This window comes from Lacerta agilis, chromosome 5 (genome assembly GCF_009819535.1).
Source record: "Lacerta agilis isolate rLacAgi1 chromosome 5, rLacAgi1.pri, whole genome shotgun sequence".
Lineage (NCBI taxonomy): Eukaryota > Metazoa > Chordata > Lepidosauria > Squamata > Lacertidae > Lacerta > Lacerta agilis.
Window position 1 is genome coordinate 75,528,159 of NC_046316.1, and position 288,358 is coordinate 75,816,516.

Sequence of the window (288,358 nt, forward strand, 5' to 3'; positions counted from 1 at the left end):
TTTTTTGGGCGAAGGCACACTTGTTTCATGAAAAAAATCACGAGGCACACCACCATTAGAAAATGTTAAAAAAATTAACTCTGTGCCTATATTGAATATATATAAAGTAATTTTCCCACGGCACACCAGGCAACATCTCGCGGCACATTAGTGTGCCGCGGAACAGTGGTTGAAAAACACTGTCTTATACATTGGGGCATCTTATAGATGGAAAAATACAGTAAATTACTTGGACTGTAAATTACTTGGAAGTAAAATTACTGTTCACTTGGAAATTTGCAACCTGTGAGTTAAAAGGGGGGAGGGGTGTTGATTCCTCTGTCCTTATCCTGTTGCTAAAGTCACGCAGGTGGCTAACTCACCTGTCTGTTTAACTTTGACCCTTCGTCACTGGGACTAAGATGCTTTGCCAGCTGTGGCTAGTCACACTCCTGGCTGGCTTCCCCTAGTTGTTGTAGCAGCCATTTAAACTAGCAGGGGATTACTTAAAAACAAGTGTGTGAATCAAGTGCTCTAGACTCGAGTAAGTGGAAATTTAAAGGGGGAAGATGTTGTTAAATCAATTCACAGTCCCCCCCCCCCCACTTTCCTGGAAATGGTGATTTATTTATTTATTTAAAAAATGCCTTTATATCCCAATTTTTCCTCTGAGGAACTCAAGATGGCATACGTGGTTCTCCCCCTCCTCAATCCCCACAACAACCCTGTCAGGTAGGTTAGGCCGAGAGGCAGTGACTGGTCCAAGGTCACCCAGTGAGCTTCGCGGCTGAGTAGGGATTTGAACCCTGGTCTCCCAGGTCCTAGTCAGACACTCTAATGGACAACCGAGTGAGGATTAAGGAGAGGGTGTGAGCGTTCCTCTGGGAATTCAAATGTTCAGCTCATTATACTCCCTGCCTCGGTGTGCACTTTTCCAAACTTACACAGTCAAGTTTTAAAGCTGGGCTACAATCTGAGCTTGGGGCCTACAAGCTGTACTTGGGGCCTAAACAGAGCTTGAATAGAAAACTAAGCTTGCATTTTGCTTTTAGGTAGAGTCTGCCGTGTCAGTAGAATTTCGTTTTAGTTGTGCTCCCTTTCCAACGCCAATAATCTTGTGCCATCTGGTGGAATTATTTGGTTTCACATAACCGTCCTTACCAATGCAGTTGACAAATGAATCCTACGCAGAGGTATTCAGTTTGCAGGGGCAATTTCTTGCGGAGATGAAGAGTGTCTGAAAAAGCAACTATTTTGTAATGTGTGCGTGGTGATGTAAAGTGCTGTGTGTATCGCTCAGTCAGACGGATTGGCCTTCATTCCAGGCATAGCACAGGGCAATGTCGCTCCATCTGACAAGTCCGAAAATTCATTTTAAGCGAGATTCTTTTAGTGCAATGGCTGCCTTTTGCCATTCACACTTGGAATTTGCACTTAGGAATGCTATTGTTAAGGGCTGGGCTAAATGAACCCCTGGGGTCCCTTTCTACCCTGTGATTCTGCGTTTGTGAGAAGGCAGCTGCTCATATGGGTCAAAATTATTGATCCCTTTTTCTTAGGTAGTTGGGCTTTATTGATGGTTCTCAATAGCTGGTTTTAACAACAGCTTATGGAAAGGGGGATGCCTCTCAGCTGGCTAATAAGTGTTAGAAAGGAAAGGACAGACTCTGTTTCTTTGAGACAGACACAGGAGAGAGTTAGAGGGCTGAGTTTAGACTCTGAAAAGGCTAACAGTATCTAGGGCTGCCAGTTGCCTCCCTTAAAGACCGGATGTTAATGCTGCGAACTTGGCGTGCCTACTTGTTTAATGATGCCCCTCCATCTATGTTCAACCTGTATATATGTAAATAAACACAAATACTGTATGTTTAAAGTCTTCTGGTGACCTCATTCCAAAGGAGGTCAGGTCGGTCCTGCATGCCCCAAACCTCTCACTGTTTGGAGAATTGAAGTGAGCACAGCAGTTATGTATGAGATTTTTAAACTCTCTTGGTTCAGTGGTAAACTAAAAGTTTAGGAAACGGTAGCTGAGAAACAATAGTGATCAGGCTTATTAACCCTGCTGTGTTTCAGCTCCCCCGGCTGGGGGTCTGAGAGGGATACACACCCAATGCCTAAGCCAAGGTTTCCTACATTTGAAATTGATAATAAAAGTTGTGGCCATTTTAAATCCCAGTACACGTTGTCATGTGTGAGTCATCGGTCTTGTTCAGTCACCTAGAGGGGAGGGGGTCTCCACCTGGGCTGGCAAACAATAGTGATCAGACGTAAGTGCAACATTCCTCTGTGTGGACTTTTCCACTCTTGATGACCCTGGAATTTTCCTATCTGCTTTGTGGAGTAGTGGGACTCAGTCTGATTGTGCAGTGCAGTTTGGTAAATTCAGGATGTGCTGAGAATCAGAGCATCTTCGCTTTGATTTAAAAGCAACACACACATGCTTTGAGTCAGTTCTTTTGATGACTGTTTCTTTCTCCCACACTAAGATGGAATCTACGCACATATAAAAAACATTCTGAAAATGCTCACCATCGCCATCTAGTGTCACATTGTATATTGCACTTAAAACACCCTTAAAATGTTTTATTTGCAACTGTATAGCTGAGAAGAGAAGACTCCCTGGAAAAGACCCTGATGTTGGGAAAGATTGAGAGCACAAGGAGAAGGGGACGACAGAGGATGAGATGGTTGGACAGTGTTCTCGAAGCTACTAACATGAGTTTGGCCAAACTGCGAGAGGCAGTGAAGGATAGGCGTGCCTGGCGTGCTCTGGTCCATGGGGTCACGAAGAGTCGGACACGACTGAACGACTGAACAACAACAACAACAACAGCTGAGTCCTAGGTACACTTTGTGGGACTTAAAGTCAAGCACACACAGGATTGGGCTGTGTGAGATGCTTTGTATCTTGTCGAACAGGAAATGTGTGATGGCAGATTGCCCAGTTTCCCCAACCTTTCTCATCTTGCATTGTGCCTGCCTTCCAGCATTTCACCAAAACAGTTTTTAGACACAGTTAAGAAATTCTTCATATATTCCCTGTTCTAGTTTTTCCTCTGGTAATACTGCCAGTTTGATAGCAGGCGGACACCTTCATCTACCTCAGATACAACAAGACATTTTTCTCTTCCATATCGGTCTCTACAGCCTCAACAGATGCTGCAACCTTCCAACTGTTTGACTTCACCCCCAAAGGCACCCTCCTCCATTGTCTCGCCAGATGCCAGGTGGGTGCCAACAATCAACAAATAAAACCTTCAACAACTTGGGACCAGATTGTCTTAACTCATATGTGCCCACTTGACTGCTTCAATCTGTGGAATTTATTCAAGTGCTACATAATGTTTGTTCTGCAATTGCCAGAAATTGACCCTTCAGTGTGGCAGCTCCTATTTCCCTGAATTTCCCACAGGAACCTTTGCTGTAAAGTTTTCAACACCTCCCGAAAACTTTTTTAATTAGACAAATTGATCCAGATATATAATTTTATTATGTAGATTTGTTTTCGAACTGATGGCTTTATCTAAATTTTAATAAATTTTATGTGTACTTGCTTTTAAAAAGTTGGGTTTTATCCATGTATGTATGTGACCCAGAAGCTGTACACCAGCTCCTTCGGCCAATAAAGCGAGATGAGCGCCACAACCCCACAGTCATCCGTGACTGGTCAGGGGTCCCTTTACCTTTGCCTTTATGTATGTATGAACTCCTTAGAGGTTTTTGTTAAGTAGTGTGTGTGTATATCTGGATACATAAATAGAAAGCATCAATATAAGTGAGTCACTTCTGATGTCTTCAGAAAATCTACCCTTTAGTTGCTAATGGTTAAATACAGCCATCATGCTGGTGAAAATTAAGCACATCTCTAAAATGAAGCACATTCCCTTTGCCATGTTCCGTTCGATCCAGCAGGAGGCAGCATTCCACTATAAGAATGATCCAAAAAGTGCTGAACAGGTAACAAGAAAGATGAACTAAAAACTCACTCATTTAGAACACTTCTGGATAATGGTACGCCACAATTTATAGTTCAGCTGTTCACATAGCAATTGAACCACCTGGCCCTACAAGCACATTAATGTGCAGCGTGTGGGGACTTTAAAAGAAAACCATACTGGGTTCAATTGCAGGTGGGACTGCCAAAGCCTCCCCCCCCCCCGATGCCTGCCCGCTTTCTGCCCCTTTTAATTTTTTTTTTTTTGTCAAGCGCTTAAAGCTGAACGTGCACAAGTTAAATGTGTAGACGTATGTGGGCTTACTCTATTTAAAGAAGAACTTTCTTTTATCCATCCTGAATCGGAAGGAATCTGTCCTGAAGGAAGTGCACCCCTCTCGGAAAGCCCCCCCTGACAATTGACAGGGCAGATTGAAGCAGCTGATTAATTCTTACGCAAAAAAAAAAAACCCAGACATCATATATAAAATCTTTTGTTTATTAGCAAACCCAATTTGATATACAGTTACTGAGGGAGGATGGAATAAAGAATTAGAGATCTCAATTTCGACCACACAGTGGGAAACTGTTTCAAAGGTATAAGAAGGGTGTCTATGGATCTAAATGCGGCCGGGCTACATACAAAATAATATTTAGAATAATACTGGACCCCATTAGTTTGGTTTAAAAAGGGTTTTATCTAAGGTATTAACTGTTGGAGATGCAATAGGGATAATGTTTTTCTAAAAGTATGTTTTTTAATGGTTCTATATCGGGGTCAGAACTTTTAAGCCATGGGCCGTGTCCACCATCCCTCAGACCATGGTCGTGGGCTGGACTATATTGGGGGGGGGGGATAAACGAATTCCTATGCCCCACAAATAACCCAGAGATGCATTTTAAATAAAAGGACACATTCTACTCATGTAAAAACACGTTGATTTCCAGACCATCCGCGGGCCGGATTGAGGAGGCGATTGGGTCGCATCTGGCCCCCAGGCCTTAGGTTGCCTACATGTTCTATATTGAAAGATTTTTGGTGTTCAACTCGAGGGCCACATCCTTTTCTGGGCAGCCATCTCAGGGTTGTGGTGGTATGCATAATAGCAGAGGGCAGCGCCAGAAGTAAAAAGTTCATTTCAACTTCGTACAGTAAGCCAGTTTGCTCATATTCACACACCCCTCTCCATCTAGGCCAGCAAGAAGCATTAGAAGAGTGCAAGGGGGCCTTTCACACAGGCAAAGAAACTTGAGGGGGCAGAGCAGGTCTGGGGAGGGTATGTGTCTTGAAGTGAGTGGTGCATGAACTAGTTATCTCCTGCTTGGACTACGGCAGTGCGCTCTACATGGGGCTTCCTTTGAAGGTGACCCGGAAACCACAACTAATCCAGAATGCGGCAGCTAGACTGATGACTGGGAGTGGCCGCCGAGACCACTAAACACCGGTCCTGAAAGACCTACGTTGACTCCCAGTACGTTTCCGAGCATAGTTCAAAGTGTTGGTGCTGACCTTCAAAGTCCTAAATGGCCTTGACCCAGTATACCTGAAGGAGCATCTCTACTGTCATTCAGCCTAGACACTGAGGTCCACCTCTAAGGGCCTTCTGGAGGTTCCCTCACTGCGAGGAGTGAGGTTACATGGAACCAGGCAGAGGGCCTTCTTGGTAGTGGCTCCCACCCTGTGGAATGCCCTCCCATCAGATGTCAAGGAAATAAGCAACCACCTTTCTTTTAGAAGACATCTGGAGGCAGCCCTGTTTAGGGAAGTTTTTGAATGTTTGATGTTTTATTGCTTTATTATTATTATTATTCTGTTGGGATCCACCCAGAGTGGCTGGGGAAACCCAGGCAGATGGGTGGGGTATAAATAATAAATTATTATTATTATTATGAGTCCTGAGGGCCACATAGAGAGACTCAGAGGGCCACATTTGGCCCCCAGACATGAGGCTCCCCCTCCTTGCCTTAACCCCTCGAGTTGGCTCAAGAAATTTTCAAGAAGAAATACCTTCTTCTCGAATCAAATTGATTCATTTCTGAGGGAGTTGGCCATCTCTGGTGGATGGTGTTTCGACACAAGCAACAGTTGAATCTGAAGGATGGTTTGGCGTTGGTGTTAATTGCTCTTTTCTGTGACGTGAATATTTAGAGCAGAGATCAGCAGCACGCAATTCCTGTCCCAGTGCACAGCCAGCTAATGTGTGAGATCCAATGCACGGAGCGGGCTGGTTGTCAGTTGTTTCAAGATTCATACCCCACTGAGATGTAGAATCCAGTCAGCAGATTGCAGAGCACGCTGGTGTGCTCACTTTGTCAGGGTTTGCTCTTAGGGCTCAGTGTGAGGGGCTGGTGCCAGATCACTCCATGCTATGATGGCTGTGATTTAAGGTTAGCAAAGTACTTTACGAACTCTCCCTTTGCTTCTCACTGGAGCAACGGGAGAGGGAGGTTAGCACACAGCTTTAGTCTTAACAGAAAGCAGACATCCTGGCTCAGATGCACGGGAACAAGGTACCAGGTGGGAGTTTTCAGTACATGCCTCACCACGGCCAAACATTTATTCTGCAGGCTGCATAGTGTATATGCAACTGAATTAGGGTGAACATGGAATGAATGCATAGCACAGGAACAAGTGTGTGAGTCCATTTAATGTCAATGTAACAAGCCATTCAGGCATTTAAAAGAATGTATGAGGGCACAGACCTCATAAGGCAGAAGTTGGGAACTTCCGGCCAGAGGGCTGAATGCAGCCCTCTTGATTTGGCCCTCTTCCCTGCTGCCAGGGACAACTCTAGGAAAGTAGGTGCTTGGTAGCAAACTGCTACAACATTTGATGTGTTCGGGATCACATCCACTGACGACTAATCTCTTTGCACCGTCATGACAGTGTAGATAAAATAAGGGATGAGTGAATCCTTCAATTTTGGTTTCTCTCTGATTCTTATTTTTTTTTCAGTCTTGGGTTCAATGTGCTACATTTCCACAACAGTTTCCAAACTTTTTTTTTCCTTAAAAAAAGAAAGTGTTTGATAAAAGAATGCATTTCTCTCAATTTCCGTGTGCCATTTTGCCTAAAATGCACATTTTTGCAAGTATTTTCCCCTAATAGAATGCCTTTTGTACATTATTTTCACTTGCATATGCACCTTGTGATTACTTTAAGATACACATTTGGTCCATGTTATTGGGCTGAAGAACTGCGCCTCAAAATGTGGAGAAATTAGATGTATAACCATCAACGATAAGCAATGATAATGTAAATAAAAGGAAGCACCCTGTGGTAAATAGTTGGTACACCTTACCTTGTTTTAAACATTTGATTCTGCAAATATTGCAGCTCCTTCATCCCTAAAAAAGGGGTGTATGTGTGTGTGTTTGTGGAGTTGTATGTAGAGCACTCCCTCTAAAACTGCTCAGTAGGGAGCCATCTGAACATGTTAGCATGGCAATCTAAACATTATCTCAGCCCATTACTATGCCACAAGTGACAGGACATGAAAACACTGCAACGAGAATTATGAGACTTGCCCCAGTGCAACCTGAAAGACTCTCCAGCTATTTCCAGCTCCGAACAGACAAACATAACAGACTGCGTTACAAGAGAATTTATTGGTGACCTGTGGAAACTTCGCTTGTCTTGCCCAACACTTTGCTCTCCGAACAGAAAGAATATTGTTCGGAATGGGCGTCGTGGGCTCTTGTTTTGGTTGCATAACATAGTTACCATTCACTGGGCCAAATGAATCTCAACAAAGCCAGTCAGGACAAGAGCACTTAAACGGATAAGATCTAGTGTGCCTTCATTGTAGTTGGTTCATTCGGTAAAGGCGGTGGGTGGAAATTAACAGTAATTATCTAAAATTAGCTAGCTGTGAGGGTTGTCAAACCTTCTCTTTGATAGTCTTGCAGCCTGGAAGTGACTTCAGTCTTTCTAGGTTTTTTTTTAAAAAATAAAATAATAATAATGTGGAACTAGTATTTTAACCAGGGCTTGTTTTTTCCAGCCGGAACTCGCCGGAGCTCAGTTCCGGCACCTCTCAGGTAGGCACCATTGCCATTATAAGGGAACAAGGGAGGCATTCATCATGGTGAGTTCCGGCACCTCTTTTTCTAGAAAAATAGCACTGGCTTTAGCATTCTCCTCTGTTTAGACTTTTCAGCGTCTTTGTGTGCTTGTGTTTTTAATAATTGCAGTAATACCCAAACATGTCATACTCAGAGTAGACTGATCAAAGCCAATGGATTTAAGTTACCAAGTCTGTGATGGATGGATTGCCTGGGTTTTGCAAGGCCCTGAGAAGCTCCCTACAGTGGCTTAGCAGGTCAGAGCCAGCCCCCAGGTTCACAACCCCTGCTTTAGGGGCAAAAGCGCTAACTATCCTTTGCCAATTTGGGCAGGGGCGTTTTAGCCATAGAGGCTAGTGGCGCGGGGAATCATGGTGCCATGTTCTGGAGGGTGCCAGGGAAGAGGTCTGGGGGCCACGTTGGCGGCTTGGTAGGGGCCGCAGCCTCCCCGCCGCCAGGGGGAAGGCAGGAGGAGGCGATCGGCAGCGGTGAGCCGGGCGCGCAGCAATCAGCCCTCCATCCCTCCCTCCCTCCGTCTGTCCCTCTCTGGATGGTGTGCGCGCCCTGCCCAGGAGGCGGGCGCAATCCCTGGCAGCCACCCCTCCTCTCGGTGCCACAATTGGTCGCTGGAGCGCTTCTCCAGCCTGCCACTGCGCAGAAGGGCGTGGGACGGCCGGGAAGGAGCCCAAGGGGTCCCCGTGGAAGGGATCCACGCGGAACACGAGCCGAGATCAATCCCGGCACCTATTCTCCATGCCCGGCACGCGCCCAGCCTTACACCTGGAACGGGATCCTGTGTGGAGAGAGGGTGGTGGAGACCTCCTTGTTGGAGGAGTCGCCCTGCAGCTGCTGCCCACCCGGAGGGAAAGGTGGGCGTGGGGGGCCGCCGGAGGGATCCTTGCACCACGGCGCCAGATAGGCTTAAGACAGCCCTGAATTTGGGCATCATGGCCAACTATGTTGAGAGATATGAAGCAAGGAGTGTGTGTAAATAGAGCTCAAGAGCCTTTAGTGTCTTCCAGAACCTCTGACTGTAGCTCTTAAGACATCTGAACCAGGGCAGTATGTTGAACTGGCATTCTTTTATAAGACGATAATGTGGTCAGACACTTATTTTAGCTGCAGCACTGTTTGATTTATAGTTTCCCATTTGGCATTTTAGCTGAACTTGGAGCGGTGAGGGCTCACCGATAAACTCATTGCTTTTGCTGAAGGGACCAGTCCATGACATGTTTGGTGCAATCCATCAGGCCAAGGCAGATGCAGGGGCCCTGAGCCCTGCTATGCTTCCTAAGGTCCCTTTCTGCTGCCTTCCTAAATTTCAGTATATAGTGTAGAAGGTGAGTGCAAGGGTTGGAAAGCACCCCGAAATAAACGTCTTCATTTAATAACCATAGCCTCAGGCCAGCTTCTTATTTCCAAGAGTCTAGGGCCTCTGAATTCAACACCAACCAGGCTCAAAACCATGGTTTGGAACCATGGTTCAATGTAGGTTTGCAAGACGTGATCTAGAGGCAGTGCTAAACATAGTTTGGCAATTTGGGCATTCTGGCAAACTACGATTAGATCATGCCAAGTGACCAAAGAGGAGGAACATAGGAAACTGTCAGACCAACCGTTTATCTATCTCAGTGTTGTCTACATTGACCGGCAGCAGCTCTCCAGGGTTTCTGGCAGGGAATGTTATCTCGGAGATGCAGGGGACTGATCCACTGACTTACAGGCCAGGGAACGTGAGGGAGCGAGGCTGGGGCTGGAGGATTGGGTTCATGTCATGTGAACTGGGAGAGTTTCCTTCCTGCAGCTATGCATGCTATGCATGCTCTAAACCAGCAAGAATCCCTATGTCTCCAGAATGTTTGTTTGTCTCCCCCAGTATTAGGCGTTTCGTTGCCTCGTGTGCATGGTCAGGTTTTCTGCGGATCGACAATTTAGCATCCTTTGATGATTTACAACATCCACATGAGAGGCTCCGCATATCTAGCCACATGGGCTCCAGCAAGGCTTTGCCTAAATCCATTTTCCAGAAGAGAACTATGGACAGAGAGGGGTGGGTGGACTCACATGAACTCAGTATGATTCCTCTCCCTCAAGTCATCTCACATCAGGAATCCCATGAAACTAGCTTGTTGTTGGCAACCTATGACGACGGGCTGTTATTGATGTCCAGAAAGCAGTAGACTGTGTTTGCCTAGGCTTCACCATTGTTGCCAGTTCACTTAAACATTACTTTGCTTTCAAAACTTAAAAGGCTTTGGCGGAGCACATTTAGCACAGTAAAACAACAAAAGCTACTCGCTTGCAATTCTATATACCAATACACTGGGATCGTGTTTATGTAGCCAAAACCACACCACCAAAAGAGAAGGGAGATGTACTGGCAGACCCCAACATACACACATATTCAAAAACATTGAAAATATTTTTTTTGGGGGGGGGGACTAAGGGGGTAGGCAGGACGTGGGTGGTGCTGTGGGTTAAACCACAGAACCTAGGGCTTGCTGATCAGAAGGTCAGCGGTTCGAATCCCCGTGATGGGGTGAGCTCCCGTTGCTCAGTCCCAGCTCCTGCCCACCTAGCAGTTCAAAAGCACGTCAAAGTGCAAGTAGATAAATAGGTACTTCTCCGGCGGGAAGGTAAACAGCGTTTCCATGCACTGCTCTGGTTCACCAGAAGCGGCTTAGTCATGCTGGCCACATGACCCTGAAGCTGTACGCCGGCTTCCTCGGCCAGTAACGCGAGATGAGCACCGCAACTCCAGAGTCAGACACGACTGAACCTAATGGTCAGGGGTCCCTTTACCTTTACCTTTACATTTAAGGGGGTAGGCAAGACCCCAAAACAGCCTCATAACAACTTGTTGGCATGGAATGTTAAGAAACTGATGTGGTGGGGGTGGGGGGGACTCTGACAATTGGGTGGTGTTAGCTGCACATAAGGTGTCCATGAAGATCAGATTGCGCACATTATTCAGTCACTAGAATACTCCCCAATAGGTCTTGGGGATGTGCATAATGCATGGACATTGTGTGTACATTCTCCAGGCATTATATATAATCTCCAACAGAGATTGTTTTGAAATAATACACATTGACTGGGCCAATATGCAGATTGACTGGGGAATGTGCACAATTCCCGCTTCATGGAGAGATTGTGCGTTGAACGTACTCATAAAGAGTAGGAAGAACCATCTCACTGTCTGGAGGGATCATGTCCTGGTTCATAAGGAGAACTGAGATGTCCACAGGGGCAGATCTGCCCATAAACATCAAGAGAGGAAGCAAATAATCGAAGTTGCTGAGATTCAGAGCAAGAGTGTGCAGCCCAGCCACACGGGATTGAGCATCAGTGTGTCCATCCAAATGAAACAAAAATGGAGGGGACCTCCAACACAATAACACCCCAATGAGGACAGAACTACTGGGCACAGAATATTGACTTGGGGGGGCAGGGAAGACAGAATGGAGTGACAGGAACCCTGATGAGAAGCACTGCACACTGCAACAATTTTGATGCAGTGCCCCATTTGTGTTTTCCGATCAACAAGTCTTCCTAGCAGGCTTGAGGGCATAATGTGGAAGCCTTGGAAGCTGCTGGGGTCTTAGCTCCCTAGCAGAGCCCACTGGTAGTGTAGCGTGCCCTGCTAAATTCCCCACAATGCCCCAGTGCTTCCCCAGGGCACCGTGGGAAATGTAAACGGCAGATTTACAGTCACATGTTGCTGTAGTCAGGTAAGCCCACAATTGGGGCACCCCACCAACGTACGAGGGGGCCACCACTTTGTCAAGGTTGTCCTCTCAACTGTGGAGCTGACCCTTCTCCCTAGCTATACGTATTGACAGCTTCATGGCAACCCACTAGTTCAGAATCCACACATATTTCTGTTTAGTGGCAGCGGCCGCAAATAAGACCACTGGGTATACGTTACGTATTTATTTTGCCCACTAAGCAAATAAACTGATTCCAGTTATGCTATATGTTTATGCAGTGTACTTGGCACTTTGCAGAGGATCATAAGCCTACCCTGAGGAGTTTACAATATACATTTCAACAGCGGAGGAGGCATCAGGGGAGGAAAGGGGGAAGGCAAAGGGAACCGAGGCTGCATATCTGCAGGGCAGCCAGAGGTTGTGTAAGCGCCATGCATTCAGTTAAAGCATATGGCTTCCTCCAAAGAATTCTGGGAACTGCAGTTTATCCCTCAAGATCTCCCAGCACTCTTAAACTACAGTTCCTATCAGGGCTGGATTTAGGTTTGATAAGGCCCTAAGATACTGAAGGTAATGGGGCCCTTTATATGTCCAGCTGTCCTTTGTCAACAACAAATTGTCGGTGTTTTTTGTGTTGAATATATGCTATATGGTAATTTATGGACCTAATAGGTATGAAATATACTCGGAGTCAAGTGTGGATTTCATGCTCTTTATTCAGCTCATAGTAGCGAGGAATGCAGTTCCCCCCAAACGTCTGCTTTATATACACTATTTACACAATGGGCCCCACGTGATTGGCTAATTCCGGGATACGCCTGTATGCCAATCAGGTTGCGGATTCACTTCCACCTGGAGCTGGATTGGGTGGCTCCTGTGGACCAATCAGACTGCTGCATTCTGATCCTATTGTTCTAGGACCAATCAGACTGCTGCATTCTGAATCCTATTGTTCTAGGACCAATCAGACTGCTGCATTTTGGATCCTATTCAACTCAGTACATAACAAGGTATCTAAAGCCATTTACACATAACAAGATATGTATTTTATCAAAGTAATTGTTGAACTGATATACAATTAAGAAGAAGTATATTAATAGTGAATTTTTTTGGGGGGGCCTCCTGAGAGAGTGGGGTCCTAAGCTATAGTTTGTTTAGCTTATAGGTAAATCCAGCACTGGTTCCTATGTTTCTTTGGGGTGGCTATGTGTTTTAAATGTCCTGTATGGTGTGTACACACCCACAGATACGTTGGTCAGGTCCACCCTAAACATTTAGAGCATACTCAATGTACATTTAAAGCACACGACTCCACCCATCCCCCAGAGAATCCTGGGAGATGCAGTTTCTCCCTCACAGAGCAAACTACAGCCCCCAGGATTCTTGGGGGGGGGGAGTCGTGTGTTTAATATGTGGGCAGAGACATCCAGAGGACCACATTTGATCAGGCAGTTGTAGATCACAGCACTGCCAGGCACACACTACATTTGCAGCAATCTATCATTCTATGGCTATTTGGGTTGCAGGAACAAAACGTCATGCAACAACCCTGATCTCTTCTCCTCCTTGTCTCCCTTTGCTTCTGATTCCTACCTTGCTGGTGCTTCTCTAGACCCAAGAGCTGCCTTGTGGTTGTGTCTATACTCTGCTTAACCCACCCAAAGTCAGCATTTCTTTGCTCCGTGCCTTATCTACAACCAGAATCCGGCATGGCTGTTCCTGAGTTCCCATTGTAGCCTCCAACCCAACACCTAGTATCCTCAATGACTGACACCTGGGTCTTGACTTTTTGTATGACGATTACGCTTCTAGTTTCATCCCTCCATTTTGCTGCTTTCCCTGGCTTCATTTCCTAACCCGACCATTTGTCTGAACCTCAGCAGTATCTAGGAGAATCTCGTTTGGGTTTTGTTTGTTTGTTTGTTTGCTGAATAGTATGCCAGCCCTCGTCCTGAGCCAAATCACTCTTACTTAGCGTTAATTTTGCAAGCACACCCCCTGCAACTTGGAAGCTTGCAGCAAACCCTATTTGCAGCAGCAAGGCAACCTAACAATTAAATTTATATAGACCCAAATCCTTTCTCATTTGGATCCCAAGCACAGAACCCTGGGTTTCCGTGGCACAATAGTGTCATCCGTCTCCTGCATGCCATTCAATTTGTGGCCTCCTACTCTTGTACAGTGCAATGGAAAACACAGCCCTTAGGTTTATTTAAAACAGATGCTTAGACATGTGTTTCCAAGTTGGTCACCACTGACATTTTTATTTTTTAATTTTTTAAAAAAAACACCCTTAAAAATTCTAAATTATGCTGGAAGAGAGGAAATTAATGTGTGTCATCTTCATGTTCTTTTTGGCTTAATAGCATTGCTGCTGTTTGGAGTTACAGATTTAAGGAGAGAGGGGAGGAAGAATCCTGCTTCTTTGGATAATTGTACATGTATATTTTTTAACCACCTACTGATAAAGCATAATGAACTCCATCATCTAGTGCAGGCATAGTCATTTCCGTGCCCTCCAGATATTGGAGCCCAACTCCCATCAGCTATAGCCAGCATAGCCCAAGGCGAGGGATGGTGGCAATAGTGGCCAACTCTGGAGTGAAGCATGTTGTCTGCTCCAGACCTAGGCAATAGCATTTTAAAGAACCAACGAGGAGAAATGAGAAACAGAGCACAAGGAAAGTTATGCAAAGAAAAATACACCAGGAAAGAACATCTGCAATGTTTTCCGGTGATTTTGTGGAGAGCATGCACCCTGCAGCCTGGACTGACGAAATATGCAACTGAGGCAAGGATGGCATTAAAAGGAATGATGCACATCTTACAATCGATGTGCCTTCAGAGGCTTGTGGAAGTATGTGTCAGGCTTGCAGAAAAAGCATGTGTTATGTGTCAGGCTTCAGGGTATCCTATCCCTCCCACGGCAGCAGCCAAGAAGCAGATAAACAAGAAGGAGTTCTTACCAAGTAGTTTATTCAATATTCACAGAGAGAGACGAAAGAATGCGGTCTCTCTTAGATAATGGCATTGCTCCAAGTAAAGTCCCACCCCCTCCGTCCACCTATTATGCGCCATTTCTGTGTGGGCTGATCTGTGCTTTCTGCCTCTGAACTTTCTGTTCTTCCTACTTTTCAATGCCCGCCAGGTCAAAGTTTTATTCCCGATGCAATTTCCCTCTGCAAGGGAAATGTAGGAAGGAGCATTTATAGAGGGGAATAGGAGACTAGGAGAGGGATTCTCAACCCTTTCCCGGCTTGCTATTTCTTCCTGCAAATGACCTCCCGACATGTTTTGCTTTCTCTCCCCTACCCCCCAGGTAGGAATCCGAAACCAGAAGTAAGCCCAGCTGCGGGAGGAAACACCCTGGCGAGGCATTTCCAGGGTAAACTCTGCAGGTGCAGGTACGTATCTGTGGGTGTTTGCCATTTCCCTCCTCCCCATTGCATTAGCTCAGCAAATGCAGGGTTGGGGGTATTTGCCAAGGTACCCCGCTCTGTCATGTGGTGATCTGGTCAAAGGTGGCATCAGCTCTGAAAACACACAGTCCTCCCAATGAAATTTGTTGAACGCTGCAGAAGGCCAAATCTTCCTGTTTTTATGTCTATATTATTGGACAGCTCATTATGCTGTGTGGAGCTGTGGGGTGGGCATTTTGTGTGTCTTCCAAGATCTGGGAAGCGATATTACTGTTTCGCTCAGCTCTTGTAAGAAGACCTCTTTTGGAGTATTGCATTAAGGTCTGGGACACAGCAGCTGGAGTCAGATGTTGACACCTTGGAAAAGATTCAAAAGAGAGCTAAGAGCATCATGAGATGTGTAGAAGGCAAATCCTGTGAGGAAACGTTGAGGTAACTAAATAGGCTTTGCTGCGGGGGGAGCAGGGGAGGCTGAAGGTCTGTATGTCGACCCTTTCCAAATATTTTAAAAAGATGTCAGAAATAAGAGAGGTTTGAATGTTCAGGGGTAGGGATGGGTGAAACTAACAGTTTCGGCTTTTTCGCTTCTTATTTTCCCCAATCCTAAATTCAGTTTCCACATTTCCACAACAGTTTGTGATAAATAAAAATTCTATTGAAAATTCACCAGCAGCTTAAAAAAGGTAAAGGTAAAGGACCCGTGACAGTTAAGTCCAGTTGCAGACGACTCTGGGGTTTGCGGCGCTCATCTCGCTTTACAGGCCGAGGGAACTGCCGTTTGTCCGCAGACAGTTTTCCCGGTCATGAGACCAGCATGACTAAGCCGCTTCTGGCGCAACGGAACACCAAAACCAGAGCAGCGCACAGAAATGCTGTTTACCTTCCTGCCGGAGCGGTACCTATTTATCTACTTGCACCTTTTTGGCAAGCTTTCAAACTGCTAGGTTGGCAGGAGCTGGGACAGAGCAACGGGAGCTCACCCCGTCGCGGGGATTCGCAACCACCGACCTTCTGATCGGCAAGCCCAAGAGGCTCTGTGGTTTAGACTACAGCGCCCACCCGCGTCCCTTTATGTGTTTGTAGCAGTCCAGAAAGATTTGAGGATTTATAGTAGAGAGTGGGGGGAGCTCTCCATACCTTTTTTGGATTAGAATTCCCCTGCTCCAAATCCAGGGAATTTAGGATGGAGGGCCTGCAGTTTTCAAGAAGAAAGTTATCAGCACCCATAAAGGACAACTCTCAGGATTCTTTCGGTGAAGCCTTTCAAAGCCGCAACAATTAGAGTCACATATGTGAACTGAACGCTTTAGTCTCCCATCCTGTATGTTTTAAGCAGCACATGTGGGATCAGACTCAATGCCAGAATTTAATTCTGTACATCAAAATAACTACATGTATTCAGAGTAGAGTGATGAAATAGTCTTCAGAACATCAGACCTTTTTGTTGTGACAGAGCTGGAGAAGCCTGACGTTAATATCAGCAAATTCCGAATGTTCCAAATCGTTTCAACGGCCTTGTGGTTTGAGCCGAGACTCATTTAGCTTCTTTCTTCAGCTAATTAGGCAACTGGGAGATTTATGATGTAATTCAGTCTATTAAATGTTTTCTTCAATTTGACATCTAATTCATCAATGTCCACGGCCTCTGCAGGTGTAATTTAAATTCTCCTGAACTAATGCACAGCATTTTCTTATTATCAGAGGAAGCGCATTGAATTCTCCATGACCACCATATATTTTTTTGACCGTATAATACAGTGTTTTTCAACCTTTTTTGGGCAAAGGCACACTTGTTTCATGAAAAAAATCACGAGGCACACCACCATTAGAAAATGTTAAAAAATGTTAAAAAAATTAACTCTGTGCCTATATTGACTATATATAAGTATTTTTCAATTTTTCCCACGGCACACAGGCAACATCTCGCGGCACACTAGTGTGCCGCGGAACAGTGGTTGAAAAACACTGGTATAATATACTGGAGACAAAGTCTAGTAGCTCCCTTTCATATGTTTCTTTTAAAAAAACCAACAATGCTGGGATGTATGGAAGGGAAGAATGAGATTTAGATGTCTGTGTGTTTTCCTAACCTAGCAGTACCCTCCATATACATGGGCAAATGCTTCTGAATATTGAGGAACACCTCACCATCAGTGAACCCACAGGGGAATCACATGACTGAATGCTTTCTCATGTCAGAAATTCCCTCCCAGTGGAAAGATAGCATGTCTGAGAGAAGAGAGCCTAGCTTAGCTTTTCACCTGATGTGCTAGTTTTCTAAGCCTAGGGATTCAACTCCAGCAGAAAGCCTCGAACATGTATATGAAGCTTAATTGTCCTATATTTGTATGCAATGAATTGCCTTTTGTAAACTGCCTAGGGAGGGTTTTCCCTGACAGGCAGCATACAGTGGCGGAGCTTCATGATCCGGCACCGGGGGCGGAGAGCAGGCGGGGGGGGGGGTGGCTGGCGTGCATCCTGGGGGCGTGGCATGAGTCCTGGGGGGCATGACGAACTGCCTGCGGGGGCGTGGCACCCAGCACGGGGGGGGCAGCCATGATGGCACCCCACTGGGATTTGTGGTGCAGGGGCATGCACTCCCCCCACCCCCCTCTTCCTCCACCAGTGGCAGCATATAAATATTAAGAATGGATGGATGGATGGATGGATGGATGGATGGATGGATGAGGGTCCCTCCAGACTGGTGGGTGGGTTTGTTTTGCAGGTGTATTTTACAACATGTCATAGATGCCATGACAGCGCATTTGTGGTGGATTTATTCTGAACTGTCCACACATTGTTCGGCTTTATGAGTTGCTCTGTGATGCTGCCCAAACGATACTGCATTGTCGTGCAGAGGGAACTTGTTCTAGCCAGGGTAAAGACATGCATCTTTAGCATACATCAAAAACTGTATAATGAAGGTGCCAAACATACACCTCTGCAGAGAGGGAATTCCACAACTCTTGCACTATAGAGCAACAAAAACAGGACACCCTCCCCCCACCCGGATATTTGTGGTATGAAAAGTTGTAGGATTTCAGCAGGAAGCTACAGGGCACGCATGGAGAATGAAACAGTATTGAATGCAGGATTACTACCATGATACCATCATGAGTACAAATCATCACAAAATACAGAGGGCCCCCCCTAAAATAAAATGGCAGTGGATTGCTCCCATACTAATAGGAGGATCTGTAATTTTTTTTCACCGCACTTTGGTGACTCCGATGCCATGCCGACATGTCCGCCCCTTCTGAGATCCATCACTTTGTGTGGATGAGGTCAGCCATACCCTCCAACATTCTCTGATGAAAATTGGGGATGTCCCATTCCATAGTGATAACTTTTCTATTTACACTACACACATCTTACTGGGTTGTCCCAGCCACTCTGGGCAGCTTCCAACACATATAAAAACATAATTAAACATTAAAAAAACCCTTCCCTATACAGGATTGCCTTCAGATGGCTCAGGGGTTGGATAACTCCATACCCTCCAACACTTCTTGGATGAAAATAGGGGCATCCTAAGGAAAAGCGGGACTTTTCGGGATCAAATCAGAAACCGGGACGGCTTCTCTAAATCAGGGATATCTCTGGAAAATAGGGACACTTGGAGGGTCTGGAGATCAGAAGCACGCAGGTGGAGGTAAGGATCTGCACATGGAATCAGGCATGGAACCAGCTGCCAGAGGGAGGCATCCAGGGGGCCTCAGAATGGTGAGCTGAAACAGATTCCATTCTCTTTAAAGGGGCTTCCATTAGCAGCTATGTGCACATTTTGCTTGAATTAATTAACCTAGTAATGCTATTCCCAGAAGTGGAAACGTGTCTGAGCCAATGGTTTGGATCATTCGAAACCCTTGGGAAGACTTGAGTGCAGAGAGGGACAAAATAGTAGTAGAGAGCCAGTGTGGTGTAGTGATTAAGAGCGGTAGACTCGTAATCTGGTGAACCAGGTTTGATTCCCTTCCTCCTCCACATGCAGCTGCTGGGTGACCTTGGGCTAGTCACACTTCTTTGAAGTCTCTCAGCCCCACTCACCTCACAGAGTGTTTGTTGTGGGGGAGGAAGGGAAAGGAGAATGTTAGCTGCTTTGAGACTCCTTTGGGTAGTGAATAAAGCAGGATATCAAATCCAAACTCCTCCTCCTCCTCCTCCTCCTCCTCCTCTCCTCCTCTTCTTCTTCTTCTTCTCTTCTTCTTCTTCTTCTTCTTCTTCTTCTTCTTCTTCTTCTCCATTTGTTCACACATTTCATATGGCTGGAGGATGTCCTCTTTTGTCATTAAATCTGGCTTGTAAAAATAATCGTAGCCCCTGCGAGGCACTTGGTGACAGAAACACTTCGGCACAACGGTTACCATCTTTACAATTCCATGTTTACTGGAAAGGCATTCCTGGTGGTATGTCCGTTGCAACATTCCACTTCTGCTGTGCCAGCTTTTCTCCCTTTTCTGGCCTCAGCCGGTTCCACCCACCCACAGCCGTGGGGGACCTGCTGCCTAGTAGCAATTTTGGAGACATGACATTTGCGTCCCCACCCCTGTTGCATCCGATTTGCCAGTTAGCTGGGACTCTGAAGAGGCGTGAGCCAAGGCAGTTTTTGCCAAGGTCCTCATATGTTTCCATTTTGTTCTCCTTTCAACAGCCGGTGAGGCCAGGAGGGGACTGTCACTGCCATTTATCATTGCGGGAGTCGGAAGGGTCAAGGCAAACATGCTTTGCATAACATGGCACAAGGAATAAAAGTGCTGATGGCACCTAGTGGGGAGGATACATTTGCACATTGTCTACAGTCATGGAACTGAGCGCCGTGACAAGTTTGGATTTGGGTCAAAAGAAAGCTCAGGAATGTCCAGATCTCTTCGGTTTTGGAGAGGGGAGAAGGGGCGGGAAAGGGTTGGCTGGCAATGGTTGGATGGGCTTGTTTGTGTCAACCCTCTGTGCAGCTCATTTTTGAACACAATGTTAAAAAATCAAGTCTTCTGGGAATTAACTTCTCTTCCTTCTCAGTTTTATGTAAGCAGCATTTTGGAAGGCTGGCCATATAGGCCAAGAGGATAGAGATGTGGGTTTTTTTTTTTTTTTTTTTTTTAAAAATATATTAATGGGACTTATAATGTGAGTTAAGTGGATTACCTACTTCTGTGCTAAGTTTTCACATTTTTCGCTTACACTAATCCGAACATGAGGAATAGTAACCCAAACCTCACTATAAACTCTGCAGATTCAGATATCTGAAACCAGTGAGCATTTTTTAACTTCCTTGTTTGCTTTTTGCTGGTTGGCTGAGGAATTAAGGGAGGGGGAAGGGCGTGATCGGATAAATCAGAGAGTGTTTGGGAGATGGTTCCCAGTGTCCCCCCTTTTTTTCTTTTTCTTTTGGGGGTCAAATTCCACGGTTGGGAAATTTCCCCTTAAGAATAAATGGAAATTGTTAACATTGTAATCCGAATGCTTGTGTAATGAACAATTTGCAGGAGTGCATTGCGTTTGGTAAGCAGGTCCTGCATGTATCTGTGGCAAAGCAGGAGTGGCAAAGCCATTTACCTCAGAGCAATAACGCTGTAATAGTTGCTGGGGGATGAACTATGCTACCAGCCAAGTCCTCCTCAAACATCAGAGCAAGCCAGAGGGCCGCAGACGCAGCCTTCCACATGCCGGCTTTGCACTGGCCATTTTGTGAAAACATTAAGGGCCCATCTCCCACTAGCACAGGATTTGGAACCTGCGGTCCTCCAAATCTTGGTGGACTATAACTCCCATCATCCCTGACCATTGGCCATGCTGCTGGGCCTGATGGCAGCTGGAGTTCCCCATTCCTGGCACTTACAGAAGTTTGTAGAGGGGCTGTGATGGTGCAGTCAACCCTCAGGCCTCTCCATGGAAGGTCCTCATGTCAGTTGGTAGCAAATGAATGCAAAGCAGAAGAAAGCCTACACAGATAGAAGAGGGTTGATGAGACGGGGAAATTTGGGGCTGTGCTGGCAGGACCAATCAGAGGAACCTGTCCTGAAATTCATTGTTGAGATGGAAGGGCCATTTCTCTCTCATAGGAAATATCGTGAGAAGCAGGATTCTGTTCAGTATGTGGGAACAGAGTGGATTAACTATGTTGACTTTTGTGTATTCATTTAAAGGGAAAATGTACTTTTTAAAAAAAAAGCCCTGACAGCGAAATGTTTCTTGGCTTTAGAGGGTCTCCGTTCTGGGAAACCTGTTGGCATTTTATTGTCTTGCACATTTGTTTGTGTGTTGTTGTCGTCTTTTGCTCTGAATACCACAAGATGATTGCTATAAATATATATATATATATAGAGAGAGAGATTTTTAAACAACCCACCTCCCACAGTTTGGTATTTTCAACAAAGGAAAACAAAACCCTCATTCTTTCCCAGTGAAATGATTATATGTTGCTTTGGTGAAAGTTAAATTGCATTATTCCGTTTCAAGGGCAAGTTGTGCAAGCTAGATGAAGAATTGTTTCCTGGGAAAGAAGAGTATTGCCCTTCTGTAGCCAACCGAAGGTTGGTTTTAGACCAGAAAACTGGGAGGGCTGGAGGGAGGGGTCCCCATTCTGTTCTCAGAGTGGCTGCTAACATCTGTGGGGGGTACGGACAGGACGAATAATGGAAAAAGAACCAAATAAAAGTCAACATATAAAGCTGCATAATTCTTCATAAAAGGTGCTCTGGTCCAGTGCGTTCACGGGTTGTAATTTTAGACAAAGATTTCTTAAAGCCCTTGCTAGGACCGATGCTCTGCTCAGGAGGGAAATTGAATAACTTTTAAAATGTGGAACATGTAATCCTTATTTCCTGCTTGCGTTTCTTTTCTTTTCTTTAGCCATTTGCCAGTGTGGCATTTGTTTTGATGGTTCTGTTTTCCCTGAATAACTAAGAATACAGTGGAACCTTGGTTCTCGACTCCCGAAATGTTTGAAAACCAAGGCATGGCTTCCGATTGGCTGCAGGAAGAAGAAGAAGAAGAAGAGTTTGGATCTGATATCCCGCTTTATCACTACCAGAAGGAGTCTCAAAGCGGCTAACATTCTCTTTTCCCTTCCTTCCCCCACAACAAACACTCTGTGAGGTGAGTGGGGCTGAGAGACTTCAGAGAAGTGTGACTAGCCCAAGGTCACCCAGCAGCTGCATGTGGAGGAGCGGAGATGCGAACCTGGTTCACCACATTACGAATCTACCGCTCCTAACCACTACACCACACTGGCTCTCACTCTCTGCTTCCTGCACTCAAGTGGAAGCCGTATTGGATCTCCGGCTTCCAAAAAACGTTCAAAAACTGGAACACTTACTTCCGGGTTTTTGGCATTAGGGAGCCGATTTGTCGACTAAGCTGTTCGAGAACCAAGGTTCCATTGTATAGGAAGCTGCTATGCTGAGTCAGGCCACTGGCCCATCAAGCTGAGTATTGTCTATACTGACTTGCAGTAGCCGCCCAGGGGTCTCTCCCAGACCTCCCTCCCTCTCCCCCAGGGTACCCTCCCTCCTTTCCTACCGTCCTGCAGCCTTGGCCTGGACCTGACACCCCACAAGTCCTCACCATGGAGGGGAGTTGGCTGATGCCACCTGCTAGCATCCTGGCAGGGTGAGGAGGGGGCGGTGTGCCGGCAGGGCCTGCTGTAATCCCCTGGCGAGCACCTAGCTCAGTCTCTCAGTGTCAGCCCCATGCCAGGTAGCACCTCCTCTTGCACCCAGAGCCTGGCTGCCCAGGTCTTGGAAGCAGTGCAGCCTCTGTCAGGTTGGAGGAGGGGGGGGGGGTCTCAGCCTGGGCTTGACTCCAGCCTCCCTCCCTTCATCTTTTGGGCGACCTTCAGGCAGGGGATGGAGCAGCAGGCCGCCCCAATGTTTTATTCAAGTTGGTACCACTCTCCTGGGAAATGTAGTTTACCTCTTAGAGAGCTTCAATTCTCAGCACACTAAGCAAGCTATAGTTCCCCAGCATTTTGAGGGGGGGGGGGAGTCATGTGCTTTAAATTTCTGGTGTGTATGCAAACAAATGAGGATGAATGCTCAATAAAAGGGTTGTTTGGAAGCAAGTGAACGCATACTGGTCTCTTGGGAGGATGAACCGAGTCTGGATTGGGCCTTCGAATATCCCCTCCTTCCCCATCAAACCACTGAACAGCAGGGTACAAGCTGTTTTTATAGTGCTGCTGTGCGGTGCACATAAAATTGATCACAACTGAACTCATAAAACTAGAATGCAACGGGTTGGCAACAATGACATCCGGATCTTCTGTTAAAAAAAAAAAACCAAAAAACCCCAAACCAAAACTGGACTGAGGGATGAATTCTGTTCCAGACCAAATGGCTAGCATGGGTGCACAACATTATTAATCCAATATAAACTGCGTAACAATGGCATTATGAGCTCTGCAGCTTTCAGGCTGAGTGTGGACATTACTTTGAATGTCACACTGAAAAAAAAACCCCTATAAAAGTTTATTTGGCAGTTGAAGTATAAAATATGCAGCAGTGGGATATATACACATATACTTTGACAGCTTCCTCTGTATTCTGATTGATGCCTTTTTGCTTATGCCTTTCCAGAAGGGCAACGCGAAAGCGCGGCAATGACTTTCCCCTTTTATTGTATTCCAAGGTATAATCGACTACAGGGGGACCGAGCTTATGCTTCTTATTTCATGCAATTATGTTTGGCTCTGAAGCTGGGGGTCTCTTCAGTTTCACAGTTTTATGTTCCATATTGTTCCAATAACACTTAGGCTGAAGGGAAGGATTTAAGATGGCTGATGATAGCTTTAGTGAAATAATGGGCTGCAAAATTGGGACAATTTCACACAAAATTCTGCTGGAGTCAGGGAACCGTAATTTTGTTCCAAAGGTTTCCGCATCCACGTGGATTTCAAATTACTCAAAGTACCAATGCTTACGAAATAAATAAAATGGTTCTCCCCCCCCCCATACAGGTATTGGCCTGCCCCCTGCCCCACCACAATGCTCCAGTTAATACATTACCACACAGTAAGACGATTGAAAAGCGCCTCAGAGATGAAGCTGCCTAATGCCAGGTCCAACCAAGTCAGAGTATATTGGTCCATTAGGGATGTGGGTGGTGCTGTGGTCTAAACCAGTGAGCCTCTTGGACTTGCTGATCGGAAGGTCGGCGGTTCGAATCCCCGCGACGGGGTGAGCTCCCATTGCTTTGTCCCAGCTCCTGCCAACCTAGCAGTTCAAAAGCATGCCAGTGCAAGTAGATAAATAGGTACTGCTGTGGCGGGAAGGTAAATGGCATTTCCGTGTGCTCTGGTTTCCGTTACAGTGTTCCGTTGCGCCAGAAGCGGTTTAGTTATGCTGGCCACATGACCCGGAAATCTGTCTGTGGACAAACGCCGGCTCCCTCGGCCTGAAAGCGAAATGAGTGCCGCAACCCCATAGTCACCTTTGACTGGACTTAACTGTCCAGGAAAATTGGGAAAGGAAATTGGGAAAGGAGTACGACAAGGCTGTATATTGTCTCCCTGCTTATTTAACTTATATGCAGAATTCATCATGCGAAAGGCTGGGCTGGATGAATCCCAAACCGGAATTAAGATTGCCGGAAAAAATATCAACAACCTCAGATATGCTGATGATACTACCTTGATGGCAGAAAGTGAGGAAGAATTAAAGAACCTTTTAATGAGGGTGAAAGAAGAGAGCGCAAAATATGGTCTGAAGCTCAACATCAAAAAAACTAAGATCATGGCCACTGGTCCATCACCTCCTGGCAAATAGAAGGGGAAGAAATGGAGGCAGTGAGAGATTTCACTTTCTTGGGTTCCATGATCACTGCAGATGGTGACAGCAGTCACGAAATTAGAAGACGCCTGCTTCTTGGGAGAAAAGCAATGACAAACCTAGACAGCATCTTAAAAAGCAAAGACATCACCTTGCCAACAAAGGTCCGTATAGTTAAAGCTATGGTTTTCCCAGTAGTAATGTACGGAAGTGAGAGCTGGACCATCAAGAAGGCTGATCGCCGAAGAATTGATGCTTTTGAATTATGGTGCTGGAGGAGACTCTTGAGAGTCCCATGGACTGCAAGAAGATCAAACCTATCCATTCTCAAGGAAATCGGCCCCGAGTGCTCACTAGAAGGACAGATCCTGAAGTTGAGGCTCCAGTACTTTGGCCACCTCATGAGAAGAGAAGACTCCCTAGAAAAGACCCTGATGTTGGGAAAGATGGAGGGCACAAGGAGAAGGGGACGACAGAGGATGAGATGGTTGGACAGTGTTCTCGAAGCTACTAACATGAGTTTGGCCAAACTGCGGGAGGCGGTGAAGGATAGGCGTGCCTGGCGTGCTCTGGTCCATGGGGTCACGAAGAGTCGGACACGACTGAACGACTGAACAACAACAACAACAACAACTGTCCAGGGGTCCATTACCTTTTACCTGTACCTTTTTAGCTATATTGGTCCATCTAGCCTAGTGCTGTTTACACTCACTGGCAGCAGTTGTCAGGGGTTTCAGACAAGGATTCCCCCTGCCCCACCTGAAAATGCTGGGAACTGAACCTGAATTGTTCTGTGTTACACATGAGGTAACTACCCCCAAGTCACCCAGTGAGCTTCATGGCTGAGTGGGGATTTGAACCCTGGTCTCTCCCAGGTCCTAGTCCAGTGCTCTAACCGCTACACCATCCGGGCTTCTTGCAGAACAGATGCTGTCTACATTGCTTTCCCTGTACCCCCTAAACTAGCCTGCTGTCCTCGGGTGCAGTGGAAGACACCGTCCCATCACAAGGGTTGAAGTAAGGTTCATCAACCAGTCCAGCTGGCTTCTTTATGTGAAACGGGAGGGCATCTTGCTCTTTGCCCAAGATAGCAAAATGTCTTCAGCTGGTCATGAACCTCATTGTATAGAGTCAACAGTTTACGTGCTCTCTTTTTAAGGGACCAGAACTGACTGAATTGGAAATCCACAGAACAATATGGATGATAAAAAGTAGGGGTGGCACCTGGTGTATTCAGAGTCTTAGGACACTTAGAAATAAGCATCTGGATACTTATCAAGTGGGTGTAGTTTAGTTTTATGATTCCTTCCTTGCCTACAGCCATAATCTGACTCCCATTCTCCCTTCCAGAATCCCCTTTGTCCTATTAGGGCACTCATACAAGGGAAAAAGAAGTTACCAACACAATTAATCAAATGAACTGATGTCCCCAAGTTCTCAAGGACCGCCTCTTCCCATATGAACCAACCAGGACACTGCGACCATCATCTGAGACCCTTCTTTGTGAGCCACCTCCACTAGAGGTCTGGAGGGTGGCAACACGAAAACGGGCCTTTTCTGTGCTGGCTCTCCCTGGGGAATCTCACCTGGCACCTCCATTGCATATCTTTAGGCACCAGGGAAAAATGTTCCTCTACTCCCAGGCCTTTTGCTAATTAAGCAAACTATGGCCTTTTAAACTATAGGTGTGTTCGTGCATGTGCATACATGTGTATTGTCTCTGTTACTATGTTATGTATTTTTTTGTTTTTATATTGTAAACTGCCCAGTGATCCTTGGATGAAGGGTGGTATAGAAATCTAATAATTTCACCTCCCTCCTTATGTAGGCACCTGCTGCTGCCTTCGCTGTGTCTGTTTTGAGCATCTATCACATCAGCCTGCAACACACTCACATTACTAATGATGTAGGATCATGACTTAGGAAGCTGCCTTAGTCAGACCATTGGTCCGACTAGCTCACCACTGTCTTCCACGCTGTCTGGCAGTGTTTCAGACAAATGTCCCCTCCCTACACCAGTCCTACCTGTAGATGCTGCAGATTGAACCTGGGACCTTTTGCAAACCTTGCACCACTGAGATACCTGCCTCCCACAAAGTGACTTCTACTTCCTCCATTGTGCGACGTACACTCATTTATCTGTGAGTCACAGAAATCAGAGGACTGCCAGTTTGGAATGTGGCCAGCCCCTACGCAGGCTGGATCTCCTACATGTCCTGGAGTTGATTTTGTGTGGGGTGAATTGGATCTTTGTCTTGGCTGTGCCCACTGTCTTCCCCCATGGCAAGGGATAAGTTCAGTTTTCCAGATTCTTAATGGTGGCCTTTCAGGCAACTGAAGTCAGCTATCATTACAGGAAAGATGACGTAATATGTTTTCCTCCCTTGTGCTTCAGAGATGTAAGGTGCCCTACAAAGGGTAGTGTTTCTATTCCCCAAACTGGCAGATAATCTGCTTCCATTATCAGGAATTAACAGTAATTCCTAGGCAAGGATTCTGTTCTTGTCGGATAAGACAAATCTAAGGTTGATTTATGCCTTCTGACGTCAACTGCAGCAAAGGAACAGGAGGAGGCTGTGTATGCATCATCCATTTAAAGAACATTGCTTTCAAGACATTCAGCTAATTTTTACTCAAAGCCAACCTGTTGAAACTAATGAGCATGGCTAAGTTAGGTCTATTAATTTAAATAGGGCTACTCTCAGTAAAGTTTAGTTCAGTATTGCCCATTGTGTGTACGCACATTTCAAAACTTGTGGAGCTAAATGTTCTTTACTCCAGTTATTCCAAGAACCTTAAAATTTCAGAATTGTCTTTAGGCATTCAAAGTAGCTGAGAGAGTCTGGACTTGGTTAAAAAGCTGTAGTGGTTACTTGTCAGATTTCCTTCTTCCCTAACCCACATTAGTGCCATTGTTAACTTTTATCTCTCTTTATCTGTAAATATCCTGTTGGTCTCAAAGTTCTCCCAAATCTCACATTCTGCGAGAGCGTTTTTGTTCTCAGTCACACACCGTGTGACATGATTTAGCATGACTTCCTGTTCCAATTACAGTGTGAAGACCAGGAATAAGATATATTGTCTATCTGAGGCAGGGTCTCCTGCCAACCTTTTTGAAGGTGCAAGCCAAGTCTATAATTTGAAACGCTTTAAGGCATGTGTTTATGCTCTATGCTTGTGTCGCAGGTCAGGGAAACTTTGCCCAGAGAAATCCACATAAGTACTGCATTGATAGAGGTTCTGGCCTGTGAAATTCCTAGTGGAACCATGTTAAAACACACACACACACACACACACATGTCAGCATTCAGCAAAATGAACAACAACACCCAGGCACAGAAGAAATAACAAACACAAAGGAAGAACCACTCATAGATTTGTTTTTTCTGCTTTCTGTTTGAGTTGGACTGGGAGAAGGTTGTTTCCCCCACTAGAAGAAGAAGAAGAGAAGAAGAAGAGTTTGGATTTGATATCCCGCTTTTCACTACCCGAAGGAGTCTCAAAGCGGCTAACATTCTCCTTTCCCTCCTTCCCCCACAACAAACACTCTGTGAGGTGAGTGGGGCTGAGAGACTTCAGAGAAGTGTGACTAGCCCAGCTTGCAGCAGTGACAGAACACACACTTGGCTAATAAAATAGCCATGGCGGAACGTCCTGCATGAATGTGTGCTTTCAAAGCCTATTAAGCTAGCAACCACTGTAACTTCTTGTGGCAATGGATCTGATTATGTGTTGCGTGCACGCACTCACACACACTCTCACACACAAAATGACATTTGGTTTGTATACCTTGCAAGAACTGGATGTCCTAAAGAGACCTACCTAAACATCTCAATGACGTGTCCTTGGATTGTGAGCGCTCAAGGGGGCGCAGCTCGTTTCCTTATGTACAATTACTTCTGACATTTTTCGACTGCGCTGTGACCGAGTTCTCTAATCAGGTTTTGCCAGGACCTGGCCCCCAGTGCAAGGACGTATTTCTTTCTCGATGTTCCTTACACAGTAATACAACTGTGGACAAGCACAGTTCTTAACCGGCAGCAGACATTTCCAAATGGTAAAGAAAGGACACTTTTCCACCCAGGGACTGAACGAATGGAGTAGAGGCATGCCTGGCAGAAAAATATAACATACATCAAATTTAAATATAAACAGATAAGAAAGCTTTAAGATAGAGGAAATTCCTAGATTTTAATTTAACATTATTTTCTGAACGACATCCCCTCAGAAGAACAGTACACTTAAGGATACTGCAGTGTTAGAGATAACAAAATTACCGGTAGATCAGCAGTGACTTCCACATTCTATATTAATATTTTCATTTGCACATCCATGGAAGAGACTTGCATAACCATGTGGATACCAAGCCTGTGGCTGGCAGGTATACCACACACACAAATGAACACTTACTTGATTTTTAAAAAGGAATATTTTTAAAGTAATGAAGAAACGCATAAACTTTTATCTGTTCATTAGAAGTACAATGGTTAATCCAAAACTCCAAGCTATCCATAGCTCCTGACTGCTCTCTCACCCTGCCATACATTAATATGGCAGCAGCATGTAAGCTTCTTGTGGGCAGAGAACTTATTGCTTATGAGATGAAAACTCGAGGGCCTTGTACTGTCCTATAAATGACAACATTGTTATTACTATTGTTATTTCTTCCTTCTATAATACTATCGGTGTATATGGTGCTTTGCAGAGTATACACAGGCATAAAGATGAATGTGTACAACTGCAGTTAACGTCACCCAATCTTGTTTTAGTGGAGGATAAAGACCCAGGAGTTAAAAGGTAAATATAGTGGATCTGAAAACACCAGGAGTTAAAACAACAATAATGAAGTAACTATTAACATATAGGAAACAGGCACAAAAATGATCTAACGCGAAGCCAACATCATAAAAGTCTTCATGATGCTAAAATTCCAGCTCAATTTTGATATGCTTTGCAGATAAAGAGCCTGCCCCATTAACCCCAAGCCACATTACAGCAGTGCCGAAAGGATGAGAGGCCTCTCTGGGCTCTGATGAGATCTCTCCAGTGGAAAGATAAAGCCATCTGTGTATGGGACTGGGCTTGTATTCCCCACCGCCCCCCACTTACAATCTTATCAATGGACTTTCCAGTCAAAGTGCCAGAGGCATTAAATCCAGGCATAATATTTCAGAGTTCACACATACTAGCAAAGGCTGGAATTCATGAAAAAAGTGACCACCTGCAATTCTAGCCACAGCTGATAGGGTTGGGATACCTGTGAGTGTGTTTTGCAAATCAGCTTATACCAGGCATAGGCAAACTCGGCCCTCCAGATGTTTTGGGACTACAACTCCCACCATCCCTAACAGGACCAGTGGTCAGGGATGATGGGAGTTGTAGTCCCAAAACATCTGGAGGGCCGAGTTTGCCTATGCCTGGCTTATACGTTCACCACAGACACCAGAAACATTGTGCTTTAGTGGGAGGTGAAGCCAGAACGGGTTTGCAGCTGAGGTTTATAAGGAAGCTGCATTGAATGCAGAGAGTTCAGCAAAGGTTTTAATTCCTGCGTTGTACTGGCTTGAATGAATTTACTCTACATACCCCAGTGGGTAAGACAGATGGAAAGAAGATCCTGTCGACCTCAAGTGCTTTCATAATCTACAATCTCTGTTGCTCACACACCTGTGACTATCCTCAAAACATTCCAGGCCCAATTTCAACCAATGGGTGGAATTCAACAGAGCCCTAATGAGACTGTTCCATCAGTACAAGCATTTCTGCTTGCCTGATGGAATCACTTCCCTTCTGCTTCTCCTACACGCTGTTCTGGGGGTTCTCTCGACCCTCTTGAATAAATTTTGGGGAGGCGCAGGGGGCGCATGGTGGGGAGAAAGCCTAGTTGCACTGCCGGGAGTCCTTGCACTGGCTTTTGCTGCTGGAACGGCTTAGCTGAATCCGGCCCATTGTGTACAGACGAGTGTGGCCTGGGAAGATCTCCCCACCCTGTTACCATCTTGTTAGTATCAAGTGAGCAGTCCTGAGCTTGTGTTGGGTGTTATCGTGGTGACAGGCAGGCGGGATACATGCAGTGATGTCAGGGCAAGACATACAGCAGGGTTCATGTACAAAGCCCACATTGAGTGGGTCCTACATCCACCCAAAGTCCAGTCAAAGTCAGTCGAAAAGGGCTGTGTGGATACATAAACAGCTGTTGAGATGATGATGATGATGATGATGATGATGATGATGATAATAATAATGAGCCATTAATATCATCAGGGTTTACTTCAAGAAAGACGTGGTTGGTAGAGCTGGTAAAAAGTTAAAGGTCTCATACTGCCCCTGGAAAGCAGGGTCCAGGCACTGTGTCACTCTGCACACATGAACAAATTTCTGTTGCATGCTGCTTAAACAATACTCAGGACAAAGGCAATCTTATGTATGTCTGTAGGTATTATCCAAGGAGCAAGATGTTGCTTCTGTGGTGTTCATGTACGTTCTATGCACAGAAATGCATTGGTCCCCCGAACAAGCACTGGGTGCACTCAGATGTGGGGATTATTGTGGCAGTTTTCTGGTTGTAATGCTAGCGCGTCTGTCACTGTTTCCAACATTCCTTTTATGCTGCATTACAGAACTGTAGCCTTTTGACAGATATATCACCATGCCGTGCTAAATTCCATTCGCACCAATGGCTGTGTCGTAACACAAAAGCAAACACCACTGGGTGCATTGCATCCTTTTTGAGCGTGAGTGCTTCTGTTCATCCATGAAAATGGTGGGAGATGAAAGTATGCCAGAACAGCACCACCATTTCACGTGAGCGCCAGTGGTGGGATCCGTGAAATTACAGCACAAGACTCCCACAGTTTTTCCAAGGGGTTAACAAGGTTGCAAATGGTTTTTTTATTTCTTCTTCCTGGAAGCAATTAACGTGGAAACGAGTGTTGAACTTCCACTAGATTCTGCTAGATTTCCCGAAGTGTTGTGTGAATGATCGCATAAAACGCAAAAATGTTCCGGTGAGGAAACGTCGAGAAAATAGAATAAAGTGCTGCCCGAATGCAGCCACTGTACAACAGGAGAGATTGGAAGCACATTTGTCAGCCTGAAGCAACTATAATGGACATGGCATTAGTTACCACACGCCACTCCTCGTAAACAAGGGGTGTTGCAATGGTGCCCAGCTTGAGCAGTATTATCAATGAGGTCTGATACTGCCTTTTTTCCCTTCCATGACTCAGATGATGAGATATTTTACATATTTGTGTGAACCATATAAACAGGTCCAGAGTTCTTACAAATATGTGGTTGCTTCTCTGCTTTCCCTTTCTTTCGCTTGGGCAACTGCCACGTTAATGCACTGGAGCCATTCCTCGGCGTTCTTCTCATCTTTGGCCTTGAAAACGTAGGTCTTACTGTCCGTGAATATTTCAAAGGCCCGAGGGAGGCTGCGGTCCCTGCGTTTCTTGGCCACCACTTTGACACTCTGGACCTTGCTGAGCTCAATGGGGCAGTCGTCTGGGTCATCTTTCTAAAACAGAAAAGAAGTGAAGATGGAGGGGAGGGAGGGGGTACAGAGTTCAAGGTTTGTTCTGAATATACATGGTTAGTTAATCTGCCCAAAGGGGCCTGCACGTGATGCGGTTCTTACGTATTGTTCATCACCACACTATTCCACAGTATTGAACTAAGTTTAACACCATTTTCTTTCCCCAGCAAACCTGGGGAACTGTAGCTCTATAAGAAGGGAGAGAAGATAATTCTCGGCACCCCTAAAAAACCACAATTCTCAGGGCCCTTTGAGGAAAACTGTGGCAGTTTAAATGGCATAACATCACCAGACATTTCTAGGGCAGATATACACTCAAAAGTCTCTAGGGAGGAAAAAATAACTCTTAAAACATAATTTGTTCCACTGGAGCCAATCTTTAGGAGTGAGGCTTAATGAGACATCAATAAATTTTTGCATAGTTTAATGTACGAGTTTCTCCTCTTTCAACATTAGCACAGTTCTCTAACTGAATCCAGAGATGTAGGATTTGGGCAATTTTCCCACCAGGGTTTTAAGCAGTCTTAATGCATGTGAAAGATGCCCGACTGATAACCCTGGGCTATGAAGTGCTCTGTTTATTCTCAGAGTCAACCTGGCACATGCAGAGGCGTATGCAGCAGACTTCCACAGCCATGCCACCTGCAACGGTTCCTCTGCTGCAAAAGTACTGGCTAAAAACAAATTATGACAGGAGGTGGGCCTTTATGATACGAAGGCTTGAAATGAAGCCCATGGTTCATTTATCTCCATCCCATTAGCTGTACGTAAGCCAACAGAAATTACAAGGAGAGCTAAATGGAGGTACTGTACTTGTTCTCCTTTTCCATGAATTGGCCTTGGTAGCATCTAGTGACGATCCATTGGAAAGCTTTGTGTGTTGCTGACAACCCTTTGGTGACCTAAACAGTGATGCTTCCCTCTCCATTTTGCTCCCTGGCGTCAGCTTTGCACAATGCAGGGCAAGAAGAGCTGGCATGAGGGCACTGACATTCTGGAGTATTGCAGCAGCTGCAATGCTGGCAAATTGGCACTGGGCACGATCTGCCATAGCTACAAGGCTATCATAACTCAGCACGTGAGTTATGATACAACAAGAAAGAGTTATGAAACTACAAGAAAGAAGATTCAAACTACAAGAAAGAAGATTCCACCTAAACATTAGGAAGAACTTCCTGACAGTAAGAGCTGTTTGACAGTGGAATTTGCTGCCAAGGAGTGTGGTGGAGTCTCCTTCTTTGGAGGTCTTTAAGCGGAGGCTTGACAGCCATCTGTCAGGAATGCTTTGATGGTGTTTCCTGCTTGGCAGGGGGTTGAACTGGATGGCCCTTGTGGTCTCTTCCAACTCTATGATTCTATGATTCTATGAGTTCGCCATGATTATATTTGGTACACTGATAACCATTTGTTGAGAGTGCATGGATCCTTCACCATCTATATATGGAAGGAACTTCAAGGCCTAATTAGGCTGGAGAAATCTTAGTAAAAAGGTAAAGGTAAAGGACCCCGACAGTTAAGTCCAGTCGCAAATGACTCTGGGGTTGCGGCGCTCATCTCGCTTTACTGGCCGAGGGAGCCGGCGTTTGTCTGCAGGCAGTTTTTTTCGGGTCATGTGGCCAGCATGACTAAGCTGCTTCTGGCGAAACCAGAGCAGCGCATGGAAACACTGTTTACCTTCCCGCCGCAGTGGTACCTATCTATCTACTTGCGCTTTGATGTGCTTTCGAACTGCTAGGTTGGCAGGAGCTGGGACCGAGCAACGGGAGCTCACCCCGTCGCGGGGATTCGAACTGCCGACGTTCCGATTGGCAAGCCCAAGGCTCAGTGGTTTATACCACAGCACCACCCATGTCCCACAGGAATCTTAGTAGCTGTTACCTATTATATGCAAAAATTAAAAAGCAGACTGACCCACAGGGGATGATGCTGTCATTTTATTAGGTGGAACAGCTGGGTAATGGTGTGGGGCAAGTAACCAGAGTTTTAATGAATTTGCACCTGCCTCACTTGCACCTTAACCTAGAAATCCACATTAAAACTGTAATAATTCTGGATGAAATCCTGTTTATTGTTTTAGGCAGAAGAAGAGTGCTTAGAATGTTACTTGGGGAAAAAAAACCTGAACAAGAATTAATCTCTCTCTTTTAAAATCCCCGAGCCCACTAGAAATGGTTGTTCAGCAATTCAAATCTGCCAAATCCATTTGCTTTCCAGAAAGATACCCACTCCTTTGATTTACAAATGAGATCACCCATAAAGAAACTCCTTGCCATTTTTAACGATGTGATATTCTTTTACCATTGAGAATAGAGGTACTTTTATGTGCCTCCTGCTCTGTTATGAAAGCAGGTCTAATTATCTTCCATTACGGCAAAAGTCCTTTTCCTAAGTCAATCAGATATGATACGATTGGTAGCAGAATTCATCCAATTAGACTGGGAGAAAATCAACTTGAAGTCTGATGTATTCTTAAAACTAACCATCAGCCAATGGGCTCAAGATGAGCAGGTGACAGCAAAGGTTGCAAGGTTTTTAGCTGGGGCAGTTAGAATAAGACCCACTATTTGACTATTGATTCAAAGACCCAAAATCTATTTTATATAATTGACTTTTTAATTTTTATTCTTTGTATATCGTATTGTCGTTTTATTGCTATGGCCGATGGCTGACACAAATAAAGATTCATTCCTTCATTCAGCCAATGGGTTAATCTATTTGTTGTGGCTTATGTTGGTTAAGGTTTTACAAGACACACCTTAAGTGTTCCTGAAATATAACCCAGGGGATAAATCTACTAGTTGTCTTATTTCTAGTTCTCTCTCAAGCCCACACCTCTCTCTTCACATTTCTGTTATATCTGTGTGCAAAGACTCACAGAGGCACAACACGATCACAACCGCCTCCTCAAAGCAACCAATTCAGTTTCTGTGTCAAAACAAGGCACAGATTAATTAATTCGTCTCATCCAAGAGTGCCTGGAACAAAGTCCTTAATCATCAGCTGGTGCTACCCTGATTGAGTGATGAGCATAGATGTTAACTCACTTTTGGTATATTATACATAATAAGCTTTTTCAGACATGTGAGTCCAGTGCCGAAGGCCTTCTGGCGGTTCCCTCGCTACGAGAAGCCAAGTTACAGGGAACCAGGCTTTCTTGGTAATGGCACTCACCCTGTGGAAAGCCCTCCCACCAGATGTCAAAGAGAAAAACTACCAGACTTTTAGAAGACATCTGAAGGCAGCCCTGTTTAGGGAAGCTTTTAATGTTTAATATATTATTGCATTCTAATATTCTGTTGGAAAAAGCCCAGAGTGGCTGGGGAAACCCAGCCAGATGGGCGGGGTATAAATAAATAAATTATTATTATTATTATTATTATTATTATTATTATTAATCATCAAGACTTTTAAGGCCTGATGATGCAGGGACATTTCTAAATGGTTTCTTTCCCTTCTCTCCCAACTTACAGATTTCCCTTTGCGAAAGAGAAGCTGATTCCCAGCGAGCGTGAAATAGCGGGTTTTCCACCTTTTGATGAATTTCCACCGAACTTGCTTTTCTTTCAGCTTGCCTTCAATTAAGGGTTGGCCATCTTGATTGACGACTGTGGAAATAAGAGAGAGAGAGAGAGAGAGAGAGAGAGAGAGAGAGAGAGAGAACATTGTTATGAATTCTTGTTTCTCCTTTGGTGGCTCAGACTTTATAGAAAATTTAGAATCAGAAGCCCAGGATGTGGCATTTATATAAGCCACTTCACTATACCCCCCCCAAAAAAAACCCACAAGCAGCAACAGCAAAGAAACCGTAGTTCAGATGAACCACAGTTTGCCTGGGTTTGGGCGACAGGGCAAGCTGTGGTTCATCTGAAACAGAAGGGGAACCTTCTGAACTCCTCATTGTGATTGTGTTGGAAAGGAGTGCATGGGCTGAAAGCTTCCTGGGTTTCATTCGTACAATAGGAAACTTTAGCGTTATGGCTGAATCAGCCCATTTTTTCTATCAAGGAGTTAAACTTATTCCATCCATTTGCAAAATAATTTTCAAAATTTTGATAATTTTTTGATAATTTTTCTGTCCCTATGCAGCCATAAAGAAGGCTGATTGATGAAGAATTGATGCTTTTGAATTATGGTGCTGGAGGAGACTCTTGAGAGTCCCATGGACTGCAAGAAGATCAAACCTATCCATTCTTAAAGAAATCAGCCCTGAGTGCTCACTGGAAGGGCAGATCCTGAAGTTGAGGCTCCAGTACTTTGGCCACCTCATGAGAAGGGAAGACTCCCTGGAAAAGACCCTGATGTTGGGAAAGATGGAGGGCACAAGGAGAAGGGGACGACAGAGAATGAGATGGTTGGACAGTGTTCTCGAAGCTACTAACATGAGTTTGGCCAAACTGCGAGAGGCAGTGAAGGATAGGCGTGCCTGGCATGCTCTGGTCCATGGGGTCACGAAGAGTCGGACACGACAGAACGACTGAACAACAACAATGCAGTTGTTATCACCCAATCTCCCAGAGGACAAAGAGGACATTTGGTGGCTGAGGAATATTGTTCTTGTCAACTCTGAGAAACAATGATGAAATTTAACAATGTATCTGTTTTTAGAATATTTTTACTATTTTAGAATGTTTTTGTTTACGAATTGTAGATGTGTTTGACGCCCTGGGCTCCTTTGTGGGGAAGGGCAGGATATAATACACATAGAATTTGTCTGCAAAAGTAAATCAATTTACACAAATATGTCTACTCTATTCTAGTTATAGATTTGGTGGTACCTGACTAGTTTTTGTTTTTTTTAAAGGAATGGATTCAAAGTAATGAGTCTTATTTTCTCTACTTTTAGCAAAGCCTGATTATTTACAGGGGAGCCTGTAGACATTGCTTGGAGAATTGCAAGAGATTAGATTATTTGCCGCAAGACACGCTTGCATAAGATTTGAGAAACACAAGCTTTTGTGTGATGTTTGAAAATCAGTTTCTTGTTATGAAACTTCAGGTCGGAGTGAATTTTCTTGGCCTTCTGATGCCACATCTCAGCAACGTGGGACGCTAGAAATTCTAGTATGTCACTGAAGAGCTATGGTGGCCATGGACAACTTTTAATCTTAACTCCCATTGTGTATATTTGGATAAATCCATGGCTATGCAGAAATGTCAACTTTAAAGGGCGCCCTAACGGATGAGATGCCAACATGTCTGAGGGAGTAATTAAAACAAAACAAAACAAAACAAAAAAAAGTTCAGAGGGTCACAATGAACTAGTATTCCAAATACTTCTTTTTTATTTTCTTTGCAATTAAGCTGTCTAAACATGTACGGTTTTATACAGCAACCTTCTAACCTCTTTGTGGTAGAATCTTATGACTTTAATGGAAGCAACCTTTTCCATGGTATCTTAGTCACTGGATGAAGTGCTTTGGACGGCATTGTAACAAAGCTTCTTATCGCAATCCATCCTATTAAAAGTTAAATGCATTACCTTACCGTAATATTGATAAGAACAAAAGTGGATACTAAGTGCCTCCCTGGCTAAAGACTTGTGGGCAGGTGTATCAAGCAAAATATTCATTTGGGCTAACTGGGCTGGGATGCAGCCTAAGAATTCGAAGTCATGCACACCGAACAATTCACAAAACAGACGTCACAATCTCATTTGCCGGTGTGGGGAAGAGAGGGGGGAGAAGTTCTGTTGCACAAGTGTAGATTCTTGCGCTGAAATAACAATTTACATAATGCTACACTGGGTACAATTCTAGGTTTTTGAGGGTGTTCCCTTAATATTCCATTGACTCCAATAGAAATTTATCTTCTGATGGGGCTAACAGCAGTTTGGGGGCATTTTAATAAGGGCAACGGCAGGTAAGAAAGGGTAACTTCTCCATGAGCAATGGTCCTGCTCTTGATTGCTCCCTTCCCCACCACATATCTGTTATTTTAAGAAAAACAGAAATGTTAAATGGAAGTATGAGTTAAGGCTCACTCCTATATGGGGCCTCTAAATTAAGGGACCAGATGTAAAAGTGAGTATGGAATTTGAGGTTTCCAACCATTTGTCTGGAGCATCCTGCATCAATTAACAACGTTTCTCATTGGAATATGCCCAGACTAACCCATTTTTGTGAAATTTGCACATGAAAACACAAATGGCGTGCATAGGCTATGTCCTAGTTAGCATCCCAGTTTGGGATTTTGTTGCATTAAGACTGTACTCCTACACCTACATACCTGGAATGAATACTCCTTGAACACAGTGGGATTTACTTTGGGGTAGATATAGGATTGTGCTGTTGATGCTGCGTTTAGTTCGGCACTAGGTGCTCATTAGAACGGCAGCCTTCTTGCGGTTGCTAAGCCACTGGAAATAAGAAATTACTGTGGATCTGCTGCACACCACCCAGAAACCTACTGTATGATCACCATTTACCTCTCACCAGCCTTCACTTCTTCCACAGGGCCTGGAAGATGTGTGCTTTTGTATCTATCCTGAAATTTCGATGCAGATATTCACAAAGCTCGTGTTTATGCAGAGAGGATTCAAGGAAGCAAATGTTTAAATATTTGCCTAACTGGGAAATAAACACTTCTCCCAACATACGACTTCATTGAGAATCCCTCAACAATGTGAAAAAGAAAAGTTAAACACGATTCCCCAACCCGCATACAAATGCTTTTATCATCAAGAGTTAGGTTCATAACCCAGCAGTGTAAAGTGAGAACTAACCTTTACCCAAAGATCCCAGGGCAGTTCACAAACATAAAATACAAACTGAGAATACAAAATAAAACAAACACAAACTAATAACCCCACTCCCACAAACACATTTTAAAAACCATAGAGAGGCCTTGATGGCAGCATTCAACCCCTAGGCCCAAGATCTCCCACCCGGGGGTATAAAATACATGTGTATTTCTGCTAGTAATTTCCACAACATGAGTTTTGTTTTTCTTTAAAGGGAATGCTTTATAAGCCAATATGAGGAAAAAATATAGGACTACGTGTGCAAAAACAGTCTAAAGATGCAATTCTATACACACTTAACTGAGAATAAGTCTGATGGAATCTACTCTCAATCCCCATAAATCTACTTTGCTAAAGAAAAGACAAGAAAATAAATTAAAACAGCACTGAATTTCTAAGAAACACATTTGCACATCGTGTGTAGTTAGCCCCTCCACAGTATTTCCTAGGTAGTGAAGTGATTTAAGCTGTTAATGGAGAAAGGTTGTTGTTGAAATATTGGGCTGTTATGATATCATCCAACTTTCTGTAACATCAGGCCAACTGGCTGGGTACAGATGTAGAAGCACAGGGGGGAACAGAATGAAGTATGCTAGAAAAGGGCCTGGTTGGCTGGAAGACTTGCCAACCCAAATCTCAGTTCCTTCACTCCAGTCTGCTTCATTTTGCTTCCTTAAATACATCTCTGGGGTTCCAGGGTCCAGCCATTACAACACTGTCCATCTAAGGTGTTCTATGGGATGGTATCTGGCATATTTAGGAAACTTTAGGATTGCAATTAAATCTATCTATCTATCTATCTATCTATCTATCTATCTATCTATATTGTTTCAATCTTATTAACATCAATGAGGACTACATAACCTTAAAGGAGGGGTGTGGACCATATGGCCCACCAGATGCTATTGGACTTCAACTCCCATTAGCCCTAGCCAGCATAGTCAATGCTCATGCCGTAGGCCAGGAGCCAGCTTCGCCTGAAGGGGGGAGAAGGCGGATTGACTCCACCTGCAGCTGATCAGCCTTCAAGGACACAGAGGAGAAGGCACTGATGAGAACCAGCTGGCTTCAGCCTTCTTAAGCAGAGCTTCCAGCAGCAGTCAGATGCTGGTAACATTTGTAGTTCCTGGCCCTGCCTTGCTGCTTTCTGCTTGTCTTGACCATTGACCCCATGATCACCAGATTCCCTGACCTCGGACCATCTGACCATGCAGCCTGCTGTTCGACGGACCCTAAACCCTAGGACTGGATCTGACTTTGGATGCTGACTCTGCCGCCAGGCAAGTATAGTTCAGAGACCCTTCTGGTTGGCTGAGCACTGCATGTTGCTGCTCAGCAATTAAACTATGGCAGCTTAGCGATGATGGGATTTGTTGTCCATTAACATCTGGAGAGCTACAGGCTTTCCACTTTAGTCTGAAGTCTACTCGAGTTATCGGTGCTTCATCGGTGTATGAAGCAACTGAAGAAAAATGGTGCACGGTATATCCATCACCAATGAGGGTAGTGACTCTCCTTGGAACCACTCAGCCCCTAGTTACAAAACCAACTCAGTTGATCTCTGGCACAAACTGCTAGACCCTGGAATTTTTTCAGGATGTACAGGGATATTCATATATGGTATATTATTCACGTTAAAATATTTCATGAAGAACAAGATCTTCATTTCCAAGACTGACCCCACCACAACAGCCTTATATAATGAGTTAGAAGAAAACTTAATATTTGTAAGGCACAACAATTCACTAAATACAAAAAGTGTACCCTTCCAAACACAATGGAACAACCTTTCTACCCACTCAAAAATGCAATAAACATTGAGAAAGGAGTCTGGAATTTCCAACTTTGCGTGTAGAGGTCCTCAAGTCCACCCCCAAGTAACTCACACCATACACAGAAATTTTGTTAAGGTTAAATGGCATAAAAATTTGGCCACAACCGTTTTATTAAATTACACCATGTGAGTGGTTGCTTAGGCATTGGTTTGACTATGTCCCATCTAGGGGACAGGCTGACTTCCAACCGCTTGGTGGAAGACAGCAAGAGGGAAAACACTTTGGGGAGAGTATTTGGGGGACGGGGCGACCAAGACCCTCCCTCTCCCTTAATGCTCCCAGGGGCCCTTGCGTGGCCCAAACCCATGACCTGGGATGACAAGCATGGAGAGCCCCTGGATTCCTTTAACGGAATTCCCTGCGCAGCAGCAGCAATGGAGGGGCAGGCACGGCCAACCACTTCCCCTCCCGCGATCCAATTAAATAACCAATGCCTAACCGCCAACCTTACAGTTGTGACTAATTGCTATGTAGTAGGCGAAAGCCCAATGGCCAAAACCAATCTGCCAATTGGGAAAATTCCTACTAGGCCCCTGTCAAAGCAGACGACCCCATGACAGGCAATAGCAAGGTCAAAGCGCACGCCTATACCAAGGGGGGGGGGGATGGGAGATCCGATGCACGCAGCAAAGAGGGGCAGTTACTAAGAACGCCCAGTATATATACCCCTGACCTGTCCGTCAACATTTTGCAACATACTAATCTCCCCAACAACTGCCTCGGCCCCTATCAATACTCTAGCTAACAGATTAGATCCCTCCCCCCAACTTTAGCAGGGTGTCTTGCTAGGCCCCAACCGCAACACGTGCTCTCTATGAAGGAGAACACGCTTTGCGTGTAGAGGTCCTCAAGTCCACCCCCAAGTAACTCACACCATACACAGAAATTTTGTTAAGGTTAAATGGCATAAAAATTTGGCCACAACCGTTTTATTAAATTACACCATGTGAGTGGTTGCTTAGGCATTGGTTTGACTATGTCCCATCTAGGGGACAGGCTGACTTCCAACCGCTTGGTGGAAGACAGCAAGAGGGAAAACACTTTGGGGAGAGTATTTGGGGGACGGGGCGACCAAGACCCTCCCTCTCCCTTAATGCTCCCAGGGGCCCTTGCGTGGCCCAAACCCATGACCTGGGATGACAAGCATGGAGAGCCCCTGGATTCCTTTAACGGAATTCCCTGCGCAGCAGCAGCAATGGAGGGGCAGGCACGGCCAACCACTTCCCCTCCCGCGATCCAATTAAATAACCAATGCCTAACCGCCACCGAGCAAACGAGCTCGCCGCCAACCACTCACAAACCCAGCCCATCCTTCAAGTTTGAAGCCACGGCTTGCAGCCAAGTGTCACACCCCAAAGGTGACAGATGCACCCCATCCGGCCGGAAAAGGGTTATTGCCTTGAAGGTGATTTCTGGGTGCGCGATAACTGCTCCGCCCAACGACAAAACTTTGTGGGCTGCCGCTGCCGTAACCCGCTTCCTAGCGCTTTCTGTAGCCGCGGGACGATGGCTGTCACGCCAGACACGCCTTTGCAAAAAATGTGACCAAAATACTTTAGTGGTCGGCAAAGTCGACACCAGTTCCTCCAAATCCTTCAGGATTAAGGAACGCAACACCAGGCAGCCCACCGAAACCAAGTCATTTTCCCCCAATTGTATCACAATGGCTGAAGGGGGGCCCTCCCTTGCCATGAGAGTCCGCACCATCGGGAGCAGTTCACCCCAAAGCATCCCCCGTCTGGCGAACCAGGACACGTGCACATGCCGAGGAAGACCCAGAGCAGGTCCCATTCCTGATTCACGAGCTCTGACACCGGCCCAGTGGACAATGCTGTGTCCCATAATCCAGACGCGAACCACTGCTAGGCCTAGGAGAGATGAAAAACAGGCAGCATGAAATATGGGAATCTTATGGTCTCCCTCGCACATAGCCCTTATAGGCGTCAGACTTCCACCTTCCCAAATTCTTGATTCTTTCGACCGACAGGCCCCAGTGAGCCGCAGTAGTTGCTGCCCCTATGCGGAAAGAATGGGGGGCAAAGTTGTTAGCCGGGAAGCCACAGGCCGACAGAGCCTTACGCAAAACCATAGCGAACTGTCGCCTCGCCAGTGGGGCGCCGTCCTGATGGATTAGGAATGGGCCGTCCCCAGGGCTTCTGATGGCCATAAACTTGGCCGTATCCTTCACTGGGCACGGGCCGGCCTCTCCAGTAGCCGGAAGGCGGAGAAGCGCGCCCCTGCCCAGCTGGTCCGTTTTTGAATTCCGAATAGTGAGGACCAGCTCCGATGTAGACAAGGCGACGTCCTGCAAAAGCAAACCCCTGGAAACCGCCCCTTGTGTGGCTTCGAGAACCACCTCTCCAACCCGGAGTGCCCCAAAAAATGCGATGGAAAAAGCTGCTGCAAAAAGCCTAGCCTCATACTTGGACCAACAAATGGAAGTTAAAACAGCGCGTATTTTTGTGAGGACATCGAACGTGATGGGCCTTCTGGCTGATGCCCTCGGGGGACGGAGTCGTCCCCAGCCTTCCAATGCTTTACGCACCAGGAAGGATGCGCCAGGGTCCTTGTCAAAGAAAGCTTTTGAGAAAAAGGAGATGGCAGCCGAGTGAATCCGAAGCGTCCTTGGGGCACGTCCCTGCTGAAAAAGATGAGCTAAATACTTAAGCACCTGGGAAGTAGAAGGCGGCGACCGCACCGCCACCTGCCTGGGCAAACCGATAAAAGTTACGAAGTCACTCCAAGCCTTATTGTACGCCCTCAGTGTAGAAGGGGAAAGGGAAGCAGCCACACCTTGCAGAACTAAGTGCTGCCAAGGTTCCAGAGATGGACTGGAAAAAATTCCGGGAATTCCTGGGCCTCTGGAGCCAGGGACCTGAAGCGCTCCATCTGGAAACGGGACAGAGCGTCAGCGATCTCATTAGATATCCCTGGAACAAAACGGGCTGAAAATACAATATTATTCCGCAGGCATTGCAGGACAAAGGTCCTGAGCAGGGCCGATACCCTCGCGGAGCGAGAGGACTGTTTTGCAAGCACTGACACGACGGCCTGATTATCGGACCAAAAACAAACTCGGCGGTCCCTAAACTCGTCCACCCACAGGTGGACGGCGACCGCGATGGGGAAAAATTCGAGGAAAGTTAAGTCACGGGAAATTGCCTCGCCTTGCCACGTAGGTGGCCAGTGTTCGGCGCACCAGCGGCCCTTCCAATACAAGCCGAAACCCAAGGAACCAGCCGCATCAGAATGCACTTGAAAATCGTTGTGCAGGTTCAATGTATCCTGCCACAAGGATACCCCGTTGAAATCTCTCAAGAAAACCAGCCAGTTCCGGAGATCCGATTTGACGTCTGCCGGGAGGCGGGTGAAGTGACGTGGGGAGCGAAGGCCGGCAGTAAGCCTGGCCAATCGGTGACAGAAGGGCCTACCAGGTGCCACAACCCTACAAGCGAAATTCAGGTGACCCAAAAGGGATTGGAGCTGCCTCAACGTCACCTTGCGCAGGGGAAGTAGAGCCTCGATGATCTCCTTCAGATTCACCAACTTGGCATCTGGCAAGCGAGAGGTTTGCGCAACGGTATCCAACTGGATGCCCAGATAAATTAACTGCGTGGACGGACCCTCGGTCTTTCCGGCTGCCAGGGGGACCCCCAGTTCCTCAGTCAGGGCTGTAAAAGCCCGCATCAAGGCTGCGCAATCCTCAGTATCGTGCGCCCCAACCAGCAAAAAATCATCGAGGTAATGAGTCACCCCAGCTAGGCCGGTCTTATGGCGCAAGGCCCAATCCAAAAAAGTGCTAAATGCTTCGAAAGCCGCACAGGCTATCGAGCAGCCCATGGGCATAGCTTTGTCAAAATAAAATGACCCGTTGAACTGGAAACCTAAAAGCCAAAAATCTTGCGGGTGAATGGGTAGCAATCGGAATGCCGATTCTATATCGCATTTTGCGAGCATGGCGCCAGGGCCGTATTTTCTAATCAATTTAATCGCGTGGTCCAAAGAAGCGTATTTGACCGAGCAAAGCTCCTGAGGGATGGCAGCATTTACCGACGTACCCTCCGGACGTGATAAATCGTGAATCAGGCGGAATTCGCCCGGGGCCTTCTTGGGCACAATCCCCAAAGGGGAAAGATGCAAGTTAGGGAACGGGGGAGCGGCAAACGGGCCCGCAATGCGGCCCAAAGAGATCTCTTTAGCAATTTTCCTTTGAGCCACTTCGGGCATTTCCGAAATGGATTTTTGGTTTGCAGGATTGCGTGCCACGGGAGACGAGGCTACCGGAATCCTGAAACCCAGGGAAAAACCTTCCCTTAAATAAGTAGCCGCCTTTTGATCAGGATAAATTTGCAACCAGGGTAAGAGATCAGCGATACGGACCGGGGTGGGGGCCAAAGACACATCTACACTATTTTGCGGCACCTGCTGCTGGTTGAGAGGGGGCTGCCTTAGCAGCGGGGCGCGTGCCCCCCCTTCCCCCCCGAAAGGGCCGTTTTCCCGAAAAACAAGACAAGACGGGATGGTTACCTCCGCACCTGTCACAGACGTGCGGGAATTTGCAGGATGCGCGCTGGCAGGTCCCCTTATTAAAATCCCAGCAACAAATTCTGCGAGGTGCCGGAAAAGCCGCTGCCTTTGCCTTCTGCGGCTCGGGGGTCTTTTTCTCCATAAGGGGGGCCACGTAAGTGGACCAGACGTCAAGATCCCTACGATCCCAACGCGCCGAAGTGATCCTGTGGGCTCTGGTCCTGAACTTTTTATCGTACGTGATTGCCGCCGCCTCCCCCGCCATTGCATAGGCCGAGCGCACGATAGACTGATACACAATCATATGCAGGGCTCGTTTGGGGTAAGCAGCTACAATCACGCCTGCGAACACTTGGAAGCAATCAAGCCAATGCTCGAAAGTCTTCTCCGCCCTATCAAGCCTCGCACGTTTTTTGGCTGAGGCGGTTGTTCTATCCTGCCCATGTGGGCCATCCTCCGGAGGGGCCAGTTTGAAGATGTCCACATAGCGTCCTTCCAGAATTCTAGTGCGAATTTTGGAGGACAAGTGGCAACCCGGTATAATGTCTTTTGTCCTGTTAGTGGACACCATGACCTCAGGTACTGGTGAACCGTCCAAAAATTCCTGAGCGGCTCCATATTTGGCCCGGTGGGCATTCGCCCTCCTGCGCCACGCCCACCTAGGTAGGCCTGAGGCCGTTTCACCGAAACCCCAATAAAGCTTTGAGGAATCCACAGACTCCTCATCCGAACTTGTGGAAGACGAACCTGTAGTTGAGGAGGAAGACCCGTCCCGGGACTTCTTGGCACGCTTCCCGCAGCAATGCTTGTGGCGGCGTTTTCCCCCCTTTGAAGCCTTCCGCGGCATCGGTAGATTGTCCTCGGAGGACGACTCGGACTGACGCCGCTGATGAGAAGCACCCGGAGTGGGTGCCATGGATGCAGCCGTGGTGGTGCCCCTGCTCCTCCCGGACTGGCGCCGACCGCCGCCTTCCCTGTGGCATCGCCTGCCCGAAGAAGCCTGCGTGGCCACGTAGGCGCTGCCTTCCGAAGAGGATCGAGACTCAAGGGCCGGCTGCGGCGTACCTGAAAACAGTAAAACAGAACCAGGCGGAGAAGGTGAATCCCGTGAAGTAGCCACACGGCGCTGCGAACGACCCCCCCGCCTGCCAGTGCCCCGGGCCCGCCCCCTTGTGGCAGTCCTGCGACCGCGCGCCCCCCTCCCCCGGGTGGAAGCCCGGGGAGAGGATGGGCCCGGAGTGGATGGCGCCTGGGCGTCCGAAGACAGGACCCCGGAAGGCGGAATGCCTTCTCCTTCGGCGCTACCCGAGACATCTGGTGAAACAGCGTCGGCCGTCAGCGAAGGCCCTATTTGGGTACTTGATTGCGGCGCGGCACGTTGCATAATGCCGTCCATATCTGATGAAAAGCGGGCCAAGGCTGCCGGATCGCTGGCCAGGCTGGCGACGAAGGACTGAATGCGCTGCATAGTGTGCGCCGGGGATGTAGAGCGCAAAGCCTGGGATGGGCCCTTGATGGCCCTCTTGGACTGGATAGGCGATGCCTGGGTTAAGGGCTCCTCCGACGCCATATAAGCTGCGTGCAATTCACAGGAAAATTGCGACCGCTGAAGAGGCCGGTTGCTACCGGGCCAGCAGGCGTCGCCTCCCGTCCAGCCACAGGAACAGACCTGTAAGGACTTAAGAGACAAACAGCTACAAGAGTAAAATGATTTTTTTTTTTTTTTAACTTAATTAAAATATAAATAACAGATTCAAGCTCCTAGAGGCAACAGTCCAGCTCCAGCAATAAATAAACCAGGCGTAGTAACAGAACCGGCCACCAGAGGGAGCAGAGAAAGCAATTCAATTAAAAAGCTGAACTAAAAAAGGTGCAGTAACCCAGCCGGCCACTGGAGGCAGCAGAGAGTAGCTCAGAAGCTCAGTAAGAGTCCTCCGTGCAGTAAGGCCGGCTGGCCACCAGGGGGCAGCAGTGCCAGAGGATGGCAGCAGCCCTGAAGGAGCACAGCAATGGCGTCCCAGGGATTGAGCCGGCAAGCCACAAGGTAAGGAGGCAGAGACCTCGCTCTACCCCCCTTCCCCAGCGTCGTGAAAGGAACCCAGGCAGGGGAGCAGCGCTGGCCGTTAGAGCGGCCGCGTGGGGATTCCTCGCTGCCCGGGATCGGCGCTAGGAGCCGGCAAGCACGTTTCCAGCCCCCCAGAGGGCCAGGGAAGCCCCGGAGCAGCCGCGGCAGCCGGCACGCTCGTCCCCGGCCCCTCCGAGGCCGGGGAAAGGTCGGAGCAGCCGCGGCGGCCGGCAGGCACGTTTTCGGCCCCCAAGAGGGCCAGGGAAGCCCGGGGCAGCCGCGGCAGCCGGCACGCTCGTCCCCGGCCCCTCCGAGGCCGGGGAAAGCTCGTTTTTGGCCCCGAAACTCCGGAGCAGCTAACTAGAGCGGCCCGGGGCCGCGGCGGAGCAAGGGAGCCGAACCGGGCACGAACGGCCGCTCCCGCAACAGCGAGCAAAGCCCGGCAACAACACGGGGCGGCGGGGAGGGGACAACAGTGCTGATCGCTGGAGCGGGCGCAGCCAAGGCAATGGGGCCGGCCCGCGCTTCCAGCTGCGCAAGGGGGTAGCGGCCGAAGCCACGAGCAAGCCGCGGATGCGGCACCGAGACCGGCGAAAGCCTCCGCGTAACGCGGCGCCAGCCGGGCCAAACGGCGAGGCGGGAGCGGCAAACAGAGGGGGCCTAGGCCCTAGCCGGGGGCCGGCTCGCCCGCCACGCGTAAATGGCGCCCGCCCACCCCCGGCTCGCAGCGTCTCGTGCCTGCAGCGGGGGCGAAACGGTAAGGCTAAATCAACGGCTAAATGGGGGGGCGCCGCTCGTGGGAAGGGGGATTGGGAAGGCAATGAAAGGGGTCTATAAGGGGTGGGGGCAAGACAGCGAGGGATAAGGGCAGAAAGTAATTAACCTGAGCGAAGGAGAGCGAATTAAATGAGGGTAGCGAAGTAAACGAACAGAAAAAGGGGAATGATACAACCGTTCGGCTGAAACGCGGCTCTCTGCTAGGCTCAGGACTGAAGAGATCCAGATCCGATGCACGCAGCAAAGAGGGGCAGTTACTAAGAACGCCCAGTATATATACCCCTGACCTGTCCGTCAACATTTTGCAACATACTAATCTCCCCAACAACTGCCTCGGCCCCTATCAATACTCTAGCTAACAGATTAGATCCCTCCCCCCAACTTTAGCAGGGTGTCTTGCTAGGCCCCAACCGCAACACGTGCTCTCTATGAAGGAGAACACGCTTTGCCAGCTGAAGTTACTGTCAAGGGTACAAAATGTCCTGAAACAAGTCTTGAAATTCCTGACACAGCTACCATAAATCACCCAGCTCCAGAGTTTCATTAAACCAAATTATTCTCTTATGAGTTTGTGCAAATGAGGATGGCACCGGTGGATTTACTGGAAGGTGGAACTAGCAGTGATGAGAAGTCCTTGGCTGGCTGTGCTTTGATCCCTGCCCCTGGGATTTGAGGATGTGGTCACTGGATGATGAACACATGTGCGAACTCATCATCCAGTCACCTACAGCTGTCTTCTAAACCACACTTCTCAGGCTGGGCACCCCACTGGCCAGACCATTATCTCCATATACCCCCGTAGGCCAAGTCTGACATGTGTGCAGGGTTTTGTTCACATGGTTTGCACTGCTTTTGTTCACATGGTTTGCACTCAAGCAAAATGGGCAGCAAAGTGTGCTTCCCAGGTGCTGGTGGTCAGCTGATATTCAGTGCAAGGTAAGTGCTGAGCATAGGGTTTCCCGGGGCTGAATTTCAGCTGACAGCACTTGGTAAGGGCTGTGCAAGGGGCTTTGTAGGGACCACTGGTCAGCTGATCAGCAGGGCCAACAAAGCTCCGTTTTTCCAAGTTCCCTCTTTACCTGGATCCACACTTGATAACATTTATGAGATTAAGTGTGGGGCAGGACGGCATGGCTTGGCTGAAACAGCTTGGCCTAGTTAAGCCTGCAGGTCAGAGGTCCTTCAGCCTTGCAGTACATAAAGCACTGGTTCAAAGTCCTTGCATTAATTTACAAAGTCCTGAGCAACTTAGGCCCAGGGAACCTTAGGGACCACCTGAACCTTTACACCCCACCTTTACACCTGCAGGAGCACTGTTCCCTGAGCTGCCGATGTTCATCTGACGACAACAAGGAACCTAGTCTTTTGTGTCTTCAGTCTGCCAATAGAGAGTCAGCAGGCACCTTCGGTGACAACTTTTAAACACCTGCTGAAAGCTCTTCTATTCTGTCAGGCCTTTGCAGGCAATTAAGAATACACCTTTTCATCAAATCTGACTTCTGGTTTTAATTTTTTTATATGTAGTTTTTACTGTATGGTTTTATGCACGTCTGTTGTAAACAGTTTTTTTTTAATGAATAGTGGTGCACAAATATTTTTTTAAAACGTATATTTGGAAAGCTGGAGATCGGGAACACTCAGAGGTGATAGAATCATAGAGTTGGAAGAGACCACATGGGCCATCCAGTCCAACCCCCTGCCAAGCAGGAAACGCCATCAAAGCATTCCTGACAGATGGCTGTCAAGCCTCTGATTAAAGACCTCCAAAGTAGGAGACTCCACTACACTCCTTGGTAGCAAATTCCACTGCCGAACAACTCTCACTGTCAGGAAGTTTTTCCTAATGTTTAGGTGGAATCTTCTTTCTTGTAGTTTGAATCCATTGCTCCGTGTCCGCTTCTCTGGAGCTGCAGAAAACAACCTTTCACCCTCCTCTATATGACATCCTTTTATATATTTGAACATGGCTATCATGATACCAGCCAAGTGATAGACTTGGCTGGTAGCAAAACACAACACGAGACAAGATGCAGGGATTAAAGGACCAGTGGGTGAACCACATAGACCACCTTGAGCTCCTTGGAGGAAAACATGGGATAGAAATGCAAAGGGGTGAGGCATGTACAGAGCTGTGCATTGTATGTCTCTGATTGGATTTTAGTGCAGAAATCCCTTTTAAAACCCAGAACTCACATTCAATCCCAGTTCGTAACATAGGACCAAACATTTAGTTTTGATTATATACATTTCTGACTCCCCACTGTCTGCAGTCTGCATTTCTCCTAGCCTCCTCCTTTCTTCTTTCCTTTGCTTTTCCCCTTTCCCCTTCTTTTAAGAAAACTTAAACAAACAACACAAATGGCTGTAGTGTCACTGGGTGTGACCCACCTTAGGGCGGGTCACGACCCATCAGCTGAAGACAAAGGGCCTAATGGATATCAGTAGTCTCTAACATGTATTTCCAGGGTGAGGAGTCCAGCTGCCTGTAAAATAATATGCTCCCCATCTGGCAGATGACTACTCAAAAAATAAACCCATTTCATTTTTTTGCTATGACAGCAGGAAATGAGCAAAGAAAGCCCCCAATATGGTGAGGTTTCTAATGTCAAACATTTTGATTCAATATGTTCCACACTGGAGTGTTTGCAGAATATATATATATATCCTTGAAAGTGGCTACTTTTAAATAATAACTAAGAGAGACAGGAACTGGCAAAACCATACATTTAAGTCTTTTAAACAGACATTTTATGTCTTTTTAGCTGAACAATTTTCCTTAAGAACTATCAAAAGCAGACATAGCATTCCATTTAGGAAATTCAATATGTTCGGAGTCTACTGAAAAAATTATGAATGCAGGCTTTTAATGACCTTTAGATTCCTCATTGATTTAGCTGCAGTTGCACATGCAACCGAATTAATTAATCAAAATAATTTGTTACTCCCCCAAGAGTTAATATTAGGCCCGTAACAATATTTTCTGATTTCAAAATTTGCTTTGAAAGTAGTACATTTGATGCAGCCTGAGAGATTGCTGAAAGAGGATCCACCAAATGGAATATTTGATTTGTTTCGTTGCTGACTAGCACACTTTTGTTTCTGTAGTGACAACTCTTCAGTTCCCAATTCCATTCTTCTTTTCCTGCACTTGGCTTCATTCGTCCACACAGCTGTTTAATTTACTGATTATTTACTTACAACTTTTCTGTGACGATATATTGGGCATATTGGGCAAAGTGTTGGCACAGCACTGTCAAAAGTACACCAGTTGGCACAGCTGTGAGCAAATTGAGCCATGAACCAGGAATTGGAAATTTGCCACTTTCCAGAACTTGCTGTAATATCATTCTTATCATCCCTGGGCTGCTAGATGCTGGTTGGACCTAATCGAAGTCCAACATGTTCCTGCCATAGATAGTGAAGGATAAGAAGAACAGAAATGGTGCTGAGAAGAACAGCATCAAAACTGAATGAATGTTGAACATATTATCATGAAACACTGAAAAATAACAAAAACGGATAGCTGCTTTTTGACACTTGCAAAACGAGGGAAGCCATTTTGTCTCAGTCATAGTTTCTACATTCTACAATGGCAGGAATGAAAAGAGATTTGCCTGTTGTCCAATACAGTACTTTCCAGTGCATTTTCCCACCACTTCCCTTATTACCAAAAGGTTCGGTTTGGGGGGGGGGGAGAGAAGCAGGTTTGTTATGGAAGAGTGGCAAAACAACTTTAATTGCCCAACCTCAATTTGTCACTATGAGATTGAATCCCACATGAAAACAGCAACATTCTGGATTTGCCCTATATTTCACTTGGGTCTGTAAGATCAGCCGGAAAAACTATCTGGGGCCCAAACAGCTCCCTAGATCCATGGATGGAGCTTGTGCTGGCTTAGTGGAATTCTTTCCTTTGAACAACTCACATGGTGGAGTGCCTGTTTGTTTGGAAAAGAAATGGGACTATTCAAGAATAAGTTATTGGTTTCTATTATCCCCAGGTATACAGAAGTACATAAGTTTACAATTTATATATATGGTACAGAAAAGCTTTAAAACCAAAGAAAGATCAACAAGCACCTGTAAACTTCCAGTACTTATTTAACATTGATGACATAACTGTGATGAGCCCATAGAAATAACTCACCTCATTGTCCAGAGATGGAACTTCTGGATTTACATTAGACACTAAAAACAGGAACTCTTGTTTTTGTGGTTATGTTTTGTTTAGGAGATGGGGTAAACATGACAAAATGATGCCACAAATCCTGATCACTGTCCCCCCCCCTCCATGATTGCCTACTGCCCCTGTCCAGAAAGTATGATTCTATAATATTCTGTGCACGCCCCACTGGCCTCAAACTGTTCTTAAAATGTCCAACAGTTGTAAAAGTAGTCTGTGATGTGGAATTGGGTCCACTCTTTGAGAAGTATAAGTAAAAATGCCCTTGACTTGATTATTTGTTGGATCCTGGCCATTTTCAAGTCTGCAATACACAGGCACCTAAACAGCTGCTCTTCGTGGGTTGTCTTGTATCTCATAACAATTATGTTTCCTTTCCCTGGAATGGGATGAATTTTGGTGACTGAAGGTAAGCTGGGTTTTAGCAGCCCTAGTTTTTATTTAGATTTTAATTGGTAATTTAGATGTCCTCAATTTAAATTATTGTAAGTTAAACTCTCAGGATTGGTTAGGAAAACCTTTCAAACACCTAATTAATTTCTTGTAAGTAAGCAACTTCTTATTTTCTCAAGTTCTATTAATTTCACTGGAACATGCTTCCCTGTAGATGTGCTTAGGATTTCAGTCTTAATTTATTTTGTCCAGGGATTGCATAAGAAAAACTGCTTAATCGAGCAATGACTCTGTCTAGATCATACCCTTCAGCAGATGTGCTGCTGAATAAAATGAACCCAGTTTTCTTTGAAAAAAATGCCGCAGAATTAATTATGACTTGTGCTAAACCGAGTTGGGTAAAATACAATGAAAAGCACTTCACACAAATGCAAAACTCTCTGATGATGTTAGTGAAAATTTAGAAAGTCTTCAACTCTGTGTAATAGCCAACAGTCAGCATTAGAAAGTTGTCCAAACTCCCTAATTGCCAGCTGTTTCCACCCTGCTGTATGATTTCAGTAGTGTCACATCTTCAGATGGCAACTCATTTTAATTGGCATCTGTTTTCCCCCTCATATCTCCATCTGTCCCAAACCATGAAATGTTTTTTTTTGTGCAAACATGCTGGCCCAAAAGAATAATTGGTGTAAGTCCATTTAACTGAGCCACACCCCAAAGAAGCAGAAATCAGTAATAAAGCAAGCCAAGTCCTTATAGGAATTAGAGCTCATCATTTACCAATGGGAAGCCAACCAACAGGCTTTGCAAATTACTTATCAAAAATCATTATTATGGCTTTGCTGGGCATGGTTTCATTAGCTTCAATATTTTTAAATGGACACATGAAACTTGGATAGGCACACTTGCATATGCACACTAGTTAAATCCTCCAGTAATTTAGCCCACTACTTCCAGCAACATCTGGAGGGCCAAAGGTTCCCCATCTCTGCTATAGAGAGATAAAGTATTGCATTATATTTGTGTATATCAATGCTGGGGTTTTCTTTACCACAATTCTCCCCATGTAAATGCTCCAGCACCTTGATGACGTGGCATGCAGATTTGCAGTTTGCCCTTTGAATTAAGAAGTACTGGCTTCCTGATTTGGTGAATTTCCACCAAAACATTCAGCTGAGATGCAACACACAGTGGAATTCTAAGCAGCTGTCCTTGGGAGAAAGTCCTATTGAATTCAAGGAGATCCCCTCCTTGTAAATGTGCTTTAGGATTGCAGCTGTAAGTGACTCTCCATTTGTACACATTCATTACAGACATTAATGGTTTGGTCGCCTAATTCATATCGTCTGCACAGAGCAGCCCTCAGCACTGTCAGATTCTGAACATTTTTACTTGTGTATCTCACTACTACAGGAAAAAAAAAAACTCTTGTTACCTGTTGCTTTTTCAGGGTTATTACACATGAAGCACTGCCAAGCCCTTGCTTCCTCGCTGTAACCAAATAAATCAAAGAACCTCACTTCTTCCAGATGTATCCGCACATGGTCCAGATCCTAGGCAAGTAACAAAAAAAGAAAACCGGGGGGGGGGGGGAGACACCAACCCTGTTAGGAACAGACTTGACTGATGTGCAGTTTATTACCTGCAAAATAAAAAGTAATAAGGTTAAGTACTTCTAGCAACGGGAACTGAAAGTAAAAGTTTATAAGCAATGGGAACTGAAAGTAAAAGTTTATAAGCAATGGATTCAAGCCTGCAGTCTCGTATAATATAGCAATTATGCTGTGTGCTGTTCTGCAACTACTCCATTCAACGCTTTGGTGATGGACTAATGAAATTTAAAAAAGCTGTACAGAGTGCAGACCTAGCACTATGTCTGATCGCCTGGAAAGTGATTCTCCTGGAAAGTGGCCCTCCAACTGAAAATGGCTTCTCAGCCCTGCCCCACAGTGATTATTTTAGAGATCCTCAGTGTTGCAGATTAGTCCAAACTGAATGGTCTTCACTTTTGTACTAATGACAGGCTGTGAAGATGTCATTGTGGACTGCAGAGGATCCATGCTGCTTTTTGCTGGGCTATCTGGCATCTAGTGATGAACACGTGTCTTTTAGGATGTCCTCATACTAACGGGACGTGGGTGCCGCTGTGGTTTAAACCACTGAGTCTCTTGGGCTTGCCTATCGGATGGTCGGCAGTTTGAATCCTCGCGACAGGGTGAGCTCTCGTTGCTCAGTCTCAGCTCCTGCCAACCTAGCAGTTTGAAAGAACATCAAAGTGCGAGTAGATAAGTAGGTACCGCTCCGGCGGGAAGGTAAATGGCGTTTCCGTGTGTTGCTCTGGTTTCGCCAGAAGCGGCTTAGTCATGCTGGCCACATGACCCGGAAAAACTGCCTGCGGACAAACGTCGGCTCCCTTGGCCAGTAAAGCGAGATGAGTGCCGCAACCCCAGAGTCATTCGCGACTGGACTTAACTGTCAGGGGGTCCTTTACCTTTTTAATACTAACCCAGCAAAACAAAATATTTTGAAGCTAAATTCATAGAATCAGTTGGAAGGGACGTCATCTAGTCCAACCTCCTGCAATGCAGAAATCTCAGCTAAAGCATCCATGACAGATGGCCATCCAACCTCTACTTAAAAACCTCCAAAGAAGGAGAGTCCACAACCCACCGAAGGAGACTGTTCCACTGTTGAACAGCTCTTACTGTCAGAAAGTTTTTCCGAATGTTTAGTCGGAAATTCCTTGTAACAGGCTGAATTTTATTAGAACAAGATCTTTTAGCTTGATGACAAAACAGAAATGCCATTTTATCTTCCACAAGAAACTTGTTCAGAGTTTTCTCTTCTTCCCCCTTTAGGGGAACTGTTACCTAGATTTTGTTGACGCCTTAAAGGACACAGAGCAAGATTTCCTTCACAAATGACAGCATGAGCTAACACAAATGATTTCTAAATGAATCGCAAGGAGGTCGCCGTGTTTGTTTAAAAAGTAACATAGCCTATGTACTTTCATAAATATCCATGAAGCAATTGACCGGAAATCTGTTAGGAAATAAATACATCTGGAAACATTTTACTTACCAGAATATTTGAACTACGTTATAAAAATATTTTCTGCGGTATGTGCATACTGAAGAGTACAACACAACATTCTTTGCTAGCTAATTTCTTTTCTTTTTTTTAAAAAAAGACTCTGTTTAACCCATATGCACTGATTTGGCCACATTCTGCAGTCTGTTACAATTATACAAGTCATAAACCCTTTCACTGAAGTCACTGGGGTATGTTCTTCTGCCAGAGAAATTTGCTGATTGTGTAAACTTCAAATTTACATGAGTGGGAAGTAAAGAGAAAAAGGGGGGGGGAGGGGGAGAGAAGAACCTCTCACCAGAATTTAGCACTAGCAATTTTTAAAAATATATCTAACTTAATATATCACCTGTGCATGTATTTACTCAGAAGTAAATTTCATTGGGTTTGATTGGGCTTATTCCCAAGAAAGTGTTGCATAGGATTTCATTTTAAGAATAACAGGCTATTATTGTCAGGTAGCTGCATAATAAAACACTTGCTGTGTATGATTGACAATATGATAAATTGAATTTCATCCTTGTATTTTGTTTATTTTATACTAGGGGCTGTGCCCTAGCTCATGTTTCCTGCCAACCTCCCTAGACATCATTTTTGCTCCTTTTAATTGACAGGTGGGTTGTGCTCAGGATAGCATGTATGTTTCTTTCAGTGTCCATTTAATGCTCACAACAATCCTAGGAGGTAGGTGGTCCTCTCAAACCTTGGCTGAACCTGTATTTTCCCTTCAGGTTAGGGGAAGCCAGGCAATGGTGACTGGCCCAAGGTCAACCAGAAAGCTTCATGACTGGAAGACGAACCCAGTTCCCCCCATGCTGCCTCTTAATCACACCGATACCTGATTCTTCCTCCAAGGAGCTCAAGGAAGCTTACACATGGTTCCCCAGCAGTCTCCTAACTGAGCAGCTTACAGAACTAGGCCTGCTTAACCTCAGTAGAACCATGTGCCTTTCAGCCACTCTTGTTTCAACAAATTATTCCATGACTGGCTTTCCAAATATGTTTCTCTTTGGCTGACAAAGCAGTTGCATGAGCCTCCAGTTTGGATTTGGCAGAGGTGCTTAACTCTTTCCTCACAATATCCTAGTAACAGAAATGTCCATCTAATGCACTGCTTTTTCTTGTATACATTTCATAATAGTTTGGGAGGAGATTTCCATCAGGGAAACGGCACTCCACGTAGGTGGGATAGTAAAAGTCATGGTTTAACAAACCATAGTTTAACAAATCACGGTTTAGCATTATGCAGACTTGGGCATCAAGTGATGGGCAATGCAAAACTGCGTCCTCACTAGTCTTTGGTACAAAGCACAATCCATTTTTTAAATCCCTTCAGAGCATCCATGTGCATTTTTGAAAGCTACAGCAAAAGCTGGCATACGTCCAGGTTGAGGGAACTATGCCAAATAACTGATAGACAGGATGGATAAGGTCTTCCCTACCTCCTGAGTAGTTGTGACAAATGTTTAAAAATGCTATTTCAATTGGCTAGGGTAAAATGAAACCCCAGCAAAGAGCAGTTTCTTTAACCAGACTGCCCAGCATTCTAAATTTCTCTGACTGATATAAAACATCTGGCTGTCTCTGATGAAATGTAACAGAGTAGTGTAGTTGACATGCTTTATTATGATAGGATGGACTAGTTGTAAATTAAAATAAAAACACAAAAAGCCCAGATTTAGTAAATCACCATTCGCAAGTTTTCTTTGCTGTTTATCAATTTGCCTTTTCATGTTCCATCTTCCATTAAAAGGTCTTTCCCCCCCGGAAGACCTTGCTTGAGCTGCAAAATTGGCATTCCACAACTGAAGCCAATGGGGTACAAATAATTCATGTCATAAAAACTTAAGAAGAGACCTGGATCAGACTAAAGGCCCATCTAGCCCAGCATCCTGTTCTTACAGTGGTCAAACAGATGACTCTTGGATGCCCACAAGCAGGACCTGAGCCCCACAACAGCACTCTTCCCACTTGTAATCTGCAACAGCTGGCATTTAGAGGCATACGGTCTCTGACATTGGCAGTAGTACACAACAATCATAGCTAGTAACCATGGACTCGTCTAATTCTCATCTAAAGCCACCTAAGTTAGTGGGTATCATTACATTTTGTGGTGGTGCATTTCATACTTCAACTGTGTGCTGAATAAAGAAGCACAGTCTTACCTTGGATGTCGAACGGAATCCGTTCCAGAAGTCCGTTAGACTTCCGAAACGTTCAAAAACAAAGATCCTGCAGCCAATCAGAAGCTGCGGAAGCCCCGTTGGGCATTCGGGTTCCAAAAGAACGTTCGCAAACTGGAAAAATCACTTCTGGGTTTGCAGCGTTCGGGAGCCAAAACATCCAAGTTGCAGGGCGTCCGGGATCCAAGGTGTACGACTGTACTTCATTTTTCCTGTTCTGAATCTTCCAACATTCAGCTTCATTGGATGTGTCCGCATTCTAGTATTATATGAGAGGAAGAAAAACTTCTCCCCGTCTACTTTCTCCACACCATGCATCATGTTTTCTTTCCAAGCTAAAAAGCCTAAGATGTTATAATTGAACCTTTTCTATAATATTCTTTTTGAGGTATGTGACTAGGATTGTACACAGTGTTCCAAGTGCAAACTATAGATTTGTACAATGCCCATTATATTGGTAGTTTCATTTTCAGCCCCTTTTCCCAGGTGGAAAAAGGCCTGCAAGGTAGGGAGCAGGTCTTCCAGGAATCACAGCCAATATGTTAAAATAAGTTTAAAAGCATCAGTCTCAACAGTCTCAACTGAAATTCTTGAGTGCACCACAGGTTCCTCCTCTGTGAGAAATATAAAATGATACCTGCTCTGTACGTCTTGTTCTTTAAACAGTTACTGATCTGTAAGAGGACATGTCATTTGATCTCATGGCTACTAAGCTTACCGTACTTTCCTGTGTACAAGACTGTGTTTTTTCCTTTAAAAATCATGCTTAAAAGTGGGGGTTGTCTTATACATGGGTGGTGCATACGGTAGCACTCAACAACTCTGGGCAATACTCTGCAAAAAAAAGTTCAACAACTCTGTGCCATATCCCCCCATTTTCTTAATTTAGTCCCCCCCAAATAGAGGGCATCTTATATATGGAGGTGTCTTACAGACAGAAAAGTACGGTACTTGGGAGTCTTTGGTGAGGAATTTGTTGAAAGTCCAAGTTCCCAGTCTGGCTCCATGGACTGGTAAGATGTATCTTGTACTTGGTATCTTCTCAATAGACTTGTAGAGTTGGAAGGGGTCCCAACCCCTGAAATGCAGGAATCGCAGCTAAAGAATCCCTGACATACGGGCATCCAACCTCTGTTTAAAAACCTCCAATGGAGGAGAGTCCATCACCTTCTGAGGTTTCCACTGTCAAACAGCTCTTATCATCAGAAAGCTCTTCCTAATGTATATCCATAATTTCCCCTCCTGTAATTTGAATCAACTGGTTTAGGTCCTACATTCTGCACCAACAGGAAACGAACTTGCTCCATCTTCCATGTTAACAGCCTTTCCGGTGTTTGAAGATGACTATTACATCACTTCTCAGTCTTCTCTTCCCCAGGCTAAGCATACTCAGCTCTCTCAGCCGTTCCTGGTAAGGCTTGGTTTCCAGACCCTTCGTCATCTCGGTCATAAAATCATAGAGTTGGAAGAGACCACAAGGGCCATCCAGTCCAACCCTGCTCTGTACACGTTCTAGCTTGCCAATATCCTTCGTAAGCAGCAGTGTGTTTCTACAGCACTATGAGGAGGAGCAGAAATTGGTAACCCTAGAAGCAGGAATGATGTGGGACTGAAGAACTTCATGCTGACAGCATTAACACTGGCATGCACCCTGCACATGCCTCACTGTCTGCATGACTGTCTGCAGTGCACATATTCATGCATCCCTGCAGACTGACGGCAAATGCTGTTCAAACCACAGGGAGTGGGGGAGATCAGATTCATATCAGAAGCACATAGGTACAGATCTAATCTTTGCAAAATCTTTTGATGTGGTCCAGATGTTCTCTTGGAGAGCTTACATGAAAATTGCATCTCATCGCACCTGAAACTCTCTGGGCCTAGTTATTTACCCTATAAAGCACAAAACACTTAAGTCAATACTGTAGAAATCCATGGGACTAAGGCTGCAATCCCAGACTTCCTTACTTGGAAGTTAGTCACAGTGAAAGCAATAAACCTGATTAGGATTGGGTATCCTCCTGCTCATTCTGCTGCTTATAGCCCCCGACTTCTGGCCCAAAGTCTTGCCCTGACAGTGTCACTGCTGGGCTCTAACAGTGACTGGAAATGACTCCATCTGGAGGGAGAAGTAGAAGAAGAAGAGTTTGGATTTGATATCCCGCTTTTCACTACCCGAAGGAGTCTCATAGCGGCTAACATTCTCCTTTCCCTTCCTCCCCCACAACAAACACTCTGTGAGGTGAGTGGGGATGAGAGACTTCAAAGAAGTGTGACTAGCCCAAGGTCACCCAGCAGCTGCATGTGGAGGAGTGGAGACGCGAACCCGGTTCACCAGATTACAAGTCTACCGCTCTTAACCACTACACCACACTGGCTCTTAACCACTACACCACACTGGGAGGTGAAGTGGGAGGGGAGGGGGGGTCAGCACTCCTTCCAGAACTCTGTTTGTTTTCTAAAACATCCTCTGTGTCCCCAGCTTTGTACATAATTGAAGTTGAACTCCATTGAAACTGACAAGTTTTCTGCTTTCAGCTCTACTTTGGCTCTGATGTTTGGCTCTAGTTTTGGCTCGTTTTTCGTAGGATGAAGATATGCAACCACTTTCAGCGATAGCCAGCTTGTGATAGGCTTCCCCCTGCTTCCTCAGCATCAGGGAATTCCCAGTAAGAGAAAATAGCCATGAAGTGTTATTTTGTTTTTGTTTTTAAAAACACACAAAGCCCACCCTTCAGAAGCTCAGTTGGCAAACAGAGGAGGTAGAAGGAGCTTCCAAAGTTTTCTACAAGGGATTAGCATGCTCCAGTTCTGCAAAAACGAGACGGCTGTACCGATAAGGAGACTCAGCACATATTTTTACAGAAAGTGAGCAACAGGACAAGCTTGTTCATCTTTCTTATGAACCCTTGTCCTGCTCCTAATATAATGCAACTAATACATTTGAGAGCAATAGCAATAGCACTTGCTGTTGCTGCATGTTCAATGTCTTTGGGGAATTTTACACGATGTATTGGAATTCTGGCCAAGAAGGATTTCACTTTCCTAAGCACTTTCCTCTCTCTTGGTGGTTCCCTCAGTCGAGTGCTGTGTCTCTAAAGCTCAAACTACACATTACGCAGAGTGCCACCCTCAACTTTCTGCATTGTTTAAAATCCAAAATGAGCTTGGGTAGGCTATGGATCAGGGAGTAAGGAAGGGAAGACTGTGTGACCTTTCCACTCTAGTCGCTTTCCAGCTCCAAATCCCTCTCCCCATGCTGCTTTGCTGTCTATACTTTACCCAAAGTTAAAGGGAAGATCTAGCAGATCAAAGCATCACTGGGATTTGTGTGATTTTCCAGCTGAAAGCACCAGGAAATGTGAAGAAGCTTCTCTCCCAATGTCCTATGCTCAGATACAACCCCTGCTACACCTCATAGGGTTAAGAGCCAGGGTGGTGAATGTTGAACAAGGCTTAGCATATTAGCATGCTATATTAAACTAGGAGAAGAACAATCCTTGGTCAAGTTTTTGCTCAGATATAGGGATTCGAACCGCCAACCTTCTGATCGGCAGGCCCAAGAGGCTCAGTGGTTTAGACCACAGCGCCACCCGCATCCTACTACAACTACTACATCCTTGTCTTGGGTCTGGTAGCAGCAGCTACTACTGCTACTAACTCATGGAACTCAGTCAAATATTTAAAGGTAAAGGTAAAGGGACCCCTGACCAATAGGTTGAGTCGCGAATGACTCTGGGGTTGCGGTGCTCATCTTGCTTTACTGGCTGAGGGAACCGGCATACAGCAAAGCAGAGCAGTGCACAAAAATGCTGTTTACCTTCCCACCGGAGCGGTACCTATTTATCTGCTTGCATTTTGACATGCTTTTGAACTGCTAGGTGGGCAGGAGCAGGGACTGAGCAATGGGAGCTCACCCCGTCACGGGGATTCAAACCGCCGACCTTCTGATCGGCAAGCCCTAGGCTCTGTGGTTTAGACCACAGCGCCACCCGCGTCCCTTCAGTCAAATGTTTAGCAGCAAATATAATAAAATCTATTTCACTGAGATTTCCAAAGACACTTCAGTTCTCTCAATAAGAATGCAAAGTATTTTTTTAACCCCCCCCAAAAAAACTCAAAGCCACACATTATTTCCTTGTCCTATTTTATACTTCTCTTCAAAGGAAACCCCACCCAAGCTTTTTCTAAGCAGAAAAAAACATGTTGCTTTAAATTCAGTCCCATGTCGAATGCTTCTACTCCCATCTCTTGTCATGAGGCCTTTCCAGCACAGCTGGAAAGTTAGGATTGGAGGAGTGAGGATTGCTTCTAAAATGTCCCAACATGGCATTAGGAGTATGCTTGTCCCCTGAGCAGTTTTGCTGTTTGCTGCTGTTTATTTCACTGTGTTTTTATGTAAGTTCTGGACACAAAGTGAGTCTCTTGTTTGTATAAAAAAAATATTTTTTTACTTATAACATTTTTGTTCAATTTGTGGGGACATTGGGAGGACTTAAATTATTTTTTTTGTTTACTGTTTTTTTTAAATTCTCACTAATCTCTATTTACACATGTATTTCCTATATCTACATAAAATGTGTAAGTGAGAAAATGAATGTAAAACACTTGTTTATGTCATACATGTTATGTTGATAAAAATGAAAAATTAATAAAAAATATTGTGCAAATAAATAAATAAATAAATTATTATTTTTGAATGTGATGGTCAATCCTACAGCAGTTTAGCCTCATTCAGACTAAAGTTGCTATTTCCTGGTCTTCATGTTTTCTGGATCTTTTCTGTCTGAAAGTTTTAGAAAGCAGCATCTCCCCTTGCTTGAATTCAATTATGCAATTTTACGTCAGGGTTGTGCATATGTGTTTGTGTGCAGTTTTTCTTTTTTAAAAAGAAAACTGAAGGTAGTTAAGACTTACTTCAAATACATTATTTAAAAATCCATGCTGGTCACGTGTGTGAACCCCAATTAAAGGCTAATAGCTTTGACCAGAAATCTTTCGCTTTGCTTTGAAACAGAATTCTTTTCCCATCTTTGAAATTGCCATTGCTTTGAAGCAGGGATATTTTTAAAGGGCAAAGGCTGACAGGACAGAGCGTGCACAAATCATTACCCCTGCAGGTGTCAGTGCCATAGCCCACAATTATGTGAATTTGCAAAAGGCAGCTAAACAATACATTATGGCAGCTTCTTCTTAGTCTCCTGTTTCAAACTATTCTCTCTCTTCTTGTAAATAAGAGCAAAAGCCAAGTACCATTTTCATTTTCCATCCAGGTATCAATTGCATGTGCAAGGGATAATGGACAAAACTCAACGACCTTTCAAAAAACAGTACAGAGGACATCAATGCAAGCACTGCCAAGTTCAGAAACTTATTAAACTTAGTTTAAGCAATAGGATAGAAGTGTATAAAAGTATTCATGGCATGGATAGTGGACAGAAAAAAGTCCCTCCCCACTTTATTATTATTAATAGAATTACTATTGTTATTTAAATTTGTATACTGCCCATCACCCGAAGATAACAGGGCGGTTCACAACAGATAAATACAAAATGAGAAAACAAAATATATAATAAAACAAACGAAAAACCCCTCCCACATTTGAAAGGTCATTGTTGTTGTTGTTGTTTAGTCGTGTCCGACTCTTCATGACCCCATGGACCAGAGCACGCCAGGCACTCCTGTCTTCCACTGCCTCCTGCAGTTTGGTCAAACTCATGTTAGTAGCCTCGAGAACACTGTCCAACCATCTCATCCTCTGTCATCCCCTTCTCCTTGTGCCCTCAATAGAAGGTTTAATTAGCTAAAGGCTGGTTATAGAGGAACACTTTGCCTAGCACCTAAAGATATGTAATGAAGACACCAGGCAAGCCTCCCTGGGGAGAGCATTCCACAAACGGGGAGCCACAGCAGAAAAGGCCTGCTCTCATGTTGCCACTCCCTGGACCTCTTGTGGAGGGAGCCCACAAAGAAGGGCCTCAGATGATGATCACAGGGTCCGGGTTGGTTCACATGGGGAGAGGCAGTCCTTGGGAACTTGGGGACATCAAATTAAGCTGAATGTTGGAAGATTCAGAATAGGCAAAAGAACGTACTTCTTCAAACAGTAAAACTACGGGATTCGCTCCTGCCAACTTGGACGGTGTTGATGAATTCATAGAAGATATGGCTATGTTCCACCTCCACTGTCAGAGGCAGTATAGTTATGATGCCAGTTGCTCTCCCTGGTGGTATCAGAGACGTTACCTTCCTGACAAGCAGCTAAAACGCAGACACAGAGGAAGATGAGACAGACAGTGAGGACTTCCTAAGGGAGGGGGGAGAAGCAGTGAGCAGCAGTAATTTGACCCCTGCACACAGAGAGAACGAGAGGGAGTCACAGAGTGCAGGAATGCAACTTGCCAGCTCCGATAATGACACTACAGAGGAAGAAGGGGAGATGGGGGGGGGACCCATAGATGAACTCGGTTAGCAGAAAGGCGCATGTCGGGGAGAAAAAGAAGGTGGGGGCTTTCCTGTTGGGGGCAGAAGAAGAGGGCAGATTCGGCAACTATCAAGCGAGGATAGTCTGGAGCTCTCTGTAATGCACCAATAAATCTTAAATAATTTCTGTCGGAGCTCGCGTCTTGTGTGGGAGACACCCCGAACCTGACAGGTGGAGGGAAGCGTGCTGCTGAGCTCAGATTCTGTTTTCAGGCTTCCCATAGGAATCTTGCTGGCCATGGTGAGAACAGGATGCTGGATCAGATGGGCCACTAGCCTGATCCAGGAGGCTTTTCTTATGTTCTAACACCCTTTGCCACTATGCCCCAGTCATGGAGGGTGGGCCTATTGGGTGGTATTAGCCATGATGGCTAAATGATCAAAGGCAACCTGCCTCTGAACAGCATTTAAAAACAAGAGACTGTGCAAAAATTAAAAAGGATGCGAGCTCTGCGTGCAAGCTCACATGTATGTGTCTATATAAAAGTACATTATTTGCAAAAGTTCACTCTGGTATTAAGTTAGCCAGTCAAATGGCCAAGACAAGTGTACTTCACAAAAAGGATATCCTCTATCATTCTGGACAAACCCATATGCTTTCCTTCCTTTTCAGTCTCCAAAAGGTGATCAAAATAACGGCATGTCTAGGAAGTTGAGGGGAATAATACATTTGCACTAAATGACAAAAAAGTCCACATGCAAGATTTGCTAGCCATGAAGCAGAGAAAGAGGCTGTGCCCTCTCCTATGTGGTGCTGTTAAAAGTAACACCTTTCCAGTTCTATTTACAACCATGAATTTTCAGTTTCGGAGTACCTGAATTCCGTGCTTCAAGAAGCCCATTTTGTCTCAGAGGCTTCTAGCATTCGCACATAAACTCCACAGCCAAAGGTCCACTAAATTTTCACTATAATCCTGGGGTGGGGAGCAGCATTGATTTGATCTCTCTGTCCAGATTCGGTGGCTCCTGCACTGATGTGTCATATAGTAATGTGCACATCATATCATCATGAATGCTCACTGGGGGTGGGGAGGAAAGAGAAATACCTTTTGGTGTGGAAATGTAGACTGAACCATCGCAGTTTCAAAGCTGTGTGTTCCCTTCAGCTGGGTTTTCTCCCACAAGGCTTTCAAGGCTTGCACAGAATTATTTTGCATGGACAAAGCTTCTGGGAACAAACTCTGCTGGGCAATATTGAAAGAAGAAAGCATCATTAACAGTGTCCCCCCCCCCCAATCAGACAATTAATAGACTGGAAAGAGAAGTGGCTGAATTGCAACTAATCACCAAACTTAAAACCATGGAGAAACCTGGTCTGAACAAAGACATTGGATTCTTATGTCATTATACATAACAAAGCTATCTTTTGCCATCTCACCCCTTGCCTTTCCCTGCAAGACTAATTACAGCCCTTAAGAGTAGTCAACAGGTTTTCCACACCTATCAGCTGATCACCCATTCCCACCACCCTTCTGAGTAATACCCCTCCCCACTCCCTCACTATATTTAAGGATCTGGTGACTTCTGTTTCAGTGTATCTAAAGAAGTGTGCATGCACACGAAAGCTCATACCAAGAACAAACTCAGTTGGTCTCTAAGGTGCTACTGGAAAGTATTTTTTATTTTGTTTCAATTAATAGAAAATACAGGTTAGAAAAGTTCTGACTTGCAACTCAGTTAATTATCTGGCGACTTCCCAAAACTCTCACAGTCGATAGCAAAAGAAATAATCCTAATAATTTTTGTATCAGGGAGAGGGCAGTGAAACAATGGATAATTTAAACCTTTCCCCCTCTCATGTCTTTCTGAGGCTCAAGCTAAGGAAGCTGAGGCACAGGCAGGCATGGCAACCCTGTCCTCAACACATTATAATTTATTCAAGTGACCTATAGTATACAAAAAATCTGAATCTGAAACCAGACTGTGACTGAAAGCAACAGGGTGATACTGTTACACCCTGTCATTTTTTTAAAAAGATAAAAATTATAACCCCCAGGAAGTTACAAAATAAAGAGAAGCCAATGAGGCATAGCGACTGCAGTGCAATTATTAACCTAGAATTTTTTAAAATGTTTTCTTTTCCACTGTGTATACCTTCAATCTTCTAAATTCAATATTGTTAATACATGGCTTATACCCATCTGTTATCATGTTTTCCTCAGTGCTGATTTTCATCTGTATTTAACTTTTTCACCTTATTATTTTCCCCAAGACCAGGTTTTAACCTTATTCTTCAGTGAACTTGCTGGGGTATAGTAGCTTCATTCATCAATGATGTCTTTGCTCCTTGCACACACACCCCATTCAGCATTCTTTCCACATTAGCTCCTCCAATATACACTTCCTTTTAATATTCTTTCTTTCCTTTATTTGATTCAATTAATTCTCTATTCTGTTCAAATTCACTCAGATGCTTCAGCCCTTACTTCAGTTTCTCTACTGAGGTAGTTCCATATCCTTAACACTGATACCACAAGTTTCTCCTACCCTTGACTCCTAAAATCTGCCTGGAGCAAGAAATATATTTTCTGATGTCTCAGAGACTGCTTCTGTGGGACCTTTGACAGAGTGCACACAATTATCTAAATAAACATTCAGTTTTTAGCCTCCGGTTAACTGTAAATAGATGAGACACTCAAAGGAAGAGTGTGCCTTAAATGGTTTGCTGAATCATTGCCACGGTGCATAAATGCAAGTGGAAATGTTCCAATGGGATTCATGCTAGTCCTGTTTCTTCAGCTTTGGCCAAGCACAATAGTCATGCCACAGCTCAATAGCAGGATTTGTGAATGGCAGGAGTGTCGATTTGTGATTGACAGGAGTGTCAACAGTAGTGACGGGCAGGGGTAATTAAGGAGGAAGGAGAAGGCTGTGAAGAGCTTCCAAGAGCTTTCAGTTTCTGTGCCCCATGCTTTCTAGATTCAAATACCTGGTGAACAGGTCATGTTATTAAACACTGCACAACGTAAATAAATGCCAGCTATAACTTTGCATGGCCAGGCGGAAACTCTCCGACTCCAGGCGACTCCTGGGAGGAATGGCTCATGACAACGTGTTATGGGATTAAAATTGGCGACAACTTTATTGAACTTTCAGATGTAGGGAGACCTTGGCTTAGGCATTGGGCGTTTATCCCTCCCAGCCCGTCTGGGGGTCTGGGGAATATCAGGGTTATCCAAACTGTGTGGGGCTGGCTCTGGAAAATGTATGTTTAAGCAGAGAGCCCGCCCCCGCTCCCATTTCACAGCAACGCAGGGGAGAGCACTGACAACCTAACGGCGTATGGCCAATGCCTCCCTTCCATACAACCCCTTTAACGGGGAACCCTGGGATCACTGCCGCGGGGGGGGGGGAGGGCATGGGTCATCGCTTCAAACCCCACCCCACCCCACCCCATTTTTAGAAAAATAGACTAAAGGATTCTGCCCAAGGCCTGAAACTGAAAAAGTTGTGACGTTTTGCTACAGGGAAGGCAAAACCTGCCAATGCAGGGAAATTCCTTCCTGGTCCTTCAACAGCAACCATCAATGACTGTAGCAGCACCCGCATACCTGTAAAGAAGAAGTTAACCTGCAAAAGGAAGGCGTAAACTGAGGGAGGGCAGGGTGGGAGCTGACTGAGGACTCCCAGGTAAGTTCCACCCTCTATTGTTTTTTTTAAACAGAATTTATTAGCATTTTCATAATATAACACAAACCCGACCCCACACCTACAAATACAAAAACAAATACAAATACACATAATGTCAGGATTCTTCTTCTTATTTGTATATCTTACAAAAAAAAAAATTCTACTTCTGAATCTTGACGTTTGACTTCCCCCGCCTTTTCACCTTCGGTTTTAAATCAATATACTATTTCCTTAACAACTTTTCTCTATAAAAAAATTTAACTTTACTTAAAAATAACACAATTATCTTGATCTTTTTATTATAACCTAAATCTTAACCAAATATTCTTATAGCTAAACTTATTTCTTCTATCCTTTATCATGCTGCTTTTGACTTAAGATTCAATATCTCCTTACTTATTTAAAATAAACTTATAATTAACAGACTTCACACTCCGATTTCGGATACCATGACAGACCATTTGGATTATACATTTAATACTTCAACCCACTCCCCCTCTGTCCATTGTCTTTTTCTGTCTTTCACCAGAACCGGATCTCCAATTATCTTCTTCTGAGTGTCCACAGATCCAGGCTGCATTCACAACAAACCTTGCATCGAGCTTCAGGGTGTTCATCACTTCCTTTCTGGGCTCCTCCGTACCTTTGTACCATACTTCTTCTTCTTGTAAAAATCTTAATTCCATGTCCCTTGCCCCCGAGCTGCCACCTCGGAGTCTGGATATTATAAATTTTCCCGTTCCAGGGCTGCCACCCCCAGAAATCGGTTCCTTTTCCCGGAGTTGCCCAGCCATTTCGAACCATCCTTCAAGCACCCCTCCCAGCTCTTTGCCAAGGTTTGATTCCATTGTATAAAACTTTTGAAAAGCCTCCTCTGTGGAAAGTGAGTCCTTTTTATTTATAATTCCACTCAAAACTTGCAGTTTCCGATTAAGCAGTTCCAGCTTCAAGACAGTGAGCATTTCCTCATCCTTTAAACCAGAGTTCAATACCAGTGCAAACACAAAGTCCAGCATTTTAGAAGGGAGGGTGAGTGTCAAATTTCAGTTCCTGTCTCTTCCTTCCTTTGTTTCAATTTTTTCCCACGACAGTCCAAGTCGTCGCCATTTCTCCGAAGCCGGAGTATAAAGACCAAAACTTCAAATGGAGATATTTTTTCCCCAGTTAACCCCCGAAGGGAAATCTCAGCAGTCTCAGTTTTCAAATTCCAGATACTTTCTATCGATTATTGTAGCAGCAGTCACTTAAACGGTTAATTTCTTTCATCTCCCGAAGGGAGGGAGGCGGGCTGCCTTTCTTCTTTCCCCCAGATCGTTCCAAGAATACAAAGAGTCAATCAGATACTCACAGCCACTGGGTTCTTATCAGCTCGTTAAAGACAGGTAGAACTTAGACGCTCATCACAGGCTTTGTCGCCGCATTTACATCCCGGTTGGGGCATGTCCCCTATAGCCCGGCTCCGTCGTCCCTTCACCCCCACTCCCCCTTTACAGGGGGAGCGGGGGAAGGGTTCGGAGCCACAACGGGCACAGCCGGGGAGCCCAGGGTGCGGGACGCTCGTCCCGCACCCCAACCGGAGCCCCGCTTTGCGGTAGCAGGGCTCCTAACCCCCGGGATGGACTGGGTGCTTCGCAGCCGAAGCAGCCCACGACCACCCGCAATGGCGTCGCCGCCGGAAGTCTAGTTCCACCCTCTATTGTGTGTGCAGGTTGGTCCTAACCCTACCTGGTAAACTCCCCTGGCAACACCTCCCCAACTGGGATTGGTTAGCTGTCTGAGGTTAGGCGGGAACCTCCAGGTATCCAGCTTGGGGAGGTGATGCTGGGCTGAATTGCCGGGGATCATGTAGGATCGAGGGGCTGCACGCGACCCCGCAAAAAGCGACCCCCATTTGAGGTGGGGAGCGGTCATTATTGTGTGAGGACAGCCCCATGTCAGAGAAGCCCTCTATATAGGGGTGCAATTTCAGTGGCAGAGAGGCAAATAAATTTGTGCGTATGGGTGAGTGGAAGAGATTCAAAGCAAGATTGTACGATCTTCTCTTTGCTATATTGAAGATTTACGACACAATCCTGTACTCAGAAGTAAGTCCCACTGGGTTCAGTGGAGCTTAATTCATATTTCCCTTGCTGGGGATTAATCACAGACACACACAAACATATATATAGGTGCTTCAGAGGAATATCGTGATCTGCAGTGGGGCGTTGTGGGGGATGGGGGAGGACAACTCTGCCTCCTTCCTCTGGTGCCTTTATGTCTTGATCATTTAATTTGTCTCTGAATTAGGATATGTAAGAATAAAATGAAGTTTGACAGCACTAAAATTGGGTTGGGATTCCTGGACTAATGCACAGACCGGCTCTCTTCCTGCACACTGCCTTTCCCTTCAGTGGGAATGAAATACTGATATTGAGCTGTGTCTTGCTTTTCATTAGCACTGCCTGTTATTCATACTGTATTTAGACTATTGTGTAGATAGGAGTCAAAATATGAGAGCTGGAATCATCACATGGTAAAAAGAAAATCCATCAAGAACATTAACATTGTTTGAAATGGGCCACATTTTCCATATTATTACAAATTGCATGCAAAAGCAATTTAGTCGGTCTTTATCCCTTTCCAGCATGATTGCAAAATCAAGTGAAATGTTGTGAAATAATTAAAATAAAAAACCCAAACCACCAGAAGCAGCATACAGTACAGTTATAGGTAAAGGCATAACAAAATAAAAAAATTCTTTCCAGTAGCACCTTAGAGACCAACTAAGTTTGTTCTTGGTATATAGCTAAAGGCATGTTAAACAGCATTATTAGCAGATGAAAAATCACAATAATGATAATACTGGAAGTCTGAGGTAGACATAACATTGGTCCCTTGAAAAATGTAGAATGCAAATCAATAACTCACATACCTGCCCCCCATTTCTGGTGCAATTCCTCATCCATTACCCTGTTGGTATTAATGGTTTCATGCTAGACCAGTGCCAACTGTGGTTAGTACAAGGACCAAAGTTCATTGTAAAACCTCAATTTGCAAGCCCTTTCCAAATTCTGCCTTACAAGGAAAGCATAGTTAGCAATGACCCCGGTTAGTATCAGGGCCCCAGTAACTGCAAACCCAGAATAATAATACTCACCTCCCAACGACACTGATAAGGGCCAACAGCATCTCCAAAGAGATAACAATTTAGACTTTAATTGGGGGTGGGGTGGGGGGAACCTTTAAATGATAAAAGTGCCACTATTGATACGTACATATTGCACACACCTGCTGAAAGAGAAACATGATGTGGATCCAAAGCTGAGGCTGTTGACTGATGAGAGTAAAACTGGATTTACTGTACAGGCAGTAATGTCCTTTCAGGGGACAGCTGAAGAACAACTTTGCTACACAACTTCTGATGGTATCTGGGGGGGGGGGGGAAATGCATGTTATTAACATCAGCTGTTATTATTTAATGAAAACCTAAGCATGATTATTTTGCACTTAAGGCTTGCACTCTTTGTTGATACCTAGTACTGTGGTGTTATGGCATGTTATAAAATTCATCCCTACAGTGATAAGGTAACATCCGCCAACCAACTTCAATGTAAACTATTATGGATGTGATTCCGAGCCCTGCACACACATACTTTTCATTCTTGACTATGAAATTTCATTTGCATGTTAGAAGATGAACATACATGCCAGGACATTATTATGGATAATAAATAAGAAAGCCATGTTCCTGTCTGCGTTTTCTTAAGTGCATCTAAATTTCTGATGTCACGAAGAAACGGATAGATCTGTCAGTGTGCTGTCACTTCGGCCCAAATGGAGAAGCCAACGTATGCTCAGCTATCTCCTCAGAATAGTGTTTGCAGAACATCGTAGGTGGCAAACCATCACATTGGCAGTACTGAACACCTGAACAATTGCCTGGCAATGATACTACAATAGGAGGAAGAGCATGCCATTTTTTTTAAAAAAAAAATTATTGTACGAGAATTTTTACATACATTGTATACTTTCCGTCAAATATTGAATTTCCCATACAGTTTTTTCCTTTTGCCCTTCCCACCCCCCTCCCCACCCAAGGTCCATTGCAAGGGTTCAAACAGTAGACCTCAGCCACGGGCACAGAGTCATTAATTTCCACCGAATGTCTTTTTTCCGGTTGTTATTATCCATTGAAAATAGAGCTTCCATCTGGTCTTGATAATCATGGCCTTGACCTTCCATGATGTTTCCTGTGTCGTGACTGCGATGATATCCGATTGGATAAAATTGAACAGATAATTAGACCAGACCTCTTCTGTCCATTTTTTTCTATCCTTCCATCCCAGCGCTATTGTTGTCTTTCCTGCTAGAATCATGGCTTTGAATGTAAACTGGTCCCCTTTCTCTATGGCTGTATTTCCGAGTAATCCCATTGTCATAAGGTTAAAAACTATAGATAACTTCGCTTTAAAAACTTCATTAATGATCTTAAGAATTTTATTCCAGAATCTCCTTGCCTCTGGGCAATCCCAGTACATATGGGAAAACCAGCCCCTGTCCTGTTCGCAGTGCCAGCAGTTTGGGTTGAGTCCTGGTCCCATATTGGCTAGCTGGGCTGGGGTTCTGTACCATTTTTGGGGAAAAAAATTAGTTCGAGCTCTCTGAATTTGTTTACTTTAATCTCGCTTATTTCCTGCATTATCCTTACTATCTTTGATTCACTGATTTGTTCTTCTTTGCTCCATAACGTTTGAACAAGTAGGGTTGTCTGTTTCCTCTTTGAAATCATTCTCCTATAAATTTTGCCTATCATTACTTGATTAGTTTTTTTCCCATTTGTTTATGTAGTTCCTCTATTGGCTCTTCTAAGTTCATAATTCCTTTCTCTTGGGCTTTAAAATTTTTGTTGTATAGTCCTCCAATTTTTAGCCAGTATTGGTAACCTATATTCTCTGTTACTTCCTGCAGTGACTTTAAGGATCCACCATTTGGGGTCCTCTATTACCTCATATATACTCTCTAAGGGTGCCCATAGAGAGATCCTTTTCAACCATAAGGGTTGCCATTTCCTCCATATACCTAACGCCAATTTTCTGGGGCCTACTGCCGATTTCAGATCTTTAATTACATTATTCGTAAAGATTCCAAATCTTCCTATACCTTTGTTAACCTCATCCTCAAATTTGATCCACTTTTGTTTGTTTTCGACTCCCGTTTCTAATAAGGTTTTTAATTGGACAGCTTCACAGTAATTATAAATGTCACGGAGACCCCACCCTAATTCTGACTTGTGGTTATATACAAACCTCTTTTGTGTCCTTGATTTTTTACTTCCAAATATCCATTGTCTTATCTCCCCATTCCATTGTTCCATTTTCTGTTTTTTCATCTCTAGTGGGATAGCTTGGAATAGATAGCTCAACTTGGGGACCCAAAACATTTTAGTAGCCTTGACTCCAGATGAAATGCTTAAAGTTTTGTTTCTCCATCTTTTCATATCCTTCCGTTTTTTTTCCATACCTTCTTGTAATTGAGTTCTACAATCTTGTTAATGTTCCTGTAGAGTTCAATACCCAAGTATTTTATTCTTCTAGAGCCCATGCCTATGCCTGTTATACTATTTATTTCTTTTTCCCCCAGCCAAATTCACATTAAAGTACATTATTTCTGATTTGGTTATATTTGCCCCTAATCCGGAGCATTCCTCAAAGTCTTCTCATGCCAGATTTTTTTATCTTCTGTTGCTGCAAAGAGTATTAAGTCCGACGGTAGGCATATTATAAGTATTATAAATTATATATCTGGTTTTTACATTCGCTTCTTCGACAAGTGTAAATCTTTACCACCTGATGCTTTCTTAAATAAATAAATCTGCATTCAGTTTGCATTCACAATCTTGCTTGCTAAAGTATACTTGGTTAACCACTGTTTACTATTGGTTATTGTTTAATCAGTGGGTTCCATGATTAAAAAGCTTTATGTTAACTAATAGGCACTTTGAGGCCTAAAACACATCCTTCAGTTTAAACATAATTTGTAGCTTTACTTTAAAACATGTCGCTGTCATCGTGGTCTTTTTTATTTTTAGTAATTGTTAATTGAAGAAGAATTTTCCATTTTGTCATTGAACAGAACCACAGTGAGACACAGAAGAAACGTATTTATGTGGCATCTGTTTCGTGGCACTAGCCCAAACACAACGTTCATTCACATGAAACGAATCAGAAACCACAAGCCCGAATCTGCAAATTTCATTTCATTTTTAAAAAAGAAAAAAACACACACACACACAAATGAAACATACATTTGGCAGTCTCTTATATCTATCTTTTAACTCACATCTACCATAATCATCTTCCAAAAAATATATATGTAATGACGAACTCATCCTCACCACAGTATCAAAGGGAGATCCACATTGGGGGTGTGTGGCTGTGTTCAGACACCATGATAAATTACAGTAGATTGTGTACAGCTATCCCTTTGTTCAGTCCTGTCTGTCCGTTCCCCATTCCCGACTCTGGAGCAGACCACCCCACCAATAAATAGTAGAAGATAGTGTGCTAGAAAAACGGAGCCACAATGTGTTTAGCATGAAATCTGTGGAGAAAGACCATCAGTTTTTTATTTTTATTTTGGTTAGCACTTTAAATAGTGGGTAGATCACAATGACCTAAGCACACAGGAAGCTGAGATGGAATGCTTTTTGCCGCAGCCTTACTGCCGCTGAAAACCACCCCTCAAAAATGGCGTTAGTCCCAGAGAAAAAGCTCCCACTGGTGCCAATGGGAGCACACACACAACCCAGGTCTGTGATAGCAGTGTGGTGACTGGTAAGAGTGATTTTTGTTGGGACCATGGTGGGTTGTGAAAGGGTTAAGTCTTTCTGCATATTGTGGTCCTGATAAAATTGCGCCTCACCTGCTGTTATTATTGCTGTTGTTTTGTTTAAAAAACGATAGCTTCCTAATGAGATGTTTAAAATCACATATAGTTTGACCCCAAAAAACGTATCAAGTCTGAGCCACTTTGGACACTGCTGAATGGGAGAGGAGGAATGAAATTCATCCTTTTTCCCTTTCCCCCTGGAATTCCTGGAATTCTCTATATCGTCTGAAGTAGAACGTTTTCTAGACTCTTGGGAAAGTTGTGCTTCCTGTTTCCCTGACATTCCTATAAGGTCCAAAGCCGTTCTCGGTTATTCTGTAATGCTTCCTCTACTCTGGATTCTATCATTTCTATCAGTGACTTTGAGACTTAAGAAGCTCACATAGGAACAGCTACCCGCAAGATAACCAAATATGTATATGATTAAGGCCCACAAAATGTAATAGTTTTCCAGACTTTCCCCTACCACTTAAAAGTTAGACAGGAGGTGCCAACCATAGCTTGTATTAAACTTCATTTGATGCTATTTTGAAGCAGTAAAGTCAACAATCTATTCAAGATGGAGCTGCATATATGGCTGGAAAAGTAAGGGAATAAAGTAAAATTAGATAGATAGATAGATAGATAGATAGATAGATGGATAGGATCAGTGCAGATTAAATGACCATTAAATTCTTTATATTCTTGAAAGCTCCAGTGAATCCCAGAATCTTGTCTTCTTTTAACAACAGTCTAATACTGAATCTAGTCCTGTACCTAAAACCAGCTTACCTAATTTGTTTTCTAGAATCTTTACCCCTCATGTGCTAAGCTTTGCATGTTCAGGGATATAGTAAGGAGTGATATTCAAGCATGTGATCCCCCCAGGTGATGAATGGGGAAACTGAGGTCCTCCAGATGTTGTTGAACAACAGCTTCCATCATCATGGTCTGCTGACAATGCTGGCTGGGACTTATTGGTGTTGAAGCCCATAACAATGAGGTAGGATGAGAACTATTTCACCCATTCCTATTCATCAGCTTTCATTTTCTTCAAGCAACATCTCTGCTGACTCGTCTTTATGAATGTCCCAAGCTAAATTAGGCATTGAGGAAGATGGCTGTCATCTGTAAATGCAAGTGATTATACTATGCCTCTTCACCAAAGGCTCCACATGACCAAAATATGCTTTCTGAAGTGGACAAGAATTGAAGGCCATATACATGACATAAGCAGTGGGAACTGTAGGGTGCTGGGAAATATAGCTCTGTCAGGCATAAATAACAGTTCCTATAATTCTTCAGGGGAAGCTGTGTGCTCTAAACGTATGGTATGCATACAGCCTTAATGTCCTTATCTGTTATGTACCTTTTTATTGGGCTGTATGAATTTAATCTTGTCCCAGCAAAATGATCAACAAACAGTGGGAAGAGAACAGTAGCTGTATGCAAACAGAACTGAGATTAGCGTATTTGGGACCTGTGCTTTTTCACTTGTTTGTTAATGATTTAGAGTTTGGGGTAGGCACTGAGGAGAGCCAGTGTGGTGTAGTGGTTAAGAGTGGTAGACTCGTAATCTGGGGAACCAGGTTTGTGTCTCCACTCCTCCACATTCCGCTGCTGGGTGACCTTGGGCTAGTCACACTTCTCTGAAGTCTCTCAGCCCCACTCACCTCACAGAGTGTTTGTTGTGGGGGAGGAAGGGAAAGGAGAATGTTAGCCGCTTTGAGACTCCTTCGGGTAGTGAAAAGCGGGATATCAAATCCAAACTCTTCTTCTCTTCATCTACACAAGATCGCTGGTGATACCAAATTGCTGAAGAAAAAGGAATTGTGGGGAATCTCCAAACCTCCCATGCTGGCAAAGCCATACAAGGGGAGGAGGCAGACACACAGACACTTGCAAACATGGTGTTGGCTATTATTACAGATTATTGATATATGGAAACTACCTTTGGAAATAGGTGGGCCATAATAAATAATAAAAGCCGCAGGCATTGCGATAAGCATTTATCACAAGCCATACCCTAAGCAGTAGGAAATCTCTGCACAATAAAAGAGACCCATCACGCTCTGAAATATGGGGAATTTATTTAAATCAACAACATATGGTGACCTTACATGGTATCCCTTTTCTGTGTTTTCCTTGCGGCAGTACGCAAGACGATTACTCGGTTATTGTGAACACATTTGACCTTTGCAGGTTAACAAAGGAAGGTTAAAAAATGCATTCCATGAAAGACAAAAGGGAAAAGGCAGAGCTCTAAAGCTACAGGAAAATGGCTGCATGGGCGAATTTAAAGTAACAGCCTAGATGAAGTGTGGATATTTCCCCTTGCTCAGACTGCTGCTTGCTCCTTAGGTCATTGCTGGCATTTAGCTATCCACTTCTCCTGCATCAGATCTAAGCTGCCTTGGCCCTTCTTTGGGATGGAAGACTCGCAATCAGTGGCTAGGAAATGGTCCAACAGTACAAAGTGCCACTACTATTGTTAAGGCTTAGATGTGTACCTGTTAGGATGGGAAGAGGGCCCTCATTGAAATTGTGCAAGCCAAGTCCCAGGCAAGGTGGGCAGCCCTTGAAAGTCCTTTTCACACCAGGTCCACTTGGGGTTTTCTGGCACAAAAAGACATTTCAGCTCACTGCCTTGCTTGCTGGACAAAGCCCACTCATATGTGGTACCTTGGTTCTTGAACAGCTTAGTTTTCAAACAAATCGGTTCCCGAACACTGCAAACCCGGAAGTGAGTGTTCCGGTTTGCGAAAGTTTTTTGGAAGCTAAACATTTGACACGGCTTCCGATTGAGTGCAGGAAGTTTCTGCAGCCAATTGGAAGCTGCGCCTTGGTTTTCGAACAGTTTGAGAACCAAGGTACCACTGTACTTAAGAGTTTCTGTGCACCTGGCAAACTGATTCATTCTAAATCCACAGTTTTGAGGAGCATAACACCAGTCTTTAGAACAGCTTTGAAGCACTGCATAACAACCCCAAAATGTACTGGAAAGCAGAAGAAGAAGAAGAAGAAGAAGAAGAAGAAGAAGAAGAAGAAGAAGAAGAAGAATGCTAATCTAGGTGGTAATCAGTAGTGCAAGAAGCCAATGTGCATCCGAGTGTAATTGCCTGAGAAGGCAAAACCTAGAAGAGAAAAATGCCCATAGCTTCTTGAAGGGCAAGATGTAAATTTCTATACAAAGGAATAAATTCATAAAACATGAAATTAATCACCTGGGACATGTATGACCATGAGGATTTATTCTCTCTATGTGTCCATATGAATGGTCCAAACAAGGATCTGCAGATATACTTCTGGATTCGGGGTATGTCATGGGAAAAAGGCAATATTTGGTGTGTAATGTAATGCTGAAACCAGCCCTTTAGTTTGTTTCACAGTAGCTTATAGTTTAATCAAAATGGCCAACAGATAGCTACAGCAAGCAACTTTGGGTGTCTGTTTGGCAGAAGAAGAAGAAGAGTTTGGATTTGATATCCCGCTTTTCACTACCCGGAGGAGTCTCAAAGCGGCTAACATTCTCCTTTCCCTTCCTCCCCCACAACAAACACTCTGTGAGGTGAGTGGGGCTGAGAGACTTCAAAGAAGTGTGACTAGCCCAAGGTCACCCAGCAGCTGCATGTGGAGGAGCGGAGACACGAACCCGGTTCCCCAGATAATGAGTCTACCACTCTTAACCACTACACCACACTGGCAGCGGTATAAAGATTCAGTTGATGGGGAAACTGCTTACATCAGTGCTTATTCCACATACCCACGCACCCCCCACCCTACTTCTGATCCATTCCAAACCACCTCACAGAAACAGAACCTCTACTCCCTTCCCAAGGTCCTTTCTAGTTCTGAAGTGAGATTTCCATAGCAATTAAAGCAAACATTTTAGATGATGTGGGAGTTCCATGATAGGAATTATCAACCTATATTTCTTTTACAGAAAGCAGCTATTGAGGAGAACCCCAGTCAGGACTGTGGCATCAGGGGAAGAAGGTTTAACTCTCCCCCACACTGCATTTCCTCGCCCTCTGAAAATTATCCACTGAAGCTGCTATCTGTGCCCATTAGAAAAGGTAATGGCCATGCAGAGTTGTGAAGTCTGGCTAAATAATGCCCCCCTCCTAGTCATGAGAATGGGAAAAGGTCCTTAATTCTATTTCTGAGCAGCAGATTAGTGCCCCTTTTATAATACTGGCTGTGCTGCCATGGGTACTAAAGTGCAATTGGTAAAGGGCATCCTACACAGAAAAACCAGTTTGAGTGTTGGCATGTGAACTTTTCACAGTATGGGAACAGTACTTTTGGTCTGGAGCTTAACATCAGATTCAAATAATAAGAGGCCAGCTAATTTTTTTTATTTTTGGCATAGTGAAAACACAACTGATTTTCAGAAATGCTGCTCTGCGTCTTTGCAAGTTTGTGGTTGCATTGAGCTAGCAGAAGCCCATGTGTTCTCAATCATGCTTTGGCTCATGCCATGCTTAAATTTATCAAAAGGTTCCAGAAGCAAGCACTGCAGGGGAGCAGTGATCTTTCCCATCTATCCCATCATATGGTACTAATTATCTCACAGCGCAGCATAAAACATAACACCAACCAAATTCAGACCAAGGGCAGTCTTGCCCTAGTTATCAAGGGGAATTCTGTCATACACTCCATCAAATATTTGCTGTTTAAGTTTATATCCTACAGAAAATAATAAGAACAAGGGGGGGAAGCCAATGAAAGCGCTTGAGACAGAACTTTACAACTGTCGTACCAATTTGCTTTCCCCAACCTAACATAAAATGCACAATAACTCATCAAAACTACTTATGAAAACTATGCAGCATTGAAATATAATATGATGATTTATGCGACGGAATGCGAGCTATCGTGGACTGAAGAACACTGGTGGGAGTTTCATTTCAGCTGGTCAATTCAGTTGCAGGGCTTTCTAAAAGTGTTCATTCCTATGTTCAAGTGTCAGCTGGAAGTGTAAACCAGCTCTAAAGAAAATCCCCAAAGCCCTATTCAGGCAACCAGTATCTGTGGGTACCAAACAAATGAAACATCTTTTTGGAATGTGTGAGGCTAGCTCTCATGACAATCACAAATATGCCGGCCACGTCTCCCAGCCAATGCAATAATAGTCTTGTATGAGAATAGGGTTTCTGACACAGAGTCAGGAACCCTGTTTGACTAGAGCTCTTATAGAAGAAGAAGAGTTTGGATTTGATATCCCGCTTTTCACTACCCGAAGGAGTCTCAAAGCGGCTAACATTCTCCTTTCCCTTCCTCCCCCACAACAAACACTCTGTGAGGTGAGTGGGGCTGAGAGACTTCAGAGAAGTGTGACTAGCCCAAGGTCACCCAGCAGCTGCATGTGGAGGAGCGGAGACACGAACCCGGTTCCCCAGATTACGAGACTACTGCTCTTAACCACTACACCACACTGGCTCTTTACATGTTTGAAACCCTACATGCACAGAAGCACCCATTCAGACTAACATAATTCATGAGTCAGCCAGTTTCCTGGCTGGCAATTGTGTTGTTGTCAAGAGGATGAGGCTAGACCTGCATGTTATCACAGGATCCTTCCTGTGGTCAGAATCAAATGTCCGAATGAAGCTATCGTTGCTATCATACTAGATCAATAGAAGGCTCTTAGGACAGAATCTTTTATGTGTAAAGTCCATAAAAATGGGCTAATGTCAATCAATAATAGGTGGACATCTAAGGCTACTGCTGAAAATTAGCTGTGATTTTAGCAATATATTTCCCACTTGTTTCCTGTCTTATGTGCTGTTGATCATAAGGTCACAGTATTGACTGCATTTATCTCATGTGTGCGGGCAACCTGGGAATGATCTCAAAATATGTCAAAGTCATCAATTTCTGTAAGATCAAACAGGAAAAAGAAAAAAAAAATATCCTGTTATGCTAGATATATACAGAAATAGAACTGGCTGGAAATCCCAGCCAACAAAGTCCAACTAGATTTAATAAACGAAGTGGTCCTCCAGGAAATTATAAACCAGTAAGCCTAGCTTTGTAGTAAGCAAAATTCCTGAAACGCAGATAAGAAGGAAGATCGCAAGACATCTGGAGAAATATAAGCTGATGAAAACTACCCCTCCTTGTTTTGTTTTTAAATTAAAAGAGAAACAGGTGGTAAAGATGGTAATTTTTTGAAAGGAAGTAAGAAAGATGAAATATTGTGGTTCTCAGTGCATTGGATCTAGAAGCTATTTCATATATAAAGATTGAATAAGTGATCTCGGATGGAATTAAATAAGATGTAAAGCAGGATCTTTATTAAATTTAACAGATCAATTTTTTTATGGTTTGGATCTTGTTTCTTCCCCCTCTGAAATACCTAAGCACTAAACTTGAGCTCCAAGTTATGCAGTCCAGTCCTGGAACTGCTTCTGCTTACCGAGTGCCCTGGGACTTACTCCTAGCTTAAGCATGTATAGGATTGCAGCCTCATAGACATAAATATGAACCTGTGCCAGGTTGTCATGGGGTTTGATTTTCACAACAAAAGATCTAGCCAAGCAAAGGGCACTCCTAAACTAACTAAATAGCCATTCACTTGAAAATTGCTACCCAAATCAAGCAAAGTACTTGCCGGGAACAGGAGGCGGGAGATTTACTCTTAGGGTGGCCGCATAAGGCCTGCTAAAAAAGAAGTGTATCACCAAAAAGAGAGCAAAATAGGGTGCAGAAGTGCATAAAATTTGCACACACTGATTTATATGTGTTGCTGCAAATTTGGAATAATTAACTGCTGTATAATTAACTAGAAAAGCTGTGCATCCCTCCACAGTGGGGTTGGTGAGTTGACTTGACCAAGTGACCTGTGTGCTTGCTACTCAGGAGGTAACTGCTGAGAGGTAACTTCAAGCCCCCTACTTCCATCCCTTCTTCTGGGTCTGTACTTTAAGAACTGGATGGGACAACTCTTCAAATAGAGGAGTCCTTCAAATTGTGGATTGTCCGCAGGCAATCCTCTGTAAAGTGGGATACATAGTTATACCAACCATAACAGCTAGAGCTTATCCACACTTACCTTTCCACCACACTTTTCAGGCACAGTCTGCACTTTAAAGCTCCATGTCTGAGCGCCCCACTGTTTTTCTCTTAGAAGCTTGCCCCATGAAAACCGCTCTTTACAGCTGAATTGGAGCAAACAACAATCCACAGAAAACCTAAATAGCCGTTTGCTCCAATTTAGCTTTAAACAGCAGGTTTTCAAGGGGGAAGCTCTGCAGCAAAAAAGAATGCACTTGGACATGGACCTGTGCCTGGAAAGAACCATGGAATTTTAGAGTTGGAAGGGACACTGAGGATCATCTAGTCCAACCCCCTGCAATGCAGGAATATGCAGCTGTCCCATACGGGGATTGAACCTGCAACCTTGGCGTTATCAGAACCACGTTCCAACCAACTGAGTTATCCAGGCTGGGTGGGGCAAAAGTGTAGATAAGCCCCTAGTTTAACTATGGCAAACTGCAACTTTATGTGACTCACAATCCTTTTCCTTTCTTGCCAAGAGAGGACACAATAGCAGGGCCTATATCACACCATTGCTAAATCAATATATAAGAAAAGCTACCAGTGGAACAAGTTGCCTGCACTCTGGCATCTCCTAGGTCTTTGAAGGGCATGTCCACTTCAAAGTGTGCATGTCCACCCAAGATGGCGGGCGCGATCGGCCGGCACCCCTTCCGACTGGCGCCACGCCATGTTTTAAGGCTGCAGCGGGCGCACAGCAGCGCTGCTGTACGCCCGCTGCAGCCTTAAAACGCGGTGCAGCCCGGTTCCGGTCAGAAGGGGCGCCGGCTGATCGCGCCCGCCATCTTAGGTGGACTGCGCATGTCCACACATGCACAGTCCACCCAGGAGGCTGCACACGCGCTGTGACATCAGGGCGCGTGCGCTAGGGAGCAGCGCGACACCCCCCGGGGAGGGGTGCCTTCAAGTTTGCCGCCCCGGGCAGCAAAGCGGCTCGCTACGCCTCTGCATGCAAGGGCAGTGAGCTAGCAGGTCCTTTATGGGATAAAGCACAATGAAACACGGAAACAACGCAAAGGCAAGAAGGAATCTCAAGGCAGTGCCTTTTAAAACAATGCCGTTATGCAGAAACACGTTTCAGCTAGTGAAAAGAAATCATGCTTAGAGGAGGCTGGTTGACAGCTTAAAAGAGGGTCCTAAAGTATTTTCTAAAATGCTCCCATCATTTCAAAGGGTCAGGCCTCTTACCTTCAATAACACACTCATCTGGGAGAGGAATTTTCTTCCCCATCTCCATGACATATGCTTTCACTTTAGAGAGATTTTCCTTTAAGTGAAAGTAAAGCTTATCTTGATACTCGGCAGGATTCTGTATTGTCTTCGGGCTCCCTTCATGGCAGTTTCCTTTAACGGGTTCTGGCAGATTCTCTGGTTCTGTACATTTCAAACTTGGGTGCGAAAGTGAAGATTGTTCCAGCTGCGACTCTTCAGTGTCTGCACTGGAAGGCAATTTGTCGGCTTCTTGGCTCAGATAGAGATCTGTGAAAGAGATGCCGGCTGTAACATCTCCATTCTCCATCTCTTGTCCATTGTCAGAATGAACACTCCTCAAACGGACAGCATGCAAAGCTAGACTTTTGGACCTGCAGTGTAAACAAAGGCAGGAACAAATGGCTTGGGCAAAAGGCAAAATGGACTGTAGTGCATGGGGGGGATTAAGAACCTTAATTAGCACCAAACCATAATTAGCACCAAACTATAGTTGCTTTGCATAAACTGAAGCTGATTTCCTCAAACCGGTCTGGGATGATGGTTTGTGCAAACCTATTAAAGTTGTCAGGTTAAATGGCAAGCTATTATTTGCTGCTAACAAAAAGTTTGTGAAGGAAGGAGAGAGGTAAGGAGGGAACACAAAAGCTTGAGGCTCACTGCTGATCTTTGCTGATCATCTCAATGTGGCCAACACCTCATCTAATAATATTCAAATCCGAATATTGATACAGTGACTCAGAGTATATAGCACATAAACGACTGGAAAAATTAATCACACTGCACAGGAGAAATAACCATTCAAAATGGCCACATCTACTGCAAGTATTTTTGTTCGTTAGCCTTCTTTCCAATAATTAAGGAAATATACAGCTTTGTTCTTGAGAAATGAGCGAACCTCATAGATGATTCATCCTTTCCCGCTAAAAACAGATGTGATCTCTATTGAAAACTTAAACTTTTTAAAAGTTTCAACTGATGTTGTCAGCTGCAACTTGCATGCCAAGCAAATTTGTAAGGATGGGTCTGGGATGTAAGTGCACTACTTTAATGGAATTTCAGCGTAAATTTATGCTCTTCTGACTTCAAGATTAACACAGAAAACTATCCAATTTTCAACAAAGGCAAAATCTGCTCCTTCCTTGCCACTCGGCAAAGCCTTCTATTATCAAATGTGTGGGTGGCTTTTGCCAGTCTTATATCTGCCAGTTCTGCCCCTGCCCACTTGCAACTTGAGTCCTTTTGGGGTATTCATCCCTATGTTATTGTAATTAGGTGGAGGAGAGAATGGGCCTGTGCCACTAGTTCTGGCCTGGCCGTCATGTGCCATGCTGGCTCTGATTCCCAGCATTTGTGCATCAGGGGGGATGTCTTGCTGTACGTTTCCCATGTGATAGGGAGTCATGATTGTCCAGTGTCCCATCTCACATCGAGAGCTACATACACCAGGTTCACCTTTACCATTGTTTCCCTAATGTGTGGATGGTAGGGGATGTGATGGAGCCAGAGGGCACCGACCTGCTCCACTCCTCTATATGATTACAATTGCCCTAAAAGGGTTTTGGTTGGTCTGGGAATGTGTGGGAAAGGGTGGTAGTGGAAGAAAGGTTAGCAGTAGGAAAGGTTGGCATTGACAGAGATCTGCCACCAAGTCACCCCAAACTGAGCTGAAATTAGAGGGGCACTTGGCTCAAATCATGATGGCCTTGGGATTTCAGAACTGGGACAGCTGGCATCTCTACTTGAAAATTCTTAACAGGATTATTTATCAGAAATTATTTTAAGAAACCTTGCTACTGGAGGATCACATGGTAGCTTGTTCCAGAGTGGGCACCAGACTTCAGAGGGGGGACCCCAAACACACACACCACCCAACGCAGCCACATCTCCCCCCCCCCCCCGCTGCCACCACTGTAGCAATTGCAACATCCTTGGGCAGGATGGGTGGCATTTTAACAAAAGAGGCAGAAGTGCCGCTTTTGAACAGGAGCTAAGCTCAGCTCCCACCCATGGTTGCTGCCTGCCATTTTAATTTACCAGGAAACGCAACGCTGTAGTACAAAGATCTATGAAACCCATAGATTTCATAGCTCCGATGGGCTGGGGCATTGCATTTTTGGCAAATGAAAATGATGGGGAGCCACTGCAGATGTGAGCCAAGCTTGACCCTAGTTCAAAAACAGCTATCCCACCATGAAAATGACCGAGGGGTCCAGTGAGGAGGCGGCAGGGTGGCACAGCTTTGTTGGGCTGGTGAAGTGCCCTTCGTTCTGAGCTCCTAGAGCCTTTGATCAGTGCCCAGTCTAGCTAACAGTTAGCGCCAGACGTGGCTTGTTCTATTGTTTAATTCAACATCTTAAAAACCTGAAGTTTAATAATAATAATAATAATAATAATAATAATAATAATAATAATTTATTTATTTGTACCCCGCCCATCTGGCTGGGTCTCCCCAGCCACTCTGGGTGGCTTCCATCAAATATTAAAATACATTTAAAATATCTACAAAGAAATACTGCCCTAGATAGGACTTTCTTGTTTGGGGGTGGGTTTCTTTTGCTGTTGCAATCCCTAATGCTTTACATATGTGATACACTCTCTTTTAATGATTTGTCTTTATTAATTTTGCATTATGTCAGATTAATTCTAACCAACTGTTTGCTGCATATGTACCTTTCGTTTTCTCTGGATCTGCTTTGACTATATATTTATGTATGTCTGCATACTTTTCACTCGTTGACACTGCTTATAAACCTGATTTTAAGGTGTCCAAATTGCCAACAGAATTTCGCCAACTATACTTACGGAAAGCGATCTTCATTTTTGCCTGAACTTTTTCAAATCCTGTGTTCCTTTGCACCTCCCCCTGCACTCTGGAGCATAAGGTAGGTTAAACAAATAACTCGGAGATCTTATCCAGCTCTTAAGAGTTATTGACAAGATGTCTGGATACAATTAAATGTCTGATGCCCACAGGTACTATGTAACTTGCCTGTTCACTTTAACATTTGGTGTTTTGTTTTTTTAAAAAAAAAATATGTATGGGAAAACCAATCGGCATGGAAAACTGCTGACACACTGCAGTGAAGCATACCTGTTAAACCTCATGTCCTTCCTTTCTTCTTTAGAAACCTGGCCAAGACTATACCGGCGTACAGAGCCAGGAGTGCTGCTGTCAATGTTTATTTTCTCTTCAAAAGCTTGTTTTTTAACCTGAAGCTTTTGATCGTCTTCATTCCCATTCATAGTGGATTTTAAGTCTTCCAGCTGAGAAGGAGATTCTGTTTCAGCAACATCTTCTACCCTAGGAGAGGTGAAAAACTGGGGGGTTAACAGAAACATCGTCCTATTCTGCAGGTTGTAGAAATAATATATATATATATGTATCTCTAAGGGTCTATATATATGCCAGTGTTTATTCCAAGTGCATCTATGGCCAGGTTCTTTCGAGGGATCATCATCCCCATTTAGTCCAGGCTAAATGACTTGTGCTATATAATTCTCTACTGTTGTTCTTACCTCACAGCTCCTTTCCATATGTCATATTTGGCCGAAGTGTGGTGTAAAAATGTGCCAAAATAAATAACGGGCTGTACCATATATCTGTCATAAGGAGTTGACTTTAGAATCAACTTTTACAAGATAATTTCAAACAATTCGCTCTGTGGAAATATATTACACCACCAGCTATAAGCACTCCTCTGCTTGAATCAATGCCATCATCACCTTGTGTAGAGACCTCCATGTGGGTGCATTGTGGCTGTGTCCACACAGTGCAAACTACCTCAAGGGCTACTGCTGAATAGATTGCTAAGAGATCAATAGATGAGAAATAAATTTGGATGTCTATGCAAAGAGGGAGGGGAAGAATTCCCAGTGATATGATCTTGAATACCAGCTGGACATCTCTAAGACGAGATTTAGAACAGATTAGTAAAAGTGCTAAATATAATGAGCAGCCTTTAGACACCTGCAACTAATTTGCTGTCAATGTATATAAATGTGCATGTGTGTGTGTGCATGTGTGTGTGTGTGTGTGTACACACATAGGTGACACATATACCTATACAGTGTATATACATCAAAATAATAATTTTAGCAATCTGCAGACTGCAGGGCACACAAAATGTGGAGTGGAGAAGGCGGTTGCAAAGAACAAAGATGGAGTCTTCCAGTGGTGGCAGAAAAAAAGAAAACTGCTCTCTCTCTCTCTCTTCAGTGGTTTGTGTGCTGGCATTTTCTTTTCCCCCAGAGTGCCTGGAAGCAATGTTGTTCTGGTGCACTGTGGCAAGAAAACATAGCTGCACATACATATTGAAAACAAAAACTTGCATTACAATAAAAATCTAATTTACCCCAATAAAATGCAATAAAAGCATCATAGTACACAGATAAAAGACCACACTGTCAGACCATAAATCCCACAGTCAGTTTCAAAATAGCCATCTGCAAACAGTTTGCTAGAGCCTCACTAACATCAATATAAGTCAGGGCTTTTTTCAGCAGGAACTCATCAGAACTCAGTTTCGGCACCCCTCAGGTGGGCACCATTGTCATTAAAGAGAACAAATTTCATGGTGAGTTCCGGCACTTATTTTTTCTATAAAAATAGCACTGAATATAGTAACAGCTTGGAAATAGATGGTGTGTCCCTATGAAACCACATAGGAGGACCACTGCAGGTTTGTGTCCCTTGAACCTCCAACCCAGAAAAAGGCATCACATTCAAAAAGCACCAAATTACAGCTGGAAAGGTGTGTTCCTGATCCTTCCTTCCTTCCTTCCTTCCTTCCTTCCTTCCTTCCTTCCTTCACAGGCTCAGTTTGCATTAAAGCCATTGTTGCAAAAAAAAAGGAAGGAAGGAAGGAAGGAAGGAAGGAAGGAAGGAAGGAAGGAAGGAAGGAAGGAAGGAAGGAAGAACTTAGGGAGTGGACCCTAAGTGTGCTCCCAATTCCTTCTTTGAAGTGGTATCTCCTGGCATCATTGACAGGTGTCTGCCCTCATCTACCTGTCAAAGTGACCTGCTGAAGTCTGGTAACTCCTGAATCTAACCCCAGTTAGATCCAGTTCCCCATACCTGCCTTAAGTGTACATGTATAGGCAATTTGTAGATGTGCATTCACATATGCATACTAGGGTAGAGACATGTGGGGGATGTTACTGTCTCCTGTTTGCACATCCGCTGAATACTTGGAGTCCCTCTGGAACCATCTGAGAAGGGTTTAAACTCAACACTACATCTTGTGACAGTGAATTGCATAAACTTTTCTGAGTTCCTACTATTAGATCCTCATTCTACTCATGAACTGTATGGGGGTCTGATTGAAAATTCACTAAACGTAATGTGTAAAAGGTAAAATGTGTATGAGGCAGCATAAGAGTCTGCATCAATGTCAGGTCATAGAAATGTAACAATCTGTTGTTTTTAAGGGGACATTTTGTTCTACATTTGCATCTACATTGTTTACTATGGCTTAGCAGTCTACAGTATAAAGTATCTAACTTGGCTTTAAACTCCTCTAGTTAGCTAATATCACACATGTGGAATTCTCAGAATAGAGGATTCTGTGCTGTCTCACCAATGCCAGCCCCCAAAAACTTGTCCCCGCAGATCCTCTTCAGGGGGTACAACATTGTATTCTGCTTGTTTACGTCCAGGCTGACCTCCAGAACAATGTGGTTTTCCAGGCAAACTGTTTGCTGGAAAGTAAGACTAATGGAACAAGCATGAAATGTTTTACTTATAGCCTTTATACTATGTACAACTGGGAGATAAGTCTCCTCCTCTCTTGCCTCTTCTAGGAAAAGAGTCAGCAATAAAAATAATTACTGGTGAAAATTGTGAATAGGTTTCACTCCAAGATGTTCTGCCCAAATTCTAGGGTGGTATTCAGCTAACTTTCACTCAGGGTAGACCACTAAAATCAATGGCCCTAACTTAAAGGACCCCAAACATTAGGTCCAGTCGTGTCCGACTCTGGGGTTCCGGCGCTCATCTAAGCCGCTTCTGGCGAACCAGAGCAGTGCATGGAAACGCTGTTTACCTTCCCGCTGGAGCGGTACCTATTTATCTACTTGCACTTTGACGTGCTTTCGAACTGCTAGGTGGGCAGGAGCTGGGACCGAGCAACGGGAGCTCACCCCATCACAGGGATTCAAACCGCCAACCTTCTGATCAGCAAGCCCTAGGCTCTGTGGTTTAACCCACAGTGCCACCCGTGTCCCTGACCCTAACTTAGCTAGGCTTATTAACTTCAGCGGGTCTAGTCTAAGTAAATCATCATAGCCCTAGAATTTTGACATTTGGAAAACATTTCATAAACCTGCCCGCCATGCCCAAAAAAACTGTTCTAAGTGCCTTTCATACATTATCTCAGCAATATTTACAACAAGCTTGAGAGGTAGGCCAGTATTAAAATCTCCCTACTGCCAATATAGGAAGAGGTGGGAGCTCAGAGGCAACCTGCATAAAGCCCAAAGTGATTAGCATTCTGCTCTCCTTAAAGGACTTACGCTAAAATAAATTCTACAGGAGGATCTCTACTTACAGTGATTTTAGTGGTTCTGAAAAAAAGCTTTGAGCAATGGTGAAAAGTTGCTTGGTGAGCCCTGATATGAACCTTCCTAAGAGCAAATGGTCATGATCAAGATGCATGGCCCTGGGGGGAAAAATCCTACACTGGATCATTTCCAAAGAGCACATCAATATCATCATGCACTTTCAACATTGCATATCTTGGCAAAGCGCTGTCTTAAAAATGGACGAATGGCAGTGAAAATAAAAGGTGTAAGGGCTGCGAGAGCCAAATCAGATATGGCAGATCAAGCCTCGCTTACAATGAAAAGGAATTCAGTTCATCCGGCTAGTAAGAAAAAAAAAAAAACAGGATACAATGAAAATTTCATGCCTTGTTATTCTCAAGAATTGTGGTTGGGAGGTTTCGGTAGATCTGCATTTTCTTGTTTGTTGTTAAGTTGACCATGGTTGATTTCTAAGATGAAATCACTATGTATTAAAATTCTTCATTCACATTTGAATGACCTGAATCTTTGGGATCAGCAGGGGGCCGGGGCATTCTAATACTGCATGGTTTTAATTAACACATGGTTTTAATTATATCAGATATATGCAAAATTCCCCATGTCAAAGGATTCAGGCCAACAATTGCTGTATGAAAAGTCACTTCCCTATAAGTACAGTAACTGCAGGTTTCCTAAAGGAACGAATTATTGTCGACACACATATTTGCAAATTACACAGTTAACTCAAAATCATCTTTAATATTTGCATCTAACCTCAGAGTCAGGGCTACTTCAAACACTGAATAATGATGAGGTGGAATGCTTTTCCATGTAAGAAATGGGTTCAGGCTGTACAACCATTGCAGATCTGTGTGCTTCACTATAGGTAAAAAGGTAAAGGACTCCAGTCAAAGGCAACTATGGGGTTGTGGTGCTCAACTTGCTTTCAGGCCAAGGGAGCCAGTGTTTGTCCACAGACAGCATTCTGGGTCAGGTGGCCAGCATGACTAAACCACTTCTGGCACAACAGAACACCATGACAGAAACCAGAGCACATGGAAACGCTGTTTACCTTCCTGCCACAGCGGTACCTATTTATCTACTTGCAGTGGTGTGCTTTTGAACTGCTAGGTTGGCAGGAGCTGGGACAGAGCAACGGGAGCTCACTCAGTTGCAGGGATTCGAACCGCCAACCTTCTGATCGGCAAGCCCAAGAGGCTCAGCGGTTTAGACCACAGCACCACCCATGTCCCTTTCACTATATGGTGCATACTGAGTAAGCATGACAAGTGTCAGCTTTTGAGCATGTGTAAATTCATTAGCAGGGGTCAGCAACCTAAGACCCATGGGCCGGAAGCAGCCCGTGAAGGTCATTTGACCAGCCCACGAGCCGCCCCTGAACCAAGATGCCCACTCGTGAACTGTGCTAAACCGGCGCAGTACGGTGCAGGGACTCACTTCCACGGCGCCAAAAATCGTGTGTGCGCAGACACCGAAAATCGCATCTGCTCACTCACGCCCGCCCACGATCCAGCCCACGGAGGGATCTCTGCGGGACTGATCCAGCCCAGGAAAGATAAACCTTGCTGACCCATGGTCATTAGGGTTTACACACAGGTTTCTGTATAGAATGGTACATTGAAAATCTATAAATCTAGAGAAAACTAGAGGTAGAGATGGGCAGCAGATTTCAAAAGAGCCATATCAACTCGAAGGCAGCATTGACCTATGTGCTGCCATTTTCCCATCAACACCATTTCTTCCAGGAAAGAACAGCAGATAGCTTATGTTTGCACCCAGCCCAACTTCGCAGCACTGAGTTTCTTCATCCCATGTTCAACTTCAAACAACCTTACACCATCTAAAATGGTTTAAAACAACAACCTGGGAGGCAGCCATTAGTCCAGTTCACATGCCAGTGACTTCAACTCGAGGGGCATATCTGAAGCACAAGCATAAACTACACCTATCAGATGACAGACGACGGATTGAAGCCATGGAGTGTTAAACTGAATATTGGTAAAAAGTGAAGTAACAGATGGGAAATGGTAACAAATGGAATCAACCTTCTTGTTGAAGAGCTGAGACCTATTGGCGCTGAACTGGCTTTGTGCATGTTGCAAACACAACTCCAGCAGGAAACACCAACTCATTTTACGTATAACTTTCTGTTGCTTCAGCTTTTGACAGCACACGAGACTGCTGCCTTGAAGCAAGAGGGTTTGTTGTGTCCTGTCATCAATCCTATGAGCAAACCAGTTTCATAAGACAAGAGATTTACCCTCAAAAAGAGGAGATTGTTTTAGAGGTCCCTAACTGAAAATGGGAGCTGATCACAGATCCTACTTTGGATCCTTGCCCTTGATGACCAAATCCTGTTCTTACTTCTGAAATAATAAATCATAGCTCTGAGGAAAAAATAGGACAACGCTGGTGTAAAACAATACTTGTCCCAAACTCCCAAAACCAAGTCCACACTTTCCCCTGAAGATTTGGGGTGGGGGTGGGGAGACGGTCAGGGAGAGAATCTGCATTGTTCAGGTAGAAATGTAAGTTCCTTCCTCCAATATAAGCCACCCTGATATAAACGAGGTGCTCTTTATGTTACAGCTTATAGTAGGAAAGCCTAGCACGCTGTCTGTCTAACTGGCTGGAATCCTAAACAGTGGTGGTCCTGTGAGTGAGTAACAATAGAATGCAACATTTTTTAAATCTACAAATACGACTTGTCCTATTGCAGTTCTTCAGGGCAGATTAATAAAGTCCTGGCATGTTTTAATGAAGATGATTGGCAGGCATTCTTATTGAATTTAGTGAGACCCGTAAGTTATCTTCCATGGGAAGCTGAGGGAGACTGGGAAATTCATGGATTGCATTGCCTTGCAACTCTGGTCATTACACACACACACACACACACACACACGGCTTGCCTGTTAACAGCCTGGTATGAGGAGTTTGGCTGTCTGGCACTGTGGTCACCTATAGGCAGTGCTTTCTGCCCCCTAACAAAATGTTTAGGGGTACTCTCATTTTGACTCAAGAAAACCACCATTTTATAGTTCAAATCGGGAAATTTAATAAATTCTTTATAAAAAAACAAACAAACAAACAAATCGGGGAAAATAAATACAGTAAATGGAGAAAAGTACATATTACACAGCTGACAGCTCACAGTAACTTCCACATTGGCATGAGGTTGTGTGCACTAACATCTTCCTGACTTTCATCAGTAAAACACCACACATCCACATCCCACACTGCTTCACACATTAAACGCTCGCTTCAATCTGAGACTCAGGAAACACCTGGAAAGGAAAGGAAGCTGCCATCGGGGGTAGCAACGGAACTGGCGATTCACCATGCTAGAGAAGAAACTTTAAAAAAAAGTTCTTCTCCCGTTAGATTCACAAAATGTTTAGGGGTAAGCATCCTGCTGCGTGTCCCCCTCCCCAAAAAGCACTGCCTATAGGCAAGATTTGGCCTGCAATTATAGTCTTTAAAATAAAGTCACTATGAAAAACAGCCAAGGAAGGGGTGATGGCATCAAAAAGGCCAGGTTTAGATTAGAAAGATGTCTGGAAGTATATTTATGTTACGTGGCTTTACAGCCTAGCAACTTCACCAAGCAGATAGATTATATGCTAGAGATTATATTAATCCATTTTGCATACTCCTCAACAGTGCTTTTTCTGGGGGGTACGCAGGGGTAAGCATACCCCCTAAACATTTTGTGAATCTTTGTACTTTTGTCCATTTACTGTATTTATTTTTGCCGATTTGAAAATGGTGATTTTCTTGAGTCAAAATGAGAGTACCCCTAAATATTTTTTAAAAAAGAAACAAAGCACTGCTCCTCAACCATCTTGATTTGATAGGTACATCCTGGAATTACAGAAGCCATCCTGGCTTCTCTTTGGATTCTGGAATGTCCCAGTTTCTCGGTCCAGCTCTCTAGCACAAGTCACTTGGCTTGTGCCAGAGAACCAGACCAAAAGACGCTCATTTTTTGGTCGTGTGTGAGAACCAGCTGGCTCCCATGAGAGCTTGAGGTGAAAAAACGAGTGTATCAATTTTGATAAGAGGGATGCTGGAGGGTATGCATATTGAGAACATTTTATTTGTCAGCCAGCTTCTCTCTATAATCTTATCATAGGCTTTGTCTGCAGAATAATTCCTCTCAACCTCCTTTGGGCTTCCAGAACACTTCTTTTGGGTTCAGGGATAAGTTCTTTCCCCTATGGGTTGCCTTTAGAGATACATATGGCATACACTTCAATTTTCTGATACAATGCTATTAATAATTAATACTTTCATCACGTTTGCCAGGTTGGTTTGTCTGACATTTGCAGAATTTCAAGTCCACTAAGTTTCCATTACATCTATTTTTAATTCTATCCAGTATTTTGGCTCCCACTGCAAACATAAGGCTGCTTTTCATATTTATATTGTCAATGACATCTGTGTTGCATCTTATTGTATGTGTGATTTCCCATCTCCTCTTGACTCTTTATAATCTGCTTAACACCAGTGATGAGGATCTCAATGAATTTAAAAGGGATTACTGCACATTAGCAGCATATGACAACAAAAACGACTTGTCCTCATCGGACATATATTATCACACCAGGTATGAGGCGAACTGTGTTTGCACAGAGGAGTTTGTCTTGCTTTACTTAATACGAAACTCACTCATTGGTGAGCACGCTAGGGACAGATGAAATAAAATAATTACATATCTCTATCCTTACGGGTTTTGTGCTATTTTATTGTAAGAGTGAATGCTTTTAAAATACTAGGCACATGCCAGTCAAAGTTGAGCACACTTAAAATCCAATGATTTTGCTGAAGTTAAGGGCACTCCCATTGGAATTAATAGAGTTTTATTCTGACAGGTTTGTGTCCATACTTTGTGCTGTTTTCTCTTCCTTTTCATTTGGACACGCTGACATTTTTAAGGAAGGCTTTGAAAATCGTATTTAACATGGGTTGTGGAGGATTTTTTTTTGTATGCTTGCACTTAAAATGGCTATTTGCATTGTGTGCAAGGAACAGGACTTATTAGAAGTTCAATAAAATGTAACTATTTAAAGAGCTGAGCATATGAAAACATTTAAAACTTGCTTTGGGAAGCAAGTACAGCAAAGTGTTTATGAAGTTGAGTGGCGTAGAGCTAATAGACAGCTATTTGAAAAACAGCTGGATATATCACATTAATGAAAATATACCCCAGTGGAAAGTGAAATGAGATGTTTGCTGGGATTTTAAGGTATTAGATGTGAGACAGGAAGACTGGTGCTCATTGTTATGCTTGTAGCAGTTACAATAGGCTTTTCTAAAACTTTTATAATCCAATATTCAGCCTTAGCTAATGTTTATTGGGTTTATTAAGAAAAGCAGACTTGAAAAACATCTGCTATGTTAAAAAAGTGTAGCATGTAGCTATATCAGTACAGTTATAGGGTTGTGTCCAACACATCAGATTTTCACTTGCACTTCCTCCTCTTATTCTCTCCCCTGCAGCCCTCTTAAAATCTCCAGAGGGTTGGGGGACCCCTCCCCAGCAGTGTTTAGGGGTACACAGGAAAGGAAAGTCCCATTGTGCTAGTGCTACTCCAGTCATGAGGAACTAGATGCTACCCATAGACCAATACTATTTTATCTGTTTCCTTAAACATCTCCTGCAATCTCAAACTATGCATTTATAGTTGCCAGTAATCTATCTATCTATCTATCTATCTATCTATCTATCTATCTATCTATCTATATCTAATTTCAGAAAATATATACAGCACTTGATTGTTAAAAAACCCCCACAAAATCCCCCCAAAAAACCCAAACCCTCAAAGTGGTTTACACAAAGAAACAATGAACAATGTGTGAACCAAGAAAGAGAATGTGACTATTTGGGTACTAGCTGTATTCCCTTCAAAGAGTGAAACGTCTGAGCAAATGGGAAATTTCTTACCAGTAGCACCAAAAAGCTGGTATAACATTGTGGTTAAGAGAATGGCTCTGCCATTCAAGCTTCTGTTTTCTCATCCTTTGGTTACTGATATTGCAATAATCTAAAGAGGGCTACTCTAAGGATTAATGAGACAAGTTAGATGAAATACTTGGAACTCTATATAGGTTTATTACTATGAACTTTGGGTACAGTCTAAAAGTGTATAAGGTAAACATTTCAGTGCACACCAGAGTTGTTCTGTAGTTTTCTGTAGCTTCCTCTGCTAAGCACCCAAATTGCTTTGTCAACTCTATAGTTGACAAAGAAGTTTGAGGTATTTGTGTGAGAGTGGCTGAATGGGAAAATGCCTGTGGTATATCCTTGCTATTTTTTATATGTATCCTTTCTTTCTGTAGTATATGAACCAAAGACCCTCAAAGTAATTGAACCATACTGCTAATTGATGGAGTCACACTTACAAATACTTCCCAGAAAACAGACCTTTTTATCCTTTCCCTTCTCAGGTACCTTAATAAGATGGCTGATATGAGATTTCTTAGCATCTCTTCTACTGCTTGCAAGATAAGCTCTTTGATGGCCATTGGAATCTCTTCCATGTATTCAATGCTCAATGGACATGTGTACAATGAGGGACAGTGTTGTTTCAGGGAGTTCCACACCTGCACACTATGGCATGACAAGCTGTATTCAAATATTTATGCTGTCCTACAGAACTCACATATGAGCTGGTAGCACATATTTATGGTCTCCAGGCTTTAGAGAAGAACCTCCTCCTCAAACTTCAACAATTATAAAATCCTCCAATAACTGATCTACATGACCAATCATCAGACCACAGCTGATAAGAAAACACCATCCTTTAATAAATGTGTCTGAGGTACATTTTATCATATGTAGTGGACTTGTAGAGTAGCTAAGGGATATTGGGAGATGATACATAATGAAATGGGGGAAAATATTAAGAGGACTCTCCCCAAAATACCAGAATCTTTTCTTCTAGGGATAGTTGGACCAGATGCAGAGGCGGAGAAAGGTGGGTGCATGGGTGCGGTCCACCCCAGGTGCAATCCCTGAGGGGGGGTGACATTGCCGCGCTCGTGGTGGGCGGTGCACCCCCCACGTCACTTTTGGCGGGCAGCCACACACACACCCCGGATGCTTGCCTGCCCCCCCTCGGACATTCACCCCCCTGGGATGCTAGCCCCGCCCCACTGGTGGCTAGCCCCACCCCCGGGGGCACTCTGCTTCTAACCAGATGTACCAAAGAGTCAAAAGAATTTGTTTGTGTACATGACTGCAGCAGCAAGAATATTATATGCCCCAAAACTGCAGGAGAAGGCAGTACCCATGAAAGGGGAGTGGCAGTTGAAATTAAAAGAATATGTAGAATCAGCAAGTTTGGCTAGTACAATTAGAGAACAAAATGAGACAGCCTTCAAGGAGGATTGGAAAATGTCTGTAGATTACAGTATTAAAAAAATAATAATATTGTAAACATGTTAGTAGGCTAGCAGGTTTGGAGTAAGCTACTGTAAGCAGTAAAAGTTAACTTGAGAATAAAGTTGAGAAAAGAAGGTGTTGATTAACTATAATACGCAGCATCAAAAGATAACCATGAGAAAACCATGGAAGGGTAGAAGCGAAGTCATTTTTTTAATTGAACGTTTATTGGAAAATTGTTTGATTAGTTGTATTTTTTTCCTGAAAAATTATAAATATAATCTTTTGAAAAAGAAAGGCATCTGATGGTTAAATACTTTTCCAACTGATATACTAAATGTGACCATAGTGCATCTAAGATGCCACACATATTCATTAATATGCTATGTCACCTAGATAAAGGAACAAAAGAACTGGGGTTACCTGCTCTCAGCAGTGGCGTCGTTTTCCAGCTGTTGGATAAGAAGTTTTGCTATGGCTGTGAAACTGTTGCTCATACGATAAATGTCTCTGCTCTGGATGCCCAGGATATTGGAGAAGGTGTCTGTGATGTGCTTGATCTCCAACAGAAGAATATGGTGAAATGAATGCTCCATGTTGGCCAGCTGATTAACCAAGTAGATCAGGCAGATCCTGGCTCTTTCCTATTCAATTGAGAAAAAGATGGTGTTTTAGTTTCAAAACTTGTGAGTACTTTACCAGAAAAATAAAATCCACAGAACACTTGTGAGGGAGGGATTTGAACAACTTGAGTATTTGCATGAAAAATAAAAACCCCAAGTACACCTGGGATAAACATGTTACACAGACTTAATGAAAGTCATTGTTTAAATAACTCAAGCAAAATGTGTATAAAGGTAGAAGGGGGAGCTCTGACCCCTTTCAAATTCTCTAGTGTCTTGTATATTGTACACTGGCTAAATAAATGAGGAAAGTGATTGGCAACTATAAATCCTAATTAGGGAATGAGGTTGTAGTGCTCTTCCAGCTTGGTGAGATTGGAAGAAGAAGAAGAAGAGTTTGGATTTGATATCCCGCTTTTCACTACCCGAAGGAGTCTCAAAGCGGCTAACATTCTCCTTTCCCTTCCTCCCCCACAACAAACACTCTGTGAGGTGAGTGGGGCTGAGAGACTTCAAAGAAGTGTGACTAGCCCAAGGTCACCCAGCAGCTGCATGTGGAGGAGTGGAGACACGAACCCGGTTCCCCAGATTACGAGTCTACCACTCTTAACCACTACACCACACTGGCTCTCGAAGAAGAGGCCAAGAAGAAAGGAATACGATTCCAATGGGTGAACAGGTCAATCTAGATCAGTAGGAACTGCCACAAGCACAACATCTGTAAATGTAAAAGAAAAGATGGGCAGGCTATGCCATACCCTCAAACATTCCTCCGAGGAAAATGGGGACGACCCATTCCATAACGATAATTTTACTATTTATACTCCACACATCCTACTGGGTTGCCCAAGTCACTCTGGGTAGCTTCCAACACATATAAAAACAATAAAACTTTAAACAATTAAAAAAAATCCTTCTCTATACCTTCAGACGGCTTGGAGGTTGGATAACTCCATACCCTCCAACATTTCTACAATGAAAATAGAGACATCCTAAGGAAATGAGGGACATTCTGGGGTCAAATCAGAAACCGGGATGTCTTCTCTAAATCAGGGACGTCCCTGGAAAATAGGGACACTTGGAGGGTCTGCTATGCTTGTTTACTCAAATGTAATTTCCAGAATGGGCCTCACTCCCAAACAGTATACATAGGATTGTGGCCAAGATTTCCTCTCCAGTATTAGCCATGAAAACCTAGCAATAAGCAGAAACAGGAGATCTGTAGGTGGATCTCCTAGCATATTTTCTTTTACTCAAATGGAAACATGGGGAACTGTCAATTTTGTCATGCAGCGGCTGATAGAGGATTATTTAAGATTTAACCTTTTATTCTGTTTTCCCAACCAGGAAATTACAGGAACAGCTGCTGATATACAGATAGTGATTTGTTCCAAGGGGTTTCATGAAGGTGTGAAAAACAGCCCACCTACTTCCCAATGGGAGTCAACTCCAGTGTTTTGAACTGAAAGATAGTTGGGGCAGCCAGCTTTTTGATAAAAACAACACATGTGGAGAATAAATGAGCTATGGCCAGAAGAAGCTACCATAAAAAGTTTGACAGCCCCAACAGCCTTTCAGCTCAAAACCCTGGAAATGAATCTCATTAGGAAGTAGGCAATATTGAAGCATGAGTACAATGAGGATGTAAGAAAGACCTTGCCAGTGCATTCCTCAGAAACAGCAGAGAGGACATAGTACTGTATATAGATCTCCTGAAGTGGGGCATCACAAAATAGAAAGTTTGCATTTAAAAGGCAGCTGATATATTTGGAAAGTCGTGATTTTTTTACTACCCCTCTCTTCACTTTTTCTTTAGGGTCGGCGAGATCAAGACATAAACAAGACCTTATGTAATATTTAAAGAACAGCTCTGTTTCCCAAACATTATCTGCAGTAGACTCAAGCGGGCCGGGAAGCATCATCCAGCCTTTTCCTACTTTGATCTAGCTGGCAGAAATCCAGAAGTGCTGAAATTCTGCTATGCATCTAAAGGGAATTGTCAAGGAATAATGAACTATACCATTATAGGGTATGGAATTAATACGCACACGTGTGCACACAAAAAGTCTATTAAAAAAATTCTCATCGGCTTAAAAGCAATAATCTTTAGCAAGACCAAGATCAGAAGTCTCTTGTAAAACTAATGCTTGCATTTTAGTTACCATTGTTATTGTAGGTTTGGTTTTTGAGTGGGTAGGTTTATGTTCCTTATGGGAAGCAGATTTTATATTTTTATGGTATACAATTACATTTGTTGACAGGGGAATGATGTTCATATAAAGTGTTGCAACCGCTTAAGCTATTTTATTTTTCTGCATGAAAAGAATATAAGGAAACAGCAGAAGACAAATGTGGAGTGACTCTAGATTTATCTTGGTCAAGTTATCGCCACTATTGGGCATTGTAAAGGGTTGGTCATTCAACTTTGGAGAATTTATTCAACAGACATTGCATTGTAAGATCTTTGCAAGAGGTTCCTACAATATCAACCAAATTCAATAGCAGGTCACGACGAACATAGGAAGATCCCTGCTGGGTCTGGCCAATGGCCCATCTAGACCAGCATCCTGTTCTCATAGTGGCCACCCAGATACCTGTGGGAAATCCTCAAGCAGGAGAACCCTCTCTCCAGGGCTTTAAATGGAGGGGTCCATGTTTTTAGCAGAGACTTCATGCTTCAGACCTTCAGACCCAATGCGCAGACAATGGGAGCTAGGGCCAGCAGGGGTTGTGACAGCAACGTGGGGCAGTGAAAGTGTGAAGGGGGAAAGAGGAAGGGGCGTCCTGTTGCATCATGCACATCATAGCTACAGGTAAAGAGGGGTGGGAGACAGCCAAGTATGTTTTAAATTACTTATTTTAACCCACTGTTCACCAGGCTGTTGCTTTGGCCCAAGCCAACAGACAGGCAAAGAGGCATTGCCTCAAGAAGAAATAAGAAGAAATCCAGCAGCAAACAGCCAAGGGGGCGGCTTGCACCTGGCCACCCCCTTAAATAGGCCAAGAGCAGGTTGGGTGCAGCCCCCAAGTCCCCGTCCATACCTGAGAGGCCATTGCAGCCGGAGCTAGGTAGTGCGAGGTGTCCATCCCCTCCTCTGGCCATACCGGAGGATGGTGGCCTCCATGGACCCACTGCAGCCACGCCATGCAGCAAATGCCACCCAACCAGAGCTCCAGGTGAGCGCTTATTTGGGGAGAGGTTCTCAGTGACTTCCCAGGGACCAGTACTGTGCACAGTCATCTTCTGCGCAGAATTGGGGGGGGGGCTTTTTTCAGCAGAGCTCAACTGGAAGACTCAATGTTTTTGGTCTGAATGCAGTGGGGACACTTTGAAATCACCGTCATTATCATGTTACACTTATCTTCTTCCTGTATAAACAAGGAAGAAGCAGCAAACCTATGCTACTTGCCTTAAACCTGCCTTAAATCATTACTTGTAACAGGCAGGGTGATGTATGAACAAAATCGTAGTGATTTTAAGAAAAACGCAGACAATTTGGGGGAAGGATTTCAGACACAGACTCTCCGAGCAAGATGAATCACTGGACTGAATGCAAAGATAAGGAAAAGGTCAGTGGGGTGTATATGTGGGTAGAAACCATTTTATTGCTTGTATTTCTCAACTGGACACTGCAATAAAAAAGTGACGTCTTTTGCCCTTTTGTTCTCATGCAATGCTTATAACTAAATAATCATGCTTATTATTTTTAATGGGTATTCTAATGTATTTGCTTTGCAGAGCAACTCCAGCTTTTATAGTGCCAGCTGTGTTTCTGTTTATTTCATCTCTGGTCCATTTTCAAATGAATAATAAACAACAACAAAAGATCACAAATTTAGTGGATTTTTGAAAAGATAAAAAGTGGTTTGGATTTGTTTTATTTTAAAATACCTCTATCTAATCTCAAGTCATTAAAAGCTATATAAAAATTTAAAGGGTAGGGAAAAAAGAAATACCAGCACCATCTTTTTTTTGAAATCGGGGAGGAACAATTGCCTATGAAATCCAAGATTTGAAACTGCAGAGGATAAAGAGAGGAACAAATAGTATATCATTTTTAAGATCAATACATTTCCCTGAGCCATGTGTGAAAACTGGTAGAAGAATTTCATTCTGCAGTTGTTTCCTAATCCTGAGCAATGGATTTATTGCCTAAAGCGTATGTTCCCATTCCAGTTTTGTCCAATGTAAATTATTTGCTCTAAGGAAAGGGGCCAGATGCATGTACATGTGCCACTCGCAGTCACACTGCAGTATGCATTATATCATCTTGCAATTGTAAACAAGAAACAACAAATTGTGCTATCAACATCCTCCCCTGCTGTGCCTCGGTCAACCACTATATTGGAGTTGTTTGGAGGTTGCAAAAACTGATATATGACCAGCCTCTTCCCCTTGAGGCTACCATTTCCCAGGGAAGGCCTCTTGGCGTAGAGCCCGACTCTTTTGTCTTGTATCTTTGGGAGTTGTGCTGAGAATGAGGGCCACCCCCTTTCCCATATTTAGCTCCCCCAAACCAGAGTAGGATTCACTTTGAGAGGTAAGTCCTTTGCAGAGATGGGTCATATGTTGTGCCTCCAGTCTCTGTCAACTGAATGAGGAAACCTCTTAAGAACAAACCAAATGTGACATTAATTCTGCGAATGCAATTTATGTAGATGGCGAGGCATGAAAGAGTTAAAGTATTGTGAGAGTAGACATGATTTGTTTCTGATGAATCCAATTTTTGCTTTCAAAAGGTGGTTTTTTCATAAAACAGTTATAATTTTAAAGGAATGCAGACCTCACTAATTCATGTAAGCACAACATGAAAGATGTGTGGATTTGACCACGACCACTAGAATTTTTGGATAAGGCTTTGGAAGTGATGGAATGTCAATACTCAATAAATCTCATTGCCATTTCTCATGGCATTGAGTTTTCCCATCTTTAATAAATAGTGCTTAAACAGGGTGTTTTAACTGCATTTACATGCATGCAAATTTCAGATTACATGAGTCAAAGCTGAAAGAAGCACCCTAATTATAGTTTAAAAACAGCCCAATCAGAATAGTTAACTACTGTCCCCGACAATTCAAAACTTCAAAATCAGCAAATTTCAACAAATAAAGGTGCAAGACCAAGGCAAGGACCAACTATCTTTGCAACAGTTAAGCATTCATAACTCAAATATTAACCAGTTAATCATTAGGATCCAGTTATAAAGTGATATTACTTAGACCTTTTTATTTTTCAAAGTGTGAGGATGATAGATACTGAACTTGTGCTGGCAAGTTCCCCATTGCTGTTTTTTCCCTTGTCAGTTCCATAAATATTTTTAAATATCTCATGAAAGGTCTTCCGGATGTCACTGAAACTGGACCTAGTGATGAAAATGCCCCATCTGTGCCATCCCTTCAAGTACGGTAAGCGTTACTCCAAATGTCACAGCCAGGCTGTAACCAAACACCTTACTAAGTCAGCATGTCAAAACTACTTAAGAGCATGGTAACAGAATGTAATGCCAGCGACTAAACATTTAAGTAGATACATTAGGAGGAAATATCATTTTGCCCACCGCAGGTATAAGGTCTAGGCACAGGCAGTGTAGAGCTCAGCAACTCCGAAGGGATAAAATGGGAATCTTTCTACGGAATGACATCTGCAGCTTACATTTCAGATCGTCTTATAGGACGCGTGAGTCTTTTTCAGCCATTCAAATTGCACATAGCATCAACTCAAGGAGAGGGAGCTGGAATGCACTCACTGTTCCTGTCCATTACTTCCCCATGTTAACAGGCTTTGTGGATATAATGACTGTGCATGTACGCTCAGGGGCGTAGCAAGGTAAATTGGTACCCGGGGGCAAAAAAATGTTTTGTCCCAGAGGCATAGGAAGGTCAGGTGGTACCCTGTGCGGAAAATTTCTTGTCACCCCCCCCATTGATTCCCCCCCCCAGCAAAAATGGTTTTACGTTATTTAATATTTTCTTACAAAGGAATAATAACAAGTAATAATAATAATAAACTTTTATTTATATCCTGCCCTCCCCGGCCAAAGTCAGGCTCAGGGTGGCTAACATCAGATACATAACATTGGTATAAAATCAAACAATAATTAAATTACCTCCTAAAAACATCTCAAAATCAAATTAAAGTCTAATTAGATGGCTTTCCACAGGGTTAGGGTTGGGAACAGTAAGTGCTCCACTGAACTGAAATTTCAGCCTTCACGACATAGGAAAACAGCCAAGTAAACAGCTATTTGGGTGGAGGAGGGTCAAGATATTAACCGATATGCCTGAAATTTCATATATAGCTATATAATCCCTAGTATAGTAAGATAAGACCTTTGGAGCAGGCTTTTTTTTAAAGTTTTTTATGAACTGCCCTAGTAGGGCAGTAATTGTTCCTTGATTATTTGTCACCCCCTCCATTATGGAACATGGGGCGGACCGCCCCCTATGCCCCCCCTTGCTACGCCCCTGTGTACGCTGTTGGAAGGAGAGTGGGACTGAACCACATGGTGTGTTTTCCTCCTTCCGGGTACATCTTTCAGTTTGGTATTCCAGTGTCCTGTCCTCCCAAGGGAGGATGCAGGTTCTCTGCCTTTACCTCCATTTATGAGCACTTTCCTACAATCAGAAGAGACTGTAGCACCAGAGAAAACAACAAACAACATATTAAGGTGTTGAGGATTTTGTTCCAAACTCTCCCAACCCTCTCTCCTTACTCAGGAGGGAAGCAAACAGAGAGAAATGTCCCAGGGATGCTGACAATAAGCCCACTGACTGTCAGCCGTACCCAATTAAAGGGCCTGCCTAAGATCTAGGGAGCCAAACTCAGACCTTGGCTAGGACTCAAGACTGGGAAATAATCATGATGGGACAGTAACCAAACAAAGTACTGTATTTACTGGATTACAAATAGTATCCTGCATGACGTATGCAGCTCAATGTCTTGGGACATAGATTCTGTACTCTGTACACAGAACTTACTATGAGCAATGAGACAAAAACGCTAACTATTCATCATAGGTGGGAACAAATGCATTAAAAAAATTACCCTACATTTTATTGCATCTACTTCCTGCAATGAACAGAAGCCATTCTGGAATAAAGAAGGGTGTAGTGTATATTGTTAGCCAAAGAATAATTTTAGATATTGTTTTGATTTTCATTAATATTGTTTTGATTTTCATTAATACTGTCTTATGAAGAGCCGCTCTCTCAATATATTGGTTTCAACCCAGAGTGTCCTTGGCATGAATTAAGAGAATTATTAGCTAAGGTGGCTCCAATTTTCTGCTTCACCTGCAACCCAGCACCACATTCCATGCTGTTCCAGAGAGTACCCCAAGTCCAGGAATAATTTCTCAGGGAGCACAAAGAGCTATAGGTATGGATGGGACCATACTGAGCAAGTGGTGCTGTGCTTGTACTTCTCTAGATCTAAGCTACTGTTTGTGGTGACAGTGCAAAACTCCATTACAAATAATGAGAGACATTTCACATCACCAACCATGTCATTTTATGCTGGAGTGTACGACTGGTGAGGCCCTGGGTATGTTTTAAGTATGTATCACAATGAGGCTTTTGGAAGTGACATGCGTAGCTTAAACTGGTGTCTCGGAGAAAAGTAGCTCAGCTGAGTGAAGTTGAATGAAGTTCAAAAACCTCTGAACTACACTTGAAAATAGTTCCCCTAATTTCTGGGTGAAGTTCATCTCCCTGTTTATTCCCTATCCACCATCCTCCTCCCCTTAGCTTTCACCCAGAAAGTTATAAAGCAGTTATAACCAGAAAGTTATATAAAAAATGATGAAGCTGAACATGGGAGATAACACTCCAAGACTTATTAGAGTATATGGAGGCACTGCTGGTGCTAATGTCACATAGTCACTTAATCACAGTTGCAAAGCAATCAGAAGGAAGGAATGTGAGGCATTTCCTGTATCTTCCCCGCTAAAGAAATTCACTCTCTTCTGACTGGAGCAGCTTGCAGTGGAAAGTACAGGAACAAGTAAAAGATGCCTTGTGTCTTAACAGCTGACGACACAAATTAAACAGGGTACCGGTAAGTCTTTTCAGTTGTAGAAATACACAATTATGGGTGTGGCCCCTGATTTCATTTAGGACCCTATACTTCAGCATAGCAGCTTGCAACTTTCTGAATGCTGAAGGGTCTCCCCCCCCCCCCCCCCGCCGATGATGAGCTGGAACTGAAAACCAGAATTGCCATTAGTTTCAACTCAGAATAAAAGAGCAGGTTTTCCTGGGGAAACAATGCGGGCAGGGGGAACCATGCTTGGGCATGGGCCGGGAAAGTACGGACCTGTGGCTAAAAATCATGGGGCAAAATGTAAGTGTGGATGAATCCTTTAACTAGTTCTTTTTAAGAATTTTTTTTCTAAGCAGTGGCTCAAACCCATACAGACTTTCAGTCTGTTAGTGAACTAAGCATTGCAATGGCACCACCAAACCTTCATACTACAAACAGGTACCTTTGGAAATCTGGGAGATATTAAATGTTAGTGCCTACCCATATCTATCAATAACTCGATTTCCAGGGAAGATACAAGTTGTAGTCCAACAACATATGGAGAGCCATAGATTCTCTATTCCGGCTTTAGATATATAGTGGTAGCTTGGTTCTCAAACGTCTTGGTTCTCAAACGCTTTGGTTCTCAAACTCCGAAAACCCAGAAGTAAGTGTTATGGTTTTCGAACGATTTTTGGAGGCCAAACAACCGATGTGTCTGCACCAATCAGAAGCTGCGCCTTGGTTTTTGAACATTTTGGAAGTCAAACAGACTTCTGGAACGGGTTAAGTTTGGTGCTTTTATTTTTGCTATTTATTTTGTGTTTTTGTTTTTGAGGCTTTTTCAGTTAATTTGTTTTTTGTGACTGTGTGGAAACCACTTCAGCTACTCATTGATTGATTGTGTGACTGCGGAAATGGATAAAAGCCCCCCATCCAAACAATAACTATTATCAGTGCAGGGAAGGGGGGGGATTAAATTTTCATTTTTATCATCTACAATACTGTCTTATTTATTTTATAGTACAGTACATTGATTATTGCTTTCATTTTATGGATCAATGGTCTCATTAGATAGTAAAATTCATGTTAAATTGCTGTTTTAGGGGTTGTTTTTAAAAATCTGGAACGGATTAATCCATTTTGCATTAGTTTCTATGGGAAAGCATGCCTTGATTTTGGAACACTTTGGCTTTGGAACAGACTTCCAGAACAGATTAAGTTTGCGAACCAAGGTACCACTGTACATTCTTTGTAGAACAAGAAAAAGGAAACTAATGTCATAACATTTTTAAAAATGCAAACATATATTGATAGCTATCACATTTTCAGTTTTTCAAGAGCTTAAGGTATTCAGACAACATCAACTTCTGTTACGTAGTTCAAAAACACTGAAGATGAATTTAGGAAGCAATGTGCTGCAGACAAAGCAAACACAGTCACCAGAGCAAAGTTTTGAGGCTGTGTATGCCTAGTGCCTGGGTCATCCAAGCTGTTTCAGACTACATTCCACACAGCCTTTGAAGTGTACAAAGAGAGAGAGAGAGAGAGAGAGAGAGAGAGAGAGAGAGTCACTTAGCCCTATATATCCTCCCACTATGTCTGAGACAAAGTGTAATAGACTTCCAAAATCACCCTTTTTGTCTCATATCATGCCAGGGGAATCTATATCCTCTTAACTGAGAAAACTGTGATTGGCTGTACTGATACCCTTTCCTTAAGAATACTAATTAGAATAGTAGAGCCAGTGTGGTGTAGTGGTTAAGAGTGGTAGACTCGTAATCTGGGGAACCGGGTTCGCGTCTCCGCTCCTCCACATGCAGCTGCTGGGCTAGTCACACTTCTTTGAAGTCTCTCAGCCCCACTCGCCTCACAGAGTGTTTGTTGTGGGGGAGGAAGGGAAAGGAGAATGTTAGCCACTTTGAGACTCCTTCGGGTAGTGATAAAGCAGGGTATCAAATCCAAACTCTTCTCCTCTTCTTCTTCTTCTAATTCGCCAGGGCAAAAGTTAAAAACAAATGTGTTATGACACCCTCAGCAGGCTACCACTACCAGAAACAGGCCCCCGATAGAGTGCCCGCACAAGAGGTTATGAGCCTGCTTCCCGACCACCCCATTCAGGCACAAGAAGTTGTGCACCATTCCAAGAAAGATAGGGTCATCTCCCGGGTCCTGGACTGGGTGTGGAGGGGATGGCCCAACAGCAGCCCCGGGCCAGAATTCGCTGGCTACACAACCCACAAAAATGAACTGTCGGCCCACAATGGGTGCCTGTTATGGGGAAGCAGGGTCATCATTCCCTAGTCCCTCTGCAAAAGGGTCCTCACAGCAAGGGGACTGGGAGTACCGCCTCGCCACATTCCTTCTAGCACAGCACAGCACCCCCAGCACAATGACTGGCCGGAGCCCAGCTGAACTACTAATGGGCCGGTGCCTTGCAACTAGACTGGACTGCCTTCACCCCGACAGAGCTTAGGATGAGGTAGTGGTGGGTGAAGGCAGGAACCCCCGGACCTTCGTGGCCCAGGACCCAGTGTACGCAAAGAATTTTGGGGCAGGCCTGGCATGGGGTACCCACCACAGTCACCAGGGTGACTGGCCCTGTGTCATACGAGGTGCTAACGGAGGGGGGGGGGCAATGCTGGAGCCGCCACTGCGACCAGCTACGGCAATGATTCCCAGGAGAAAACCAGGAGGAGGGCAGGACAGAGGAGTCCCAAGGGGACAGCAGGGTGGTGAGGCCCGCAGAGCAGGAGGGGTGGGCAGGGGAAGCAGAATCAGTAAGTACAGAGGGGACCCCCGAGGCCGAAAAGATACCGGAACCAGAGCCGCAACTGAACGAGCCAGTTGCGCCAGACCAAACAGCCCCATCACAGCCAGCAGCCTTGGAACATGAGCCAGAACCAGAACCCCTGACCAAGGAACACCCCAGGCCGCAACGCATATGTAGGTGGCCAGCGTACCTTGAGGACTATAAATGCAACCTCCCGGGCAGGACTGCAATTTAGAGGGAAGGGGTGTTATGTACTGAGCTGAATCCTAGAACAATAGGATCCAGAATGCAGCAGTCTGATTGGTCCTAGAACAATAGGATCCAGAATGCAGCAGTCTGATTGGTCCGCAGGAGCCACCCAATCCAGCTCCAGGTGGAAGTGAATCAGTGACCTGATTGGCCTGCAAGAGCAGCCAATCAGGCTCTTGGAGGGAGTGAATCCGCAACCTGATTGGCCTACAGGAGTAGCCCGGAATTAGCCAATCATGTGGGGCCCATTATGTAAATAAAGTACTGTATATATATATAGCAGACGTTTTGGGGAAAGATTCATTCATTGCTACTATAAGCTGAATAAAGAGCATGAAATTCACACTTGACTCTATTTCAAAATGATAAATTACAGTAGGTTATAAAGGAAATTTAAATGGGATATGTAAACAGGATACATAGCTATCTCAAGTAAATGCTTTAAGAGAAGACCACACAGGATATTCAAGGAAACAGGAAAGGAGATACAAAGTTAACACTCAATTGGCACACTAAAATAGGACTTCGGTTTCACTTGGAAATCTGCAATTGGTTCCAAGCAACATTTTTAGAAATACAGGACATGGAATTGTTGGAGCTTCTAAAACAGTTCAGGGGAGGGAAGGGAAGGAAATCAGACACACACACACACACCAACACATTATAGGATAAATTTTCTTTTTCTTTAAATAATATTAGATGAGAAATGGTCATTGTTATAATGCCAGGGGCCCTGCAGGTTTTCAGCGATACAGAAAAAAACCCACATTCCTAGCATTCCCCCAATTAAACTGCAGTAGAGACACAACTAGGAAAATAGAATCACATTCCAGCCCTTGCAGGAAAGTGAATTGTGAAAGTCTCCAGGCACAATCAAACATGGAGCTAAGTACGCTTAAGCCCATTGATTTCCATGTCCCTAGGCACACTTAACTCTGTGTTGGATCATGGCCTCGCAGTTTAAATGGCAAACTCATAGAAAGACGCCTCCATCAAAAGCTGTGACACAAGGACACATTTTCTTCATTAAGTTTCTTATTTTTTTTTATGTGCTCCTATTACACTGGTTATCTCTTGCCGTACCAGGGACCATGCTTAATACAACGTGCAATAACTTGATAAAGTGACACTGAATTACTCGAGGGTCTCCCTTGGTTCAGCCATCAGAAGCGGGCCTTCAAGTCTGAAGGCAGGTCATTTATCAGGGAGCTTACAATCTGTCTTCTAGTCTTGCCAATGGCTACATTCTCATAAAGAAAGATTTATTACTTGAAGGCTCTGTCAGCAAACCACCCCATGACAATCTGCAGAACAAAGTATCACAGTCCATTCTGCAGGATACACAGGAAATATTATGGGGTGAAGCAAGATAGGTAAAAAAAAAGGAAACAATATTGTCCCGCAATACTTCTAGGTCAAAATCGCAATAATAATAATAATAAAAGGTCATGTTTCAAAGGTATCAGCTCATAAAATACGAAGAGAAGAGAAGAAAGAAGTCAGTGGAGAGAGAAGTAGGGAATTCTAGTCACAATCTTTTTGCGGTTAATTTCATAGGAAATATTTTAAAAATAAATTCTGGGCACTCCACTACCATTCTTAAAATCAGTGCCCCTTGAAGTTTGAGGTGCTTCATAACTAATAAAAAAACCTTACAATTTTTTCATGAAGCTGCACATTTGTTTCATGTTATATTATTATTATTATTATTATTATTATTATTATTATTATTATTATTATTACCAGGGCTTTTTTTCACCCAGAACTCAGTTTCAGCATCTCTCAGCCATTGCCATTGTAAGAGAACAAGAAAGGCATTCATGGTGAGTTCTGGCACCTCTTTTTCTGGAAAACTGCACACATCATGGCTTGTAGCTGTTGATAGCCTTATCCTCCAGAAATTTTGTCGGAATAACCGATGTCTCCCGTGTAGCCTCACACGGGGCACCAGTTGTCAGGATAGGTTGCCGACACCACCCGTGTGCAGGACAAAGTTGACCGCACACGGGGCACCAGTTACGGGGATAGGCAGCCTGCGGACGGGACGGCCGGTAATTCCGGAGCCAGCTCCCACCGCGCCATGAATGAAGAGAACCACTGGCTGCAATCTGAGGGTTTCGAGTTCTGTGAGTTCGTGATGAGTGCCTCGTAGATGGTTGCGAGCGTCTGTCTGGTCCAAAACTCTGAAGAGGAAAATAAGGCTAAAAGTGGCCAAAACTGAATGGCCAAATAAAAGACTTTAAAAGTAAAAACGAAAATAAAACTACGGAGACTGCAGTCTGGAGGGAAACGGCTTTGGCTGCCCTGCGTGGATGGTTTCGCTTTTGCTTTGCCTAGGCTTGCCATGCAACGTTCTTCTCACTGGGCTTTTCCGCACGTTCTCCACACCGTTTTCCACACCACACGCAGGGAGCGGCAGCTTTTTATTGAGTGAACAACCAACGTCATAATCGATACACAAACCAATCACAACTCTGTTACTGCCCTAAATTGGGCGGGAAGCAGATTAACTGACCGTTGACTACATTAAAGTTTGGAGCCACTAAAACCCCGTGGAGGGATCCCAGCAGTAAATCGCCTGCCGGATCCTGTTATTACCTTTCCTTCCAGGTGGAAGGATACAGTAAAACCAAGCATAATTAAACACAAATAAACACAAACAACCACAGGTGCGAGCACACCTGAAATGTATATTCCCACATAATTTGTCTTTTAAAGCCATCAAAATTGGCAGCCATCTCTGCCTCCTGTGAGAAGTGAGTTCCATAGCTATGTGCTGCATGAAGATTTTTCTTAAAAAAAATCTGTCCTGAACATGCAGTCTTCTGTACATTGTGGTTTGCCTTACCAATGTGTAAGTTATGGGCCCAGGTAATCATCATTAGGAGGTAGGGGGTAACCAATTGGGAAATCTGTAGGTCTCACTGTTGAGGTTCAGGGAAAGCTGGTGGTCAACAGCCTAGCACAATAGCTGGCTATACCTGATGTTGGACATCTCCCAGGCCCATTTCAATCCCTCCACTGCAGCTGTTAAGGGCTCTGCTCATACAGTCATACCCCGTGTTGAGTCTGCTTCATGTTTCGTCTTTTCGTGTTACGTCCCACGGCAACCCGGAAGTACTAGAATGGGTTACTTCCGGGTTTTGCTGCTAACGCATGCGCAGAAGCACTAAATTGCGCTTCACGCATGCACAGAAGCACCAAATCGTGTCATGTGCCTGCGCAGACGCAGCGCTTCGAGTTGCGGGCATTTCACGTTACGGACGGGTGTCCGGAACGGATCCCATCCATAACATGAGGTACCATTGTATTAGAATTTAAGCAGTCTTTTAGAACTATTAATTAGGATGGGAGGACATGCTCCCCCTCTACAACTAATGGCTCTTTCTCCCCTCCAATGACTTTTTGAGCATCAAAGGGGCCAGAGCACTTAAATGCTTGTAGCACCCTGAAGTATGTGAGTGTGACTTTGTGTTGAAAGATATTCGTCACTATTAGGGGCTCAAGCAGGTTAGTTTCCACCCCTCAATTTTCCTTCCTTCCCTCCCTCATCTGATGTGCAACTTCTCTCTACATTTTGTGCAACTTAAAGGGCAGTAGTTATGTGCAGGCCTATTGTTTAAGTTACAACCCTTTTTCCTGCCTGGCACAGGGCCACACCCGCTTTACTACTAGAGGAAATGATTGGATTTCCATATATTTCTAGAAATTTGAATGTATAGCTTCCTACCAAAATACTTAATATGTCCTGTGGTTGTCAAAACTCACTCATCCCATTCTGGTACACACAGATGTAAGCACCAGGCATACAGATCTCATGGGAAGATTGTTTATTCCAGTGGTTTCGGGTGTAAGTACAATCTCAGAGCTAAAAGAAAACACTGCCTTTAGTTTCATCCACAAAACAAGAAAAACTGTTGTGTTGCATGGGTGGGGGAAGAGCTCAAACCTATTCATTTATGGTAGCCGGCAAGGGACATCAGCAAAAATTGGGGAAAGGTTTGTTTCATGATGTTACAGACAAAGCCAGTTTCTTGTGTGAGTTGCCATCATTTCTAGTGATTTGGGGCCGGGTGGATAGGTAAGAAATCAGTGAAACTAATGCTAAGAAGATCTGGACACGAAAACTCATACCAAGAACAAACTTAGTTGGTCTCTAAGGTGCTACTGGAAGGAATTTTTTATTTTATTTTGTTTTGGAAAGTTCAGAACACAGAATAAACTATTCTGGTTGCTGTAATGTAGGCACTGTTTTTATGTTTCTTAAAATGTTTATCTTTATTACATTCCAGTCATTTTCTGGCTATAATCAAGCGTAGTCACAGAGATCAGTCGTTTATCCAAGGCTATTGTAATGCAGCATTATGCGGTCTTCAGCTCAACAGACTCTTTAACTGCTGTGAGGCACACTGTGTGCTAAGGCTGCAATCCGAGCCTCACTTACCTGGGAGTATGTCCCACTGAATTCGGTTGGACTTACTCCCGAGTGGTCATTGTTAGGACTGCACTGTAATATATCTAGCCACAGGAATCATTAAAAAAAATCTCATTAAAAAGCATGGTGTATCATAACGTCTGTGTGATAGGTGTAACATCTTCAGAGCAAATAAGGCCACATGTCATGAGAAAACTTTCATAATTTCAGAAAGTTAATACCAGAATATTATTTATTTAAAACTTCCAGTTACCCACAAGACCCTGCACAACTCACCAAAGGAGAGTTCTTCCTTCTTAAGTACAATGAAGATTTGTGGTATAAATACTACAAAGTATTTAACATGCAGTTCATTCTTTCCCTTCTCAAGGGCTCAGGCTTAGAGTGTACTTCTAACATACAATGCATTAATAACAGTTTATTCAGAAATTAATATACTATACCACATTTGTACTTTTTCTGGACAGACTACCCGCATGTCTTATTTTGCTGTATGTGAATAGTACTAGTTCCTTAAGCATTTAAACAGCAGTTACTTGTATTGGAAGTATCCCCACCAGCCCAATAATATTATTCAGTGGCCTTTTATATTAATTGATATACCAGTAATACACCTTTGTGGATTTTTCTGAGTGTGTGGCTGAACTGGGAGAGAGGTTGGGCCATGTTTCTGGCTGATGCTGAGCCTGGTCAGAAGCCTGCAGAACCTGAGCCAAGAGACCCCTGTAGATGTCTTTCGCGAGACCCAAATTGCCCTTGCACCTGCACAACAGTTTCCTCTGTTTCCTATAGTCCCTACGCAGATAGGTAGGATAAAACCAAAAAATACGAGTGGGCTTAGAGTTTTTATCTGTCACACAAGTCCACTGGAAAAAGTGCCATCAGCTATCAAACACTAGTATCAACAGAGGGATTTTATTTTGAGTATCCAGAGAGCATGCTTGCAACAGTCAGCTGTCTTAAGTGGAAGACAGAGTAGTGCTGGAGCAGATTAAATGGTCTAACAGCTAAATCATAAGAAAGAATGGAAGGTATTTTTATACAGTCAGACGCGACATGTGGTTAGAGGATAGATGCACACATTCACCATATAGATCCCCTGAGTGCGTTACATAAAACATGGTTTGTGGTTCAGACATGACCCGTGCAAGGAAAAGCACGGTATGGCAATAAGCATTCTACACTTCCCTTGGTGCAGGTCAGCCCCAGGTCAGAACTGCTTCCTGAAGTGCCTTGATTAGAATGCTCGAGAGAACAACACATGAATGTGCAACACAGCATTTTGCTGTCAGAGGGCAGAAGGTAAACTAATGTAATCTGCTCTGAGACAGACTGTAAGGGGGGGTGGACCCCTCATAATATGATTTCTTATCCACAACAACGGTGTACTTCTCATATACTGATGTGGAATGGAAACATACAACAGCAATTTAATCTCTAGATTATAAACGTGGGTGGGGAAAACATCTTTCCCATTTTAGGAAATAGTGTTAGGCCACATTCAAACCATACAATTAAAGCACTATTATGCCATGTTAAAGGTTTGCTGTTTAAGGGCTTTTTAGGAGACCCGTATTCCCCTTGAAGTGCTACGATTCCCAGAGCTCCCTGGGAAGAGGAACTGATTGTTAAACGTACTCTGGGAATTGTAGCTTTGAGAGGGGAATAGGGGTCTCCTAACATCTCTGAACACCCTTAACAATCTACAGTTCCCAGGATTCTTTGAGGAAAGCTATGACTGCTAAAATGTCATGAGTGCTTTAAATGTAAGGTGCAGATGTGGTCTTCCTGTCTCCATCAATGATATCTTTGGGTGGACGGACGGGTGGATTGTAAGTGAGTTGCTCTCTATCTGCTTTCTGTGTCTTCCTGTCAGCCCTAAGAAGCCCCAGTCTCATGGGAAAAAGTAAACAACCCAGCCTACTGCTCCCCACCATTATCTTCCTTCAAGAGACAGCCTCTGCCTTCTTCAGACTTTTCTTCTGCCTCTTTCTCCCTTTCCAATGTCACTTCCAGATGACCTGCTTATTGAGCATCCATCCTAATTTGTTTCCACAAAGTTTGCAGGATGCAGGAAAGTTGGACAACATTGTCTCTTCACTTAATATTTATTCTGATGTGTGCGGGGAGGTTAGACAACACTGACTCAAGCAAATGGCATTCCACACTTAGCAGGGCAGTTCCCCATCGGTTTCCTCATTACAAGAAGTCCGATTTGGGGCATGGGGCAGCTTTTTTTGCACATGAGCTTCCAATCAACTTTCACTGTGCAACCTGAATTCGCTGGTATGTGACTGAATTCCACCCCAAAATAGTTACTGTACAGAAGCAGCCCATGACCCCAGAATTCTGCCTCAGGAGTAACTCATGAAAATGTATCCCACTGGGGTTTTTGGTTCACTGTGTTCCTCCAGAGAGGATTTATTAAGTAGATCCCATCAAACTATCCCCCAGCCCATTCCTTAAAATATGTTCAAAGTAGACACCACTCAGTTTGCCTTTGCTCTCAGTTCCCATATTCTCCTGGTAGCTGGTGATAGATTTACCCTGACTGCTGGCCAGTAACACTATAGGTAATAAGTTTATGAAAATTTATTCCTGGCACATAACAGTTTCCATACCTCATCAACATGTCCAACCGCTCCATAGATCTTTGCTGTTTGTCCAATCAGACTTGGGAAACTCTCCCCAATCTCCTTCAGTATTGGAAGCAAATTGGTCAATACTTCTGGTTCATAGTCTGATATTTCTATCAGTATATTTAGGATGATGTCATTATGATGGGGATCTCTTAGGTGACCAGTGAGAGTAGGGATACATTCTTTGAGCACCTAAAAAGAAAGAGGCAGAAGGAAATAGAAATGTTAATTTTGCAAAAACGTTCTGCATATTATTCTCTTTACATAGAATTCTCCAAGAAGTCAATGCAAGTTCAGCTCAGCACAAGGCATATGGGTAGGCTGCTGCCTGAGGTTATACATTCATAGATGTAGCATTTCATAATTAAGGAAATCCTTTGGTGTGTTTAAAAGAAGAAGAAAAACACAGAAAATTCTCAAGTTTCTCCCCTTAGACTAGTATGAAGTTTTATTGATTTAAAAGAAGTTGGAATTATACGATGACACAGTAAATGAAGGAATAACAGAAAATCCTATGGTCCACAAGGAATCCTTAAAAACATAGAGCAAATAAATGAAATTAAGGAGCCAGACTCTGAGCTGGCTTAAATCAGTATCAGTCCATATGCCGCAATGAAAGGACACAGATTCACAATGGCAAGGACTAAGAACCTTGGCAATATGAGAAATAAGCATCATATCACTGTATGAGATGGTTGGACAGTGTTCTTGAAGCTACTAACATGAGTTTGGCCAAACTGCGAGAGGCAGTGAAGGATAGGCGTGCCTGGCGTGCTCTGGTCCATGGGGTCACGAAGAGTCGGACACGACTGAACGACAACAACCACTGTAACAACTATCAAAACAGGACACATTGGCCTGCCTTGGACAATCATTTGAGGCTTCATAAATCATTGCATATGAAGACGGGAACAAGCATCAGCACCAGTCAAGCTTCCCTGCCTTCTCCCTTCCTCCTGTTGTACTCTGGGTTCAACACAAAGAACCTGGCTTGTAATAAGATAGAGGTCTCTGTTATGTACTGCTCTGGACTGCTCATTAACCAATCAGGAAAAGAAGTATGATGGATGGAGGAGGAGAGTGTCCAGTCCGGATACTTGCTTCTGGCTTAATAAACCGTATTATTTGAAGCCAAGAATGATAGTGCAAACCAGGCTATATTTGCAATAAAAGGGAAGCACTGTTCATCTGATGGCCCAATAAATGTAATCAAAGTATGGAAACTTAGAATGCCTTGATAGAACTCTTCTGACAATGTATTAACATGGTTTTGTATGTAAGAGTTCTGCAAAATCAAAGTTCCAAACACCTTCCTTTTTTCTTAAAGGACCTTTGCTGCTAGATCCTGAAACATAGTGACATCTGTTTGATTCCATCCTCAGCCCTGTGAAGTACGCTAGGCTAGTGAAATATACTCGGAGTCAAGTGTGATTTCATGCTCTTTATTCAGCTCATAGTAGTGAGGAAATGGAGTCCCCCCCCCCCAAACGTTTGCTTTATATACACTATTTACACAATGGGCCCCACGTGATTGGCTAATTCCGGGATACTCCTGTATGCCAATCGGGTTGCGGATTCGCTTCCACCTGGAGCTGGATTGGGTGGCTCCTGCGGACCAATCAGACTACTGCAATCTCAATCCTATTGTTCTAGGACCAATCAGACTGCTGCAATCTCAATCCTATTGTTCTAGGACCAATCAGACTGCTGCATTTTGGATCCTATTCAACTCAGTACAGAACAGCTAGAATATGGTAAGGTGCCTAAAGTTCCAATTAGCTTCTGAACGAATCTAGACTTCCCTTGTCCAAGTCCAGCTTCTTATATGCTGTACCATACAGCTGCTACAATTTTTAAATTGCTTGGTGGTGGTTTTTTGTATTTGTTTTTAAATGTCTGGTGACATTTTTACAGAGCAGATCCTAAAGAGTCCCTGTAGTGTAGCAAACAGACATTAACAAGAGAACGGAGATTATGTTGAAAAGGTGTCACATGACCTAGGCTCCAAACAAAGGCTAAAATGGGCCTCATCAGGCTGGAAAGTCTCCTTTATAGGAGGAGTTATATTTCCTCTGCAACTATATATTTTGAGAAGGTTCCCTTGTACATACTGAAAGGTGGATATTAAATTCCTGGCTGTTGTAGTTTTTTATTTTTACAAAGACTGCAGAAATTTATACTCTGCAAACCAGGTATCCTTGAAGCTTGTTATAATGCCCTGTATCTCATAAACATCCTGCTTGTGAACCATATCTGAAACATTCAATGTTTCTGCTGTGTTTATTTTGCTTCTTCAAATTCGGGCAATTTTTCACCATAACCTGGTTCTAAAAACTACTGAAGCCTTTTAAAAACACCTTTATCTTTGCAGATTGAACTACAATAACTGAGTAAGGAATTCTTAAAATATTAAGAAGCTTTAATCAGAAGATGGCTTGATTATGACAGGATGCTTACTCCCTTATGCCCCTTTTCTCCTCAAATTGGAAGGCAACAAAGTCAATCTTGATCATTCTGATACTTTTATGCACATCCCATTAAATCTCTTCTGATCCACTGAAAGACCTAATTGGCTCAATTCTCCATTAACACTGATTGTGATAACGTCACTCATCATGCCAATAACATTTTGGAAACCAGTGACAGTTTATTTGGTAGAATTCATTGAACTTTTACCAAACTCTCTTCTGCAAATTCATACTCACTGCAATTCGTCGGCTTGCAAGAACTAAATGAACGGAAAGCCTATTATTTTCGTAAAATTATACAGTCTACCTCCGACTCAGTGCAGGATGCTGCAGATGGTCATTACAAAGATGCAATTAGTATTGTCGTAAACATATGTAAATATATGTGGTTTTTTGTGGTTATGCAAATGCATCTAAATTTAGTAAAACTTCTGCATAAATAAATATGTTACACACACACACACACACACACACACACACCTTCCTCAGATTAATAAAGCAGAAAAGAAATTTTGCTGCTTCAATTTTTTAAGGGCTTTTGTGGCTTCTGCCACCAGGGCAAGGACCCATTTATATCCTTCTAAGGCAGGGCTGGGAAACCTGAGGTGCTCCAGATGTTGTGGGACCCCGACTCCCATCAGCCCCAGCCAGCATGCTCAATGGTCAGGGATGGCTGGAACTGTAGTCCAGCAACATCTGCAGGGCTGCAAGTCCACGAACTCCGTTCTAAGGCCATCTGTTTATGTTTGTGTGCATAGTCTCAGGTGCGCAAAATAAGTGTTACAGCTGGACAGATAATTACAAGCAGCAAACAGGCTGAGCAAACACAGCATCACCTAGTATTTACCACACCGGAGTGAAGTCCTGGAGAGAGGGAGGGTTTACGCCAGTGTGCAAAATTCCAGCACTCTCGGTGTGACGGCATGTGTCCAGCGAGCTGCAATTCCGCCAGAGAGAGTGCATTTTCCTGCTCCCCCCCCCCTTTGTGCCTAATCTCTAAACTGTTTGTGAACTCAGCAAGGTCTAAATGAAAGTTTAGGGTTCAAGGGGCACTACTTGAAAGGAAATACATTGGATGGGCAAACAGAATCTTTGTGCCTACTTCTCTGGAGGAGGGCCTAATAACATGGGAAACCTAATTGTGCTGAAAAGGTATTTAAATTACAGACTCCCTTGAATGAACAGCCACATACATTAAGCTGGAAAAATATGAATTAATAAGTGTTACCTCTGGTTGTTTTTTCTTTGCAACTATAAGCAAAAGCTGTAAAAGATGGTGCTGTTCAGGCTGCTCCAGATGAGACATCAGCAATACCAGATCCTTCAGATGGCTGTTAATTGGCTGCGATTGCTTTTCATACAAGCAGGGTAATACGCGTAGCAACATTGAGTTCCCTATCAAGAAAACGAGAATGGAAGAATAAGAGAGAGCCAGCGTGGTCTATCTTGCCAGCAAGTCCCTCCCTTCATAGCATCTCTCAAAGCGAAGAGATAAAGTAATAATGGAATCATGATTTCTGGGGAGGAGATTTGTGAAAACTGGTGTTTGTGCCGAAACATATGGCACAACAAAAGGAAAATACATATTGCACCAAGAAATCAAAACACTGTCTAATGTGGAATGCGGCTAAGTGAGGCAACATGGCCTTGTGCATAAAGCAAGCTGCTTAGATTTTCAATATATATATATATTGATATTTAATTGAGCACTAAACCACTGCAAAGGTTACTGCTAAACAAGCATGAAAAGGAAGACAAGCCAATGCATTTTAGCTACCACCTCCACATTAGTTGGATTTTTTTTTTAAGAAAACCAAATTAAAAGGAGGCCTGGAAACAATATTTGGTTTTTAAAGTATAAAATTAACAAAAAGGTAAACTGAAATACAACCAGTTAGATGCAATTTCTGGGGACTAGGGAGTTGCTCAAGCATGGGAAATGGAAGAGAACAACCAGGACCAAAAAATAAAAAATAAAAATTCTCACACACTGTTTTGAAGAGTGTGTTTGAAGATGTGCGTGCACAATTTAATTTGAAGCCAGGCTTCACAGAGAAATCTATAACATGAAACATTGTACAAGCTGGGCCTGGAGTGATTGAAGTTCCATGCTGACAGCATATGGGAAACATCTGCCTATCACTATATTACATGGTTTCACTCTCTAAATCTTCTAAACATACTGAAAGCCCCTATGGATTCACTTTCCAGCAAAAAAATGTGTATGCCGATCTCCTATGCTTTCTTTCATTTAAATTTGCTCACTCTCTTAATGTAGAAGACAACCAGGTCACTCATCAGTTGCATGATAGCAGAGTTTCAGACTGTTTAGTAGAAACATCAGCTGTTAGGACATTCCCTCACCCTGTAAATACCAGCATCTGGAATGCCACATTTATAGTTCGACATCTCCAACAATTAAATCACAACTGACCTAAAAGTCTATACTGCAAGGCAGGACCAAATCAGAGTCAGCTTTATGGATGAAGGAGAAATTAATTTGGTTTGCATTTTAAAACAAACTGACCTAATTCACTGCTCCCAAAACTTACATGCATATTGAAATGCATCTATCGGTTGGACTGCACACTTTTCCAAAGTTTGCAAAGCAGTTTTGGTTCAAAAAACACACACACCAAAATGTGTGTTTTAAGGGATAAATGTGTATTTGAGGGAGAAATACAGCGAGAAGAATACATAAATTTCTATTTCAGGGAAAGAACAAGAACACATGTAAAATGTACATAATTTAAATGGGAAATCTTCAGATGTTTTATGGAAACATCTAAAGAACTGATATGGAATCAGATCCTGACTATCCCTCCTTGGCTACCTTCAATGAAATGTTTGTGCCTGCCTCAGTCCTAATGCTATTACAGTAGTTGAAAACCTTTTCAACTAAGGTGCTATAGCAAGAGATGCCTAAAGTGCCTTTTTAATGTCTTGCATTGCTTAGATGTTAATGTCAAATGCTGATAGCATGTCTTCTCCATCAGCTGTGTTATGTACTGAGTTGAATAGGATCCAAAATGCAGCAGCCTGATTGGTCCTAAAACAATAGGATTGAGATTGCAGCAGTCTGATTGGTCCTAGAACAATAGGATTGAGATTGCAGCAGTCTAATTGGTCCGCAGGAGCCACCCAATCCAGCTCCAGGTGGAAGTGAATCCGCAACCTGATTGGCATACAGGAGTATCCTGGAATTAGCCAATCACGTGGGGCCCATTGTGTAAATAGTGTATATAAAGCAAACGTTTTGGGGGAACTGCATTCCTCACTACTATGAGCTGAAGAAAGAGCATGAAATGCACACTTGACTCCGAGTATATTTCAAGCTGTTTCTTCTGGAATATGGCCTGGAACACACTGGGAACAGTTCAAGTAGTCTGCTTTGGGTTCTGAATGACACCCCTGCTCCACTGAGGCTGCAATCCTATACCCACTTATTTGGGTGTAAGCCTCACTGAACTCAATGGGACTTCTGAGTAAGCATGCAAAGAATTGCACCATGAGGCTCTGTGCCTGGGACCCATGGCAGGGAGGCACTTCAATTTCCCATTAAACAGATACTAAACCACAATGTCTTGATAGTGGAATGTTGTGTTCTTCAAGCTTGCCACTGGTAATGGCAAGCTGCAGCGCCTTGCTAAAAATAAGTTTAAATAACAGCAGCACCCCAGCAGGCAGTTACAAGTGGCATATCTGTCCCTCATCATTTGTCTTGTTCTTATCTTGGGCAGCTTTTTTGTGCATGAAACACGGTGACATACGTTGCTGGCATAAGTTTAGAATTATAGGGTAGAATTCAATGTAGTGCTAAGGCAACCAATGTAGTACTAATGCAAGGATTTCTGCTTGCATAACAACATATTTTCCCTCTCTTCTCCCTCCCATGCTAAACACCTTAGATTTGGGGAGGGCAAGGAGACGTGCAGGGGGAATAGAAGGGGAAAAGTCTATTTGCACAAGCAGAAATCCTGCACTGGTGAAATGCATTAGTAGAGTACCGCCCGCCCTCCTCCCCTTTTTCTAGCCCTATTAACAAAGGCACGTGGATTCTATGGGGCAGATTCAACAGTTGCACCAGCAGGAGCCAGCATATCGAGTCCCACTAGCACAATGGGGCTCCCCACCCCCACCCTACTTCTCTCTTATATTAGCTCTTGGGGATCATGATAAGCCCCAGATCAAGGTGTGGGTGGAGGTGGCAGAAGATCATCTCATCTGACAATCAGAAAGAAGAAGAAGAGAAGAGTTTGGATTTGATATCCCGCTTTTCACTACCCGAAGGAGTCTCAAAGCGGCTAACATTCTCCTTTCCCTTCCTCCCCCACAACAAACACTCTGTGAGGTGAGTGGGGCTGAGAGACTTCAGAGAAGTGTGACTAGCCCAAGGTCACCCAGCAGCTGCATGTGGAGGAGTGGAGACACGAACCCGGTTCCCCAGATAACGAGTCTACCGCTCTTAACCACTACACCACAATGCTTTCACTGACAGAACAATCATAATACCATGATGCTGGATTACACCCTATGTTCATTTTGGGGTCAATGGTGATCAGCAACTCAAGAATGTGTTTCTTCAAGATGGTGTCTGTTCCTAGGAACCTGACACAGCTCATTCGCCAGATGATTAGAATTAAATATAACACATTGAGAAGGATACCTAAGTAGTACCTCCACATTCAGAGGCAGTTGTTGTTTTCATTCATTTACTGATTTATTTATTTTTTTAAAGAAAAACCTCAAAGCGGTTAACAACCTACATTAAAGCATCAGCTAAAACAATCCAGAGTAATACATTAATGAAGAAATATAAAGTATATATTCAAACCAACACAATTAACCGGAAATTAAAATATTACCTTAAAGATTTCAAAATTAAACATTACAAAGGTAAGCTATGGAATTCATATTTCATGCAGCAAAGTTAACCAAAACAAATTATCTTAAACGTTTAAAAAGATAACCTTACTAAAGGAAATAAAATATGAAATGCACATTTAAAACAACGTAGAACATATCTGCTGCTGTTGCTGTCAATCCTGCCAATGCCAGTTCATGGTGGGGGTGGCTGTGGAAGCTCAGACTCGATGACCCGGGTCTCCACTAAGAGACAACAAAGATGGTCTCTGGCCTCTTCAGCAGCCTTGGCTTGTGCAGTTGGAGTCAATCAGGGCCACACCCTCCATGGCCATGAAGGAAAATGTCAGCAAAGCAAGGAGCAGGTCTCCCAGAACTCACAGACAAGATAGCCATGAATGCCAGTTGTCAAGTGCCAAATAATGGAGGAAGGAGGTTGCCTTCATGCTTTGCTTGCCAGATTCCAAGAAAACTCTAGCTGGTGGCCACCATTAGAAACAGGATGCTGGACCAGACTTTGGTGTGGTTCAACAGGGCTTTTCCTTACATTCCTAACTATGATTCAAATGCCTGCTTTAGATATTTCGTGTACACCCTACATCAATCATCTGTTACAAACAAAATTGTGCACACTGCATCATTCTGAAGAAACATGCACTGCATGATGAGTAACTTCTCACCCTTGTCCTCTTCCACTTTGGATCCATGCCCACGTGGGGAAACGAACAGCATCATCAGTCTTTTAAGTCTAGGAATGTCTGAGAGCAGCAGATCGGGAATGATTTCCTCATAGGCCTGGTGGCTATCACACAACTTTTTTCCGCTTCACAGCAAGTCAGTCACTATTGCCAACGCAGTGACTGGACCAGATGAAGGATGCTTCCGATTAAGTAAGCTCCCAGTGAGACAGCAGAACCAACACTCTTACTGGGTTTTGTGTTTTAATGAAAGAGCTCTATGCCTTAACTTATCAGGCCTCCATGAACCAGTCCACTCCTGTTTTAACTATCCAAATTAGGTATCTAATTTTTCTTCACAATACCAGAATAATTCCAGAGGGGCTCTCTGGGACAAGAAGCCTGACATCATCATTACTCACCCATGTTTGTTAAACCTCCGTAGTGATTTGGAGCTAATGATATATTTCATACTTACTACTAATAGAAAAGAAGTGAGCATGAACCTGGGATTTCCAAATTGACTTCTTCTTTTTTAAAAAAAGCATGTGAACAGATGTTCATTCTTAAATCCAGAGGTGCCTTCAGATATAAACCTTGGAATGCAGTTGAGTCCTTGTGAATTAAAAGGTGTGAGGGAAAAGTTGGCCAATGGATTCTTCCGGGGGGAAATTGTTTGGCATGAATTATGAACACAAAAGGAAGCATCTCTTGCTCCCCAGCCCATCTTTTGGAAGCTTTCTCTTGATGTTGCTATGTACAAAGTACTTTCAGATGACCAAATCTTGCCCTGTTGTTGACCTGACATACTACCACTACTGTGTATTCTGGCAAGATGTTTATCAGTCACAGCATAGATGAACGACATTGATAAAGGTTCTGGCAAAGCAGTCGCCCATATCATGTTCGTGAATTATGAAAACATGAGGCCACAGTTGGAAAGAACTCAGTTTTGTAACAGAAATGGTTAGACACCTACAGGGAACTGCTAGGTCTTTAGGAGCCTGTTTCATATGTTATCCATGTGAAGGGACGCCAGATAATTAAAGAATTGCGCTGATGGCTACACGCCCAACACTGCGCACGACTGCCCAGTTCTGCATCCCACTTTCCGATCTCCATGTGTTGAGCAAAGGTCTGAAGGGAGACCTTGCTGTAAACATGGAGGCTCTCTCCTGTGATTGAGAGCCCCTAGCTACCCTTTAATCCTATGTGTCTTCTAACAGGTGAACGAGAGTACTTTGAGGCAGCTTCTCACTTTAGATTTCTCTCTCTCTCAGAACTATGCATTATGTTCCTTGTCTCTTTGCACAATTCAAAAGTGACACAAGGGGGATATATATATTGCACTCATGGGTTCATATCCAGCGTTATTTTTAATCGGTGCAGGCCCACTGAAAATACTGGACATCACTAACTTAAGTCCATTAATTTCAATGGGTCTGTTCCGAGTAAAGCTAACGGTTATAACCCATGTATTTTTACTAGAGAACAAAACATTCCCACTCAGTAGGAAGCATCAATCCTGTGATGATGATTATAGAATTGTAGAATTGTAGAGTGGGAAGGGAAACTGAGGGTCATCCAGTCCAACCCCCTGCAATGCAGGAATCTCAACAAAAGCAAACATGACTGACGGCCATCCGTCTGCTTAAAAACCTCCAAGAAAGGAAAGTCCACCACCTTTCATGGGAGTCTGTTCCACTGTCGAACAGCTCTTGCTGTCAGGAAGTTCTTCCTAATGTTTAGTCGGAATCTCATTTATTGTAACTTGAAGCCATTGGTTTAGGTCCTAGCAACTGGAGTAGGAGAAAAGCAGCTTGCTCCATCTTCCATGTGACGGCCCTTTAGACACTTGAAGATAGCTATCATATCTGCTCTCAGTCTCCTCTCCTCCAGGCTAAACATACCCAACTCCCTCAACCGTTCTTCATAAGGCTCGGTTTCCAGACCCTTGATCATCTGGTTTGCCCTCCTCTGCACATGATCCAGCTGATCAATATCCTTCTTAAATTGTATTCCCCTGTTCCACAAAAGACTGTGCACAACGCAGCTTACAGATACACCGAAGCCACAGCAAATTCATAATGAACAAAGTAGGAGGAAATCAATGAACATTTCCATATTTGGAAACCCTGACTGGCAGATCTGGAGGCGAATTCATATGTTAGCTAAATGGCACAGTTCTGCATAGTTGGAGAACGGCTGTATTTACATGGGCCTGTAATAATGTACGCTGAGCCAAAGCTACGCAGGCTAGAAGTCATACAATGGCTCAAAAACAGCAGCCTCATATCTTCTGATCCTCTCTCTGCCTTCCAGTAATGTCTACTGAACACGTAACTTGTCATCACTACACTGCAAGCTCCCCCCTCTTTTTTTCATTGGTGGTTGCGCCTGCAGGGGCAGGAAAATCTTCAGCACAGTAGCATCATTTTGCATATTTTATTTTATTGAACGTTACTGAGAGAGGGTGGGTGGTGGCTTGGGTCTGTATTTTGCATGTGTGTAAACCACACAACTCCTCTCACATCTAGTTCTCCAGCCTCAGCAGTATGAGTCACTAAGGACAATGGGTCCTAAATTCCCACTTAAGTCTTTCCATAGGTGCCCCCACATCTAAGACTGGGCACCTTTCTGCAGAAGTGGCTTTAGGGTAGTGCAACCGGTTACACTGGGTATCACACTGCAGGGGCAGCTAAAACAATGCTCTAGAATGGAGCTCAAGAGGTTGGGGGTGCCAAATTCTAGCGCCGCACAGGGCGCTTCTGAAATTTGAGAGCCCAAAAGTCTGCCACTGCTTTCTAGCAGGGATACCCTGATTCTCATAGAATGGACATGGCTTCTTTTAAAGTTCAGTGGACTAATATATCATACAGGTGACTAAGTATAAATTGGAAGCTGTCACAGACAATTTCAATCTCTAGAGAAAGCACCCTTGAATAGTTCTAGTATAGTGGATTGAATGCTCACTTTGATCATACATTTTGAATTTCTGTTCCTCAAATTCCAGCTTAACCAGCTACACAGATTGAGGGTGCCCTTGAACAAGGGACATCTTAGAGCCTAAGCATTCCATCTGCAAACTAGGAAGCCCTGCGATCCATCCTGCAGGGTTGTTGTGAGTGTCAGCGAAATACGGGTTATAATCTAAAGCCACCTGCAGACTACTGTCTAGGTCCAGCAAGGCAACTCTGTGGATAGATGTCAAGGCTTCCTTGAGCAAATCTTCTCAAGGAAGATCAGCATGCAGAAAAGAATGCTGCTGGCAAGGGTGGTGAGGAGAGGAACACATCCAGCGCCTGGCACTTTGTGAGCAGCTTCCTATCCTAGTTCCCAATTTAACCATGATTTGGGAGCCTGGATAGCTCAGCTGGTTAGAGCATAGTGCTGATAACACCAAGGTTGAAGGTTTGATCCCCGTATGGAATAGCAGCATATTCCTGCATTGCAGGGGGTTGGACTAGATGGTCCTCAGGATCTTTTCCAACTGTAGAATTCTATGATTTCATGATCCTATGATGGACAGCTGATTGGCAGTCTTAGGGGAGGATGTAGAATATGTTCAACTGGTGATCATGGCTGGGACAACCCAGTCAGATAGGTGGGGTGTAAGAAATATATTATTATTATTATTATTATTATTATTATTATTATTATTATTATTATTATTATTATCTTCTATACAAGTGAGCAGCTGCAATTTCATATAGAAAAAGGGGCCCAACCCAATGTATCACTGATTATTATAATTAAGATATATTTAAATTACTGCATTAAAAAACCCCAGTACACTTCAATTTGGGAAACTTCAAAGTTATGCAAAATCTTTTTTAAAAAAGGGTTGTAACTTGGAATGTACTCTAAAATGTTTTTGAACCATAGCTTGAAATTCCAGTCTCTCTTCATTTCAGCAAATTCACAATTTAATTGTTTTCTTGGCTTTTTCATCCTTCAGAATATTTTTAAAGAAAAACTAGTCTCCAAGGAGCTTTCCAATTCGTAATAGGAGTTTTCCCCATGATTTCTCCCTTTACACTGCTAGGTAATCCAGCCACATTTCAAACTTTTAAGGTTCAGGATTGTGCAACCTCCCACCCCCCTTCTCCTCCCCACAACTCCCATCCCAAAAAAAAAAAAATTAATAATAACCAGAAGCACTCCGATTACAGCACTAGCACTAGCATTACTCATTCATTCAGGTTCATTCACTCTCAGAGTATTATTTAAGGGCTTTCTGCAACTCCCTCTCTTAGAATCATCTCTGCTCGGATTCTTATTAGAGACCTTTTCACTCAGGAACACGCTGAGACTTTCAAGGAAACAGCTGGGGAATCCTAATTCAAAGAAATGCTTTCCTTTGTGATCCTGTGTTTTGCTCTCTGGTCTGCCTCATCTAGTCAGAACCAGGATGAGTACGATGACCTCTTTTTCTTCAATTTTGACAATGAAGTTGAAAGTGTAATTCCTGCAACGGAAGAAAGTAAGTAGTTCTTTTGCCTACTCCGTCTAAGTCTTGCAAGCTAGCTGTTTCTGTAGCCATCGAAGGAAAGAACATTCAGAGTTCATATTTCTTGTGCTTTCACTGTTGTAAAAGCTGTAGCCAGCTAGCTAAAAAAAAAAGAAGCATGGTGATTACGAGACCTTCATAGGTAAAAGAAGGCAGATGCCTCTGTTCTTTTCTCTAGTTCCCTTTTCCAATGCTAAGGTTGGCCACGTAACACTGCCAGCACTATTTGAACAAGTCATACCCTTGTCTTCTGGGGAAAGAAAGCAGTGGGAAGTTTTGAAGCACACTGAAAACAGTGTGCTCCAAAAGACTCATTCAAAAGACACCTTTGCTTAAGGAAAAAAAATAACCCACAGCACGGAAACATAGATTTAACAGCCGCTGTGTTTATTCTACTCTAGGTATTTCGTGCGATTGCCAGCGAGAACACACAGAATGGGACAAACTCTTCATCATGCTTGAGAACTCGCAGATGAAAGAGAATATGCTGCTCCAGTCCCTCGATGAAATCCTTAAGGTGGAGCTGCAAGCGGTGAGAGTGGAAATGCTCCAGTTAGTGCAAAACTTGGCTGGCACGTGCACCACTTCGACAGAGAAAGCTGCCTCCCAAATCGTGAACCAAATGGGCCAGATGCTGGCAAAAAACAGCAGGCAAACTGAGGGCTTCCCTGGGGTGCCTCATGTATCTGCGGAAGGGAAGATCCTCAAAGAGATTCTGCAGCTGAGCCAAAACATGTCCAGCAGGCTCGGCCACATTGAGCACACTTGGCAGAGGGGAGCTGAGGTGGATGCGCAGCAGAGGGGCTTTCTGCAGAGAGACCGATCCAGCGACAAGGCAAGTGGGGGCGGTTCCATCCTGAATTTGCTATGGCAAGAACTGCAGGAAACCAAAGCTGAACTGAAAGAAGCCCAAAAAAGGACCACACAGCACTTGTTGCCATTTGGTAAGTTAAACTCTATTGGCGATGTTAGTTAATAAGTTTCACATCTGTTCCCAAACAACTGTGTTTAACAAAAGAGCGTCGATGCATGCTTTGATTATACAAGGGGAAGCATCACTGTATTGTAAAGCCTGAGATGAAGACATATTGTGTGGGAGCAGACTGTGTTTAGCAGATGCCCAGATTGTACAATATGGCAGCCGAAGAACACGAACGCACAACATAAAACCCATTTACAGGGTACCTAACAAGGAGACTATAGCTAGCATAATACTGGATGGTGCCAAAGGCAACATCGTTTCCTATATTTGACCAACAGAAAGACTCCTATACAGGTCTACAGCTTACACATTTCCAAGGCCTTAATGTCTTCTTGACTCCTGGCTCCCAGCCACAGACTTCCCCTCGTGTTTGCAAGAATAAGAACAATAATCCACAAAAAACCCTCTTATTCCATTCCATTTCGGTCCCTTCTTTTCCTTCCTCTTCCCAGCAACCTACCTGCTGCCTCCTTCGCAGCATTCCTCAGAGGCTATTTATGAATAAAACTTGACCCTGTGAGCTCACTGATTATGTCAACATGCTATTCATCAATTCTCATGCTTCAGGGCATAAACAGATTCTCCACAGGGGCCCGGGAAGGCGGAATAGCTTTCACCCTGTGCAGCCCAACTGCATAGCGATCCATCACAAAAATTCCCCTGCAACTTTTCTTTGAAATACCAGCACCATTCTGCATGTCATGACTCATGTTACGATGAATAGAAAAACCATTTTCATAAAATAGTTTTCGAACTTATCCTTCTCTGCTCTGATTTACAACCCAACGAGGATTTTTATGGCAATACCTAGATGAATACCAGTTCCTGAAGTAATCGAGGAAATGTTCCATTAAAGGAAAAATCGAGATACTTATAATACTAAGTTAATATAGAAAGAATGGCTCCGGCGTTTAGAACTAGCCACACAGACCCAGCATTTACCACAGTTCAAGGGTGCCTGCGGCTCTGTGGGGTAAATGATGCCAATTGCAGATTTTGGTTGACGGTGCCAATCACTGGCCTCCAAAGCATCAGTTGCCTGTGAAACTGAAACATAAAAGTTTCTTTTGTTTTATTTGACTACAGTGGGACCGAAAAGCAAACAGATGGCTGAATAAACCCATGCCATGTGTTGTGCATTCATTAGTCGAAATAGGTAAAATCTCACTGCACAAATATTCCTTTTATACTCATTGATAGAAAGCAGCAGTATGAGAATGAACTCCTGCACATTCAAGAAAAAGTTTGCAAGAACTACAGTCAACTTCTTAAATTCAAAAAACAAAATACTATAGGGAAAAAGTTTTTTTTTTTTAGAACAAAATGCATATAAATATAGTGATGAAGAGAGAGAGAGAGAGAGAGAGAGAGAGAGAGAGAGAGATCACATTTGGGTGGAGTGGTGGGGGTGCAGGGAAAGTACCCTGTAGCACAGATTGGTGCACATTCATTTTCAAAATATAAGGCCAAATTAAAATATAGTGATTAAAATGCATTTTTGCATGCACCAGTTCCTACTTTGAACAGAGCAATTCCTAAGGACCTCTAAGAAATTCTTATTGGCCCTTTGATTATTTTAACAGGTGAGCTAACAAATGGATATTAACAGCTCACTTTTCCCTTGATAGACATTCTGAGTTTCTTAAAGATGGAGGCATCAGACCAACATTTCTTTTGCAAACATTTGCAGCTGTGAAATAAAGGTGAAACCACTCATACCTTTACGATTGTTACTCTTAAGTATAGTAAAAATGAGTAACATTTGGTAACGCAAAATATATGACGCAACATCACCTTGCAAGGTTCCTCCCACTCCACTTCATTGGCTGCTGCTTGAGAGGTGGGGGAACTCACAATGCAATGATGTCACACATGTTTCACATTATTAGACATTATAGAGGAGAAAGGAGAAGGAGGGGGAGATTCGGGATTTCTGTTTTCTACAGCAGCCGCATGTCAGCTGCAATGTGCAGTCCTGGCCTCAAGCCCATAGAAATTAACGGGACATAAAAACTCTTAACTTTGGCTGGATTCCTTTCTGCATTTTTGCCCAACTGATGAAGTCAGTGTGAAGTCCAGAATAACTCAGCCGAATTCACAGGGCCTGCTCTTAATTCACAACAGACTGACTACAGACAGAATTTCGTTCCATATGTTTTGATAGGAGGAGGAAGGAAAGTCGTAATATGATTAAGAACAAGAAGAGTGTATTTTTTGAAATACCCCACAGATCCCTCTGGAAATCTTTTCTATAAGAGTTTTCAACAACTGGTTTTGATTTCTTGTGTATCGTGGATTCCTGCCAGGTTGACTCTAAAGGGGTTTTTCTGATCACACTGTTTCTGGTGTCTTATGAAGCTGGTTTTGATTTTGGTTACCTCTTGATAATAAAGCCAGAAATCCTGCTAATTAAAAAGCCATGTCTCTGCACACAGCTCTGCTCTCTTTAAAGAAGAGTCCCCACAGAATCATGTCCTAATGCCCCACTTCTCAGTGGTCAAAAGGTTGTTAACACACTCAAAGCCAAAAGCACATGACTGGCCCCGTTATTACAGCTGTGATTTCAAGATGCATTTTAGCTCTAGGAACTTGACATACAAACGTTCATTGCTCATACATACATGCATAGCTTAGACAATAATATGTCCCCCCCAAAAAACATCCTGTGATCTCTTTTCTCCCATATTTATTAGAGCACTTCTATGATTGACCACCACCAGTCCCAGAATAGCTGGGGCTAGAATAGCCCTCATTTTATTTTGAATTTGTTCTTTGGTCACTTACATCCCATCAAATAACATCCAGTTCTTGAGGAATACTTTCAACATTGTAAGGTGATGTTTGTAAGGTGACATTTCTACTGTATGTGGTTTTTGAGGTTTTACACCCTTTCTGTGTAATACTACTGTTTATTTGATGTAATACGAGTAATCCAAAACAGGAAATCACATACAATAAAAGTGTCCTAAACAAAGCATCTGATGATGTGCTGATGATCCTATAAAGGTTTTATGGACACTCGTTTAAAAAAGATGCACTGATGAAAATGTCAAGAACACAACCCTCAATTGCAATAAATATTTTCCATCTTCCACTGTCTGTCCTCAAATCTTGCGGGTTTGGGGAAGAACCTTAGTTTTGGAAAATGAAAACTTTTGAACCGGAATTTTGGTGAAAATCCATTTTTAAAATCCCCCAAAGTCAGCGGTGGAATATATGTCCTATTTTTTTTTTTACCAACAAACAGAACTTCATACAAGCAACTCCCGTTTACATTGGGGTTGATTCCGGGTCGTTCAAGGTCATAGATATGGACATGTATGGATGGTGCCATTTTGGTTACCTAAGGAATGGCACTCATATACAGTGGTACCTTGGTTTATGAACTTAATCCATTCCGGAAGTCCATTCTTAAATTGAAACCGTTCTTAAACCGAGGCGCAATTTCCCTAATGAGGCCTCCCGTCGCCGGTGCCCTTTCGCCGTTCGGCTTCCATTCTTAGACTAAGGTAAAGTTCGCAAACTGGGACACTACTTCTGAATTTGTGGAGTTTGTAAACCAAATAGTTTGCAAACAAGGCTGTTCTTAAACTGAGGTACCACTGTAATTACTTTGGTTGTAACTTAACTGGTTTATGATAACTTCATTCCGTTATTTTTGCAGGTTGTGACATGGCCCTTTTATTCCCAATGCGCTCCAAAAAGATATATGCGAGTGTTCACCCAACTTCCACAATGGTGCTCTACTCCTTCACTGTCTGCACATGGGTTAAAGTGACGGAAATTCTAGACAAAACTATTGTATTCTCCTATGGAACAAAGATAAATCCCCATGAAATTCAGCTGTATCTGAGCAATGATTCAGCTGTTCTTGCTGTAAGCAATGACAACAACAAGGTCATTGCCCAACATGTCGTCTCTTCTGGACGATGGATTCACCTTTGTGGCATTTGGAGCACAGTTAATGGAAGTATTTCACTGTGGGTAAACGGAAAGGTGGCGGCTGCTTCCACAGAAATTGCTGAGGACCACATCATTCCAGATGGTGGGATTTTGAAGATTGGCCAAGAAAAGAATCGCTGCTGTGATGGAGGCAGTCTCAATGAATCTTTAGCTTTCTCTGGGAAGATAACTGGCTTTAATATTTGGGACAGAGTCCTCAGTGGCAAAGAGATAACAAGACAAGCTGGAGAAGAGGCTTGTAACATTCGCGGCAACTTAGTTGGGTGGGGGGTTACAGAGCTTCTGCCTCATGGAGGAGCTCAGTATGTTTTTGGGCTCTGAACAGATGCCCTTCAAAAGTCCATGTAAAGACATCAAATGCAGAAAATCTAGGAAGCCTGAATGTTTAAAGAACTGGTTCTACAAAAGAGCTTCCACAGGGAAGTTGCTTTAATTCTCAATAGACAAACAGTAATAGGGGGGGGGGGTGCTTAGGTAATTCATGAGGTGCCACTTCAGCCTAGTCCACACAGGAACCCTGGGATAAGGCTCAGCATGGCAAAAAGCCTCCAAGTGACTGTAGCAGCTACAACTGCATCACTCTAATTTTCTGCTCTCCCCTGTTGTTCTGAGTCCAAGAAGAAAAAAAGTTGCTGCCAGAGGGAGGGTAAGTGGATGAGTAGCACTGAGAGACGGTTAGAAGATAGCACACATTATCTGCTGCTAGAACAAGTTGTTACTAAGTCAGTGGGAGGCCTTCTCACCACATGGAACCTCATTCTCAGGGGCACAGAAACAGCTGCCATGAAGAACAATTTAAAATGGCTTCCATATGGCAGCCATACTATGTGCCCTTAAATATATTTCATGAAGAGTTAGTACTGTAAGCATGCAGCTCTAAACTGAGGTATGGATGAAATGTTGTTTCAGCAAGCAAAAGTTAAAACATAATCAAAAGTAGTTTGCGAACATATTCAATAATTATATTGGAATAACAGTCCATTATGCAGAAGCTGTTCTCACTCATAGCAAATAGGTGTCATTCATGATAATCCGAGGACAGATTTTGGCTCAATAACTTTCCTTAAGTAAATATATGCAAACAAATGGCTGGAGCTCTTTTTCTGCAGAGCTAATATGCTGTCTTCTGGATATCCCCTGTTTGTAGATTTTATATTAGTAATGTGAATTTTACAGATGTACCATATAAGAGTATTGAAGTAACGTTTGCTGTTGTTTGTTGTTGTTGTTGTTGTTGCAACTGGTATGTACACCTTAATAAAGCTAGTGCCGTGTCCAATATATTATTTATACTGGAAACCAACCTAGCATTCAGATAATTGTAATTTTCTTGTTTGGAATGGATACAGCTGTACTATATTGTAAATTGATTTTGTACTAACATTATTGAAATTATTTTTTATAAAACTGTACTGTAAATAAAAATCTTTTATCAGACTGGTATTTCTTATAATTTTATTCAAGAGGTCTGAATTGCCAAAGCAAGCACAGCTTTGGAATGGCATCTCTCTTTCCTCTTGTCTTTCTTGTCTACACAATCTATGTACAGTGATGCCTTGGTTCCCAAACGCCTTGGTTCCCAAACGCAGAAAACCTGTTTTTCGAATGCTTATCGGATGTCCGATGCGGTTGTCGGCTATTGTTTCCGGGGCGCCTGCACCTATCAGAAGCTGCGCCTTGGTTTTCAAACATTTCAGAAGTCAAACGGACTTCCAGAATGGATTAAGTTTTGGTGCTTTATTTTTGCTATTTTATTTTTGAGGCTTTTTTGGGTCAATTTGTTATTGTGACTATGTGGAACCCAGTTCAGCTACTGATTGATTGATGGTGTGACTGCGGAAATGGATAAAAGCCCTCCATCCAAACAATGACTATCATCAGTGCAGTTATCATCTACAATACTGTCTTATTTATTTTATAGCGCAGTACACTGATTATTGCTTTCATTTTATGGAACAATGGTCTCGTTAGATAGTAAAATTCATGTTAAATTGCTGTTTTAGGGGTTGTTTTAAAAGTCTGGAACAGATTAATCCGTTTTGCATTACTTTCTATGGGAAAGTGCGCCTTGGTTTTGGAACGCTTTGGCTTTGGAACGAACTTCCAGAACAGATTAAGTTTGAGAACCAAAGTACCACAGTATGCTTCTCTGCATACAGAACAATCTCACATATGAGTTCATGTTCAGGGGCCTGAGAAGTGAGTAATACTCAATGGCCGCTGTCCAAATAAAACTGAGCTAAACTAAGCCAGATGAAATCAAGGCCTGTACTAGATCTTTGGTCATTCCAGCAAAACCTACTCTATGAGAACTGCAAAAGCTACTCCATGGGAACTAGAACAGCTTTTTCCAACCTCATGCTCTGCAGAAGTATTGGACTACAAATCCCATTATCCCTTCCATGCTGGCTGGGGCTGATGGGAGATGTTGTACAAAACATCCAGAGGGCTCGAAGATGGGAATGGCAGGAACAGAAGACAGCATGGATGAGGTCTCTGATTGTCCCATGATAGGGGATTATCCTAAAAGGGAACAAGTAAATGGACTCCAGTGAACTAGCTGGCCAGGAGTAGAATCACTTTAAACTTCTGCACCATCAGAAGGAGAAGCTGTGGTGGTATAGCAGATTAAAGGTAAAGGTAAAGGGACCCCTGACCATTAGGTCCAGTCGTGTCCGACTCTGGGGTTGCGGCACTCATCTCACGTTACTGGCCGTACAGCTTCCAGGTCATGTGGCCAGCATGACTAAGCTGCTTCTGGTGAACCAGAGCAGCGCACGGAAACGCTGTTTACCTTCCCACCGGAGCAGTACCTATTTATCTACTTGCACTTTGACGTGCTTTCGAACTGCTAGGTTGGCAGGAGCAGGGACCGAGCAACGGGAGCTCACCCCCATCACGGGGATTCGAACCGCTGGCCACCTTTGTGTCAACAGGATGCTGCCAGTGCAAGGGGAAAGCCTTGCCACAGTAGTTAATGCGTTGGTTACTTCACAAATAGATCACTGCAATGCGTTCTTTGTGGGGCTTCCCCCACGCTTGATCCAGAAGCTGCAGTTAGTGCAGAATGCTGCAATTGCTGACAGGAATGAATTACATCAGCTCAAGGGCAACAAGGGAACCACTAAGCCCCTTAAAGCCCAGTCCTTTAAACAGCTGTGCTAGCAAAACGCGAAGTTTAATCCCAGTTAACTGCACTAAAGAAACTGAAAAGCTCTTAGGTACTTTTAAAGGAATTTTTTTTAGCTCAGGGTAGAGAATCTGCTTTGCATACAGAAGGTCCTAAATTCAATCCTGGGATAGCTCAGCCAGGAGAGCATGAGACTCTTAATCCCAGGGTGGTGGGTTCAAGCCCCACGTCAGGCAAGAGAATTCCTGCATTGCAGAGGCTTGAACTAGATGACCCTCATGCCCCCTTCCAACTCTACAATTCTGTGATTTCAAGGTACAGCTGGGAGAGACAACCCATCAGCCAAAGTAGGGGAAACTGAACCCAATCTCAACTGTCTGGGTCCCAAACAGCTGGCCAACACTTTCATAGATATAACAGCTCTATGCGCATGCACACACACACAGCTGGAATCTTCCACCTAGCATCCATTTGCATACACAAAAATGCAAACAAGTTAGGAACATGTGCACAGAAGCACATTTTTGCATGCACATAGGCCGTCTATGGATTAGGGTATCTGCTCATTCATGCATATATATTTTTTCAAATTCTCCCACTTTCTTACAAATAATAACAACAGAAGGCAGCCTGCTTGTTTCTTAGTTCCTACGGCATCTTTACGAAACTAAACATTCCTTGCAATTTTATCTTAGATATCCAGAGCAACACCTACTGGTCGAATGATGGAAATGAAAAAAAGAAAGAAAGAAAATAAATGAGATATAAGTTAAATACTACGAAGAACTCTTAACTACATTTAAATTAATGATAGAGTAATTGTACACATAACTTGTAAAAATTGACCCATAGGAAGCAAGGAATGGCATGAAAGTGGGGTAGACACAGGAGTAAACAGCAGCCTAGTTTCTGCACACACACTCAGGGTATGTACACAATACCCTTTATTATTATTATTATTATTATTATTATTATTATTATTATTATTATTATACCACCCTATACCTGGAGGTCTCAGGGCAGTTTACTCTGGCTTCAGCGCATTGCCACCTCTGTTCTTTGAACTCATGTACACTCGACGTTATCCACAATTACGTACAATCCACTGGTTTCTTCTGAAAATGCTGCATTTTGATGCGTTTTCCCTAAGACTAGTTTTACTCTGACTCCAAAATTGTTTGAGTGGTGATTTCCAGGTGTATACAGTGGAACGATTTCCTGGGGTTGACCCAACATGTCTGATGTGGTGGGCTGCAGTGCTTTTTTTTAAAATAGAAAGAAATGTGCCAGGACTCACAGTGAAGTTGTCACAGAAAGTGCCAACCTTTAAACACTGGGGATGGGGGGGGGGGGTAAGGTGCTGGTACTGCATACCCTTGAGTGCCCCCAGAAAAAAGCACTGATGGGATGTGTGTGTGCATACCCCACTTCTCACCCACTGCAATCCTACCAGCGTCTACTCATAAGGACATATTCAATGGGGCTTGCTCCCTGGTAAATGGGTTAGGATTGTGTTCATTTTTTAAAAAAAAAAAGAGGTTGTAATTCTACTCAGCAGAATTACTGTATGCCCAAATTAAAAAAAGAAAAAGAAAATGTTTGCTATTGTTGTCAGGTTTCACCAATTCCACCAGTACATTTATGGGTGCTTTACAGCTACAGAAACCAATCAGGAACCTCTGGAATGCCTGCTTGAATTCTCTTGCAGACGCTCCCTGGTGTGAGATTCTGAGCTATGTAGAAAGTCACTACAGTATCTGTTTCGAGTGGAAGGGATGATTTGCAGCCACGGAGGGGGCCAGACCAGATAACATCTGGAGTTCCTTCCAACTCTTTAATTCTCTGATTCCATAATGCAGCCTTCCATTATGCCCAGGGATTTAGAAGTTGTAGTCCAACACATATGGAAGACACTACATAGTGGAAGGCTGCATGCACATGCACACATAGGCATAGCCAGGGGGGCAGGGGGCAGCTGCCCCCAAATTCAATAAAATTCAATAAAAATACATAGCAAATACATAAAAATAATGAGCTTCTTCCCCCACCCCAACAAAAGGCCTGCCCCCCTTACAAAGATCCTGGCTATCCCCCCCCCCTCTCACACACACGAACACACACACATTACCCATTATGTTACATTACATTACTCACCCTGAAGGGGCCCACACATTGACAGGGAAGTGAGATTTTGTATTTGCTCCAATCTCACATACACTGTCTAACCCACTCCTGAAGTCCAAACTCAATCTGCATCAAGGACTGAGCCAGGAATCTGCACAATTGGGGGGGGGGGCAGTAGGGCCAAGAACATGGCCCCATAATCACATGGAGTTCCCTGAACATGAGTGCATGAACAATGAAATCTAAGGCATGCATTCAGATTGCTGTGTCTGAAACCATCCTGACTGTAAAAGTTTTGATTTTATTTATCTATTTAAAAAACAAAACCACAACATGTATAGAAAACCTTACAGGACCAAATAGGCAAATCAGAGTAGAGCAGTTCTGATATTTCTTACCTTGCAGGACACTTTTTACAATGGTTTCTGTGTGCTCGGCCAGCAGATCTGCTTTGCTAATTGCAGCAAGGGAGAGATAACTCGACATGTTCCTGCACAGTTCTTTGTTACCCCTCTGCAGAAACTTGACTGCGATGGGGACAGCCAATGCCATGATGGGAGGACGGTTATAATTCTGTTGAGGAAAACACAGACACCAAAAAAGCAACATTTATTACAAGTCATTGACTATGGACCTTCTCTAGACATGTTCCTTTTAGCACCACCTTGGGCTTCTCTTGGACTCTCCTTTTAATATTAGCTCTGAAAATTATCACAAGTTTTTACATGCTGTTGTAGAAAAGCAACAATGGTCTATCTATGTAAAAACCGAAAGAACTGTTTTTCAAGACAAAGCTGCAATGTTTTGACCTGAGAGCAGCAGCAGGTGGAGGGGTGGGGTGATGGCACTGCTTGCAAGTGTCACTGCTGCATAGCAGACCAGGGAGGGTCAAGGTGGCAGTGAGGCTGGTGCAGTGCAAACAGACCGGCAGGAGCGCTGGACTGGCTCCGTTGGTTTGCACTGGGCCAACCTCGCTGCTGACTTGTTCCTACTCGCATCAGTATGCAGCAGCAAAGTGAGCAACTGGGGGCCAGGTGAGCACTACCACCCACCCCACTGTCCACTATAGCCCAAAAGGTGTGTCCTGAGATCCCTTACAATGTTTCAGACCATGTGGGACCATCAATCTCAGACCATGCACAGATGCACATAACTTGAGAGCTGGATCCTAGCAATGTGGAAAGCTGCATTATACCAGGTCATACTATTTGCTCAGCTAGACTAGTATTGTCCACTGAGTGGCAGTGGCTCTCCAAGATCTCAGGTGGGTCCCCCCCCCCAAATCACTGGCCATTTGATCCTTTTAACTTGAGATGCAAGGGTAGGCGTGGCGAGCCAATGTTCCAGGGGCCACATGTCAGTGGTGCAAGGGGCCAGAAGCCACAAAAGTGAATGTTACCTTTGTGCCGAAGCCTAGTTCCTGCACACACTCACTCACTCACTCACTCACTCACTCACCCCTCTCTGCCCTCCATACAGGCAAAGAAGAGGCATTATTGGGCATGTTGCAGCCAGGCAAAGCACTCAAGAGTGATGGGAGAAAGTGAGGGATGTGGCCTGAGGAGAATCCTGAGGGCCAGACAGAGAGGACGGATGGGCTGCATTTGGTTTCTAGGCCCAAGGTTCCCCATTCTTGTGATACGATTACACCTGGAAACTTCTGCAGGCCACGTATGTGCTCTACAATGAGTTATGATTTGTTTTGTTTTTGCACCAACACAAAGAGGCAATTGCACTTTGCAATCCCTTTCCCAAGCAACTTGTACCATTCTTAGGCAACTTGTACCATTTCTGGAGTTTCATGCTGAAACGGCAACTGATAGCATTTCTCTCTGTGTCTCTCTCGGGTGTACTTCTTTGTATAAAAATACTGTAATGGGAATCACTAACATAGGAGATTGCAGCCTAAGGAGCATCAAATTCAGTGGGAGGCTTTTGATCACATGCCCCTTGTTTGCGTCTTGATTACAAGTACAACTGATTTCAAGGCAATTAATATACTCCAGGCAACAAGTCCCTTTGTTTTGACAGCGTTACAATAACAAGCGGAGTGGAGACAATGGGGGCTTGTTCTGTTTATTAAAGAGTTGTGTTTCTGGAAATCAACACCTGTCTTGGATCCAGGATAATTTTTTCAACTTCCATTGCATAAAATATTTATTTGGACCTGGTCCTAGAATTCTGAAGCTGAAAGAGACAGAACTGGGCATACAGAGAGTTTTAATTTGCCACCGCACTGATGTGAAACCAGGTCTAGGAGCCCTTTCAATCCCTCTCCAATATCATGTTCTCGACCTTTTGGAGGAAAACAACCAAGAGTCAAAATAGATTAATATGATTTTTAAAGCAAGACAAATCTTTGGGGTTAGTCTGGAATGGCAGCCAGGGTTAGATAGCAAGAAACATTTTAGTGCTGTTGAAAGTTTGCAGTCAGGAATGGCAGGATTAAAACTGAAAAAGGGTGTATTCACATGACCAACTTGGAGCACAGCAAACTTGTTGTTTTTTCCAAGTGTGTTTCACAGCGCTCCCACCACCCACCACCACCCAAGCTGTTCACATCAACATAGTAATTAGTGTCTGATACACATCAATTTGGGTACATACAGGGAGGCATTGCCACACAGAGATGTCTTTACCCTTTGTGAAGTTGTTCGCATTTTGGCTGGAGATGACATAGGAATGGCTTAAGGACTTCATCTGGTGTGAAGCTGGTTTTAAAAACAATGCATCAAACATTCCACAGCAAAATAAAAGGTACATATGCACTGATAAAGCAATGTGATAAGTCACATTCACCACTGAATGCCTGGAGATAACCCAAAAAGTGATCTGGAGCTTCTTTTGAGGGGAGGGATGCTGTGTGAGAGAGGAAGAGTTACCTGAGAAAGTCTGTGACTTTGGGGAGATTCCAAATCAAGTCTAGGGCAGTTCTCCAGTCAACCAAAAGCTGATTGTTTGTGGGGGGGGGAGCATTGATCATTGCCAAGGACAATGTGCTTTGGTATAACACTCTCACCTGCAAAATGCAGCTCATAATATCAGAAGCAATCTTTGCATGTGGTGTATCTTCATCTTTCCCCGAAGGTTTCAGATTGTGCTCTAAGCAAGATTCCCAGAGTGCAACAAGGGCTTTCCCATGTTTCTCTATGGATTCTGTTTCCCTGATGGCCGTTGTGATTCGAGTGATACAGATCTCCACAACTGCCTGGTCGTTGTCATTCGTTTGGTAGTCCTGATTGAGGCAAAACAGTTTGCGATGATTAGGTATGGTACTCAAGTGTCATCAGTATGAACCAAGTAGGTTAAATCTCTCCCATACACCACACCAATCTATAGCTTTAGACAGAACTTTCAATTTTATTTATGTCACTGCTCCACGAACAGATTTTCTCTGGATTGACATTGGTCTGATCTAGCTCTAAAGAGCATGTTTTCTGAGAAGAAGAAGAAGAAGAAGAAGAAGAAGAAGAAGAAGAAGAAGAAGAAGAAGAAGAAGAAGAAGAAGAAGAGTTTGGATTTGATATCCCGCTTTTCACTACCCGAAGGAGTCTCAAAGCGGCTAACATTCTCCTTTCCCTTCTTCCCCCACAACAAACACTCTGTGAGGTGAGTGGGGCTGAGAGACTTCAGAGAAGTGTGACTAGCCCAAGGTCACCCAGCAGCTGCATGTGGAGGAGAGGAGACGCAAACCCGGTTCCCCAGATTACGAGTCTACCGCTCTTAACTACTACACCACACTGGCTCTCAGGGAATGCAGTGTGGCAAAAGCAAAACCACTCTGACCCAAACCTAGAAAGCACAGGACAAATGGGAAGCTGTTTGGACCCTTGCTTTCTCAGTACTGGACATGCAGAAGTGTAGACAAGTCCTATAAATTGGTGACACACTGTGGGTGGTAGCACTTTCCTCCGATCCTACTGCCAATCACTTTGAAGGGATGACCTCATGTGCTGGTGTTGACCTGCACTTATTACCAGCTCCTGTCAGGTTCCTCCCCAATCTTTCTTTCTCTCCCCCCCCCCCATGCCAGGGCCCCCGTGGCAGTATATGCCCTGGGGTAAAATCCTTTAAAAAGCTCAGCTTCGTCAAATTTGGCCCTCTTTGAAAAAAGTTTGTGCACCCCTGCCCTAAGCAGAAAAGGCCTCAAATTCTTATTCCATCCTTTGAAAGGAAAACGTTCTCTATCCTACTCTTTTTATTCATTCCTTTCTGCCCATCTCCATGATTTCTCTTTGGGGGAATGTTGGAGAACAATGACATGTGTAATTTTCTAAGGCTTCATTCATGTGACATCTTAACTGAATTATCTGAATTTGGAAATCATATGATAGCGTGTGTGCTACGAAAAATATTTATCACTGATGCCCTCTAGTGGGAACAAACTTTTAGACTTTTGGTTTCTTAAGGGAAATCTTTTTATGAAATGGTTTTCAAATGTTAAGAACTAAGAGTTGTTGCAATGTAAAGGAGCATGTGCAAAATGGGGGCAAAAATACCTATTTCACCCTTCCCCACCTTGCTAAAAATGGACTTCTTTTCGAGACTGGAGCAAATTTATTGATTATATAAATAAATATAAATACATTTATAAATAATAAATATAAATATAAATATAAATAAATAAACACGGGTGGCGCTGTGGGTTAAACCACAGAGCCTAGGGCTTGCTGATCAGAAGGTCGGCAGTTCAAATCCCCACGATGGGGTAAGCTCCCGTTGCTCGGTCCCAGCTCCTGCCCACCTAGCAGTTCGAAAGCACGTCAAAGTGCAAGTAGATAAATAGGGACCACTCCAACGGGAAGGTAAACTGCGTTTCCGTGCGCTGCTCTGGTTCGCCAGAAGCGGCTTTGTCATTCTGGCCACATGACCCGGAAGCTGTACGCCGGCTCCCTCGGCCAGTAACGCGAGATGAGCGCCGCAACCCCAGAGTCGGCCATGACTTGACCTAATGGTCAGGGGTCCCTTTACATTTAATTAATAACTGTAGAAGTTTGAAGACACTAGCAGGACTGAAATAAATCCTACGTCATGGACTTGATGAAATAATATGAATCTGTGAAATGTAGATTGGAAAATAAAGCCTGTTGTTGGGATGGAGGGAAGTCATAGCTCGACAGAGCAAGGGGAAAGAAGTTGTGTAAAAGAATGTTGAAATTTATTGTTATTTTTGTTTAAAGTGAAAATTTAATTTAAAAAAGGTTTTTTTAAAAAAATAAACTTCTTTTCAGGTGGACATAATTGAGGCTGGCCCATTTTGAAACCCTCACACTACTTTAAAAACCATATTGCTCCTTTCCACCCCTTTCAGGCAGTGGATGACTGGAAATTTATTCTCACAATAATCGTGTAAAGCTCGGTCCCATTTTACCTATGGTAAACTGAGGATGAAATTCTTCATTCACTGTATGTGTGTGTGTGTGTGTGTGTGTGTGTGTGTGTGTGTGTGATTGTACCCTCACATTCTTCAGCTCTTTTGAGATGCTCGTGTTTTCTGATCTATTATTACACATTCCATCTCACACTCAAAGAAGGGGCATTAAATGTATTACTTACTGGAGACGAACTAATAGTTTTTATTTGCTCGAGAGCTTCTGACAGACATCCTTCTATTTCAGAATCGTCTAAGGAGAAGAGGTCCCCTGCACGGGAAAGATCCTTTTGTCCCAAAACAAGTCCAAAGAGATGGTGCATAGTTGATTGTTCGGCCAGAAATGCTTCAGTCAATAATCCATCATCAAGAACGTGTCCCTCTCCTACACATAGAATTCTTTTTCACATATTTTTTGGAACTCTTCTGCCATAATCTGAGGAGAAGAAATAGATTAACAAGAATGCTTGGCTCTCTAATTTTTTTTTTTTAAAGAAATAATAATGGGCATAACCACAAAGACACCAGTACTATATTAATTTTTAATATAGTTATACAGTATTTAATATTTAATACAGTACTATATTTAATTTTTAAGCATTTCAATGAAGAAGTGAAATGCACTCAACTATATATGGTAACTTATTAAAAACAATTAAATACATTTAAATAAATTAAAAACAATTTATTGGTCTTTTTTTCTTTTTTCTTTTTAAAAAAGCAGAATCTGTTTTTTATTCATGTGATGAGCTGCCTTGGGTCCTGCACTGGAAGAAAGGCAGGATATAAAATAAATACATATTCCCCACCCATCTAAACAGGTTACGAAATTAGATGCGTTTTGGCAAAGATGAACAACGGAAAAGCAAGATCTGTCCCAAGCTTTATTGATTTGACTATTTCAACAGGAATTATATGCTGATGATGGAAGCATTAGAGAAAATATATAGAGCATTAAAGAACAAAGAAGATGCCAATGGTGAGGAAATATACTAGTGAATGGTAAGACAACAGAAATACTCCTTTGACCCTAAAAGGCAAAAACACATGTGCTTTTCAGAAACATTTGCCGCAAATATTTTCTGTGTGTTATTAAGCTCCCTCCCACCCTGCCTCCAGTAAGAAGGGCTGGAAACTTACTTAAAATGAAAAGTAATATGTTGGGGAATGGAGAGGGGGGACATATTCTATGCTATGCAAAGTGATCACAAGTAGACCTTTAATTTGTCAGGCTGAGTTGGTTTTCGTGAGAAAGCGCATTTCATCTGCTGTCCCTGCCCTTGTCAAATTTGCTGCTATCCGCATATCCTCAATTTGTGACTGCTATGTTGTGATTTTTGCATTGTTGTAATATTCTTATTTTGAAGTTTTAACTGATGCAAGCCGCTTTGTGCAACGCATATCTATTAGAAAGGTGGCGGACAAATCAACTATATAGACTCCTTATGCTTTAAATTGATAACCCCCTATTCAATGGGTTCATGCATGAGTTCTGTTGTACAATGGAACCCGCATACACAAGAACCAGAGGAAGGGGCGATTGCTCAATCGCCGAGCAGATGTTTTGCACTGGGGGTCACAGGTTCGCTATCCAGCATCTCAACTTAAATGGAACCCTGGCAGAAGGGCTGGGAAAGACTACGGAAGGCCAATACAAGTCAGAAAGACCAGGCTTTTGATTCCTTATAGTATTATCTCTTCATACATTTCAATGGAATTTTTTTTTTTGAATTCCCATTATTTTGGGCTGGAACCATGTGTTAGCATCTAACTGCAAGGCTTTTGAGCCAACGTCCCCATGTATTTTGATAGAACAGAGCAGAATGGAGCATTTTCCTTTCATTGGTGAATGCACTCACCTCCGTTGGCATTTATTTGTCCTCCCTTTAGTTTGTTCCATGAGGCATGTGTGTGCTCACAGGAACTAAGCAGGGCCAAGCTGCATCCAGCCGCACAGTGGGGAGCCCGGCCAGCCAACGCAGTCGATGCTGCCCTGCTTTGAGAGGCGCACTCACGGCACCCTGCAAGCCCAGCATCGCTTTGCGAGACTCACAAAAACGGAGCAGGGCTGGCAGGGCGCATTCTTCCTCAAGCCGCCCTCCAGCTAGGGGGGCAGGTGAGAAGGACACAACAGCTCATGGCACCCTGCGAGCACAGCACTGCTTTGTGCCCTGCCCTGTTGCATCCTTCTCACCTGCCCCTCAGGCTGCAGGGCGCCGTGAGAAACACAACAGCTCACGACGCGGCAGGGTGTTGAGAGGAATGTGGCCCCCCCTGCACCCCCATGCTACGCCTCTGCCATGACAGGACATGTTGTTGGACCTATTTATCCAGACTTTCTCTGCAGATGCACACAGCAGGAACCCACAATGGACCCTCCTAGCTACTCTTTGGATGCAGAGACTGCATCTTGCACCCCCAATCTAATCCTTGTATTTTGCAGCTAAATCATGCCCTTTCATTTGGGCAGGGGCACCTTACTTGCCAGCAACAGCAACAGCCAAGTAGTAGGGTCACACACACACACACACACACACACACACACACACACACACATCACTGATGGCTGTGCAATTATAGCAACTGTACAGGCCATGGTGCAAACAACAACCTCCTGTAAAAACTCACTTAGCCAGGTCTGTGCAACATGTATAGCACATTTTTTTTAAAGAAAACAAATGTCAAGGGTAGCCACAGAAACCTGCAGGATCTGGGTTCAGTCAACTTGTCAACTGCTAGCAATCTTTCATCATGAGGATATTTTAAATAAATACAACAGGACTTAGAAAAGAAGAAGCCTCAATATTTTGCATTCAGCAAAAAACCCATACACACACACACACACACACACATATAAATATATATATATATGAGAGAACCTATTGGTTTTTGCTTTTCCTGGCTTCATACCTGAAATAAGAACAGATGGTGTGCCATTAGGCTTCCGGCAACTGGATCTCTTCAGTGTATAATTAGAATTAGAGGCAAATGTAACTCTTTTCAGCAGAGTTTTGCTATAAACAAATAGCTGGTTTATACATCATGGCAAGGTTTGCACACGACTGCCATGGGAGTATACAGTAGCCTAAAGTACAGTAGCCTGAGGGGAGCATCGGTTCACACAAACACCTTAACCATATGAGCACAGCACAAAAGCGATCTGACAGCCGCCCCACAAACTTCCAGAATGAGTTCAGAGCTACTCCTGAGCTCTCAGCTGTGATGTATGAAGACGGGCCAGTGTAGCATAGTGGTTAGATTGTTGGATTAGGATGTGGGAGAGCAGGGTTTAAATCCCCACTGAGCCATGAAACTCACTGGATGCCCTTGGGCCAATCACAGTATCTCAAACTAATTTACGGTACCTCCCAGGGTGGTTGTTGTTATGCACTGAAGTTCTCACCCTAGGCCACTAGGGGTGTGTGTATATAGTTCATTCTGCTGCAGTTCTCACTCAGGTCCGCACATGCAAATGAGGGATTGTAAGTGACGTTCAGGGATTGGGTAACTACAGAAAGTTGTTACTGTTGCTTGTAGCTGAGTTCTATATAAGCAGGCTGCTGAGCCCTTCAGTTCAGCTCTGTTCCAGCCTGAGAATAAACAGAGCTGCTTGGAGAATCACTGTGTCGTCTGCTATGTCCACCCACTATTTAATAGTTGTGAAGATAATAAACAAGGAGAGAACCACAGGTGCCACCTTGAGCTCCTTGGAGGATAGGTGCGATATATTGTAATGATAGATATAAACATGAATTCAGCACATCTCAGAACTCGTGTTGTCAATGTTAGCACATTGTACACTGGACACACAGACACCCAACAGTGCCTGTGGTATAAAGTCAGGCTTACAATCCCACTTACAATTTGCAAAAGTCTGCGGCTGTCTGCCTTAGTAGAGTATACAGATAACCACTCCAAGGCACAAGCGATGGTACTCTCTAATTTTTGAATTTGGCATGTGCCCGCTAATGAACTGATGGACCTAATAAAAATAAAAATAATCTCATGTCACTAATCTCATGGGCTAATTGACACCCAAAGCAAAAAAGCAAGTTTGCATGTTCACCCTTGTGATTGTTATTCTCTCTGAGTGGCACCCTTACTACAGGGCTATGTGAATATCCTAAATGCAATCCAACTTCTTACTTCACTGTGACACTTCTCTTTACCCTGCTAAAGAAAAGCAGCCCCTTTTCAGTTCTTGGCAACACTACACGTGGAAGTATAAGCTAAACTTTCAAAATGCTACCTTGCTTTGCACACTCACTTCCCTGTCCATTGCAATCCAGTCTTGTGCATATACTGACATATATATTTTTTAAAAATACTGTAGGCCACATTATGGAATGGAAGCCGGTTTCCCATTTATATAATTCCGCTAGGCATGCAGTAGGAAGAGGTCACCTCCAGCACACATTTCACTGTCAGTACCTTTCAGTCCTGGTACAAAATGTAGTCACAGCGGCTCTAAGCTCAAAAAGCGCACAGTGTCTTTTCCTGACTCTTCCTGCGAAAAACATTCAAATCGTATCTCACCTAAAATGTCAGTTTGACCTTTAACTGCAAAGCTGGAAGAGTAAAACAGTTTGTACTGAACCACCTCCTTCCATTAGTCCCAGTGACACTGATTTAATACCACTCATGTCAATACAATTAAAAAAATATTGTGTAGAACACAATAAAGTATAGTGGCAGGAAATGCCTCTGTAAAAACATCCAGTTTGTGTATTATTTTTCCTGCCATAAAATGGACATCTGTCATCTTTTCCTCTTGCCCTTTTAAAAACTAATATTACAGAGTTATCCATAAATGAGTATACATCTTGGTAGTTAACAAACGCAGCCTAGCAATAAAACACGAGGCAGGGGGTAAATCAAAACCGCACTGACAACAAGTCAGGTTCTCTGCCTGATTCAGTAGCCTAAATGATAGATAGACTACTTGAAATCAACAAAAGTACTGTGGTATGAGAAAACAGGTTCAAAATAGAGGTGCTTTTTGCAGCATTTCTGATTTTACTTTTGAAAGGAACCCTTTTAGAAAGGAAGCATATACAATGGAAGCCAATGCTTTACCTGAACATGACTCCAGAACAGCATCCACAGGTAGGGCTTTTTGGTTTCTCTCTCTCTCTCTCTCTCTCTCTCTCTCTCTCTCTCTCTCTCTCTCTCTCTCTCGCAGCGGCAAAGTTGCGTATTTTGAGAATCAGGGTTGATGTGCACCTTTGCCTGTTTGTTGCAACAGTCCAGCATCCAAGGGCACAACAAGTGGAAAGTGATGGAATCTACTGTTAACGCAGTGAACCTGAAGCTGTTAATTACAGGGCCACGAATAAAGAATTTGAGGAATGCAGCCTAAAGCAGCCTTAAAAAGTTACCAAGGGCTTCGTCAGGTGACCAGAAAGGACCTAAAAGCACAGCAGCCTTAACTGTGAATGAAAGCCTCTATTATTGGGACAAAAGGCGAAAAAGCCTGTTCGACTTGAGTGCCTGTCGTTTCAAGTGGATAAAAGAGAGCTCTCTGTTGGTGGAAAACTATCCTCTCCTGGGAAGAGACCCCAGTGGGCTTGCAATATTTTTTGTTCTTTGAAAGAGAGCAAATGAATGAAACTTCTATGGAGAAGCCATTATTTCTCCAAAGAATAAAACAGCTCATGAATGCAAAAAGGGCCTGAAGGAGCCGCCTGCAGCCCTCTTGGGTCAGTTTATAATATGTAATACCCCCAACCCCAACATATTTGTGCACTTGAACATGAACATGTCATAGCAATGCAACTCAGGAAGCCTCTACACAAAGAGAGAGTTCAATTGGTTTGTCATTTCCTCGAAACCAGGGAATCTTGGGAACTGTAGTTCTGTGCAGATTTTAACAAGAGAATTGTATCAGTGCCCTCAGTTCTCAGGACTGGGGTAGCCATAGCAACAGAGCTCTTTTGAAGCCAATATAACAATACTGTATAACAAAGCTGGCTGCAGTATCAACAGCGGGGGGACGGGAGGACGGGGACGGGACGCTTTTTTTGGGGGAAAAAATCATAATGTGTAATACAGCCCCAGTATTACAATTCCTGAATGCATTTCAACCTCTCGTTTCTTTATACATTTCAGGAATAAACACAAGATGGAAGTGAAATGAAGCGTCAGCAACCGCTGTCAAAATCGGTGTTTCTCATCTTGACCCACCATCATTTTCATAGAATCATATAATCATAGAGTTGGAAGAGTCCACAAGTGCCATCCAGTCCAACCCCCTGCCAAGCAGGAAACACCACCAAAGCATTCCTGACAGATGGCTGTCAAGCCTCTGCTTAAAGACCTCCAAAGAAGGAGACTCCACCACACTCCTTGGCAGCAAATTCCACTGCCGAACAGCTCTCATTGTCAGGAAGTTCTTCCTAATGTTTAGGTGGAATCTTCTTCCTTGTAGTTTGAATCCATTGCCCCGTGTCCAAGGATAGGGAACCAGCGGCTATCCAGATGTTGTTCAACTCCCACCAACCCCAGCCAGCATGGCCAACGTTCAGGGATGATGGGAATTATAATCCAACAACACCTGGAGGGTCACAGATTTCCCAGCCCAATAGGAGGCTGGTGAGTGGGATCCATAGTTTTTCATTATCATATTACAGTGAGGTGCAGCCCTTACCACAAAATAGTGTTTCTTTAAGAACATGGAAAGCTGCCTTAGTCGACCACTGATCCATCCAGCCTGGTACTGTCTGCTCTGACTGACAACGGTTTTCTTGGGTCTCGGGCAGTGTGCCTTTCTTCATCTTTTCAGTTACAGGTAGGTAGCCGTGTTGGTCTGCCATAGTTGAAACAAAATAAAATAATAATAAAAAAATTCCTTCCAGTAGCACCTTAAAGTCCAACTAAGTTTGTTCTTGGTATGAGCTCTCATGTGCATGCACACTTCTTCAGATACACTGAAATAGAAGTCACCAGATCCTATATACAGTGAGAAGGTGGGGAGGGGTATTACTCAGAAGGGTGGTGGGAATGGATCATTGGCTGATAGGAGAGGTAAACCTGTTGACGACTGTTAACAACTGCAATTGGCCTTGCAGGAAAAAGCAAGGGGAGAGATTGCTAAAAAGCTTTGTCATGTATAATGAGATAAGAATCCAATGTCTCTATTCAGACCAGGTGTCTCCATGGTTTTAAGTTTGGTGATAAGTTGCAATTCAGCAACAGGTTTACCTCTCCTATCAGCCAATGACCCATTCCCACCACCCCACCCTCTCACTATATGTAGGACCTGGAGACTTCTATTTCAGTGTATATGAATAAGAGTGCATGCACACGAAAGCTCAAACTTAGTTGGTCTTTAAGGTGCTACTGGAAGGAATTTTTTATTTTTTATTTTGTTCCATCTTTTCAACTAGAGATGCCCAGGACTGAATCTGGGACCTTTGCATGTGCTCTACTGCTAAGCCCTGGTTCTTCCCTGAAGGAGTTTTTTTTGGGGGGGGAATTCATCCCAGATGTATTTTGCAATGTGTTTATTAGGTATATATGACACAATATAAGGTGTGGTGCCTGCCTCTGGGGCCTATATAAGCCTTGCATCATTTACCTCTTATCACTAGAGCCTGAATAGAACTAGATTAAGTGATTTATAGCACAAAGCAAACTTGCCGGCTTACATTTTTTGCCCCCTTTGCTTTAAGGAAACAGGAACAATTCTAAGAAAAAAGCATTTGGCTCAAGCAGTCATTTAAGGAAGTTATAAATGAGACTTGCCCTTTTAGGTGTAACATGTTTCAGTCAAAGGTTTTTTCCTCAAACTTTGTTTTTTCCCTCCTAATATTTTCTTCCAGAAAAATAAAACCTTCCTCATGCTAACTGAACAAGAGAATAATTGTTACATGTTTTGAAGGCAACTTCGACATATTTGAAATTTATCACTTGTCCTCCCTGCTCTCCTTGATTTTCTTCACGTTAAGCAGCAAACATTCACTTCCTTCAACCTTTCATTTTATGTCTTGCTTTTTCAACCTTCTGCAAAAAAAGATCTTACTGTTCAGGTACTTACATATGGGAGAAGAGGGTACACTATTTTGGATAAACTGATCCCAAGTTGTTTAGGGCTTTAAAGATTAAAACCGGTACTTTAAATTAGGCCCACAAATGGATGGGGAGCCAGGGCAGCTGACAAGGACAGACATAAATGGTCAAAGGGACCAGTCCCACTTAATAATCTTGCAGTATTAGTCTGAGCTAACTGTTCCAGACTATCTTTAAAGGCAGCCCCATCCACCGCGCATTACATTAGTCTAAACAGGAGGTTACCAGAGCATGGGCTAATTGTGGCCCAGGCTCTCTCCTTCCACCTTAGATCACTGCTGGTATATGAGCTGAGGCAAACTGTGCAGAGGTTTTAACAACACTCATTTAAAACTAGCTTTTACATTCTGCTAGTTTATGTCCATGCCTTTAAAAGTAACATAGTGACAATATTTTGCAGGGAATATTTCGCCCAAAAATGGTGGGATTACCTAAATTGACTGTGGGGAAAGTAGCTTCCAGACAGTGGGATGAAACCCAACACAACAATGTCTCACCTGATGGCCTGTTTGCTCTGATGCTGAAAACAGATGTGTGAATCTACTTTCTGCACAATTTAGTAATCACAAATTCTCTAACCCAACCTTAAATATGAAATGCAACCCAGACCTGACATCGTTCAACTTAAACGCCATGTTTGCATTCAGGGGCGTAGCAAGGGGGGCCGTAGGGGGCGGTTCTCCCCAGTTTCCATAATGGAAGGGGTGACAAATTATCAAGGAACAATTACTGCCCTACTAAGGCGGTTCATAAAAAAAACTTTTTTTTTTAAATGCCTGCTCCAAAGGTCTTACCTTACTATACTAGGGATTATATAGCTAAATATGAAATTATATAGCTATATATGAAATTTCATGCATATCGGTTAATATCTTGACCCTCCTCAAACCAAAATAGCTGTTTATTTGGCTGTTTTCCTATGTCGTAAAGGCTGAAATTATTATTACTTATGATTCCTTTGTAAGAAAATATGAAATAACGTAAAACCATTTTTGTGGTGGGGGGGGGGATCAATGGGGGGGTTGACAAGAAATTTTCCGCACCGGGTACCACCTGACCTTCCTACGCCTCTGTATTGATTTTAATGAAATGATGCAGGCATTCTGGCTAGCAAGGTTTATGCTTAAAGCTAGTTTAGAATCAATGAAATTAGACCGGTTTCAATCCAAAACCTTCATCAGACACGTGGCAAGTGTTCATTTTCTCATTCTGGATAATATTAAAGTCCTGTCAGGGGGAAAGGTGGGGTATAAATAAATAACTATATAATAATAGTAATAATAAAAAATTTCCTCTTGCCTATCTTTGGTCTTAACATGTTTGTCGTCCTTTGCATCCTTCCAGAGCAACATACCGGTAAGTTGTTTTATTTTTATTGTTGTAGAATTCATAGAATCTCCCAGGCTACTTTTCAACAACATTCACAAATATATTTCCAGTGAAAGGAAAGGATTAACAATATCTCGAAAGAGAGCATCTTACTTCCACAAAGCATGTATGGTCTACTGCAGTTCCCATGGGATCAGACACATACATTGAGACACTTCCTACAAAACAGGCATTGTTTCTTACATGTCTCTCAGTTTCCTTCTGTCACGACGGGTTCCTGCCCTTCATTTTGACTAACCAGGCCATAGACAGCACGCAAACTCACATAAGCAAATAAAGATGCCAGCTGCAACCAAAGTATTCAGGGAAGTTATTCAGTCCAAGTTCTGCATATGTTTTATACTTGTAAATTCAGGTCTAAGTTCTTTATACTGGAAACAAAATAGAAAATTCTTTCCAGTAGCACCTTAGAGACCAACTGAGTTTGTTCTTGGTATGAGCTTTCGTGTGCATGCACACTTCTTCAGATACTGCTTATAGTTAATGAAGCCGTAATAAAATAATTCTTTATACTGCTTATAGTTAATGAAGCCGTGCCAAGAATAGGTGTTCATCTATACACACACTGTCATTTTCAGCTACAAATTTCCATGGAATTCACATTACTAACTTACCATACTGAAAGGGGGAGATTTATTACAGGGGAAAAGTTATTATAAAGATGGTTTTCTTATAGTAGAGTCTAATTTGGGGATATATACATGTCTTTCATTGTCATTAGAGCTTATGTTCCTGTAGATGGGCAAAAGCCAAAGATCCACAGTGGCAGAGTACTGTATTTTTCACTCCATAGGGCACACCGGACCATAGGGCACACCTTGTTTTTAGAGGAGGAAACAAGAAAAAAAAAACATTTTTCTGGTTTTCCTCCTCTAAAAGCCCTGTTTTTTTGAGGATCAGCTAAAAGTTTTGCAGCTTTTTTTGCAAAGGGGAAAGCCCTGTTTTTTGGAGGATCAGCTAAAAGTTTTGCAGCTTTTTTTTGAAAAGGGAAAGGCCCTGTTTTTTTGAGGATCAGCTAAAAGTTTTGCAGCTTTCTTTGCAAAGGGAAAAGCCCTGATTTTTTGAGGATCAGCTAAACGTTTTGCAGCTTTTTTGAAAAGGGGGAAAAGCAAAGCTCCTTTTGCAAAGGGGGAAAAGCAAAGAGCAAAAGCCCCGTTTTTATGGGGTTCAACTCACATTTCTGCAGCTTCTAAAGGAAAGGGAGCCTTTTCTACAGTTTCCAGACAGATAATCTAATCAGCCAGTCACATATCGCTGGGGAAACAAACAACCTCCCACTGCAGCACATTCAACAATGGAGGACTGGGCAAGAGGGCAGGGCTGAAAGGGAGCAGGGACTCTTATGTCTCTCCCGATCTCTTGCTGATCAGCTGCTGAGCTGGTCCTTTCAACACCCCCTTTTCTCTTTTTAAAATAAAAAGCATGATCCTCTTTTGGCCCCTGGGCAATTCAGCTCCAGGGACCACCATTTGCTCCATAAGATGCACAGATATTTCCCCTTACTTTTTAGGAGGAAAAAGTGTGTCTTATGGAGCGAAAAATACGGTATGTGTTTTGCAAGTCTGAGGTTCCAGGTTCAGTTCCTGGCATCTCCAGGTAGAACAACTGGGAATGTCCCACCTGAAACCCTGGAGAGCTGCTGCCAGTCATTGCAGACAAGCTGAGATACACCAGCCTTTCTCAACCTTGGGTACCCAGATGTTGTTGGACTATGAATCCCATCATCCCTGACCACTGCTCCTGCTAGCTAGAGATGATGGGAATTGTAGTCCAACAAATCTGGGGACTCAAGGTTAAGAAAGGCTGGGCTAGATGGACCAGAAGCCTGACTTATTACCGGTATATAATATTCTAGACCCGTTTAGGAGCCACCTCTGCTGCAGCGCTGGTAGGAAAAGAAAAGTTGGAAATCTACAATATGCAAGAGTCTCTTTAAATCTCAGCGTACATTTTAGCACACTTCTGGTGTGGCCAACTTGAAAGGCTGCCTTCTCCCATATGAACCTGTCCAAACATTGCAGTCATTCAGAATGCCTTGTTTTGCATCCTGTTATGTTCAGAGGCTCATCTGGCTGCTGGGGTGCAAGACAGGATTGTGTAGTTTGTTGTGCTCACAACTCCCAGGCAGCCAGATGGACCCCTTTCTTCATGGTGGACCACACACACACCTTTGCTTCACCAGATCTCTGCTAGTCTGGGGTTTTATTCTTCTCCTGTGAAATCTTTTGATAGCTTTAATTTTAGGGGATTTTAAAAATTGGTGACTGTATTTTTAATCTTATTTCTGTTTTTAATGATGTTTTAAACTTTTTGATGATTAAAAGATGCCCTGAAGGTCAATCTGGGCAGAAAACTGGTGTAAAAATATTTAAATACAATAAATAAGATTTTTTTTTAAAAAAAAAAAATGTTTTCCAAAATACTGGTGTCCAGTATCAGGGATGGGCAGAACAGGTGGAACCCAACAGGTCTGAGGCACAGCGTAGAAAAATATAGACTTTACCTCCTCTCCAGACACCAGTATGGGTGACATGATAAAATACAGTTTTACTGGTTGGGCCACTAACATATTTCCTGGTTGGTAGGCCTACCTGTATCCAAATTACCCAGCGCCAGTTTCTGGTGATGCCTCATAGTTTGACTTCAGAGGAATAGAAGGACTGGCCTAGTCCAGTGAAAGCCTCCAGTTCTACTTTCCAGTTTTTGAACCCTAATCAATTATACAAAGAAGAAACAAATCAATCAGATGTAGTAGATGCTTAGGGAGCAATCCTAAATATGGAAGCCAGCATAAATTATGACGGTTTAAATTAAGATGGCACAAAGTATGCTAGATCCAAACTCTGTTCAGGGGCACGGCTACTACTGGCTGAGCTGGCCAAAATCCCAGCAGAGGCTTTTTACTGGATTAATTTATGCCACATCATGTGACAATGCTGGAGAAACTTAGAATCCAGCCTAAAACTTCCTCCTGTCCCACTCCACAACACCCCCAGAATGCCCACCTTTCAGCACTTACAGTATATCAGCTTAAGAAACACCAGGCTTGGTTCAGCCAGCTGTGTCGCAGCTGAGCCAGGCTGGGAAGTAGATATGCTCAGCTGGAGATCTGCTAGACCCTAACCTGGGGGATATAGCTTTAGGATTGCCTTTAGTCTGTATAATACTTAGCATGAGGATGTAGTCTTCCTTCCTTGACAAAAGGAGGTCATAAAATCCGCTCCACTTTGTTAAATTAAAATAAACCTACATTTTTAAGGCTATGAATATATTATATATTTGTGAGGTGATTCTTCAGCCAGAATCAGAAGCAAACCCTGCCCCCTTTTAACCATTAGATTAGAAACATGACCAACACCTGGGATCAGGTACAGGCAATACGTCCTTCTGAATTTAGTAGACCAACATATAGGTAAATGCCCATAATCAGGTTATTACTGTGGTACCTTGAGTTACAAATGCTTCAGGTTACAAACTCCACTAACCTGGAAGAGTTACCTTGAGTTGAGAACTTTGCCCCAGGATGAGAATGGAAACTGTGTGCCGGCAGCGCGGCGGCAGCAAGAAACCCCATTAGCGAAAGCACACCTCTAGTTAAGAACAGTTTCAGGTTATGAATGGACCTCCGGAATGAATTAAGTTCATAACTAGAGGTACAACTGTATTGCCTGAAATGCTGGAACAAATGTAGCTAACATTTGCTACAGTATTTGAGCCCCTCGTGTATCCTTCTCAGCTATTTAGTAACAACTGAGCAACAACAATACATTTGCAGAAGATGAAGGAATAGCACAATCTACTTTGCAATACTTCTGCATTGAATATTCATAGAATCATAGAATCATAGAGTTGGAAGAGACCACAAGGGCCATCCAGTCCAACCCCCTGCCAAGCAGGAAACACCATCAAAGCATTCCTGACAGATGGCTGTCAAGCCTCCGCTTAAAGACCTCCAAAGAAGGAGACTCCACCACACTCCTTGGCAGCAAATTCCACTGTCCAACAGCTCTTACTGTCAGGAAGTTCCAGGAAGTTCTTCCTAATGTTTAGGTGGAATCTTCTTTCTTGTAGTTTGAATCCATTCCCCCATGTCCGCTTCTCTGGAGCAGCAGAAAACAACCTTTCACCCTCCTCTATATGACATCCTTTGATATATTTGAACATGGCTATCATATCACCCCTTAACCTTCTCTTCTCCAGGCTAAACATACCCAGCTCCCTAAGCCGTTCCTCATAAGGCATCATTTCCAGGCCTTTGACAATTTTGGTTGCCCTCCTCTGGACACGTTCCAGCTTGTCAGTATCCTTCTTGAACTGTGGTGCCCAGAACTGGACACAGTATTCCAGGTGAGGTCTGACCAGAGCGGAATACAGTGGTACTATTACTTCCCTTGATCTAGATGCTATACTCCTATTGATGCAGCCCAGAATTGCATTGGCTTTTTTAGCTGCTGCATCACACAATCCCAAATTAATGTTTCTATAAAGAGTTGAAGGTTAAGAGGTGCAGGGTTGACAAAACGTAAGTAAATGAGGATATAACCCTAGAAACACTTACCTGGGAGTAAGCCCCACTGAATTTAAGGGGCTTAATTCATGCTGGATTGTGCTGTTATTATGCAGTCTTGTATTCACTGACCTGGAAGTGTGGATGGGGAGAAATTCGATTCAGTTTACCGTACATTTAAAGGTGAACCAACCTAATTCATACATTCCTAAACAAATTCGTAATCCAAAATACAGTCATCCTTTGAAATTCACACCTCCAAATTTTGCAGTGCAGTTCCCCAGCCAAGTAATATGCACCAAGATACACATACTAGGGTAAAGTGTTCATAAAAAAAAATATATTAGTGAAAAATAATATACAAAAATGCATTATATTGAGGGGAAATTCTTATGCAAAAAACATTATATTGGGCAAAATTGCATACAAAAATGCATATCCTATGGAAAATTTGCACTATAATTCTGCTTACCTTTCATAAGAACTTTAAAAAATTGCAAGCTGATATCAAAATATGGAGAAATGAACTTAAAATTGGAAAAATGAGAAACCAAAATACAATTCCACATACAATCTGGGAGTAAGCCCCTTTGAACACAGTGAAACTTACCTCTGAGTAAACATGCATAACATGTTGTTGTTAGTTATTATTTATTTTCATAATATTTAGTGTATTAGTACTTAGGTGAGCCAAAACAGTTCTAGGCACATTACAAACATATTGCAAAACTTGGTTTTGGTTTAAACTGGAGACAGACAGAATGAAGCATCCCAGAAAAGCCTAACTTAGAAAAAGCTCAATTCAAAATATCACAATCAGTTGACTGGGACCCCCAGAATCCATTAAGTGCAACTGCATTGCGTTTGCTCAATGCTCTTGGGGTCTGCCTCAGTGAATGGCAACAAGATATCTATTAAAGGAACTCTGCAATGAAACAATGATATTTTTGTTCTCCTAAATCGAACTTGCCCCCAATCAAGGCTGCCACAATACAGCATTTTGTAAACGAAGGCAGCGAGAGAGAAAATGTGTTGTCCTGGAGAACTGAAGTGAAATTAAGAAAGGTGAAAAGAATCAATCTATATGTACACAGTGAAACATCACGGTCTAAACAGAGCCTGCTTCCTCTTTCAGTAGCATCTGAACCCAATTCACACCATATCCAGCCCACATATTAAAGAGCAACGTCAATGAGAGTTCACACACAAACATCTGTACCAATAGCCATGTCATTTCCCAATCCGCCACAACTTCTAAGGTTGTGTTTTATGCTGCCTCAGAAATCAGCTTTGGTGTTTTGACATGCAGAAATCTGAGGCTCTGTCTCCCCCTCCCAACCCCCGCACACAATTCATTATTCATCAGTGAAAAAAACTAATAGGAATGCATATTGGTTTAAGTTAATAGTTATTCGTTACCTCGCAGAAAGAGGGGCAAACAACCCCTCTGCAAAGCATTAATAATTGAAGACAAAACAGTCAAGCCTTGGGAGAAATTCTGATAAAATCCATTACAACTGTCAGAGTCCCCCTGCCAACCCCCTGCCTCTGGTATGTGAAGCTGCTGGCTGAATGTTCTGCCTTGTCAAACCAACCGTACAGTCTATTCAGTTACCCTGGAGTTGTCATGTGGAATCAAGCAAACAAATATCTTCCCTCTGTTTCTCTCCCCAAACTCCGCCACTCCAAAACCAGATTAATTGGTTACAAAACTTAAGTGGCCAGAGTGAAAAAGGCAACAGGAGTTGATTTGCGCGTTTGAATCATTACGGTTCTAATAGTACAGGGTTGGGGTTTTTGTTGTTTTTTTTCCTCTGAAAGAGGAGATGAGTGCTTCTCTATTCAGTTAATGAATAAACTGCTAAAGGTAGCAAAGAGCATTTTTTAGAAGTTAATATAAGTCGTAGGGCCTCTTATCAGGGAAAGAAAAGTTAGGAGACTGAACTTTTTCTCTCTCTCTTTTTAGGAATACAAGAGGCTAAAGCAGGAGAGTGGAGAGCCTTTCAAAAACAGTATCTGGCATTGCACCAAACCCCCAATTTAAAACTTAAAGTGTTATATGGATTTATGCAAACGCTGGATCCCTGGATATGACAGACTGTGTTGCCATGACCTATATAGCCCTAATGGGGCTGGCTTCTGAGGGCAGCCAGCTTGAGCAACTGTCAGATGCATTTATCGGAAGGGCAATAGCTTAAGCAGTACAGCATTTCTCTTGCAAGCAGGTCCCAGGTTCAGTCACTGGTATCTCCAAGTGTGGACAATGGTCAGCATATTATAAGGCAGCTTCATATGGTTGTTGTTGTTTTTTTTATTTAGCAAAGGATCCAGCTGCCCTGTTCTCGTTTTGCCCGAGACACCCAAGAAACTCAAAGGCACTGTGCAAAAATTCACACATGAGATCAGAAGGGGTTCCCTGGGTGTGCTTTCTCCAAAGCTCCCCCTGGCACACAAATCCTGAAGCTGACTCCTCATTTGAGTCTCCTGATTTCCCCTGCCATGTCTGCTCATTAACATTGGTCCTGTCCTGTTCGTTTCGCTTTCTGATTCCTACCAGGTGGAGAGCCAGTGTGGTTACTGTGTCAGACTAGGACCTGGGAGATCAGGGTTCAAGTCCCTGCTTGTCCATGAAGCTTGGGCCAGTCATTGTCCCTCAGCCTAGTCCATCTCACAGGGTTGGTGTGGAGATTAAAGGAAGAGGGCAGGAGGAAAGCATGGTTGCCACCTTGAGCCCCTTGGAGGAAAAGGTGGGGTATAAATGCAATAAAATAATAATAATCAATGTCGTAAGTAGCCTGTAGCCATCAAACACAATACCAACAGCAGGTGGATACAATCAAGGTGTGCAAGTATGAGAGATTTCCTTTGTTTCAGGGATGTTTTTGTTTTGGATATGAAAGAAGCGCCAGCGGGAAGAACTTTCCCTCTGAATTCAAATAGCAGCATTGTTGGTGAAGGAGCCCATTTTCATTCTCTGCAAGGTGAAGTGGGAGGGATTATAAACCTTTTCCTCCCCACCCCTTGCAGTCCCAAGGGTGCTTCCCCTTTACATGAAAGAGTGAAGCAATGATTCTTCAACATCAACTTTGCTGGACTGGTCATGTTATGCGGATGCCTGATTATCATCTTCCATAGCAACTACTCTATTCCGAACTTTAAAATGGTAGGTGTAATGCTAGTGGTCAACAAAGGACGTTCAAAGACTCTCTCAAGGCAAATCTTTAAAAATGTAGTATAAACACCGACAACTGGGAAACACTGGCCTGCGAGCGCTCCAATTGGAGAACAGCCTCTACCAAAGGTGTCATGGACTTTGAAGACTCTCAAACTCAGGACAAAAGGGAGAAACGTGCTAAGAGGAAGGCATGCTTGGCAAACCCTCACTGTGATCAACTCCCGCCACTGTGGAAGGACATGTGGATCCAGAATTGGTCTCCATAGTCACTGACAGACTCGCTGTTAAGATGTGTTCATGGAAGAAAATCTTACTTGGCTACGAGTGATCGCCAAAGAAGAAGCATGTGTGTGTGTGTGTGTGTGTGTGTGTGTGTTGCATTCACACAATTAACATCATGTTGAGTTTGGCCCCTAGACTGTAGTTTACAGCATGAGTCAGTCAGATATATAGGCATATGCTCAACAATCCACTTGACATCAGCGGGACTTAAAAATGCTTAACTTGGCTGGATGATGCCCATTTATGCTAAATATAGAAACAGCCTCTTGGCCCCATTTTTGCACAGTGTCTCTTTTGTTCCCCTGTTCAAGAATGAGAATGCTTGCTAGCAAGCAAATTATGATAATTACTTGGTCTGTTGCATCCTTTGCCTGACTAGCTAGCAAAAAAGGGGGAACAATCTGTGAACATGAATGCAATTTTAAATTCACTCCAAATGCTGCTGAGATGGTGACATTGAGAAAGTTTTTCTTTATAACCTGGTTGGATAGGACTCATAAATTAGTTATGCTAGGAGTATTAGCTAATGTGGTTTTGGAATATTAGAAATAAAACACCCGCATATTTGTTTTATGGTGGATTTGCAGTTGCTTAATTGATAATATCAGAAAGGATGCCACAAAATTGGAAAAGGTGCAGAAAAGAGCAAGGAAAATTATCAAACACTTGCAACTCTATTTGTTCTTCTATAGAGAGTTGCAGCGTTACACTTATTGTCCTAGGGTTGAAATAGAGAAACTATTTTACCTAGATGTAATTATGTACTGATAGGGAGGAAAATGCATGTTTTAGTATTCATGACACTTAACCTAAATGAGTTATGTTAACTACTTCTCAAAGAATGCATTTTAATTTTAATAATGATAATGCTGACAGTTACAATATCATTTTAAACTGAAACTTGCTTGTAAATAATTAACCATTGTGGTCTATCAATTGAATATTTTAATTTTAAAAATCAGCTCTGTTGATTTCATATAAGTAGGAAATCATACTAGAAACATATAATCTTGAAAGAAGAAGAAAAAACCATACATTGATGCATGCCATCAGATATAAGATTATAAGATAACACACAACAAGACCAGGACTGGGTCTCTTTGCATTAGGGCCAAACCAAACAAATAAATGAAATCACATTACTGTACAAGTGAAAATGTATACACCAGACTATAGCCAGTGCTTTCCCCCCCTAAAAAATATGTTTAGGGGTACTGTCATTTTCCTACTCATATTGAAATACTGCCCCTTAATGAGGCCAAACTTAAAAGGGTTACCTCAAGTTGATTTTTATTTGAGATGTAACCCATTAACAGAGTAGGAATTTATCAAAAACGCAAAAGCATATAGTTTTTGAGCTATTTTTATGCGGGAAAGGGCAAAAACGGCACTGCCGACATGGGCTTCCAAACGTCAGATTTTCCCAGACACTGAATTCTAAAGGGCAAGTCTCTAAATTATACAGAATGTCAATTCAGCAAGATACAGGGGAATAAACAACGTTCTGAAATTGTGGGTGTCAGAGGGATGATTTCTGATGGTAAGTTTTGAAGTTCCAAGTCACCTTCTTGTACAACCACATTCCTCCATTGAGTCATTTTTTTTATTCAAAATTTACTGTCATCCACATTATGTATAGTTGTGTGGTGGGAATCCAAACTGCACCATTTCAGACTCCAGGTGATGTGGTGGAGCATACAGGTATGTGCACCAGGTGTGCCAGGTCTGCTGTCTGAACAGGTCTGTTCGGGGATCGTGGAAAGGGGAGAGTGCGCATTAGTAACCTGGCTCACTCAGCTGCCGTGACCTATGGAGAAGTGGCGGAAGGGAAGAAAGCAAGCAGACAGAGATGCTGGCAGAATAAAAACACTGGGGTGGATCCTGAATGGATCTGCAGTGTCTGCCTGTTTCTCTATCTGGAAGTGGCGGTGGCCATGGCAGCCACTGGCTCCAATGGCAGCAACAATGGAGGAGGAGGGACCAGTGCCAATCACCCCACCACTGCTTCTAAAGACAGATGCAGACAGACACTGCAGATCCATTCCAGCCTTTTTCTTCTGCCTGCATCTGTCCCCATCTCATGACTCTGTCTCTCCCTTCTTCCACCACCCAGGCCCTTGCAGACCCAGGTAGATAATGTGCCCCCCCTTTTTTTACCCTGGGGATTTCAAGGCTTGAACCGTATCTGCATATAAAGAGAAAATGGAAAATATACAATAGTGCTTTTTAAAAAATACATAGGGAAAAGGATTGTTTTAATTATTTACATTTAAATAATGTTGAGCGATTGTGAATATGCTGACCAAGGCCCCCTTTGGAATCGGAGGCCCGGGCCAAGTGGCCCATAAGACACCCCCCCTCTGTTTGGGCCTGCCACCACCCTCCAAGCTCACCACCTTTTGTGGAGACTCTCTAGGACAGGAAGATGAAGAAACCTTCATCTGCTTTTCAATCTCGGTTAGCTCATTCATTATCCGGTTAAAGATAAAGACCATGAAAATGGACTATATCTTTGTATCTGCCTGGTTATCACTGCAGCAACTAATGGTATCTTGTATTTCATTTTTTAAGTTTCTTTGTTTAGTTGTTAGTTTTAAAAGTTTTAATTTATTCAGTTTGTTTGATGAATTATATATATATATATATATATAGTGTCATTTAGTATTGAGCATGAACATTCAAATAAATGTTTGCAAAATAAAAAATAAAAACCCCTGGATGCACACCCTAATGAAATGTGCTGTGCATGCCTATGGTGGAGCATCTCTTTTCCATGCAGAATTTCCCAGGTTCAATCCCTGACATTTGCAAGTAGGACTGAGAAAGGCTTTTGTCTGAAACCCTGGAGAGCTACTGCCAATCAACAGTGACTCTGGTCTGACTCCGTATAAGGCAGCTTCCTATGTTCCCTGCTCATAGTAAATTAACACGAACAGTCCCTGACATGTTTACAATTTTTTCCATGGGAAAACATTTTTTAAAAATCTACTGTATATTGGTTCATTATGTTACCCACTGCCTTTGCACAAAGACGTTCGAAATTGACTGTAACACACCTATGTACAATAACCATAAATAAAACAGAAAAAGCACAATTCAAAACTACAATTTTAAAATACAATTCCCCACCTGCAATTTGAAGTGGTGGTATCCAGAATTCTACCACCTGATTCCATGCAAAGTGTAGATCAATTCTCAGTAAGCCAGGGGCACAAATCAGCAAAGGAATGCCAAAACTGAGCAAGTATCATGGTTGGTGTTTCTCATCCCCATCATACAAACACGACAACTGTTGTTGTTAATGGATAGGCTGAAAATTTAACCAGTCATCCATCTTCTAGTTGGAAGATCAAGTTACATATTTTAATTTTCAACCTGCATGGATTGCTAATTGAGCTGCATATTTTATTGGCCTGGAGAACTGCATTTCATGTCACTATTGTTACCAATCCAGGGAGCTTTGCTAATTGAGTTGCATACTTGATGAACTCTGGAGCACTCTGTGCTAATTGAAGAGCATTACTGAGCTGCTGAGCTCCTAGGTGATGCTTTGAACTCACTGAAGTATGAGGCATGGTTGGACGTGCCATTTGAGATACTGTACATACTTCACTACTGGAGTACTTGACCAGTTCAGCTGGCAAAATGTTGCATACTTTTCTCAATATATTTTAAAAGCTTCAGAAGTTGCATTGAAGCCCACCTGCCTTGAACAAATACTTCCAAGTATGACTAAGGTAAGCAGTACAGTTTAAATCAACTTTAAGGGAAAGGTACTTCTGATGTATAACTAATGCCTGATTATTTCTGATTCAGATACTGCACTCTGAATGCCAAAAAATGTCTCCAAACTATTTGGGAGAGAGGATCAGTGTAGAACACCTTCTGTATTCTGCATGCAAGAGGTCCCAGGCATTAAAAGTTATGGGAAAGATTCTAGAAAACATTTGCCTGTTAGACAACACTGGGCTAGGTGACTGAGACATAGATCTGATATTTGGCAGCTTCTTACATACTTATTACAAAAAAGGGGATATGGGATTGGAACATGGGCAAACAATACTTTTCTTCATCTGTCTGTCATCTTGTATATAAAGATCTTGTCCCACCACATGGGAATTAGAAGTCAGAGTAATTGTCACAATCCGCTTGTAATAACAGAGCTGATTTATAAAATTAAGGATTTGATACTATTTCAGAATTTAATTTTGTTTTATTTTTTCAGTGCTGGACATTTTCAGATTGACTGTTGAAATTTGTCTTGGAAGAACCCCCATGTAACAATGTAGGACCAACAACTAAAATAATAGTGTTAAGGATGCAATGATTTTAACAAGCCTCCTAAATTCAAGAATATCCGTAATTTCTAATAATGAAATACAGTGGTCTGTAACACTTCAAGTTACAGACTCTGCTAAGCCAGAAATAATGCTTGAGGTTAATAAATTTGCTTCTGGATAAGAACAGAAATTGTGCTCTGGCGGTGCAGCGGCAGCAGGAGGTCCCATTAGCTAAAGTGGTGCTTCAGGTTAAGAACAGTTTCAGGTTAAGAACGGAACTTCGGAATGAATTAAGTACTTAACCAGAGGTACCACTGTAGTTCAAATTTGGAGAACATGTGCGTTAAATATGGCAGGAGGATTAAAAGTCCATAAAAACACATCTTAGTTGTAATCAATGTTTTAGGCAGTAGGAATCTCAAGAAGGTTTCTTTATGTTGCTGCCACCGCAAAAATCAGAGTCAGGTCACAAGGCTATGAACTATGATACCTATGATTTATGATTCTCCAAATGTTTAGCTAACAGCATTGTGACTTAACTGAGAGGCCTTTTATGGAGTTTTTAGACCTTTCCTCACTCCAGTTCTCCCTGTACCCCGCCCACTGGAAAACCAAATTAGCATGAGAACAGCTTACTCCAGGTTTATTGTTTTAGTACACAGAGACACACCATAGATCATGAATTGCCACCACTTGCTGATTTTTGATGTTGTTAACTGAGACACCAGACATTTTAGATACGCTGGATCAGAAATCTATGTTGCATTCACAGAGTTCCAGCTCTCCAGTCCCTATCAAAATTAATCAAATATGATAATATTTTACAAGTATCTTAATCACATGATCAGGTAGTAAGGTAGGGAAACCCTGAGCTTTTACTTAAAATTACAGTGAGGCAGTGGAACAAGCAGCAAATGACTGGCTACTGGAAATGGCAGAAAATATCTGGATCCTGGCCATACTGGTTATTACAGTCTTCCCATGCTATCTTTACCCTGTGTCTCATTACTCTGCTATTCAATAAAAAAAACCCAAGTTAGTTCAATATTATCTCCCAAGAAAGAGACCATTATTTTAAAATGATACACAACTTCTAGTAAGCACTTGAACAGAAAAAAGACTCACTAAACTTCTACAATATATTGTGGAGGATCAATTTTTTTCTCATAAGGTTAAAAAATTTAAACCAATAATCTCTATTATATAAGTCAACAGATAGTCCTTTGCATTCACAATATAACTTGGTAGCGCTATCCCCAAGGTTTGAATTTATCAAGTGCCCAAGCATACACATTGCATAAAAATTGAGAAGCAGAAAATTGAGCACTGGCCTTTCAGCCCAGCTCAGTAGTAAAAACGATTGAATTTTGCTGTCAAGTACATTAGGGAGAGAGATCGCAAAATGGAGATAAATCAGATTAACACTTTAAAAGATAAATGGTACTCTAGCCAAGTTTAATCTTACTTTTGAAATGTGCAAACTCATCACAAACCTTTATTGTAGATCAAAAACATGGTGCAGTGCCCTGGAAGTCACTATAGAACACGTAATCACCTTCTCATTGTGTTCAGGGCTTCCCGGCCCTTCCCCTGGCAAATATCATGGATACAATTAGTTATCTACATCACAGGAATGGTATTCCAAAATCCAGGTCAATCCAGTAGCCACAAATACCTTTTCTTTCCCCCCGGTTCTTATATTGTTGCCTTCCAAGCTCTGCTTGTGGGCTTCTTGGTGGCATCTGGTTAGCATCTGTAGGAAACAGTCTTGGATGAGATGGAATGTTGGTTTCTTTTGGCAGTGCTCTTCTGATAGTCACTTGGTAAGAAAAAAATACAATGCATTAAACAATAGCTTTAAATAAAAGTAGAAGGGCTTTGAGAAGATTTTTTTAAAAAATACCAAAGAAAGCTGTGCCCTAATGTTCAGGAGAAAAAACTTTATTGGCTGAATATGTTGGTTCAAGATGTAGACCTTCCATTGTCTACCATGGTGTCTTGCATAAAGTGCTGGGTTTGGGTGGAAGCAGACTGCCACTGACTACCAGGGTTTGAACTGGGAGCTTCATGGTCTGAAGTTAGACTTGTCTTGGTGGACTACCTGGGACAGTACATGCACAGGTCTCGAAACCAGCTTCAGGCACAGAGGTAATACAGATTACCACCACCCTACAGCTGGTACAAGGATTGGCCAACTTTGCTGTAGATGCTGGGAGTTTGGTCCTTAGCCTTGCCTACCCAATAGACCAGAGCAGTAACTTCTGCCTGCTGTACTACAACAGTTGACCACTGATACCCTGGAGAAGACACCCATAAGGTTTATATTTTGATATAAACCCATAAGGTTTATATTTTGAGCAGTCTTGTTCATGTGGCCCAAATGACACCACCCATATACAAGGGGCTTGAACAACAGGCTTGGGGAAACTATCAGTTTAGCTATCAGCATACAAAGAATTGAAACAGTATTCACATTTTGTCAAAGTTGCAAGAAGCTCATAATTTCAGAATTATGTATTTTTAATTTATCTATTGCATGTCAGGTGGACCAAATCATCTCCATAAATACGTAACATTGTATCCCACTTTTCATATTTATGAAACATAACTCACATTACAAAAAAATAACATGACTTCATTCAAATAGAATGAATGAAAATAGCTGCCATGTAGAACACTGGTTTAGATGGAGCTCAGGATGAACCTTGACCAGTTGATGAGTTTCTGAATATGCTGAATTTGGAGCTGTCATTCCACATTACTCTGCACCCGTTCCATGGCAGCTTCTATGCAGTTTCCCTAAAAACTCATTATAATTAAAGGCAGTCTGGGTCTAATAGGCCTGGTGGAAACCTAGATTGGTCTCTATTTTTGAATAACTTTGTTGAGCTCACTTCTGGTCAGGTCCTTAAGGATGGCTTTGGGTCCATCCTGCAGATTCATACGCTTGTTGTTTAGAGGACTGCTCATGGTTTCCATCTGCCTTGTGATGCTCGCCATTAACTGTGCCTCCTCTCCATGCCCACTAGCAATTAAGGTCCTTTTCTGATTCCCTTTCCTTTCCCCATCCTTCCCTGCAGTTTAAAATCCATTTACTATATCCATTTACTCTATAGATTTACCAACTGCAGATGCACAAGAAAACTGGAAGCCATTTCCAGTAGTGGCACTGACTCACTGCTCATGTACTTTTAAAAAGGTGTTAGTATCCAGATTTCCAGTGAATGAATGAAAAAACCCCCAACGATTTTCACTTATGAAAAAACCTACAGTATTTCATTCATAACTCTAGCTCCTTGTGTAATTGTGCGAGTAGCAAGTAGCAGAGCATGTGCTTTCCAGAAAAACACAGATGAGGTTTGAACAAGTAATCAGGAAATTTAACAGTGCCAAGCAAATCTGCTTCACTGCCAAAGACAACAGTAAGCAATTGACTGGGCAGTAATTAAACCAGAACAAAACACGTCCCCCAAGCTTTTGATAATTCATTTCAGAAATGGCATGCTAATCTTTCAGACCATAAGCTTACAGAATTCCTTAGTATCATGGACACTATGTGAAGTGCCTCGGTTAGCTTTTCTGAAAACTATGATGCTACCATATTTGAATTTGATCAACTATGTCTGCCTGGTAATCAGCTTCTGTTCTGATTCATCATAGAATCATGGGAACTGTAGTGTACTCCCACCAGTGCTACAATTCCCAGCACCCTTAACAAAGTACCGTACAGTTCCCAATATTCTTTGGTGTGTGTGCTTTAAATGTATGGTGTAAACACAGGCTTGCTCATTCTGCTATCCAAGTGATCATTATTGATGGGCAATCATAGAACTCCTGCTCTCTCCTCTTATACTTTCTTATCTTTAGATCGGACAACCTGCTATTATTAAAAATGGGGGGGGGGGGCGAGAGAGAGAAGCAAAATTGTATGGGTGGATCTCCTAACAAACTGTGGCAACTATTGCAGTAAGGAAGCAACTTTTTACTTTGGGTTTACTGGGAGCCATATCAACTCCTGATTCCAAAGGTGTTCAAAGATGTCACAAAAGCATTCTCAACTCGTAGCATCCTAATAAAATCTCAATAAATGCCTATATATATATATATATATATATATATAGGGATTTAGCATTAGAAAAAGAGTTTGGCTGGATACATAGATAAAAGCCATCTGTTTGTTCATAGGGCAGAAGCACCCCGACAATTGGAGAGAGCTGAATAAATTATTCCAGTAGACACTTTGTATTTTCCTTAGAACCTTTATACTTTGGATCCCAACTGTTTGGTGGTTCAATTTTTAACCACTGCTAGAGCTCCATAGTAGGTAGAAGGCAAAGTTGAGGATTATATTGATGTAGTAAGTAGAAATGATGTTATTGGTTTTGAAAGAATGTCCTTCCACACAATGGATTTCAGGCTGGAGTATTAAATTGCCAAGCAGTTTTCAGAGGTGAGCTTAGCATCCATTGCCTTACAGTAGTTGCTAGCGAGCTATTCCGATTTCAGTTGTGTTCTGCATTCTAGCAGAATAGGATAGACAACAGAGTTCTGTGTAATTCTTTTCTCTCTATAAAACAGGGTTGTTGTTTTTTGCAGTTTTCATACAGCTCATTCATGATTTCTGGAGTTGCTGTGACATAGTGTGTAAGTAACCAATGGTATAAGGGGATTCAGAGATTGCCGCTTTAAGCTAACAACAACAACAAACAAACAAACAAACAACAGGCAGTGTGGGGTAACTACCTCACCATCTCAGTTACCCCTGAGGAAGGTGTTACCCATTCCTGATCCTCTCTCCCCTCCATACCTCTTGCGCAGGGAAGCTGCCTCCTCATGTCCAGACTAACTCTGCCCCCCTAAAGCTGTAATCCTGCACCCACTTACCTGGGGGTAGGTACCACCAAATTCAATGTAACTTACTTCTCAGTTGGCATACATACACTTGTGCTGCAATATACCATTTAGGGGCAGTGACCACCTTCCCCCAATCCATGTTATATAATCAACATGTGATTTTTACTCATAATACAACTGTGGTCAGCTCACTGGTTTTAGAAACTGAAAAGTAAGTGGCCCATGAAGTAAGTTTCTATTCATGAAAGCTTCTTCTCAGTAATGTCTTCTGAAACTTTGCAGCTGGTTAAGGACCAGATTCAGAAACATGCTCTTCAGAAAATCCACCCGTCTGGCAAACCATTTACTACATTCCTTCAGTGCATTTACCATTCCCAAACAGACATGCCCCCTCCCCCCAACCACTGCTCCATTCAGCTATGAATTCTTTAGTACTTGTAGGGTAACTCACATCAGATCAAATACTATGATATATGGTTTCAGAAACCAGGCTTTGGGTAAACAGACATTGAGCATTGTGAATGAACTAAGGAGACAGTGTCATCTTGCTCAGCTAGTTAAGTCTATACACTTACCTGGGGATTGGTATAATTGAACTCAGTGGGATTTATTTCTGACTGGGGTGTATAAAAGCTTTAGCAAACCAGGTCTATCTGAATCAGCAACCTATTACAGAGTACAATTACACATGCTTCAATGAAACAATTGTCAACAGTAGATCAAAATGACAAAATTCTCTATCTGCTGTCAGTCATTCACATTTTAAGGTTTAAAATTAGGCATCATTTCAAATTTGGGATAGTGGTAGAGGTTTTCAGTAAGAGGTGCAAAGATTAAGTAAGGTCCAAATTGCGACTCTTGGAACTACAGGATATGGGTATGTACTTATTGCATGCATCCCCTTCTTCATGAGGGTCTTTTAATTTTGACAAGGCTATTCTGGAGCCATTGCATCTTAAACCTGTCGCTGTTATGGCACAGCAGCTTTTTAAAAATAAAGATTTGGAGTTACTCCAACAATGCTCTGGCTTTTATAATAACTCATAGTGAAGACAGATTAGTGAGAAAACTGCAGGTGTGGCAATTAGTGGTGTATGGTAAATGTAATTTATCACGTGATGTTAATTCATCACACTGATGGCATCAAGGCTACTATGTACAGTATACAGTATTGACAAAGCAGATGTCCAGCAGAGGGCAGTAGTGTGTAAGTGCAAAGCTATTTATTAGATGGTGCCTTGCTTCATTCATAATACGTAATATATAGTACTACTGTTGCATTTAATTTTTTAAATAAGAACTGAAAGCAGCTTTGCACATGTATTTAGCATGTTGAGGTTAATTTTAAAATATCTGTAATGCTTGCAGATGTGTAGACAACTGGATGTTCAATCAAAGCCATTTTAAAAAGAAGATGCTAATGAATATTTTCTCGAAGTGACTGGCCTGAGTTTGGCCAAACTGCGGGAGGCAGTAGAGGATAGGGGGGCCTGGCGTGCTCTGGTCCATGGGGTCACGAAGAATCGGACACGACTGAACGACTGAACAACAATGAATATTTTGGATTGTGATACAGACTGTTATAAAGTGTTTGAGGAACTATAAAACTCAATGCATGGTGAAACAGAAAAGCCTGTGCTAACCTCAGAGAACATTGGTTTCTCACTCATTGAGATTACCACTAGAACTAGTGTCATCATCAAAAATAGTTAGGAGAACTCCTCTGAGGCCAATCCACAAAAAGTATCTTTTTCTCAAGCTAGCTGGTAAGTGATATGTGGCTTTATGGCTAAACCTGCCAAGTGGCTTTTTCAGATCAACTTTTCAGATATAAGTTTGCAGGGCTACAAGGCAATCTTCTTTTCAGTGTGGCTATATAGCTGGCGAAATAAGCAGTGGGAAAGTAAGCAACAATCAGGATCTATAAGGTTTCAGTCCTAAACATATGGTAAGCCCGACTGAATTTGCAGACATGCAGTTCTAAATAAACAGGAATAAACTCAGGATACCTGCTGCAATGAATGTAGATGGAAAGTTTTTCTAGATCCCCCCCCACCAAATCCTCCTTACATTTACTACTGAAAACATGGGACTCCTGTAGCACTTCGTTCTGCAATAAGAGTAATCTGGCATGCAATGCCAATTTTGTGCTGGCAGATGCTTGTTTGATTTCTTTTCTATGAGTGCCTAGTGGGAAACATGGATCACAAATACAAGTGCATGTGTTGAAACATTGCATTCGAAATATATTAGGATCAACTTAGGAGATACAAAACAGCTATGGGAAATATGTAAAATATTGGGGGGGGGGGAGTCCTTAAAGATGATTTAGGGGGTAAAGGGAGAACCACTAGCCTTACTTCATTTCCTAGCCTTGTGCAACTTCGCTCTCCCCAGGGGATATGACTTTGCGGAGGCAATCCCTAGCGCGCTCAGGCCGGCAGTGTAACCCACGTTCAAAACAATTGCGCCCTCCAAGTGTGACCAGATGGTGCAAAATTAGATTAACTCTTTCCGGTTTTTGTGCTTGCACAGGGGAGGGAAATTTTGGCAGGAGCGGAGGGAGGGGGAGAGAAGAAAGCATGCTCCATTGTGGAACCATAATAGAAATCCTAACGGGTCCAGGTGCGAATTGAAGCAACCAGACAAGGTTGCTGGAAAAATCCAGATTTCCGCACCTCATATTTTCCCTGAGAAATAATAATAATAACAATAACAAATAATAATAATTTTTATCATCATCATCAACAACAACAACAACCGTTCTTTGCAATCCTGTGCACTCCAAAGGAAGCCCCTCACGACGACCGACCCGAGCAGGGCCCTAGGCCGCCTCCTCCCTCGGAGCCCCCGCGGCCTTTCCTCTCCTCCTCCTGCTCGGAGGTTTCCCTCAGGGAAGGCGGCCAACTGTCAGCAGAGGGAGCTGCAGGCCAGCCGGCGCCATCTCCGGCTTCTCTTCCGCAGCTAAGGGCTTGGACAGCAGGGAGAGGAAGGAAGAGGCCTGCCTGGGCTGCCGGCGGCCCGTCCTCCTCCTCCTCCTCCTCGCCGCGCTCGGTCTCAGCCCGGGCTCAACGGCAGCGGATTCGGCCGCTGCGACGAAGCCTTTCCCGGGACCAGCGCTCTCTCTCTCGGCTCGCGGGGGTGGGTTCCTCTCCTATGCTGGGGGGTGGGCTGGGGTAGGGGCTTCATCCTTAATGGAGTTTTAAAAATATATTTTTCTCCACAAAAGCTGGAGCCCGGTTCGCTTCCTGCGTGTATAATAAACGGCGTTGTGGTGAGATCTCCGTTGCGTCTCAAAAGCCCTAGGGCAAACTGTCAGAAAATCTTCCGTCGGCCTGGATTGATTGATTGATTGATTGACTGACTGACTGACAAATGTTTTGTTTCTAACATCTTTTCTCCGCACAGGCTGCGGCCTCGATGAATGTAACGTGGGAACGCCCGCAGGTCAGCTGGGGTTGAGGGTTTAGCATCTTCCGGGGACTCTGCCCCAGATCGAAAGGTAAAGAGTCTTCCGCAGCCACCCCTCTTCCTATTCACACGCAGCCCTGCCATGGGGGGATATGTGGGAAAGGGGTGGTTGGCTTCACACCTGCTGCCCCTGTTTCTGACCTCCTGGGTGCCCGTTCAGAAGATCAAATGAATGGATGGAGCTTCGGAGAAGGGAAAGCAGGTGCGCCCCCCCCCCAAACCCCCCAATAATTTCCATCCAAAAAGGTTGACGTTAACTTATTTTCTGGTAGGCCAGTGACTAGGTGAAAAAATGGAAACACAGCAAATGCAAGGATTTCTTAATCCCAGCATCTCTGGGTGCCTTGTGTTTATTGTGGGATAGGTACAGGCATACATTCTTACTTATTTATTGCAGCATCCACACAACACCGTTGACATCTAAATGCCAGTCTATGCACTCATCCCTCCCTTAAACTGGATGTACCCTTTCCAGGATCTTTAGGTAGGTAGGTAGGTAGGTAGGTAGGTAAGTAAGTAAATAAATAAATAAAAGCAACAATCCTGTTGCCAATGTTCCATTTCAGGTGCGGGGTAGGGACTATATTCAAGGTAAAAAAAAATAATACAGTAGTTTAAAAGTGGTGGAATGATCCTTATCACTCAGTGTCACCTAAGTTATAAGAGCTATCTATGTGTTTACTTACCATCGTTGTCACTGCAGGAATGCCCCCTTTACAAGAAGTGATCCTATCTATGCTGATCTCCCCTTGCATTTTGGTAGTTCTGGCCTGTTTTTGGTGTAGCTGCATATTTGTCTTAACAGCACAATCCTAAGCTTGTTCAGAAGCACCTTTTTTGTTAAAAGTGGTTTCCTGCCAGGTAAACAGATATAGCATTGAAGCTAAAGCAAGAAGTCTCGAATTTCCAGCCTGCTTGATAAGCCCTTGAAGCTGACCCTATGTAGGTGAAGTGCAGGATTTGGCAAAAAGCATCTAAGTGTCTTGACCAGCTGACAGGTTTTCTATGAAAGCTTTTAGCTGATACTAAGCATATTGCTTGACAATGGCTGGTGTTGCATAAATGTTAACTAGCAAAAGACAACAGAATAACATGCACCAGAGGAGATGTTGTGCAGCAAGAGGCCAAAGGCCAGACTTTTAGCCTCCTGAGGATTGTAAGCTTACCTGTATAATTCCTTTTGAACTGCTTGCTTCCTATAATAACTGGTGCTGGTTAACGTCCTGATGTGTCAGGTTAAACATGAAAAGCAAGTTACCCAAGATGACTGTAGATATTTAGCTATACTTTCAGTAAGTACCGAGTAATACCATAATCAAGGTATTCATCTGACTAAACCAGAATGTGCTCTCTTCCCCCCCGCCCCACTTCCAGGTCACATGGTGCTAATTCCCACCAATATTAACTGCTAGTTTGATACTCCAACATGTACCACATTGTGTTGTTAGAGCTACCACAGAGGCCTCCCAGGGACATGCAAGCCCCGAGGTAATGAAGTGAGTTCTACTTTAATAATGCATTGCATTGATTTTTTTTCCCAGTGTATTAGTCTTTTAGTTTTATGTTTGTTATCTTGGATCCCCCCCCCCCAGTTTGATTTTTCTTTGTCTCCATTTCAAATTTGAAAAGAGCCAGGGAAATAATACAGTCTGTTGGCGCTTTTTTTCTCCTTAATAGGTTGTTGCCAATGCCTTTAATGCGCGGCAGAGTGGAAACTTTCAAAGGAACGAAGGTAATAAAGGCAAGGAGAAAGGAAATATGTAGCTATCTTTGTTTACACAAAATGGGACGATGCTTTATGTACCTTTAGATTAAAAAGTGGGGTTGCGGCACCTTGGGTAGATCAGGGTTGATCAAATGAGTAATTTGTAGCAGCTCGGTAAGGGTTTCTGACTTCCAGTTTTTTCCCATATGCCCTGTTTATTAAGCATTCATTCTGATTTGTTTGCAGATGACTTTGTGTCAAAGCAAGCATTGTCCCACAATTTCCAGTACATTCTCCCCCCCCATCACTTTCCATATTGCAAAAAGTCTGGTTTGTGGGGAAAGGGGGTTTGTTGCACAATACGTCGCAATCAACTCATGGAGGACATGGAATGGAGATTAGCTTATTGGTGTGTGTAATTCTTAGCTAACGCTGTAAAATCTCAAGAGAATGATGCAGTCCCATGCTATATCCTTCTCTTCTGCTAAATACACTGTGCTGCAAATCAACCTTGTACCAGCAGCCCTCCTTTGTTTTCCCACCCCTTCATACGAGACAAGACTCAAATGTATCCAAAGTTTTGTAATAATATCCCCCCCCCAATAATATTTAGTGAATTTTAGAGAGTACCAGCAACATGACATACTGTACTGCTGTTACCTTCCAAAGCACCTTCATGTTTTATTAAATATATTTTTGAACTCTAGAGATTTAGATGAAAATCCTAGCTTTAACTTGCAGTACAAATTAGTCACATAGGATGCAGATAACTGTAGAAATTTTACTCGTTAAAGCCCTTGAACCACTCTATACGGTACTTAACAGTTACAGTTTGGCAAAAGGTTGGGTCACAGATAAGGGATTTGTATCCATATCTGTGGTTGCAAGCCTGGGATCAGTGACTGCTAGTTACTCCATATTACTTAACAAACAATATAAGAATATGGTGCTTAGTTTTAATTTCTTTTGTTCTGTGGTGCATATTCACATCACAAGTGTTCTACCATTTTTCTTTTTCTTTTTTCTTTAGGATTAATTGTTTTAATAATAAAAACAATTAATCGAAGCATTATTTAGACAGCATGAAGATATATACAAGAAGGCTGTAAATGGGAAGAAACGGAAATATTGCAAAACAAGTTTACAAACCCCATCCAAATCATATTGACTGCTTCAAATATTGCCTCCCAATTTAACATTTAAAACTAGGGTAACAGTAGCAAGTCAACTGGACTATGAGCCATGCAAGAGTATTGTAGCTGCTGTTTACTTCAACAGGGCTTGTACTGGAGAATTTCCAGATGGATTGATCCCTCTGTTATTAGCTTATGAAAAGTCTTGGGGGCAAGGAAGGAAATGAAAAATACAATCAGTAAACTGCTGCACCCAGGCAAATATGAAGCTTCTCCCACTGCACCCCCATGTCATTAGTGTTAAGTAATGACATAAAATGGAATTTACGCAATATGCAATGTAGCAAATTATATTAAGGAAAACCATTATAAACAGTTCAACACTTGTTTTTCCTTCTGTTACTCTAATGCAGTTGTTTGTTTATTTATAGTAATACATCCCATATATGAATGTATCATTCTTTCAAAGGTGGAGAAATGTTAAATTACAATTTTGCTGTGGTGGACACTTTAGCAGGTACAACTATATTACTGTTTTTACACTTCTCCGGCTGTCTTATGTTAGAAAAGTAATGGCACTTAAGAGATCCAGTATAAAAACTGGCCCATTTCAACTGGCATAAGAATACTCAAATACTGAGTGGGTTAACATCTATATTTTAAATTTTCTTTCTTGCTTTCGAGTTTGCCTTTCATATGTGTCCAAATAGAATAATTAGCTGGATTTGTCTTTTAAATTGATGTATGAATGCTGGATGTATTTTATTTTCTTTGAATTTGGCAGGCCCTCCTGTGAGGTTGGAAACAAAATTGTTGTACCCAATCATCCATCTGGATGTGGGAGCTTTGAAGGGGAAGAGAGAATATTCAGAACTGGTAAATGGATTTGCATGGGGTTCAGAACTGAGCCAACTTCTGAAATAATATCCCTCAACTTGAATAGATGGCTCTTCAGCAGCCTCCACATGCTTTTAATATCTCCCTAGTCGCGGATAGGAGATTGTGTCTAAATGGAACACCCTGGATTTGGCATCTCCTGGAAGAGTGTGTCGGGAATGCGTGGGAGTATTGGAGTGTTGTCATAGGCCTGATCTCCATTGTCTGCTTTCTGTTTGCTGCACTACCGTGAGTTTAAAATCTTTAAGTACTTCTCAGATTCATACATGAGTAATCTTGCCTGAAGCTCTTCTCAGAAGCTGCCTCTCTCTCTCTCTCTCTCTCTCTCTCTCTCTCTCTCAGTTCATTCTTTGATGCATTTCTGTCCCTATCTGCATCGAATAAATAGGATATGCCGGAGCAGCATGTTTCTCCTGCTTAAAGCAATATTTGATGGTTGACAAATTAGCTTGCTACACTCTACTGTTGTGGTGACTTACGCTAATCTATGCTATTTGGAGCAAATAAGAACACGTCACCCCCTTCTCCTTTGATCTCTGCATCATTAAAACGTGTGCATTTCACACACTTAAATGGAGAGGGCAGAGTACATCATCATCATCATCATCATCATTAAATAATTTGTTATTTATACCCCGCCCATCTGGCTGGGTTTCCCAGCCACTCTGGGTGGACCCCAACAGAATAATAATATTAATAATAAATAATAATTATTAATAATGAAATAAAACATTAAAAACTTCCCTAAACAGGGCTGCTTTCAGATGTCTTCTAAAAGTCAGATAGTTGTTTATTTCCTTGGCATCTGATGGGAGGGCATTCTACAGGGCGGGCGCCACTACCGAGAAGGCCCTCTGCCAGGTTCCCTCACTTCTCGCAGGTTCCCTCACTTCTCTCAGAAGGCCCTCTGCCAGGTAACCTCACTTCTCGCAGTGAGAGAACTGCCAGAAGGCCCTCAGAGTTGGACCTCAGTGTCTGGGCAGAACGATGGGAGTGGAGACGCTCCTTCAGGTATACTGGGCTGAGGCAGTATTCTGTCCAGTCTGTTGTTTGGTTCAAATGACAAGCTGCCACACCTGTGTTGCTCCCCCCCCCCAACTGCAAGGAGACTGACCCACATGTGGTGGGGGTAAAGAGTAGAGCTAGGAGTGTGTAACATGGTATTCTGGAACCAGGTGCCCTCAAGATGCTGTTGGAGTATAACTTTCATCCTCCCTGGCAACCATTGAGTGCAGAGGAAGAAGTGCTGCTTCCTCCTCTCCACCAGCCTGCACCTGTATGCAATTCTTCATCACCTATGGTTCCAGGCAGGAACTTAAATACAATGTTTGTGCTGCAGTTTGTTTCCCTGGTACATAACATCACTTGCAGTAACAAAGTATAACAATCTAACTGGTTGAACCTGAAGAGGTCACAAAAGAGCTTTAAGTCACCTTGGAAAAGAGCAACCAACTGCCCCGCTGGTATTATGATGTAACCCAGGGGTAGGAAATGCCCTCCAGGTGTTTTGGACTGCAACTCCCTGAACAGTTGCCATGCTGGCCAGGACTGATGGGAGTTTGGGCATAAAGCATAGATTTTTGGGTTTGGAAGGCTAGGTTCAAAAAGGATTTCATTCAGTGATGAATTCTCTCTCAATCTCAATTCCTCACTTGTACAACAGGACTACCAGAGACCATCACCACAGGTTTATTGGGAGGGGAAATGGGAGGTTTGTAAAGCGCTTCACTCAGCCAAATATTGTGAAAATGGATACAACCATTATCACATAGCAAGAAAGAGAGGGGAAGAAGAATGTGTTTTGCTTAATGAAAAGTAGTAGGTGGAAGGCTGTAATCCTTTACACACTTATCTGTAAAAACAGCCCATTGAAGTCACTGGAGCTTACTTCTGAGTAGAGATATTTAGGATTGCACTGCAACTCCCCTATTCTTCCTTCTGCTCTCTGCCAATGTTCTCTCTAACCTACAGAGTGTTGAAATTGTTCAAAGCAATCCGTATCCCATTTGAGATCAATGGCAAAATTCCCATTGATTCTTTTCCTGGATTGCCCCCATTGTACCACTTACCGTTTCTTTTTCAATTGCTGGTTAGTCTCTGTGCATTCATTTCAAGTATGTAGGTTGGCAATAGCAGGAACAAGAGCATGGAATTCTCCCAGCAGGGAGGAAATGGCTGAAGTTAAGTGGGATTCATTTTGAAGTCTGTTATCTTGGGGAAGCCTGTAACTTATTGAACCAACTGTCTGGAAATTTGTGCCGAATAAAACCTGTGTTGCAAAGCCTTTGAGCCCCTAGGATATTGCTCAAAAGGGGCGTTGTCATTAAAAATGTCACTTTTTGTAGAGTGGGATTTTTTTTTACGGGTCACTTTTGGTAATGAGCTCCATGAACAGTTTAACAATTCAAAGACTTGAATAAAGCTCTCAAGTCTGTTATGAAAGCTTTGTGTGACCCTAGCCATTTTTAAGTGTGAATGTGCACTTTTTCAGGATTACTGAGCATGACAACTGAAGCATTATAAAAGCTGTCGCTCATAGCTCCTTCTTGTCTTTATTTCTGTGCTGTTAGTATGTATGATACGTTTGTGCATTTTTCATTAGGACCGATTAGCAAAGTGTAAGAACTATTACTGTGCTATTCATTTCATGTATTATTTATTAATTAAAATTTCCAACCCCGCACTTCTTGAGCTAGCGAACTTGTAATGATTAGCAGCACAGAAATAATCAGAGCAGTATTAGAGCATAACATGATAAACACTTATAACTGTTTTGAACATGTTTGTTGTGAGCTTCCTTGGGGGCAGCCCACTTACCATCTTCTGCAGTTTGCACTTATTTTTAGATTTTCTTTGTGTAAAATGCAGCGCATCCTTTGGATTTTTTTCCCTCCCCCAGTCAACTGTATGTTGCCTATCGGAATGGAAAAGTGGATCAAGCGCTTTCCTTGGGCTTTCTGCTATGCTGGATTGCTGGAGACCTCACTAGTTTTATTGGGTGCTACTTGACAAATCAACTTCCAATACAGGTAAGTAGTCGGAGTTTTAAATATCTGATTTGGTAGAGACCTGAGGCCAAATTTGCCTGTTTTTTAATATTTTTTTATTTTATTTTACCAACTCAACAGGAGTCATTAACCGTGAAAAAGATTCCCCCCTCCCAATTTTCACTCAGTGTCTCTTTTAAGCCACTGCTCTATTAATGCTCCCTCTCTTTGTTCTCCATAGCATGCGCTCTCTTCCCTCTCTCCCTGCACCACCACAGATATATCTGAACCTCTTTGTTAACCTTTCCTTCCTCTTCTCTTTACGCCTCATTGTGTACCCTCTTCTATTTCTCTCTTCACTCCCATCCGGTTGCCAACGAGAGAACAAAATGCTGGGTTTGCTGGGCCTTTGCCTGGTTCAGCAGGCCTCCTCTTACATTCTTATCTCTGTTTTGTCTCACTTCTCACACACAGATCTCTTTGAAGTTCATCTCTGTAGCAACCCTCCCTTTCTCTCTACAACCCACAGAATACTCTCCTACCTCCTGGCCTCCCATCCTTGTTGCTCTCTTCCTGCCACTTTTCTCACCTCTGTTCTTCTTCAGCATAAGAGGTTTTTGCTCTCCCTTCACCTCGCACTCTCTCCATCAAGAGATTGGGCCACATGGTGTAGTGGGGCTGGTTGGCTGCAACAGTTGGCACCAAGTCTACCATAGATTTCTGAATACGCAGGAGGAAAGGAGTAATGTGGACATAGTCCTTGCCCCACATTTCATAGCCTTCCTTTGGCCTTAAATTTTCCCCACAAAGAGGTGGAAAAGGACCACAAACAACAGAAGTTTGGAATTCTTTTTTTATTGCCTGTTACATTGATTTGCATAAAAGTTAAAAATGGGATATAAGTAAAGATGCCATTTTGCCTACTTTGGATGTTTTGCACTAAATTATGCATCGTTCTTTTCCTCTTTTTCAGATAATCACTGCCATCTTTTATATTAACATGGACATTATTATGATATCCCAATTTGCCTATTATAAGCTAAAAAATCAGAAGGTGACAAAATGTGAGTCTGTTGATTGGAGATTGCAGCTAGATGTAATTTGCTGCTGCTTTTAAAAACAAATTCTTAACACTTAGAAATTGCTTTAACCCTGGGCGTGTTTTTAAATAGCTTGCTTGCAGTAGACGGCTTAGACTCTAGATGCCTTAAACACTAAATGTTCTTGCAGTTAGGATGCACCTACTTCTAGAAAAGGTTGCATTCCTGAATTATGATAGTCACACACATTCTCCTCCTGGCACTAAACAAGGGAAGAAGAACTTGGGACCAGTGTTTGAAACTCCTGTTGTTCTAGGTGTGTTTTGTGACAGGGAATTTCATTAGCGTGAGCAGTTTCTGAGCTCTGGGCACAGTCCTGCGCCTAAAATTTCAAATTAAAACTGCACAGTGGAAGGAAAGGGGGACGTTTTTCTGCCTCCCCACTTCCAGTCACTCTCTGGAGAAGACTGGAGAAGAGATCTTCTTAAGAATATTAGAGGGGCAGGCAGGGGAAGCATGGCTTTGTTTTTTGCAGTCTTCAGATGAGGACTAAACCATGTGAAAAATGGACATAATAGTTTAGCTGCAGTTCATTCATTTTCAGCTTTGTAGTCTTGTTATAAAAAAGCGTGCCTGGACATTGCGTTGTCGCTCCCATAACCTACGTTTAAGGTGCCATTTAGCTCCTAGCTTTCATATGTCAGTTTCTAAAACTGCTTGGGACTCATTTATTTTCAATAGATATCCTGGATAATGATTGGATAGTAAACAGGTTGCTAAATCAATCCAGCCCCTTCATGGACCACTGCCTTATCGTGGCAAAAGGGGCTTGAATAACTCAGGGAAGCTATGGACAGGTCAAGATGGACAGGTCATAGTGGAGAGTTTTGACCAAACGTGATCCACCTGGAGGAGGAACCGACAAGCCACTCCAGTATCACTGCTAAGAAAACTCCATGGACAAAGACAACAGGCATATTAAAGTTATGACGCTGGAAGATGAGCCCCTCTGGTCGGAAGGCTTTTGAATTATGGTGCTGGAGGAGACTCTTGAGAGTCCCATGGACTGCAAGAAGATCAAACCTAACCATTCTGAAGGAAATCAGGCCTGAGTGCTCACTGGAAGGACAGATCCTGAAGCTGAGGCTCCAATACTTTGGCCACCTCATGAGAAGAGAAGACTCCCTGGAAAAGACCCTGATGTTGGGAAAGATGGAGGGCACAAGGAGAAGGGGACGACAGAGGACAAGTTTGTTGGACAGTGTTCTCGAAGCTACCAACATGAGCCTGACCAAACTGTGGGAGGCAGTGGAAGACAGGAGTGCCTGGCGTGCTCTGGTCCATGGGGTCACGAAGAGTCGGACATGACTAAGCGACTAAACAGCAACAAATCAATCCAGAAAATATGCCCAGATTTAGGCTACAATCCTAACCCCCTCTACTGAGTAAATACCATTGAACTCAGTATGGCTTACTTCAGAGCAGAATGACATAGGATTACACTATCCTGCATTCATCTGCGTTCCATGGTTTACTACTTTTAGCATGATAAAGTTACCCTTAGACGTTCCTGTGCAGCAGAAAAAATTACATGTATAATTTGCTAATAACGCTCAGCTGCTTTTTGTAGACAAGCTTTTGTGCTTCATGGGATCCACTCCAGAGGGCCCCAAGCTTGGGAGGCAGTTTTGAGGGAGGGGGTGGCATTTGAAAGGAAGAGGGTTTTTTTTGGTTTGGTTTTTTTAAAAAACCATGCTATTGCCACCAGTTCAGATGCTGGCCTGAAACTATTGGTATCATATATTACGTTTCTATATCACAAACAAATGTTAGATTTCTTTAAAAGCAATAACAAAGTACTTAGTTGGCCCTGATTTTCATTTGCTTTTCAAGGTGGCATAAACTTGAAGAGCTGTTGTGTCATCTGGGTCTTGATGTGCATCGTACTCTGTTTGATTTTACCTGGTCCATTACTGCTGCGGAACCAAGGCCAGAATACTCTTTCAGGAACAAGTGAGGTACAACTTTTTAATGTTTCTATTTTATTACTTTGCTTGTGCTGTTCTTGATACAGATGGTAGTGTGGTATAGAATTTCCAAGTAGTTAAAATCCCAATGCTAACTAGCAGACTCAGTTTCATACCACTTTTTCCCATTTATTTAAATGATTTCTTAATTAATTGCATTGACTGCTGTGCATAGGTTAGGAGGCAATGCTGCCTTTTGTGTTTAAACTTCTCTCAATCTTGAAATTATTATTTTTCCCTCTGTGTGTGTGTGTTTTGTTATCTTCAGAAGTCTCATGGCATGATTGAGATGTCAGGATTTGTGTGTGGCTACATATCGTGTCTCTTTTATTTGGGATCTAGAATTCCCCAGCTGTATAAAAATGTAAGTATTTTATTACTTATTTCTAAAGACAGTGCACTCCACATGCAACATTTATTGATCAAGTTGGGGGTCAGCTGCAGAGATTGGGAGCACTGGGTCGTTCGGCATTTGAGGCTAATTTGAATAAATTCCTATAATTCCACTAAAGGTGGCAAAGATTTAATAGGTTGCCTATTAGGTTTACGATGCTGTATCTATAGTGGCCTGTAAATTTGGGGAAGTATTTAGTAGTGGAAAGCCTGTTTTGCATGCCAAGGTCCTAGATTCAATTCCTGACATCTCCTGGTAGGGCTGGGGGGAATCCCTTTGTGGAATCCCGGAGAGCTGATCCCAGTCACTGTAGACAGTATTCAGCTAGATGAACCAATAGTATAAAGTTGTTCCTGTGTTCCTTTCTTTCTCTTAAAAGGTTGCCAATGAGAAAGACATGTGGAGGCCAAAATGGTTACCACAGGATTCCTAATTTATTTCTGGTCATGCTGTTAAAAAAAAAAAAGTACATGTGCTTTTGCTATAACACTGTTTTTACATTTATTTTTTAGTTCCAAAGAAGATCCACAGAAGGCACCTCTTATCTGCTTTTTGCTTTAGCCATGATGGGAAACTGTACCTATGGGCTAAGCATTGTCTTAAAGATACCTACGACACAGCATCTCGTAAATCTTTATTTCTGGCATCATCTCCCCTGGCTTATTGGGAGCTTTGGGGTTTTGTTTTTAGATATTTTTGTATCCTTTTCTGATGAAAATGACTAGTATTGCTGCAGCCTCCTGGTAAATGGCATTTTGCAGGCATATGATGAAGTACTAGCTTTTAGGTGAAAAGGCTTTCAGGGCTGTAGTAAGGAAACAGTATTCAGTAGGGTACCCTGTCATCAAATCCTTGCCCAGTTGGCACAAGTTTACCAAGTTTAGCTTCGGGTAGGTAGCCGTGTTGGTCTGACGCAGTTGGAATAAATAAAAAAAAATTTAAAAAATTGTGCAGTAGCACCTTAGAGACCAACTAAGTTTGTTCTGGGTATAAGCTTTTGTGTATCTGCAGAAGTGTGCATGCACACGAAAGCTTATACCCAGAACAAACTTAGTTGGTCTCTAAGGTGCTACTGCACAATTTTTAAAATATTTTTATTTATTTAGCTGTTATATCATAGCACACATGTTTGTTCAGTTTGCTCAGTTGAGAACACATCTTTGAATGTGTTCAGCCTATATTTGTTGTTATATGGGATTCAAAAAGGTATATCACATCCATCTGTCCATATATATATCCATCTGTCCATACTTGAAAGTGTGGCGTTGAGAAACTGTCAGAAGGAAGAAGAATGCTTAAGTCTGCATTCTTATGTACACACTTCCCTGGGAGATAAGCTCTACTGAACACAGTTGAAATTTACTTCTGAGTAAACATGTGTATGATTGAGCCCTACGGCTGCTACCCTGTATACAAACCAAGTCCCATTGCATAGGATTGGGCTGTAAAATACATACAGTTTTATATAGCATGTAGCACACTTAGCATAAAGTTTTGTGGTTGAAAGTTTATTAATAAGTAATTGATGACAACCTTAAATCATGGGTCCTTGCATCAGGAAGAATTCATTAAATAAATGCTGCACCTTATTGACTTTGCCTATGCTGTTTGTTTCTGGTTTTGGTTTGGCCAACCGCACTCTGTCCCACATAAAAGGTTAGTCTATAAAGCCATCTGCTGAATGACACGAAATGCTGCAGAATTAGAGGAGGGGGGAGGAATCTTTTCACCAAATTGTAGAAATGTGGTTGTCTTCACATTCCATGTATGTGCTTAATACCCACTCGAATTTAGAAAGGAATTGTTTTCAGATAAGCCTTAATTTTGTTAGAGAAGCACATTTATTAAACAGCTAGCGTTATCTATCAGAATACTTGTTCAGATTAAAGCACCGGACTGGACTGTCAAGCCTTTAAACCCAGAAAAAGAACATTTTATTCCACCCCCCTTTATTCGTTTGGTAAGGTAATAATACGTATGTCTAACAATCCACTCCATAACACAGTTCAGTGACATTACTTCACTTCAGTGGGTTATATAGACTTTAATCCAGCGGGTTTCACTTAACTTAAGTGAGCTGCACCTTGAGCTTTAAATGTTGCTTTACAACCATCTCCTATCCACTAGTTAACAATAAACTGCTAGCATAATTACCAAAAGGTTAATTAACCAAAGGTGGTTGGGAGGCTAGGTTTTCATTTTTGATACTGTAAGTTAAAGCAGACTTGATAACACAGCTGCATGTGCCCTGTGATATACTTAGTGCATCGTTCTGTGAATATGCACAGCACTGGGAGAACCAAGACAAATCGTGACAATGCGCAAGAACTGAGGTCACATAGTTTTAATTCTTTTAATTCTTACTTTAATTGAAATGAATCCTAGTTAACAGGCTTGATGCAGTCCAGAATTCCCACTGTAGTACAAAAATGGTGTTGCCTGCTGCTGTGTCGTTTTGCCTATTGGCAGCCTTCTGGAATGTATGGCTTCTAGCCATAGTTTGAACAAAAAGCATTTTATTCCCCCAACGGTGAAAACAATGTCCGGGTCTATTTGGCTTTATCTGGAAACTTAACACTGTGAGGATTTTTCTCTCAAAAATCTGCCTTTGACCTCCGTGACCATGGCGGTGTGTTTCTTGCCCAGTTCCTAACATTGTTTTACGGCACTGAACTTAAAAGGACTTGAAGCCACAAAGTTCTTCATGTATACATGAGCAAAATGGCACACAATTCCCTGGCCACAAATATCTGCGCAGATTATTCTGTTGTGTGTCCTGTGTGAAGTCTGAATTGAATCTTAACGGTGGATGATATCCAATTGTGGTCATCTGTTAGTACAGGGGTAGGCAATCCAAGGCCCGGGGCCCGGATCTGGCCCAATCGCCTTCTCAATCCGGCCCGTGAACGGTCCAGGAATCGGCGTGTTTTTACATGAGTAGAATGTGTCCTTTTATTTAAAATGCATCTCTGGGTTATTTGTGGGGCACAGGAATTTGTTCATCCCCCCCCCCCAATATATGCCCACCAGATGCTCTGAGGGACGGTGGACCGGCCCACGGCTGAAAAAGGTTGCTGAACCCTGTGTTAGTAGGATGACTTTAAAGGGGGATTAGTCAAATTCATGGAAATTAAGGGTATTGGTGGCTACTAGTCCTCATGGCCATATTTTGTCGAGTAACAGAGGCAGTCTGCCTGCAAATACCAGTTGATTGCTGGGGTTTATAAGCAGGAGAGTACTTCTGTACTCATGTCTTGCTTGTGGGTTTCCACTCTGCATCTGGTTGACCACTGTGGGAACAGAATGTTAGACTAGATGGGCCTTTTAGGGCGCTTCCAATGTCCTTCTGGCTGCTTAATTTAGACATTCGCTTTTGTTGCTCATAACTCGAAAGCGATCGCTGTATCAATTGTCTTTCTGTCTCAAGTGACTAATAATTTCCCTGACTTTAACACCCAGATAACTGCGCAGTTTATTTTATATCGCAAGCGGAATGAGAGAAGACCCAGCTTGGTGGCCTTGGAAGTTGAACCTCTGCTCATAAATGAAGATTCCTAACCTCCATATTTTTTGCAGCGTTTCATTCTGAAGTCTGGAAGGCTTTTCTTAAGCAAGGGGTGATGCTCATTAAAGACTCAACATACTATCAGGTGGTTACGCTTGGACAGATACAATATTACAAAAGAGGGCAACAGCCAAAGCTAAAGTTCCAGGGTATTGTTTGAGCTTCGGTTACTGGACTTCAAGAAGAGCTAACTCTTAAAGGGATTGTCCATCTCAGGAATAAAGTCTATTTTTTCTAATATTAAATCCATAGTTGCAAATATTTTATTTACTTTTAAACTACTTGGTTCATTCCTCCAATCTAGAGCTGCATTTCTTTTCTGTGTGACAGTGTGATTCTAGTGATATTCTAGTGATATCCTGGCTTTAGTCATTGTGGTTGTCCATTGTGCTGTCGGGGCTGTCAGTTCTTGTTTAGGGAACTAGAAACAGTGAGAGTGTTAAAAGCAACAGATGCTTGAGTTGTTACTTGGAAAAGCAAATATAAAGCCTGTATTATTTAAGATGCTTACTACTCTTGAGAGTTTTGGGAGAAGTGGTAGTTCAAGAGTTATCAATATGGCACCCACAAGAGCACAAACAAATGTGCCTTGGAGACTGCAGCAAATAGAATAGTTTGTGGTGTGTGCCCATGACAATTTCTCTGGTTTGCTCTTGGTCCCATGTTTGTGTAGCACAGTGTAGAACTTGATGGAGTACCATCATTCTCAGTCTAAAACATATTACTGTTTCTTCTTCTTCTTCTTCTTCTTCTTCTTCTTCTTCTTCTTCTTCTTCTTCTTCTTCTTCTTCACTCATAGCTGAGTAAGATTGTCGTACATGAATGTGTTCTTAACAGTGTGTCCGTAAGTGACTGTGGAGGCCAATTCTGGATCTGCACATCCTTTCACATTGGGAACATAGGTTTCCGGGGGAGAGTTGATCACAGTGAGGATTTGCCAAACATGCCTTCTTTGCTTGCTTCTCCCGTTCGTCCTGAGTTCGTGCTTCTTCAGAGTCCATGATGTCTTTGGTTAAGGCTGTTCTCCAATTTTAGCACTCGCAGGCCAGTGATTCCCAGTTGTCAATGTTTATACTAGGGTTTTTTTAGATTTGCCTTGAGAGCATATTTAAACCTGTTTTGTTGTCCACCAGCATTACCATTTGGGATACTAAGGTTCTCAAACTGTGAGATGGGCCACCTTAAGGACACAGTACAGGAGAACAGGCACAATCTGATGCCCAGCCCTGATTAAAAATATGAACATGAAGAAACAGACAAACAAAAGTCCATGAAATTAAAAAATTGTGATGTTCAGATTCCCCTCTCCATATATGCAGAATAACTACAGCCTGACCCCCCCCCCACCAAAAGAAAACAGGCCAAAAGAGGAAACAACCCTTCCTGCAACCAACCAAGAGAGTTATTATTGCCTGTGGATCCCATGATTCCCATGTAGCAACCAAGTGAGTCAATAATAATAATAATAATAATAATAATAATAATAATAATAATTTTATTATTATTTGTACCCCGCCCATCTGGCTGGGATACCAGAGCACATCTTTTCATCTCACATGGTTCGTGGGATTTTAAAACTTGGAATATACCTTTCCCTGTCAAAAAGAGAGTATTTATTAAAATATATATCCCTCTCCACTTGTACTTCAGGTACAGCACCAGTGGGCTGCATTCTCCATGGGTGCTGCATCTGTGGATCAGGTCCATGTGTTTACTGTATACAGATTTTACTATGTGCAATGTTTGTTAATTGTTCCACTGTATGGGGGACACACACCAAAGTTTATATGGATTTTCTAGCTAGAACTGTAAATAAACTATCTGATTTTCGGGGTGGGGGAGTACGGTACAGTCTAACTTGGAGACAGATGTGGTTTTTGTCAGTGCTATTTTTCTAGAAAAAGGGACACGGGTGGTGCTGTGGGTTAAACCACAGAGCCTAGGGCTTACCGATCAGAAGGTCGGCGGTTCGAATCCTCGCGACAGGGTGAGCTCCCGTTGCTCAGTCCCTGCTCCTGCCCACCTAGCAGTTCGAAAGCATGTCAAGTGCAAGTAGATAAATAGGTACCGCTCCGGCAGGAAGGTAAACGGCGTTTCCATGCACTGCTCTGGTTTGCCAGAAGTGGCTTCATCATGCTGGCCACATGACCTGGAAGCTTTCTGCAGACAAACGCTGGCTCCCTTGGCCTATAGAGCGAAATGAGCGCTGCAACCCCAGAGTCGTCCACGACTGGACCTAACAGTCAGGGATACTTTTAACTTTACCTATTTTTCTAGAAAAAGAGGTGCCGGAACTCACCATGAACTCACCATGAAAACGTCCCTTAATCTCTTATAATGGCAATGGTGCCCAAATGAGAGGTGCTAGTACTGAGTTTCTGCGAGTTCCGGTAGGAAAAACAACAACCCTGGTTTCGGTTGATCTGGGCTGCCCAGTTAAGGCAGTAGGTTAACTTTTTGAACCACATCTTCTAGGGCACTTATTTGCAGAACCACATGGATTGTGATCTGACCGTTTGCCTCAGGCAATTCAACTAAGAACCATGTTCAGTGTATTGTAGAAATCCTTTCAGATTTAGGGTATTTTGAACGATGGTGCCTTCCTATTGTCTCAGTTCAGTACTTCCGTTGTGTGAAGTGTCCAGATTTAGTGGCCCCATTTCAAGACACATTCCACAGAGCAGAAGGAGATGCAGAAGAGGACATAGAGAAGAAGGTGAAGGTTTGGGGATACAGGCATACTTTAGATCCCGAACTCCTTGGTACTCAGAACGCCACAAACTCGGAAGTGAGTGTTCCGGTTTGCAAATGTTCTTTGGAACCCGAACGTCCGACAGGGCTTCTGCGGCTTCTGATTGGCTGCAGGAGCTGCACTTTGGTTTCCGAACGTTTTGGAAGTTGAACGGACTTCCGGAAAAGATTCTGTTTGATACGACTGTACTTACGACTGTACTTATAAAGAAAAGATAAAGAGATTGTGGAGGCTCAGTTTTGAATAGATAGATAGATAGATAGATACACACACACACACACACACACACACAAACACACACACACACACAGTGGTACCTCTGGTTACGTACTTAATTTGTTCTGGAGGTCCGTTCTTAACCTGAAACTGTTCTTAACCTGAAGCACTACTTTAGCTAATTGGGCCTCCTGCTGCCGCTACACCGCCAGAGCACAATTTCTATTCTTATCCTGGAGCAAAGTTCTTAACCTGAAGCATTATTTCTGGGTTAGCGGAGTCTGTAACCTGAAGCGTATGTTGAAAAACTATTGGTATCAGGTTTTGGTGTGATCCCATGTTGCAGATATCCCTCCCTTCATTCCTCACCATTGGCCGTGCTGCCTGGGACTGATGGTAACTGGAGTCCCAACAACATCATGGGAGATCCCTGAACTAGAGCATGACAAAGACAAGACCTAATAATAGGATTTCATTACTATGCTTATCTGGAAATGAGCCTACGAGGTGCGGGAGCGGAACAACGTATTCAGATAACGAGGGTTTGGGGTGACATCTTTTAATTTAGCTTTTAATTTCCTTATAATGCAGGATTTACACTGCAGCCTGTGGCAGCTCCTTGCAGTATCACGGTGAACCTGGGATGCTATGATAATTGGTAACTATTACATCTGATGTACCATAATGACTTGGCATATCACATTGCTAGGTCTTCTGTTAATTTTCCTGGTCCACCAAATGTTGACAAATGTCAAAGTAAACTTGTGTTCCCTGTGGATTTCATTTTTCTTTTGTAGATTTCTAAAAGCATAATAACTGTCATGAAATCTGGCAGCCGGGCACTGGGATATTTTTAAGTCTCTGGTTTCAGGCAAAATTCCTAGAACGGATCAGATTCCATTATCTGAAACTGACTCTAAAGCAAGAGACCTCATTACTGGGAAAGAAAGGGGAAAAAAGACTGGTGTGCGATGCCTATGAATTCTGGTTCATGAGTATTTCCAACCAATTCTTTTGACATTTAGTGTATCACTGAGTTTCTGTATAACAAGAAAAGGGTAACTGTAGCTATCTGCGTGGAGCGTTCACGGTGATGCAGATTGTTCATGAATAATAATTTTGAGCACAAATTCTTGCTCCAGAGATGCTATCTTCATGCATGGTTCCAGCAAATTAAGAACCCCACATATTATGATCCAAGAATGCATAGGGATCTTGTGTTTCAGATCCATGATCTTAGCATACTTGGGTCCACATGAATCAGCTGTGTTGATATTGTTCAGGCTGTTGGGCCTCTGCTCCTAAAACTAACACAGGTGAGCTGTATGACCTGCCTATCAAACATTAAAGGATGCTAAACCCGCAAACAGGTCGTGGGCCATCAACCACCCTGACTTGGACATGTTTTTTCCTGTTTACTGCTAAAGATAGCTGATGTTGTTTTTATCTATTATTAATTTTTGTACCCCACTGTTCAGGTACCTAACAGCAATAAAATATTGACACAATTGTTATTTGTTTGGTTTTTGCATTTATTTTTTTAACCTTGCTCTTTTGATGGGGGGGAAGCACCCTGAGTGGCTTACAAAGATCAGTGGTAAGACAATCCTTGCCTCCAGGCTTACAATCTTAACAGTGGAGTAAGAGAGCGGCGGCGGCGGGGAGTCGCATCTGGCAACCCATGAGCCCCTTTGATTTCAAGGGACACAGGTGGCGCTGTGGTCTAAACCACTTCGCCTTTTGGGCTTGCCGATCGGAAGGTTGGCGGTTCGAATCCCCGCAACGGAGTGAGCCTCCGTTGCTCTGTCCCAGCTCCTGCCAACCTAGCAGTTCGAAAGCATGCCGGTGCAAGTAGATAAATAGGTACCACTGCGACGGGAAGGTAAATGGTGTTTCTGTGCACTCTGGTTTCCGTCATGGTGTTCCGTTGTGCCAGAAGCGGTTTAGTCATGCTGGCCATATGACCTGGAAAGCTGTCTGTGGACAAACACTGGCTCCCTCGGCCTGAAAGCGAGATGAGCGCAGAAACCCCATAGTCACCTTTGACTGGACTTAACCATCCAGGGTCCTTTACCTTTACCTTACCCTTTGGTTTCAGATAGTACCATAGGTAGAAGAGTCTAAAAAGCCTGGGACACAAATTTTCATGGCCCTCTAGCAGCTATGGTGGCTCATTTACCAGAAGTAATGTATTTAGCGTTAACTCTGGAAGTGTAAATTCCATTCTGACCAAACGCAGCCACCTAGAGCAAAATATATCATATTTTCCCTTGTATAAGACTAGGTTTTCCCCCCTAAAAAAATAATGTCCAAAATTTGGGGGCGTCTTATACATGGGGGCATTTTATAGACGGAAACATACAGTACATACATTTGTGTCCCCCGGGTTTTTAGACTCATCTACCCATGTACTGGGATGCAGGTGGCGCTGTGGTCTAAACCACAGAGCCTAGGGCTTACTGATCAGAAGGTTTGCGGTTCAAATCCCCACAACGGGGGTGAGCTCCTATTGCTCGGTCCCTGCTCCTGCCCACCTAGCAGTTTGAAAGCACGTCCAAGTGCAAGTAGATAAATAGGTACCGCTCTGGCGGGAAGGTAAACAGCGTATCCGTGTGCTGCTCTGGTTCGCCAGAAGTGGCATAGTCATGCGGGCCACATGACCCGGAAGCTGTACGCCGGTTCCCTTGGCTAATAAAGTGAGATGAGCACTGTAACCCCAGAGTCGTCCGCGACTGGACCTAATGGTCAGGGGTCCCTTTACCTTTACCTTTACCCATGTACTATCTGAAACCAAAGGGGCACATGGGTTGCCAGGTGTGAAGTATATTGGTATTATTTTCAGCTCTCCTACCCCACTATAAAAGACACGACACAAGAGGGGGAAAGGATGGGGAGGGAGGAGGAAGAAAGCAAGCTCATGCATCAGTTCTTACAGTGACCTGCTTGGATGGAAAACAGTTGAGGCAGACAGATGGAAAAGCTAATTTCAATAGGCACCTTGGCTTGAAAGTGGGCACAATTTGCTGTTCCATCGCAGGTAGCAAAATGTATTTGACTGACCTTCGGAGGAGTGCCTATTAACTCTTTGCCAATGCCTCCAGCTAGAAACATGAGGAAACAACATATGGTTTGGCCCTCTGTGGTGTTATATCAAAAGGAAAACACACATACAATCAGATGTTTTAAGATTCTTCTTTCATTTTCCACCCCCACCCCCATAATTTCTGAAATAACTTAAAAAAAAAATGCAACCAGAAGTGGAAATAAACAACAGATTTTCATCTCTTGCTTGCTCTTTTCAACAACTTGTCAGTAAATCAATATTTTAAGGTCCTCCACATTCCATTAGATTTACAAAAGGCAAGATCTCCATTTAAAGTAGTGGGGAAATGTAGGTTTTCTGGGTTATCGGCAAATCTCGCCCCTGACATATTGAAAAGACCTCGGTACGCTACTGAGGCAGGCTTGCTGAAGTTTTGGCAGATGAACTTTTCAGGAACGGAAACGCATCTGTTTCGGGGATGCTTTCGAAATTGCTGTGTCTAACCTGAACCTTTCAAGTTGGTTCAGTAAAGATGTGCACCCCCAGGGATATTCCCAAACACCTTGCGCTGGTGTAATCCTGCTGAACCTAATTGAACTAAATCAGCGTAAGCAGCCTGTTCAGTGAGAATTTTTGCTGCTTATTCACTTAGCAGGCTTACCAATATAACAGGCCATGTGTTTTTTTTTCTATTCTTTTGTACTCCCGGGACTTTGTTAATAAGGAGCTTATGATAGCTGCAAGATCATTTATTTTCACAGGAACTCGTCAGAGAGTCTCTCTGGTCCCTACTTAGACGTTTTCTAACCTTGCTTACCCATTTCTTAGTGTCTGTTAAATTTGTAAGCAGTCTTGCAGCAGTCCACAGGCAAGGCATCAAACAAATTTCCTTCTGTTTAGCCCATATTCTGACATGATCCTAGTTCTAGCGTCCAGGGAATGGAATGAGACGCTGCAAATCTCAGCAACAGTGAGTGTTGTTTGATGGTGCTCTAATCTGAATCCAGCTAGATGCTATGAAGAGACATCTGGGGCACCATCAGTGGGAAAGTTAAATAGGGACAGCACAAGAACGATTCACTTTTCATAAATGTTCTCAGCAGCATGAAGCAGCACCCCACTTTTTAAGTAATATTTTAAGGGCTGCATTAAAAGATGATGAAAATGTGCAGTTGTAAGAATGACTGCAACAAGTCATCTAAGTGTCTGGATCCTCCATATGGACAATCTGCTTTCTTTCTCAATCAACTTCACTTGTCGTTAGTGACATCACATGGCCAAATCAAAGAATCATAGAGTTGGAAGAGACCACAAGGGCCATCCAGTCCAACCCCCTGCCAAGCAGGAAACACCATCAAAGCATTCCTCTGCTTAAAGACCTCCAAAGAAGGAGACTCCACCACACTCCTTGGCAGCAAATTCCACTGCCGAACAGCTCTCACTGTCAGGAAGTTCTTCCTAATGTTTAGGTGGAATCTTCTTTCTTGTAGTTTGAATCCATTGCCCCGTGTCCGCTTCTCTGGAGCAGCAGAAAACAACCTTTCACCCTCCTCTATATGACATCCTTTTATATCTTTGAACATGGCTATCATATCACCCCTTAACCTTCTCTTCTCCAGGCTAAACATACCCAGCTTCCTAAGCCGTTCCTCATAAGGCATTGTTTTCAGGCCTTTGACAATTTTGGTTGCCCTCCTCTGGACATGTTCCAGCTTGTCAGTATCCTTCTTGAACTGTGGTGCCCAGAATTGGACACAGTATTCCAGGTGAGGTCTGACCAGAGCAGAATATAGTGGTACTATTACCTCCCTTGATCTAGATGCTATACTCCTATTGATGCAGCCCAGAATTGCATTGGCTTTTTTAGCTGCTGCATCACACTGTTGACTCATGTCAAGTTTGTGGTCTACCAAGACTCCTAGATCCTTTTCACATGTACTGCTCTCAAGCCAGGTGTCACCCATCCTGTATTTGTGCCTTTCATTTTTTTTTTTGCCCAAGTGTAGTACTTTACATTTCTCCTTGTTAAAATTCATCTTGTTTGCTTTGGCCCAGTTGTCTAATCTGTTAAGGTCATTTTGAAGTGTGATCCTGTCCTCTGGGGTATTGGCCACCCCTCCCAATTTGGTGTCATCTGCAAACTTGATCAGGATGCCCTCAAGCCCATCATCCAAGTCATTGATGAAGATGTTGAATAAGACTGGGCCCAAGACAGAACCCTGTGGCTGCATCTGAATGGCTACATAGCACCGTGATGTCATTATATATATATGTACTGCTGATTGGCTGGGATAACTCTATGAAGGAGAAAGAAACCCCAAGCTAGGTAAAAATGACACCAAAACTAAGAAAATAAAGTTGAACAGCAATCAGTAGGCTTGAAACAAAGTGACCGTGCCGGTGGTGAAATATATTTTCCGACACCACTTCAGGAATCAGGTGGTTTAACAGATAATATGTATTTAATGCAATGTAGCTTAGTCAGTAAATTTATTACACTTCTATCTGTTTGTCTTCTGGGGCTGTCGGAGCCATTTGCATACAAAACAGTAGCTGAACAGTAGAAGAAACTTCTTAACAGGAAGTTCAGTTTGACAAATGCTTGGGGGGGGGGCTGGTGTCCTGTCCTTTATTGAGGGTCTTCAGACAGAGGCTGGACCAGAACCTTCTCTAGCTCTGGATTTCCGTCATCAAGCTCAGAGCTAGACTAGAAGGCTCTGCCTCCCATCTCTATGATTCTAGATGCATCCTCCTATCAAAGCCAAACCCAATTATAACCAGCAGTTGAAAATGAGTCCCATATAGCCCCCAACATTTTCTGCAACATACTATTGGCTAAATTATCACTGTTCCATCCATCAGTTGCACCCATAATTTGCTAATAACAGCTAGATTGTGCCTGTGATTCCAACAGGGCTACATTTAAAATAATCAAGTAATAAAATAATAATTATTTTAACAGTGAAATTTAGAACTTGCTTCTTATGAAGAGAATGGGGTGGGGGTGAGGAGAGAGAACGCTAACCCAGCAATGGATGGCTTATTCACGTGACTAATTTGTGAATGCTATTATTCAGGGAAGCCCCTATCAAGAACGTGCTTGCTTCCTGTGGGTCACGCATGCTGTCCTTGCCATCTGGACCCATCTTTAAGCATGCCGAAGGCCAGCATATGCCAGCACCAACTGACAGGTGAATCCTGGACACGGTTGCATGAAAGGCGGCCCCGAGCAAGGACTCAGGATGCTCTCTTGACCACTGTGTCCAGAACAGTCCAGTTCAAAGGACTTTAGTAGTGTTACAGGAATTCTAAGGCCTTATATATATATAAACCACGTGTCTGAAATAGTATGGGAGAGCAACCCTGAAGCCATTTTGACTCTTTCAGTCGTTCAGTGACCTCAAATATTCCTCTGCAGTGAGGAAGCCTCCCCATTGTCTTTTTGCTCACCAATCCTGTCTTAAGGGCGTATTTGTGCATGAATAGGGTGAGCCTGTGACCTGGATTCAGGAACTAAGTATTTAGCATCTCAAACGGAATGGCCAGGCTGCCCAGGTAAAGCAATCAGTGACCATTACCAGAAGAAGAAGAAGAAGAAGAAGAAGAGGAGGAGGAGGAGGAGTTTGGATTTGATATCCCGCTTTTCACTACCCGAAAGAGTCTCAAAGCGGCTAACATTCTCCTTTCCCTTCCTCCCCCACAACAAACACTCTGTGAGGTGAGTGGGGCTGAGAGACTTCAGAGAAGTGTGACTAGCCCAAGGTCACCCAGCAGCTGCATGTGGAGGAGTGGAGACGCAAACCCGGTTCCCCAGTTAACAAGTCTACTGCTCTTAACCACTACACCACAGGATCTCTGTTGGAGACCACCTTCTTCTGTGATGTATGTATGATGTTTTTGGGGGTGGTCTTGAGCTACAGGGTGGGCAGTTTCAAAAGTCTATATAAGGGCTTGCACACCATTGTTCTAGGTTCCTCCAACCTCCTGCATGTGGTGAGTGAGGGCCCTGTTGCAACAGTTTAATAAAGATCATGCTGACTAGCTGCTTTGCTTCATAATATAGTCTGGTTGGCCTCTGTTATGTCTTCCTTCCAATAGGGAACCAACTTAAGGACTCTATACGGACTCTTGGATGCCCCATAAGGGAAAAGGAGCAAATCTTCGTGGTGTGCCTAAGCTAGAAAATAAGAAGCTGCCTTACTCAATGGCTGGTCCATCTAGTTTGGTATTATCTACTTTGCCTGGTTATGGGTTTGTCGGGTTTCAAATAGAAGTCTTTCTGAGCCTCACCTGTAGATGCCAGCAACTGAACCTGGGACCTTCCTCATGCTTTGTGTTCTATCACTTATTGACAGCCCTCAACCTATCACTGTGGACAGTCAAACTATGCCTAAGCTTCCTTGAACTACACCGATAATGGGCCAGATTAGCCGATATACAGATTTCCCCAGGCAACTAATACCAGTGGAGAAATTACTTCGGTTCCATCCCAGAGCTACTTCAAGCACCATTAGGGCACTTGCAGTGGGCACATTTCTGGTTTTGTGCACAACACATTGATTTCTCATATGTAGTTGAGCATTGTGATTTTCAAGCTCCTTTTTCCACCAGATGTCATTTCGAATACGCTTGCAGAAAAGTTCTTGCATCCAACTTTGAATTGCCTTTTCAAACAGGTTGCCCATTCTGCGGAAAGTTTACCTTTCTTCCTGCAGTTGATCTTCTCGAATGGGAGTGTTTGCATATGTTCTGTTTGTGTGTTCCCTTCCCCACCTAGAAAGCAAATGAAGTTCTGAAAGCAAAGAGAAATACAATGTGTAACTAGCTTGTCAACAGGGCAAACACATTGCCTCTCCTAGTTCCGCTATCTTTGTCCATATGTTTGACTGCTTCTGCAGAAATCATCTGATGTGTTGTTTGAGCATCAGCACAGAACCCGGCTTCCAAGCTTGCAATACATACACTTTTCAGCAATCCACTTTGTGGTTAGACTGTCTCTGGCTTCTCACCATTTCCCTGGGTAGTTATTTCTTAGATACCTGTCATCATTTTGAGTTTGCTGGGGTTGGAGTTACTGACATTGAGGCTGTGCAGTCCTAGGCTTGTAAATTCTCCTTTACATGCCTCTGGACAAGAGGACTAGGGATTGAATACTCTTTATTATTCCTTTGCAACCTATAAACCAGGACTACCCCAAACCCTCGTTAGTGCAGATCCCACAAATTATCCCGTCTGTCCACAGAACTGTCTACAGAGAGCTGATAATGACAGCATGTGTGATTCAGATTTACAAATTTGATTGGCTAGGATACTGACAGAGGGTGGTATCCAAGAGGCATCAGATGATCAGAGAGTAATCTCCAGGTCAGGGTTTGTCACCTGCTGGGGAATCACTGTCAGCGAGAGATCATTTGGAACAAGATGGGGAAATGCAAAGGGAGAAGCAAGCTTGAAGCCAGAATCTATTAATATTATTGTTTATGAAATTTATATACCGCCCTTCCCCCGAACATCACCGGGTGGTTCACAATATAAAAATACAAACAAAACAAAAACAAACCACTAACCCCCCCCCGCCCCCGCCGCCGCCGCTGCCGCTGCTGCCGCCGCTGCCGCCGCTGCCCACAAGACTTTTAAAAATACCTAGAATGTTTAATCAGCCAAAGGCCTGGTTACAGAGAAACATTTTTGTCTAGTGCCTGAAGATATGTAATGAAGGAGGCAGCCGAACCTCCCTGGAAAGAGCATTTCACCAACGGGAGGCTACCACAGAGAAGGCCCGTTCTTGTGTTGCTATGCTCCGGACCGCTTGTGGAAGAGGCACATGAAGAAGGGCCTCAGATTACAATCTCAGGGAGAGGCGGTCCTTGAGGTATTGTGGTCCTGAGCCATATGTTTTAGGTGAGGAATAGATGGACAGACTAGCTATGAATCTGCACACAGACCAACTAGCAACTGTCCAAGTAGAAGTGTTTCTCCTGCACGCTTGGGATCCAGCTCCTAGTTTCCAGAAGTGTCTCACTGACACACACACAAACACTCCAAGCTGACTTCTCAGATTACCACCACCTGTGTATCTTCTTACTTGTTTGGATTGATGGTGCTGCATTAAAACCTGCTAGACAATACTTGGGATAAAACACAACTGCTGTTGGCTAAATGAAACTAGTGTGATAGGAAGCTCAATGTCTTAATTTTGATGGCAGCACCAACATGGAACTGCTAAACTGCATTCCTCCTCCTCCTCCTCCTCCTCCTCCTCAGTGCATATATATATATATATATATATATATATATATATATATATATATATATATATATATATATATATATATATATATGGCTTATGAACTTTCTGCAATTATAATTATTGAAATCACAGGTTTGTGGGGTTTTTTTCTTTTTTAAAAAGAAGAGTCAGTCTCATACATACATACATACTGTATAAATCAACAATTGAGACTGACTCTTCTTTTTAAAAAAGAAAAAAACCCCACAAACCTGTGATTTCAATAATTATAATTGCGGGAAGTTCATAAGCCATAACGTTTTATTAAGATACAAAGACCGACTGGTTTTTGCAAAAGAAAACCATTAACCACTAGATGGAGCACTTGTGATTCTGAAATGAAATATCAGGCCATAAAGAGCTCAAAGCTATTTAGAAAAGTGTGGGGGGGGGGGGGAGAGAGAGCTATTCTGCCTATCAATCTCCAGCTGCATTAACAAGAGGGACCCCATATGCCTTGAAGACTATTCTTTCTGTTCCCTGCCTTGATACATTTTTCTACCTCCCCTTGGGCCAGGTCAGCTGTGCCGTGCCACACACATTGGGAAGTTGCTGCCTACCTATTGTGGTTTCCCCCCCCCCCAAAGCTGGCCACATCTTAATGTTAAAACGATCGACTGATATTATTCACTCCTTGACTAGCTGTGTGCACAGCTGATCACATAATCATAACAAGTCCCACCACCACCACCACCACCACCACCACCACCACCACCACCCAGGATGCAAAAAACAAGCCAGGGTGGAAATAGACATTACCCTTGACATGACCTCCCCCAAGAGGCCTCTCTCCATCCCTGCCCATGCCTGCATCTGGCGGCAATGCTTCTGATGGAGAGGAGCAGCATTCCAGGGTCTGCCTGTGAAGATCCATCTACCTTCTGGGCAGAGCTCCAGAGAAACCATCACCCACTCCACTCCACTCTGCAGCACCTCTTTAAAAATGGGCATTGAGGAGGAGATGGCCTGTAAAACACAACCTTCTTTGGATGTCTTTTTGGACCACTTACTTATTTGTGGCATGGTTATGGGGTGTTTCATTTTTGCTGGGGTTTTTTATGTTTAAATGTCGTTTTCACTTTGTTTAGCCTGGCCTTGTCCCGTAAGCCATTCGGTCAACTTTGACCGTGAGCACGCTGGTGGGGAGGGACTACTAACTGTTTCCATTTAGAAAAGCACACAAATGAATGAATCTTCAGAATAATGAATGGGGTTAAGACAAATTCACAGGAGACAAGGCTAGCAATGGCTACTAGCCAATGTCAGAGACATTATGCCTCTGAATACTAGTTGCTAAGAATCACAGAGAATCACACTCCTGTTGTGCTCATGCCTATCTTGGAAGCTTCCAACAGGCAGCTGGTCAGCCACTGTGGGAACAGAATGGTAGGCTAGCTGGATTGGCCTGATCCAACAAACTCATTTTACGTTCTTCTGTGGCATCATTAAACTGTACATTTCCTTGCCCGTGCTCCACATCTTTGATTGGTTGAGGAGGTGAGATGCACAACGTGATTAACAGTGATAAGAAGGCCAATCTTCTGGAGATTCTCAACACAAGGTTGCCATTTTCCTGTTAGCAAATGATTTGAATAAGGCTCACTGTTTCATTATCTGCACCCTTTGAAATAATGATAAAATACCCAACCAAACAAAAAACCAGGAGCCCGATTTAACAGTTTCTTCATTCCTTACTTGAGGTGTGTGGAGTAGAAATGCTCATTTCACATTTAACAGACTACCTGATTTGCCACAGTCAACCGATACAGACCGAAAGTTCAAAATCTGTGGGAAAAGTCAACAAAATCAAAATCGATCATACCAAATAGTTCAGGCACTCCCTGTACAGTGTTCCTCAGAAAGGCACACATCGTTTAATTTACAATAGGAGTAATTAACCCTTGTCAATTACAGTGTAATTACTCAGTGACTTGAGTGTCTAATTGACACTGATAATTAACTTTTCACACCATTAGGTGAAATGTGATTTAGTTTTTCCTGCACGGCATTGAATAAGTCATTTGAACCAAAGTGGACACAAAGATCAGCCCGTAACATGTGATCGCCTTATGTGTTTAATTACTAAACACATAACTGAAGGAGTATAAATATTATGACACATGATTCATCTTTTTTAATTTTAATTTGTGTGGTGGGTAATGAGTCAACAATAATTGCTGACTGCAGGATCAGTGCCCCCAACCATATCTGTTTATGGTTTCCCCTCATACAAGCATTATTCCATTAAAAGCTTAGATTATTCTTCAGGATGAGATCTTTGAAGTATTGCTTCATTTAGGAAATTCCAGACTTCTCCCTCTCAGCTGATGTTGCTTCGCTGTGGAAGGAGGCACCTTCTGTTTCAACCTTTAAATGCCTGCAAAATGCTTTTCTATACTGCCAGGCTTAGGCTGCGTTCACACAGCAGTTTATTTCACATTCTCGATGTTCCCCTAACTGTTAATTTCCACATGATGCCGATTGGAGCGTTCACACGATGTAAAAACCATTTCTGGAAATATAATGGAATATACTGCAAATTTAGTGCTCCTTTCCATGTTATTTGCTTCTGGGGGAAAAAAATCTGCTTGCAAATAACACAGAAATAAGCACTAAACTTGCTCAAATATAACGTGCAAGTTAACAGTAAGGAAAATGGAAGTAGCTTCTGTGCAACCACAGCCTTTTGCAGGCAATTAAGAATAAATATTTCCATTATAGTTATTTGATAGTTCCTGATTTTGGTTTTTAATGTGTTTTTATTCTATGTGGATATTATTCATATTATTCAAATTGCATTGATTTTTAAAAATGATATAGCATTGTATAAACAATTGTATAAAATTAAAATAAAGGAAAGGACTCTTGAATACTTAGCTCTTCAGTGCATGAATATGTCGGTTTTGGTTCTCTCAGTTTCTCATTTTTTCAATCTTAAATTCAATTTTCTAGATTACTGTAGCAATCTACTGTATTTTTTAAAAAAATCCTCATTCAAATTAGTCAGCATTTTAGTGCACATTTCTCCTATATTGACTATATATAAAGTAATTTTTCAATTTTTCCTACGGCACACCAGGCAACATCTCGCGGCACACTAGTGTGCCGCGGAACAGTGGTTGAAAAACACTGCTATAGTGATGTGCCAAACTGTTCAAGCTCAACTAATACTACACTGTTACACAAAGGAGATTGAGGAGTATCATAGGTTCAATCAGCATTTGGGTTACATTAGGGTTGTGCACCCAATTTGTCCAAGGTACATTGTTTAATATAAGAGCTTGGTGGTGTAAATGATCGCATCAGTAATCTACTGGAAATTGTTGCCAGTTTCCACATAGTACATTATAAGCAGCTATCTGTGGAACGTACACCAGTAACAAGATGATTGATCTCAGCTAGAAGTATTTCTGCGGCAAGGGAAATAACATTGGATCAGTAACTGAAAATAATAAGGGAAGTTCCTATTATCAGTATTAGTACATAGGTGGGAGTAATCAAATATACTCCATTATCTTTCTAAGCTCTTTCAATGCACGGATACAGTAAGTCACTGCTGATAAAATCCAGAATGAGATATAATATCACATCATGAAACTATAGTGTGTTTATTAGATCTAATGCTAAGCCACATTTTACAGTAAGTATCTATGAGTCCAAATTTACAGATACTCCTAAAGTTAGGGTGGTTTCTCACTAGAAAGCTTTTTGGGGCAATCTGAGGTTGAGTGGTTCCTGCCTACTCTCTTGAAATATCCCGCTGCTAAGTTGCCCTTTTTTTTGTTGTTGCTTCGTTTTTCTTTTGCAAAAAACACCCAAAAGAACCAAGGTCACGACTGACGTAATGCCAAACACACAAAGGTCGTAACCGGCTGATGAATAATCACAAATCTCATCAAATGCACAAATAAACAAATGTAATATAAATCTCAAACATAATAATAGATAGGCACAACCATTCAACTGTAAATATATGCCATCAACATGAATCCATAAGTATCATGGGATCCACAATTTACAGATCAAGGTCCCATTGCCACAGAGGGGTGTGATGCAGGTCGTACTGGTTGGCGATGGCTCTTTTACTTTTGGTCTATTTTATTGTGTATTTTTAACTACCGTAGGTATCTCACTGATTTTAACATCGTTTTAACTGATTTTAGTATTGCATTTTTCTTTTTTGTTGATTTATTTACTGTATTTATTAAAAGTATTTCTGTATCACCAGCTCATACAATACAACATGGTAGTGTACAGGAGTAGATAAAAGTACAAAACACCATAAAACCAGTACAAAATGATCATTAACTTGACTGGCTGATTGGGCCAGGGAAATTAAACAGTTGCATGCATGGGCTTAGCCAGGGTTTATGCTGGGGGGTGGGCAGGACACCCACCTGTCACCAACATCTAGCAGATTTGGAATGATTTTTTTAAAACTTACTTTCTTTTGAACCCAAGTGCTCAGAAAAATCTGTCAAAACCTTTCTACATTTTCGACTATACGGAACTCGCAGAACTGACCGGGAAACTCCGAGACCAGAGGGATGAGGCAGTACAGAAAGATTGGAAGAAATTTAAAGAATATTTGAAAACTCACGCTAAGATTAGTATTTAAGAATTGAACTGGAAGACTAGATAGGCTACAGATATAGAAAGTAGATATGACAAAGAAAGATAGAAGTATGATAATGAAAATAGATTTAGAATAAGATTAGATATAAACGATGATTATATAATGTTAAGAATGTACTAATGATGATATACAGTGAACGCAGAAGGAGAGGACGTGAGGAAGTCAATTAACAATGTTAAGGAATATGATTATTATTGTTATTTTTGTATTTTTCTTTTTTGTATTTTGTATTTTTAAATATTTTGTATTGTGGTTGTATTTTTTGTCATTGTGTGTAGTGTTTATCTGTAATGTTTATGTTTCTTATTGTTTGAAAACTTAATAAAATTCTTTTTTAAAAAAAACTTTCTACATTTTCTACTTTTAGTTAAGTATTTTTATTTATTTACTTGATGGGGGGCAGCTGCCCCCCTGTCCCCTGGCTGTGCCCATGGTTGCATAGTACTATCTACATAAAAAGGTCTTTGAGGGGCATCTGAAAATCAAAGTGACGGTGCCTGCTAAATCACTGCTGAAACCGTATTTCACACTGCGTGTTATTAAATGTTGCAACCCAATTAGTAATAACAATATATTGTTACTATTACTGTTACTATGAGTCTACTCAAGTACAGGAAAAACCTGCTCCTGACACTGAGCAACGTGGCTTCTTCTTTAATTTAAATAACTGATATCACAGAGATGCAATAAAAAAAATAAAAAAAATCAGTTCAAACTATAAAACCAAAGCACAGTATTTAGTAGGTGTCTGACCTCAACTGGAGTCCCATAAAATGGGGACTACGATACTAAACACTTTGCCCTAATGATTGCACTCAAAGGCTTCATATAGACGTTAAATATCTGGCAGGGACCTCGCAGCCAGAGGATGGAGCAATGTGCACTGCAGTATTTTATTTTTTTACTTCTTCCCACTTGCCACAATTAGAGGTGTTTTGATCTTTAAAAGTCATCTGTAAAAGAAACGATATAGTTGAATACTATACTCTCACCCCCCCCCCTTTGTGCAGGTCTTAGATTGTTGGATTCTCCCCCCCCCCAAAGCCGCCCACATCCCCGAAAAGGATATCCTTAAGATATAGAAATAATATCTGAGGTGACCTGCCAGTTTTCTGAACTGCTGTAATGGTTATACTGTAAAGAAACTCTTGACAATGATGAATAACCGCTGAAACTTCAGAATAGCAGGCTTTGTTTATTTTGCCATCTTGTTGCATTTATGTCAGGTTTTTCACTTGGGGCTACACTTATTCTTTGAAAGCCGAACTGGTTCTCTGTCATTTAACATTCTCTTCCCCCCATCCCTCCCTCCCTCCCTCCCTCCCACCCTACCTTACTTTTCTGAGGCATTACACGGAAAAATGATGGCTTAAGATGTTGCAATTTGGACTTTCACATTGATTATCTGCTGCTTCAAACCTTTGAAAAAGCTCGGGCTAGGCCCCACTGCAGGGCTTCTCTCCACAAGAAGAGGGCTCAGTACGTGTGCGTTTCTGGACTGGAAATTTCAAGCACTCCTGTTCTGTGCTGCTAGGCTGAATATGTTTCTGCTTGATGGTTGCTACCCTCCAACCACTGAGAACTTTTTGGTTCTTTTTGCCATGTGTACACTGTTGTCAAATGTGTCCTTAACCTGCTACCTGTTCCATGGGGCGAGCCCCGAAAACCAACCACAGAACCAGAGTGGCACCCTTATTTGGCGGAGAATAGGAAAGTCTCGTTCATAAGGGAAATATCAGTGGTTCAAGACAAGTGTACATAAAACCATACAATAAAAAACGTGTTAAAAAGTTGAAACCAGAAGTCAGAAAACCGAAATTGGATATGAAACAAACAAACAAACAAACAAACAAACAAACAAACATGCACAGAACCACCACCACCCACATTCAATGAAAGTGTGAGGGATTAGTGGGATTGTGTCTAATTGTCATGCCCTTGATAATAAACAACTACAGTGGTACCTCGGGTTATGAACTTAATTCGTTCCAGAGGTCTGTTCTTAACCCGAAACCGTTCTTAACCTTTCGCAAATGGGGCATCCCACTGCCGCTGCGCCACCAGCGTGTGTTTTTTGTTCTCATCCTGGGGCAAAGTTTGCAACCCGAGGTACTACTTCCGGGTTAGCAGAGTTTGTAACCTGAAGTGGTTGTAACCCAAAGCGTTTGTAACCCAAGGTACCACTGTATCTGACCTTTAGATATCTGAAGAAGTATGCATGCACACGAAAGCTCATACCAAGAACAAACTTAGTTGGTCTCTAAGGTGCTACTGGAAGGATTTTTATTTATTTGTTTTGTTTTGACTTTTAGAAGGCAACCCTGTCCAGGGAAGTTTTTAATAGTTGCTGTTTTATCATGTTTTAAATATTCTGTTGGGAGCAGCCCAGAGTGGCTGTGGAAACCCAGCCAGATAGGCAGGGTATTGATAATAATAATAATAATAATAATAATAATAATAATAATAATAATAATAATAATAATAATAATAATATGAGCTGGTTGACCATGCCCCTTCAGCCACGCATTCATCATTCATGTGAAATCCTCCTCCCAGCTCTTCATTTCCCAATGGCATGGAGAAGCTCTACTCACACACATCACAGCAATTTGAGCCTGAGCATAGAAGGCCCCTTTCGCACATAGGGCATTCAACCAATCTGTGCTGTCAGATATCCTTGTGCTCCTTTGGAAACAAACAACCCAGGGTCATTGGGTGTGTAGCCAGCAAGTGTGTCAGCATGGAGGTGTGGCCATTGAGCAAGACTTGCTCTTTCCCTGACATGTCCCCTGAATAGCTGCTTGATGTAGTTTCTCAGTCTACCAAGGCTCAGAAAAAAGATACCCACTGCAAATCATATTAAGTAAAGGTAAAAGGACCCCTGACCATTATGTCCAGTCGCTGACGACTCTGGGGTTGCGGCGCTCATCTCGCTTTACTGGCTGAGGAAGCCGGCGTACAACTTCCGGGTCATGTGGCCAGCATGACTAAGCCGCTTCTGGAGAACCAGAACAGCGCATGGAAACGCCGTTTACCTTCCCACCGGAGTGGTGCCTATTTATCTACTTGCACTTGGACGTGCTTTCGAACTGCTAGGTGGGCAGGAGCAGGGACCGAGCAACGGGAGCTCATATTAACCTTACTTTCTGGCTTTCTCAGGAAGTTTAATGCCCCCTCCCTCCCTCCCTTTTTCAAAAGGAAGACAATTTCACCTCATTTAATTTGGCCAAAGAAAAGGAAAACCGAGTACAATGAAATGTTCTGAAGATGCAGATTAAGTTTGGTGGGTTGAAGTGTGCTGAGATGCAAGGAGGTCAGTTTCTGAATTGCAATTGGCTCTGAGGCAACAACTTTCCCTCACCCGCATTGAGCAAACAAAACAGCATTGTGTGTGGAGATGAGGAGCCAAATGGCCTGGCCATGGGAATAAACCCAGAGGGCGAATGGCATGGCAACTTAAAATAACACAACACTGTATTTGAGTTCCAGACCAAAGGACTAATAGCTCCTTCTGATAAAGTTGTGGTAATTAATACCTCTGTGGTTTATTACAGGACCTCTGTTCTTGCTCTGCGCTATTGAAGGGTGTAAGAAGTGACCCTGGTTAGTTTGTGGAACAGTTTGATTTCTGGTGTCTGAGGAAAAGAAGATCCAGTGAGCCTGGAAAAAAGAGAGTTTCCAAGAAAAAGCATGATTTGGCCTGTCACCTTCAAACCTGAAGGTAAAAATCCCCTGGCAGGAGGAATATCATATGGAATGTATATTTCGGCTGCTGCATTCTTACAGAGCTCAAACACAGGTACTGCTACACAATCAATACAGCACATGGCAATTGGCAAGTGCAGTGGCATTGCGTAAATGCTACAAAGAGATAATCTAGTGCTGTGGGCTATTGGCTGTAGCCAAGCTACCTCTTCATTGCATTTAATCCTTTTAACTGCAGAAGGACAACAGCATCTTTCTAGGTTTTGTTTATGGCCCTGGATTAAGTGGCACTATTATTTTCAATACGGTCTTCTCATTTTGCCGCAGCATCTTCCCCCTTCTCTTCCAGAGTATCCTCAGTCCTCAGGACTGCAGTTTTTTAATAAATCTGGAATGTGCAACAAAGGAACTTTGTTGGGTCTGGTAAATTTAGAAACTTCCCTTCACTATGGATTATTGAAGGCACAATTTCTGATCTAAAACAACTCACAGAGAATGATGTGCAGCTTCAGAGCAGCGGTCATATTGCCAGTAAAATGGTTGAAATCTAGCATAAGCCATCCAAATGCAATTCAGATCAGGTATAAAGCATGCTGGAACAGTTGCCCAACTTTTAAAAAGTCATTTTCTGGTAATGAAGAGTTGTAAGTGTTGGCGGCAGGTGAGCTTCTCTGGGGAAGGCAGTGATTGTGTTAGGCACCCATGACTGAGAAGGCCACCCTCCTGGGTACGCCTCTGCACATAACAGGTGAAATCTGATGGTAATCCTACTCAGAGTAAATCCTTTGAAACCAATGACTTACTGGGATATTACCCAATAAATTTAATTACTTGACCTACATCTAATGCCACAACGGCCATTTAGTGACCAAAGTCTTATTGGAACAAGGAAGCATTTGCCTGCTGGCAAAAGAAAAGCAGAGAGGAGGCCATTCTACCCCAGATGGAAGGGAGTGCCACACCTGGGAGCAGCCATCGAGAAGGCCCTCTGTCATGTCCTCATCACATGTGTCTGTGAAGGTGGTGGGACTGAGACAAAAGCCTCCCCAGAAGAGCTCAAAACATGGGCAGGCTCATATACAGGAGATTGTTGTTGTTGTTCAGTCGTTCAGTCGTGTCCGACTCTTCGTGACCCCATGGACCAGAGCACGCCAGGCACTCCTATCCTTCACTGCCTCTTGCAGTTTGGCCAAACTCATGTTAGTAGCTTTGAGAACACTGTTCAACCATCTCATCCTCTGTCGTCCCCTTCTCCTTGTGCCCTCCATCTTTCCCAACATCAGGGTCTTTTCCAGGGAGTCTTCTCTTCTCATGAGGTGGCCAAAGTACTGGAGCCTCAACTTCAGGATCTGTCCTTCTAGTGAGCACTCAGGGCTGATTTCTTTGAGAATGGATAGGTTTGATCTTCTTGCAGTCCATGGGACTCTCAAGAGTCTCCTCCAGCACCATAATTCAAAAGCATCAATTCTTCGGCGATCAGCCTTCTTGATGGTCCAGCTCTCACTTCCGTACATTACTACTGGGAAAACCATAGCTTTAACTATACGGACCTTTGTCGGCAAGGTGATGTCTTTGCTTTTTAAGATGCTGTCTAGGTTTGTCATTGCTGTCTAGGTTTGTCATTGCAGGAGATACAGTCCTTCAAATAGCATGGATCCAAGCTACATAGGGCTGTGTTGGTCATACAGTCATACCTCAGGTTGATAATGCTGCGGGTTGCGCGTTTTCGGGTTGCGGAACATGCCGTACCGTACCCGGAAGTACCGGAATGGGTTACTTCCAGGTTTCGGCGCTCGCACATGCGCAAAAGCACAAAATGACACCACGTGCATGCGCAGAAGCGCCGAATCGCGTCGCGCGCATGCACAGATGCACCACTGCAGGTTGCGAACGTGCCTCCTGCACGGATCACATTCACAACCCGAGGTCTGACTGTAACTGTGCCTGGAAACAGTTAATCTGCCAGCTCACCCCACACCTGATGCCAAGTGTGCCCACCCAACTCTGCCCTCCAGGCATTAATTATTTGCTTAAATTTGTAGCTCTAAGCTCTGAGAGGGCATGCCATAACTTGGTCTGGTGCTCATAAAAACCAAGTTGCAAAACTTTCAAAATGCCAATAACAACAACAACAACAACAACAACAACAACAACAACAACAACAATAATAATAATAATAATAATAATAATAATAATAATAATAAACACAAGTGTCTAAATCTGAGGCCTCCTGTTGAACTTGAGGTCCAGCTCTCCTGTCCTCACCCTGGGCACTGACACTCTCCACTCAGAGGGCTAATGATGGCTTCTCTCACCAATGAACTCTTTAAGCTTCACTATAACTTCAAAAGAAACCTTGACAGGATCACAAGCAAAACATTGAAAATATTCCGCTATATCCTGGACAAAGTACAATTCTCCTTTTGTATTGTTTATCACTCTTCTTTGTCTTGTTTTCCTTTACCTTATTCTTTTTTAAAAAAAAATTATTCGTTTTTAGTACATAACAAAAAAAGGAAAAGGAAAAAAAGTAGAAATAATAATACCAAAAAAAAAAGATTCTTTACACCCTTTACCTTATTCTTAAAAGTTTTCATTCACTGCTAATTCTAGAAGCTAATGTACTGCTAATTTATTTAGTAAAGGTCAACCATATTTTCCTGTTATATCCCATTTTTGTTGTTTTGCTGTTTCTGCTTTGTTTTCTAATAGTACATCAGAATAACTGATAAGGTCAGGTAAGCTGCCCAAGCCCATGTCTAATTAATAGTAATATTTATATTTTAAAGGATCAATACCAGCGCTTGACCTCAATGTACAATTTAAGCTATTACTACATCACTAAATATGAAATGAACTATAATACATTTGAGAGGCAAACCACTTATATCGAACTCAGTTAATACTGATGATGATCTTTTATTATACCGAATGAAAGTGGTGTGGTTCAATTTAAATACAACAAATAAATGAAAGGGTGCATTGAAAGATTTTTCCATAGTTAATTTACTGAGGAGGAGGCTAACCGGAGCCTTCAGTATGCATTATCCTTCCCAAGGAAGAAAAAAACAAACGTTTCCATGTGATAGATCATACAACCTGGACTGACGAAAATAGCTCACTAATGTATCCAAATATAGTGCTTACAGTATATAGAAGAACTATAAATTTTGGTGGGGGAATAAAAGCAGACTACAAAGCACAATAAAGGAATTTCATTTCAGTTATAAGTTGCCAGCCGGTATGTTTATCACAAACACTGTTAGCTGACTGAATACAGTACTCAAAAGCTATTTACTCAAGGGCATGAGATAACTTTTTGACTCATGGATTTCCCCTTCCTCCAACACACACTAATGTAAAAAGAAAACGTGTGGTTGTATTGACTGGACTATGTTTACTCAAGAGTATATTTCCATCAATGGGAAATAACAGAGTTAGACCCATTGAATCTAATGGACCCAAGTTATTCATGTCCATTAATTTCAAAGGGTCCATTCTGAGTATGAAGAATATTGGATACAGCCCTTACAATGAAGTGGTAAAAAAATCAGAATGACTTCACTATCAACTTCATAAAATCATAGAACTGTAGAGTTGGAAGGGAGCATGAGGGTCATCTAGTCCAACCCCCTGCAATGCAGGAATCTTTCACCCAAAATGGGGCTTGAACCCATGACCCTGAGATTAAGAGTCTCATGCTCTACCAACTGAGCTATCTGGCACAGTTTGATTGGTTCATTCATTGCCTGTTGGGTTAACAATTCTCATTCTGTTGATTCCTACACTTCTGCCATTGTGTTCAGAGTCACTACAAGGATCGGCCACCCCATCTAGCAACTCTGGTTCCAAAGGAAGATCTCCAAATCCATCCTAGAAACTGGGTCCACGTTCTTAAGAAATATCATTATATTTATTTCTTTTTCACTTTTTGTTTTTTCTGTATTTTTGGGTTTTTGGAAAATAAAAAAAATATATCATTCTATTGTTCATTTCGGCAGCTGCAAAGGACATTCCTGAATAGCTGGGAATTGACTTGAGGCCCATTTCCAACACACTGCCACAACTTACGACATTTGATTCCTGATGGCAGTGTGCCATAGTTGGAAGCACCGGTTGGTTACCTCTGTTCCTTTCATTTCACAGCACTCATAAACAATGTGTTCACACTGGTTTTTTCCTGCCCACTGTGCAACAACCTCTGCAATATTCATATGAAAGGGTCTCCAATGAAGAGTCCATATGCTCCTTACATGGAGGACAAAATTAAGTACTTTGAGGCATGGGTGTACCCATGGGGGGGCAGGGGGGCAGATGCCCCCCTAGAAGCAAGCTACCCCCCCCCCCCAGCAAAAATGATCGGCGTCCGTTTGGAGTAGACTGGGACTCCAGGGAAGAGCCGAGTAGACCGGGACTCCAGGGTAGAGCCGACAGCTGAACAGAGCTGGGAAATAGCCCTGCAGTTCCTGAAGGGAGTCCTCAGCCCCACCAGAGTAGGTGGAGAGCGGCGGACCTGCTGCTGCTGGAGGTCTCGCCCGCTCGCCTCAGCCTTGGGGGGAGAAGGGCCCCCCGCGCTGGCTTCCTGGCCATGCCGGCTGCCGCCTCTTTCCCTCCCTCAGCCTTGGTTTCTAAGAGAGTTTGAGATCTCTCACACGGCAACCCGGGGGGGGGGAACCCTTCCCCCGACGCCTTTTTGTCCTCGACACCCCCCAAGTCCTTGCCATGGGGCTCCCCGTTTTGCAGGCACAGGCACAGGCTTCCCCACCCCAGTTGAACTGCGTCCCCTCCCTCCCTATTTTTAAAAATATTTTTAAAGAGTCCTCTTCGGGTGTCAAAATCAGTGCCCTCCTCTCCCGCCTTTATTTTTCAAAACCGCTTCCTTAACACTGCGAGGCCGGCAAGGAATCTCCGCCCCCCCCCCCCCCAACACTGAAAGCCGCCACCTTTCCATTTTGGAGATTCTCTCTTATAATTGATCCTCGCACACTTTTTTTTTTTTCTTATTTCATGCTGTCCTGAGAGCAGCTGGCTGCTCACATCGCAGCCATGTCGTCATACCTTCCAGTTTTTTAAATTTGCTATTTGAGAGAGGAGAGATCTCCACTTTGCATGTAAAGAATTTCTCTGAAGGAGACAACTCCTGTTTCTAAAGTAAGTTGAAAGGAGAAGGGTAGCAAGATAGGCTTTAAAGTGCAGAGACTGAAGGAATGTAATCATAGAGTTGAAAGGGACCCCCAAGGGTCATCTAGTCCAACCCGCCACAATGCTATCCTTAATGTTGTTTACATCTCCCCCCCCCCCCTTCACATGGCTTAAAGTCACTTGTAATCAGATTTTGGGGTTGATCCACTGGGGTTGGATCAGTATAAATAGAAGAATGCAATTCTATATAAAGGAGAAATATTCCATGTAAATTGGCACACTTGAATTTAAGCATGCTTTACAGTCAAGGCTGTAGGAATAAACCAATTTAAATGCTTCTATACTGTGTAAAGTTGGGATTTTACCCTCAGGACTGGATTGAAACGAACATTTTGAACAAGTTTTCCTCAAACCCAAGAAAAATGATATTAGTATAAGACATGTAGCTAGAATAAAAATTTATTTATTTTCAAGCAAATCATTGTATAACTATCGTAATAAAGCACTCCTATAATTATACATAATTTTCTTAAATTTTGGTTTCATTCACCTTTTCCGTGCTGAAATGTCACAAGCTGAGCGACCATGGCTTGCCCCCCCCCCAGTTTGGATCCTGGGTACGCCCCTGAAGAACACAATGAAATTCAAAACATTAACAATTTATTGCATGTTTATTCAAAATCCATTAAAAACTATTTGTTTAAGTGATGCAAGAAAATTGATCAGCTTGATCCAGTGACACCAGAGAGAGCCATTTTCTAATAACTCAAGGGCTGTTCCATGGAAAATGCAGCAAGCTTTTCTCCTCCTGCTCTGGACGGTAGGACTCGAACCAATGGCTTCAGGATACAGCAAAGGAGATCAGGACTGAACATTGTTCAACAGAGGAATGGACTCCCCTGTCAGGTGATGGACTCTCTTCCTTGCAGGTTTTAAAGCAGGGATAGATTTCTTTCTTTCTTTCTTTCTTCTTTCTTCTTTCTTTCTTTCTTTCTTTCTTCTTTCTTCTTTCTTTCTTTCTTTCTTTCTTTCTTTCTTTCTTTCTTTCTTTTCTTCTTTTCTTTCTTCCTTCCTTCCTTCCTTCCTTCCTTCCTTCCTTCCTTCCTTCCTTCCTTCCTTCCTTCCTTGTTATGCCCAATCTCAGTCCATATTTCATGGCTGGTTAAATCATCTGCCCCCCTCCTGATTCTCAGCGCCTTCTTCTGCCAGTCTTCAGCCAATGGGGTTGTCCAAATGCAGCAACAATTCCTTCAGGGAGAAGAATCATATGTCTTCGATGATTATGTCATCTGGATGGAAGAAAATGAAAAAGAGAGAGAAAACTCTGTTCAGTCCTGTCTGCTTTTTGTAGCTGGAGTCAGTCTGGGCGCTGCCCTCCAAGGCCAGGTGGGAAAGGCCTGCCAGGCAGGGAGCAGGACCTGCAGGATTCCCAGCAAGAAGACATGGGAGGTGTGTCTTGGGCAAACAAGGGACAAGCAGGGGCGTTCTTAGCCCCTTGGCTGCCGGGGGCGGGAAGCCAAGAGACACCCCTGGGGGGCGGGGCGTGCATGCGTCATGACGTCATGACACATGCGACGGGCGGCGGATTCAGGAGTTTTTGCAGCGCGCAAAGACTCCTGAATCTGCCGCCCGGGCTCCCTTGGCGCAGCGCAAGTCAGGGCAGGGAGAGGGACGGGCCACCTCGCTGGCCCGCCCCTTGCTTCCATGCCGAGCTGCGCCGCTGCAAGGGGGGGCTATTTTCGGCGCTGCTGGGGTGGAGCCGCAGGGGCGGCCAGCGAGGGGGGGTGACACCCCTCCTCGCTGGCTGCCCCTGTGGCTCCCCCCCCCGCAGTGCCGAAAATAACCTAATTTTTTTATTTTTTATTTTTTAAAAATAAAAAATCCCAGTGGGCGGGGCTGGCCCCCCATGTTTCACCCCAACAGGGGTGCTGCCCGGGGCCCCCGCCCCCTCCGCCCCCCCTGCGACGCCCCTGGGGACAAGGAGGTTCACTGTCCCCAAGGTGTGGGGCTTACCTTATTTTAGATTCTTTCGGAAACATGCTAGCTCCAGCCGAATTATTGTATGCTGCAGAGGAAAGAAAAATCTGAGTCAGATGACACCACGAACCTCACTCCACACCAGGAAGGACAGGTCTCCCTATGGTTTGGGCCCAATCCCTTGCCCCAGAGGACCTCCCTGGGCCCTGCAGCCTCCTGGGCAGATGGGGAAGGGCAGCACCAGGAAAGGGGGCAGAAAAAGCCTCTGGCCTCATCCTGACACCCAGGAATACACACTGCATCTTCTGCATTAAAAGTTGCTGGGGGTGTGCTCTTGGGGGGATGGAAGCAATCAAAGAAATGAATACAGGAAGGCAAGATACTTACTCGGAGTTTGGGAAATCTTCGTGAAACGGCCAGCAGCAGGGATATGCTGCTGCCCGCTAACTTCCTTTCATCCTCGCTTCCCAAAAGGCGTAATATCTGAGGTCCTGCAGGAGGAAAGAAATGGGACAGTCAGTTGGGTAAGGGACGGGGGGCAACCCTAAAACCACTCCTGATGCCATCAGGACACTTACAGTAAGAAGCTGGAGGAGGGTGCCAGGATTAGGGGCTTCTAGGAGCAGACCCCCCAGCAGACTCTCGAATGGCCTCTTCAGTTCCTGTGGGAAAAGAGAGAAGAGAGGTTGAGTGCTGGGTAAATCTTGTAAGGGTGTGAGAAGAAGAAAGAGATGAGCAAAGGGAAGTCAGTGCAGAGGACATACCTCTTTGTCCTCCTCCTGTCCCCCAGTACAGCTTCAATTGTCTTGTGCAGGATAGCACTGATAGTAGCGTGGCTGAAATGGGGTCTCATAAAACTGGAGAGAGAAAGGGAAGGGGTTAGACGCTGCCTCCTCCCTTGCCCCCTTCTCCCTCCTGCTTGCTCTTGCCCACCCAGAGCTCCCCCTGGAGTTCTGCCCCCCACCCCCTGCAATCCTGCCCACCCCAAAGACCCCACTCACCTTAGCTGGAGGAGCGCCTCGAAGGCCAGGGCCAGGCTCAGGGGGCGATCCCTGAAGCACTCCAAGTGGCCAAGGATCTTCTGGAAGAGAGCAGAGGAGGAAAGTCAGCTCCTTCCGGGAGTCTCCAGAGGACAGCTCCAACCCCAAACGCCAGCCCCTCTCTGCCCCTCCCTCCCCATGGGGGTCCCTCACACCACCCATCACTCACCAGAATGGCTTTGGCTGTCTCCTCCTTGGAGTACTTCAGGGTTCGGAGCCCCCTGAGCTGAGCTGCCTGGCAATCCTGGATTATCTCCAGCAGATAGATCTGGTCTTCGTCCAGCAGCTGAAATTTAAAAGCCAGGCTGTCAGTTCCTTGTGGGGAGAGGGCTCCTCTGCAGCTGAGAGTGCAGAGTGGGGGGCAAAGAGCCCGGGCAGTGGGGGGGCAGGTCTGAGGGATCCACTCCCTGCTCTCGTTTTATCCAATACTCACCTCTAGGGAAGGGATGGAGAATCCCAGCACATCTGCAAAGAGAAGGACATGGGGACAGGTGAGTTCATCCCTGAGCCCCTGGCAAGGCTTTTCCAAGAGTTTTCTCCTGGATTCCAAGTCCTACCACAGGGGAGGGACACCAATCCTGACCTCCTGCCCCCAGAACATGGCTCCCTAGGGAAGGCTCCCCTTCCTGCTGACAACTGCCCCCTGCCTTGCCCCGCAGCCCAGCCCCCTTCTGGGGTGGTTGCTGGGTGGGGGGTTGGGTTTCCAGACGTTGGCCCTAATGGACCTTGGGTCGGATCCAGCCATCTGGCTCTGTGCATCTTTTTACTAGCAGCCCCCCTAGCCCATTCCTGCCCTCCTTTGTCCCCAAAAGGAGGTCCACTTGCTCACCTGATGGCACAGGCTGTTCTGGGCCTTGCAGGGGGGCCACCCTGTTGCTGCGGCCCATCAGGCGTCTTAAGCACCTGAGCCTAGAAGAGACGAGCAGAGAGAGCGTCTCAGAAGCCATCAGCCCCAATTCTGGGGGGGGGGTTGTGTGTGAGAAGGGGCAACTGGACCAATTCCTGCCATATCTCTGCCATATCTCTGCACGAAGGGATGGCAGAGAGAGAAAGGAGGTCCCAAGTGCTATGGGTTCAAGAGCTGTAGCCTAAGGAAAGACAAGCATTGCCCGCTGTTAAAGGGCTGCTATGCCTCATCTTCTTAGGACAGCCCTGCCCTTCCTGGAGAGGGAAGAGACCCCTAGGAGTGTCCTCCAAGCATCAAGGTGTCCCAGAAGAGGAGCAGAACATGAGGAAGGTGGTGGAGTCTTCCTTGGAGCCAGAGAGACCCCAGGAAGGGGCCAGAAGGCCGATGTTGTAGGGCAGCTGGAGAGATGCACAATCGAGCCAGGCAGAGGTGTAGTGGTTGGAGGGCTGGACTAGGAGGACATGGGAGAGCAGGGTTCGAATCCCCACTCAGCCATGAAGGTCCCTGGTGGACTAGAGAGCTAAAGCTGTGCATGGGAAGCCAGGACTCCCCCCCCCCCCGCCCCCAGGAGACCAAGAGAAAGCAAAGGAATGCTACTTACAGCCTGCACATCTTCTTTATGGAAAATTCCCACCCTCCTATAAACTATCTAACTATCTAAAATCCCCACCCAAGCCTAATTCTGACCCAACCACCACCCCCACCCCCAAACCCAGCCCTAAGCGTAAGCCTAACCCCCCACCCTAACCCTACACTTACCCCTAACTAAACCTCTATAAACAAATATAGATACAAAATGTGCACAATAAAAAATATGAAAATAAAGAACAAAAAATAAAATGAAAAAATGAAAATAAAGAACAAAAAATAAAATGAAATGTAAAATAAAGAACAAAAATAAAATAAAAAGTAAAATAAAAGCGTTAAAATAAAAAGTGAAAAAATAAATAAAATAAAAATAAATAAAATAAAATGAATCAAATAAAAGTAATAAATAAAATAAAATAAAAATAAAAGTACCAAGCAAATCAACACCTCTCCTCGTCTACAACCACCACCACCACCACCTCTCTCCTCTCTTCTCTCTCCTCTCCTCACTACCCACAATGGCTGCCTGCAGGTCAGTGGCTTTTAAGGGAAAAGCAAGAGATGTCACAAAGGAAGGCAGGTTCTTGTCACCGTGGCAACCCCCCCCCCGGACCTGGCCCCTCCTGAGAGATGATGCTTGTTTGTCAGAACTTAGAGGCACCTTCTGTTCCACCTGCAACTGGACTGCATCTTCTCTCGGCAGATTCACGCCAGCATTTCACATCCTTCTTCCTGCAGCCCCATTTCCAAAGGGAGACCATCCCCACATCCTTCAAGGCAGCCTCGGGGTCTCCATAGCACAGGATTGGACCATCTGCTTTGCATGCAGGTCTTCTGTCCTGGGCGGCATCTCCAGGGGGGGGCTGGGAATGTGTGTCCCCCCCCCCATCTGAAACCTGGGAGAGCTGCTGCCAGTCAGTGCAGGCTAGTTGAAGAAGGATATTGAGCAGCTGGAAGGTGAGCAGAGGAGGGTGGCCAGGATGATGAACGGTCTGGAAACCAAGCCTCATGAGGAACAGTTGAGGCAGTTGGAAACCAAGCCTCATGAGGAACGGTTGAGGCAGTTGGAAACCAAGCCTCATGAGGATCGGTTGAGGCAGCTTTTCCATGCTAAAATATCACAACCTGAACGACCATGGCTTGCCCCCCCCCCCTAGTTTTGATCCCGGGTACGGCCCTGCTTTGAGGGACTGAAGCCAGTGTGTGCTGGTCCTAGAGCAGTCCTAGAGCGGGGTGACTATTGTTGAACAAGATCTTCTGAGATTCCCACTTCTTTTAGGAACTCACAATGTCACTTACTATGTCAGGTTCCACTTCCATAGAATGGACGCAATGGCAATGTATTGTACCATTAATCATTTATCTGTATCATGGATCATTTCAGACAATCCTTCAATTATGGGGGTCCCGCTACATGGTTGCTGCAAAAATAGCTGCTGTGGGGTGGAGGCAATGTTAGTCACCACTAATGTGATAGATCTGAAATACCGTAATGAAGAGTAGCGAGCAAAAGCTACCATTCTGGCAAATGTCCTTGCAAACCTGGGTTTCAGTCTGCATGAAATGAATGAGTGAGGAGTGAGTGAAGGAGCTCAGAATTATTGCATATCCTTCTCAGGAGAAATACTGCACTAAGTCAATAGACCCACTGTAATCCAACAGACTTACTGGTAAGTCATGACCAACTTAAGTGCAATGGGCTGGATTCAGCTAAGTTGTGCCAGCAGAAGCCAGTGTAATGAATCCTAAGTAGTCCAACAAGACTTTCTCCCTTCTGCTCCTCCACATGATCCCCATTTCCTCCCCAGATCTCCTTGAGAGGGTTGGAAGAAGTCCTAGACCATGGTGAGGCTGGGACGAGAGGGAATATCTGCAAGAAAAGCTTGCACTGGCAGAACGACCACCTTAGCGTGACGTCAAGTTCTACCCATTGGTTGCAATGGGTTTACTCTATGACTCAATCAGAGATGTCCCATCTTTTATCATGTAAGATTGCCTTTAGAAATCATTGGCCTGACCATAACAATAACATTTGTGGTGAGCATAAACATTGTAATGAAAGCTTGGCATGAATAAGAAACCAAAGAACCGATTGTTGAGAATGATCTAAATAACAATTGACAAAGAAAGTAATTAATCTCTCCCTCTCTTTCTGCCGCCCTCTCTCTAATGCGCTAAAGCTTTGTCATCAATAACATACTCCTAATTAACTGTAAGTTTAAAAGTTTTTTCCCCTACCACATGGGTAAGCAATCTCTCGGAGTAATATAAAGGTTGTCAATTATTCTTTTATGTTCAAAACCCCCTATATTGTACTGCAGGTCAATGAGAAGCCACAAAAGGTGAAAATTGTTCAATACTCATGGCCTAAGGTCTGCAGAAATTTCCATAATATAAAAATGGAATCTGCTGGGACAAGAATGCTAAACTACAACCCTACTCCAGGCGATTGGTGTTATGTTGCTTAGTGTGCCATAAACATTTCTAATGAACCTTTTTTTCAGAGGTGGATTTTAAAAAAGCAAACACACACAGTGTTTGTAATTAAAGCATTATCTCTGCAATAATACTTCACTCATAAAATTAGGCCAGTTTATCAGAGAATGCAGTTTCATGAGGAAAGAATAGACCTTTGGGGGGAAAATATTGGGTGTTTACATAGAATGTATTCCTTCCATTAAATGAACAAAGGGCACCATTTTAGTTTCAGACTAGAAAGTGTGGGAGGTACATTCACAACATGGTTCAAAGGCCTAATCTTCAAGAGAAACTCCCTCCTTCAACACCTGTGTATTTAATGGAATTAAGTCCATGGTTGCATTTTATATTTGCTGGTTTGTTTTGTTTACAAATCTGTGTCCTGCTCTTCAGCCCTGAAGGGTTCTCAGAGTGGCCAACACAGCAATCAATTTAAAACAGCCCATCATTGATATTAAATCAGCAAACCATTAACAAATAAGCTAGGAAGATATTTTTTAAAGCACATTATCAACAGCAGCTAAAAGGCCTTGACAAAAAAAAAAGGTATTCACATGGTGCTTAAAGGATAGCATAATCAGGGCTAGGTGAGCATCCTTTGGTAGGGCATTACAATAATGTAAAAATGCATTATATGGATTGTGAACAGCCTCACTACAGATGGTGAGGTAACCTGTGAAATACTGATGAGTCCTTGAAATCCTTCAGGAATGTTGATATGTCTGAAAAACAGGCAGTGCTGTCAAGTATCCCGTTTTCCCCGGGAATCTCCCTTATTTTCAAGCAGTTTCCCACTGCCATCCCTTATTTTTATATCCCTTTAATTTCCCGTTTTTTCAAAGGAAGCAGCTCCTCTCCCTCCCCCTGCTGGCGAGGGACTGGGAAGACCTCGCCTCCTTGCAGCCTCAAAGCAAGTGGGAGCCATTACAGGCGTCGTAGCCCACGGGCAGCGTTTCCAAAATACAGTAAGCCTACTGCGCGCGTTCACACCAGTGCCGCCCACTTTTGCTTTCTGGCTCCGCCCACCACTGCCATGTGACTGTCCCCGGGATAGGTGAGGCTGCTGATCCCTTATTTTCAAATCCGAAACTTGACAGCTATGAAAACAGGGGCAAGAGAAGTGTTGCCCTAGCCTCCCTAAATTCCCTCCTTACGCTATTATTATTTAACCTATGAAGACTGTATTTGAATGCATTGGCCACTCTTATTTTCTTACATTTATACCCTGCCTTTCTTTCATCATGGAACCTAAGTCAGCATACACGTGGTTTTGAGGTGGTCATCCATCCAAGTACTGACCACAACCAGACCTTGCTAAATTTTGTCATGCTCCTTGAGACCATAACAGTCCAATATTCTTTATTAGGTAGGGTATAACCTAGTTTGTTTTCATCATTCATTCAGCCACTCATTCATCAGAGATAGCACGATATTCAGTTGAAGATGATGAGCAATTGGAGCAATTACCCTTAGTTATATTTGTAACGTAGTCTTTGAGAGCCACTGGATGGCAGAACAATGAGAAGGACGACTTCTGCTGATCTTAATGTGTGATAGAGAGTAGGGATGGGTGAATCTATCCATTTTGGGTTCTCTTGGTTTCTCATTTTTCCACTCGTAAGTGCAATTCTCCACATTGCTGCAATGTTACAAAAAAAAAAATCCTCCTGAAAATTTGCCAGTTAATTTATCCGAATATACACACATTTGCATGCAATTTTGCCTAATGTACATGTTTTTTGCAAAGTGATTTCTTCTAACATAACTCAGTTTTAATATTTTCACTAATATATGCATTTATCTTGTTGTTGTTGTTTAGTCGTTTAGTTATGTCCGACTCTTCGTGACCCCATGACCAGAGCACGCCAGGCACTCCTGTCTTGCACTGCCTCCGCAGTTTGGTCAGACTCATGTTGATGGCTTCGGAGATCACTGTCCACCCATCTCGTCCTTTCAGTGAGCACTCAGGTCTGATTTCCCTCAGGATGGATAGGTTTGATCTTCTTGCAGTCCATGGGACTCTCAAGAGTGTCCTCCAGCACCATAATTCAAAAGCATCAATTCTTTGGCGATTAACTATACGGACCTTTGTCGGCAAGGTGATGTCTCTGCTTTTTAAGATGCTGCCTAGGTTTGTCATTGCTTTTCTCCCCAAGAAGCAGGCGTCTTCTAAATTTCGTGACTGCTGTCACCATCTCCATTTTATCTTAGCATATGCATTTTGTACACTTAGCTGGCTGAAGAACTGCAAAATTCAGAGAACTGTGAATTTCAAAGGATGGCTGTGCTTCAGTTCATGGATAGTTTGTGAAAAGTAAGAATTAAGTAGGTTCGCCTTTAAATGCAAACTTAATTAATTTCTTCCCCCATCCCCAATAAAGAGGCAGGTATTCCTTCAGATATCTGGGCCCCAAGTCATTTAGAGATCTGCGCGTCCATGTAAATATCTTGAATGGGCTCATCAGTGTACCAGCAACAAATGCAGGCTCCACAGGACCAGTCTTATATGGTCTCATCTGGCTTTGCCACTCAATGTCATGTTGAAGCAAGAATGACAAAATAAAGGGAGGCTATTCTCAATATGAAAATATTGAGGAACCCTCCCTCAAATCAGTAAGCACAGCGCCATACTAACAACTTAAGACAGTGGCAGTCTCTGTTCCTCCCAGGCAAATATTATCTTCCTAAGCCTTGCTTTTTCTCTGCCTGCAGTATAAAATGAGGGGTTCCCCCCCCCATATACCACCCCAAAGGAAAGGTTTGTTAGTGAATGCTGATCATTCCTCTTTAGTTTAAATTAATTAAACGACACTGCTATCTATTGTATGATATAAATGGGAATCATTTTACATTGTATATGGTATAGAGTGATTAGAAGTATTGAGAAAAATGGTAGTTGAGCTTGCTGGAACATGGTCTACAGAGTGCAGGCGAATGTCTTGCAACTGCTCGTTAGCAGCAAGGCACCGTAACCATCTTGGCTTAATAACTAACATGACAAATGTATAATCTGGCGCAATGTGCAACATTGAAAGTACAACTTGCATGTGACTTCTACTTCATGCAACCCATGTGTTAGTGGCCAACTTCCGTGCGCTGCGGTATCAAAAAAGAAATACTGGAACCGGTGCCAAGGGTAACATTTATCAATTGTCATGTGAGCTGTGTAACTTTGTCACGTGTTCGGTCTGTGCTAAATTAATTACACAATGTGATTTTACATTATTATTATTCAGGCTGAGCAAGACTACTAACTCATTTCAGTGAATGTTTTTTGCAGCACCAATGAACACCTTGTGTGTTTTTTTTTTGTCAAAATTTCTCAGCACAATTGTTCACTTATTTATCCATTTTATTAGTAGACGTATCCTGATTTTCAGGATAGTATCCTCACCATAGCTGTCAACTTTTCCCTTTTTTCAAGGGAAATTCCTTTATTCCGAATAGGATTCCTCACAAGAAAAGGGAAAAAGTTGACAGCTATGATCCTCACAAACCATAAACGATAGGATCATCAAAAAGGCGAATATTCATAAATATTGTTTCAGGAGCTCCTGTCATTAAAGTAAATAAGGGCAGCTTGTGCAAGCAGTGGAGCTCCTGTTGTGCATGAATATTTGTTTTGGTGAATGCAAGAAGGAAGCATCCTTATCATGGACTGATGCAAAAACTTGGACAACTCAAATTTGCCCAGCCTGGGGATCACTCTCAAGAATTCAGGGTGAATCCAGATGCCATGGCCAAAACATATGGAGACATATACAGTTGGTAGGTGATACAGTGATGGGGATCCAGTCCAGTATTCTTGGGGTGATGTTCTTTAAGCCTTAAGCTCTCCTGAGAATGATCCACAGTCACAGAGACAACAGCTTAGTTACTGAGGCTTGTATCCACCATGCCACCAGGCTCCTATCTGGATAATTCATGAAGCAATTAATAGCATTTCATTTTTCATTATCTAACTGCAAAAGTGTTTTAATATTCTACACTTTTATTTAATATGTTATTATATTCCCCCATTTAATTGTGATTTTCTATTACACAGTAAATTTATTTAACTGAATGCCTTTTTTTCTTTTAAAAAATGATATGATAAGATTGCAATGGAAGTTACCTGGAAGTAAGTCCCACTCAGTGGGACTTGCTATGTTTCTTTTTTTGAGGGAGATACGTATAGGACACTTTTGCCTTTGCAAATCTCCACAAACTTGGTCATTGGAAACTTGGCCCTGGCTTGGCCTGGCCTCGTTCTTTCTATTTATTCTGAGGGCAGAAGGATGGGGACAATCCCAGTATGATGCTGTGAATGAGTCAAGTTTGGTTAAACTGTTTTTGCATGAACCCAGATGCCAACTTGCTGCCACATAAACCCGGACAACACCATTACTGGTCCCAACAACATCAAACATACCATCTCAGGACTATTTAATGCTCATCTTCCAACATTGTGTATGCAATCAAATGCCAACAGTGCCCTTCAGCTCTCTATATTGGACAAACAGGCCAAACCCTACGCCAAAGGATAATGGACATAAATCCGATATCAGGAATCACAAGACAGAGAAACCAGTAGGAGAACACTTCAATCTCCCAGGACATTCTATAAAAGATCTCAAAGTAGCTGTCTTAATTCAAAGAAATTTCAGAAATAGACTGGAAAGAGAAGTGGCTGAATTACAACTAATCACCAAACTTAAAACCACGGAGAAACCTGGTCTGAACAAAGACATTGGATTCTTATCTCATTATACATAACAAAGCTATCTTTAGCCATCTCACCCCATTGCCTTTCCCTGCAAGACTAATACAGCCGTTAAGAGTCGTCAACAGGTTTTCCACACCTATCGCTGATCACCCATTCCCACCACCCTTCTGAGCAATACCCCTCCCCACTCCCTCACTATATTTAAGGATCTGGTGACTTCTGTTTCAGTGTATCTGAAGAAGTGTGCATGCACACGAAAGCTCATACCAGGACACAAACTCAGTTGGTCTCTAAGGTGCTATGGAAAGAATTTTTGATTTTGTTTTGTTTTTGCATGAACATTCCAAGAGCCACCAAGAGCTCTGTGTTTACACACATATTATCCTCCGGTTTTTGACTCTGTGGGACATTTCAGTGGTAGCAGATTTGGATCCACTAAAATCATTGGATGGATACTGTTATAAGACAGAAGAATCAATACAACATTCAGCCACCACAGAAAACATTTCTGTGAAACAATGTTGGGATCTAGAAGCATTCCAAAGCTTTCTTGGCTATAAATAGTAGACTAGGCTTTGTGGAAAAACTGATGTACCAGATTAGCAAATAAGAGTTGTACTATATACTTCATAATATCAAAGCCCAGTGTTGAGGTTCTTTCAGAAGCAATGTAAGCCGTTTTTGGTATTGATTTCCTGGCTAGTGATAAGATGATATGGTAATGGAATTTTAACATCTGCAAACTTTTATCTTGTAATTGGTGCATATATATACAACCTTTTCACATGTGATCAGCCACACGATGTTTGAATGAGGCAGACTATGCACTGAATGAATAAATCAGTATTTATTAATGGTTTGAAACAATTCCAGTGGGGTAGTCATGCCAGTCTGATGCAGCAACTAGTCTTGAGGCACCTTGAAAACTAACAAATTTAGAATGGCAAGAATATTGTTGAACCATAATCTATTTCAACAGATGCACGATGCATCTGATGAAGTGGACTCTGGTCTGCAAAGCTTATGGCATATTATTATGTCTACTAATATTCTGGGGTGTATGGGGCGTTGTACCTCTAGTGGGGGAGGGGGTAGTACCTCTAGTGGGGAACATGTCATTTTCCTTCTGGAGTAGCTTGTCCACCTTTGGTCTACATCCTGCACTCAGCTCTCACCTGTGGCTCGCAGAAGCTGTCAGCATGTGACAGTAGCCACACCCTGGGAACAGCTTCGACTGGTCGGCTAAACCAGGTGAGGGTAACCAATGGGTCTCAAACCCTTGGTGAATTAGGGACTTCCCCCACATGCAAAGACAGGCTCTGGTGGATTGAGTGGATGGATCAATAGTGGGTCCAATGATCAAGAAGGCAGTTTCTGTACCCGCTGAAGAAGGAAGTGAGGGGCAGATGGGGCTTGTCAACCTGGGAAGGTAGCCCATCTAGAAGGAAAACTCTGATCCTAAAGCTCTGCTGCTTTGTGGGATATCTTTGGGGGAGGAAAAGTCTAAAGAGTAAACCCTACACAAATCCAGAGTGGAGTCCCTAAGACGGTTGGATGGTGCCCTTCCTTTGGCAGCTCCTGCTGGTGCCAAGTGTATTGCTCTTGTCTACATCAGCAAGGCGAGAGGCGGGAGTTGTCATCTGGGCAACCCAGGACCTCCATACCACTGCCCAGGTTGCGCCTTGAGGAGGTCACGTTGGTGCTGCTAGCACACAGCGGTTTAACTTCACCCCCCCCGGAGGCGCAACTCCATTGTTGTTCTCATCACATCACTTTCAATGGCAGAAGGTGTTGAGGTATCAAAAGATACATTTAGAATGTCTAGGGCTGCTTCAAACATTCCGTGGCAGCTCATAGAACAGCAGCTTATGAATGAACAGTTGAGGTTTACACAGCCTCGCCCCAGTCCAACTAGAAGATCTGCATATGGAATCAAGCTTCCTCGTGGACAACTGCTGCACATGTTTCCTGGTAGGTGTGCTGCAGCAGAGAGGGAAAACGTCCTAAGCAGTTTTGTCAAGAAGCGTAACATTTCCACCTTGATAAAGAATTTCATCAGAATGCATTGGGAACTGTATCCCTCTGTGCAGCTGCCTCCCCCCTTTTGGTGCTTTTAAATTGAGTTTTTATGCTTTTAGGTGGAATGCTCATTTTTATTTTTAAAGAGAACTGGCTCCTCGTAGTATCATAGGTACCCTGGACCTCCTAGAAAAATAGGGATCATTGCAGCAAGTGGTTGGCCTTTGTTAGGGAGATTGCTTGCTAACAGCCCAGGTTACAATTTTCTCAGTGTCTGGTAATGGATGGGAATCTTATCTGCGTGTTTTGAATGAGATACCACCAGAACTTAGAGAAGGTGACACCCAGGGCCAGCCCAAGACATTTTGCCATCTAAGGCAAAGGACAAGATGGTGCCTCATTCCACCTACAGAACCTGATGTGACTGGAAGGTTCAACATTGATGACAGGATGACATCATCTCTACTGTACCTGAGGCAGCAGGACAGATTATGGTCCCAAGACAGGCTGTGTGGCAACAGAAGGGAATGGCAGGGAGCTCAGAAGAGATACAGGAGGCTGCTGCTGTCTCTGCCAAGTATCTGCCCCCTAAGGAGAATGTCTCATTCTGCCAATTAGTAAGGGCATCCATAGTGACCCCTTCTGTAGCTAAGTGGGGAGAGAGACTGCTTTAAAGTGTCGAAATAAATAAAAAAAATTGTCCAGTGGCACCTTAGAGACCTTAGAGGGATGTGGGTGGCGCTGTGGTCTAATCACTGAGCCTTGGGATTGCCAATCAGAAGGTCGGCGGTTTGAATCCCCGCGACTGGGTGAGCTCCTGTTGTTTGCAAGTAGATAAATAGGTACCGCTCCGGCGAGAAGGTAAACGGCATTTCCGTGCGCTGTTCTGGTTTCACCACATGACCTGGAAAAACTGTCTGCAGACAAACGCTGGCTGTGACTTTGGGGCAGTTTTCCAGGGCTTCACTCAGCAAAATGAGCAGGAGTTTCCCCCAACATTTCCCCCAACATGAGGTTACACAGGTTACCATTTTAAAGAGCTGGGAGCCAGTAAGACTATGAAATCAGGAGTCTAAACTACCTTGCGGCACCACTAGTATCTGTAAACAGAGCCCATATTTTTTTAAATGCCATAAAAACTGTCTTGAGTGTTCTCTAAAGGAAACCAAACCCGGGTCGCTCTGCCTTTGGAAGTTTCATTGCTGGGTGAAGTGAGGAGCACATAACAATATATACATTATCCAATCATATACATATACATATACATATACATATAACATATACATATACATACACACACACACACACACACACACACACACACACACCGTGGTTTGGTACTATAGGAAATGTAGGTGAGCATAAAATTGTAAGCATCACATACAGCCACCAGCCCTTATTACTCACCATATCCCCTTAGAAAGTTATTGTATATGTTCTGCAAGTTAAATGCATTTTCAAAAGGTATGCTGAAATAATAATAAAAAAGGATAAAAGGATAAACCGCCCTTTGCATTCCCCCCCCTCTTTCCGCCCAGGCATAACGTGCATTGAAAATGAGCTACTAAAGGACTAATATTGAACCTTGTAAGCAAAAGCAGCAGATCCATTCAATGTAAATACGGGCTTGTGCGACATGTTTCAAATGAATATGAGTTGATGAATCCTTTGCTGCTGACCTGTTCGAAAGAGCCCCAGTCGCAAATGAATGGACTGCTTCTCCAAGAGAGGTAGACACCAGTTGCAGCCTGGGGAAAGAGGAAGCACATAAAAGCAAATCTAGATTTGCCTTGCAATGACAGCTGCATATTAATCTAAAGAATTTCTCAAAAATCAAAAAGACATTTTTCAGCAAAATACACCCCTAGAGCCTCTATCATAAAGCAGGGGAATAAACTTAAAACGGGATTGATTTCATCTAAAGGGAATATCTCTTTGAAACGCTACCAGCTGCAGTTGTCTTATTTGGTTTTCAATACTATAACAAAATTATGCCATATTGTGTCAAATAAGGAGATAATATAACAGCTTTAAACAAAATTTGTAATTATGGGATCAGTCAAAAATAGAATGAATTAGATTTGTATGCATTAGGTAAGTAATGTCACCGAATATTGAATAGATCCAAACACCAACTTTTTTTTCTCTTCTCTTCCTGCTTTGAAGACCTGTCATTCTAAATATGGCCTTTTAAAAATAATAGAATGACAACCATAAAGGGGGGGGAGGTACATTGCAATTTTAACTACTGAGAAGCTCAATGCAATCTTTTGCCAAAGATCACAAACAAATCCCTTTTGTAATACAATGAAAGAGAAATATTGAAACACGATTTGTACAAAAAGTAATAATCCAAAGAAGCCCTTCCCCTTCTGTATTTTAACTTGCAATAAACTGGTACTGCTTGGTTAGCTGCCAGGGCAGTGACTTGGAATTTACTCACTGCTCATTTTGTATAGCATCTTCATGGTGCTAGACTGCTATTAAGTATAAACACCGACAACTGGAAAACACTGGCCTGCAAGCGCTCCAGTTGGAGAACAGGCTTTACCAAAGGTGTCATGGACTTTGAAAACACTCAAACTCAGGATGCAAGGGAGAAACGTGGTACAAGGAAGGCACACTTGGCAAATCCACACCGTGATCAACTCCCATCTGGGAAACAATGTCCCCACTGTGGAAGGACGTGTGGGTCCGAATTGGCCTCCACAGTCACTTACAGACTCATTGTTAAAACCACGTTTATGGAAGACAATCTTACTCGGCTACGAGTGATCACCAAAGAAGAAGAAGAAGAAAAGATTCTGTTCACGTGTGATGCTGACTTTTCCTCCAATTCTCTGAGTTGAATTTAGCATTTGGTGTTAAAAAAACCCCTTTTATATGGAAACAGTATATTGCCCAGACACAGGTGATGTGATATCCCCTTCCGGGTGGGACAGAGGTGTGGAGGGAACAGGAAGCATGAGGAACTTCTGCTTCCTTTACCCTTCAGAACAGCATCCCGTCGCAAAGATCTGATGAACCAGGAACCAACCTTCTGAAAGGACACAGGACTAAAAATGTAGCTTGAATTTTCAACTAAGACGAACTCACCTTAGGCTACAGGCTTCTTCACATGCTATTTGAATGAGGAGGTAAGTGTGCTGACAAGCAGGGGTCTGAATTTGATTCGAATGAATCCCCAAACAATGCAGGCAACTCTGGAAAGATGTGAGAATTGCCTGAGCTGAAGTGGGATTTCTCTGAAGCATGCCGGACCAAAGCGATTCGGATTTGGACATTTGCAAAAACTGCAGACATTTGAAACATTTGTTCCCAAGTTTTCCATAAAAGGTAAATATGAAGGGGTCTTTTTTGACTGACAGGCCTAGCTTCTAATCACGCAGAATGATTTTGCAAGAGTTGTTCAAACACTAAGCTTTTGGGAAGGGATATTGAAGTAGAGTGTAGCGGACCCACCAATTAATAATGAGGCAGATCCAGTCCTGCTAACTGCCCCCAATTAAATATAGCGCACCCACCTCACGGTACACCAGTTACACAAATTTCTACAATTTACCACAGATTATCTAGTGGGGGACTTGTGTGAGGGAAAACTTAATGATTTGGCGTGTAGGCCAGAGATGAGCAAACAAACGAGTGAAGTTTTATTAAACAAAAAGAAGGTTATGAAACAAAGTGGGCCAGGAAATACATTCTTTCGGGTAGAAGTTAGCTTATTTACTTTAACTATACGATGTCTCATGCTTAATGACAATACTGTAGGCACAACTTGTCTTAAACTTCGGTTACTAAAAATCAGGTGTCACACTTCAGGTTTCTAGAATAGATGGTAGAATGCTCAACTCCGTTTCTGTCACTTAGATATCACAATCAAATAACTTTCAACACCATACTGCTTCCTTCACAGCTGAATACTTTGATTCATGAGTGAGGGGCACTTCTCCTCAGTTACCCACTCTCTTAACAATCCCACACCTAAATTGTATAACAGACCCAGGGGATCACTTCACCCCTTGTTACTGGTTTGGGAGTCTTCTGTAACTAGAAGAACTCTCTCCTCCTGGCTATACTGAGGCCCAGGTAGCCTGTCAGCCCTCCCAGAACACTCCTGTCTGTATATCTGTCAGGATGCTGTCAGCAGCTCCCAGCTGGTTGCCCAGGAAAGTATAAAGACAAGGAAAAGTTTCTTACCGTCCTTTTTTATTTCAGCCTTTACAGAGAGAGGCTATAGAACCAGCCTCTTGGATAATGGCATTGTCCCGAGTGAATCTCCATCCCCCGTCTCTCCCACTTCCTCATTCGTCATTCTCATCATCCCCTCTACAGGTGCTGCTACATGCCCTTTGTCTTTGAGCTCCTTGCTCTCCTACTTTTAAGACTCACCAGATTCTGGGAGATGGAGGGTCTGCAATGCTTTCTAATGACAACGTGTCAGCCAGGTGTTGTTCTGGCTCTCCCATGATTTCCCAGCTTTCTGTTGGTAATTTTCAGGCAGACGGAGCAACTGGTAGGCCCCAGCTGGCTCACTCACCACCAGCCAAAGTGCCAGTCGAGTTCCGATCCCTGGAACATAAATCAGGGGCCTGGCCTCCAGGAAGCTAGGCACGCCTATATAGTCCATTGCACAGCAGAAGTGGCACGACAGAGGCTGGTATTAACAAGCATTTTATTAAGCAAACATCAGGACAAAGCGGGTTCTCCCTCATGGAGAGCACGTGTTGTGGTGGGGGCCAGCAAACTACCCCTTAGTTGCTGGGCGGGTTAGTCTGGATGGCCACTCCTGTGATTGGATCTGGGGTGTTGTTGGGGAGATTTATATGTTGCCATATAACATATAAAGAGCATGATCCTCCTCTTTGGCTGCATGCTTTGGATCACCCGCCCATTCCCTCCCTATTTTTAGGCCTCTGTATTGACCTTGCTATGCCTGTCATGGGGTCATCTGCTTTTGAGGCAGGGGCCGGTAGGAATTTTTCCATTTGGCTGATGGCTGGTGCCATCTGGTTTCGCCTACTGCGTAGCAAATAGTCACAACTTGTAAGGTTGGCGGTTAGGCATTGGTTCTTATTATGTTGGTTGGTGGAGGGGACTGTTGACTGCGTTTGCCCCTCCAAATTGATGATGGTGGGTGGGGAATTCCATTAAAGGAATCCAGGGGCTCGACATGCTTTTGTCCATATCCCCCAGTCAGGGGCCAGGGCCACGCAAGAGCCCCTGGGAGCCTGTGGGGAGAGGAGAGGGTCAGACCACCAGGCTCCCTTTCTCTACCTGGAAGGTTTTCCCCCTTTACTGACAAATGTCAGTTCTGCCCTATGAACCAATGCCTAAGCAACCACTCACATATCTTGTAATTTAATAAAGTTGTGGCCAAGATTATGCCAAAAACCAAAACCAAAATTATGTTTATGGTGTGAGTTTATTTGAGGGGTGGTTTGGGACCTCGACACGCAAAGAGATGAACACGTGCAATCTCTTTCATGTCCAAAAGCGAAAAGGAAATACTAACTACAAAATGGAAGTTCACAGAAGCACTGGGATATTACACAGACATGTGACATGCTACAGCCTAATGTCTGCTCTTAAAGTGGAATGGAATATCATGACACTTTCCCCCTCATCTGCCTCTGAGCTGCAACCTCCTTCAAACCCCTGTTGCAAATCTATACTGTCTTCCTCTTCCTCCTCCATGATAGGACAATACCTCAACCCAGTCTCCCTATCCAAGCTGCGAGGCATTGTCCTCTTGCTTTGGATAGTCTCCTCACATTGTGTATGTTTAACTTCACTCAGAACCAATTCTCCCTTAGTCAAATCCTATCCTACTACTCAAATCCAGCCCTATCTCCAAAACCAAACCCTATCTAACCCCCTCTCCCCAAAACTGCTCCTTTTATTCTCCGCCCGATAAAAGTGCTGTTCTTCCCCTTGCTTGTTGACTCTGTTGCCCATAACCAAGAGTCTCCAGCATTCTGGTGGCATTTCAGAGGGACTGCATCACCAGAGTCTTGTCTGGCTCTGCTGTCCATCACACAGAGTATCACAGCTTGTTCTCGCTTGTGCTGTACTGTCATCTTTGCTTGTTCTGGTTGTGGGTGGAGATTTCAGGCACAATATACATATATATTTGTGCTGTGCTAGCAATTCTTGTCTCTTCAAACCTGGAAGTCCTTTGGTAGAACTGAAAAACTTCCTATTTCCTAATTGTTATATATTTACATGGTCATATGTGCACATACTGAGCCCAGAGTTTTATTAAGCTTCACATAGCATTCTCTATATTTTTCATTTTCCATCTAGAGGAAAGGGGGAAATCTAGTTGATTTCAATAGGAATTGGAGTCAAACAAGTGCTGGCTTTATCTGAAAATTCCAGCTGTGGCTCAAGGGGCAATAAAGCCTTCTACTGACACTGATCTGGAAAACGATTAATCCTTCTTCCTCAAATTTCTTCCAACACGCTCTTGAGCAATATCAAGTCTGCATTTCAGCGTACCACTAAGTAACTGTGTGCATTTCAGAGGATTTACATAAACACACACAGACACACACAGAGAGAGAGAGAGAGAGAGAGAGAGAGAGAGATTAAAAGGCAAAATACTGAGATTTCAAACATAATGGTAATAACATCTTGGGTGTGGGGTGTTTTTCCTAGTCTGGTCATTAGTTTAAAATGATACTGTAGTGGTGTTATATAAATTGCATGCAATACATACATACATGAATGATCTTGAGTAGCCTTTCCTGGTGGGCTATAGCTCCCATCAGTTCCGGGCAGCATGGACAATGGTCATGAATGATAGGAGTTGTAGTCCAAAACACTGGGAGGGTACCAGGTTGGGGGAGACCTAGGGAGGTTGTGGACTCTCCTTCCTTGGAGGTTTTTAAGCAGGGGTTGGATGGCCATCTGTCATGGATGCTTTAACTGAGATTCCTGCATTGCAGGGGGGTTGGACTAGATGACCCTTGGGGTCCCCTTCCACCTCTACAATTCTATGATCATGAGTATATACCCTAGGAGAGAGAGAGAGATTTGTCACATTATTTTACACCTAATTCAAGGCAGCACTTCACTTTCTAAGGGAGTATTGACATAGATTTTATGCCTGACCAAATTTTATGCTCTCTAGATGGGCAGTAACCGGAGCAATCTCCCAGAAGATATTATCAATAGGACATTGTTATGGCTATTCTAGGTTGATCCCAATGCATTTTAAAGACACCAAATAACAAAATAAATAAAAATGATTACACTATGTTATCCAGTCTCTGCCGGGATTAATCCTCATCAAAAAAAAAAAAAAATAGCGCAAACAATAAGGTTCTGCAGTGTTTTTGGAAGATGCTCGGGTACCAACTTTAGCTAGTATCCAGAGGATGAGAGACCAAGAGTTCGGAAGCAGCTACTGAATATGCATTGTATATGTAATGTTGCAATTTTTGCATGAAATATATTACTTGTTTTCTTAATGCATTTCATATGACTCTGTGGGACCTGCTGTCTGCTCCATGTCCCCAGAACAATACTCCATCTTTCCTATCACTCCAAATGCTCTTTTCAGAGGCTTCGGTGCTGCGATTTCCTCCTCCAAGTTGCTTTGTGTTTAAGCAGCACAGCTGCCTTCAATGCTGCTAACAGTTTGAATTTCCCCCTTGCTTGGTTCCTCAGATTTCTACACTTGTTGTCTAGCTTGGCTTTTCTTTATTGCCTAAAGAGATAAAGGAACTGAGCTCACAAGTTTTAAGACGTGTTTTACCAGACTCGAGGAAACACAGAAGTGAATTCCTCCCTCCTAGCTGTAATGCACTCTGTGTCCAGTTGAAAGAAAAGGGATAATGGGTTTTTGCATAGAGTAAAATTACATCGCGCTACAGAAAATGCAGTTGCAGGTATTATCTACAGCATGCATGCCAAACAGCAAACTTAGTCTTGTTCGGAGTTTAAAGTTAAGTAAAAGCACTGCCAAACAATTTCAGCTATTTGGGCAGTAGAATAAATGGTCAAGCATCTCAGATATACACAGTAGTAAGAAGTGTGGGTTGGTTTATTTTTCTTCCTTTTTTTATAAGGAACATCAGCTTCAGGCAACAAAAGGCCAATATGAAGTCCACAATTTCACTTGTACGTAGCATATATGATAGCAAGAATCAATGGCACACAATGGAATAAGACAAAGCAAAAAATCTTTGTCAGAAGAGGAGAGAACTTCACAGGCACTCTTAGCAGAGAATTACAAAGCATAAAACTGCCTCTAGTCTTTTTTTTACCCCACAGTTACTCAAATAGCATTAACCTCCACAGTTAGCTTTTTTTCTGAAGTTATAATTACGTGGGAAAACCAAGTCCAGTATTTACTAGTCAAACTAATTACTGTCCAAAGGCAGATAATAAGGATCACCAAAATCATACAGGTTTCTGAAGCAGTTGGAGAAAATGCTTTTTAAAACCCTTAGGGCTGCTGGTTTTAATCCATGGTTTTGATGTGGCTTATGAAGGAAATGAACCAGGAAAAAAAACCAAAGAGAGTATATGTAATATTTGTAGCTTGCCTTTTCAGGAAAAACCCTCCCAAGGCGGCTTTCATAAAAAGGACAATGCATAATTCCAATAAATACAATCAAAACAACAGTTAAAATTGGTAAAGTTTTCAGTGCTGCTGTGGATTTGCTATGCTGATTTTATCTTCTTTTTCTACTACTATGCTGTGTTAACTGTTATTTTTTAATTTGTGTATTTGTGGTCTACAAATGCCATACATAAATATCTTAAGCAGTGGCGTAGCGTAGGTTGCTAGCACCCTGGGCTACACAGAGGGTGGGGGTGGGAGGGAGAGAAATGGACAAAGTACACATGCACATTCAACTGCCTAACTGTTGAATGTCACCTGTGTATGTCACCCAGGAGATCACAACTGCAATTGTCTGGAGATGATTTTCCTGGTTTGCACAGAGAAACTGTTTTCAATGGAGTCCAGCGATGGACGCACACAAGTGTGTTGAGTCAGCATTGGGTGTTGAAATTTTGCACCCCTGACAAATTTGCCCCTAGAGCAACCGCTCCATGCTACACTACTGATCTTAAGTGCCACCTGATTCCTTACATCCCTGCTCAATGAATGAGGTCTTTAGGGATGTCACTGTTCATGATCCCCAATTGTTTAGACAAATAGCTCCTACCCACCAAAAGCTACCGGTATGTGTTCAGTACTGTGGGCCCAATTCGGTGGAATTTCCTCACAGATGAGATCAAAGAGGCCCAACGCTTGTTGAATTTCAAATGCTTGGTGAAGACCATTTTATTTCGGCAGATATTTTTAAGTGCATTTTTCTGATTTTAATGCTACTTTTACTGTTTTTATCCCTGTGGCATCATTTTTGTAACCTTATTGTAGATAAGTTAATAACTAGGTGCAAAGTAGTATATAAATTGTTGAAATTTGCAATGCACAGGGTCGCTTCCAACTCCACAATTCTATTACTCTATTATTCTATGAAATAAATATGAATTTTGTTTATTCCCCTTCTAAATATCTAAGAGACTGGCCACCACCACATCTCATGACAGAAAATTCTATAAATCAATTACATCTTGTAGGCAGAAATACTTCATTTTGTTGGTTCTGTGGCCTGATTTCGGCCAGCAATCCCAGCAGTAAATTCCTGATTTCCCTTCCCTATTCTTGTGGTTAATGTCAGTGCCTCCCTTTCCGTACCTGAATCCTACTACTTTGCAGGCTGCAGAAAGCCCACTTGAAGTAAAGTATTAAATAAACATTATTGCACACTAACTTGCTAGTGCATACAATCCTTTAGATTGGACATGCCTCCAGGTTCCTGATATGTTAGAAAAAGAGATATGACCTTTAATTGATCTGTGTCTCTGTTTCACTACACAACCCCCAAATTTAAACAGAAGTATGCAGTGGTCAAACTGATGGCACCGAAAAGCTTTCTCTCTCCTCTAATTATCCCTGACATTTTAAGGAGTTAGAGACTAGAATTGCAAAGCACAGCTATGGATCAGACCTGCTTCCCCAAAACTGGAGTTCTTTTCAGCTTTTGACATAGCAAAGGAGCAGTAGAGAAGCTCAGCAGCACCCATAGTTCAAAGCGTTGCAAGCATCTGTATTCAGGTTCACTGCTAATTTGTAACCAAAGTGGTTTTTTGCTGACCTGACATTTACTTGAATTTTATATCAAGTCAATATTCATGCGGCCCATGAGCCACCTGTGCAATCTAGGTCATGAGTGAGTGAGTGAGTGAGTGAACGGAGGGCAGCAAAGAGTAACATTTTTTTCATGCTTCTTTTGCATGTAATGTGTTGTGTCTGGTGCCCAAGTGTTTGGAGTCTAGGACATTCTGGGATTTAGCCAACTAAGGGCCTTCTTCTGGAGATTTAGAACAGATGTGACAGCTCCGTCGGCATCATAGGAGTTGTAGGCCAAAAACATCTGGAGGGCCGAGGTTGAGGAAGCCTACAGTAGAGGCTCTTCCCACCCATTCACTTCCTGGTTCTGTCATCTGCTACCTCCTGCAGCTGATGTGAAACATAACTGGAGACCTGCTTGCCCTGTCAACTGAGGGCGAGAGGGCAGGTGAAAAGGTGAGAGCTGTTGTGTGTGCCTTCGCACCCACTGCACTGTGATATTTAAAGGTGTCCATTCAGTGTCTAGTGTGGGAAGTGAAACCCCTAACTTCTCTCACCAGAAACCAAGATGCACATGATTGGACTGAAGGGGAGGACTCTTGACCCATATGTCAGGAGCACAGTTACATCTATTAGTGCACCCGTGTTTCCGCTCCATGGTTCAGTGGTTCTTTTAAAGGACTTTTACCTGGCCTTCCTTGGGGCAAGGAGGAAATGAGGATATTTGGAAGCTTCCTCAGTGAATGGATACTTGGAAGAACTTAGGGCAGTGTTGGCCAAACCTGGGTCTCCAGCTGTTTTTGGACTACAATCCCCATCACTCCTGACCACTGGTCCTGCTAGCTAGGGATGATGGGAGTTGCAGACCAAAAACAGCTGGAGACCCAAGTCTCTGACTTAGGGCATTGGCAGAGGTGACCCTAGTTTGGCTGCTGATCACAGGTGGCCTTAGTTCCAACATTGTGTAGTAGCAGTGACCCTAGTTTGGATGCTAAGAAGAGGCATCCTTAGTTGTGGCATCATGAAGAGTGGGGATGCTGAGTAGACCAGACCCTAGTTTTGTGGTGATTCAGCCTTTCTCCTTCCATGTTGCCATGATTAATAAAAAGAGCACTGTTGTGGTAAGGTTTGGTACCATTCTGAGAATCAACACAATACACATGACCAGAGCCCATTAGTGAGAGTGAGGCAGCCACCTCAGATGTTAGCCAGCAGTGGTGTAGTGGTTAAGAGCGGTAGACTCATAATCTGGAGAACCGGGTTCGCGTCTCCGCTCCTCCACATGCAGCTGCTGGGTGACCTTGGGCTAGTCACACTTCTCTGAAGTCTCTCAGCCCCACTCACCTCACAGATTGTTTGTTGTGGGGGAGGAAGGGAAAGGAGAATGTTAGCCGCTTTGAGACTCCTTCGGGTAGTGATAAAGCGAGATATCAAATCCAAACTCTTCTTCTTCTTCTTCTTCCTCTTCCTCTTCCTCTTCTTCTTCACAACTCCCACCTCTAGAGGCAGAGAGGGATTGGCAGCAAAACTCTGAGGAACGCCTCCCCTTCTGCCGAATCAAGATGGAAGAAGCCTGCCAAATTTCCACCACTGGGAGGGATCAGGGGATAAAGGCGGAATTACGACAATAGGACCAATTCTGCTGCACTGGGTGCCGAGCTTACAGGGCACTGCAGTGCGTCATAAATATGACGTAGTGAATTGAGCAGAACAGAAGGCGAGAGGCAGGAGGCAGTGGCAGAGGAAGAGGAGTGCGGGGGGAACGCACCGCCCCCTGGCAGTGTGATCTCGGTGGGGTGCCATCACGGCTTCCCCCCTGCCCGTGCTAGGCACCATGCCCCCAGGACACCCGCCATGCCCCTGTGGGTGGCGCGCCACACCCCCAGGATGTGCACAAGCACCGCCCCTGCCTGCTCTCTGCCCCCCGGTGCCGGAGCATGAAGCTCCGCCACTGGCAAGAGGGGTGCCAAATTTTGGTCTCACACAGGATGCCACTGAAATTTGAAAGACCAAAGTCTGCAGAGGATCTGGAAAGGATATTCCCCCCCCTCTGTGTTGGGGCTTCATGGGAGCAGCAGCAGGGGATTTTGCCTCTGGGACCAAAATGCCTTGGGCCGCCCCTGCTCTTGATGATTTCTGTTTGTTTCTTTAGAATACTTACATTATACTTTATAGCCCAAGGAAGCTCTCATAACATCTCAGAAAAGAGTACTGAAATAAAATCACACTCAAACCTAGTACATGAACAGAAATGGCGTGGTGTCCAGTTGGAACCAGGATCACGCAGGCAGCATTTCCTGCCCCTGCTCTTCTTTTCCTCCGATTTCATCCCAGACACCTCCCACCTTAACCTTCTGAAGCGAGGCAATGTGGCCTAGCAGTTGGATCTTGCTCAGACTGCCATCTAATGAACACAGACTAAGTTCAGATTCTTATTTCAACTTCTTATTTCTAAGAGCCCCACACTTCTGAATATATCAGGGAGGTGTGGTGTGGTAAGCCTTCTATAAGAAGGCCTGGTGGATTTAAAGGTTCCGACCTTACATAGTCAGTTGAAATCCTATATAAAAGTAATACATTTCACAGTTTGTTCTGCTTGCTGAGTTTGTGGTACCTCCTCCTTCCCAGCAAGGCAGAGTGGGGGGTTTTTTGGGAGGGGGAGGGTCGGGGTGTTTAAAAATGTTGTTATGTATATATACACAACATTTCTTGGTTCAAGTGCAAAGAATAACATTCTAATCAGCTGGTTTCCTCTCACTTAAACCTAATTAGTTTGACATAAGCATCCTGAATAAGCAAGTATTGAGCACTTAGTAATCATTAGGAAAAAGACAAATCACACACAGAGCTTTGCAAACAAAAGATTAAGAGGGAGAACATTTATAATTTTTTACAGATGACACACTCGATGCAATGCACGTATGATCTCCCTCAGGAAGCCTCAGACAACCTGGAATAGAGTAAAAAAATAAAATAAAAGGAAGGCACTATTAAAAATTTCATTTTAATGAGCTTCTGATATATATTTTACTCTGTTTATAAACAAGTTTAATGGGGTGCCATGCTGTTAGCAATACTGATTAAATTTAGATAAGTTACCATCTCGTTGGAAGAAATTCTAAAGCAAGGAGGAAGAGGGTCCTTCACAAATATGCATTGCACACAACACATTAACATTTATATTATACTGGGTATACGTTTCACCAAAACGGTGTACTGTAGATTTCTTGGTTCTCCAATACGGCTTTCTTTTGTCATTCTAAAAATAACACGGAGAAATGATGAGAGCTTCTCTGCTTTTCCTTGCCACAAAATTAATGACCAGTGGGAAATGGGGAAAACAGAAGAAGCAGACTGGTTTCACTAGTCAGCTTTTTCTCCGGGGATGCCACCTTTCCACGAAGCTCATTGGCACTATGGCCTCTCTCTGCGCATAGGTGGCCTGGGCAGCTGTCAAAGGAACCAGACCATCATGGTGTCCCATAATCTTTGGTCACTCCCAGTTAGCGATGGCCAAATTTATCAGTTTCGCTCAGTTTCTCATTCTTCTAGTCGTAAATTCAGCTCTCCGCATTTCCAAATTTGTTTGTCCCCAAAAAGTATGTATGTATGTATGTATGTATGTATGCATGTATGTAAATAAGTCCTCATGCAGATTCATCAGTATAATGGCGTGAATTTTTCCTAATATACACATGCTTCTATGCCATTCTGCCTAATACATTTTTGCAAAACATGTTTTCCCTAATATTTGTATTTTCCCTATGCTTGTATGTTATTTTCACTAACATATGCATTTGGTGTGCATCTTTTTACCATGCTACAGGCATTTTGGATTCTTTTATTAAAGTTTTTCAACATATAATACAGTAAAAACCAAACTGGTCTATGTGTTTTGTGAGTCCCCCCAACAGCCAAGCTTAACACCTGACAGCAAAACCAGCCCTGTGGAAGTCCTTGTTCTGTCCCCCAACCTCTTCTTACTATTAGGCAACATGAAGTGGCATTTGGAAAACCCACCCACCCCATCTCTCCAGCTTGAAGAATTGTAAGTGGCTTCTTTTCCATCACTGCTAATAAGCTGATGACTAGCTCACTCTAGTCCACCATGTGTTTGCCTTTAAAGTGTCTTCATGACCTCTTACTGGTTTTGTGACAGCAGACTAAGATGGCTAACATAGGAACCTGTTACTCCCCAAAGGTTTTCATGAGAATCACGGAAGCCGTGGGAATGAAAACCATGCATAACCTCGCAGAATTAGTTTCCTAAAATAGTAGTCACATTCAGCATCAGCTTGAATATGATAATAAATTCAAGATCACTTTGCATTGTCATTGTCATGTGCATACTGTATAAAGTTTCTGTATCCACTTCTGGCATTGTAGAGCTACAATGGGGATTTTTTGGTGAGTCAAGTCTACGATGGTGTGCGATGGGTGTGTAGGCCTTCCGAGGTCTAGGATTGATTCACACTGTTGGTGTTATCTCCTTTGCAGCAAGAGCTGTTTGAAAATCAAGGTGGGAATTGTCATTTAGCTGTGCTTTTCTTTTTTTTAAAAAAAAACAACCAAAAATTACATCTCAAACATATTCCCCTAAGCTATTGAATTTTTAAAGATTGAAGATTTTCCCTTAATAGGAATATAAATTAGGATATTTCACTTAAAGGTCTCTCTGGAGCTTAAAAAAAAAACTCCACTAGAATGAGTATTATTCTAAGTGAAAACTTAAATTATGGTCCAAGTAACAGACTACAGTGGTGAAATGTCCCATGGATGGAATACATCTTTGACTGCTCATTATCATGTAGAATATTAGCTTGCTTCAAAGAAGAATACCAGCATTTTTCTCTCAAAGGCAAATGAGCCCCTCAACTTGCTACGGCTGCCGAGACATACATGAGCAAAACATATCAGTGCCGGGAAAGAAATCCCCACCATCATCACTGCATTAGCTGCAGCTTGTTAACCAATTAACGTTTTGTGAGTATGCCAAGAGCAGCATTTGTTTTCCAAATGCTTCCATCCATTTTGCCCCGGCTGTCAGTCTTCATCATGAATGCACCTGCTTTAAGCGAACAGAGCCAAATCAGCATTAATAGGCGTTTGTATAGAGGGCAGAGATCATATTTATTAAATCAGTGTTATCCACTTGTCCATCACCCGGTTGCCAATTTACCCCATGTTGATTGATTTCACGCTTCATAAAATTAGCCCCAAGGTGCCATTAGAGAATTTTTGTTGCTGTTGCCCCAGATAGTGTGCTTTAGATCTATCTGTCTGTCTATCTAAGCATGTCCTCTATGGCCTGAATGTTTCTGCCTAAGTGTGTGAACAAGAAACCAGTCCAAGCCTACAACAAAAAGTAAGGGCTTAGAGGAAGTCTTCCAGCCGGAAGCTGGCCTTCTGGGTCATAGCTGTTTCTCTTAAAAGGCCATGTGACAGATATTTGGTTCATAATGCATACATGACACCTCTGACCTCAGAGACAACTCTGACATGAGAGAGAGAGAAAGAAACCTAATGTTGGAGCCTCCCTCTCCGATGATGATGCCCTGACCCATTGGAGTCAAACTACCAGCTCCAAAACTGGTAGGGTCCAAAAGGGAGTATTGTCTTGGTTCAAAGCTCTCCTGGTCCCCAACTGGGGGCAAATTTAGACATGCTTATCAATAAATCTAAACCTCTCCCTCTCATTATTTTGAATGGAAGGGAAAATGAACAGCAAATTAAAAACTAAAGGCTGGAAATGGACAGAGGAACACAAAGCAAATCCTGTCCCCTCACTTGGACGCCCTTGGCAGCATCTGGAAAGATGAACCCTAAAATTTAATTACTGTCTGAAAAATGCAGCTATATTAAAATTTATACAATATGCAATTTGTTTAAATCTAATCACATTGTTAGTCAGTTTGAAGGCATATATTAACAAATAGACATTATGCTGTTGATGCTTTGGTGGTGAAAGATCATGGGCAGTTTAAAAATCACTGTCCTGCTGTTGCTAGTCCGCTAGAAGTGCCATTTTTAAATAATAATAATAATAATAATACCCTATATAATAGCCATCTTGATTCCACTGTGTTGATGAGAACAATGGCAATTGTGATCAATATTACTGAAGAAGTAGTTTGGTACTAGAATCATTAATGAAGTCCTGGCAATTTATTTTAATGCTGCAAAGGAAAGCTCTTCCATGTGGTCTGGTGGCAGCTGCTTTCACCTAGGCACACTTTCCCAAGAAAACAGGGTTCCTGCATGTGTAATTAGAACTCGGCCCTTTGTTGTTAGCAATAGCCACACCAAAGCATGAGATGTGCGCAGAAAACTATGGCACAAGCTAACACTCGTTTGCAGAAGCTGGGATGTACTGTTACCTTGTCTTCCAACCTGCAGCTGGTCAGTTGAATAGTTTTGCAGCTTGTTGTATAAATAGAATGTTTGTTCTACATAATGGATTTCGGTGTGATATGGTAAATATCGACTCCCGGGTGGGCTGAAATGCATAATTCATTGTGCAGCACATTCCGACCACTCTGCCTCTTGCATGATTAACATGGGAGGAATACATTTCACTTTTTCCAGGGACGTAGGGACTAGCATAGAAAGTTACGGAGATGAATGCCTAATGCTCAGATGTGCTGCAGAAAATTACCCGGCTCCGTTGCAGGATATCTTCGGCACCCAGCCACCTCTGTCACTTCCAAACATTATCATTAAGGGCAATGCAGTGATTTTAAGTTTTCGGAGATTGAATGTGCCTCGGTCAGGCCACCCCAAAACGGTTATCTTGGCCACATTGCACATATTGCTCTCTGTGGTATACATGAATAAGTCAAGGTAATACGTTATGGTTTGCATTTAATAAGAAAAAGAGCCATATAATTTATTAAATAATAGTGGGGAACGTAGATTTTCAATAAAAGGGAACTTTTCAAATGCGTTGGCTATTCCATTGGCTTGGTGGGGGGAGGATTCACTCAAACAATAAGGTGGTCTATGATGGAAAGGCAGTGTGTTTCTAAGACAGTCACTGCCTGGTTGATTTTACATTACCAACTTATATTGGTTTAATGCCAATTTAACTTCCCATAATCTTTATTGCTTTAGGCTCCCTTGTATCCCAGGAGTTCCTTCAGTCCTCCAACTGCTCCTGGGTGAGGTTTTCAGCCCAGCCAAACTGACAACTTTCTCCTTCCTCACAGAAATTGGACTGCAAAGCTCTTTCCCTCAGCAACCAAACATTCTGCGTCATTATTCTAGTTCAACCAATAAGTGCCAGAGCCTTTGCCCCCATGAGCACAATTCAATCTCATCTCAGCTCCATATAACTTTAAGCCCAATTTATTAAAAGAAAAAAATATTGCAGAAGACTCAATCAATGCATAGAGGTGTGTTGGGGGGGGAGTGTTAGCTGGTGCAATTCTGACCCTCCCTTGCATGCACTGAATTGTAATCTGCATAGGGATTATATGAAACAATATAGCTTTTCAGCAGACAGATTTCATGAAACTCTAAGTTGCGTCATTTAGAAAGAGCCATTTATCTCTAACTTATGCTCAGCAGAGAAAGGCAGACACTGAGCGCTTCAAACTTCAGGATTTGAAAACAGCATTGATCCTCGTTTATCTGTGTGAGGTCTACATCAAAAGCCCAACATAGTCTTGACTTTGTACCTTTTGAAATATTTGATGTGTGTCATAATTAATCAAGCTCTTGCTTAACATCCTATAGATTTCTTCAGAATTGTCCCTGTTCTTGTTTGCTGAGGATCCTAATTCACAAAGTCAGAGTCTCTCCCTGCTGCCAAGTTGCACTAGTTGAGGGGAAACTGTCAGGTCCTTGTGATTACTGGATAGTTCAAGAGAGGCCCAAATAGACTAGCTGTAATTACTTGCTCCTCGAGCTTCTGTAAACGAGAGAACAGATGGTGTCAAGCAATTGCTAACATTTCCAGTACAAATAATTTCCTTTTCGCAGGAAACACCAAAAGAATTACCAGTGTTCATTCTCTCTTCTCTCCTCTCTCTCTCTCTCTCTCTCCAACCACTAGCCCATTATGAGGGTTGGTGTTGTAGGGAAATAACTAGGAATACCAGTTAATCCTGAAGTCCCATATATGTGGGTAAATGCAACAGAATAATGGCTGCCTCACTCCCTAGTAAAAAAAAAAAAAAAAAAAACATAGACAAACCTCAGCAGAGTTTAAAACAGAAATATAAGCAGTGTTTACAAAGCACGGGAAATATAGGTTGTTAGACCCTTAAATGCCCCAGTATTAAGCGCTTACAATTGTGCTCTCCCAATAGACCACAACCTTAAGTAAGTTTAAATGCTTTACTTACAAGAATAGCCTAAGTAGTCTCACTCATGCATCATTCAATGCCACATCAGAAAAAACACAGGTAAGTTATGTTGGGTTACAAAATGCAGAAGTTAGTCTCAGACACAAGGTCTGAGTCCCGAGCCCCAGCTTTAGATGTCTGCTCAGTTACATGGTTCAATGAGAAGAGAGAAAGGAACAGGTAACAACTCTTATTTCTTCCCTCCCCCCCCCCAGAGGTGAGGGATCATGACTAATGTGAGTCTTCTCTAGCAATTTAGAACTCTGTGATCCTTAACCCCTTTCTCACTGCCAATTATGCAAAGTTATGTTGGGCTGCATACATCTCCCACAGGGGTGGGGGGGTGGGGGGGAGAGAGAGAGAGCTGTTATATTGTGTGTACAGTACTATGTGGCTTGGTGTTTTTGCAACCTATGATGCATTGAATTGCGGGGAGAGTAGTTTTTGTGAGTGGAGTATATGTTTTTATCTTTTTAAAGAGTTTTGTTCTGTCATATTATTTCCTATAGACATGTTTAATCACATCTCTGAGATGTGATTGCTCACCTGATTGCTATGATAGTGACTTTCCCCTTCATGGTGCTTTGTTTTGTGTGTGTGTGTGTGTTTCTATGCCTTGGCCCCAACCCCAAACGCCATGTGGAAAACTGTTTTTGAAACTGAGAGGAGCTTCAGAAGCTATGGGAAGGATGAGCTTTTTGAAGGAAAGCAAGTTTTCAAAAGATCAGAACTAAACCGGGCAGATGCCTCTTGCATGAGCCTAACTGGCTCTCTGACCCATTTTACTTATGGTATTTGGAATATAGGAAGCTGCCTTACACCAAGTCAGTCCATTGGTCCATCTAGCTCAGTAATGTTGGCACTGACTGGCAGCAGCTCACCAGGAGGTCCTTCCCAGCCCTACCGACAGACACTAGAAACTGAAACCTTTTGGATGCATACCATGTGCTCTCTAGTGCTCAGCTGTAGCCCTTTGGAACTGACCTGTTTTCCTCTTAGTCCAAGACTGGGTTTAAGTCAAGTTTATCTGCTACTTTACTGGGTATTTGCTTCTCTTCCATATTCTCTTTTTTGCTTTTTCACTCATGTAATGGCAGCATAACAAAAAGCCATCTTGGTAAATGAAAGAAATGACATTCAGCAATGCAGTTTAAGGCCTCAATAAGTCAGATGTTAAACACCTAAGGGGTATCATCTCCTTTTAATGTGAGCACGGTTCCCATTAACATTAATGGGGGTTATTCTGGAGCTTCAAAAGGAAATGGTGCACCTAAAATTGCAAATGATCCCTTACAAACTCCATTGATAAATTATTAATACATATCATTAAAGCCAAGCCACGCCTCCACAGGCCGCAGCAAAATCAGCCTCAGCGTTCCTTCTTTAAAACAAGAGGGAAGCTATGGTCTAGCAAGCAAAATGAATTTTATGTAAATATTGATTGGTTAATGAATTAAATTTCTATCCTGGCCTTCTTTCCCAAAAGAGCCCAGGTTGGCAAACAAGCAAAACCATACTTAAAAAAATAAAAATAAAAAATAAAAAACCATGGAAAACAGAAAACATTTGAAAATGCTTACCTGAGCTCCGATGGGCTTAACTTTTGATTCTAGGAATACATATTTAGAAGTAACTCTCACTGATTTAACAGGGCGTTCCAAGCTCCCAGGTTCGAGAGGCAGAGAGGTGGCCTACTCTATAGGGATTGCACTCCCCTGGAACAGAGCAGGTGTATGGCTTGGGGCTCCTAGATCCAACATTGTCACAAGAGGTTTGGGTAGTTTCGGTGGCTACGACTTCCTATTTTCAGCTTTGGCCAGTTCAGCAGCTACAACCCAATTTGGGCACAGATGACTTGGCCACCGTGCTCCGTGCTCTGGAGTCCTCCAGATTAGGCTATCACAACATGCTGTAGCACGTGATGCTGCTCTTGGAAACCACTTGGAAGCCGCAGCTGGTGCAGAACGCAGCAGCCAAGTTGTCGGTGGAGATGGCTGTGAGAATGAACCATTTGCTCATGGTTAAATAAGCATTTGATAGGTTCCCTATGTTTCATTCCTTCATGGATTACTGCCTTGTCATGGCAAAGGGGCTTGAGTAACTCAAAGAAGCTATGAGCTATGCCGTGCAAGGCCACCCAAGACAGACAGGTCATAGTGGAGAGTTTTGACTAAATGTGATCCACCTGGAGCAGGAACCGGCAAGCCACTCCAGTATCCCTGCCAAGAAAACTCCATGGACAAAAACAGGCATATAAAAATTACGACGCTGGAAGATGAGCCCCTCAGGTCGGAAGGCATCCAACATGTAGCTACTAACATGAGTTTGACCAAACTGCAGGAGGCAGTGGAAGACAGGAGTGTCTGGCATGCTCTGGTCCATGAGGTCACGAAGAGTCAGACACGACTAAACAACTAAACAACAACGTTTCACATCTAACTGATTTTCAGGATGCCTAACCATCAATATTTGTCGAAATTGCAACTTCTCTTCAGCAGGCACCCATAGCCAGTGGCATAGTGCGGGGGGTGGACACAGGGGCAGTCATGCCAGGCGCAAAATGGTTAGGGGTGCAAAATTTCAACACCTGGTGCTGCTTCAATACAGCTGCCAGCTTCCTTCACTGGGCTCTGTTGAAAACGTCTTCTCCATGAGAACCAAGAAGTAACTTCTCCAGACAACAGAACGATTCTTTTTTATCTCTACAGCTGCGATCTCCTGGGTGACATGGACGCCATTAGGCAGTACTCCATCCATTTCCCTCCTTCCTATCCTCCTTCCACACGGCCCTAGGCACCGACAACCCACGCTACGCCACTGCCCATAGCAACTTATCATGTCCTTCACCAACAGTAAATTTTCCTCACAGGAGAGTTGCTCCAGCCTCTTGTTCATTTTGAATGCCTTCTTCTGAACCTTTTCCAGCTCTATGATATTCTTTTTGAGGTGTAGTGACCAAAACGGTACACAGTATTCCAAGTGTGGCTGCACGATAGATTCATATAAAAGTATGATATTGGCAGATTTATTTTTGAAGTTTTCCCCCTGCACATGAGAGGTAGAGAGATACACTCGTCCCAAACCCTATTTATCAATACTGTTATGTCACCAATTGGAATCTTTGCCTCATTGACACTTCAGTGCTGTATGGGGGAGGAGTGTTAAAAAAATAAACCTCAACTTTTAAGTATTTTTTAATGAGTCTAAATTAACTAGAATGCAGCACATTCCCTTTCTCATTGCTTTCCAAGGCTAGGAACCCCATTTGAGCTTAGAGACAATTTTTTAATTATTGTGCAGATTAAGTTTAATAAACAACCAACAACGACATGTTTAAAACCCATGATACTAAAAATATGTTATCCCCCTAATAGAAGACTATTAATTAGGAAATGTTGACCTAATGAGCTGTGTTCATTTGGTGGATGATAAACGTTGCTTTTAATCAGAGCTTTTACAAGCTGGCAATTGTTAACTTCAGGTTGTTAATTATTCACACTTTTAAATGTTAAGGTGGATAGAATATGTCATGAATGCTCTCTTTTTAATAAAAAGTGACACTGGGTTTTATGAGCTTGGAATCGCACTTACTAATTTACAGTCATTTTGCACTTCTGTGCCAGTCGTTTATAATTAACTCTCTCTTTAAAAATAATAAATGACCTCTGGCTCGCTATTGTCTGTCATAATTAGCATACTGTCTTTTAAAGAGGAAAGTCTGTTTTCTCTTCATTAACAGTAATACTACCTAGGCAGACAATCAGTAAGTCCATGATCTGGAAACCGCGATGGACGCCAAATTACCCTCTCTACCAGGACAAAATCAATTAACACCACAAGGGATGTCATTATTGTCACATTATGTCACCTGATATCCTCCAGGGTAAATAAATGATTTGTGGAATTTTTAATGAAACAAAAACACACGAGAACTTTGGCTGAATTATGCATTCTTTAGTGTGCTATGATATGCCAGAGATTCTGAAGGCTGGAGAACTCTGCCCTCTTGCTATTGTGGATATCTTGACAATCCCACTTGTCCAGTCTATGCCACCCTGGAGCAGTAGAGGCTCCACCATTAGGGCAAGTGGGGTGCTGCCCCCACCACCCTCAGCTAGCCCTCACCTGCCTGCCTTCTTGCTTGTAACCGCTCTTTGAGGGGGGGGTTACTGCCTGTCAGCTTATTTCCCCTCCATCTTGCTGTTGTAGAACTCAGCAGAGAGGAGACTGGGGGAGACGGGGACGTTGGCTTGTTCGTCCTTGGCCCTGGCTTGGCTCCACCAGTCCTGGGCTTTGGCCCCACCTCCCAGGTTGGCCTCCCTCCCATGTCCAATGGGCACCAACCACCTGTGCAATGAAGACTGCACGCATTCCCTTGCCTCCAGAAATCCCCTCCCCTTAAATTAGCATTTCTGCAAGTGAGTTAAAACAGTTTTCCTTGGTATAACTTAAATGATTGGAGAGCCACAATCAGTGTAGACTATACTGATTTTGATGGACCAATGGTCCAGGTTGGATTTAGGCAGCTTCCTATGTTCCTCTACTACATGACTATTACTTACTTACTATTTGCCGCCCATCTGACTGGGTTACCCCAGTCACTATGCTTAACCCTACAGGTTAATTGGGTGCACCTGAACACAAAATGGTGTGAAGTACATTCACTATCGCAGTTTTCCTTTCTTTACCCATGTTCTGGTCCAAATTCCAGCACATTGTCACATGAACTGTTTTCATTTCAATTAGTTTTCAAAAAAGATATTAAGCCTGAATACTGAGAAGAAACACTCCTTCTTCTTAAGGGATATATTTAAAGAAGAAAGGACACCATCTTCTTTCGTAGGGGACATCTTCAATATCCAATCATGTCTTGATGTGTGAGGCAGGACCACAGCAAATCTGTCATGGGGTTGACCTCCCATTTTGAATCCCAGTGGCTAAATACCAGGAGAAATATGTCCCAAATTTCATACATAATGTGTGACATTAATCAGGGGAAGGCATATCATTAATTTTATTTGATCCCATTGCCTCCTCTCCCCCCCCCCCATCCCCCTGCATTCGCTTAATCAGTGTGGCTTAGTGGTTGTAATACAATTTATTTTTAAACAACTACAGGACATTTTGCGGGGGGGGGGAGGTTGTTGGTTATATATTTTTGTTTCCCAGCTGCATTTAATAACATTCACATCTCTTTTAAAGAAAAGTATACACAACTTCTATATTTTTGGCCTACATCAGGGGGTATTTAATTAAGTCTATTCTGTCTAACATGATCTGATGTCATTGTACAAGGATATGTTCTTTGTTAGCAGCACTCTTAGTTTCAGACTCCTCTGTGTATTTGAAACCATGGTAACAGAACAGTAAGCTAAAGCCAATGAGATAATGAGATATTCTCATTGTAATTGTGTTTCATGAGGGCACACAATCCCATGGGTGGTATCTGACTGCCTTACAACTGCTAACAGAATTTAAGAAACAGGCATATATTAACATGGTACAATTTTTCACAACAGTAAACACTTCTGACATGGCATATTTTTTTTTTTTTAGTTGTTTCCAGCATGTTCAAGTCCATAATATGCCTTTATGTTGCGGGAAGCCGTTCTATTAATGAATATCAATATTTTAAAATCCTCAGAACTTCAAGGAACTTAAGGTCTGCAATGCATTAATGAGACTGAGAGATGCTGTTTTGCATTATAATTATGGTCTGGGTTCTAGCTGGTGCCCAGCAGAAGCTGTGGAGGCAAAAAGCCGGGGAGGAGGGTAAATGAATTTAAACCACCACAACTCTTGAACATGAGAAAATGCTTAAGTCAGAATTCAGATTTACAAAGAAAGAGCTCAAGCAGCTCCTTGTATCTTTATCCCACGGTTTTGTGTTCTAATTATAAATTTTGACAAGGCTTTTAATTGTACAACTTTTGGGAAACTGGTCATAAATAAGGCATGTGATTGTTACATGGTTTCCCCACTGTCTGTTCAGAAAAATGAAAAGGGGGAAAAAAGAACGATGGGATTAGGTTTGAAATATTTGAAGTTTATCAACCATCCCCTGTCCACCCCCCACCCCTTTTGAAGTAAAGAAAGAAGGTTGCCACATTTTATTCCCAAGTGTGGCTAAAGACACTTTAATCCTGCTTATGCTACTGGCCCTGTATGACTTTTTTGTCCTTTAATCAATAATTTAAAATTATTTTAAATATATATTCAGAGATGATAAGAAAACAGCGGGATGAATTAAGCAGGGCTCCGGCTAATATTCTCCAACAAAGGGGTTGGATTGTAATGTCACCGGAGCCACTCACGGTCCCATGTTTGTCCTTACAGAAGTAAAAGAGGCTTAAGACCCTGAATTACAAGTACTCTGAAATATTTATGTGAATGTTACTAGCGAGTCTAACGTGAACTATAAGCCTTTTGTGCGAAGAGGCTCCTTTTCCTCTTCTAATTTTTGCACTACAAGAATCCGAAAGAAGTCCATGCAAAAGTTGGTGCCTAAAATGTATTTAATGGCAGATGGAAAACTAACTTACCTCTTGGCCCATGTGGTTTTACATAAGAGGGACCCCGACTTTGGGTTGGCTGTCTTTGTCCTACACCGGGAATGAAGATTTGACACATGGATACGGTTAAAGGTTGTGTCTGTTGACGTATAACAAGGGAAATCTCTGTCAAACCAAAGTGTGAGCAGACATAACCTAGGCTAGCTGGCAGAAGATCCCATGCCTCTTGTAGAGGGCAAAACTGTCCCAAAGAAACTCCCTTACAGAAGCTATGATGATGGATGGTGAAACCATCTTTCCACAAAGGGAAGTTGTAGGTGTATGACCTACAGCTACCCCTGCTGTTCGGTGAGTGGCATGCGCCAGTTCCCAAGAGCACCACACCAAGCAGCAATTCAATTGACAACAGGGTGTGTGTGTGTGTGTGTGTGTGGAGTGCCTTCAACCCAGCATACCACATGGTACTGGCCCTTGTCTAAACCTGCCTGCAATACCAAATAAACCAATCGGCCAAATTTAGCTCTATCTCACCATCAACTTCAGAACAAAATAGGTGAAAAAGAGGAACTCCAAATTCAGGGTGATTCCACCCCCCAAAAAAAACCCTACTCAGTTCCATTCAGCAGCTGTCTAAACCCATTCTGCACCAGCTCCAATACCAGTGTCTCCTCCTGAATGGAACAACAACTTCAATGCAATTTTCAGGATGATACCGGTGGGAGGGGGAAGGGTTAAAGCCCCCCTCTTTGCACTCCATGAACCGGACCCTGATCAGTCCCCTGCCCCATAGCTCCTATTTAACTCTCAAAACCCATATATGTTAAATGCAATTATGCTTTTCATGTGCCTTCTCCTTCGGCCCCCCACTTCCAACTTTATCCTCCCTTATGGCCCTGTCACACTCCCATGCTGTGAGCTTCATCATTCCAGCTACTTCCCTTCATCTGCAAAGTCCATCTTCCTGAAAACACAATAATAATTTAGGGGATTTCCACCAATACGAAAACCAATTCCTCATTTCAATGACGCTTCAGCAGAAGTGCTTAGAAAATTACATGTTAGATTAATAAGGAGACAGAATCACATTTTGTTTATTATCCTGCCTGTTATAACTGTGTTCAGAAATAATTATTAAGCTTAGCATTCATTAACTGGATTGTTCCCAAAGAATGATTAATCAGTTAGTTTAATTTACTTAACTGAGAGCAAAAGGCTTTCTGAATACTCAATGCAGAACCTTTCCCCCCCAACCTTGTAGCTTCATAGTGTGGATGTAGGAGGGCCTTACAAATTGTGAAATTTTCTTTGGTGCAATTGCTGCCGCTGCTATTTATTTTGTGTATTTATTTTAAGTATTTATATACCACTTTTCATCAGAAAAGATCACTAAGTGGTTTACAAAGAAAAAGCCAAAAATCATACGTGAAACAATAAAATTGAATGCATCATAGAAAACATCAAAACCTATAAAGAATACAGTACAGAAAACATCAAACTCTATTTCATAGAACACTCACTCAATGCACTTACAATCAGTAGCCATGTCCACTAACACATCTGAGCTCGTGTGGTGTAGTGGTTAGAGTGTTGGACTAAGACCTTGGGAGTCCAGAGTTCAAGTCCCAATTGACCGTGAAGCTCACTGGGTCACTTTGGGCCAGTCTCAGTCTCTCAGCCTAACCTATTTAACAGGGTTGTTGCAAAGATAAAATGGAGGGCTACCACTTTTGAGCTCCTTGGAGGAAAGTTGGGATATAAATGTAATAATATTAATCTCTCAGTATATCTATGTCCATATATATACAGTGGTACCTTGACTTATGAATTTTTCGACTTACGAATGAAAAAAGTGCCCGCATGCCTACGAATTTTTCGACATCCGAAGGACATCCGTTGGCGGTTTTAGATGGGGTTTACTCGACTTACGAATTTTAGATGCGGTTTACTCGACTTACGAATTTTTCCAAATTTTTTGTTTTCAATGCAATCCTATGGGGAAATCGCTTTTTTCAACTTACGAATTTTTCGACCTACGAATGTGCATTCGGAACGGATTAAATTCGTAAGTCGAGATACCACTGTGTATATGGGGAAACATACTTTTCAGAGAAAACATACATTTAAATGCATAATAATCTACATGTTTATATTTAAATGCAAATGTTGTTGTTATTTTTAATTGCAGGTTAACGTCAACTTGGAAAAATGCAATTATGGGTTTAAAAAAGACACAAAATGGAAAGAGAGAGATTTGTCTGTCCATAATGCTGCAACCTTTGGCTGAATGTGCCAAAGGAGCCTTAGCTGGCCAGTGTCTTGGGCAGCCCAAGTTCCTTTGGAGCAGGACAAATGTTTTCTGACACGGTAAAGAATGCTGGATTTAGATGCACACTAAACACTGCATGCTATATTGCTGCCTTAGACCTCCAGACAGTGGGGCCCTGAAGCTTGAACTGTTATATGGGGTCCCTATTCTCAGCCAGCAACGAGGTCTGAGTAACCACTGTTATTTTCTTCAGTGGGGTTGTTCCACAAAGCGGGTTCTCCTTCATGGAGGGCACGTGTTGCGGTGGGGGCCAGCAAGTCACCCCTCTGTTGCTGGGCGGGCTCTGGGTGTCGTTGGGGAGATTTCCATGTTGCAATTGTTGATGGACAGCCCAGTGACTATATATTGCTTGGCTCGCAGCGTGATATATATCTCTTTGCTGCATGCATCGGATCCCCCCCCCCCCTATTATTAGGCCTCTGCGTATGACCTTGCTATGCCTGTCATGGGGTCGTCTGCTTTTGGGGCAGGGGCCTAGTAGGAATTTTTCCATTTGGCTGATTGGCTGGTGCCATTTGGTTTTTGCCTACTGCTTGGCAATTAGTCACAACTTGTAAGGTTGGCGGTTAGGCATTGGGTATTAATTGGTTGGTGGAGGGGCAGAGTTGGCTGTGGTTGCCCCTCCTATGCTGCGAAGAGGCAGGTTGGCTGTGCCTGCCCCTTCAATGCTGCTGCTGCAAGGGGAATTCCGTTAAAGGAATCCAGGGGCTCGCCATGCTTGTCCGTATCCCCCGGTCGGGGGCCAGGGCCCACGCAAGAGCCCCTGGGAGCATTAGGGCAGAGGCGAGGGTCAGACCCCCGGCTCCCATTCTCTCACCAAAGTGTTTTCCCCTTTACTGACTCCACAGGCGGGTGGATGCCAGTTCTGTCCCCAGCAGGACAGATAGTCTGAACCAATGCCTAAGCAACCACTCGCATATATTGTATTTTAATAAAGTTGTGGCCAAAATTATGCCAAAAACCTTAAACTTAAATTTCTGTGTGAAGTGTGTTTCATTTGAGGGGTGGTTTCGGGACCTCGACATGCAACAGATATCTATCTATCTATCTGTCTGTCATCTATTTTAAATAACTACTACGTCTCATATTTTGATTAAAATTGCTGCATTCGACTCTCTCATGTGTCAGAGGAAAATAAATAAATAAATTCCTATGCCTTAAAGTTTTTGAGTTACCACGACAGTCCACCTTTATAACATCTGTGTTACTGACTCCGAAGCTTTGGGATTGTTGAGCTATTGCACAACAAAAAATTAATCAGATGGGGTGTTCTAGACTCAAAGTTCTTATGCCATTCTAGGTTACCTTAAATCACTTCTGAGCCCCTGTCTGGGATTAGGGGCCCTGAAGTTTACGCTTCATTCGCTTCATAGCAGACCCCTACCCTGCCTCCAGCACAGTCAGCCTCCCAGCCAGGGTGTATGGAAGTATCCATAAATCAGTTTCCACCAGCACCCGCTGGGGCTGATGGGAGTTGTAGTCCAAAGCTTATGGAGGGGGAGGGGCTGGTGAACGCTGCCATGAAGGCACTAACTCGCTTTTAAACCAATTGCATCATTATAAGCAGTAAAAAAAAGAAGGGGGAAAAGAAAGAAAAGCAATGTAGCAATGCTGGCAACATATATTTGCTTGTTTTTAAAGCGCTATCTTGCTTTCCCTTTGAAGATTTAGCTCAGCGAGAAGATTTAAATGAAGGCAGAGGTTTTCATAGGAGGCTCCAATCAATCTTTAATTCTAGGCCCTTTCTTCTAGTTCAGGCTATTTATAAATAACTAAACAGCCACGACCATTTCAAAACAAAAGCTTGTTTTCTCTCTTACAGTCTTGAGCTATCTGTCTTGTTAAGATTCTCTCCCCCCCCCCTTCTCCCTTAAGCGTGTTATTACAGCTCAGGATCATAGTTCAATGCTTGTAACATAAATCTGTTATCGTAGCTTGCATATAATTAGTTCTAAATGTCTGTGGTTTTATTTTTCGACATCAGGGTGTACATTAGGCATCAGAAACACTTAAGAGCTTGGCTATCGCTGCACTTTATGATTCTGCTGTTCATTGAGCCAAAGAAACAAATATTTAATGAGACAGTGACATTAAAATATGGCTCAGCAGATATTTTTTTAAAAACGTGTATAGCAATTTGCATTGCATGATGCAATAATGAGGCTTACATGTTAACTGTCACGTAACTCATCTCATTTGCAAGGAGTTTGTAGCAGAGTGCCATGCTACTAAGACGGTAGTGTACAAAAAAAAAAGCTTACTTGGGGTCAAAATATACATTAAAATGTGTAACGATGTAAAAAGGAACTCCCTGTAGTGAGTACTTTAAAAAAACAAAACAACCAGAAGCAAGGATTTCATAATACCTTTTTAGTGAGTATGAATAAAACATTTAAAAAAATAGTGAGAAAGGTTCCAAAACTATCATTGCATTTGGACACTCCAATTGACTTTTTCTGTTGTTAAGATGATAACAAGTTGGGCAATACAGAAGGAGGGGCTTAACCCTTTCCATGCTGACACAAGAAGAAGAAGAGTTTGGATTTGATATCCCGCTTTATCACTACCCGAAGGAGTCTCAAAGCGGCTAACATTCTCCTTTCCCTTCCTCCCCAACAACAAACACTCTGTGAGGTGAGTGGGACTGAGAGACTTCAGAGAAGTGTGACTAGCCCAAGGTCACCCAGCAGCTGCATGTGGGGGAGTGGAGACACGAACCTGGTTCACCAGATTACAAGTCTACCGCTTTTAACCACTACACCACACTGGTGATTCATACTCAGCAATGCCCCTCCACCAATGGGGTTCAGGAGGCAGAGTTAACTCACACAAACACACACAGAGGGTCTTCATAGGAGGGGAGATACAAATTCAAGTGGGGATTAGGAGCAGGAAAACAGGCAATAGAGGTCTATATGTGTGTGTGTGTGAACTAGGGCTTGTTGGGTGATAATGCTGAGGCCAGTGCCTCCCCACCCCCAACACAGTGTCGCCCAGGATTCATCACTCCAGTCTCCCGTCACTCTGATGTGACCTATATCCAGGGACATGAGCACAGGACTAGCAGAGTCCAAACAGAAGCTGAGCCTTGAGGTGTAACATCTAAGCCTAATTTATTGTGCACAAAATCAAACGTAACGTAACAAAAAAAAAACATGGTTTCTCTCTCTGTCTTTCTTCCTCGGAGAGAGAACTGCAAAAGCAATAGCTATACAGAATGCAACAGCGTATCTCAATTTCAGCTCACAAGACTCCAACCATCAGTGCTGGAATGTACAGACATGTGACATGTAAGAATCCCACACATCTGCAGCTCGGAAAGAATGGAATTCCCAACAGGGCTAGCATCTGTCCGGGTTTTCCCAGACATGTCTGGGAATTGGTCAGAAAAATGGCGTCCGGGTGGATTTTTGCTGAATCAGCAAAAAATGTCGGGGGGAAACCCGGATGTATGACAAGTTGTGTTTTTTTATTTTTAAAAATCTTTTAAAATCAAAGAAAAGCCCCAAAATGATTTTTTTTGGAGGGGGTGTCCAGATTTTCACTTTGGGGAGTGTGAGCACAGATGCTGTTAATACAGTTCTTTCCACTACTTCAACGTTGTCCTTTTCAGCTGTGTCCACAAAGCTATCCAACAGTGATGGACCATAGGGTCACTTAATGACAGCAATATTTTCTATCGCAAAGGTAAAATGTTAGGATTTGATCCTGAGTGCTCATGAGGCCTTTATTATCCCACAGAAAGATGTGGTTGTGCTGCTTTATTGTCTTCCTTCATGGTAATTTTTTTGGAGTGTCAGAAGTCTTTGTGATTTTCTCTTCCTTCCTAGGAACATAGGAAGCTGCCTTCTACTGGGACAGACCATTGCTCCATTTAACTCCTTGCTGCCCACACTAAATGGAAGCTGTTTTCCAGGCTTTCGGTCAAAGTGTCTTTTACGGGTCTACCCCGGGGATTGAACCTGCGATCTTATGCATGCAAATCAGATGCTCTGCCACTGAGCTACAGCCCTTCCTTTGCAAATGTGAAGATCCCATAGCAGGCAGGAAGGAAAGAGGAGTGGTGGATGGATACTGATGTGTGGGCACTGGGAGAAAGGGGGGGAGTTGGAGACCAACTTGGAAGAAGGGATCAGTGATCTCAGGGAGCCTGTAACACTCAGGAGATGAGAATCAGAAGCAGGAGAAGATGCAGGATTGGAGTGTGAAGAACAGGTGCAGGATGAGGAAGAGATAGATCAGGTTGGTGTAGAGTCAAGGTCTTCCACACCTCCTCCTCCTCCTGCCTTCACCTCTCCTGCTCTGCTGTCTCCCAGGACCAGAAGAGGATTGAAGAGGGAGAAGCAGGAGCAGGTCACACTCAGAAACAGTCTTCTTCTGCTTGCACGCAGCTTTGGTGGGGAAAGATACATAACCTGAGTCCAGGGTTGAGGCCTCTCTGTTGCTGCAACTGCTTCATTGGGTGAACACATAGGAATACACGAGAGTCGTTGGACTCACAGACATGCATTTTCCTAACTTGTAAGTGTGCATTTGACAATAAATAGTGAATTCCTCGCGCTGGACATGCCTTGCCTGACAGTACCGTGACAGCGTTTTTTGAAGCCCACTGCTTCCTTAATAATGGGTAGTGTGCCTCTGAATCCTAGTTTCTGGGGAAACTCAAGTGTGGAGAGCTTTGTGGCACCCAGATCCTGCTTGTGGGTTCTCCAAAAATTTTGGAAGACCACTCCAATCAGCTCCAGCCCATTCCAGCTCTGCTGACGGGGGCTGATTGGAGCTGTACAAACTGTAGGGAACCAGGTTGGGAAAGTCTTCACTAAACAGCTACCCTCCCACCTCCAGCTGAACTGACATTTGCATTAATGAAGGTAAGAGCCTTTTAAACTATATTTATTGACCATTTTAATAGATCTTGTAAACAAGTTAGAGGTCTCAGTACAAACAAGTGGTAGGTAAAATTTTGCCCGGGTCTGTCTCCAGTCTCTAGTGCAGGCATAGGGAACCTTCGGCTCTCCAGATGTTTCGGACTACAATTCCCATCATCCCTGACCACTGGTCCTGTTAGCTAGGGATCATGGGAGTTGTAGGCCAAAACATCTGGAGAGCCGAAGGTTCCCTATGCCTGCTCTAGTGAAACATAATGTTCTCTTAAAGATGTTTCAACCAGTTCCCTGGACCAAAAGTGAATTCCGTAAATATACATGCACATAGGTCTCTGACCGTTGTTTTGAATGTGAGATTAATCAGGTGATAGCCAACTGCTTGGCATTTCAGGAATTAAATTAATGCAGATCTTAGAAGAATCTAGGGTGGGGATCCTTGTTCCTGTGGAGTTCTAACATTTCAGAACATGCAAGAAAAGAGCTCATAAAGTCCCTGTGGTCTTTGCCTGCCAATGAAATAGTGCAAAAACGTATTTGGTTCTTAAATCCTTCATTGTTCCTTGCCATTATTATTACAGATTAAAAGATGAAAGAGCGCTGAAGAGCAAACTCTATTAAGTACCCAGGGTTTTATTGAAAAGTGCTTCAGGTAATAGCATTGTGAACATTCCTCAAGGAGGTTTATGCCGCCATTATTCTTTGGAATTAGTTTCATGCTCTTGTGGAAATTTTAAGCTTGTGGCCTGAACGGCCATGCTCATTTTTGTTTATTGACACTGTTGTGCTTCCATCTGGCTAGGCTGCTTTAGCAAGAGCTTCATAAGCTGCATTTTGTGGTTTCAGGTTGTCAGTGAGGTCACTCACCGATGACTCAGATACACTGGCCTGGAGGTATTTATGTGATCACCACCGTCAGCAGGAAAAAGCTGCCCTTCAGAACAAGGCGAATAATATATCCCCACCCTGGATGGCTTCAGGCTCAGAAATGGGGGCTGACCTGACAACCGCCTGTCCTGGGGGAGAAATAAAGGGAACAAAACACATGCTACGTCGATGAATTCCTACTCATCTGCTGTTAAGAGATTCACTTGAGACGCTGACGATAAAAAGGTTCTGCTGCTGGTGTGTCCGGGCGGAAAAGAAAGGAACTGTAACATGTACAAATACTTAGCTTCAGCATTGCAAACACAAAGGCACATCAGAAGGGCATGTCATGTAGAAAAGTGCCGTTAACCGGAGAAACTGCATCTACTATTCCAAACTATCAATGGATGTTTGTCTGAATGCATATTTACAACATCTGGTCTCCATGTGGTTTACATTTGGATGGCAATCCGACAACCATTTTGCCTGAAGTTTTGGGGTGGGTTCCCCTCCCCCCATCCCACAAGCTGTCCATAGCAATTGCCCTTAATCAAATATCATCTTTTCAGATGTTTACAGATGCACTGAGAGAGAAGATTATTTTAGAAATCACTCAAAAGAATGCCATCCAAGAAAGAAATATGAACCAAATGCTATTGCAAGTATTCCTTTTGGTTGTTGTTGTTGGGGAGGGGTGGGGGAAAAGTCATGTTAAAATGGAAAGATCCTTCTGACTGCAGATTTAACAGAAACAAAAAACCCCTTCCACAATTTTACAGTGTCCATACAGGAAACCAAAGTTTTGCTGTGCCTTTTTTAAATTTAAACAATATACACAAATCAAGTGTATTTATTAAATCAATGTTTGGCCATTTTTACGAGGAAGCGCAATTTAAAGAACCGACATAAAAGATTTTCATCATAATGATACGCATCTCTTTGGGGGAAAGTTATTTCAGGGATCCACGATAATTGCTTCTCAAATAAAACTGAAGCTAAATGAAGAAGAGAAGAGAGAGGCTTGTGCTGAAGAGCAAGACCGTTTGACTACAGTACAGACCGCCAGTTATTGACACTGAAAGTTGATGCAGTTCTCAACAACACCACAGTTTCTCAGTTTTATGTACTTTTTAATTTCCTCTGTGGAAAATCTGTTCTTCATAAAAGGGCTGCAAAAGAAAATGTGGAAAAAGTTGATTCATACCATATTTACATTCCTGCTAGTACCTGGAAATGTACCAATTACCACACTGAGCCAAAAAGGAAGTTTCACAAGTGATGGATGGCTCAGCTAAGGAGTAGGTCATGTGAAGTGTTGGATTGTGGGAAGTGGAAGAGTTATAGTTTACTGTACCTTGTTTCCTAGACTGTGGGGGGCTGCCATTTTTAAAAACTGTCAGTGCTCCTCATCACTAAATAGAGGGAGCAACTCTATGCACAAGAAGCTGTCACAAAGCAAGCTAGCATAAGCTAAACCAGCGTAACAACAACAACAACAACAACAACAACAACAACAACAACAATGCCAGAGCCAAACCCCATTCAGGAGCAAGGCTACTGCTGGCTGTGTCTGCCCAAGCCTGCAGAGAACAAGCCTTTAAACTAGAGTTTGACTAACACGATCCTCTTTGCCAGATCATGGGAAAGAGCTGAACAGGTTTAGGATCCAGCATGAGTACACCTTACTGGTCCCGCCTCTGCCATGCCCCCAGAACACCCCTTTGGGAGGAGGTTTGCAGACCTTGGCTCAGCCACGTGAGCCTGGCTGAGCCAGGGTGAACAAGTAATGCTGGCATATCTTCATATGAGCTGGGGTTGGAAACTTAACACTGGCTGAGCCAAGAACTGCCTGGCTTCACCAGAGAGCCACTGCATCCTAAGCTGCTCATCCCACCAGATCTTGCCATAGCATTTCGGCCTCAACACCTACAAGTGACAAAAATGGCCAGGCTGGTTCCAGTAGAAAGAGACAGAGGGAAGGGAACAAGGGATGAGGAGTAATGGGCCTCCTAGATGCCTTTGGACCACAACTCCCATCATTCCTGACCATTAGCCATGCTGACTGGGGATGATGGGAGTTGCAGTACAACAACATCTGGAGGGCCACAGGTTCCCCACCCCTGTGCTAGGCTCTCTACAGAATACAGGTGTAGGATAATCTCACCCCACACTTTTTTCTTCCACGAGAAAAGAGAGAGAGACTTGAAGAGGGTGAGATAGCTGTAGAGGAGCAGGAAATATGATGCTTGGAAGGAAATGCAGGTATTGGTGAGTATAGGTAAAATATAGATAATGGAAGGTGGATTCTGCTATGTTTTTCATGTATTGCTTACAAACGAAAACACATCCCCATAAAAGGTATCTTACGCAATGTAATTATATTATCCACATATTGTACTACATCAACTGAATTTCTATTATAACAATAAGGGGAAATGCATTAAGGACAAAATAATGCAATTCAGCAACATTTATTTAGGTGCATAAATTATGCACTCTGTGTTTGTTTAATTATGCAACTTTGTGTATCTTCTGTTAAGTTAATCCATTCCTAAATTATTCCTTCTGTATGGGAGGCTGACATTGCACATTAGGAAAGCAGCACTGCTGAGGGTTTTTCTACTTTCCGTAATGCTGGTCTGAATACAGGAGTGGGAGGGGGGAAGCCTCTTCTCAGGCCTTGCGTCAGAAACTGTACAAAGCTGGATGATGTTTCAGAGGTGAAAGTGAGAGCAATGGACAAATATGGAGTTCTGGATTGAATGCCTCATTCAGCTAATGTGGCTTCCAACAGAAAGCGTAAGAGCCCTACTAGATCAGACCAAAGGCCCATCTAGTCAAGCATTTTGCATGTGTGTGTTTTCTTGTTTTCCTCTTCCCTCTTCATTGTTTTTTCCTTTTGTGTCATCTCTTGGATTATATATAAACCAGCAGGTGACTTGTTTTTTAATGGTCTTATACAAGCCACTTTGAAAACCCCTCTGGGGTGGAAATGCTTTAAATAAATAAACAAAATCACATTGGAATACTTTGTGAAGTTCTTGTGCATAGTGGGGAGGTGAAGATACAGAAAAGGGCAACCAAAATGGCCAAGGGGTTGGCGCAACTCTTGTACAAGGAGAGGTTAGAACCTGTGATGCTCTTTGGCTTAGAAAAGTTGTGGTGATAGCTGCCAACTTGGACGGCTTGAAAATGAGATTAGATAAATTTGTCGAAGATAAGGCTACCAATAGCTACTAGTGATATATACCGCCTCCAGGATCGGTAGCAAAATACCTCATTGGAGAATGACAGTGGGAGACTAAAACTGCTCTCATGTCTTGCTTGTATGCATCCTATTGGCATCTGGTAGACTTCCAGAGGAAACAGGAGCTTGGTCTAGATGGGTCTTTGGTCTGATCCAGCAGGGCTCTTATGCTCTTTGATTTCTGGATCCCAATGGATTCACGGTATCTTGGTCCTGTAGGACTAGAACAAAGACATGGTTTTTCTACTGAGTTTGCAGAATTTTCTCCTGATCTCTTGAAAATCTGTGGGCGGGGGTTATCTTTAGAAAATACTTATTTTAGTTGTGCCCGCTGAGATAAATGTCCACGTGTAGAATCATGGAATTGTAGAGCTGGAAGGGACAATGAGGGTCGTCTAGTCCAAGCCCCTGCAATGCAGGAATCTTTTAGTCCAACGTGGGGCTCGAACACATGACCCTCAGATTAAGAGTCTTGTGCTCTACCAGCTGAGCTATCCCAATGAGAACTATTTGTTCTGCTGATGTTGGTAAAGAAATAAAAATTAAAAATCACACATCGTGGGCTTTACAGGCAGCTTCTATATATTACCATAGCAATTACAATAACAGGAGTGTTGTTTTTTTGTTTCCAACATCTAAATTAATACGATGCGATGATGTATCAACACCCTGGATATTAACAGAGTTTCTCTTACATTGCTAACTGTGCTGTCTATACACTTCTGCTCAGATAAATGCCCCAGTGCGTTCAGTGTGACTTACTCTCAGGTAAGTGTATATGTAGGGTTGCAGCCCAGATTCCTTTCAACAAATGACATTTGAATATTATGAATATAGGAGTCCTTAATTTGATGGTGGTGGTGGTGATTTGCATTTGTGGATCAGGTTCCCTCCACTGAAATGAACAGGGGAACTATTTCCTGCCGTCTTCTTTTTAATTGAAAGGATATATAACACCATGTACACTTACATAACAGGTTCCACTATCAGTGTCATCATCATCATAATCTCCAGTGACACATCAGGACTCCCAAATCCATAAACAATTACTGGATTGGGGGAACAGCCGACAATGTTTGTTTGTTGTGTCCCATTGTTCCTTTAGACAGCTGGTAAGATGGGGATCCCTGTGGTTTTCCACCCAGAGATCACTGCTCAGAGTGATCTCTCACATACAAGCACTCATTAAACCTACACCTGTTCACATTCAACAATGCTATAGCATCAGTTGCCCTCAAACCAGCGCCCAGACAACATAACAATACCAACCTAGCAGGTGTGTGAATGAAGAAAATAGTTTGATTTTTCCACTGAGGCATGTAACTTTCAGTTAAAAACCCGTTTGACCTAAGGAAGCTATAACAAATTATACTGTCATCTTAGCTTCTATATTAGATAGCATCCACAGCTGTGTAAGACTATTTTTAGATGAAGGTGTGAGGTTATATGTAGAAGAGAAAAAGCAATGGGCTGTTTGTTCATTTCAGCTGCACTAGAAGCTGGACGTTGCAATGTCAATATCAGTACCTTCTGCAGACACGTTCCTTGAGCAAAATCGGCTCTCCATGCTGACATCTTGCTGTTATTATTTTGATGGAAATTAGCGGAACAATTCTGATATTTCAAGCATCACTCACTCGGCTGGCAGCGTGGCGGCTCTAATCACTGCCTGTGAAACCTGCATTTGGTCACTAATGCATTAGAGCATTGCTAATGACATGGAGGTATGACAAGATAAGCACGGCCTCATAATGAATGACTACACCAAAGGAAAGTGGCAAAAGTAATTATAGAATCACATGGGCTGCTGGCCTGGAATTGTCAGAGACATCAAATTTCATGTACCACTAAAACAACACTGAGATAACCTTATGTTCTGGAGAAGCAGCAGTCATAGCTCATATGTAATTCAGCTGACATTTGCTTCTGCTAACGCTAAACAATGGAACAGCCAAGAAATAACGTTAATTTCCCTTTTGTTAATTAGACAAATTAATTAAATCAGCCTTCAGTGCTGTGAATATATTTTTTATATTCAACAATAGGGTGCTGTGAAGATACCGTTAAACGGTTCAAAGAAGCCTTATTAACCCCAGACTGTATTCTGTTTTTATAAAAGCACCAACTTCAAGTGCATTTAGGCAGAAAGCAGCTTTTCAAATCAGATAGCAGAGCTACAAAAATGCAGGGCATTATCATAATCTGGCAAGTGTTTAGTTTAACACTGTTGTGTCAAGAAACTGGTAAAAAAAAAAAAGAACGAGTAAAGAGTCTGATAAAAATGTACTTAAGGGATGACAGTCTTTATTACCATTTAATTTTATCTCTTCATACATTTTTTGCAGGGCGGGGAAGGCCCCCCTGTCTGAAAATAAATAAGATTACTTTAATTCTATCTGCTGTGAAAATATCAAACATTGTCTTCCTTTACCTACGGGGAGAACAGAATATTCTATTATATTTGCATTAACAGAGCATTATCACTTTCATTCAGCTCAGTATTGCATAAGTGCTGGGAAGATCCCTACATTGCTAGATATATATTTAATTTCATCTTATTAGTAGGCCATGATAAAGTAACACTAATCCACATTTCAGTAAGCCATGTTTCTATGTTTAAGCCCCAACTCACAACAATGTGTGTTCTTGTAAGAAGTGCTGGTTCACACACGCATATAAATTTCTCAGTAACTGATGTCTGGTAGCTGAATGAGAACTGGCTTAGTTGAAAAGTGTTATCGTTTAGGGCAATGTAAAGTAATATAAAAGTCCTATCTATGATTTTAGATCTACAACAGCTTGGTGACACGTGCAAGTAAAAACTGTAAGAATAAAAAATACCTTGTAGTATCCTGCTAACATGTCCCACCCATGCAAGGGTTTAAACTTGTGCAGTGAAACTCTCCTCCCCCATGTGCACCCCACACCCTCCCCAGATCTGTTTCAGAGATCTGGGCAAACTCCTGGAACATATTTAGGGGACACACAGAAGGGGGGAAGTTTTGAAGCGCAAAAACTAAATTGGATGAAATGCCCTGGGCCAGATTCAACTAACAAATCCCACTAGTGGAAGCTTACACTAGTGCAATAGGGCTTCCACAGTGGGGTTGGGAGAACCCCCAAAACAGCACACAGCAGGAGGAAGAGGAATTGTTCTGTCTGGTAAGCTGAAATGCTTGCACTGATGGAATGATTGCCATAGTGCTATATTGAATTCCTGAACGCTGAGGAAAGTGAAGAATGTGTAAAGTATTTGTCAGATGTTTTAGATCTGCAAGAAGATCAAACCTATCCATTCTTAAGGAAATCAGCTCTGAGTGCTCACTGGAAGGACAGATCCTGAAGCTGAGGCTCTAATACTTTGGCCACCTCATGTGAAGAGAAGACTCCCTGGAAAAGACCCTGATGTTGGGAAAGATTGAGGGCACAAGGAGGAGGGGAAGACAGAAGACGAGGCGGTTGGGCGATGTTCTTGAGGCTACCAACTTGAGCCTGACCAAACTGTGGTAGGCAATGGAAGACAGGAGTGCCTGGCGTGCTCTGGTCCATGTGGTCATGAAGAGTCGGACACGACTAAACGACTAAACAACAAACTTTATTTGACTGCAGCTAGGTACACACCAGCCCACTTGTAGCACAAAATGTAGGGGTTTCCCCTGAATCCAGAATCATACTTGTTAATTCTTAACATACTGCTTTCGTTCTAGATTTGTTATAGATTCCACTGTCTGCAAGGGTAGGTGTGCTTACCTGATATGTATTGAATACCCTCTCAATGATTATGTTATCCATGTCTTTTCCTCCCTGCCTATGCCTCAGGTGAATGAAGAAGGAACTAGTGATTCTGACATAATTAGGCAAGTGTAGATATACTCTCCATTGCTGGGGCCACTTATATCTGTTTTCAAATGAGTACCCACTGAGTGGTTATGCAGAAGCAATCTGCAATAAGTCTTAATTTTTGGAATTAAACCAGTTTATCAAGAAGCGCTTTTCAGGAGCAAAATATATGTGGTAGATCTATATTGTGTGCGGACTACATGGGGGGGGAGGGGACGGGACGGGACAATAACTTGTCTCCATTGATTCCGGAATAACATTTTTTTTTTAACAGAATTTATTGACATTTTCACAAAATAACACAAACCCAACCCCCACACCTACAAATATCAAAACAAATACAAATACACATAATGTCAGGATTCTTCTTCTTATCTGTATACCTTACTAAAAAAAAATTTCTAGTTCCAAATCTTGACGTTTGACTTCCCCCGCCTATACACCTTCGGTTTTAAAACAATACACTATTTCCTTAACAACTTTTCTCTATGAAAATTTAACTTTACTTAAAAAAGAAAAAACACCTTTGTCTTATTCTTTGCATTATAACCTAAGACTTAACCAAATATTCTTACAGCTAAACTTATTTCTTCTATCATTTATCATGCTGCTTTTAACTTAAACTCAATATCTCCTTGCTTATTTAACATAGACTTGTAATTAACATACTTCACACTCCGATTTCGGATACCATGGCAGACCATCTATGTTATACATTAATTAGTTCAACCCACTCCCCTTCTGTCCATTATCTTCTCCTGTCCTTCACCAGAACCAGATCTCCTTTTATATTCTTCTAAATGTCCACAGATCCAGGTTGCAACCACAACAAACCCTGCATCGAGCTCCAAGATGTTCGTCCTCTCCATTCTGAGTTTCTCCGTGCCTTCGTGCCATGCTTCTTCTTCTTGTAGAAATCTTAATTCTATGTCCCTCGACCCCGAGCTGCCACCTCGGAGTCTAGATATTAAAAATCTTTCCGTTCCAGGGCTGCTGCCACCCCCTGAAATCGGTCCCTGTTCCATTCGGATTTGCTCAGCCATCTCCAACCATCCTTTCAACACATCTTCCAACTCTTTGCAGAAGTCTGTTTCCATTAAATAAAACTTTCGAAAAGCCTCCTCTGTGGAAAACAAATTCTTTCCATTTATAATCGCACTCAAGGCTCTTAGTTTTCGATCAAGCAGTTCCAGTTGAAAGACAGTAAGTTTTTCCTCCTCCTCCCAGTCCTTCAATGCCAACATAAGCGCAAAGTCCAACATCTTCGGGGGGAGGTGGGTATCAAGTTACGTTTCCTGTCTTTTCCTTCCTTTGTCTCAATTTTTTCCTACGCAAGTCCAAATCGCCGCCATTTCTTCCGATCCCGGAGTATAAAGACCAAAACTTCAAATGGAGATATCTTTTCCTCAGTTAACCCCCAAAAGGAGATCTCAACAGACTCAGCTTTCAAATTCCAAATGCTTTCTATTGATTGTTGTAGCAGCAGTCACTTAAAGAGTTAATTTCTTTCCCCCCCCCGAAGGGAGAGAGGCGGGCTACTGCCTTTCTTCTTATCCCAGAGCTTTCCCGGAATACAAAGAGTCAGTTAATTACTCACAGCTTCTGGTTTCTTAGCAACTCCTTAATGACAAGTAGAACAGAGACGCTCATCACGGACTTTGCCGCTGCATGTAAACATCCCGGTTGGGGCATTTCCCCTAGGGCCCGGCTCCGTGGTCCCTTCACCCCCACTCCCCCTTTACAGGGGGAGCGGGGGAAGGGTTCGGAGCGCAACGGGCACAGCCGGGGAGCCCAGGGCACGGGACGCTCTTCCCGCGCCCCAACCGAAGCCCCGCTATGCGGCTGCAGGGCTCCTAACCCCCGGAATGAACTGGGTGCTTCGCAGCCGAAGCAACCCACGACCATCCATAATGGCGCCAGCCGCCGGAAGCCCTGATTCCGGAATAACATGTTGTCTATACACAGGTTCGATAGGCCCTGAAATCTCTCCAGTTTTATATCCGGAACAATAACAACAACATGCCTGAAATATAATGGCAATATGCAAACCAAGTGAGGAAAATCTACCAAAGATTGTATTGCTGCACTCTTCCCTTTAACTTTTTTTTGCCACCCAGCAATAATCTGTGAAAGTATTCTCGGTCGTTTTGAACAATAGGAGTTCTTGGGCCTTGTACCCTTGAATGCAATCTAAACGCTCAAGAGTAAATTATCAATTCAGGGGTAACTGGGCTGCAACCATTAACAGAGGTCTCTGCAGTAATGTACCTCCAGGCAAAGGTGATTTGGGATGCAGAAACCAACTTATTTGCAGCTTTGCTGCAATAGGACTGCATCCCATTGCCCCATATCCTCCTTTCATACATTCCCTATATTTATGAGGTGCTAATGGATGTCAGAGACAGGGAAGAATGAGGAAGTACTGGCGGCAGCATCCCTAACCAGCGGGTTTCTCTTGACCTCATTAAATGTTCTGGGCTTGATTCAAAGGATGAGCAATAGTTTCAAAAAGTACTCAGTCTACATAATCTGTTTCATCTAGCTCCATTGGCACTTCATCATCTGCAAGACTCTTTCCTGGTCAGTTTAGTGGGATTTATTATGAACAAAATGTGCTGTAAAGTATATAATATGAAAATAAATCCCACCCACCTCCTACTTAACTGTCACTTCTTCCTTCTATAATCACAGAGTTTATAGGAATTAGATATAAAATGTCATAAAGCGATGTATATCATTTGCTTGTCCTTAGAAAACTAGACCTCAGAGTGCTCGACATGAATTTCCCAGGATGCTCTGTTGTCCACAAAGCAGATTTTGTATGGTATGCCTGCTCACTTATTTTGGGTAGCGAACATTTAACATTTATTTCAGAGGGCCCATACGTTGGTAAAGTGTATTCTTTCATGCTCATGGCCACAGGTTCAATCAATGTCCAACATGTCAAGGAAAACAATACTCAACCAACAAATTGTTTGGCCCAATGGGCCAAATTGTTTGGCTCCACATGTAACATAGACTTACATTCAACAAACATTGAAAGATGAAATTAAAAAATTAGGCCCGTGAGATTTCTCAATGTCCGTATCGTATAGGACACCATCATCATTAAAATGGAATATATAATTTTAAAATGTCCAGTAGCACCTTAGAGACCACGAAAAAGGAGTTAAACAAAGTAGATGGCAGTGACGACAGTGCCTTCTATCATTGTGCCATTGAGAGCATGCTCACTTATGGTTTATGTGTGTGGTACGGAAGCTGTACTTCTCAGGATAGGATAGGGTTGTGCAGAATTATTAAAACAGCAGAGAGCATTATTGGCTGCTCACTCTCCACCTTAGAACAAATCTATATCACTAGGTGCCACAGAAAAGCACTAGACATATCAAGAGATCTATCGCATCCTGGTCACCGTTTCTTTGAGCTCCTGCCATTGGGATGGAGATACAGAGCAATGAAGGCGAGAACGAGCCGTCTCAAGAACAGTTTCTTCTCTAGAGCAATTTCGGCCTTAAATGGAAAGTCTGGACTTTGAAGTCATCTTATTTTACTTGTTGTATTGTATTGTACTGTTTTAATTAGTGTTTTGTTGTTTTTTTAATTTTATGTGGAGTGCCTTATCTGAGTGGATAGAGCAACCGAGTAATTTCGTTGTTCCCGCAAGGGGACAATGACAATAAAGATTATCTTATCTTATATTATAAGACAACATAATCTAACCCCTGAAACCACTGGAAATGTTAAAGATAATGTCCTTTCCAAACCATAACAAATCTATATGAGGTAGGAATGCAGTGGGACATACAATAAGAAAAGGCAAGAGGTTTCCCCCCCCCCTTTTCCAGCATTTACTTCTTCAATACGTAAGAAAATCACAAAGAGGCATATCCAGTCCACACAGTGGCCAACCAGATGTCTATGAGAATCCCACAATAAGGACATGAATCCTGCCTCTGTGCCAGCTATGACATTTGTGACTCTTTTTGCCTCAGTGTATCCATATCTGCCCAAGGGCAAGAAAGGATTCGCATAAGGTTTCTGTAATTTCATGAAGTACATAAGAGCCCTGATGGATCAGACCAAAGGCCCTTCTAGTCCAGCATCCTGTTCTCATAGCGGCCAAGCCATGCCTGTGGGAAGCTAGCAAGCAGGCCGTGAATGCGTGGTGTATAGCCAGAAACGTATGCCCTACATCTCAAACACCTTCTTCCCCCTGTCACTGCAACAGGGGAGAGAGAAAATATATGATATATGGGGCACAATAGCTCCATTAAAGTGAATGGGAATGGTGCAAGGCTACACTACAGCTCACTTCTTTTTAAATAACACTTGTGCAGGATGCGTTCCAAAAGCATCATACCAATACTTATTACTTCAGTTTTAACACATTGCTCCTCTTTGCACATCTGGATTTTAATTCTCTCTTTTTTAAACCACTTGTCCAGACAGAGAAGCAGGTGTAAGGAAATTGAATTAATTTACTACAACATTTGGTATTTAGAAACTCTCTTTTCCTCCAACGTTTTGAAGTGGGATTTTTGACCTTATTTAAATTTAATCCACACAACACTCTTGGCAGGGAAGATAAATATTATCACAATCATTTCATAGCTTGGCTAAGGGAGATGCAGTCATACAAGTAGAGGCACTGAGCTTCTGCAGACCCACTTCCATCTTTACCGTGAAATTTGAGTTTTCTGAATGACACCAAATGTATTATTTCCTACTGGCTTATATAAATAGTGAAGTGTTTCAAATGTGTTGAATATTTTCATTACACATAATACACATCCCTCTCTCCATCCAAGAGCAGGAGAAACTTAGGAAATAAATCTTTACTTTTTTAAAAAATAAAAAGTTCTTTCAGTTGTAATTGTTGGCATTACCGAAAATATCTTCCGATAAAAGCTTTCCTTCTCTAGGCTGATCTTTGGGGAATACAAGCTTGTAAATAAGCAATCCATAAGCTCAACAAAGATAAAACCAACTCAAAGCCATAATTGTTATAGCAATTAGTATTATGCACAAATGGGACAGTTTTGCTTCAGTATATAGTATTTAAACTTTAATGCAGCACAGACGTTTGTCAGTGGAGCCAAATTAATATGGATGCATGCATGGAGGGAACTGGCACAAATTAACACAATGGTCTGGTTTCAATGTTTACCGTATAATGGAAAAGCCACAGTAGAACTAGCAAAAACATGCTGCCCTGTGTAGGACCAAGTATTAGTACGCCAATGTAACCTTTTGCAAAATGTTACTCTGCCTTTATGTATTTTCAGTCAAGTTTATTTACACATGGTCTCTTGAGGAACCTACAGCAAAGGAGAGGTGCAATGGCAAACAAAACGTAACACTCATATATCAAGCAATATCCTGTCTTGATAATACGTGTATATATGGATTCTACAGAAATGTCATCATAAATAAATAAAATATTAGATTATAGTCTTCATAAAGTTTTCTGTCTCAGACTGTTGCCACAGAATCTCTTTTACTGGGCTCGCTGTCGGTTCCAAAAGTTCTCTGCGGCAGCAATTCCAAAGCTGTCTTCTCAAAATGGCTGCCAACAGCTCCATAAAGGAAATGGAAACTTCCAGGCCTTAAAAAAATTTAAAATTACATAGCCAGACAAGAAACTTATAACTTTGAGGAACTCCACAACTCTTTTCAAACTGGTGATGGAAATCTCAATACTGACCTTCTCCGAGGGCAGGGGCAGCCAGCAAGGTGCCCTCCATATACTGCTAGACTACAGCTGCCATCTGCCCCACCTAACTTGGTGAATGGCCAGGAATGATGGGAGTTGTGGTCCAAAAGCACCTGGAGGGCACCACATTGGGTACCGTTGTGGTAGGAGTTCGTGGTGTTACAGAAAGGAGGTAGCCAGGCATCCCTCTTGCCTTACCACCCGCTCCTAAATGCAGTGAGGATCAAATAATCTTTCTTTCTCACTATAGACTCCCTTCCCCAAATGGTGGTCGCTCCACACTTTAGCTCTCCACTGAGCATGTGCACAAATATCCTCCCTCCATAATTCTGAAAGGGTGTGCATTGGTAACACTCAGTCACATTAGTCCATTAGCTCCTAGCTCATCTCTTAGGTTTATAAACAACAATATGTGGACAAAAATTTGCCCTACCTAGAGCAAGTGAGACCTCACCATAACCTGGCATTGTCACCTACATAGGATAGGATGTGGCAGCAGGGAACATGGTTCTGTGGGCCTGAGGGGTAAGGGAAGAGAAAGCCTATCTGCACATCAATCGCTTCTGTAGGAACCAATGTGCTTCTACTGGCGCATAATCACTTTTACCTCCTCAGAACTTGACTAGGAACCTCACTTATACCAAAATAACTGTCGAATTTTTGTTTACAAGGGCTACTGAGTATCATTTTCAGTGTGCTTTAGTTTCCTTTAAATCCGTGTTTATTTTACCAGTTATTTTATTGCAATACATTTGATTTATCCATGCTCTGCTACTGTTTGTTTTCTAAACTTACAGTTTGCCCTGTTTTGTTCCCTCAGGAGCCTTCTCACTTTTGTTGGAAATGAGAAACACACTCTTCGTTCCATTTGCCTTTCTTTTGCACACAAACACAAACACACACACACACACACACACAGTTTCCATTCTATCTTTTCGGAAATACAGCATTTTAGGTTTGTATTTTCTATCAATTGGTGGTCATCTGCAGTTTTATCGTTTTGAGGAAATGACACAAAGCAAAACCAAAATATTCTTTCTAAAATGCTGAGAAATAATCGTGAAGGGTTTTTTTTAACGCAAACTTGGAAGCATGGCCTTGAGACTGGAAAAGAGGAGAAACTGAGAAAGCCCAAAATTCACCCATTCTTGTTTCCCACCTTTCTCTTTTTAAAACCTATGTCTTCTACCATGACTTCCAAGAAAGCCAAGCTCATTTATTTTTCACAATGTAAGATACCACAACCTCCTTCTCTTCATTCCTGCTTCTCCTTTATCAAATCCTGCCCCCTCTCTTCAACTACATCCTGTCCAAATTACTTAGGTTTCACAAGTTAGTGCTAAATAAATATTAATTAGAAGCAGTAGTTGTTCCATTAGAGCAGGAGCTGAATTTTGCATAAAAGACTCTGAGTAGTTGGTTGTGATAGAAAAAAACCCCTGAATAATTTGTATGATTGCACATGAATTTTGTACATTTAAACTTATATAGAGTGTTATTATGATCAAAACTTATAGCTAGTCATTTAAGCACAGTAGGAAAATAGCTTTATTAGGAACAAGCAAAATGTCTTACAATAGTGACCAAATTTTCTGGAGCAATGGATCAGTCTATTTCTGGTCTGTGTCAATTATGTATGTGTTCATTCATAAATTCATTTCATCCCAATAATCTGTAAACCCCCCCCCCAAAAAAAAAAAATCTGCACAAAAATCCATATTTTATCTTAAGGCATGCCTTTCTATGATCTAGTTTGAACCTGGCTCATGGTTTGTCTCTCTCCACACACACCCCAGACTGTGACCAAGGTCATGGTAGGAGGAGAAGGAGGAGACAACCCTCAAACTTGGGTTTGGAGACAAACTTGGAGCCAGACCATAGGCTAGCTCAGCAGCAGCAGGACTGAAAGAGGACTGACACAACCACTCCAAGAACCCACACATTGGCTCATTCACATAAAACAATGGTTTGGCTTAGTGTTATGTACAAACCGAGTGCAATGTGTAATCTTAAAATATGAATTTTAACATATTTTGGTATAGTGAGTTCTCTTTTTTTGGAGGGGGATTGAACTGATAAGTATGTGGAGAGGTGCAAAATGTGAAGGATGATTAAGCTCCAATAGTTGTATTAGTTGAGGAGGTATGATTTAGCTCAGTTAGCTTAGAAATGCAAATGGGGGGGGGTATTATGTATTGAAGTTCACACCCTAGGCCACTAGGGGTGTTGTGTATATAGTTTCACTCTGCCCACCGTGACTGCAGTTCTCACTCAGGTCCACAACATGCAAATGAAGGATTGAGAGTGCCGTTCACGGATTGGGTAGCTAGAGAGAGTTGTTACTGTTGCATGTTACTGAGTACTATATAAGCAGGCTGGCTCAGCCCTTCAGTCCAGTTCTGTTCCAGCCAGAGAATAAAGATTGCTGCTTGGAGAATCACTGTGTCGTCTGCTATGTCCACCCACTACTTAATGGGGGGGGGGGTGTTACTCTCTTCCATTCCTAGGAAGTGTTTGGGTTCTCCAGAACTCTTTTTTCAGGTGTTTCCTTTGTGCCCAGATTTTTGTTTGTTTTGATGGGTGCCCAGACTGAAAAAGTGCTCCAGGAATCAAAAACGCATATGTTACTTTGCAACATTTGACTTAGTCCTATTAAAGGCTTTGAATTCTTATGATCAGATACTTATCAGTCACCATCTCCAGACAGCTTCTCATCCCTTTACTGTTTGCAACGTAGGTCTTTTGTGGCATCGGTATTTTAAACCGTCATGGCTTCCCCAAAGGATCCTGGAAAGAGTGATTTGATTTGTTCAGGGTGCTGAGAGTTGTTAGGAGAGGCCTATTCCCCTCACAGAGCTACGGTTCCCAGAGTGGTTTATCAGTCAGTCCCTTTTCCCAGGGAACTCTGGGAAATGTAGGCCTGTGCGGAGAATACTGATCTCCTCAGCACCCTTAACAAACTATGAAACCACTGTATGACACTGCTTTAAATACATAGTGCAGATATGTCTCTGTTTCCCACCTCCACCTCCTCCTTCTCCTCCAGTCACTTACTTTTGGTCAGAATATATCTCACTCAAGACATAAAATACTTTCATTCAAATGCATCCAAAAAATTAAAAAAACACTAGCCTCACCTCAAAACATGGCACTTGAACTTCACTGAGAGTTAGCTTGCTTTTTGGTTTGGCAATTTAACCACAAATCCTGTATCTCCCTCCCCTTGTATCCTGAATGCTGTGGTTTCAAATCCCAAGATTACTTTCTCTTCTCTAAATGAAATGCCATCCCCTCCCATATCACATCCATTTATAAAAAAAAATAAAAATATTTGGGGGCCTCCTGAGTCCTCAAGCCAACCTGTTAACATCTTCTTCTTCACACTCGTTCAACCAGACAGCAATTCTTTCCATGAAAATACAGCTGTGGAATGGTATAACTAGTAAATTAAAAGTTTGCTGTAGCTAGTCCAGCTGGCTGGCTTTATGTTAACAATACATCACTGAGGTTTCATCCCTCTGTGGATGTTTTGTCCAGCAGCCAAATACTGGTAAGAGCGGCTAGAAAGTAAGTGTGTTGCATGGCGCAATGACCCCAAACTTAATTTAATATTTAATCCTTTTTTCAGAAATAATTTCGAAACTATCATCTAGCTGAAGAAGTGTTAGTGAGAGCATATCAACAGACAGGATGAAAAACATTTTTAAGCATTGTGTTGTAGAGGCATACTGAGACTCTAGCAGATGTCTGAAAGTGAAGCAATATTTATTTGCCTTGCATTTCTAAAAGTGAAAGGGATAAAGCAGGCTATAATCTTACAACAGAAATATAGGACCAGAAAATACCCTGAAAGTCACAGATAAGAGGTGGTCTTTGGCATGAGTGATAGCCGTGAAAGATCAGTGTACACACACACACACACAGTGCTTTTTTCTTTTAAAAATGTTTAGGGGTACTCTCATTTTGACTCAAGAAAATTTTATCGTTCAAATCTGGAAAAATAAATACAGTAAAGGGACAAAGTACAAAGATTCACAAAATGTTTAGGTGTATGCGTATCCCTGCATACCCCCAGGGGAAAAAAATAATGGAGACCCCCCCAAATACGTTATGAAAACCTCTGTTCCCATACATACACCACAACATATAACAGTATACATCTGTAAAACATGTTCTTATTAAGTGTTCTGCAAGTTAGTACAAATCTTTGGAACTGGTTTTTAGTTTTCTGTGGAATTCCTAAATGAAATAAAGCTCTATCATTCTCCCCCAAATGTATATTTGTGCTTTATTCCTCTTGGCAGTCTTAATTTGTGAGCCAATTTTTTCATAAAAACAATACACAATACCCTCTAGTACCAAGTGATCAAATTCGCACCTTTTAAGTCCTCCCAAAATGTGGCTATAACTATATGTGCTGCCACTAAGAGAAACCCACCAAGTCCTGCTCACATTTAAATACATATTTAATAACACAAGCTCTGGAAACTTCGTGATAAGTAATTTTACTCCGCTAATAAAAACACTTGTTCCCCAAAATTTGCCACCTTTGGGCATGACCACCACATGTGCCTATAGATGCTTCCCCCCCCCCCACAACCTCACCAGTATATTTGAAAGTTTAACTTTCAAAGTTAAACTGGGGGTAAGTAGCATTTCTGCATTGTCTTCAGCATGGTTTCCTTGATGCTGGCTGAAATGGTTTTATAGGGAAACTTGCCTCACAGATTACTCCAAGATTCATCCTCTATTCTGTTTTCCATGTCTAGAACACTTGTTATCATGGCTTCAGCTTGTGTAAGCCCCCTTGTGGATTGCTGTTTAATATGTGCCAAACTTATAAAGTTACCAGTTTGATTCCAAGACAGCCACCCAACGTTAGCCAGTGTGGTGTAGTGGTTAAGAGCGGTAGACTCGTAATCTGGTGAACCAGGTTCACGTCTCCACTCCTCCACATGCAGCTGCTGGGTGACCCTGGGCTAGTCACACTTCTCCGAAGTCTCTCAGCCCCACTCACCTCACAGAGTGTTTGTTGTGGGGGAGGAAGGGAAAGGAGAATGTTAGCCGCTTTGAGACTCCTTCAGGTAGTAATAAGGCGGGATATCAAATCCAAACTCCTCTTCTTCTTCTTCTTCTTCTTCTTCTTCTTCTTCTTCTTCTTCTTTTCTCTTTCAATTGAGCCTTCCCTAAATCCCTCCGAAGGAGCTATCATAATAAAATTACCAAAATATAGACAGAAACAAACATTTAAAAAAAACCACGAATGTTCATAATAAAACGACGTGTGCCTGGGTAGGGTCGCCAAAGAAAAAGGTTTTTACAGGTGGAGAAAACAGTATGGCAAAATTATAGCGATGGTGGCTGTCAATTGAAATATTGTGTAGGGTTAGGTTGTAAAAGGAGAGAAAGAAATCCAGGGAGGAAGGAAGGAAAGAAAGAACTTTTCTCTTTTCTTTTCTTTTTTGCCTCTTGCTCCTTTTCTCTACTATCAACACCCAGTAGAGTAATTTCTCATTTAACAGTCTCCAAGCAGGCAAGCAAAACAAGTCTTCTTGAAATCAACTGAAATGCTTCCCCCCCCCTTTTACTTTTTGTATCACAGTAGCTGAAACCTTGTTTCACCGCTTCTGCATTTGATTTTTTAAAAGTAAAAATAAAATATCAGCCTATGTTCTGGGACCAGGTCTTTCAAAAGGCCTGAACTACAGCAGACTACAATATTTGCCCCCTACTGTTCTGTCAAACAGAGACATTGGTTGATCCAGGGCAGTGGGAAAGGCTGCTACTTCTGTTTCAAAGCTGGAAGAAGCAGATAGGGAACATGCCGTAGTAAACATTAGGAAGATAAAGCAGAGAAAATGCTGGCCTGTATTTAAAAGCATAAATGAAGTTCACCACAGGTTGTGTCAGGGTAATTTCCTCAAAAGCTCTTTTAAAGCTTCTCTGCGTTCCGCTGTTGCTCCTGTTAATGCCTACAGTTGTGTAATGATGGGATGCATACGACCTTCTATGTTTCAAAGAAAAGTGCAGCTTTAAAAGCTTCTGTGTCCTCAAATTCCTCTCAGCTCAGTGAGTTTCAGCCATCTAGCTCTGCAATTCCATACACTGAATCTGGTCTTCTCTGTTTCACACACTCACACTCCAGCCGTCCTATTTGATGTGAAGTAGTGCTTCAAACTACAGTGGTACCTCGGGTTAAGAACTTAATTCGTTCTGGAGGTCCGTTCTTAACCTGAAACTATTCTTAACCTGAAGCACCACATTAACTAATGGGGCCTCCCACTGCTGCTGCGCCGCCAGAGCACAATTTCTGTTCTTATCCTGAAGCAAAATTCTTAACCTGAAGCGTTATTTCTGGGTTAGCGGAGGAGTCTGTAACCTGAAGCGTATGTAACCTGAAGCGTATGTAACCTGAGGTACCACTGTACAGCTAACTCAAAATTATTCTTCCACAAAATTTTGGTCTCTCTCCCCTGGGAAGCCTTTCATTATTAATTTGGTTCCAAAACTTTGCATATCTGAGCACTCTCCCTGCCTCTGAACCATTTTTGTATGTTCCAGATTCGTGAATGGAGGGAGATATGCAGAGAGGAGCCTTCATTCACTTGCTTAGAAATGTGAATAATTGAGTGGCTTATGAATGCCTTAAACAAACAAACAAACAAACAAACAAACAAACAAACAAAAGCTTACAGAGCAGTCCTAACTATAGAAAGCTAGAGTAATTTACACCACCATAAGTTACACCTACCCAAACTCCTTTCAAAAGAACGAGTTTGGCTTACACCTCTGTTTTCGCCAACTAAATTCTACCTGGTTGTTAGGCCACATGACCAAGTTGACAGAGATTTGGAATAACTGTACATTTCTTCTTGCCCTGTCTTGCCACGCCATGTTCCCACAACACCCCTTTGGGGGAATTTAAGATACTGGAAGTTCCACTGGCTGTACCAGGGTGAGGGACTTACGCTAGCATATCTCCAGCTCAGCCAGGTCAAGGGATTTAAACCTTGACATAGCCTGGATTGCGGCACAGCTCAGCTGGGAAAGACCAAAATCTGCCACATCTGAACTCTTTCATCCTGGTGGATCTTGGGTTTGGATCGCACTGTAAATTAGTCAGTCGTGACCACTGCAATGGATTCTGCCTACATTCATTTCCTTGAGCCTTTCTGCTTTATAATTCAGCAATCATTGGTGTTCATTGACCAGTGTCAGAGAACAGACACTTATTTGAAGGCATCCTCTGTTCGACAGCTGTCTAGTCTACATCCAGCATTAAGATTAAGGACCATAACAAGGGAGAGCAGCAAATGACTTGAAATTGCCTATCAACAGTTAGAATTTAAACTGCTGATTGAGCAGGCATACCTGGTCATGGTCTTCCTCACTATGGTGAGGTGCATTGCATTTCTATTTAATTATAACATTTTTTTTTAAATGCACCTATATAAATAAATGAGGGCATGCACATGTTATGCAAATCTGCTCCTGTTTTCATGCTCCTTTTTTGTGATGTTCATCTTTATTGGTAAAGTGTGGGAAGTTGCCACCCGGGTGCTTTGCAAGCCCGTCCCACAGTATTCAAAGTTTTATGCAGAAGCTCTGTCAAATTAGCCAAGGGAGTACCTTTCTGAAGGACTATTGCATTTTACCTTGACTTAAGCAGAAGCAGGAAGGAACTGTCAAGGAAGAGAGCTCACATGGAAATGCAGATGAAAATGATGAGGCGATAGGAGGAAACTAAAAGAGGGCATTGAGAACACAGCTGTTGGTGGGATTCATTATCCAACTGTTTGTGGAACAGGAAGTTCAAGGCCATTAATCTCAGTAAACATTTAGGAGGGCTGGTTAATTGAATTTACAACAACACACGTAAACCCTAATTAAGACTCTAGTGCAGGACTGGGTGAACACCAGGAAATGTGGTATTTATTATTTACCGTATAATTCCACTTCCTAAAAATCGGAGCTTTCAAAGCTTCCCAGCTATGACAGTTGTGAAGGTGTGCTTGGCAGCCAGTGTGTGGGCAAGGCAAGTGATCAGTGGTAAGAGAACAAAATTTTGGTACCCTGCAAAGTTCCTCAACCTTTTCCCTGGCAGAATAATTTATGCAAAACAGTAAGCAGAATACATTATTCAAATTATACAAATATATTCTATTTGCATAGTTAATACAGCCTGCAGGATTCAGTTTTTCTTGTCATGGATGCTGGGTCATCCATGTTCAAAGAATTTACTGATTTGCTTTGTGTGGTATGTCTCCTGCTTTTTTACCAGATTCCCCAGATTGGCTCAAAATGTTTGTGACAATCAACAATTTGTTAGAATATTCACATCTTCAAGAGTAGATTGCCATCCCAGTCAGCTGTTACAGGTTACATGACATAAGCTTTGACATGCATTGGTGTGGAGAAAAGAATTAAATATGGGAAAGCTAAATACAACAACCCCACACAAAACCTTTACAATGTAAAAAATTACAATTTGAAACCCATGAAAGAAATAGAACTATCAAGTTCCATTGGCTGTGAGAGAAATGAATAGGTTGAACAATAGCATTTAAAAACACTGAACTTACCACACAACAATACCTCCTCCCCTCAAAACACTTGCACATTAATTTTTCTAAATCTTATGTTCCTCTAAACATGGAAAAGCGAAGCAGCAGAAGATGAATGTTACATGCATGTTACATTAGTCACATATTTAAAAAACCTTGCAGAACCTTCATGTTACATTAGTCACATATTTAAAAAACCTTGCTACTTTTACTTTAGATGAAAAAGGTAACCAAGGGGCCTTGGTCCAAAACATGCTCGCAATCCGGGTTCAGGCCAGCACTGGTTGTCTTCTGTAAGTCATTCCCTCCTGCCTGCTTTTATCCCAGAACGTGATATTTACTGCAAAGTGTTGTTTCATGAAGTTTGGCTGACTCAGGGTGTGTACTGTACTGCCTTTGCCTGGGGACTGCTGTGATGGGGGAAGGGGTGTCCAGTTAAAATGCTTGTGTGAAAGGATTTGTAGTCCGAAACATCTGGAGGGCACCAGGTTGGGAAAGGCTGCTGCGGTAGTTCTCTGCTAAAATGCATCCTTAATAACAAACCTAGATGGAGTTGGCTTGTCTCTACGTACATCTTCAGAACGATTGATTCTGCCTCGCCATGTTGATGCATCTTGTCTAAGCTAATAGGGGAGCATGAGGAAAAAAGAGAAGGCTTCGGTTCTCAATAAGCGTGTCAGCTGAATTGAATTACTTAATATTTACTTATAGTAAATACGTATCAGAAACACAAACAGCATTTCCTAAGGATAAACCACCCATTTGGTCCTCATTGACATGGATCACTGTCATATAATCACAGATCTCCCACCAAGCAAAATCCTCATCTCCCCCTCCCTCCAAATGATTCCATATGGGAATGATTTTGCTCCCATTGGATTCAAAGAAAGGACATGTTTATCTCTCCGCTTTCAGATATCAAATTTAAAGTGATGGCAAATCTCACTGTGGCATTACAATGATGTCATCGGGTCATTTGTAGTAACCGATCAACTGCGCCTTTAAAATAGTAGTTTGCTATAGAAACTACTCAGCCATAGTTAAATGCCATATTTAACCACCATAGTTTAGCATTGCACCCATTATTTCCGACACATTTCCTCTTGAAAGGAGGTGAGATGTAGCACTGGGTGCTGAAAGTAGAGCTGTATGGGATATGGAAATATGGAAAGCTTTGACCACCTCAGTTTTTTGTTTTTGTTTTTTTCTACCCCCTCCTCCCCCTTTGACCACCTCAGTTAATACAAACGCAAAATGGTGTGCTTTGGGCTGCACTGCCCAAGTCTGAAAATTCATTCTAGTCCTCATTTTTGCATCTGCTTGTATAAAAGGAGAAGCAATAGCACCTAAGCTGGTGGGTTCCATCTGGCAAGGTGGAAAGGAAAGGAAAGGAAATGCAAGGAACTGTTTAGTCTCACCTTAAAAATTAACCATGAACACTACGTATGCATCTTTCAGTTTGCGCAGTACTTTTCTTCTCCCCCTCTCCACTTCCAGGATAACTGAAGCAGCCAGGAGATAAGAAAGACTTAGTAAGGCTGGAACAATTAAGTACTTGGAAAAGAATTCTTGGAGATTTCTCCCCTTCGATTCTCCAGGGAGCCAAGACCAGCGAGGTAGTTAGATAGATAGCTCAGTCAGACAGCAACTATTCCCTTTCTATTACAAACCTGCCAAGGACAATGCTTTTGTGAGTGCCAGTTTTTACCACAGCAATGACATTCATGAATCTGAGTTTACATTGTGCTTGCAAAATAATATCCCCGTCAGTACAGTCTTTTTCCTTTTCCTTCTTAGGTTTGCTTCATTTTACAAATCATATTTGCACTTTAGAAAACACGTTTCCCAGTTCACAATTCAGCAGAAATCAAATGACAGCTAATATCATAGCTGTCAACTTTTCCCTTTTCTTGCGAGGAATCCTATTCGGAATAAGGGAATTTCCCTTTAAAAAAGGGGAAAGTTGACAGCTATGCCTAATATTGGGATTGTTGTGACATTAAAGCTTTGCTTTAATTTCATGAAGATGATGAAGGAGGAGGGGGAGGAGAATGATTGCCTTTTTGCAGGCTACTCAAAATTATTTGCTCATTAATAAAACAACAACAACTTCATCATCATTTTATTTGTATGCCGCCTTTCCATAGTTAGAACAGTGCTCAAGGCGGCTTACAACATGATAAGATTTACATAATTACCAACATAACCAAAGTCATAAACAATAAATAAAACACATCAAAAGGTACACAACCAAATGGAAAACAATTTCCACGTAAATCATAAAATCTAAAACTAAAAATACAACATTAATATCAATAACAATTTAAAATGACATAAATAAAAAAATAAAAACAATTTTTAAAAGGAGCCATCTCTACATCTACTCATAAGGAACAGATGCAAACCACAAATGCCAGAAATAAGCATTGGGCGGTATTCAGCTAAGTAACCGCACAAGTGAAATAACTTTCATTTGCATAATGGGGCTTTGCACCCACTCCACTATCCCCAAGTCTGCTGTGGGGGATTAGGAGTTATAGAGCAGGCCAGTATTGATGTCATCAAATCACAGAGACTGTAGACTTTGGCTGAGAGACAGGGACTTGACTACCCAGTGAGTCCATTGTGACCTGAGATAGATTTGAACTTGGGACTTTCCACCATTTTCCTCTTGCTGCATCAGGTTGATTTAGAAGCAATAGCAGCAGTGGTGGTATTGGTGGTATGTTCATGCACAGTTAAGATTAATGTAGGTATATTGTCCACCCACCCAGCACCCCAAGAAGTATACCGCCTAACAAGACAACATATTTACCAAATATATTTGCCGGCCTCTGCTATGGCCATATAAGACTTACCAAATATATTCATGAGCAGGTTGGGCAGCCTGCAGGCATTTTTCAGGTGGCTTGGACACAAGCTCCTTATAAACACCTTGCAACAAGCAGGGGTTGAAGAGCTGCCGTAAAGAGCCAGTGTGGTGTAGTGGTTAAGAGTGGTAGACTCATAATCTGGTGAACCCAATTCGCGTCTCCGCTCCTCCACATGCAGCTGCTGGGTGACCTTGGGCTAGTCACACATCTTTGAAGTCTCTCAGCCCCACTCACCTCATAGAGCGTTTGTTGTGGGGGAGGAAGGGAAAGGAGAATGTTAGCCGCTTTGAGACTCCTTCGGGTAGTGATAAAGTGGGATATCAAATCCATCCTCTTCTTCTTCTAAACAAAGGAAGGCTCCTTATGCCAAGTCAGACCATGTCTACACCATTTGGCACCAGGTTTTCAGTCAGGGTTTTCTCCCAGCCCTAACCAGGAGATGCCGGGGATCGAACCTGGGACTTTCTGCATGCAGGGCAGGGTCTCTACCGCTGAGCTACAGCCCCTTCCCCAAAGGTGCTTAGTGGATTGTGCCCCTTGTGTATTGAACAGAAGTCTTTGAAGCTGCTGGATGAAATTGTTTTTTGCACTGCATGGCATTATTGCGACCTTACCAAATTAAAGCTTTCTCTGCTGAGTCTGTTTCCCTATGTGCCACAGAGAATGGATGCAAAATTCTGAATAATACGTCCAACCCCCCTCCCCCTCCATCTTCTTCCCCCTTTCTATGCACGTCTTACCCCTGTGTTTTAGTCCTTGCACTCAAAGAATCATTTGTGAATAGGGCACTAATTGCATTATAGCTAATCCATTTAGTCAACAGTTTATTCTCTCACCTCAAAGATGAAACTGGATGTCAGTTCCGAAGATAACGTTGACATGAACTTATGTATCAGGCAAGATGACAAATGCCTGTATAATCATTTTTAATCCTTTACAGCTGTGACTGAGAAGTGGCATTTGGACTGGATTTAAACTTGGTATTGGCCAAGAAAAAGATTAACCACTGTAGCAAACCATTAGAAAAAAGTTTCCTCAGAAGAAATCAAAGTAGTGCAGCTTTGACTTTTTTTTTTTTTTTTGAAAAAGAGCCTTACAGCATTAATTTGCAAACAATAATATTCAACTGTTAGCAGGCTCTCTCCCATCAGAATGTGAAATAATAAGGAAAATAAATGATATCCCAGTCTTAGAAAGTACTTGAGATAACCCTCCCGCCTTTTCTTCCTTGGCAAGAACAATATATTCCAGGATTGTTTTGTTTTCTAGCCAGCACTTAGCAATGCTCTTCTAATTACAGCTTTCACAAACGTTGCACGAACTGGTCTGAATTAGACAGCATGCTAATGCAGCTATATACAAACAATTTGTGTGTCTGCAATCCACTGGGCACTAATAAATACGTGTGCTTGAAAATGTTTATGTCAGGATCTCCTCTCCACTAGGGAACTTCACAGGAATTGTAAGGAGGAAGGTGTCCAGGTGAATGGAAAGGACAAGTGCATCAGCTGACTATTCTTATAGTAGATTTATGCAAAAACTCGACTGAAACTCCACCCATAATGCCTTGCTCTGGAAGGGCCCTGCATTCCCTATTTATATGACTGTAAACTGATTAATAGCCTGTTGTATTTTATTGATTGTGCTTTTTATCGGCAGGAACTCTCTGGAACTCAGTTCTGGCACCACTCAGGTGGGTGCCATTGCCATTATTAAAGAACAATGGAAGCATTTGTGGAGAGTTCTGACGCCTCTTTTTCTAGGAAAATAGCACTGATGTATTTTAGTGGTTGTAAACCACTTTGTAAGAAGATTGTTCTGAAAAGTGGTTTATAAATCTTCAAGGTAAGAAAAAAAGAGTGAGCTTTTTGTGGACAATCCTATACAAGCCTACTCAGAAGACACTCCCACTGACCTCAAAAAAAGTTTACCAATAATATGATTATTACCTACTTACAGGAAATAAACTTTATGAATCTGGCTTTGTAAGGGACGTAGATTGGATTTGTTGTCTGAATCCATTTCCACCAGCCTTTCTAAAAATATTTAACTCAAGGCAGTTTGCCTTAGTTAGTTAAGCATCAGATCATCACGCTTTATATCTAAATTTAGCAATACCAGTGTCAGTTTGTCATTAACTAGGTCAAAGAGGAATACCTTAAATTGCCTCCTAAATCTAAGGCTAGATGAATTATCAACTATACACTTAGTACAATATTTTTTTAAGGAAAGACTCTGGCACAAAACCTATTGGAACAAATTGGACTTGGACAAGTGCCAATATTTTACACCCCTGTGGTAATCCCATTATCGAGGAGCAAGCGCCAAATGGCTCTCTGAGATGTTGTAGGGCCAATGTGAATGCTCCTTTCTGTCTGCCTGCCCATGTGGTTGCAGATACAGAAATTCAAAATCTAATACGCCCAACATTTTATGTATAAAACAGCCAGGGGCAAACTTGCAGTGACTCCATCCTAATATCTAAGGTCCTCTTCCCACTATTACACATGACTTGAAGCACTATCCATGTAGGCTTCCCATGGGATTTGGAACTCTAATCCTGCATGGGTAAGATGGAAAGCCTCCACAAACAGAAAAAGCTTCCTGCTTCAGGATTTTGCCTAACATATAACAGGCTAGGGAAAGCCACAAGACCACAGGGGCAGGCCTAAACACTCAACCCCTTGGTATCCATGTTGCCCCTTTTGTGCAATAACATGTGAAGAGGGATTTCAAAGGGGTAATTTTCAAAGGGCATTAGATAAACTCAAAGAGTTATCTACTGGTCATGATGGCTAAATACTGCCTCCAGGATGAGAGACATGCCTCTGAACACCAGTTACTGGGGAATAACAGAAACACAACAGTCAACAGTGTGATGCAACAGCTAAAAAAGCCAATGCAATTCTGGGCTGCATCAATAGGAGTATAGCGTCTAGATCAAGGGAAGTAATAGTACCACTATATTCTGCTCTGTTAAGACCTCACCTGGAATACTGTCCTGTTCTGGGCACCACAGTTCAAGAAGGATACTGACAAGCTGGAACGTGTCCAGAAGAGGGCAACCAAAATGGTCAAAGGCCTGGAAACGATGCCTTATGAGGAACAGCTTAAGGAGCTGGGTATGTTTAGCATGGAGAAGAGAAGGTTAAGGAGTGATATGATAGCCATGTTCAAATATATAAAAGGATGTCATATAGAGGAGGGCGAAAGGTTGTTTTCTGCTGCTCCAGAGAAGCGGACATGGAGCAATGGATTCAAACTACAAGAGAGAAGATTCCACCTAAACATTAGGAAGAACTTCCTGACAGTGAGAGCTGTTCGGCAGTGGAATTTGTTACCAAGGAGTGTGGTGGAGTCTCCTTCTTTGGAGGTCTTTAAGCGGAGGCTTGACAGCCATCTGTCAGGAATGCTTTGATGGTGTTTCCTGCTTGGCAGGGGGTTGGACTGGATGGCCCTTGTGGTCTCTTCCAACTCTATGATTCTATGATTCTATCATGTTGGCCTGGTGGGAAGCAGGATGCCGGACTAGATTTTTATTATAATTGGACTTCGCTTTTTTTACAAAACATCCCAGATTA

At 42.9% G+C, this 288,358-nt stretch overlaps 3 protein-coding genes, 1 long non-coding RNA gene and 1 other non-coding gene across 16 annotated transcripts; 2 read left to right on the forward strand and 3 right to left on the reverse strand.

Annotated features, from left to right (window-relative positions):
• Nucleotides 1-32,130: 32,130 nt before the first annotated feature.
• On the reverse strand, nt 32,131-149,321 carry VEPH1 (ventricular zone expressed PH domain containing 1). Of its 5 annotated transcripts, none has more exons than XM_033150513.1 (14): nt 149,261-149,321; nt 144,370-144,620; nt 141,833-142,048; nt 139,212-139,386; nt 119,793-119,959; nt 116,079-116,288; nt 97,781-98,001; nt 86,525-86,734; nt 83,410-83,804; nt 71,581-71,720; nt 65,730-65,864; nt 54,363-54,480; nt 35,877-36,013; nt 32,131-32,390 (listed from the first exon to the last, which is right to left on the reverse strand). In XM_033150513.1, the coding sequence occupies exons 2-14, from the start codon at nt 144,505-144,507 to the stop codon at nt 32,154-32,156; spliced, it is 2,499 nt and encodes an 832-aa protein (XP_033006404.1). In that variant the 5' UTR covers nt 144,508-144,620; nt 149,261-149,321; the 3' UTR covers nt 32,131-32,153. The 5 variants fall into 5 exon arrangements, 4 of the variants coding, with proteins under 4 accessions (XP_033006404.1, XP_033006403.1, XP_033006405.1 ...); XM_033150512.1 differs by having other exon boundaries at nt 65,730-65,867; XR_004426680.1 differs by lacking the exons at nt 32,131-32,390; nt 35,877-36,013 and having other exon boundaries at nt 54,365-54,480; nt 65,730-65,867; nt 71,568-71,720.
• Nucleotides 128,269-134,029, forward strand: PTX3 (pentraxin 3). Its single transcript, XM_033150517.1, has 3 exons — nt 128,269-128,587; nt 129,016-129,558; nt 133,261-134,029. The coding sequence occupies exons 1-3, from the start codon at nt 128,455-128,457 to the stop codon at nt 133,878-133,880; spliced, it is 1,296 nt and encodes a 431-aa protein (XP_033006408.1). The 5' UTR covers nt 128,269-128,454; the 3' UTR covers nt 133,881-134,029.
• Nucleotides 149,322-174,175: 24,854 nt separating the features above from the next.
• Nucleotides 174,176-188,192, forward strand: SLC66A1L (solute carrier family 66 member 1 like). Of its 8 annotated transcripts, none has more exons than XM_033150518.1 (11): nt 175,584-175,697; nt 175,887-175,941; nt 177,479-177,564; nt 177,832-177,923; nt 178,034-178,172; nt 180,844-180,973; nt 181,905-181,995; nt 183,865-183,989; nt 184,267-184,362; nt 184,905-185,090; nt 187,852-188,192. In XM_033150518.1, the coding sequence occupies exons 3-11, from the start codon at nt 177,494-177,496 to the stop codon at nt 187,948-187,950; spliced, it is 1,029 nt and encodes a 342-aa protein (XP_033006409.1). In that variant the 5' UTR covers nt 175,584-175,697; nt 175,887-175,941; nt 177,479-177,493; the 3' UTR covers nt 187,951-188,192. The 8 variants fall into 8 exon arrangements, with proteins under 8 accessions (XP_033006412.1, XP_033006409.1, XP_033006411.1 ...); XM_033150519.1 differs by having other exon boundaries at nt 175,594-175,705; XM_033150521.1 differs by lacking the exons at nt 175,887-175,941; nt 177,479-177,564 and adding an exon at nt 174,176-174,240 and having other exon boundaries at nt 187,852-188,191.
• Nucleotides 188,193-212,250: 24,058 nt separating this feature from the next.
• Nucleotides 212,251-212,323, reverse strand: TRNAK-CUU. Its single transcript has one exon. It is a non-coding gene; the product is annotated as a tRNA-Lys (tRNA).
• Nucleotides 212,324-240,475: 28,152 nt separating this feature from the next.
• On the reverse strand, nt 240,476-245,510 carry LOC117046341. Its single transcript, XR_004426567.1, has 4 exons — nt 245,281-245,510; nt 244,260-244,419; nt 241,955-242,107; nt 240,476-240,554 (listed from the first exon to the last, which is right to left on the reverse strand). It is a non-coding gene; the product is annotated as an uncharacterized LOC117046341 (long non-coding RNA).
• Nucleotides 245,511-288,358: the final 42,848 nt, after the last annotated feature.

Bases quoted from the DNA above. Each gene is read 5' to 3' on its own strand.
- PTX3 (XM_033150517.1), top strand. From the start codon at position 128,455: ATGCTTTCCTTTGTGATCCTGTGTTTTGCTCTCTGGTCTGCCTCATCT. The intron at 128,588-129,015 runs GTAAGTAGTTCT...ATTCTACTCTAG, and splicing joins AATTCCTGCAACGGAAGAAA to GTATTTCGTGCGATTGCCAG. The intron at 129,559-133,260 runs GTAAGTTAAACT...TTATTTTTGCAG, and splicing joins ACAGCACTTGTTGCCATTTG to GTTGTGACATGGCCCTTTTA.
- VEPH1 (XM_033150512.1), bottom strand. From the start codon at position 144,507: ATGCACCATCTCTTTGGACTTGTTTTGGGACAAAAGGATCTTTCCCGT. The intron at 86,735-97,780 runs GTAACCCCAGTT...CACCTCTCCTAG, and splicing joins GACGCCACTGCTGAGAGCAG to GGTAGAAGATGTTGCTGAAA. The intron at 65,868-71,580 runs GTGTGTGCAATA...AATATTGCCCAG, and splicing joins TCATGTTTCTCTTTCAGCAG to CAGAGTTTGTTCCCAGAAGC.
- SLC66A1L (XM_033150518.1), top strand. From the start codon at position 177,494: ATGAATGTATCATTCTTTCAAAGGTGGAGAAATGTTAAATTACAATTT. The intron at 183,990-184,266 runs GTACAACTTTTT...TGTTATCTTCAG, and splicing joins CTCTTTCAGGAACAAGTGAG to AAGTCTCATGGCATGATTGA. The intron at 185,091-187,851 runs GTATCCTTTTCT...TTTAACACCCAG, and splicing joins TTTTGTTTTTAGATATTTTT to ATAACTGCGCAGTTTATTTT.